The sequence below is a fragment of the Ranitomeya variabilis genome, chromosome 2 (genome assembly GCF_051348905.1).
Source record: "Ranitomeya variabilis isolate aRanVar5 chromosome 2, aRanVar5.hap1, whole genome shotgun sequence".
Lineage (NCBI taxonomy): Eukaryota > Metazoa > Chordata > Amphibia > Anura > Dendrobatidae > Ranitomeya > Ranitomeya variabilis.
The window spans coordinates 1,040,831,401-1,041,119,758 of record NC_135233.1 but is presented as its reverse complement, the minus strand read 5'-3'; the positions used below and the strand labels follow the sequence as shown (position 1 = coordinate 1,041,119,758).

At 45.2% G+C, this 288,358-nt stretch overlaps 3 protein-coding genes across 4 annotated transcripts; 2 read left to right on the top strand and 1 right to left on the bottom strand.

Annotated features, from left to right (window-relative positions):
• The first annotated feature begins 94,538 nt into the window (after positions 1–94,538).
• PDIA6 (protein disulfide isomerase family A member 6) lies at positions 94,539–133,780 on the top strand. 2 transcript variants are annotated; one of them, XM_077291433.1, is made up of 13 exons: positions 94,539–94,699; positions 96,378–96,519; positions 97,404–97,461; positions 98,973–99,099; positions 101,567–101,676; positions 117,675–117,802; positions 120,278–120,392; positions 122,029–122,169; positions 122,398–122,482; positions 122,597–122,669; positions 131,173–131,331; positions 131,469–131,565; positions 133,247–133,780. In XM_077291433.1, exons 1-13 carry the CDS (start codon positions 94,690–94,692, stop codon positions 133,313–133,315), a joined length of 1,314 nt encoding a protein of 437 aa, XP_077147548.1. In that variant the 5' UTR covers positions 94,539–94,689; the 3' UTR covers positions 133,316–133,780. The 2 variants fall into 2 exon arrangements, with proteins under 2 accessions (XP_077147548.1, XP_077147547.1); XM_077291432.1 differs by lacking the exon at positions 94,539–94,699 and having other exon boundaries at positions 96,326–96,519.
• Positions 133,781–140,482: 6,702 nt separating this feature from the next.
• Positions 140,483–196,973, bottom strand: ATP6V1C2 (ATPase H+ transporting V1 subunit C2). Its single transcript, XM_077291430.1, has 13 exons — positions 196,838–196,973; positions 189,722–189,878; positions 187,777–187,844; positions 168,095–168,180; positions 162,111–162,205; positions 156,589–156,680; positions 155,370–155,468; positions 153,263–153,331; positions 149,873–149,965; positions 149,505–149,598; positions 142,778–142,875; positions 141,604–141,733; positions 140,483–140,929 (listed from the first exon to the last, which is right to left on the bottom strand). Exons 2-13 carry the CDS (start codon positions 189,848–189,850, stop codon positions 140,831–140,833), a joined length of 1,152 nt encoding a protein of 383 aa, XP_077147545.1. The 5' UTR covers positions 189,851–189,878; positions 196,838–196,973; the 3' UTR covers positions 140,483–140,830.
• Positions 196,974–201,453: 4,480 nt separating this feature from the next.
• Positions 201,454–266,676, top strand: NOL10 (nucleolar protein 10). Its single transcript, XM_077291429.1, has 21 exons — positions 201,454–201,799; positions 203,275–203,320; positions 203,548–203,646; positions 203,736–203,813; positions 205,974–206,011; positions 212,879–213,015; positions 213,452–213,517; positions 213,750–213,810; positions 215,524–215,609; positions 215,833–215,911; positions 216,658–216,807; positions 218,533–218,599; positions 219,538–219,590; positions 234,112–234,238; positions 235,378–235,457; positions 235,576–235,674; positions 236,621–236,707; positions 237,085–237,252; positions 237,726–237,973; positions 263,169–263,271; positions 266,354–266,676. The coding sequence occupies exons 1-21, from the start codon at positions 201,734–201,736 to the stop codon at positions 266,468–266,470; spliced, it is 2,055 nt and encodes a 684-aa protein (XP_077147544.1). The 5' UTR covers positions 201,454–201,733; the 3' UTR covers positions 266,471–266,676.
• The last annotated feature ends 21,682 nt before the right edge of the window (positions 266,677–288,358 follow it).

Sequence of the window (288,358 nt, the reverse complement as noted above, 5' to 3'; positions counted from 1 at the left end):
ATTTTTTTATTTTCACGGATCTGCGTTGTAAACTTTTGCTAAGCACTTTGGGGGTCAAAGTGCTCAACACATATCTAGATAAGTTCCTTTAGGGGTCTAGTTTCCAAAATGGGGTCACTTGTGGGGGGTTTCTACTGTTTAGGCACATCAGGGGCACTGCAAACGCAACGTGATGCCCGCGGACCATTCCATCAAAGTCTGCATTTCAAAAGTCACTACTTCCCTTCCGAACCTCGACGTGTGCCCAAGCAGTGGTTTACCCCCACATATGGGGTATTAGTGTACTCAGGACAAACTGTACAACAACTTTTGGGGTCAATTTTCTCCTGTTACTCTTGTGAAATTAAAAAATTGCGGGCTAAAAAATAATTTTTGAGGAAAGAAAAATGATTTTTTTATTTTCACAGCTCTGCGTTATAAACTTCTGTGAAGCACTTGGGGGTTTAAAGTGGTCACCGCACATCTAGATTAGTTCCATGGGAGGTCTAGTTTCCAAAATGGGGTCACATGTGGGGGAGCTCCAATGTTTAGGCACACAGGGGCTCTCCAAATGCGACATGGTATCCGCTAACGATTGGAGCTAATTTTTCATTCAAAAAGTCAAATGGCGCTCCTTCCCTTACGAGCCCTGCCGTGTGCCCAAACAGTGGTTTACCCCCACATGTGAGGTATCAGTGTACTCAGGAGAAATTGGCTAATAAATTTTAGGATCCATTTTATCCTGTTGCCCATGTGGAAATGAACAAATTGAGGCTTAAAAAAATTTTGTGAAAAAAAAGTACTTTTTCATTTTTACGGATCAATTTGTGAAGCACCTGGGGGTTCAAAGTGCTCACTATGCATCTAGATGAGCTCCTTGGGGGGTCTAGTTTCCAAACTGGGGTCATTTGTGGGGGAGCTCCAATGTTTAGGCACACAGGGGCTCTCCAAACCCGACATGGTGTCCGCTAAAGATTGGAGCCAATTTATCATTGAAAAAGTGAAATGGCGCTCCTTCCCTTCCGAGCCCTGTCGTAAGCCCAAACAGTGGTTCCCCCCCACATATGGGGTATTGGCGTACTCAGGACAAATTGTACAATAACTTTTGGGGTCCAGTTTCTCTTTTTACCCTTGGGAAAATAAAAATATTGTTGCTAAAAGATCTTTTTTGTGACTAAAAAGTTAAATGTTCATTTTTTCCTTCCATGTTGATTCTGCTGCTGTGAAACACCTGAAGGGATAATAAACTTCTTGAATGTGGGTTTGAGTACCTTGAGGGGTGCAGTTTTTAGAATGGTGTCACTTTTGGGTATTTTCTGCCATATAGACCCCTCAAACTGACTTCAAATGTGAGGTGGTCTCTAAAAAAAATGGTTTTGTAAATTTCGTTGTAAAAATGAGAAATTGCTGGTCAAATTTTAACCCTTATAACTTCCTAGCAAAAAAAATTTTGTTTCCAAAATTGTGCTGATGTAAAGTAGACATGTGGGTAATGTTATTTATTAACTATTTTGTGTCACATATCTCTCTTGTTTAACAGAATAAAAATTCTAAATTTTAAAATTGCTAAATTTTCAAAATTTTTGCCAGACTTGCATATTTTTTCACAAATAAACGCAAAAATTATCGACCTAAATTTACCACTAACATGAAGCCCAATATGTCACAAAAAAACAGTCTGAGAACCGCTAGGATCCGTTGAAGCGTTCCTGAGTTATTACCTCATAAAGGGACACTGGTCAGAATTGCACAAAACGGCAAGGTCATTAAGGTCAAAATAGGCTGGGTCATGAAGGGGTTAAAAGACTTTATTCTGCATGTGTGTGTGTTTATTTAACCCTTTACAAACTGTAGGATTAGTAATGGATAGGTGTCTTATTGACACCTCTTCATTACTAAACTGGCTTAATGTCACCTTACAATACAGAGGTGACATTAACCCCTTGTTACCCCATATGCCACCGCTACAAAGAGAGGCTAAGTGTCAGAATTAGCACATTTTACAGATGCGCCATTTCTGGGGCGGTGCTGGTGTTCGTAGTCAGGGGGGCCAATAACCATGTTCCCTTCCTATGCTATGAATCTCAGCCCACAGCTGTCTGCATAACCTTTTCTGGCTATTAATTATAGGAGGACCCCAGGTCATGTTTTTGGGGGTCCCCCTATTTTAATAGCCTGTAAAGGCTAAATATACAACTGCGGGCTGAGATTCATACCTGGGAAGATCCATGGATATTAACCCCTTCCTAGGTTACAAACATCGGTCCCCCAGTCGCTGGCTTTCCCTCTCTGGGGCATAAAATTGCGCGGGAGCCACGCCAAAAGATTATTTTATTGAATACATACATGTCCCATAATTTGCACACACACTATACTAATTGTATTGGTCACTGACATCTATATATCTAACTATTCTGCATGGATTTACTATATGTAATCCATGTCTCCTATCCTGTCGGCTTCTGCATTGATATTACAGAAGCTGACAAATGAATTAACGGCTATTCTGCTATCTATCGGTCTATGAAGTATATAGATAAATACACTGCTCAAAAAGTAAAGGGAACACTTAAACAACAGAATCTAACTCTGAGTAAATCAAACTTCTATGAAATAAAACTGTCCACTTAGGAAGCAACACTGATTGACAATCAATTTCACATGCTGTTGAGCAAATGGAATAGACAACAGATTATTGGCAATTATCAAGACACCCTCAATAAAGGAGTGGTTCTGCAGGTGAGGACCACAGACCACATCTCAGTACCAATGCTTTCTGGCTGATGTTTTGATCACTTTTGAGTGTTGGTTGTGCTTTCACACTCGTGGTAGCATGAGATGGACTCTACAACCCACACAAGTGGCTCAGATAGTACAGCTCATCCAGGATGGCACATCAAGGCGAGCTGTGGCAAGAAAGTTTGCTGAGTCTGTTAGCGTAGTGTCGAGACGCTGGAGGCGCTACCAGGAGACAGGCCAGTACACCAGGAGATCTGGAGGGGGATGTAGAAGGGCAACAACCCAGCAGCAGGACCCCTACCTCCGCTTTTGTGCAAGGAGGAATAGGAGGAGCACTGCCAGAGCCCTGCAAAATGACCTCCAGCAGGCCACAAATGGCATGTGTCTGCACAAACGGTTAGAAACTGACTCCATGAGGATGGTCTGAGGGCCCGACGTCCATAGATGGGGGTTGTGCTCACAGTCAAAGGACAATTGGCATTTGCCACAGAACACCAGGATTGGCAAATTCACCAGTGGTGCCCTGTGCTCTTCACAGATGAAAGCAGGTTCACACTGAGCACATGTGACAGACATGACAGAGTCTGGAGACACTGTGGAGAGCGATCTGCTGCCTGCAACATCCTTCAGCATGACCGGTTTGGCAGAAGGTCAGTAATGGTGTGGGGTGGCATTTCTTTGGAAGGCCGCACAGCCCTCCATGTGCTCTCTAGAGGTAGTCTGACTGCAATTAGGTACCGAGACGAGATCCTCAGACCCCTTGTGAGACCATATGCTGGTGCGGTTGGCCCTGAGTTCCTCCTAATGCAGGACAATGCCAGACCTCATGTGGCTGAAGTGTGTCAGCAGTTCCTGCAAGATGAAGGCATTGAAACTATGGACTGGCCCGCCTGTTCCCCAGACCTGAATCCGATTGAGCACATCTGGGACATCATGTCTCACTCTATCCACCAACATCACGTTGCACCACAGACTGTCCAGGAGTTGGCGTATTCTTTAGTCCAGGTCTGGGAGGAAATCCCTCAGGAAAACATCTGCCGCCTCATCAGAAGAATGCCCAAGCATTGTAGGGAGGTCATACAGGCACGTGGAGGCCACACACAATACTGAGCATCTTTTCCATATCATGAGGCATTTCCACTGAAGTTGAATCAGCCTGTAATTTTATTTTCCACTTTGATTTTGAGTATCATTCCAAATCCAGACCTCCATGGGATATTCATCTTGATTTACATTGATAATTGTTATGTTTTATTGTTCTGAACACATTCCACTATGCATTGAATAAAAATTTGCAACTGGAATATTTCATTCAGAGATATCTAGGATGTGGTATTTTTGTATTGCCTTTATTTTTTTGAGCAATGTATATCTATATATATATAATTGTCTATTGGGCACTTCCGTCTGTCTGTCTGTCTGTCTGCCCCGGAAATCCCGCGTCATTGATTGGTGGCCGCGACCAATCAGCGACGGGCACAGCTCGGCTGACAATTAGTCCCTCCCTACTTCCGTCCAGTCAATGCCCGGCGCCTGCTCCATACTCCCCTCCAGTCAGTGCTCACACAGGGTTAATGGCAGCGTTAACGGACCGCGTTATGCCGCGTTGTAATGCACTCCGTTAATGCTGCTATTAACCCTGTGTGACCAACTTTGCCTATGCAGCATCAATAGTAAAAAAATCTAATGTTAAAAATAATAAAAAAACAAAAAACCTGCTATTCTCACCTTCCGTTGTCCACCGATGCGCGCGCTGCTGCTGCCAGCTTCCGTTCCCAGAGATGCATTGCAAAATTACCCAGAAGACTTAGTGGTCTTGCGAGACCGCTAAGTCATCTGGGTAATTTCGCAATGCATCTCTGGGAACTGAAGCTGGCGGCAGCAGCTCGCGCATCGGGACAGCTTCGCTGGATGACGGAGGGTGAATATACAGTATAACAATTTTTTATTTTAATTATTTTTTAACAGGAATATGGTACCCACACTGCTATATACTACGTGGGCTGTGTTATATACTGCGTGGCTGCTATATACTATGTGGGCAGTGTTATATACTGCGTGGGCTGTTATATACTGCGTGGGCTGTGCTATATATTACGTGTGCTGTGTTATATACTGCGTGGCTGCTATATACTATGTGGGCAGTGTTATATACTACGTGGGCTGTGTTATATACTGCGTGGCTGCTACATACTACGTGGGCTGTGTTATATACTGCGTGGCTGCTACATACTACGTGGGCTGTTACATACTGCGTGGCTGCTATATACTACGTGGGCAGTGTCATATACTGCGTGGGCTGTGTTATATACTGCATAGCCTGTGCTATACATTACATGGGCTGTGTTATAAACTACGTGGCTGTGTTATATATACTGCGTGGCTGCTATATACTACGTAGCTCCTATATACTACGTGGCCTGTACTATGTACTATGTGGCTGCTATATACATACATGCATACATGCATACATATTCTAGAATACCCGATGTGTTAGAATCTAGTATATATATATATAATCACTGCGGCAACAGCAACTAGTCCGCAGTCCACTGATGGTTTCCTTCCTCTGATCACATTGCCGCCAAGATTCTCCTCTTCCTTGAACTTCAGGGTGATGCCTCCAGAATGTGTGCAACCTGATAAAGAGGCTTAATGGGTCCATGTGCTGTCCGAGAAAAAAAATGTATAGCAAACAAACATGGACAACGCATGTGTAAATGTAGACTTAGGTTGCATTCAGACGTCTATTTTTCTCATAAGAGTTCTTTTCGTTGTTTTCACAGATAGCGCACATACCTGTTTTCGTCTATGGAGCCATTCACATGTCTGTGACTTTTCGTGGACTGAGCAGTCCGCAGGAAATCGAAGAGAAGTGCCGACTTTTATTCTAAGGGTTGGCTCAAAATCGACAATGCAAGTCTATGGGTCCATGAAAAATTCAGACCGCACTCGGATGACATTTGTGTGCTTTCAAATTTTCATGGACAGTCACATAGGAGAAGGTGGAGAAACGTATTTTCTTCACCCACATACGAAAAAAATGGATGACACTGGGAGCACACTCTGATCAAAATCATCCACCCGTTTTTCTAGTACATGACAAAAATGAATGTCTGAATGAGGCCTTAGGGGCAGCCTGCTATGACCTGCATCTGAAAATTATGTAGTAATTTGTTTTTACTTTAGACCCTTTTTAATTAAGTTCAAGCCAACATACTTTCTATTTACCTGTGTTAGCATAGTGTACAGCGTCGGACTGGGGTGTCTGGGGCCCACCAGAGGAATAGACTCTAGGGGCCCACCCTACAGCTATATGCAAATATCTGTCATTATAGTGGAGCATCGGCTGTAAAACACCGGCGGCTGCTGCACATCTACCATGTGCCCCAATAACTGGGATGTACAATTACGGTATTTTACATTAATGGGGTTCTTGGTTAAAACAAGTTATCACTGATCCATGAGCTTCACAGGATAGGTGATCGCTTAGATCCGACCATTAGAAACTGCACCGATAAGAATAATGGGGAAGTTTTATCCCTGACAGGACACTTTTATCACTATTTTAAAATGCTGCGGCAGGTGGGATTTCTGACCGCAGCTCCATTCATTCTCTTTGGGGCTTCCAGAAAAAAACAAGTGCAGCCACAGAGTGAATGAATGGATCAGTGATCTAGTCGGACATGCCACTCCAGTCTAATGGGGATAAAAAGTTCCACATTTTGCTGAATGGGTCCAAGCAGTCAGACCCCGCCAATCAATACGTTATCACTTATCCTGTGGAGAGGTGATTACTTTTTTTCCACAGGAAACCCCCTGTAAGTGCATCTCCGCCGCTGTGTACAAAGCATTAAAACTCTAATGGAAATAAAGAATCTTCTCCTAATTAATATCAGAGAGAATAAACGACCGCCATACACAACACAATCCACTATACCAAGACCAATAATACCACATACAGGAAGAAATACCACCACACCATGACCAGACCACATAGTGACCGAATAATACTACATACAAGGGACAAGTACCACCGCACCATGTCAAGACCACATATTACCACCACTTGGTGACCAAATTGCACATACAAGGGACAAATACCACAACACCATTTCCAGACCACATATTACCACCACATAGTGAATGAATACTACAATACTGATCAGTAATAATAATAAAAAACACAATACTATCACCATAAGTGCCAGTATTCACAGGAGATCTGTACTTAGTATGCAGTGTCTGTGTAGAGGTTATACAGAGATCACTGGTGACATTATACACATGAGCTCTGTATATAATGTATAGGTAATACAGTGATCACTGGTGACATTGTACACAGGACCTCTGTATATAGTATACAGTGTATAGTGTCAGTGTATAGGTAACACTGACTCACCAGTGATGTCTCTAGGTGAAGTCCTTCATCTTTCATCCAGCACAGACCGCCATCATTTCATCCAGCCAGGACTCGTTTCTGCAGGAAATAACAGTTATCTCGAGCTCCACTTGCAGAACACATTACTTAATTTTTCACAACTTCTACATTACACATGGAGAAAAAAAGGCGACAGTGTCACTCTGCACAGTAACAGGACCGCCCCCCCCCCCATTTAAAACAGTATACTCAAAAAATAACATAAATACATCACTGCAGTAATAATATCCCTTAATTAGCCCCTATGGTAATAATATCCCCCATCCTGGCCCCGTTTATCTCATTCCTGGCTTCAGCCATATGTTCTCGCATCCTGCCCTCATGAGTATCCATTCTACCCCATATGATCTCCCCATCCTGCCCCATGATCCTGCACGATCTGTCTCCAATCCTGCCCTCGGTGTCTCCAATCCTGCCCCATGTCTTTCATTCTGCCCCGTGTCTCCAATCATGCCCCGTATCTACATTCTGCCCATGCCTCCAGTCCTGCCCCCAGTGTGTCCAGCATATTACCCCCAGTGTGTCCAGCAATCTGCCCCAGTATGTCTAGCGTTGCCCCCAGACAGTGTGTCCAGCAATCTTCCCCAGTATGTCAAGCATATTGCCCCAGTATGTCCAGCATATTACCCCCAGTGTGTCCAGCAATCTGCCCCAGTATGTCCAGCACTGCCCCCAGTGTGTCCAGCAATCTGCCCCAGTATGTCCAGCATTGCCCCAGTGTGTCCAGCAATCTGCCCCAGTGTGTCCAGCTTTGCCCCAGTGTGTCCAGCAATCTGCCCCAGTATGTCCAGCATTGCCCCAGTGTGTCCAGCAATCTGCCCCAGTGTGTCCAGCATTGCCCCAGTGTGTCCAGCAATCTGCCCCAGTATGTCAAGCATTGCCCCAGTGTGTCCAGCAATCTGCCCCAGTGTGTCCGGCAATCTGCCCCAGTGTGTCCAGCAATCTGCCCCAGTGTGTCCAGCATTGCCCCAGTGTGTCCAGCAATCTGCCCCAGTGCATCCAGCAATCTGCCCCAGTGTGTCCAGCAATCTGCCCCAGTATGTCCAGCAATCTGCCCCAGTGTGTCCAGCAATCTGCCCCAGTATGTCCAGCATTGCCCCCAGTGTGTCCAGCAATCTGCCCCAGTGTCCAGCATTGCCCCAGTGTGTCCAGCAATCTGCCCCAGTATGTCCAGCATTGCCCCAGTGTGTCCAGCATTGCCCCAGTGTGTCCAGCAATCTGCCCCAGTGTCCAGCATTGCCCCCAGTGTCCAGCAATCTGCCCCAGTGTGTCCAGCATTGCCCCAGTGTGTCCAGCAATCTGCCCCAGTATGTCCAGCATTGCCCCAGTGTGTCCAGCAATCTGCCCGTGTCCAGCATTGCCCCCAGTGTCCAGCAATCTGCCCCAGTGTGTCCAGCATTGCCCCAGTGTGTCCAGCAATCTGCCCCATTGTGTCCAGCAATCTGCCCCTGTGTCCAGCAATCTGCCCGTGTCCAGCAATCTGCCCCAGTATGTCCAGCATTGCCACAGTGTGTCCAGCAATCTGCCCCAGTGTGTCCAGCAATCTGCCCCAGTGTGTCCAGCATTGCCCCAGTGTGTCCAGCAATCTGCCCCAGTATGTCCAGCATTGCCCCCAGTGTGTCCAGCATTGCCCCAGGGTCTCCAGCATTGCCCCAGTGTGTCCAGCAATCTGCCCCAGTGTCCAGCATTGCCCCCAGTGTGTCCAGCAATCTGCCCCAGGGTCTTCAGCATTGCCCCCAGTGTGTCCAGCAATCTGACCCAGTATGTCCAGCATTGCCCCAGTGTGTCCAACAATCTGCCCCAGTGTGTCCAGCATTGCCCCAGTGTGTCCAGCAATCTGCCCCAGTATGTCCAGCATTGCCCCAGTGTGTCCAGAAATCTGCCCCAGTGTGTCCAGCAATCTGCCCCAGTGTGTCCAGCAATCTGCCCCAGTGTGTCCAGCATTGCCCCAGTGTGTCCAGCAATCTGCCCCAGTGCATCCAGCAATCTGCCCAGTGTGTCCAGCAATCTGCCCCAGTATGTCCAGCAATCTGCCCCAGTGTGTCCAGCAATCTGCCCCAGTATGTCCAGCATTGCCCCCAGTGTGTCCAGCAATCTGCCCCAGTGTCCAGCATTGCCCCAGTGTGTCCAGCAATCTGCCCCAGTATGTCCAGCATTGCCCCAGTGTGTCCAGCATTGCCCCAGTGTGTCCAGCAATCTGCCCCAGTGTCCAGAATTGCCCCCAGTGTCCAGATATCTGCCCCAGTGTGTCCAGCATTGCCCCAGTGTGTCCAGCAATCTGCCCCAGTATGTCCAGCATTGCCCCAGTGTGTCCAGCAATCTGCCCCAGTGTCCAGCATTGCCCCCAGTGTCCAGCAATCTGCCCCAGTGTGTCCAGCATTGCCCCAGTGTGTCCAGCAATCTGCCCCAGTGTGTCCAGCAATCTGCCCCTGTGTCCAGCAATCTGCCCGTGTCCAGCAATCTGCCCCAGTATGTCCAGCATTGCCACAGTGTGTCCAGCAATCTGCCCCAGTGTGTCCAGCATTTCCCCAGTGTGTCCAGCAATCTGCCCCAGTGCATCCAGCAATCTGCCCCAGTGTGTCCAGCAATCTGCCCCAGTATGTCCAGCAATCTGCCCCAGTGTGTCCAGCAATCTGCCCCAGTATGTCCAGCATTGCCCCCAGTGTGTCCAGCAATCTGCCCCAGTGTCCAGCATTGCCCCAGTGTGTCCAGCAATCTGCCCCAGTATGTCCAGCATTGCCCCAGTGTGTCCAGCATTGCCCCAGTGTGTCCAGCAATCTGCCCCAGTGTCCAGCATTGCCCCCAGTGTCCAGATATCTGCCCCAGTGTGTCCAGCATTGCCCCAGTGTGTCCAGCAATCTGCCCCAGTATGTCCAGCATTGCCCCAGTGTGTCCAGCAATCTGCCCCAGTGTCCAGCATTGCCCCCAGTGTCCAGCAATCTGCCCCAGTGTGTCCAGCATTGCCACAGTGTGTCCAGCAATCTGCCCCAGTGTGTCCAGCAATCTGCCCCAGTGTGTCCAGCATTGCCCCAGTGTGTCCAGCAATCTGCCCCAGTATGTCCAGCATTGCCCCCAGTGTGTCCAGCATTGCCCCAGGGTCTCCAGCATTGCCCCAGTGTGTCCAGCAATCTGCCCCAGTGTCCAGCATTGCCCCCAGTGTGTCCAGCAATCTGCCCCAGGGTCTTCAGCATTGCCCCCAGTGTGTCCAGCAATCTGCCCCAGTGTCCAGCACTGCCCCCAGTGTGTCCAGCACTGCCCCCAGTGTGTCCAGCAATCTGCCCCCAGTGTGTCCAGCAATCTGCCCCAGGGTCTCCAGCATTGCCCCAGTGTGTCCAGCAATCTGCCCCAGTATGTCCAGCACTGCCCCCAGTGTGTCCAGCAATCTGCCCCACTGGGGCAGTAAGGTCCTTACTGACTGGCTGCAATCATCAACAAAAATGTGACGTCCCTCAGCTCCTCAGCCTCCGATCATAGTAGTGCAGACAGTGCGCGCCTGTGTACCTGTGCTGCTTGGGCAGGAGGACAGACGACCAATCACAGCACAGCTCATTGAGGTGTGCTGTGACCTGTGTGACTGTGAGGTCACACAAAGAAAACTAATGCTGATTGGCTGCTCCTGCCTGCATCTGTCAGCCAATCAGCATTAGAACACCCTTAGTCCAGACTCCAGAGTGGCAGAGTCAGACCACAGAGTTTTAATGATGAAGAGGAGGAGTCGAGGGCGGGCAAAGTAACAAGAAACAGGTCGGTGATGACCCGTGCTGCAGACTCAGTGCAGTGCGTGCGTGCGTCCCTGTCTTCTCCTCTCTGACTCACACAGTCAGTCAGCTGTTTTCTCCGACTGTGCTGTGTGCAGGGGTGAACCTAGCCTTTCTGCTGCCTGAGGCGAGCTGCAAAATGGCGCCCCCCCCGTGGGCCCCCCCTTTAACACATACCACGATTCATGATGCACAGATACAGCACAGAAATATAGCACAGCCACGTAGCATATAACAGATCCCACGTAGTATATAACACAGCTCACGTAGCATATAGCACAGCCACGTAGCATATAACAGATCCCACGTAGTATATAACACAGCTCACGTAGCATATAGCACAGCCACGTAGTATACTGCACAGCCCATGTAGCATATAACACAGCCCACGTAGTATATAACACAGCCACGTGGCATATAACAGCCCACACAGTATATAACAGCCCACGTAGCATATAGCAGTCGGGTAGCATATAATAACCCACGTAGTATATAGCACAGCCAACATAGCATATAGCACAGCCCACAAAGCATATATCACAGCCCACGTAGCATATAACAAAGCCCACGTAGTACATAGCACAGCCACGTAGCATATAGCACAGCCACGTAGCATATAGTTCAGCTTATATTTATTCTTTAACTCTGGTCCGTGTTCACACATTGCAGGAAATATCCGCTGCGGCTTTGTGAGTGAATCCGCAGGTTACTGATGAGTTCACCCTACTCAGGCTATGGTGAAGTCCGCGGCAGGTTTCACACCCTGCATTTTTCTGCACTGTGTGAATGGGATGGTGAAACTCCCGCTACCTGTATAGTACTGTAGATTGCTACAGACGTGTGCAGAATCCACAGCAAGGTCTGGACGTGTGAACTTGTAAAATCTGCAGGGAATCCGCAGCACAGACAGAACTGTGAACACGCACAAACTGCACCTGGTCCCTGACACACCCAGCTCTCAACCAGTCACTGCAGTCGCCCGATAGTGTGCGCGGAGGAGCACAGAACAATGCGGCCGCCGTACCTAAGCAGCGGAGCTGCACAGAGCAGCAGTGGCCAGAGCACATACTTACCATACTGGAGAAGACTACATCCGGGAGGTAGAGGACCTTTCATGATGTCACGAGCATGTGATCAGTCACGTGTTGTCAGTGATGTCGCAGCTGAGCTAATGTTGCAGGAGGAGCAGAACCCGGCCAGTCACACACAGATCCTGCTCTTTTTGGTGATCCTTCTCGCTATGGTCCCGGCACTTGCCCGGGTGCTGACGCCGGCCTTGAGCCCTGTATAATAGAGTACTAACTGAACCTGCATCTCCAACACAAATTCAGTTACTACAGCGGCAGAATCTGCCGCCCCCTCACTTTAGTGACGGCAGTGCCGCCTGAGGCAAAGCGCTCAACTTGCCACATGGTAGCGGCGCCCCTGGCTGTGTGCTGGCTGAAGTCAGTGAGGTCGGCACTCGCACCACGCTGCGCACGGGCCGCTCTTATCAAGAGCACAGACTCGGCGTCGCCGTCGTCAGCAGTGCGAGATGATCATCATGTGAAGGAGCGAGCAGCTGCCGCGCGGCTGCTTACACAGCACTTCACATTATTCCGTACAGCCTGTGCGCCGGAGCAGGGCCGCCGGCTATAGAATAAATAAACTGTGCACCGCATGCAGGGCAGGGACAAATGAAGGAGGCAGGGGCTGGGGGCGGGCCCACCGGAGGATTCTCCGCTGTCCCGGTGCCCCAGTCCGAGCCTGATAGTGTACATGCATCACATAAATATGAAGTAAATCTATTATTTACAATCTGGTTCATCAGATTTAAAATCTATGGAGATAGTATTTCACTACAGAAGGCGAGCAGCCCCAAAACATCCAATGTGGAGTCTGCAAATGCCCAGTTTGGAACAGATTTCCATAGAAAAATGGTTTAATCATATCAACAATATCTTAGTAAAGACCTCTAGAAATGGCGATATAATTGGGATCATTGTTGGCCACGTGGTCATTGTGATCTTTATCAGCGTCGTGCCAGGTAGTCAATGATTTCCATAATCCCTGGATTTCCTTGGCGGGAAACATGCCATATACTTTAGCCGTGGGATTTATATCCATCTTTTCTATTTCTCTAAGTAAATAGATATCAATGCTTTCTCTTGTACAACTTGATTTTACAGCTTAAGGCATGTAATTAATTTTGAAATGTTAAAATGCACTGGTATTATTATGTTGCGGCAGAATACAGGATGTGAACGAGAAAAGCCAAGAAATCTCACAAAAGAACAAATAAATCTATCTGATATAATGCCCTTGTAGAGATTATGGCTCAATACAAGCGCTTTGCAACCTGATCTGTAATTAAACTTTCACAGACTTCTCCTGAACTCACTTGTTAAATGGTAATGAGATTTCTATTTAATTATTTTTGGAAGATTGAAAACAACATTCGCTAGGATTTTGCCATACTGCATATCCTCTACATTGTGCCACCATATGGTGTCAACATGAGAACCGGTAAAGCTTCATGTCTAGAGAATATCTGTATACTACAGTATGTGATGGAGCATGTCATCAATTTTTGCTCGAGACAAATGGAGGTCCAGAATTCAGGTTCCAAATTAAAAGATGGTTCTCAAATACGGCCATGTGAATAAGGTCCTAGTTAAAGGGTTTGGCTCACTAAGTCCTAAGGACATCATATAAATATTCAGACTCCTCAAATATACACACTGGATATAACTTGTCCTCACCTCCCAAAGTCTACAGGACCAGTCAACCATATGATGAGTATGGAGGTCTCCCAACTTTTTTTCAACAGATAATTTTGGGGGAAATACAGTGTCACGTAGGTGGATCATGGACCCAATGCGCCATGGGCCTGGCTTAACCTGGAGGAGCATTGGCTAAGTGGCTGCCTGGTTTTCACTAGAGCCCTGATGGTGGAGTTAGGCTTGAGCTGCAGGTTGCTACCAGGTACTACTCCAAGGCAGTCCCTGGTACTGCAGCGGTTGACCCCAAGGGTCAGGGATGCGGACATAGACTTGGGGATACTGGTAGTACAGGATTCGGGATCACGGGTAGAATGGATATCAGAGTCAGTTCAGACAGAGCAGGATTAGTTTCGGACAGAACAAAATGTTCAGACCGGAGAGACTCAGGGTTTAGATGTAACAGGTTCTGAAACGCTGGCAGAGGATGCAGGTACAGGTTCAGACTGGACAGGTTCATGTTCTGGCAGGGCGAGCTTAGGAACAGATTCAGACAGGACGGGTTCAGGAACAGGGACCTATCAACAGACTAGTGGGTACAAACACTAACTAGAAACTAATGTTGCTCAAGCATCTTCCTGCAGTTGAAGGTGGCTTAAGTACCTGATGTCTCACAGTTATTGGCTGGGGACATTTCCGGAGTGTGTGCACTACCCCTAAAAGAAGCGAGGAGACAGAGCGTGCTCCCTAAGCACATTTGACAGTAGACCTGCGCAACATGCATAGGCCCTGGGAGCAGTGAACATGTTGGAGTCCCTGCCGGGTGGAAGAAGGGGGATCATGCCGTTATGCCGACATTACTTACGGATTGGGCAGTTTTGCTTTAAACAGTGAATCCTTTTTCTATTACCTCTTTTATTATGAATCCTTTTTCTATTACCTCTTTTATTATATTATATATATATTTTATATTCCCTTCTCTCCCCACTGAAAACAAAAGAAAGCTTGATGGAGTCAAGGGTTGTATTACATGCAAAAGTCATGAGAGATAGCTGTTCGGTCAAGAGTGATCTAAGATTTATGGGCACCTTAAAGCACTCTGAGCAAGCTGTTATGCATGTATAATTTCTGGGCCTCATATGACTTTATGCATTTTTCACTAGTTTTCTCTCATGCAGGCTCAATCTATAATTTTCAGTTGTCTCTCAGCTAGTGAGTGGAGATTTTACACAGCACACAGAAACATGAAGGACTCCTGCTCTCCTGTCTCGCTGTAGCACATTATTAAAAGCAGCTGCAGCAGCATGAAGGACATTACACAGCCCTAGTGAGCAGTGTAGCTGTGAATTCAGCACTGGAGTGAGCTAAAACAGGAGATAGCTGCAGCACGATCTGTCTCTCTGCTTTCCCCACTCTTTTCCCTCTCCATGGATTTTGATAGCAAGCTATAATACGATACTTCAGTAAGTCGGCAGTCCCTTTTTTTTTTTTTTTTTTTTTTTTTTAAGAAAAACAGATTTTCAGAGTGAAAGATGAATCCAGGAGGTGAGGGATATGGAGAAGTGGCTCAAAAGTGAAGAAAGAAGCAAATTTCTTTAATACAATATATTACAGGGTTTTTTCTATTCCCTTGCACTATTGATTTATGCAGAGTTTGTGTAACAGAAGTGGCTATTAAAGTTCTTAGTCATATATTCTCCGTGTAGTATGTAATGGTTACATGCATTTTCTCTCTCCAAGTACACAACCTTACATTTATCTGTATTAAAGGGAATCTGCCAGTAAGATCAGTCCTCCAATGCCATTTATATGAACATGTAGGTTATAGGAAGCTGAATAAAATGATACTTTGATATCTGCAATCCATTGTCTTATTCCAGAGAAATCAACATTTTTCTTGATATGTAAATGAGCTGTTAAGATCTATGGGCCGGACATAGATCTCCCTGAGAATCTGCCTCCAGAGCTTATGTTAAATGAAAAGGGGTATTACCAATATGAGACATGTAATAACTGACAGTCTGCTCTCCAGATAACGCCTCTTTTCATTTAAAAGCTCTGGAGGCAGATTCTCAGGGAAATCTAGGTCTGGCCCATAGATCTTAACAGCTCATTTGCATATTTAAAAAAAACGTGGATTTCTCTGGAATAAGACATCAGATCGCAGATATAAAGGTATCATTTTATTCAGCTTCCAATGACCTGCATGTCCATATAGACAGGTTAGAAGGGTTGATCCTATTGATAGATGCCCTTTAAACTTTATCTGAAGCTTCTCAAGATCCCAAGATTCCCATGCATGCATCTTATTTACAGTTAAACCATGAAACACACATGACATCTATGAAGCCCTTGAGCTGAAATCAAAACTTAATATAAAAGTGTCTCTTTTCTCTGAAATTTTGACTCACATGCTATAGCTACAACTTCAGCATCTCCAGCTATGATGAGTGTGGTACAAGGACCAATTATCCCAGTTTTTTTCTTTTGTTTGCGACCCCCTAGCTGATCAGCCTTTCACTGTTTCACAAAGCAATTTGTATTTCATTATTTCTCACTTCTTTGTACTAAATACCAAAACTTTCATGCCTATTATACAGGGATGAATAAATTCAACAAAAGCGCATATCACTTCAATTTAAAAGGAATCTGTCACCCATTTTTTTCGATTTGAGATAAAAATATGGTTCAATTGTGCATGAGCTCTGCTTTACAGCAGTACCTTTCATATCCCCCGATTCACCACCTTTGCTGAGAAAATACCTTTGTAATTTCTCCGTTATCGTATGTAAATTACCCCGCTGCAGTTGAATGGGTGGGGCCTATTCGCCGTCTCTCCCCCCGCTCCTCGGCGTTCTCGACGTAACAAGATCTGTGAATAGCACAGATCCCGTACAGTTTTTGCGCATGCGCATTGAATTGGCCTCTAGCACATGCGCAGTATGCTTTGCAAAACTGGTCAAAGCATAAAATCACTATTGTGCATGCGCCTGCATTTTTCATTACCTTCTATGCCCTGTTGCATGGCAAGACTTCCGGGGCACAGAACGTAATGTAAAATGGCGCATGCGCAATAATGATTTTCATGCTTTGCCCACTGTTGGGCAAAACATACTGCGCACGTGCGAGAGGCCACTTCAATGCGCAGGCACAGGAAAACAACACCAACACAGGAAAGAAGAGCGTAGAGCAAGGCAGGAGGTGGGGAGAAACGGCGAATAGGCACCGCCCATCGGACCGGACCGGGGTAATTTTCATACGAAAACGGAGAGATTATAAAGGTATTTTCTCAGCAAAGGTGGGGAATCGGGGGATATGAAAGGTACTGCTGTAATGCAGAGCTCATGCACAATTGAACCATATTTTTATCTCAAATCGAAAAAAAGGGTGACAGATTCCCTTTAAAGGGCTTTTCCAGAAATATTTTATATATACCTACATGCTTGGTTCTTGCACTGCTTACCTCTGCTTAGAGATGAGTGAAACGTGCAAAATTTGAATTTGCCTGTTTGTGCGGTTTTCTCAGGAAATTCAGTTTGCAGTAAAGTTATTTTCCGCAAATGTAATGTCCCTTCTTATGCTCTAGGGGCTCTCCAGGCTCCAGAGCATAATAGATGTAATATGTAAAAATAAGAAAAAATACCTATACTCACCTTATCGTTCCCATTTTCATGTCCCTCTTCTCCTCGACATCACCCGTTCGGTCTTTACTGCATCTAAACTGAGACTGAAATGTCGTGTATGTTCACTGTGGATTGCAAATAAGTCATCTTTTTTGTACATCAATCGAGTGACAAGTTCTTCATGGATAGTAGGCCTCTCAGACTAGGCTGTGACTTCCGGCTTTGATGGGGACCTAGAGGGTTTTACACATGCGCGTGTAAAGTCAAGACGCACACTTGTGCAGAATCCTTCCGGGCACTTATAAAAGCCAGAAGCCCTAGTCCAGGGTGAGAAGTCTGGGGATTTCAGCGCTATCTGACGCAACCTGAAGATGTGGCTAGGACCGGACAGGTGATGCAAAGAGGCCAGAGGGGTGAGTATGAGGATTTTTTTAACATTTTGATAGTGTTTTATGGTTCAGAAAAATGCTGATTAGCAGCTGCCATTTTTCTTAATCTGCGCAGAAGCGAATTGCAAAAATAACTTATTTCGGTGAGTGTGGATTGTTGTAAAATTCAAGCATAATTTAATTCCACTTCAACTTAGTCGCTCATCTCTCTCCGCTGCTGTAGTGGTGACATCGCCATTATTGCATGTCAACAAAGACTGGGGACTGCAGCAGAGAGGCAGTGCTGGCCCAGAGAAGAGTGAGTAAATCTATACATTGCTCTTATGCCCACTGTTGGGCACATATGCTCAGGGGGCATTCAAGAGTAGCCACAGTTAGGTAGGATGCCTAGGCATCTGTTCATCATAAGTACCCACTGTTTTAAAAAAAGATACTCCACATGGCACACATTTGTTTTGATTTAGGGGCACACTGGGTATTATTCATTAAGGTGCATTATTACTTTTTAAGGGACACAGAATTTCTAGGGGTCAGGTCAAAAACAGGCATAGATTTGGTGGTATCAGTAGGATAGGAAGCTTGTGTATGTTGGGAATAGGTGGAGACAGGGCAGGAAATGTGAGAAGCAAAATGTATCTGTGTAGCAAATTTTGCAGACACCTGTCGGAAGAAAATGTCTTTATGATGACTTGGGACAGATGGAAAAGACGGAGAAAGAGAACGACTCCAATGTCAAAAGATGTCACCTGTTATATTACTGGCCATCTTGGATGTGGCAGCTTTGTGCAAAGCTATACTGTCATACAAAATATTAAGATCAATAGCACAGCTCCAGTGAGGTGGCATTCACCCCCTTCATCTTTCCAACAGAATTTCCACTAGGCAAAAAAAGAGCTGACATTCTAAACCTCTTTTAGTAGTAGAATTACATAGTTTAACATATGGGAAGTCAGGAAATTATGTATGGTTGAGAGATGAGGAAACTAAGGGTACCTTCACACTAAGCGACTTTACAACGATATCGCTAGCGATCCGTGACGTTGCAGCATCCTGAATAGCGATATCGTTGTGTTTGACACGCAGCAGCGATCAGGATCCCGCTGTGAGATCGCTGGTCGTTGCTGAAAGTCCAGAACTTTATTTCGTCGCTGGATCTCCCGCTGACATCGCTGGATCGGTGTGTGTGACACCGATCCAGCGATGTCTTCACTGGTAACCAGGGTAAACATCGGGTTACTAAGCGCAGGGCCGCGCTTAGTAACCCGATGTTTACCCTGGTTACCATTGTAAATGTAAAAAAAAAACCACATACTCACATTCCGGTGCCCGGCGTCCGCTTCCCTGCACTCCTCCTGCATCACTGTGTAAGTGCCGGCCGTAAAGCAGAGCGGTGACGTCACCGCTCTGCTCTGTGGGAGATGCCGGAGATGTTCGGCGCTGACACAGGATGCAGGAGGAGTGCAGGGAAGCGGACGCCGGGCACCGGAATGTGAGTATGTGGTGTTTTTTTTTTTACTTTTACAATGGTAACCAGGGTAAACATCGGGTTACTAAGCGCGGCCCTGCGCTTAGTAACCCGATGTTTACCCTGGTTACCAGGGGACTTCGGCATCGTTGGTCGCTGGAGAGCCGTCTGTGTGACAGCTCTCCAGTGACCACACAGCGACTAAACAGCGACGCTGCAGCGATCGGCATCGTTGTCTGTATCGCTGCAGCGTCGCTTAGTGTGAAGGTACCTTTATTAAAACTCCCTTTGAACCGGAGGACCCCTTCAGGGTCAGGCAAGATGTCTATTGTGAGGAAGTCTGTGATTTCTAGATTAGAGAGGAAGAGAAGCAGGAAATCTAATACCATTTAAGAGAATTTTTGTCCTAATTTCTCTGAAAGGAACCTTAACATTTAGACACTGGGGCACCGGTAGAAAGTTATGAATATTAGGGTTTGTATCAACCTGATTATTATGATATTTTTGACGTCGCAGCGAGGGTATGGAAGTGATGCCCTCACTCACTTTGCTATGGGTTTACTAGAATCCCTGCAATTAAATAACTGCCTAATAGCTGATGTGAATCAGATTATCTTTGGTCTCTGGGCAATGGTAAAATGATGATAAAAAAAATATGAATTAAATATATCCCATCTGTGACCCCCAGGGATAAAAATATCTTGGAAGTTGGAAATCTCATAATCTTCTGAAACTGAAGCCACATCCCATGACCAGCCCTGTTATGAATCATCAAGGGGAGGTGTTTGGGTGTAACTTAGGTGCTGATAAAAGGTCAAGGTGAGTTATGATCTGTGTTCCATGCAGAGAGATACATATCAGTGTATGCATGAGTCCCGTTCACTGGACTTTTCTAATTGAAATGCTCTCCTTCACTAAGCTGAGCCATCTCCATGACCAGCGTAGTTTCTTTTGTTTCACCTTTTAGTTTATGTAATTGTATATGCTGTACTGTTTTGTTCCCTTTGTAAATTCTTTTGTATATGCACTGCCTATCATTCTGCATTAAATATAAAATGTAAAAGTTCTGTTTCTTTTGTACTGTAAACCACACTCCTGAAAACCATGCGCTACTTGCCAGGTGTCCATTAGGTCTATAAACGATTGGTGGTGGCAGCATAATAATCTTTCTTGGGTTATTGTGGAGTTAGCAATGACCGTACCGGGGTGTAAATGTATTTCATGCCTTGGAATCATAGGTGTATATACCATACGCTCACTGATACCATATGCTCACTGAGGCCGGTAATATGTATAATACATACATAACCTCTGATCTCACCTCAGAAACCGGAAAATCCCTGCAATGCACAGTGCATTGTTTGCTACAAGTGTTCTGGAAGATGAAAGTCTGGAGGCAGTGGAGGCCTATAGGCCACCAGTAAGTGTGAGGCACCCCACACATAGCAGCACGCCAGGACTGGGACATGATTTTTCTGTAGGGTGCCAGAGTGTGTAGAAGTAGTAGCTCACCCATGACTACCTCACTCTGATGCCTTCTATTTGGCATAGTCAGTGGGATGCGCATTCATCATATGAAGCAGAGTAAGGAAGACCCGTGACACAGATAGAAAAGCGCTGGAATATGAGCTGTCCAAGATGGTGGCCAGAAGAATGGATTCAAGGATGGCGACGATTAGAGTGAAGAGAATAAGATGGACTGCCTATTGTGAGAGTGGACAGCACCCAACAATGTGAAAATATGGCCATCCCCCAAGAGTGTAAGCCCGATGAAGGATGAGACCTGCAGCCAAGATCCAGCCCAAAATGGGATGTGGGTTACGGAACAGGGCGATGTAAAGCATAGTCAATCGGGTGGTCGATGGCAATGGCAAGAGGAGCAGCCAAAGGTGAAGTTGCCAGGAGTAAAATATAGTTCAGCGATCACATCAGAAGTCCAGACAAAGAAGAGGAGGAGCGAGACGTTCAGGAAGTGATCACACTAGCACTGGAACACAATTTTCTTGTAGGGTGCCTGAGCGTGCAGAAGCAGCAGCTCGCTCACAACTACCTCGCTCTGGGATCTTACAGGGGCACCAAAAGGCAATTTTGCACAGAGCACCTTTCAGCCTAAAGCCGACCCTGAATACCAGTGAGGGAATATGTAAGCATTGTATTGTAAAGAGTAATTGAAGTAGTAACAAAAACGGGAGGAGCGGTTGGTCTAAGGAGTTGCTGTTACCTTCTATTGACTTCTGGTACATTTCTGGTTAATTTCAAAATGTAACAAGCTCCTCAAAAGATATAAGGAGACAGGTCAGAGAATCAAAGGAAGGCAAGTGCTAAGTGAAAGAAGTTATTGTAGACAAGGAAGGGGACCGAAACGCACACACTAGGAAGATAGACAGAGGTGTGACTATGGATCAATATAATTGCGGGACGCTGGGATCAGAGATACCAATCAAAATAGACATTCCTGCGAATGAGAGAGATGGATGATTGGATCAGAAGGTAGTGATGGTAAAATGGATGAATGTAGGCCATGAGATTACATTTCTGGTACATTTGTGGTATATTTACAATGTGCGCCTTATGGAGCTGTACACACAGACCGTGGCAGCATAGACCTACGTATATAAATTCCTTACTTCTCTTACTGCTGATACTTCTTCCATGAAGAATACACCTCCAGAGATGAGCGTTTGCATTCCACCTCAGCTCACACACAGGCCTGAATGAGAAGTGACAGCCCCAGACCATTTTGTTTAAATATTTCATATATCTCCCGGTTACTGAGGTAAAATTACCCGTCCTAGCCTGCCATGTTTTATCCTTGTAGGCTAGCACTGAACATCGCCGGTTACTTATTTATAGTTTATTTTTCCTCCTAGAAAGAGCACGCATCTTGTCAATTTCTTACTAATGGACTTTACTTTTGCTGTCGGTGTTTGGCCAGGTAATTCCGATGCAGATATAAAGATAAAAATGTCATATAAACAACATTTTACAGAAAAGCTTGATAAAAAAAATCTATGTTTTCTGTCTACAATTTCTATGCATCCCTATGTGTCTCCATGGTTACAGGTGACAAAAATAATGATAATGTCAATAAAGCACTGTGGAATATGATGGAGATACTTAAGTAAGTAAAATAAATAAATGAATGAATGAATAATATATACAATTCTTATCCTACAATGACGTATTATTTCATCTGATAACCTACTGGTAGTGCAGGTAAATTAGTCAGAACGTTGAAAATAAGTTTTACCCCTTGCACCCCAAAACCTGTTTTCACCTCTGTGACGGGGCTAATTTTGTCATTTCTGACCACTCTCCCTTTATGAGGTAATTACTCTGGAACGTTTCAATGTATATCACTGATTCTGAGATTGTTGACATATTGTACTTCAGGGTAGTGGTAAAATTGCTTTGGTGTGACTTGCGCTTATTTGTGCAAAAAAATTGGAAATTTTGCAAAACTTTTGATAATCTTGCAATTTTCAAACTCTTATTATGCCCTTCAAACAGAGAGTTGTGTCACACAAAGTAGTTAATAAATAACATTTCCCAAATGTCCACTTTACATCAGCACAATTATTGAAACACAATATTTTTTGTTAGGAAGTTATAAGGGTTAAAACTTGACCAGCGATTTCTCATTTTTCCAACAAAGTTTACAAAACCATTTTTTAGGGACCACCTCACATTTGAAGTGACTTTGAGGGGCCTATATGACAGAAAATACCAAAAAGCGATACCATTCTCAAAACTGCACCCCTCAAGGTACTCAAAACCACATTGAAGAAGTTTATTAACCCTTCAGGCGCTTCACTGGAACTGAAGCAATGTGGAAGGAAAAAATTAACATTTAACTTTTTTTTCACCAAAATTTTACATTAGACCGAATTTTTTATTTCCACGAGGATAGCAGGAGAAAAAGGATCCAAAAATTTGTTGTGCAATTTCTCCTGAGTACGCCGAATTGGCTGGAATCGACAGCTGGTGCCATGTCGTCTTTGGAGAGTCCCTGATGTTCCTACACAGTGGAAAATCCCCACAAGTGACCCCATTTTGGAAACTAGACCCCTTAGGCAACTTATCTATATGTGTGGTGAGCACCATGAATTCCCAGGTGCTTCACAGAAGTTTATAACATAAAGCCATGAAACTAAAAAGAAAAAAAAATTAATTTTTTCCATAAAAATCATCTTTCAGCCCCAAATATTTTATTTGCACAAGGGAAACAGGAGAATATGGACCCCAAAATGTGTTGGGCAATTTGTCCTGAGTACGTCTATACCCCATATGTGAGGGAAAACTACAGACTTTAATGGAATGGTCTGCACATACCATGTCACGTTTGGAGAGTCTGTAATGTGCCTAAATAGTGGAAACCCCCCCCACATGTGACCCTATTTTGAAAATTAGACCACCCAAGGAATTCATCTGCATCTTGAACCTCCAGGTTGCTTTGCAGAAATTTATAATGTTGAGCTGTGAAAATGTAAAAAAAAAAATCAAAATTTTTTCACAAAAATGTGTTTTAACTCCATTTTTCTCCAGTCACCTTCCACGACAGCTGTATCGGAGGATGTCTCCCCGCCCTAATAGGGGACAGGAAACAAAGAGGTTAAATACCCCTCCCCTTCCTGCAACTACCAGTGTTTTTCCTGTCCCCTATGGGGCATGGAGACGTTTCTGATAGCTACCTTTATGCCGGGCAGTCGAAGTCGGGGGCTCTGCTGTCCTCCTCCTGTGACTGCTCCCATCTCCGCGTTCGCCGCATGACTTGGGACCCTCTATCCCACCCTTCCTACGCCTGGGGTAAAGCAGGGCGGTGAAGTGCAGCGGGGTCCTCCTGTAGCTCCCCGGCTTTCTCCTTCCTCCTCGCTGCTGTTAGAGGCCGCGCATGTGCACCGGAAGTGACACTCCCGGATTTCTGCTTTCTTCCCTATGCGTTCCACGCTGGAGCGCACGCCGGCTGGCGTCCTTGCCCAGCAGCAGCCATGACGGGCGTTTCTTGCATCAACCCCTACGGACCCTAGGGAGGAGGAGCAATAAATCTCGCTGGCGACCTCGATACTATATATTCCTGGTCGGGGAAAAGCCTCCAGGTAAGGCCCATTTGTCTATGTCCCTCTGTGACTGGTGACTGACTGACCGTATGGAAGGTGACAAACCCCTGCACTCTGCTAATGCAGAGCCCAGCGTTCACCCTCCTACTGTAAGTAGTGGATGAGGTCCCTTGCTGTCCAGATAATTATAAAGTGACTTAGTTCACCTTTCTCTCTCTTTTTAGGGAGACAAGGTCCCTGCCCCTAAAAAGGATAAGATGCCCAGCGGCAAGTGTGGTGCATGTGCGTCCAAGCTTCACTCCGCTTATAAGAAAAAGATCTGCCAACCATGCACGGATGAAGTGCTGCGTAATGAACAGCCCTCTCTTTTGGACAGCATCAGAACCCTCATCAGACAGGAGGTTCAATCCTCTATGGCGGCCCTTTCCCAGGCCCTGACACCACAGCCCCCTCCTAAGAAAAGGAAGATGGCTCCTGTGGATTCTGACTCTGACTCAGGCGAGATCCGTACCTCGGGTTCGGAAGACATTTGGGAGAATGAGGGTTCCACTTCCACCCCCAGACCAGATAATAAAAAATATCTTTTTTCTTCCGAAGATATGGAAGAGCTAATTACTATTGTGAGGGGCACCATGGGGGTGGAGGAGAAGGTAGCGAGCCACTCCGTTCAGGATGATATGTTTGGGCAGCCTTGAAGGTTGCTTTCCAGGCTCTGTAGTTCTCTGCATGGTCGTCGAATTTTGAGAGGCTAGTGTTCATTAGCTCCCTGCTCACCATGAACCTTACCAACTCGGACATGTCTGATCCTTCACTCCTTGTTACCGTATTAGCTTGTGGTGCCCCTCGGGCGTATAAGCTGTGTGGCATTTTCACCGCACTTGGAATTTATTTCCTGTTTTCTAGTACACGACATGCTAAAACCAATGATGTCGTTCAAAAGTACAACTTGTTTCACAAAAAATAAGCCCTCACATGGCCATATTGACGGAAAAATAAAAAAGTTATGGTTCTGGGAAGAAGGGGAGCAAAAAACGAACACGGAAAAACGGAAAATCCAAAGGTCATGAAGGGGTTAAGAAACGGAACTTTTGAATTGGGGGCTGGAAATCGCTGTGCGGCTTAGCTGCGACCCCCTGATTAGATTCCCAAGGTGTTTTTGGAGAATTGTGGGGTTCTGCAGTTCGACAATCTGCAGCGATGTGGTATAATACACAGAGAGTCTTTATACACAATGCGGTCTGAGGTGATGCTGCAGGAGATTTCTTAGCAGAGCAGAGCTGCAGTATGTGAGCAGGCAGAGCGTGGGCACATGGATAGGAATATAAGGATGATTTTGGCCGGGCTTCAAGGCAGTCTTTCGACTGTTCTGTCCCCACATGAGGCGAACGGAGGTGTGGTTGACTAATAAGGGTTGTGAGAGATTCGTACCTTCAGTTTTCCTCGCTATAGGGCAGACAGGACCGATGCTGTTCAGCGTCCGGAGAGATGATGCACACCAGGGATTGTGCAATCCAGACTTGTTTATTTGGAAATCTGGACATACAGCGTAGAATGATATACAGTAACTTCTCCAGAGTTGAGTCAAGTACAGTAAGTGTATTAGTGACAGTGAGTGAGCAGCAAGAGGTCGAAAGACTGATGCCTTCCTAAGCCCGGTTTAAGCGTGTCCTATCACAACAGCATGTAAACTAAAAATGAAATGGCTGCCAGAGGAAGAGAAGACTTGACCCCTGAACTGGAAGTGGAAGACATGCCCACAAGAATTAATTAATAACAAGGCCATTGGGTGGCAGCAGAGCAGAAATGTAAGAACATACATAGCATGAAAATACACATAAAACTGAAGAACATAACTTACACAGAACAGCACAGTCAGTGGTGGCCAGGAGACCTGCAATCACCTGCCCTCCGGTTTCTGCTGTGGGGCATACAGTTATCACACAACCTTGGACTCCAGTGTTCGGTTTGTGCGCTCAAACCTGGAGTGAGCCCAATTGCAGCTCCACTCCAGTTTCTCTCTCCTCCTGTGCTTCCTCTCCCTTCATTGTCTAACTCAGACCGACTGTAACTCCTCCTCCAGACCATCACTTATAGGGAAGCTGCCCTGAAACCGGGTTTAGAGCTCCCCCTTTTGGCCTGGAGTCAGAAAAGTGTTGTATGTCAGTGCTACCTGTTAAGGGGATCCTTTTCACTTCCAGGCATAGCATCACCCTCCCCGGGAGGAAGGCAACACCATTGTGGCATCCGGACTCCTGGGGTGCCACATATTGTTTTTCTGCATGTTGCAGTATTTGGAATTTTTTTCTGTTTTTCAGTACATTGTATGGTAAAATGAATGATGTCATTCAAAGATTCAACTCGTCCCATAAAAACACCCATACGGCTATGGTGACGGAAAAATAAAATATTTATGACTCTTGGAAGAAGATGAGTGCAAAAAAAGTGCTAAAACAATAATCGGCCTCAGTGGGGAGAATTATGAAAAAAAAAATATCTGAGTCTCTTGCAGGAATGTTTCGAAAAGTTGGCAAATATTTCCATTCGAGCGAGTAGGGACGAAATTGCAAATATCAGACAACACATAGATTTTTCTACCTGTGGACAACTCAATTTGTAATTTAAAATCTCATTTCTCCGCACAGATTATTACACTTTCAGAAAAACTTTTAATTCATCAAAACTTTTTCCATTTACGGTAAAATCCAGAAGTTATCTAATTTGAACATATTAATGCTGTCTCAGTGAATAACTTAATGATTCTGAAAGTTTATTTCCCACACAACCCTACAATTGTTACTAGGCAACAGATGGCTCTAATCACAGATTTATTAATAGAAAATGCTTGCCCGGGGGTTGCCAGTAGCTTCTTATTGATAATGCGGAGGAAATAAGAAGTTAGATTTCTTACTTTTTAATTTTATTTAATTAATAACACTGTTCTACATATTTTCAAAAGCTGTCAGGTTCGGTTATGAAATGAGCCATTTCTTTATGATTTTGAGCTCCTGAATTCAAATCAGACAATGAAAATTTTTAGTTGGCTTTTGTTTCTGTGATATCAAAGACTTTTCCTTTTACTGCTACAATAATCTGCCTTGATCGACTGTATAAAACAAAAGGAGTTTTCTGGTCTTGAAAATAGTAAAAAAAAATGTAAGAGTATGTTCACACTGCATCTTTTTCTGCCTTGCAAAATACTACAAAAAAAGAACACTAAAAAATGCTTAAAAAGATGGACTTTTTCATTTCAATGGAAAAACGGCTAGTTGTTCGTATGTATAGGCTTTGAAAAGATGCCAAGAGTTCAAGGGTGTGCACACGGTGCGTTTTTGCTGCGTTTCCGCAATCGGGAGATGTGACTGCTCTAACCGTCCGCTGGAGATACACTGACAGGAGCATCATCATTCCAGCAGTGTATCGCTGAGCTTCCTTGAGAGAGGTCACATGAGTTCATCAGCTAATGAGCTCCAGTAATCTCACTTACGGCACCACACTCAGTGGTGTGCCATAAGTGAGATCGCTGGGGCTGATCAGCTGATGAACTCCAGTGAACTTTCTCAATGCAGCTCAGCGCTATACACTGCAGAAGCAATTACCTCCTGTGTCAGTGTGTAGCCGGCTGTCCTAGAGAGCAGTCACATGAGTGAGTCATCAGGATCATCGTGGGATATTATGGGTCATTATTAGTGATGAGTGAATATACTTGTTACTCGAGATTTCCCGAGCACGCTCGGGTGACCTCCGAGTATTTTTTAGAGCTCAGAGATTTAGTTTTCTTCGCCATAGCTGAATGATTTACATCTGTTAGCCAGCATAAGTACATGTGGGGGTTGCCTGGTTGCTAGGGAATCCCCACATGTACTTATGCTGGCTAACAGATGTAAATCATTGAGCTGAGGTGCTGAAAACTAAATGTCTGAGCACTAAAAAATACTCGGAGGACACCCGAGCGTGCTCGGGAAATCTCGAGTAAATTCGCTCGGTTTTTCTCGGTTGCAGGTAAGGAATATTGTTTTTTACTATTTTAATTAATTTACATGAGATGCTGGCTTCAGTGGATTAGGTGTTTGGTGAATATGGTTTAATTTAGATTCAATAAAGGAGTCTGTGTCATTATTTCAAATAAAGAACTTCATTATTGGTGTATTTTATTGACAAACATTTACTATGGGGTTAGTAATGGGCTTGATGTCAGTTGCCAATACAAAGGTGACTTTAACCTCCCTCCAACCATTACCCCTCTTGCCACCACTATAGGGAAAATGTGGAGAGCGGAGCTAAGCACCAGATTTGGCACATGTTATGGGGTGGCTGAGAGGTGATCATTTTAGTCTGGGAGGGGTCCAATATGTGAGCTGATATTAATAGCCTGGAAATCTTTATGGCTATTGGCTCCTTCCCAGAATATTAACACCAACCCTCAGCCATCGGCTTTCCCTCTATGGTTATGAAAATTTCACGGGAGCCGACGCAATTATTTTGTAAAAACAGTTGCTGTTTGGTTACAGCCTATATACGTTCATTCTGTTAACGCTCCTACATAGGCTGGTGACAATGTGTGTGTTTAGTTAACTCTTTACTTACCTTTTAGTAATGAGGGGTCTGGCTGATACCTCTTCATTACTAAACCTAGGGTATGGTGTCAGTGACAGCTGCTTATACCAAGCCCTAATCCAATTACCCTAATGCTAGACGCTACGGGTATCGGAAAATTGCGCTTTTTTTTTTTAAGCAAAGTTTGGAATTTTGTTTCACCACTTAGATACTAAAGAACCTAGACATGTTAGGTGTCTATGAACTCGTAATGACCTGGGGAATCATAATAGCAGGTCAGTTTTAGCATTTAGGGAATCTAGCAAAAAAGCCAAACAAAAAACAAGTGTGGGATTGTACTTTTTTTGCAATTTCATCGCACTTGGAATTTTTTTCCCGTTTTCTGCAAAAACCAATGATGTTGTTCAAAAGTACAACTTGTCCCGCAAAAAATAAGCCCTTACGTGGCCATATTGAAGGAAAAATAAAAAAGTTATGGCTCTGGGAAGGAGGGGAGCGAAAAACAAAAATGAAAAAAAGAAAATACCCAGGGTCATGAAGGGGATAAAATATCTTTATTTATCTCAAAATAATAAAACAGGGGTCTTCACAATCCTGTTCTTCCATTGAGCACTTTTTCCATCCATTTCAACATTTCCCTTTGAGAAAGCCGTGGCGAAATGCGCGTCGAGGTTGTGGGGAGCACTTCAACTCACTCAGATATGGGTCCGAGGCAGTTAGTACCTTTGTGACATGTTTGGGATTGACTTATTGATTACCGTGCATTTACACACAGGATCTTATTAGACACCCACACTGGGTGTCTATTTTACCCTATCCATAATGATGGTTTGCCTCTCTGCTTTTGGTTGTTCCTCCTTGCTATCCGTATGACCTGACTACTATACGTACTTGATATTTTATGATGTTATTTATATAAAATTTGTCTGTTTTCATCTTACTTTGTGGTTCATGATTCCTCCATTTTTTCTTCTTGTTTGGTTATTAGCAGTATATAGACTCATGTTATGAAAGCAATGCATACCAAAGGAGCATGTGGCAATAAAGCCTATATGAGTTATGGAAACAGCCATGTGAGACTTAATATTACACAATTATTTAGAGGGATGTAAGAGACAAGGAAAATGTCATACTACTTAGTTAAAGCACCTGGATTAAGTATGAAACATCTTCAGAATTCCTAAACATGTCCGGTTGATTCCAATTGCCACCGCTAGATGAACCACAGCCTTGATGAACGGAAGTCTTCAATGAAAAAAAATGACAAAATGTAGAAAACCAGAATATTTATTAAAGCCAAGATTTCAGAAAAAGGTTCTAAAATCCTTTGCAAAAACATGTGAGATTGCCCAACATTAATCATGTCTGACGCGACCACTGCTCATGACGACCACAGAAAACGTGACCTTGGCATTGTGTAATTGTGATGAATGCTTCGGCTCGAAAGAGATAATGTACAAACCCATTGCCATAAATCTCAACAAAAGGAAATATTGGAAGCAAAAGAATCATTTCGCTTTCTAAGAAAACTTGCCATTGCTTTTTTTAAGTTTTCTGTTTTCTGTTACTGATTTTTTTTTTGTCCCAGAAATGTAAGAAAGACAATTTTATGACACCATACAATAGATTGTATCATAAGCATTTCATTAAAAATAAAAATAATTACTTGGCTTCTACATCAATGAATGACATTATTTTTGCTATTGGTTTAATCCCTCAAAGTCAGCTGTTGGGGCAAATGTGTGTCTTTTGCAATTTCTCCTTATACAAAATTCAATATATTATTGCTACATACAAGCAAAACACTTGCCAAGCTGCAACTCAAGTCACAAGAGTGCACATCTTCTGACAGAGTCAAATATATAATTGCCCCCACAGTCACTCTATACACGGCACTAGGGCCCAACAGTGCCCACAAGCAGATGGTGCACAGTATAATGCCCCCCACGACCTTCAGACAATATGTTCCCCACAGCACCCCACACAGTATGATGCCCCCCACACACAATAGGATGTCCCTGCATCCCTGCTCCACAGACACACAGTGATGCCCCCAAGTACTGACAATGTTAAAAAATATCCTACAGATGCAGATATTGTTGAAATTGTAATGATAGGCCGAGAAGCTGAGGTGTAGTGCCCCCCGATCCCGAGCTGCATGGTCTACTGATATAGACCATACACCCCTTGTGAGGCCTCAGTATCCAGATCTCCACTGAACAACATTTCTCCCCTCCTTCCCCCCATCCCCGGTGTACAACCTCCGCCTCCCCCCCTGCCATGCCGTCTGCCCTTACTAACCTGTGACAGAATGGCCGGTGGTACAGAGCTCCTTGATACCAGCGCGGTCCTGTAATAGGAACCACTGATGTAACAAGTCCTTTCATGACATTTCTTTCCTCCTAAATTTTCCCCATTACCTGTGAGTGATATTATTGAGAAGTGGAAGGAACCACAGCAACTCAGCCACGAAGTGGAGACCCCGTAACGTTACAGAGTGGAGTCACCGAGTGCTGAGGAGCAGAAGGCAGAAAAGACACCCCTACTCTGCTGACTCCATAACTGCTGAGTCCAGACCTCCTCTGGTACTAACACCAGCACAAGCACTGTGCCCCCGCCGGGAGCTTCATGGCCGAGCAGCTGCATGCAGCCTTACATCACCAAGCACAATGCAAAGCGTCGGATGGAGTGGTGTAAGGCAGCTGTCACTGGACTCTGGAGCAGTGGAAATGTGTGCTGATAGATTCTGAAAAATATGTTTTGATGGCTGAGTCTGGGTTGGGGTTAGGTGAATGCCAGGAGAACGTCACCTGCCTGACTGCATTGTTCCCACTGTAAAGTTTGGTGGTGGAGGGATAATGCTATGGGGGTTGTGTTAGAGCAATTTTGCTGGAGCCTTTTAGTTTCAGCGAAGGGAAATCTTAAAGGGAATGTGTCATAAACAAAAATGTTTTTCATCAATCGATAAAATGTCAAATCTAATTTTTTTTTTATATTATTTTTTTATTGGTCTAAAATATTAAAAATAATGAAAAACATTTGGTAGTTTCAACTTTTAAACAGAAGTGGGAGCTGAAATTTGCCATAAAACCTAGTGCACTGCCAGCTCGCATTACGACTGCAGTAAATGTGGGCGGGATCTGTGTGTGACATCTCCTTCCCTCCCCTTCTGGGGGAGGATGATGTTTAGGATCACAGTGCAGAGACATTTTATTGGTGACTGCAAGGTGATACTGAAATGTGTAGAGCGTCACCAAGGACGGATGGCAGCGCTAATTCTATTAGGTGGCACTGCGCAGCTCACTGTATCACACGTGATAGGATTAGATACACTGTGTCACACATGATAGGGTAAAATGCACAGCTTTGCAGATTGCATCACTCATGAAAGGTTTAGATACTTAGCTCTAGCGAAATTAATCATACATGACAGGTTTAGATACACAGTTCAGTGGACTGCATCATGCATAGATAGGTTTAGATACACAACTCATCAGGCTGCATCATGCATGATGGGTTTAGATACACAACTCAAAAGCAAAGAAAAGACAATGTGGGCATATACCCTAATGAAAATAAGTAAAAAAGGCAAGAACATTAAATTACATAGGGTATTTAGTAAACACTGTTTTTGATTAAAAAAAAAAGTATAAAGCTGTCCCACCACGACAAGGTATATCCAATTGGGACAGTACCTAAACTAATGTTAAAACCTACCTAGTGTGAATAGTGGCAGAGGGTCACCGGGTCCCAACCGGACACCCAGCTTTGGAGGGATTATATATGAACTTCCCAGCACAGTGAAAAGGGGGCCACACCCTGTTTGTACTGAATGCAAAAATACTGAAGAAAAACAAACAACTGAGCCGGAGTATGACTTGAAAACATGCATGATGTAAAGGCATGAACACACAGCAACTCAGCAGACTGCATCCTGCATGATGGGTTCAGATACATGGCTCAGTGGACTGTATCATGCATGATGGGCTTAGATATACGGCTTCATGACACATGATGGGTTTAGATATATGGTTGCATCAGATATTCTAGTCTTAGATACACAGCTCGTCTCAGTCAGTTGCCTGCAGTGCAGTGACGACTGAATGAGGCGTTACACTGAGCAGAGCTGAGTCAGTGTTCAGAGCACAGTAGAGTGATGATTACACTACTGTGCTCTGAACACTACGGTGACAGCAGCGGTGAGTGCAGGTCGGCAACCTGACATTCTACCACTAATAACAGACTACCGACCTGTTCTCACCACTGGAAGAAGTCAACTCCACAGTCCTACTCTCACCGCTCAGAGCAGGGCTGCGAGTGGTGATCACAGACCGGCAACCTGACATTGTACTACAAATAACAGGGTACAAACCTGTTCTCACATCTGGAAAAAGTCTTCGCTACAACCCTGCTCTGAGCGGTGAGAGCAGGACAGTGGAATTGACTTCTTCCAGGGGTGTAAACAGGTTGATAGTTGCCGGTATGTGATCACCACTCGCCGCACTGAAGCTCCGCTCACTGCTGCGGCCCAGCACCTCCTGTCATCACTCACCACTGAACACTGTGAGCAGTGACAGGGGGAAATTGTACTTCAGAGCACAGCTTTGAGCTACAAAAAAAATGGCATTTTGCTCGCCCCATAGACATGAACAGGACATCCTAGTGGGCGTGCCCAGTTCACAGCTAGGGGATGCGGCTGGATACCCACGGCAGTCTCCAGTGGCCTGGAGCAAATAGAGCTGACAGTCCCCAGTGGCTGCAAAAAAATAAATAAATACATGTTTAAATACAACATTTTATATTATTTTTCAATTAAATGATTATATAATTAATTCTTATTAATGTATACATAAAAATTGTGACACATTCCCTTTAATGCTTGAACATAGAAGACATTTTGGACAATTGTTGCTCTCAACTGTGTGGGAAAAGTTTGGGAAGGTCATTTTCTGCTTAATGGGCTATCCTCAAACGTGTCTCTTGAGAAACTCACAGCTTTGAAGTCTCCTCACTTCCCGGTTTCAGAAAGAGCGGCCTCTCTGCTGTGAGAGACAGTTCTGGATAGTAGCAGAGCTGTAGTATTAACAGAACTATAAAGCTCAGCAAACGTTCTGCTGTGACACATTTAGCTATTAGTGGTTTCGGTTTGTGCTGAGTCTACACTGCTGTCACTGTGTTTACATATAGAAATAATGGGGCATTTGAACAATCGCACAGGTCGGGACAGTGTGAGCCAAGATGCAGGGGCACTGGGGTTTGTGATTCTACAAGATTGATAACAACAGCTTGTCAGGAGCTGAGAAGTATGGGAAGGGAGGGGAGCAGCTGACTGATCAAATCAGTGGACTGGAGAGAGATGACTGGTAGGTTAAGAATTAAAGGGAATCTGCCTTGCTATGTAATCTGCAGACAGCATGCTGTAGGGGTTAAAACACAGATTTCAGTGATGCCTCTCTTATCAGGCTGCGTGCTGTTGGTTACCTGTAATGATTGCTTTTGCACCAGGAGCTTATCATTGCTGGGACACAGCAGCACGTGGCTGGTAGTCCAACACAGCTCCTCCTGTGATAAGCATTTCAGGGTTTGTAGCTATGTACACTGAGAGCCTGGTGTGGGAGCGGTTAGCTGTGGTGTGGGAGAGGTTAGCTTTCTCAGCTCTGCTTCATTGCTAAATCTAAAACTCTGATTATATCAGAACAACTGCAAGTTGTCATACGTCATTGGATTCAGAGTTTCTTTGCCTATATCATTCTGCTCTCAGATGAGGTAACAAAAACCTGGTGACAGATTCCCTTTAACCCTGTCCTGGAATGTAAGCACTGTGCACACTTGGACAGTGTCTGTGGATCGCCCCCATGGGGCCGTGGGGTACTCGGTACCGGGTCCTGCGGTTCACAGGGGGGATGTCACGTTGGCTGACCTGGTCTGTGGCCCTGGGACGTCTGTGTAAAAGGGAAAGGTGTTTAAAGGGATAAAGTTTGTGTTTGTGACGCCACCTGTGGTATTCGGTCAGGGTGACCGATGCTGCTTTAAGGGGTCCGCTGGGGTGATGTTATGGCAGCTAGATGGTATACCTTCCCACTGGTGAAGTATGTCCCCAGGGCTTCCCAGTGTGTAGATGGTGGATGGTGAGAGGCGCAGAGAAGAACGAGGACACAAGGTTGCAGTCTCTTTACCTTTACTGAAGACTTCAGCATCCACAGTCCAGGACACCATATCACAGGGCAGGCAGAGTCCGGCCAGCTTGGAGGCAAGTCCAGAGTCCCCTTGTCCAGGTGGAAATCAGTAGCCTTCCCTTGCGCTGTAGTGGTGTAGTCCCTTACTGCCTAAGGCTTCAAATAAGGTCCTCATAGATGTAGTGTCTTTCTCTCTGTCCCCCGTAGTCGGATAGGACAAACCCATATGACTGGTGGCTTGAGGCTGTTTATAGGGACTCTAGCATTCCCCAGCCTCCGAGGGGTGCCACCATGCCTCCTGGGTGTAGGGCGGACAGGTAACTTGCAATTAGCTGTCCTGCCGATCTCTGGAGCAAAGCATAAAGGTCCTTACTCCCTCGGTGTCCCGGCTACCGGTGTTCTGCGCCTCAGAAGGAGGCAGCCTGTGCAGGGCTCCTCTCTTGTGCTTTGCTTTCCTGCACGCTCACTGCAATGTGTTCGACTTTCTGAATGTTTCTTCCTAGGAGCTGTAGCACTTCAGGCTACACTGCTCCTATGCTTCCTTTCCCTCTGTCTCTCTGACAGGAACTGAACTCTTTCCCTCCAGATCAGGATGTTATATAGGGGAGTTCACCTTAAACAGGCTAAGAGCTCCCCCTTCTGGTCTGGAGTGTGAACATGTTGCATGCATTGAGTTACCTGACAAAGAGTTCTCCTTCATTGCCTCCAAACGTAACATCACTCTCCCCAGGAGGAAAGTGACACTACTGCGATGACCAGGACCCTGGGGCGCCGCATCTGCGCAGGCTCTAGTGGTAAAGCTCCACAGAAATGAACTGTACACTTTGAAAGATAAAAACTCTCACTGCGGGAGAATGACAGCAGATAGGAAAAAAAGCAAATCAATTGCAAACTTTCTTATTTAGTACTACAGTATAAAGTACTATATATACGATATTTAACTACCAATCAGATTTTGATAATATATGCAAAACTGTAAAGCGCTGCGGAATATGTTAGCGCTATATAAAAATAAAGATTATTATTATTATTATTTAGGCAACCAATCTCGTATATACAGTACATATTTGCCCAATTCGTGTAAACTCCAGTGCTCAAGGCAAGGTCCATAAAGACATGGTTGAAGAATTTTGGCCTGACTGGCCACACAGAGCTCTGACCTCAACCCATCCAACACTTTTGGAATTAATTAGAACAGAGAGCATCAGTCCTTAGTGTGATGGTAATACCCCTTTAAAGGGAACCTGTCACCTGAATTTGGCGGGACCAGTTTTGGGTCATATGGGCGGGGTTTTCGGGTGTTTGATTCACCCTTTCCTTACCCGCTGGCTGCATGCTGGCCACAATATTGGATTGAAGTTCATTCTCTGTCCTCCGGAGTAAGGAAAGGGTGAATCAAACACCCGAAAACCCCGCCCATATGACCCAAAACTGGTCCCGCCAAATTCAGGTGACAGGTTCCCTTTAAGCTCCATTAATATGAAGGGGGCAGAATGTGGTGTGATGTTAGACAAGCCTCCTGCTAATGTCACTGTAAACTAGAGTGATTACAAATACTCTCAACAAACATTAATAATGGAGGGCAGGGAGCAGACACATTACAAGGTAGAAAGAGCAAGTCTTCACTTAGCAGAGCGTGAAAGCATGTCATACAACTACAATGACAAGGCATCCCGAAAAATGTCACCGAGCCCATACGGCTGGTGAGGAACATGGCAATACAACGCCCTGCAGCCTTTTGCAATACTGTTCTATACTATGGTCCAGATTGATTAATTATGACATATTGTACCCAAAATGGATAAGGTAATTAGCAAGAGTTACACCAAATTTATTAACGGGTACACTTCTGGGAGGAAACGGTCATTTTTAAAATTTGAAAAGGACAAAGTTGCTGAAAAATACCCACATTTGGGGTATAACAAGAACTGGCAGTGTTATAAATTGTAGGATTACCTATCCTTATGCTTCTGTTAGGAGTTGAATAATGGATTTGCAACTGCTGGGAAACCACAAGATGTGCTGCAATTTGTTAAAAGTTCTATCAATAAAAGGGTTGTCCAAGCTTGGGGCTCAGGAATGCAATCATATGTGACTGCAGACTTGTGAATCCTCACAGCGTTTTGCATACATGCGGTCACATGCCGACTAGACGCGAGCAACTGGACCGGTCTAGTCGGAACGTGGCCAGAAGTGTGCAAATCCCATACTTGGGGTCACAGGACCGCATGCTTCCAACACCGGCATTGGGGAATCCTGACAGCAAGCTGTGTACATGCTGTGAGTATCCACTAATCTGCAGTCTCATAGAGTGACTGCAGACATGAGCCCCAAGTCTAGGAGACCCCTTAAGGGTATGTGCACACGTTGTGGATTTCCTGCAGATGTGCAGCATTTTTTTTCCGCGCAGAAACGCTGCAGATCCGCAAGTGATTTACAGTACAATGTAAATCAATGGCAAAAAAAATGCTGTGCTAATGGTGCGGAAAAATCTGCACGGAAAACGCAGCAGATTCACAAAAGGACCATGTCAATTCTTTGTGCAGATCTGCTGCGTTTCTGCACCCATTCCATAATAGAAATCTGCAGGGGTAAAAAAAGGAAGAAATCCACATAAAAATCTGCAACGTGTGCACATACCAAAAAAAGGCGCAGATTCTGACCTGCATTTTCTGCCAAGAAATTCAGAATCTGCACAGAAAATTCCACAGTCAAATCTGCAATGTGTGCACATAGCCTAAGGCTATGTGCCCACGTTGCGGATTAGCCTCTGGAATTTTTTGTGGGGATTCTGGATCTCTTGGCAGAAAATGCAGGTGCGGATTTGATGTGGATTTTAATGCGGATTTTGTGCGGATTTGTTGTGGATTTTGTGCAGATTTCATGTGTTTTTACCCCTGCGGATTTCTATAATGGAATGGGTACAAAAAAAGCTGCAGATCCACACAAAAGAATTGACATGCTCCTTCTTTTAATCTGCAGTGTTTCCGTGTGGAATTTTCCACACCATTAGCACAGCATTTTTTTTTTCCATTGATTTACATTGTACTGTAAATCACTTGCGGATCTGCAGGGTTTCTGCACAGAAAAAAACGCTGCGGATCTGCAGGAAATCTGCAACGTGTGCACATGGCCTAAGAGATAGCAGCAGAGAGGAACAGGGTTATAAGCAAAACTGCAATGGACAGCAGATAAAGTTTCTCTGGGATAAAAATATGCTACAAATGAGGAAATAAATAATAGGTGTAGTATAGAAGCTGTGCTGATATATAAGCAAGTACAGACAGCAGCACCCTAGATACACACAGACCTCACAGACAACCTATATTACAGGGAGAGACACTCCAACTCAAACCTGCAATGGACAGCAGATACATTTTCTCTAGGAGAAAAATATGCTACAATTGAGGAAATAAATATTAAGTGTAGGATGAAAGCTGAGCATAAATATAAGCAAGTACAGACAGCAGCACCCACGTTATACACAGACCTCACATCCAGCCTACATTACAGGGAGAAACACTCCCACAAGAAAAAATGTAAAACTTGAAAAAAACTGAATGAGGAAATGAAGACTGATAGTTTTTACTTTCAGTTAAGAAAATTCTCTAACACGTAAATACATTTTTCTATATCTATGGTGTCTACAGCCTTCGTTTGTTCAGCACCACAACAGGTAAGATGCAGTGTTACATTGCATTCATTGAAATAGATGGGCTGTGAGTGTAAAGCATGATGTGCCAGATCCTCCATAGAAGCGCTTTATGGCCACTCTGAACACTGACTGCAGCAGAAAAGTCCTGAACCTGGGCTCTGCACGAGGCCTTGCTGTAATAGGCCATCTTCTCATATGCTTTTCGGCACAGCAATCTGGCTTCACATTTTTGCATTCACAATGCAAACTTTAATTGACAGAATACAATTTAGTGCAGTAGTGATGTGTCTCACATTTTGTTGTACATATTATGAGTGCTGCCTGCTATATTTATGTGTTACAGCTGTTTTAGGCTACGTTCACATTTGCGTTGTGCGCCGCAGCGTCGGCGCCGCAACGCACAACGCAAATAAAAACGCAGCAAAACGCATGCACAACGCTGCGTTTTGCGCCGCATGCGTCGTTTTTTTCATTGAATTTGGACGCAGCAAAAATGCAACTTGCTGCGTCCTCTGCGCACCGACGCGGGCGCCGCAGCGACGCATGCGGCGCAAAACGCAAGTGCGCCGCATGTCCATGAGCCCCCATGTTAAATATAGGGGCGCATGACGCATGCGGCGCCGCTGCGGCGCCCGACGCTGCGGCGAGGACCGCAAATGTGAACGTAGCCTTACATGGGCATGTATATGCATAATCTTTTCTGAGATTTCTGTGTAATAAAATCCTGAATATTGTCCTTTAAGCGCTACTTTTCACAGCTATACCTTATTAAATCGCTTTAAGTATATAGAGTAATCATCCAAGGCTTGGAGCGCCACCAAGTGGATATTTCAGGGATATCACTTCAAAATTTTAAACACTCTGGATACCATTGTCATAAAAGTTGATTTTTACACACAGTGTAGTGACTAGCTTTAATTAATAAAATTTCACCAAGTTTCAGTATGCAATCTTTCATTCCTTAATTCATTTCCAGACACTCTGGTATGTAATTTGCAGCCGGATCCAATTATGAGATTTTTTTTTTCTCTTGTGCAAGTGTCTTTGCCAGTAATACAGACTGTGTATGCAGGATGCTGAGGTTTTCATTGGCTTATATACCATCACAGCTTCTATCCTGTGATTTCCAATCCAGGTGCTTTACTGCTACTCTGTAGACTGTTTTATTTGCCCTGTTCATATTGTGGACATCAGTCTACAATTGCTTTCCTTTACCTACTGCTATCTCTAAGGCCGGCGTCACACTGGCGAGTTTTACGGACGTAAGAGCGCAGAAACTACGTCCGTAAAACTCGCATTACATACGGCACAATTATTCTCAATGGGGCTGCTCCTATTAGCCGTATATTACGGTTCAGTATTATACGGCTTTCTACGGCCGTACAAAATCGCAGCATGCTGCGTTTGTCAGCGTACTGCGCAAAAAAATCGCCAATGAAAGTCTATGGGGGCGAGAAAAATACGGATTCCACACGGACCAGCAGTGTGACTTGCGAGAAATACGCAGCGGTGTTAGTGAAAAGTCGGTAATTCAATTGCCGGCTTTTCATTTCTCCTGCACAAACCCGACATGATATGAGACATGGTTTACATACAGTAAACCATCTCATATCCCCTTTTTTTTGCATATTCCACACTACTAATGTTAGTAGTGTGTATGTGCAAAATTTCAGCGCTGTAGCTGCTGAAATAAAGGGTTAAATGGCGGAAAAAATTGGCGTGGGCTCCCGCGCAATTTTCTCCGCCAGAATGGTAAAGCCAGTGACTGAGGGCAGATATTAATAGCCAGGAGAGGGTCCATGGTTATTGCCCCCCCCCCGTGGCTAAAAACATCTGCCCCCAGCCACCCCAGAAAAGGCACATCTGGAAGATGCGCCTATTCTGGCACTTGGCCACTCTCTTCCCACTCCCTGTAGCGGTGGGCTATGGGGTAATGAAGGGTTAATGCCACCTTGCTATTGGAAGGTGACATTAAGCCAGATTAATGATGGAGAGGCGTCAATTATGTCACCTATCCATTATTAATCCAATTGTAGGAAAGGGTTAAAAAACACACACACACATGATTGAAAAGTATTTTAATGAAATAAACACAGCGGTTGTTGTAATAATTTATTGTTCTCTCAAATCCATTTGCAGTCCCTCGCTTGGCAACATAATAAACGCACAAGATACATACCTTCTGATGTTCTGTCAGGTCCAACGAGGTAATCCATCTGAAGGGGTTAACTAATATTACAAGCAGGAGCCCTGCTATAATGCAGCTGTGCTCCGTGCTTGTAATTCCCCTGCGAATGAATGAAATGTAGGTAATTGACCTACATTTCCTTCAGTCGCGGTGATGCGCCCCCTGGTGGATGTCCTCATATGACCTGGAGCGTGGGAAAAAGTTCCCAGGCTGCAGTTCATGAGAACATCCACCAGAGGGCGCCTCACCGCGAATGAATGAAATGTAGGTCAATGACCTACATTTCATTCATTCGCAGGGGAATTACAAGCACGGAGCACAGCTGCATTTAGCAGGGCTCCTGCTTGTAATATTAGTTAACCCCTTCAGATGGATTACATCGTTGGACCTGACAGTACATCAGAAGGTATGTATCTTGTGCGTTTATTATGTTGCCAAGCGAGGGACTGCAAATGGATTTGAGAGAACAATAAATTATTACAACAACCGCTGTGTTTATTTCATTAAAATACTTTTCAATCATGTGTGTGTGTGTTTTTTAACCCTTTCCTACAATTGGATTAATAATGGATAGGTGACATAATTGACGCCTCTCCATCATTAATCTGGCTTAATGTCACCTTCCAATAGCAAGGTGGCATTAACCCTTCATTACCCCATATCCCACCGCTACAGGGAGTGGGAAGAGAGTGGCCAAGTGCCAGAATAGGCGCATCTTCCAGATGTGCCTTTTCTGGGGTGGCTGGGGGCAGATGTTTTTAGCCACGGGGGGGCCAATAACCATGGACCCTCTCCTGGCTATTAATATCTGCCCTCAGTCACTGGCTTTACCATTCTGGCGGAGAAAATTGCGCGGGAGCCCACGCCAATTTTTTCCGCCATTTAACCCTTTATTTTAGTAGCTACAGCGCTGAAATTTTGCACATACACACTACTAACATTAGTAGTGTGGAATATGCAAAAAAAAAGGGGATATGAGATGGTTTACTGTATGTAAACCATGTCTCATATCATGTCGGGTTTGTGCAGGAGAAATGAAAAGCCGGCAATTGAATTACCGGCTGTTCACAGATATCGCGCTGATTGAAATCTAAATACAGAATATATATATATGTGTCACAATGACATATATATATATACTGTATATATGTTTTAATGAACATTTGAGCACATAAATCCATTAGATGTCGGTTTTGCAAGCCTGCGCGAAAATCTCGCAGTACGGATGCCATACGGATTACATACGGAGGATGCCATGCGCAAAATACGCTGACACACCCTGCCTACGGATCACTATTTTGGGAACATTTCACCGTATTTCGGCCGTATTACGGCCGTAAAATACGGACCGTATTGTCCTACGCCGAGTGTGACGCCGGCCTAAACACTGAGAGAAGGGAGGGAGAGACAAAAGAGATATAAGGGAACAAGGAGTGGGAGCTTTGATGGATTTTTAACCTTTTTGCCAAAGCACTGAGATAGAAAAATAACTTTAAAAAATGAACTACAAAACAGTGGAAACTTTTTAATGAAGACTATTTAGATTTAGAAAGTTGCTTAACTTTATATCTAGAAAGCAAATGAACAATAAAGAAAAATCTGTGCAAAGGAGTACATAGCCTTTAAAGACTTTACTATGCAGAGTTTAGGGCGCCTGCACACAGACATATGATGGCAGCATTTTGTATGCAGCTACAGTTGTGCTCAAAAGTTTACATACTAGAATTTTTGCTTTCTTGGCCTTTTTACAGAGAATGTGAATGATGACACTCATGGTTAGTGGTTGGGTGAAGCCATTTATTGTCAAACTACTGTGTTTTCTCTTTTTAAATCATAATGACAACCCAAAACATCCAAATGACCCTGATCAAAAGCTCACATACCCCATTTCTTAGGCTAGGGTCACATTGCGTTATGTGACCGCGTTTAACGGACTACGTTACACCGCGGCATAACGCGGTGTTAACGTAGTCCGTTAACGCCGCCATAGCCTGTAATGGTGAGCGCGTCGCTAGCGCCCGCCCACATTGGGCGGGCGCTAGCGATGTCGCGTCATTTGAGTGACGGACCTCGGACGCTGCTTGCAGCGTCCGCGGCGCGCCCGAGGTCCGTTCCTCGCTAGTGCAGATCGGGATTCTGCGCTAGCGGGGACACCGAACGCGGACCCTAGGGAAGCATTGCGTTAGCGCAACCCGCTAGCGCTATGCGCTAAACGGATTGCCCTAACGCAATGTGAACCTAGCCTAAATACCGTGTATTGCCCCCTCTAACATCAATGACAGCTTGAAGTCTTTTGTGGTAGTTGTAGATGAGGTTCTTTATTTTCTCGGATGGTAAAGCTGCCCACTCTTCTTGGAAAAAAGCCTCAAGTTCCTGTAAATTCCTGGGCTGTCTAGCATGAACTGCGTGCTTGAGATCTCCTCAGAGTGGCTCAATGATATTGAGGTCAGGAGACTGAGAGGGCCACTCCAGAACCTTCACTGCTGTAGCCAATGACAGGTCAACTTGGCCTTGTGTTTTGGATCATTGTCATGTTGGAATGTCAAAGTACATCCTATGTGTAGCTTCCAGGCTGATGAGTACAAATTTGCCTCCAGTATTTGCTGATAATGTGCTGCATTTATTTTTCTTTCAACTTTGACCAAGTTTCCTGTGTTTCTGTAGCTCACACATCCAAAAAAACATCAGTGATCCACCTCCGTGTATTACAGCAGGAATGATGTTCCTTTCATCATAGGCCTTGTTGACCTCTCTCCAAATTTAACATTTATGGTTGTGGCCAAATAGTTCAATTTTCGTCTCATCACTCCAAATTACCTTGCTCCAGAAGTTTTGAGGCTTGTCTCTTTGCTGTTTTGCATATTGTAGGCAAGATACTTTGTGGCATTTGCGCAGTAATGTCTTTTTTCTGGCGACTCGACCACGCAGCCCATTTTTCTTCAAGTACCTCCTTATTGTGCATCTTGAAACAGCCACACCGCTAGATTTCAGAGAGTCCTGTGTTTCAGCTGATGTTATTTGTGGGGTTTTCTTTGCATCCCGAACAATTTTCCTGGCAGTTGTGAACGACATTTTTGTTGTTCTATCTGACTGTGGTTTTGTTTTTACAGAGCCCCTGATTTTCCATTTGTTAATCACAGTTTGAACGCTGCTGACTGGCATTATCAATTCCTTGGATATCTTTTTGCATCCCTTTCCTATTTTATACAGTTCAACTACCTTTTCCCGTAGATCTGTTGACAATTCTTGTGCTTTCCCCATGACTCACAATCCAGAAACGTCAGTGGCTGGATGAAAGATGTGCAGCGCCCCAAAGTCCTGGTCGTTGCAGTAGCATGGTTCAGCCACTAAGGGGGGCCATGCTGCGTTCGATGGCACGGAAGGAGTTCTCTGAGCAGGTATCACAGTCACCAATACATTTCACAGCTGGGCCTCCGGGGGGAGCTAAGGGTGCTATTCATTAGGCCACTCCCCACCATAGTGGGTAAACTGGGGGTCAGGCAGGAAGTTAGAGAGTACGCTGACGGGATTGAACGGAGCAACACCTGGTGGCAGAGGGTGTTGTGAAGGGAGAGACTGTAGGGTCTCTGCCAGGGGTGGGATCCTGGCAGAGGCTTGGCATGGAAAGAACGTAAAGGGACCGTGCCTGCTCAGCATAGCGGCGGTGCCCAAGGAAGGACTAAGAAGCGAGATAGATTGTGCTGAGTGAGAAACGAAATCAAGCGAAAGGAGATACCAGTGAGGGTTGTGCTGAAAGAGGCAGCACCTTACTGAGGCGCACTACCGGTGGCCGGAACGCCGAGGAGGTAAAGAGTTTCAAGCCATACCTCAGACCTACGGCAGGGCAGTTAGCTTGAGGCGGACTGTCTCACGCATCACCCAGGAAGGCAAAGGGGGGTACCAACAGGAGAGGGGCGCAGATAGAGTCCCGGAAGATCTCCGAGCCTCCCCGTCATACGGGTGCGTTCCTACCATAGTATCTGGAGGGACGAGGAAGATCATTGCGAATTAAGTTGTTGTGAGGGAACACGAGAAACAGACACAACAGTTGTGGGGTACTTTCCGTAAGCACAGCAGGGAAGGACTGCAACACATAGCGCTAGAAGGAAGGCACCGATTTCCACCTGCAAAGAGAGCTCTGGAAGTGCCATTGGACCGGCCGGACTTGCGCAGCCTGGTGAGCCGTATTCCGGACTGAGGACCCAGAGAGCTTCAGTAAAGAGGTAAAGAGACTGCAACCTGGTGTCCTCGTTATTTACCGCGACCTGCACCCCACAACTGCACCGCTACAACATCACTTATTGCACCGGACGTCCCCCATTGACAGACAGGGCCACGGACCGGGTCTAGCCACCGTGACAACCCCGAGACTGAGAACCAGAGGCCCGGCTCCGGGTACCCCTCGGCCCTGCGGCGGTGTGGGGGCGCTCCAGATGCATGTGTCTGTCTGGATCCCAGAAACTCACTCAGCTTTTATGCACACACTGACTACAAGCAGGGCACAGGTGAGGATGTTACCTTTAGTAGCCATTCAAACCCATTTGTGTCAACTTCTGTACATGTTATCAGGCCAAAATCACCAGGGTATGTAAACTTTTGATCAGGGTGATTTGGATGTTTTGGGTTTTCATTATGATTTGAAAAGAGAAAACACAGTAGTTTGACAATAAATGGCTTCACCCAACCACTAACCATGAGTGGAGAAAAGGTTTTGGCGTTATAATTCATATTCTCTGAAAAAAGGCCAAGAAAACAAAAATTCTGCCGGGGTATGTAAACTTTTGATTACAACTGTTTAATAGGACTGCTACATTTAGACGTTTCTAAACTTCTGATTCTTCATTCTCAGCATTAGTAAATATCCTTGAGGTCAGACATTCACCAATCAGAAGATAAAGACATAGACCAGTGATTTGCCATCACTTAAAAGTGTAAAATCCATTTTAAAGATCATTTTAAAATGCTAGATATCACCTGGCTTTGTCACCGGTCCTCCATAGATAAGGCAGTGTTGTGGTCAAATGTATTTACCCCACAGACCTGGATATAGTGCAACACTTTTCCATATGACCCCTGGGGAAACTACTTTGGTTATGGTTGCTTTATTATCACCTGTTTTTTTCAGATCTGTATTTTTGAAGTGAACCTCCAGTTATATCGGATAACAATTCGAGTTTTTATAAAACACTTGTATGGCAGATTTTACTTCTACATATCGGCTCGGACCGGATACAGTCTATACTGTGGGCTGTCCATATAGATGCATTGAGCACAAGCCTTCTACGCTTCTGTTTGCATTACGGGAGCCAGGGCTATAGGTTGTAATGTGACTTTATAATGCTGCTTTGTACACGACACCGGACAATGTCTCCTTGTGCTTAAATATGAGCACCCACACCCAATCCGTGCTGCTATTTAGGATCAGGATCTGTTATGCGGGTGTTTTAGGTGGCTAATTGTGCATGCTCGGGCTTGGACTGGCCTACAGGAGAACAGGAAAATCCTCCGGTGGGCCCCTGTGCAGGAGTGGGCCACCATCCTCTTATATGAGCAGTACTTGGCACAATATTCGTGAATCACTACGTACAGACAAAGGCGGCATGTTATTCATTTAACGATTTGCCCAGTTCATTGTTTTACAAATTTGTTATTGATGATAGTGTCACATTTGCATGTAGTTGAAAAATGGGGCCCTGGAGTTGGTTACTGGAGGGCCCTTGACACCCCAGTCTGACACTGTGCACGTTCCTGCCCTATATACATTTTTCTATATACTTGAAGGTCCACATTACATTTCTTGTAATTAAAGTTCCTTTTTATATATTTTATTGGATAGTGCAATATTCCTTAAAAGGACTTTTCACCAGTTTGGGCGTGTTAAACTGGCCACATGATGGAATAGTGGCTGCAGAGCTGAGTAAAACGTAGTTTTTATTTTTTTAGTTTCTCCTCTCTGTAGCGGAGATATTAGCTTGTAAAGTTTAGGTTATAATTTATGTTATAGTTCAACTGGGTGTTACCAGAGATTTGTCTTTGGGGGCGTGTACTTCTTCCCCTGCATGATTTTGACCTATCATAATCAGGAGGCATCATGCAGGGGAAAAAAATAACACACCCTCTTCTCCTCACTGATCTCTGCAACTGTTATGACGAAATACAGCAGACCTGAGTTATGTATCATTACAAACACTTACAGATCTTATCTCTAAGTACTGTCTGCTTACACCCTCCCCCTGCACTGACTGCCATGAGATGAACTATGGAACTGCTTGTAATGATACATAACTCAGCTCTGCTGTATCTCTACACAGAAGGTGTAGAGATCAGTAAGAAGAGGAGGGCTTGTTCTTTTTCCCCCCTGCATGAAGTCTCTTGCTTATGATTGGTCAACCTCATGCCTGGGAAGAAGTACACGCCCTCAAAGACAAATTTCTGTTCACACCTAATTGAACTATATCAGAAATTAAAACCTAAACTTTACAATCTAATATCTCTGCAATAGAGGGGAGAATTTAAAATTAAACACTTATGGTTTATTCACTCTGTAGCCACTATTCCACGATGTGGTCAGTGTAATGTGCTCCAATTCGTGAACAGTCCTTTTCAAATAGTCACTGTACTTTCAGACATCTTGATTCATTTGATAAAAATAGGAAATCTGCAAATTACTTTATTTTTTTTAAATTATGTATTTCGCCTGAAAATCACCCCAAAGTGCCGCCACAAGGGGTCTGCCAGTTAGAATCAGTCTTTTGCAGAAGAGATGCAGAGTCAGATTAAAGGAAGTCAGGGAGGGTTTTGTTTCTCTGCAGAAAGACAGGGAGGGTCTTGTCTTTCTACAGGGAGTCAGAGAAGGTTGTTGTCTCTCTACAGTAAGTGGGGTCAGGTCTTTGCCTCTCTACGGGAGGTGGAGACAGGTCTTTGTCGCTCTAGACTAAATGTCTCTCTACAGGAAGTTGCTATGGGTAATTATTTATTTGCTCCTCCTGGTCTGTCTGTCAATCTTCCTACAGGTAAGCTTTCAGTTCAGGGCAGGCAAGCCATCGACCAATTGTAGGTGAAATGTGTTACTGCCAAAGGTGACACAAGTGGATTTGTGGATCAACTCAGCCACTGGACCAGACCTGCCTAGGAAGGGGCGTAGCTAAGCGGCTACCAGGTGTTCTCTGAAGCTCCTGATGGTGGAGTCAGACTGAGCTGCAGGTAGCCGCCAGGTACCACTTCTGGGCAGATCCCGGTATTGCACCTGCCTGTCCCAGGGGTCGGGTTCACTGACATGGACTAGGGCTATCTTCAGGCACACCAGTCTCGGATACTGGGTTAGGGTGTGGCCGCACACACAACCAGGGGATAATGTTCAGCCACTGACTGCACTGGGACCAGAGGATTTCGGGAACAGGACACTGGCCGCACCTGGATCAGGGAACTTTGGATTCAGTACTGGCTGCTACAGGACCAGTGGACAATGTTCAGGCTCTGGCCGCACCAAGACCAGGTGATAATGGGAACATTGGGAACAGGACTGGCCACATCTGGACTAGTGGACAACGCTCAGGCACTGACCGCACCGGGACCAGGGAACAACGTACAGGCACTGGTCACACAAGGACTAGGGGACTTCAGGAACAGGACTGACCGCACCATGACTAGGGGACAACATTCAGGCACTGACCACACCGGGACCAGGGATTCAATTCAGGACACTGGCCGCACCAGAACCAGGGGACCTCACAACTCCACTGGTAGAACACTACATTACCTAATGACTAAACTTGTTGATTGGAACCATGCTGCTGGGCCATGGGGTGAGTATTCCAATGTCCCTAAGGAGCGCCCCCAGATGCAGGGCCGCAGAGTACTCGGTACCGGGCCTCTCTGTCTCGGTCCTGGGGTTGTCACGGTGGCTAGACCCGGTCCGTGACCCGGCTAAGGGGCGTCCAATGAAAGGTGTGATGGTGGTGCGTGGTGCAAGTCGCGATGAATAACGAGGACACAGGGTTGCAGTCTCTTTACCTCTTTACTGAAGGCTTCAGGGTCCGCAATCCAGAGCACTGCTAACAGGGCTGGCTGAGACCGGCCGGTCCAAAGGCACATCCAGAGTTCCCTTTGCAGGTGGAAATCAGTGCCTACCTTCTAGCGCCTGTGTGTTGTAGTACCTCCCTGCTTAGCACCACGGGATAGTCCTCACAACTGTTGTGTCTGTTTCTGATGTTCTTTCTCACAACTCTCGTTTCTGTTCTGATGTTCTTCTCCGTCCCCCAGATGATATGGCTAGGACGCACCCGTATGACGGGTAGGCCTGGAGTTCTTCCGGGACCCTAGAGTCGCCCCTCTCCCACAATTGCCTCCTATGTCTGCTTAGGTGATTTAGGTGAGACAGCCAACCTAAAGTCAACTGCCCTGCCGCTGTTTGAAGTAATGCTTGGAGCCCAATACTTCCTCGGCGTTCCGGCCACCGGCTACGCGCCTCAGTAGGATGTTGCCACGATCTTAAGGCACGACTCCTACTGGTTCTATTCTCCTTTGTGCTGTGATCTCGTTTCTCACTTCTCCACAATGAACCTCGCTTCTTATCCTTTCTTAAGATACCGCCGCAATCAGGCGCAGGCGCGGTTCCGTAACGATCTGTCCTTTTCGCTAGGCCTCTGTCAGGATCCCACCCCTGACAGGGACCCCCCTGAATCTTCCACTGCAACACCCTCTGCCACAGGATGTTGCCTGGATCAAACCCAGTCAGCTTCTCTCTAACTTCCTATCCAATCCCCAGTTTTACCAGATTGTGAGGAGTGGCCTAATACATAGAACCCTTTGCTCCCCCTGGAGGCCAGAGTGTGAAGTGTAATGTGTGACTGTGATACCTGGTCAGGTGAACTCCTTTAGTGCCATCAGACGTACCATCACTCCCCTTAGTGGCGGAGCGTCAGTACTGCAACGACCAGGACTCTGGGGCGCTGCACTCCCCCCGGTTAAATCCAGTACTCCCGGACTGAGAAGAACAACAATACATGTTAGTAAAAGACATACAAAATTTTGAAATGCAATGAACAAGTAAATTTAACAGTGCTTCCCTTTATGGGAGGTGAGGACACTTGAACGTTACAAACAGAAACATATTTAAAGTTTTTAAATAACACTTATTAAATGACTGACTATAAATAACCATCTTTACCCAGCCGGGTATTCTATCTACTAAGTGCAAATTCTGGAACAATAATTTAACTTTTCCTTTAAGGGCGTATAGGCTGAACCCACTAAAGGCTTACTATAAAACTCTAGAATATAAATTAACTTTATCTTTATCTTTCTTTTCTAAATGCAATATTTTCTCTTTACTCTCTGATTTTGGAACATGCAGGACCGCCTGGCTACTCGTCCGGGCCTACTGCCTCTTTTCTTTTTGCAAGCTTTATTCACAGTATAAGATCAATCAACCATCTCTCTATGGTTTCCAGGAGGACTCACTAACCCCTACGGGTTCACTTTCATTGAAATTCGGCTTTCAACTCTCCTGTCCCCAATCTCTAGTAACATCATTAAACATTTTCTATTTTAAATAACTACTAGTGTTGAGCATTCCGATACCGCAAGTATCGGGTATCGGCCGATACTTGCGGTATCGGAATTCCGATACCGAGATCCGATACTTTTGTGGTATCGGGAATCGGTATCGGGATTAATATCAATGTGTAAAAGAAAGAATTAAAATAAAAAATAGGGATATACTCACCTCTCCGGCGGCCCCTGGACTTTACCGCCGTAACCGGGAGCCGTTGTACCTAAGAATGCGCGCTTGAAGGGCTTTAGATGACGTCACGGCGCTCTGATTGGTCCGTAGCGGTCGCGTGACCGCTACGCCGCCAATCACAAAGCCGTGACGTCACCTAAGGTCTTTCAAGCGCTTGAAAGACCTTAGGTGACGTCACGGCTTTGTGATTGGTCGCGTAGCGGTCACGCGACCGCTACGCGACCAATCAGAAGCTGTGGACGTCTTCTAAGGTATTTCAAGCGCTTGAAAGACCTTAGGTGACGTCACGGCTTTGTGATTGGGCGCGTAGCGGTCACGCGACCGCTACGGACCAATCAGAGCGCCGTGACGTCATCTAAGGCCCTTCAAGCGCGCATTCTTAGGTACAACGGCTCCCGGTTACGGCGGTAAAGTCCAGGGCGCGTCAGAGGGTGAGTATATCCCTATTTTTTATTTTAATTCTTTCTTTTACACATTGATATGGATCCCAGGGCCTGAAGGAGAGTTTCCTCTCCTTCAGACCCTGGGAACCATACAGGATACCGTCCGATACTTGGTGTCCCATTGACTTGTATTGGTATCGGGTATCGGTATCGGATTAGATCCGATACTTTGCCGGTATCGGCCGATACTTTCCGATACCGATACTTTCAAGTATCGGATGGTATCGCTCAACACTAATAACTACACACTATCTATTATCATTCAACATTCTCAAAGTAACATTATACTTAAATGCAACATACGAACATTCCCTTTAAGAGGGACTCAAGTCTCTTTGAGGTAGTGCAGACTCTCTTTCTGCAAGTCCGTTTAAAGGCAAGAACTTCTGCGCTGTATTCAAGAACAGTCTCTTCAAAAAGCTCTCCTTTTTGTAAAACCAGTAGGGGGGGCACCTTTAAGAAGGTGCGAACTATTTACAACACAGTTTGTGAACCATTCACCGTCCATGATTCGGCAGTCTTTAAAACAGAGATGAACAAAAGCAAAAACAAAAAGCAAAAACAATAGGGATCCCGGGTAAACGAAGGGATCCCTTTAAGAATAACCCTTGTCGGGTTTAAAGCAGCAAAACAGCAGGAAAACAAACAGTTAACTATTTACATCCTCATGGCTCCGAGGTCTATTCTCACAGTAGGTTACACCGCAGCAGCTGGGGGCGAACGCCTCCTGACCGGTAGGGCTGCGGCTCTTTATTCTCGGCTGACGCGGGGTCGGTGTCATTGGTTTGTCTTCCAGGTGCGGTCAGGTCACCCGGCCTCTGGATTCGAATGTCGGCTTTGGTTGCAAGTTCAGTAGCGGCGATCATGCACACCGTAGTGATAGTGGTAAAATTTGTCAAATCAGGGTTAGTCATAGTCGGGACAGCAGGGGGCACCACTGCCGGCTCGCATCGTTGGACGTCTCGAGCGCACCACCCTTGCGCACTCCGGTGGCGAGTGTAGGTCACCTGGTCCCCTCCGCATAGTAGCTGATTGTCACATCTATTGCGGAACGGGATCTTCACATTGTAGCTGGTAAAGAAGATTTCAGTCGGCAGTCCCGGTTCTTGTATAGAGCCCCAACCCCGTTTCGGGTGAAAGGCTAGTACAGTCCCCCGTTTTACCAAGTCCTTCTTACCGCGTGCAGTCTTTGGGTTTTGTACTTTCGGTGGGTCACTTTGTTCAGTCTCTTTTCGGTTCTTCCAGTGCAGAATTAAGCATTGTCTATACTGTTCCCAGGTGAGCACAGCAATGCTGAGGCCCTCCTGCCTGGCCCCGTTTGGCCCAATCCTCGGGGTATCCCATTGGAAGATCACCCCCTCCGAGCTCACATCTAGCGGTTCTTCCATAGTTGTCGGTAACGGAGGCACCAGCTTCTCCATAGTATCGGGGGTTATCACTACCAGCTTGGGGGAGAAGAATCGGTCATTGTCGAGACAGGGAGCAGTCATGGGAGCAGGATCGGTCGGGAGAGCAGGGACGCTTTCCATACCTGCGTCTGATGTGGTTCCACCGATGCCGATCTGTTCCACTGACGAGGACACTGGAGTCGGCTGCGGCCCGGACAGCGGCTCTTCCAAGGCGTCCTCTGGCACAACTCCGAATTCCATTGCTTCACATCGGCTGGCTCCCTGTCCGGGATAGGTTGACTCAGCTCCCCCTCCTGTGGCTCCGAGGAGTTCAGGTCCTTCAGCGGCGGTGAGTTGGGACCCGCTTCTGGCCGGTGGGTATAATCCGGGATCACTCCGTCGTCGTTCAGGTACTCGCTGGTCACCTTCGCGGTCTTGAGGTCGGTAGCTGCACATGCACCTGGCTCCGCCATTTCTCCAAGGTGGGGCTCCTTCTTGTCTTGGTTCCCGCTGTTGCAATCTGGGGGGCGGTTCTTCTCTGCTTCGGGGCAGGTCATCATCTTGCAGCAGTAGTCGGAGGGGGCGGTCGCCACTTTTGGTGCCTTTTTAATAGTCTCCTCCCATGGCACGCCCTTCTTCTTCCTCTGCGCTCCTCGTGGCGCTGCAATGGCGGCGATTTTGGCGGGAATTGGCAACGCACAGTCTTTGCAGTAAATCACAGTTCAAGCACAATTCAGACACAGTTCCAAGGCACACATGACCTGATTCTTCAGGCTTAAGTAGATCCTGTTCGTGACGCCAAGTTGGAGCTCCCCCAGACACAGGGCCGCGGAGTACTCGGTACCGGGCCTCTCTGTCTCGGTCCTGGGGTTGTCACGGTGGCTAGACCCGGTCCGTGACCCTTCTAAGGGGCGTCCAATGAAAGGTGTGATGGTGGTGCGTGGTGCAAGTCGCGATGAATAACGAGGACACAGGGTTGCAGTTTCTTTACCTCTTTACTGAAGGCTTCAGGGTCCAGAGCACTGCTAACAGGGCTGGCTGAGACCGGCCGGTCCGAAGGCACATCCAGAGTTCCCTTTGCAGGTGGAAATCAGTGTCTACATTCTAGCGCCTGTGTGTTGTAGTACCTCCCTGCTTAGAACCACGGGATAGTCCTTACAACTGTTGTGTCTGTAGGCCTGGAGTTCTTCCGGGACCCTAGAGTCGCCCTTCTCCCACAATTGCCTCCTATGTCTGCTTAGTTGATTTAGGGGAGAAAGCCAACCTAAAGTCAACTGCCATGCCGCTGTTTGAAGTAATGCTTGGAGCCCAATACTTCCTCGGCGTTCCGGCCACCGGCTACGCGCATCAGTAGGATGTTGCCACGATCTTAAGGCACGACTCCTACTGGTTCTATTCTCCTTTGTGCTGTGATCTCGTTTCTCACTTCTCCACAATAAACCTCGCTTCTTATCCTTTCTTAAGATACCGCCGCAATCAGGTGCAGGCGCGGCTCCGTAACGATCTGTCCTTTTCGCTAGGCCTCTGTCAGGATCCCACCCCTGACAGGGACCCCCCTGAATCTTCCCCTGCAACACCCTCTGCCATAGGATGTTGCCTGGATCAAACCCAGTCAGCTTCTCTCTAACTTCCTATCCAACCCCCCAGTTTTACCAGATTGTGAGGAGTGGCCTAATACATAGAACCCTTTGCTCCCCCTGGAGGCCAGAGTGTGAAGTGTAATGTGTGACTGTGATACCTGGTCAGGTGAACTCCTTTAGTGCCATCAGACGTACCATCACTCCCCTTAGTGGCGGAGCGTCAGTACTGCAACGACCAGGACTCTGGGGCGCTGCACCTGCATGGAGGGGGAAGGGGACACCATGCAGGGGCACCAGCCATTGTGCTACAAATGCAATTTGAAGCGAGGTAAAGGTAGTTTCAGCTCCTATAATGCTTTAAAAATGTTGATGCAACAAAACTATCCACTGAAAAAAGTGGATGGCAAGTTACAGAACATAAGAATTGGGACAGTTGCTGGATATATTAGGCTGGTATGACCCACTCAGCTATTGAACGCTCCATAGTCTTTTATATTCCGCCATCCATCCGTATTGCCATGGGTTTTGGACTATTTTTCTTGGTATCTTGGCTATCAAGAGAACAAACCTATATATACAGCATCTTCCAAATTATAGGGCATGTCAGACAGTGGAAGGCGGCTCAGTGACATGTGATTAATTAATAAACTATCTAAAAATAATAAATGTGGTGAATAAAATCTGGTTTGTTATTGAACGTTTTCTCCACTTGACATTAAGGTGACCTCCTAATACCGGAACATCTAAGCAGGCCATTACCTGTGACGCCCCTATAGTTATTGGACAGTCGACCTTTCAGGAATTAATCCAGCTGATAATGTCAAAACTGATAAAGAGAACATTCATTGTTGGTAAGAGACCGAGCTGTATAATTAAAGGGGTTGTCCATTTTTGACAATCCCTTTATGTTGGAAGCAGGGACGGACTGGGACTGAAATTCAGCCCTGGCATTTGAAATCATAGAGGCCCATGGTGTTTCTGCCCCCGAGCACTAGGTGTCGTATATTATATTACCCTGCCTGGAGGAAATCAAGATTTATTGCAAGACCAATATTTCTAATAATACCAATAATACTGCTATATAAGATTAAATAATTATAATATCAAAATAATAATATTGCAATATTACAGACAAATACCAACAAACCTTAACCAAATATAAGCAGCATATGAAAAAAACGAAACATAAGCCAGCTCACCAGTATTCACCACAGGCGCTCGGAACTCCGCTGCAGACAGACGTAGTATTCCATGAAAAAAAAGGGGGTTGAGTTCCAGCTCCTTAAAATAAATCATTTATTGATGCCATTAAAAACATACTGTACAGAGTGTACAAGCTCCCTCTGGTATATGCCGATAGACAGCAGAGATACGGCAACGCGTTTCGATCAGAACGATCTTTGTCAAAGCCATACCATGATCTGATTGTTCACCTTTGATATAGGGAAAACCATCCAATCAGATCACATCTATTAGTCACATGACATATTGGAAGGTCCTGCAATAAAACCAATGGAAACATATAGACAATACATAAAAAATGCATAAAAATTCATCTCATAGTTAACAATAATGCAGCATTACTTCATTGCGCTTATTTAGTCCTGCCGGGAATCGAGTATTTAAATGAAAAATCCAAAATGCTTCTCGCGTAAGGAGACACCGTCTGATGTCTCCACCGCGAGATAATGTGGTTGTTTCAAGAATTTTTCATAATACGGATGGAACAGTAAAATTTGACATCAAGCAGTACATTAATTGTAATTCCACCAATATAGTGTATAAAATTGACTGCAAAATATGTAACCTATCAACTCACAATATGAATAGAAATGTATCAGCGGCGTCCAGGCACTTCATCACGCAGCATGCCCGCAGCACAACACACTTCCAAGTCCAGGGAATAGAACATGTTAATGCATTATCTCGCGGTGGAGACATCAGACGGTGCCTCCTTACGCGAGAAGCATTTTGGATTTTTCATTTAAATACTCGATTCCCGGCAGGACTAAATAAGCGAAATGAAGTAATGCTGCATTATTGTTAACTATAAGATGAATTTTTATGCATTTTTTATGTATTGTCTATATGTTTCCATTGGTTTTATTGCAGGACCTTCCAATATGTCATGTGACTAATAGATGTGATCTGATTGGATGGTTTTCTGAACAATCAGATCATGGTATGGCTTTGACAAAGATCGTTCTGATCGAAACGCGTTGCCGTATCTCTGCTGTCTATCGGCATATACCAGAGGGAGCTTGTACACTCTGTACAGTATGTTTTTAATGGCATCAATAAATGATTTATTTTAATAAGCAGCATATACATTATTGATAACACCACCGTACTGATCGTTAAAGGGGTTGGGGTTAAAGTCTATGTAACTTTATACTTCTGAATCCTAATAGCGCACACGGTGAGGAATCTTCAGCGCTGGCAATGAGAGCGGGTCGTCATGGCTTTTGCTAATTTCACTTGTGTTGAGTCAGCACGTGATCGCATTTATACAAATCGCATACGTGCGGTAAAATGATCAGGGGCAAAACTACAGTAGGTGCAAGGGTTGCAATCGCACTCGGGCCCTGGAGCCAGGGGGCCCCAAAAGTCCCTTTGGCCAATATGAAAAGACTAATGCTATTAAAGAGTTGCAATAATTGAGGGCCCCATTACAGCTTTTGCTTTTTTTTGCAAAGGAAAGGTGACATATCAGGACAGGGACCCAACTTTAAAGAACGCCTTGACGTGGCAGTTGGGTTCACATATATTGGCCAATCTATGCACTAAGTATCTTCTTTTTTACTGTATTTTTCGTAGCAATTTTGCAGATGAATATTTCATATATACACTATATAGCGCTTTTTTTTCCTTTTTTCACATTTTTTATGGCAGTAATGCAGTTTCAATATTCTCGAGTAATCATTCTTGGTAATTAATGTTACCGTGTTGGTGCTGGCCTCGGCAGATTGCAGACAAAAGGGATGCCCGTGGCCTACTGGGGTAAGTGATGAAGCCAGCGACTTTGTGCTGTGTCACAACTGCTAACAGTGTGGGCGTCTTGAGGATGCAGATCCTGATATCAATATAGCAGCCAAGGTGGACCAAGTCCAAACAGGCCCTTCTGGCATTTGCCATTAGCCAGTCCGGTCTTTTCTGTCACAAGCTACCTGCCATCCATGTATAGTGCAAGGGTCTGTCACTCCCTACCTGCCATCCATGTGCAATGCAGGTTTCTGTCACTCCCTACCCGCCCTCCATGTGTAGTGTGGGGGTCTGTCACTCCCTACCTGCCCTCCATGTGTAGTGTGGGTGTCTGCCACTTACTACCTTCTCTCCATCCATAGTGCAGGGGTCTGTCACTTTCTACCTTCCCTCCACGTGTAGTACAGGGGTCTGTCACTAACTGCCCTCCATGTGTAGTGCACAGGTCTGTCACTCTATACATGCCCTCCATATGTAGTGCTGGGTTGAAAACTATTTATCCCCAGACATGGATTACAGCGTGGGACAGAACGATGGACACGTGATGGACATTGTTGTTTTTTTTATTTTTGTTTTATTACAGGAGACAAGGGATTCAATGCAATGGGCCTTAGGTGAGTTTAACTATGTTTGAGATATATATTTAGAGAGAGCGAGAAAGAGAGAGAGTATCGAGCCATGCCCATTCCACATAGCCCTGCCTACATAGCAGGCACAGGCCACATCTAGCTCCACTCCATTGTGTCTAGAATAGAGTTGCTTTTGTGAGGTATGACGTCAACGGAAAGGGAGGAGTCTCATGGATAACGATGTGAGTGTGCTGTTCCATGTAAGTTATGCTCTTCAGTTTTATGTGTATTTTCATGCTATGTGTGTTCTTACATTTCTGCTCTGCTGCCACCCAATGGCCTTTTTCCATATGGCAGCTTGCTATTAATTTGTGGGCATGTCTTCCATTTCCGGTTCAGGGGTCAAGTCTTCTCTTCCTCTGGCAGTCATTTTTAGTTTACATGCTGTTGTGAGAGGACACGCTTGAACCGGGCTTAGGAAGGCATCAGTCTTTCGACCTCTTGCTGCTCACTCGCTGTCACAAATACACTTGCTGTACCTGGCTCAACTCTGGAGAAGTTACTGTATACCATCCTACGCTGTATGTCCAGATTTCCAAATAAACAAATCTGGATTGCACAATCCCTGGTGTGCATCATCTCTCCGGACGCTGAACAGCATTGGCCCTGTCTGCCCTACAGCGAGGAAAACTGAAGGTACGATTCTCTCACAACCCTTATTAGTCAACTACACCTCCATTTGCCTCATGTGGAGACAGAACAGTGAGGGGGAAAATGAGAGATGTCAGGGGGAAAATGAGAGAAGTGAAGTGCTGCTGCAGCATGAGGCTGCGTATAGAGAAGAGTGAGGCGGTGTAGGTGGAGGCTGTGTATAAGGCCACATTCACACGTTCAGTATTTGGTCAATATTTTACCTCCGTATTTATAAGCCAAAAGCACGAGAGGGATAAAAATACAGAAGTGGTGACATGTTTCTAATAAACTTTTCCTCTGATTGTTTTACTCCAAGTTTTAGCTCACAAATACTGAGGTAAAAATACTGACCAAATAACATGTGAACGGGGTCTAAAGGAGAAAAGTGTGGTCCTGCAGAAGAAGTAGGCTGTGTATATGATACGCTTTATTGCAATTAGTACAATTTCTCTTGGGATCAAGTGTTTCCAATTGTATATGGAAAAGGAGTGTGAGGTCCTGCCAGAGGAGGCAACTATAAAGGAGAAAAGCTGAGCTGTGCTGCAGAAAAATGCAGTGTATAAAAGGAGGAGCAGGAGGAATAAGGCCCCTTAACTGCCACCGTTAAAAGTCATATCGGCAGTCGTTAAAGGGTTAATATTGTGTTAAAAAAATACTATATACAGGGGGAGGTGACATACAGGTCTATACTATATATACAGGAGGAGATGACACACAGCTATATACAGGAGGAGATGACATACAGCTATATACAGGAGGAGATGACACACAGCTATATACAGGAGGAGATGACATACAGCTATATACTATATACTATATACTATATACAGGAGATGATATACAGGTATATACTATATACAGGAGATGACATACAGGTATATACTATATACAGGAGATGACATACAGGTATATGCTATATACAGGAGATGACATACAGGTATATACTAAATACAGATGACATACAGGTATATACTATATACAGGAGATGACATACAGATATATACTGAAGGGAAAATGAGAAGTTTGAGATGAAAATGAGAGGTGTGAGGGGAAAATAGTGGAGTGACCAGAAAATGAGAGGTGTGAGGGGGAAAATGAGAGGAGTGAGGGGAAAAATTAGAGGAGTGAGGGGAAAAATGAGAGGTGTGAGTGGGAAAATGAAAGGTCTGAGGGGGAAAATGAGAGAAGTGCTATAACTAACCACAGTTAGTTACTATGCCCGGGCAATTCCGGCCTCTTCAGCTAGTTTTTAATAAAAATGGAAAAGTGTGTTTTGTTTTATTTCAAATAAAGAACTTTATACATACTGTGTCTTTATTTACCATATAGACACCTTATAGACACCTCTCCATTACTAAGCAGTGGGCTTGATGTCACCTGACAATACAAAGGTGACATCAACCCAAAAAATATGAACCCCACTTGCCACCGCTACAGGGCAAGTGGGAAGAGTCGGGCAAAGAGCTAGAATAGGCGCATCTAATAGATGGGGCTGCGGGCTGCTATTTTTAGGCTGGTGGGGTCAATATTCATGGTCTCTTACCAGACTGAGAATACCAGCCCTCAGCTGTCATCTTTACCTTGGCTGGTTGTCAAAAAATATTTTATTATTTAAATAATTAAAAAAACAGCAATCAACACCTGGTCGTCTAATGGTTAGACGGAGACCTGGAGAGGCGTACAAGCCACAGTGTCTTGCACCCACTGTGACAATTGGTGGCGGATCGATGATGATCTGGAGATGCTTCAGCAAGGCTGGAATTACGCAGGTTTTTCTTTGCGAAAGTCGTATGAATCAAGCCGCATACAAGGTTATCCAGGAAAAATAGTTGATTACTTCAGCTCAGGCCATGTTCCCCAACTCTGAGGACTGGATTGGCTGCTTGGCACACCAGTGCAAATAAATAATCCGCAGCAGTGTTCACACAGAGTATGGACAGCATCTGGATCATAGCCTATTAGTAATGCCATGTGGGGGCTGCCCAGTGCTAACTGTAATGCGTCCTGTGTGAACAGAGGCCACAACTTACAAAGCCATCATGGCCCAACTGCACCTCAAAAAGTAAAAGTAAAAAAATGTGCACAAGAACATATCAATATATGTAAGGTATTAGTTAATATTATGGCCACAATACATAAGCTGGCCCCCTGAGGAAGCGGCAACGTTCAAACGCGAAACGCGCGTTGGGGTATGTGACTGGGTGCCGGACGAGACTTCTACACTATCCCACATGGGTAAATAACACCTTTTACTTACTCTGTGTGCATTTGCAGCTTTAGGTCTGTTTCATAGCATTGTTGCACTTTATAGAATCAATTTACCTTTGCTGGGCTGCCGTTTTTCGGCAGTCAGCTGCTAGCACACTTCATTGTGATAATATACGATCTTCACATATGTATATTATAGGAGCTTTCATGTCTCGTACCGATATTCCCAGCTCACCACTGCATCCACGGATTTAGTCACTATGTCACTTTATTATAAGTGGTAATATTTTATTATGTTATTTGATTGTACCTTAATAAAAATTGATATTATTTGATTTAAATACGGCTGGCAACCCTTTTTGACTCATGGTTCTCCTATTAATGTTATATTCATGGTTGAGTCGCTAGTTTTTTGGTTTGGTAATATACGGCTGATGTTCTTGTGCATAAGCTGGCCAATGCTTGCCAATCCTAGTCTAACAGCAAAAACCACAACAGGAGGATGAAAAGGAGGAAAAAACATCCACTATTCTAGAGAAAACACCACAGAAAAACAGGCAAAGGTGCTTACCTGTCTAGGCCTCAAATCAAATGCATTAACATGGTGCAGTGGGCCCAAGTAAAGATGGCGACTACACAGGTGTGGTAGTACCAAATGAGACAGCCAGCCTACAATCAGGGAAAATTTTGCAGAGGTCTCTAAATTTTTTCCAGAGCTGTATATATGTGTGCCCCTATAGTTAGATAGATGATTCGTTTTGGATGATTGCCATTGTCCCTTCATTGGTTGCTCCGTTGCTTCCAAATAACCTGCTCAAAAATTCAAAGTATGTCATTGGGTGGGAAGGGGATAAACAGGCAGTTTGGATGACATCACAAAGCACATAAAGATCATAGACATCATATGACATCACAATTGGCATAGAATGTGCAAAGTGCAAAACCTGAGCCATCTTGTTTCATTAGAGCCTGACAGCTTGAAGGAAACAAGTCCAGGTAGGGATCTCTTCACTTACGACCTCACTCACAAATTGTATGGATGGGGGGTTAGTGGTAGTGGGATTCAGAACTACATCCTTTACAAGAAAATCTTAGCAAAACCCGCTGTGTCATGTGTTCTGTGATTGTTATAATGATTCTATATATGATTTTAAAAAAATGTGAGTGACTAGATTCCAAGGAAAATATGAACATTTTGGTTCTTTATTAAGTCAGTGTGAGCCCTGCCCAATGGGGGTTACCAATCTAGACAACCCCTTCCCTAAATGAAGATTTGTTAGTGATCAACTGATCATGTGTCACTGGTCTTGAACACCATCAGCAATCGTCTGGTTTACCCTCTGTGACACCCATGTACTCTAATAAAAGCACATAGAAAGGTGTGGGCCAGGTGAGACACCTCCATTTGGTTCCATGTTTGGGTAGCTTTGCCATTAATGTTGTGAAAACGTTATCGTAACAAGTTTAATTGCAGACTGCGACAGTTCTCCATTGTCAGCTGTCTTGGTCCTGTCGGATCAGCGGTGACCGGGATCTGGCAGTTTATCGTGATCAGCACTTGCAGTATGGCGTCCTGTGCTTTCCTTTAATTCATAGAACAGTAGGTGATACGGATTAGAATAAAAGGGTGGAAATAGGTTTTAGGTTTAGGTTTTAACGTGCGTCATGACTCAATGAAAAATGAGGCTGATGGTAATTTGCAGCCTGTGATTTTGTTTTATTAATTCTACAATTGGAAACTTGATAGATAACACACCAGTGGCCGTTATTACGACAGGGGACATGACATCACAGGGCACATGACATCACCGGGCACATGACATCAGAGATCACATGACCTCACAATTGGTACAGAATGTATAAAGTTATAATCCTGAACCACGTTGTGTCCCCAGAGGGAGCAGCTTGAGGAAAACAAGTCCCGGTAGGTAGCTGCTCACTTAACCCATTATCTACCAATGTCCTTTTTTTGGGACGCCTAATCTTTAGCTTCTAGCAACTAAGATTTTATAATTTTTATAATTAGGTTCAATTTTTTGTGTTGTGTTTGTAAAATGAATGTTTACAAAATAGGAAATCATGTCATTGTCATTTTTTATTGAATATTGGGACGCCCTTTTCTGAAAAATCCGTACTTGAAAACATTTTGCAAATTATGTTTCTGATTCATTAGGACCCAAATCATTAAAAATCTGTCATTAAAAAAAAAATGAAAATTGCTAAATTGGCAAGTAATGGGTTAACACTAAGGCCCCATTCACACATTGTGTGCCTTTGGGTTGTTCGTGGTGATGTTTAGAACTGCATCATTTACCCCTAAAAAATCTCAGCAAATATCTCTGACGTGTTGTCTCTTGTGTATCAGAATAATTCCTTAAACAGGACCTACCATTTAATCCTCTTTTTTGTAATGATAGGTGTTATGTCTCATCTAGTGCAGATGAGCAGCTGTAACGAAGCACGGACAGATGATGGTGGTGCAAGCAGGAAGGCTGGGCAGAAACAATGGACAACGTAGTGGCTTGATGCCAGCAGGAGGACCAGAACTGGAACCACAGGATATCATAAGCAGAATTGATTAAATGACAACTGGCGTAATAGAGTTACAGACTCAGATCAGAGTTTGATCAGAGCGGCATCAGTTTTTCTCAGACGTGGAGAGGGGGAAAAAAAGGTTTCTCCACCTTTTCTATCTTGTGAGTCTGTGAAAATCGGATCGCACTCAGATGTCATCCAAGTGGGGTCCAATTTTTCCATGGGACTATAGACTTGGATTGTCGATTTTGACTTGTCTCCGATTTTTTTCTGTGGACATTTGCACAGTCCCATTGAATATCATAGGTACGAGTGCTCTACGTCAAAACCACAGATAGCACTCAGATGACAAAATTGGTCGTGTGCACGAGCCCTTATGTGGAGTTGATCAGTGGGCGACTGGGTCCTGAGAAACCCACCGATCGCTCCAAACAGCTGCTCTATAGCATGCTGATCAACAGACTGAAGCACAGGGCTCTGCCTGAGCGGGCTCATATCTATGTACAGGCTCGATAGAAAGTCTATTAGTCTGTATTCTACTCTGTGTACAGGCTTATAGAATTGCACAAATACACACAACACATAGATATTTATTTATTTTACTTGCTTACATAGCTCCATTAATTCTACAGCGCTATGTATACATACTAGATATAAATAAATTCAATATATATAAATAAATATATTTATACATATACAGTATATTTATATATATTCTCTCCGATTTTCACAGTGTCAAAATGGAGAAACTTTTTTTTCCCCTCTCCACCTGTGAGAGAAACGGATGCCACTTCGATCGCACTCTGATGAAAGCCTGATCGAAGTCTGCAACTCTATTATATATATGTAATTTGTGGACTATACGGCTACGTCCCCATAGTATTAGGCAGCGCTTTGGATGCAGCACATGTCCTCTCCGTCCAAAGCACTGCCGGCTTTTGAAAGCAGGTGATTCCGCATGTGTTCATTGAACCATGCGGAATCACCGCGTCCTATACATTGTACGGGTGATATTTTTCTTGCGGAGACTGAGCATCTCCACAAGATAATTAGACATGCTGCGGTCTGGAAAGACGTGCCGCATGTCCGTCTCCGCCGTTGTTGGTGGATAACTTGCCGGGGGGGCGGCATCACAGGAGGCAGAGTCACTGCTTCAGCAGGCTGGCGGTGGCAGCAGGAGTGGGCCGATGCTGCTGGCCCTGGGCTCTCATAAGATGTTTGCGCCGGTGAGTGGAGTCCCCTTTCCCATTGATTTCCCTGTGGTCGGCTTTGAGAACATCACTGCCGGAGGCCGCGCATGCCCGGATTCAGATCTTGGGGGTCAAGTTCTGGGAAGACGAGATCTCATCTCCAGAGATCTCAATCTGCACATGCGCCACTTTCAGCAGCCATTTTTTCGAAGTTCATAGAAGGGAAATCAATGGAAAAGGAGACTCTGCTCACTGGCGCCATCATCATATGAGAGCCTAGGGCCAGCAGCATCAGCCCACTCCTGCCGCCTCCTGAAGCAACGACTCTGCCTCCTGTGACCTCGCTCCACCGCAGGTGCCCCTTCGGTAAGCTACCTTCAGATTATAAAACGCACTCATTTTCCTCCAAAATTTGGAGGAAAAAAAAGTGCGTTTCATAATTTGAAATATACGGTATGCCTGCAGAAGCAGGGAGTTGCTTTGTGCATGGTCAAGTGTCAAGTTTGCATCCGTAACGCCGACCTTGCATAGATGTTTAGAAGCCTTGTGGTGCATTAAATTTCCCAATGTGCGGCTTATTCCCACTGGCAGACTCAGCTTCAGATGTTCAATGAACGATCTGTAATAAATCATTCAGTGTGAAATATTCTCGCCAGCACATGTCCTATTTACACAGGAGGGTGTGCCAACAAGAACGATGATCTTTTTGCGAGGCAGAAAAGATCATTTCACCTGATGAACAAGAGTTTTGCTCATTCATTGGATGATCTGCTGCCTGTTTAGATGGTACAATTATCGTGAACGAGCGCCCCTAAGAAACTCTTGTTCGCAGTAATCTTGCAGTGTAAATGCACCCTTGGCAGTGGAATATCTATTGCTAATTAGATCAGCAAAGTATACATGGAATTAGATTGTAAACTAGGAGCAGGGTGTAGATTAGTCTGTATGCTTTCATCAGCATGTATATTGTACACTAGATTGTAAACTAGGAGCAGGGTGTATATTTGTCTGTATGCTTTCATCAGCATGTATATTTTATATTATATTGCAAACTAGGAGCAGGGTGTAGATTAGTCTATAAACTCTCAGGGGCAGCCTATATATTGTATATTGTAAACTAGGAGCAAGTTGTAGTTGTAGATTGTAAGCTCTTTTAAATGTTACACGAATAAATATTTCAACTTTTATTTCCTGGTTGGATGTGCCAATATATGCCCTCTCGTCATTTCTGTATTACTCTAATGACCAGGGGGTGCGGCACCCACCAGCATGTCTCCAGGCTGAACTGAAGATCGCAAGCTGTCAATGTAGTGAGCTCCTGTATGCCCCTTCCCTCATTTACCTGTACATTATTCTGTATGCTCTCAACAGCATGTATATTGTATATTAGATTGTAAGCTCCTAGGAGCAGGGTGTATATTGTATATTAGATTGTAAGCTCCTAGGAGCAGGGTGTATATTGTATATTAGATTGTAAGCTCCTAGGAGCAGGGTGTATATTGTATATTAGATTGTAAGCTCCTAGGAGCAGGATATATACTGTATATTAGATTGTAAGCTCCTAGGAGCAGGGTGTATATTGGACTGTAAGCTCCTAGGAGCAGGATGTATTTTGTATATTAGTTTGTAAGCTCCTAGGAGCAGGGTGTATATTGTAAATTAGATTGTAAGCTCCTAGGAGCAGGGTGTAGTTATCTTTTCTAGTTGATGAGCGAATATACTCGTTACTCGAGATTTCCCGAGCACGCTCGGGTGTCCTCCGCGTATTTTTTAGTGCTCGGAGATTTAGTTTGTATTGCCGCAGCTGAATGATTTACATCTGTTAGCCAGGCTGAGTACATGTGGGGGTTGCCTGGTTCCTAGGGAATCCCCACTTGTACTTATGACGAGTATATTCGCTCATCACTAAATTCTTTTCCCTTCTAAATCGACTCTCCTGAGCTTATAATACAGGCAGATATACAGCAATATGCAGCAGGACAGATGTGATCCAGGGAAATATCCGATCGCCACAACTGGGGTCAGGAAGGAATTTTTTTCCCCCCTGAGGCAGAACTCTCCGGGGGGTTTCTTCGCCTTCCTCTGGATCTTTCGGTCCAGTGGCTCTCAGCCGGTCCTCAATGCTTACAGCTAGTTCTGTGGTCTGTATAGGGACTGACCTGAGAGTCATTGTGATCATGGTTTAATTCTTAAAGGGCCGGTAATATTTTTATTACAGTGTTGCTTACTGCTATTCCAATAAAAAAAAAATTAAAAGAAAAAATAAAAGTGTCATGGGAGTTTTTGTATTCACTTTCTTTTTACACAGTTACAATGATAGGAGTGATCATTACTACCCTCAATACTCTACAAGGTGAACCAGGAATTATAGGGGGGCGCCAATTACAGAAGGCAGACCACATATCTCTCCACCCATTGTGGCATCATAATGTCAACTCCTGTCCAAGATGCATTAAAAGACAAAGCCCCCACACTCTGGTAACCATTTATATGATGTAGTCACTATTGACAGCAGCATCTAAGAGGTTAAACAGATTTGGGCGGTGCAAACTCTGATAGTGGCCGAAGCAGCTGTAGTGTCCAGCCGACAGCTGCTGGATTGTCACCTGTATGGGGAGGCTAGTCTCTTGTATCTCAGGTCAGTTAAAAGGGGTTAAAAGTGTTATCGAGGCAGTGCCCTAAAGCATACCTCCCAACCGTCCCGGATCCCGCGGGACTGTCCTGATTTTGACAGTCAGCCCCGGGATCCCGGGCGGGACACTAGTGTCCCGCACTACGTGCCTAGGGCGGGGACAATGCAGGGGGCGGCACCTGAGTAGCTTAGGTTTGTGGCTGGTTTTTTTTTCTTATACATGCTGGGTCTCCTCCCGACCGATCCTGTGCGGCACTGCCAAGCTGAGGCAGAGAGCCAGCAGCGATCAAGATGAGAGGTCAGCGACTCACCTCCCTCCTGTGTGTGCACGGAGCTCCGGCTTCTCCTGCTCTTAGCTGCTATCCCGGCAGAGAAGGAGAGACGGGGGAGGTGCCGGGACAGTGCAGAGCTGTGAGCAGCCAGAGAAACTGAAGAGCTGCACATGGACAGATCAGCCGCCCCTGCACCACAGAGGAGATTGTGTGTGTGTGTGATGTGTGTGTGTGTGATGTGTGTGTGTGATGTGTGTGTGTGTGTGTGTGAGATGTGTGTGTGTGTCTGATGCTGCATGTGTGTGTCATTGTGTGTGTGTGATGCTGCATTTGTGTGTGTGTCATGTGTGTATGAGGTATCTGGTGTGTGTGATGGCTGAGTGTGTGTGTGATGGCTGGGTGTGTGTGTGTGATGGCTGGGTGTGTGTGTGTGTGATGGCTGAGTGTGTGTGTGATGGCTGGGTGTGTGTGTGTGATGGCTGGGTGTGTGTGTGATGGCTGGGCGTGTGTGTGTGATGGCTGGGTGTGTGTGTGTTATGGCTGGGTGTGTGTGTGTGATGGCTGCGTGTGTGGGTGTGTGTGTGATGGCTGCGTGTGTGTGTGTGTGTTGGCTGCGTGTGTGTGTGTGATGGCTGTGTGTGTGTGTGATGGCTGCGTGTGTGTGATGACTGCGTGTGTGTGTGTGATGACTGCGTGTGTGTGTGATGGCTGTGTGTGTGTGTGTGTGATGGCTGCGTGTGTGATGCATTTGTGTCGAAGCTGCATGTGTTTGTGAGCTGCGTTTGTGATGCTGCGTGTGTATGTGTGATACTGTGTGTGTGAGGCTGCATGTGTGTGAGCTGCGGGCGTGTGTGAGCTGTGTGTGTGCTGCGTGTGTGTGAGCCGTGTGTGTGAGCTGTGTGCGTGTGTGTGAGCGTGTGTGTGAGCTGCGTGCCTGTATGTCATTATACAGTATGGAGAACTGTGGCCATTATACAGTATGGAGCATCATGTGAAGTCATTATACAGTATGCAGCATCATGTGCGGTCATTATACAGTATGAAGCATCATGTGCAGCCAGCATACAGTATGGAGCATCATGTGCGGTCATTATACAGTATGGAGCATCATGTGCAGTCATTATACAGTATGGAGCATCATGTGCAGTCAAACAGTATGCAGCATCATGTGCGGTCATTATACAGTATGAAGCATCATGTGCAGCCAGCATACAGTATGGAGCATTATGTGCAGTCATTATACAGTATGGAGCATCATGTGCAGTCATTATACAGTATGGAGCATCATGTGCAGTCATACAGTATGCAGCATCATGTGCGGTCATTATACAGTATGAAGCATCATGTGCAGCCAGCATACAGTATGGAGCATTATGTGCGGCCATTATACAGTATGGATCATCATGTGCGGTCATTATACAATATGGAGCATCATGTGCAGCCAGTATACAGTATGGAGCATCATGTGCGGTCATTATACAATATGGAGCATCATGTGCGGTCATTATACAGTATGGAGCATCATGTGCGGCCATTATACAGTATGCATGCGGTCATTATACAGTATGGAGCATCATGTGCGGTCATTATACAGTATGGAGCATCATGTGCGGTCATTATACAATATGGAGCATCATGTGCGGTCATTATACAGTATGGCGCATCATGTGCGTTCATTATACAGTATGGAGCATCATGTGCGGCCATTATACAGTATGCATGCGGTCATTATACAGTATGGAGCATCATGTGCAGCCATTATACAGTATGGGGCATCATGTGCGGTCATTATACAATATGGAGCATCATGTGCGGTCATTATACAGTATGGAGCATCATGTGCGTTCATTATACAGTATGGAGCATCATGTGCGGCCATTATACAGTATGCATGCGGTCATTATACAGTATGGAGCATCATGTGCGGTCATTATACAGTATGGAGCATCATGTGCGGCCATTATACAGTATGCATGCGGTCATTATACAGTATGGAGTATCATGTGCGGTCATTATACAGTATGGAGCATCATGTGCGGCCATTATACAGTATGGAGCGTCATGTGTGGCCATTATACAGTATGGAGCATCATGTGTGGCCATTATACAGTATGGAGCATCATGTGTGGTCATTATACAGTATGGAGCACTGTGTGGCCATATTTTTTGTTTATAACTATTGTATATGAAACAGTGTGATCAGCAGTGCTAAATGGGTGTGGTTGGGACGTGGATATGGGTGTGACTAATTATGAATGGGTGTGGCCAGAGGCGTGGCCTAAAGTTTGCCGCGACGCGCTTCGCGCGCCGCAAACTTTGTCCCTCTTTCCCATCTTCAAAAGTTGGGAGGTATGCCTAAAGTAGCATATGTCCTACACAACAAACTACCTGATAGAAGACTGAAGACAAGGACACAGCGCTGCAGAATACAAGAGACACGAGCAGTGTAGGATTGGGTGCCAAGGACCCACCAGTAACCAACCCCAGGGTCCCACTTTTCCGCTGATAATGTGACATTATCCTCAATCACAAATTTATGTAACAATAAACTGGGTAGATTGTTCCATGAATAAGATGTCGCCTTTATCTGTACATAGCGATTCAAGTATATATTGCCGAGTACTGCTCATATAAGAGGGTAGTGGCTCACTCTTGCACAGTGACCCACTAGAGGATTTTCCTGTTCTCCTGTTGGCCAGTCAAAGCCTCGTTATAATATGTGTAATGTAAGTAAATATAATACTTTGTAGTGGTGATCTGTCCAGCTACATACTGTAGGTACAGACTGTTGTGATCCTAGTGGTAGAGGATCTCAGAAGTTCCAGCTAAGTCCGCAAACACAAAATCTAGCTCATAGGGAGGTGGTAACTTGGCTGACCGTATATCTGATCCTAGCACAACAACTAACAGTAGCCGGGGAACGTACCTACGTTGATTCTAGACGTCTCGCACCAGCCGGAGAACTAACTAACCCTTTCAGAGAAAATAAGACCTCACTTGCCTCCAGAGAAGAAACCCCAAAGGTATGATACAAGCCCCCAACAAATAATAACGGTGAGGTAAGAAGAAAAGACAAACGTAAGTATGAACTAGATTTAGCAAAGTGAGGCCCACTAATTAATAGCAGAAAATAGAAAGAGGACTTATACGGTCAGCAAAAACCCTACCAAAATATCCACGCTGAATATCCAAGAACCCCCGCACCGACTAACGGTGTGGGGGGAGAATATCAGCCCCCTAGAGCTTCCAGCAAAAATCAAGAATCACATTGTAACAAGCTGGAACAAAATAGCAATAATGCGGATTAACAAAAATAAGGAAGCAGGACTTGGCTTATCTTGCAAAAAGCAGGAGACCAGGAGACAGGAGCCAAAAGACATAGACTGATTACATCGATTCCAGGCACTAGACTGAGTTTCCAGGAAGTCTAAATAGGAACACCCAAGGCCTAACGACCCAGGTGGGAACAAACCTGGAGAAAGGCAATCCAAGTGTCATACCGCTAGTGATCACAAGAGGGAGCCAAAAAATACAATTCATAACAACAGACATAGTTAAAGCTTCGGACTGGCCCATAGTGGGAGTGGAAAGCCCTAGTAAAACAGGACTACTTCCTAATAGTCAGATAGGGAAGTTCAGTATGGCGAGCAGCCATCATTCAAGGCAGTGGGAGGTCTTACTGGAATCTCTTGCGGACATTCCAGCAACATCCGGAGCCTAGGGCTCAGTACAGATACTACAAAGAGTGCCTTATCCTCTAATGTACAGAGGAAGTGGAAGGGAAACCGCGTTAAGGGAAGGGTGCACTGTGGGACTGGTCAGGAAATCCCTGGAAAACCAGTTAAAGGAAACCTGTCACCCCCCCGGGGCCTATTTAAGTAAAAGAGCCACGTTCAGCAGCACTGAGGCTGCATTCTGTGAAGGTGGCTCTTATGTTTATTATCCCTAGGAACGCTGAAGTAATGAGTTTTATAAATTTCCTTCCATACCTCTATTGAGTCAGGGAGGTATGTTTTCTCCCCCTGACTCTACCGCCTCGCAGCCGTCCATCATCCCCCTGTGTTCTCCGAGCGCCGCCTCCTCTCTTTCTCGTGACGTCACCAGCACCTGCGCTCTGCAATCAGTTCTTGGGTATGCACCATGCACGCTGCCCGGGAACTTACATCAGGATATCGCGCCTGTGTGTAGCGGAGGCCCCAGATCCCGCCCCGCAGTGTGTTATAATGTATTCACACTGCAGGGCTGGGAATCTGGTGGGAATCTGCGCAGAGGAGCGGTGCTCCATTGAAGATAGTGCCGATGTCTCGCGAGATTTGTGAAGTCTCGCGAGACTTCGGCACTTCCATCGAGGAGCACGGTGACCCGCTCCACTGCGCAGGGGGAGTTACAGGCTCCCTATAACGTGAGGATAGTCCAGGAGGAACGGACAACGATGCTGGAGACGTACTGTACTATTGAATCAAGGAATAAGAAGTGTCCGAAACTGCAGGTTACAGTCTGAAGAACTTGAAGTGCCCAATAAATGTTTGCTTGTTACAATGAACTGTGTGTTCCCAGAGTTATGTGCGGCGTCTCCTGAGGAGGGAGACCTGGAGAAAGCAGAGGCCTGCGGTCTACAGGTGATATGACCCCAGTGGACAGGGTCTCAGAGGAACGTGTAAGTCTGCGAGATTCAAAAATCCAGCTCATAGGGCTGTGGTAACTGGGTTGACCAAATAGCTACTCCTAACGCCAACACTAGAAGTAGCCGGGGATCATGCCTACGGTGATCGCTAGATGACTCGCGCCAGCCGGAGAATTTAACTACCCCTAGGAGAAGAAAACAAAGACCTCTCTTGCCTCCAGAGAAAGGGACCCCAAAGCAAGATACAAGCCCCCCACAAATAATAACGGTGAGGTAAGAGGAAATGACAAACACAGAAATGAACCAGGTTCAGCAAAGAGAGGCCAGCTTACTAATAGCAGAATATAGCAAGATAACTTATCTGGTCAACAAAAACCCTATAAAAATCCACGCTGGAGATTCAAGAACCCCCGAACCGTCTAACGGTCCGGGGGGAGAACACCAGCCCCCTAGAGCTTCCAGCAAAGGTCAGGATACAGATTGGAACAAGCTGGACAAAAATACCAAACAAAACAAAAGCAAAAAGCAAGGAAGCAGACTTAGCTTGAAATACAGGAACCAGGATCATAGGACAAGAGCACAACAGATTAGCTCTGATTTCAACGATGCCAGGCATTGAACTGAAGGTCCAGGGAGCTTATATAGCAACGCCCCTGAACTAACGGCCCAGGTGAGGATATAGGAAAAGACAGAAGCTCCAGAGTCAAATCACTAATGACCACTAGAGGGAGCAAAAAGCAAAATCACAACAGTACCCCCCCCCTTAGTGAGGGGTCACCGAACCCTCACCACGACCACCAGGGCGATCAGGACGAGCGGCGTGAAAGGCACGAACTAAATCGGCCGCATGAACATCAGAGGCGACCACCCAGGAATTATCTTCCTGACCATAGCCCTTCCACTTGACCAGGTACTGAAGCCTCCGCCTGGAGAGACGAGAATCCAAGATCTTCTCCACCACGTACTCCAACTCGCCCTCAACCAACACCGGAGCAGGAGGCTCAGCAGAAGGAACCACAGGCACAACGTACCGCCGCAACAAGGACCTATGAAACACGTTGTGGATAGCAAACGACACAGGAAGATCCAGGCGAAAGGATACAGGATTAAGGATTTCCAATATCTTGTAAGGACCAATAAAACGAGGTTTAAATTTGGGAGAGGAAACCTTCATAGGAACAAAGCGGGAAGAAAGCCACACCAAATCCCCAACACGTAGTCGGGGACCCACACCGCGGCGGCGGTTGGCAAAGCGCTGAGCCCTCTCCTGTGACAACTTCAAGTTGTCCACCACAAGATTCCAGATCCGCTGCAACCTATCCACCACAGAATCCACCCCAGGGCAGTCAGAAGGTTCCACATGACCCGAAGAAAAACGAGGGTGGAAACCAGAGTTGCAGAAAAACGGCGAAACCAAGGTGGCGGAACTAGCCCGATTATTAAGGGCAAACTCAGCCAACGGCAAGAAGGTCACCCAATCGTCCTGATCAGCAGAGACAAAACACCTCAAATAAGCCTCCAAAGTCTGATTAGTTCGCTCCGTCTGTCCATTAGTCTGAGGATGGAAAGCAGACGAAAACGACAAGTCAATGCCCATCCTACTACAAAAGGATCGCCAGAATCTGGAAACGAACTGGGATCCTCTGTCTGACACAATATTCTCAGGGATGCCGTGCAAACGAACCACGTTCTGGAAAAACACAGGAACCAGATCGGAAGAGGAAGGCAGCTTAGGCAAAGGAACCAAATGGACCATCTTGGAGAAGCGATCACATATCACCCAGATAACAGACATGCCTTGAGACACCGGAAGATCAGAAATGAAATCCATGGAGATATGTGTCCAAGGTCTCTTAGGGACAGGCAAGGGCAAGAGCAACCCGCTGGCACGAGAACAGCAAGGCTTAGCTCGAGCACAAGTCCCACAGGACTGTACAAATGACCGCACATCCCTAGACAAGGAAGGCCACCAAAAGGATCTGGCCACCAGATCTCTGGTGCCAAAAATTCCTGGGTGACCTGCCAACACCGAGGAATGAACCTCGGAAATGACTCTGCTGGTCCACTTATCAGGCACAAACAGTCTGTCAGGTGGACAAGAATCAGGCCTATCAGCCTGAAATCTCTGCAACACACGTCGCAGATCTGGAGAAATAGCTGACAAGATAATACCATCCTTAAGAATACCAACAGGTTCAGCGACTCCAGGAGCATCAGGCACAAAGCTCCTGGAAAGAGCATCGGCCTTCACATTTTTTGAACCTGGTAAATACGAGACAACAAAGTCAAAACGGGAGAAAAACAATGACCAGCGGGCCTGTCTAGGATTCAGGCGTTTAGCAGACTCGAGATACATCAGATTTTTGTGATCAGTCAAGACCACCACACGATGCTTAGCACCCTCGAGCCAATGACGCCACTCCTCAAATGCCCATTTCATGGCCAACAACTCCCGATTGCCCACATCATAATTTCGCTCCGCAGGCGAAAACTTCCTAGAGAAAAAGGCGCAAGGTCTCATAACAGAGCAACCAGGGCCTCTCTGCGACAAAACGGCCCCTGCTCCAATCTCTGAAGCATCCACCTCAACCTGAAAGGGAAGCGAGACATCAGGCTGGCACAAAACAGGCGCCGAAGTAAACCGACGTTTCAACTCCTGGAAAGCCTCCACGGCAGCAGGAGCCCAATTAACCACATCGGAGCCCTTCTTGGTCATATCCGTCAAAGGTTTCACAATGCTAGAAAAGTTAGCGATAAAATGACGGTAGAAGTTAGCGAAACCCAAGAACTTCTGAAGACTCTTAACTGACGAGGGCTGAGTCCAATCAAGAATAGCTCGGACCTTGACTGGGTCCATCTCCACAGCAGAAGGGGAAAAAATGAACCCCAAAAAGGGAACCTTCTGTACACCAAAAAGACACTTTGAGCCCTTGACAAACAAAGAATTTTCACGCAAAATTTTAAAGACCATCCTGACCTGCTCCACATGCGAGTCCCAATTATCAGAAAAAAACAGAATATCATCCAGATAAACGATCAAAAATTTATCCAGATAGTTCCGGAAAATGTCATGCATAAAGGACTGAAAAACTGAAGGGGCATTAGAGAGCCCAAAAGGCATCACCAAGTACTCAAAATGACCTTCGGGCGTATTGAATGCGGTTTTCCATTCATCCCCTTGCTTAATGCGCACAAGGTTGTACGCACCACGAAGGTCTATCTTGGTAAACCACTTGGCACCTTTAATCCGGGCAAACAAGTCAGACAACAGCGGCAAAGGATACTGAAATTTGACAGTGATCTTATTTAAAAGCCGATAGTCAATACAAGGCCTCAAAGATCCGTCCTTTTTAGCCACAAAAAAAGAATCCCGCACCAAGAGGGGAAGAAGACGGACGGATGTGTCCTTTCTCCAGAGACTCCTTGATATATGAACGCATAGCGGTATGTTCAGGTATCGACAGATTAAACAGTCTTCCCTTAGGAAATTTACTGCCTGGAATCAAATCTATTGCACAGTCACATTCCCTATGAGGAGGCAATGCACTGGACCTGGACTCGCTAAAGACATCCTAATAATCAGACAAATACTCCGGAACTTCCGAAGGCGTAGAAGAAGCAATAGACACAGGCAGGGAATCCTCATGAATACCACGACAGCCCCAACTAGACACTGACATAGCCTTCCAGTCAAGGACTGGATTATGGGTCTGTAACCATGGCAGCCCCAAAACAACCAAATCATGCATTTTATGTAGAACGAGAAAACGTATCACCTCGCGGTGTTCAGGAGTCATGCACATGGTAACCTGTGTCCAATACTGCGGTTTATTTTCTGCTAATGGCGTAGCATCAATACCCCTAAGAGGGATAGGATTTTCTAATGGTTCAAGAATAAAACCACAGCGCTTAGCAAATGAGAGATCCATAAGACTCAGGGCAGCACCTGAATCTACAAACGCCATGACAGGATAAGATGACAGTGAGCAAATCAAAGTTACAGACAGAATAAACTTAGGATGCAAATTACCAACGGTGACAGGACTAACAACCTTAGATATACGTTTAGAGCATGCTGAGATAACATGTGTAGAATCACCACAGTAGTAGCACAAGCCATTCCGGCGTCTATGAATTTTCCTCTCATTTCTAGTCAGGATTCTATCACATTGCATCAAATCAGGTGTCCGTTCAGACAACACCATGAGGGAATTTGCGGTTTTTCTATCACATTGCATCACATCAGGTGTCTGTTCAGACAACAACATGAGGGAATTTGCGGTTTTGCGCTCCCGCAACCGCCGGTCAATTTGAATAGCCAGGGACATGGTATCATTCAGACCTGTGGGAATGGGAAAACCCACCATAACATTCTTAATGGCCTCAGAAAGGCCATTTCTAAAATTAGCGGCCAGTGCACACTCGTTCCAATGTGTCAGCACGGACCATTTCCGAAATTTTTGGCAATACACCTCAGCCTCGTCCTGGCCCTGAGACATAGCCAGCAAGGCTTTCTCTGCCTGAATCTCAAGATTGGGTTCCTCATAAAGTAAACCGAGCGCCAGAAAAAACGCATCAATATCAGCCAATGCCGGATCTCCTGGCGCCAACGAAAAAGCCCAATCTTGAGGGTCACCCCGTAAGAATGAAATAACAATTTTTACTTGTTGAGCAGAGTCTCCAGACGAACAAGGTTTCAGGGACAAAAACAATTTACAATTATTCCTGAAATTCCTAAACTTAAATCGGTCTCCTGAAAACAGTTCAGGAATCGGAATCTTGGGTTCAGACCTAGGATTTCTGGTAACATAATCTTGTATACCCTGCACACGAGCGGCAAGCTGGTCCACACTTGTAATCAAGGTCTGGACATTCATGTCTGCAGCAAGCTTAAGCCACTCTGAGGTAAAGGGGAAAAGAAAAAAAAAAAAAAAAAATGAGAGAGGGAAAAAAAAACTCAAAATTTTCTTTCTTATAATCCCACTTCTGCAATGCATTAAACATTTTATACTGGCCTGGCATACTTATATGACCCCAGTGGACAGGGTCTCAGAGGAACGTGTAAGTCTGTGAGATTCAAAAATCCAGCTCATAGGGCTGTGGTAACTGGGTTGACCAAATAGCTACTCCTAACGCCAACACTAGAAGTAGCCGGGGATCATGCCTACGGTGATCGCTAGATGACTCGCGCCAGCCGGAGAATTTAACTACCCCTAGGAGAAGAAAACAAAGACCTCTCTTGCCTCCAGAGAAAGGGACCCCAAAGCAAGATACAAGCCCCCCACAAATAATAACGGTGAGGTAAGAGGAAATGACAAACACAGAAATGAACCAGGTTCAGCAAAGAGAGGCCAGCTTACTAATAGCAGAATATAGCAAGATAACTTATCTGGTCAACAAAAACCCTATAAAAATCCACGCTGGAGATTCAAGAACCCCCGAACCGTCTAACGGTCCGGGGGGAGAACACCAGCCCCCTAGAGCTTCCAGCAAAGGTCAGGATACAGATTGGAACAAGCTGGACAAAAATACCAAACAAAACAAAAGCAAAAAGCAAAGAAGCAGACTTAGCTTGAAATACAGGAACCAGGATCATAGGACAAGAGCACAACAGATTAGCTCTGATTTCAACGATGCCAGGCATTGAACTGAAGGTCCAGGGAGCTTATATAGCAACGCCCCTGAACTAACGGCCCAGGTGAGGATATAGGAAAAGACAGAAGCTCCAGAGTCAAATCACTAATGACCACTAGAGGGAGCAAAAAGCAAAATCACAACAACAGGTGAATGTGACGCACCCCACACTGGCCAGCAGGGACAGACTGGGACTGAAATTCAGCCCTGGCATTTGAAATCACCAGATGGGATATATTACTAATGTTACCCTGGATGGAGAAATCAAGATTTACTACAAAACCAATATTTCTAATAATACCAATAACATTGCTATATAAGATTAAATAATTATAATATCAAAATAATAATATTGCAATATTACAGACAAATACCAAAAAACCTTAACCAAATATAACCAGCAAATACATTATTGATAACACCACCGTACTGATTGTTAAAGAGGTTGAGGTTAAAGTCTATGTAACGTCAGACTTCAGAATCCTCATAGCGCACACTGGGAGGATTCTCCGCTGCCGGCATTGGGAGCGGCCATCATGTGACCGCATGTATGCGATTTTCACACCTCCGGCCACATTCTGACTGATTGTACTCGGCTTTGTGTGTTTCACTTGTATTGAGCAAGGCCGTGCACGTCTAGTCAGCATGTGACCACATGTCTGCAAATCGCATAATTACAGTAGATGCAAGGGCTGCCATCGCACTAAGGCCCTGGAGCCTAGAGGACCCCAAAAGTCCATTTGGCCTATAATATAAAAAGACCAATGCTATTAAAAACTTGAAGTAATTGGGGCAACCTCAGAGCTTTTGCTTTGGAGCCCATGCTGTTCAAGTTACCACACTGCACATGATTCCCAAGTCCCAGTACCAGCACCGGAGAATTCTCAAAGCGAGCGAACTCTGAGGATTCAGAAGTCTGCAGTCACATAGAGTCACATAGAGTCACCGCAGACTTTAGCTTCAAGCTCCGGCAACAACTCTAACCAAAGCACTGTACTAAAACTGATAATACCGCCATACAGTGACCATATAATGGTAATATCCGTTTTACACCAGCGCTCTGCAGAGCATATATGTGTATATTGTGCAGGTTCTCGCTCTTTGTTGTCAATCATTTTCCCTTTTGCCTTTGCATTCGGTCCAGACCACCATGACCTCTTATTTCATCTATAATTCGTCCCTGCAAAATGTAAAACACAAACATCTTGACTTTAATGATTTTCAATTTAATTCAAAAGGTAGATACATAAAAAAACAGACGTTTCGGTCATATAGACCTTCCTCAATGTACCGAGTGGTAATTGGTGATGTGGAGAAACGGGGTCAGTGGGTGCTCTCGTCCGCTGGCCCGGCTGTCTTTAGCAAGACTGCATGGACACGGCTCATACCACTGAACGCCCGCTCTATCTCCCAGTGGGCAATACACTACACAGACAACACAGGGTTAAGGTAAAACAGTGTGGCAATACTTTATTGAACCACAACACACAATAGCAAACAGAACAATCCCACCAATTACCCCAAGATGGTGCACATTACAGGGCCTCACCCTTCCGCTGACTCGCCGAGATAATGGTAGATGTTATGTCAGAGCTCCCAGGGTCGCTACTCCATCTGTGGATGCACGCACAGAGAAGGGGTAACGACAAGCATAGGGAGATGACCAAGAACTGTCCATAGAGTCCATACAAGGTCCAAAGCCAGTTGACACGAGAGTCACCACCTGGCTTATCTGACCATCTCCATGGAGCCAGGCGACCAGCGGGTCCCAACCCTGGCTTTCTCCAAACATATCCATGGTTCAGAGATGGTCACTGGATCAGATCTGTGTCCTTCCAACTAGAGCTGAAAACCCCTAGGATGTTTCCTATAGAATCATAGATCAGTGTCCCTCGTGATGGTGCCATGATGAATTGGCTGCAGTCCTTTCTCTTGTCTGTTGGGTGGTTTGCAGAATGTCTGGCTCGTAGCTCTGTATTACTGAAGTCTCTCAGGATCTGATCGCTGAGTCTTTTTATACCCAAGGCATGTAAGCTATTTTTAGAATTACCCAGGGTCCTTCAGTCCAACATCAAGATAAGGTAAACAATGGTGATGGGATCAAGGTAGCACTATTAGCATATCAGCACACATCAATAAACAAAGCTTAACACACTCTATGTACAGTCACTATTACAGACTTAGGGTACCGTCACACAGTACCATTTTGATCGCTACGACGGTACGATTCGTGACGTTCTAGCGATATCGTTACGATATCGCAGTGTCTGACACGCAGCAGCGATCAGGGATCCTGCTGAGAATCGTACGTCGTAGCAGATCGTTTGGAACTTTCTTTCGTCGCTTGATCACCCGCTGACATCGCTGGATCGTTGTGTGTGACAGCGATCCAGCGATGTGTTCGCTTGTAACCAGGGTAAACATCGGGTAACTAAGTGCAGGGCCACGCTTAGTAACCCGATGTTTACCCTGGTTACCAGTGTAAACGTAAAAAAAACAAACAGTACATACTTACATTCCGGTGTCTGTCCTCCGGCGTCTCAGCTTCTCTCCACTGTGTGAGCGCCAGCCGGCCGGAAAGCGAGCACAGTGGTGACGTCTGACGTCACCGCTCTGCTTTCCGGCTATGGCGCTTACACAGTGGAGAGAAGCAGAACGCCGGGGAAAGACACCGGAATGTAAGTATGTACTGTTTGTTTTTTTTACGTTAACGCTGGTAACCAGGGTAAACATCGGGTTACTAAGCGCGGCCCTGCACTTAGTTACCCGATGTTTACCCTGGTTACCCGGGGACTTCGGCATCGCTCCAGCGCCGTGATTGCAACGTGTGACCGCAGTCTACGACGCTGGAGCGATATTCATACGATCGCTGCGACGTCACGGATCGTGCCGTCGTAGCGATTAAAATGGTACTGTGTGACGGTACCCTTAAGGTACCGTCACACTCAGCGACGCTGCAGCGATATAGACAACGAGCCGATCGCTGCAGCGTCGCTGTTTAGGTCGCTGGGGAGCTGTCACACAGACAGCTCTCTCCAGCGACCAACGATCAGGGGAACGACTTCGGCATCGTTGAAACTGTCTTCAACGATGCCGAAGTCCCCCTGCAGCACCCGGGTAACCAGGGTAAACATCGGGTTACTAAGTGCAGGGCCGCGCTTAGTAACCCGATATTTACCCTGGTTACCATTGTAAAAGTAAAAAAAAAACACTACATACTCACCTTCTGATGTCTGTCACGTCCCCCGCCGGCGGCTTCCCTGCACTGAATGTGTCAGCGGCGCCGGCAGTAACAGCGGTGACGTCACCGCTGTGCTCTGCTTTACGGCCGGCCGGCGCTGACACATTCAGTGCAGGGAAGCCGCCGGCGGGGGGATGTGACAGACATCAGAAGGTGAGTATGTAGTGTTTGTTTTTTTTTTTTACTTTTACAATGATAACCAGGGTAAATATCGGGTTACTAAGCGCGGCCCTGCGCTTAGTAACCCGATATTTACCCTGGTTACCATTGTAAAACATTGCAGGCATCGTTGCTTTTGCTGTCAAACACAACGATACACACCGACCTAACGACGAAATAAGGTGCTGGCCTTCTAGCTCCGACCAACGATATCACAGCGGGATCCAGATCGCTGCTGCGTGTCAAACACAACGATATCGCTATCCAGGACGCTGCAACGTCACGGATCGTTGTCGTTCTTGTTGGAAAGTTGTTCAGTGTGAAGGTACCTTTACACAGCATGTTAGATAATATATCAGTTGGCAAGTCTGTCTTCTTGACCCACCAGACATAAACACTTAAATTCACAAGCCAATATACAGATAAAAAGCCAGTTCTTTTGGTTTGCAAAAACATGGTTGTCTGGGAAATTAAGATACAATCTGGTTTCTTCACAGGTGAGATTTAGGTGATCCCCTGTAAGAAAAAGTAACTCAGCATAGATATCACTGGTAGAGTGCTGCCAATACAGAGTGGCTATGTGGACCCTGTCCTAGTTAGTTATGTGGGGATTATTCCCCACATAATCCCCACACACAATCCCCATGACAGTATGATGTCCACCACAGTCACCCCACACAGTATGATAGATCGGTCATACACTATTGAGATCCTCCATAGCCAAAATACTATATGACGTCCCCCACAGCCCCCTATATAGTATGATGGTCCTGTCACAGCTCCGTGTATAGTATGATGGCCCACCTCACAGTCCCCCATATAGTATGATGGACCCTCCAACAGCCCCCTATTTAGTATGATGGTACCACCAACAATCCCCTATATATTAGGTTTCATCTCATAGCCCCCTATATAGTACGATGATCCACATCACAGCCCCCTATATAGTATGATGATCCACATCACAGCCCCCTATATAGTATCATGGTCCAACTCAAAGCCCCCCCATACATTATGATGGTCCCTCCGACAGCCCCCTATATACTATGATGGTCCCCTTAAAAACACCTCCTATATAGTATGATAGTACAACCCACAGCTCCTTATATATTATGATGGTACACCTCACAGCTCCTATGTAGTATGATGGTACACCTCACAGTCCCCCCCCATTTACTATGATGGTCCTCCCCACAGCCTTTTATATACTATGATGGTCCAACTCACAGTGCCCTATATAGTGTGATGGTCCCCCACAACCACCCAAAGATTAAAGAAATCCCTATAATCATCTAAGTCAGACATCTCATCCTCGGCAGCGTCTGACTCCTCTTCTATCCATTCTCGCAGTGGATGCAGTGATGTTATTGCACTGCCGACGTTACCTGTTGGTGCCGGCCTCCGGCAGGTCGCAGCCAGAAAGGACACCAGCGGCCTGCTGGGGCAAGTGATGGAGCAACGTTAACAGTATTGGCGTCTCGAGGATGCAGATTGTGAAAACAAGGTAGCAGACAAGCCGGCCCACGACCAGACAGGCCCTTCTGCCATTTGCCAGAATTGCCAGATGGCCAGTCCGGCCCTGGTTGAAAGGTTTCCAGGATGAACTGATCACAGGGTGCCTCACTGCTTCCACATGTAATCTCAGGTCAGCCTGATAGCAAATATTCCAATTTCTTGCAGCGCCACCATGGAGGAAAGTAAGTATTACATGGTAGCTATTGAAATCAATGGGCTGACCAATCTCTGCACGGACATGCTGGGTCCTCCAGAGAGAGGGATGCTTGCTGCAGCTGCTCGCCGGGCTAAAGGAGATTACAAATTAAAAAGTCCTCAAAACGTTCCAACAGGGGGGCTTATAAACAAAGGAATAGTGTGTTACATGGCCACAATCCACACAGCAACCCCACCTGAGGTTTTCCCATGCATTACAATGGGTTTGCAGTGCGATTTTGGACCATGGGGCAGCGCGAGACACTATCACTATGTGAACAAGCGCCTAATATCAGGGAAACTGCTGTCAGGGTCACAATATTAATTAACTCAATATTAGCCAGACAGAACAGTATTGTGCCTTGAGAAAATTGCATTACAAATGTTTGTTGTTGTTCCATCAGACGCCAATTTACACAGCGATTTTCTCCCGAAAGCATTGCTAGAAGGAAAGAATTATCCCTATAACAAAACAACTTATGGAAGCACCATATGGCGGCACGCAGAACGCCTATGGGTCGGTGATGTGCGGTCCCAGTGACGCTATGCTCCTCCATACTGATATTGTCATATTGCTGCCATCTAGTGGACAGTTTACATATTACAACCTCATAAAATAACCATGAAGGTCTAAATTCTGAGCTAGAGTATATGACTTATCCATTTATTTCTCATTGCTTGGATGAACAATACAGCCAAATGAGCATATGGTATATTCAAATTATATTAGGGAGCTGCTATTTCTGTTGTTATTCAACGCAATACATATTCCAAGGATCTTGGCACTGTACTGTATCTGTTATGCACTGGTCCAGGATCTTTGCTTTACTTCCCTCACCCTGGTCCACTAGACTCTGCTATGGTCCACTTTGGACTTTGCAGATGACGTGATATGATCCCACGTGAGCCTGCCAGGTCCTATATAAGGCTCACCAAAACAGATACCTGTGTCTTGGTATTAAGATTTGAGTGCTGCAGTCTCCTGGATGTCTCCCACCTGCCTGTGGTTTCCAGCTTCTCAGTTGCCTCCTACAGTCTCTCGGACATCTCCCGCCTGCCTGTGATTTCCAGTTTCACAATTGCCTGCCTACCGTCTCCTGGGCGTCTACTTTCTGCCTGTGGTTTCCAGCTGCCCATCTGCCTATTTATGGTCTCCTGGATATCTCTTGCTTGCCTGTGACTTCCAGCATGTTAACTACCTGTCTGGGGTCTTCTAGACATATCCTGACTGCCTGCGGTTTCCAGAATCCCAGCTGCCTGTCCATGATCTCCTGGACATCTTCTGCCTGCCTGTGATTTCCAGTTTCACAATTGCCTTCCTACAGTCTCCAGGATGTCTCCTTCCTGCCTGTGGTTTTCAGCATCCCAGCTGCCTAACCATGCTCTTTGATGTCTCTTGCTTGCCTGCAGCTTCCAGCATGTTAACCGCCTGTCTGTGTTCTTCTAGAAATAACCTGACCACCTCAGTTTCCAGAATCTAAGCTGTCTGTCCATGATCTCCTGGATGTCTCCCACCTGCCTGTGGTTTCCAGTATCCCAGCTATCCTGCGTCGTCTCTTTAAGTAGAAAAATTTCCTCCAAAGCTGAACTTTAATAAGAAGCAGTTTACTGGCCTTGAATGAACTAAGACCAACAATGTCACACACATCTCTGGTGGCACAAATTTTTAACCCCTGTTTTTTCTTGCTCAAAAATATTACTGATGTGATATTACTATGTGACTGAAATGTGCTCACAAGATCCTGTTATCTGAAAAAGAATTATCATTGTAACTCATAATGTCAAATCTGATAAGAAAATAATCTCCCATTATTGGGTCATGGGAATATTATCCACCGGTAAAGAGCAGAATTGCAACTGCTGGCAGAGATGTAGACAGCTGAGGAACACCCAAAACCAAAGTAGCACAATTCAGGCTTTGTACGTCAATATTTTTTTTCTTTTTGGCAACTTATATTAATGTTAAATAAAAAATCAACTTTTTGTAAGTAAAATGGGTTTCCTGTTTTTTGGAAAACTCCTGTCCCCCAGCTGCAGTTTGTTTGTTTGTGTTTTCTAAAAAAAAAAAATCCCCTCTGAATCACAGCCTCTGCTTCTGTTGTCTCCCGTTGACAGCACTGCAGCCAGTCTCTGAGCTCTGCGGCTTTGCCTGTGTTGACTGGCTGCAGCTCTGCAGACAATAACAAATACTGGGAGCAGCGGCGGCGACTCAGTGCTGGACCTGGAGAGGGTGAATAAACCAGTTTTTTTTTTTTAAGCCCTTCATGACCATGCGATTTTCCAGTTTTGCATTTTCGTTTTTTCTTCCCCTTCTTCCATAAGCCATAACTTTCATATTTTTCCGTCAATATGGCTGTATGAGGCTTCTTTTCTGCTGGATGATTATACTTTTAGATGACATCATATTATCATGTGATGCCCTGCAAAGAGGGATAAACATTCTAGGTGCTTTTGAAATTGCAGAAAGGTGCTTGTGTGGATTTACTCAAGTTCTCGATTTCCTCCCACACATTTCAGAACAACATACTGTTAAATTAATTGGCTTCATGTGAACTTGGGAAAATAGACTGTGAGCTATATTAGGGAGAAAGATCTGATGAGAGCGACGACAGCTCTGCCGCCTATGTTGGTGCTATGTGCAGAATGAAAAAAAAAAATATTGAAAAAGTATTTTTACCTTAACTCACAGAAGTAATACAGTCCCTGCCACCGCTTTTTTTGGCTCGGTGCATGTGGTCAGGACATGATCACTTGGTTTGATAATATTCTAGGTCAGTCATGCAGAAATAAAGCAGCGTTTTACAATAGCAGCAAAATAAATGAGATTTCTAAAATCTGCAACATCAAAAACTTTAGTTAAAATGTATATTTTTCAGCGGCGCTAGTATATAAGGTGTCCTATTGCTGCAAATCTAGACAATAACCATGTTGTCAGAAAAATAAGAAATTCTAAAATTATTAGATTTGCGCACAGGAAACCAGATGAAAACAGGCTCGCAGTATAATAACTTTGCAGGCTTCATTTCAGGTGGTTGCAATAATGGATCGCCTCCAGGCGCAGGGCAATGGGGTACTCGGCACCGGGTGGCTTCTGTCTCGGTTCTGAGGATGTCACGGTGGCCCGACCCGGTCGGTGGCCCTGCTAAGGGGCGTCCAATTAAAGGTGTAGGTGAGAGTTTGTCAAGTGTTCGTGACGCCACCTGCTTAGGGGTCCGCTGGGGTGATGGAATGGCAGTTAGATGGTATACCTTCCCACAGGTGAAGTATGTCCCCAGGGCTTCCCAGTAAGGTAGATGATGATGGTGTAGGGCCTGTGTGTTGTAGTACCTCCCTGCTGAGCACCACGGGATAGTCCTCACAACTGTCGTGTATTTTTCTGATGTTCTCTCCGTCCCCCAGATAGTATGGATAGGACGCACCCGTATGACGGGGTAGGCCTGGAGTTAATTTATAGGGACCCTAGAGACGCCCCTCTCCCACAATTGCCTCCGTAGTCTTCATAGGTGTAAAGGTGAGGCAGCCAACCTAGAGTTAACTGCCCTGCCGTTGTTTGAAGTAATGCGTAGAGTCAGTACTTCCTCGGTGTTCCGGCCACCGGCTACGCGCCTCAGAAGGATGTTGCCACGATCTTAAGGCAGAACTCCTCCTGGTATTATTTCCTTGTGCTGTGATCTCGTTTCTCACTTCTCCACAATATACTTCGCTTCTTGTCCTTTCTTAGGATGCTGCCGCAATGAGGTGCAGGCACGGCTCCGTAACGCTCTATCTCGTGCTAGGCCGCTGTCAGGATCCCACCCCTGACAGGGACCCCCCTGGGTCTCCCCAGTCAGCTTCCTCTCTCTGACTTGATGTTACTGGGGCAGAACCCAGTCAGCTTCTCTTCTAACTTCCTAACCGACTACCAGTTTTACCCGTGTGTGAGGAGAGGCCTAATAGATAGAACCCTTTGCTCCCCCTGGTGGCCGGAGTGTGAAGTGTAGTGTGTGACTGTGATACCTGGTCAGGTGAACTCTTTTAGTACAATCAGACGTAACATCACTCCCCTTAGTGGCAGAGCGACATTACTGCAACGACCAGGACTCTGGGGCGCTGCACTAACCCACCAGATATTTGATCACACAGTGCATTAACCCTTACTGCTCATTTTTTCCACAGGTGGTTAGCGCTATATGTTACTATTCTCATAGCATCGTCAATCAAATTTTCTTGGCTTTTTGGGCATATTGCAATCGAATCATACAGGATACTGTTGTCTTCATAGTGTATATTTTATATATTTTACTACCCTCCACTTATGTATACTATACAACTCTTCAATATATATCCCGAGTAAACATATATTTCTTCTATTTAAATATCATTTAGTGTTTTTTTTCGTTATTTAGGGATTCAACACTGTTTTCATCTGGTTTCCTGTGCGCAAATCTAACATCAAAAACTTGCATCAATTTTTTTAACTATATAAACTAGTGAGCACCTCCCAAGAAGAAGCCACTTGAAACATTAAAAGACGCTCCAAAATACTGAATATGTGCACAAGTCATTTTTACACTTATGGGCATATGACTATTCTTTTTGTCATTTTTTAGCACTTTTCAGGTGGGTTCCAGCTAGAATCTACCCCCCAAAAAATTGCATGTACGTACCCTTAGGCTGGTTTCACTTATCTGTGAAAGACAGACATTGCTCGGATTGGAAGACACTGGTCTACTGACCTGAGCATGTGTGGATCGGCACAGATTGGGAGACCGAATGGTGGGGACTGGTCTTCCGATCAGACCATGGTCTTGTGTGAATCTGGTCTTACTGTTTTACTTACAAAAGAATGAGTGCAGGACAGTGGCCCTTGTGTGACACTGACCACTAGTGGACCAGGACCCCTGTTCTAATTGCTTTGGATGTGAGGGGATCCACTATGACTACATGGGCAGTTGGGCGGGTTGCAGTGATTTATGGAGAAGTGTTTGATGGGGTTGCTCTGATGACTAATTGGTCTCACAGATTTTTACTAATGGAGGTGCAGCGCCCCAGAGACTTGGTCGTTGCAGTAACGTCGCTCTGCCACTAAGGGGAGTGATGGTACGTCTGATGGCACTTAAGGAGTTCACCTGACCAGGTATCACAGTCACACATTACACTTCACAGTCTGGCCACCAGGGGGAGCAAAGGGTTCTATGATTAGGCCACTCCTCACAATCTGGTAAAACTGGGGGCTGGATAGGAAGTTAGAGAAGCTGACTGGGTTGGATCCAGGTAACATCTAGTGAGAGAAGAGGTTGCTTGGAAAGATTCAGGGGGGTCCCTGTCAGGGGTGGGATCCTGACAGTGGCCTAGCGAACAGGACAGATCGTTATGGAGCTGCGCCTGCACTACATTGCGGCGGTATCTTAAGAAAGGACAAGAAGCGAGGTTTATTGTGGAGAAGTGAGAAACGAGATCACCGCACAAAGGAGAATAGAACCAGTAGGAGTTGTGCCTTAAGATTGTGGCAACATCCTACTGAGGCGCGTAGCCGGTGGCCGGAACGCCGAGGAAGTATTGGGCTCCACGCATTACTTCAAACAGCGTCAGGACGGTTAACTATAGGTTGGCTGTCTCACCTAAATCACCTAAGCAGACATAGGAGGCAATTGTGGGAGAGGGGCGTCTCTAGGGTCCCGGAAGAACTCCAGGCCTACCCCGTCATACGGGTGCGTCCTATCCAAATCATCTGGGGGACGGAGAAGAACATCAAAACAGATACGATAGTTGTGAGAAAGAACATCAGAAATAGACACAACGGTTGTGAGGACTATCCCGTGGTGCTCAGCAGGGAGGTACTACAACACACAGGCGCTAGAAGGTAGACACTGATTTCCACCTGCAAAGGGAACTCTGGATGTGCCTTCGGACCGGCCGGTCTCAGCCAGCCCTGTTAGCAGTGCTCTGGATTGCGGACCCTGAAGCCTTCAGTAAAGAGGTAAAGAGACTGCAACCCTGTGTCCTCGTTATTCATCGCACCTTGCACCACGCACCATCATCACATCTTTCATTGGATGCCCCTTAGCAGGGTCACGGACCCAGGTCTAGCCACCGTGACAACCCCAGGACCGAGACCGAGAGGCCCGGTACCGAGTACCCCGCGGCCCTGCGTCTGGGGGTGCTCCAGAGGCACAATTTTTGCCATTAGAGGTAAGAAGGGGCAATGCTGTAACTACCATGGGTAATTGTTACGCACCTATCCTAGATCCGAGCTTTGCTTCCCTCACCACGGTCCGCTGTACTCTGTTATGCTCTACATCGGGTTTTGCAGATGGCCTGGAGTGATCCCATGTGGGCACCTGTATGGGCCTATATAAGGCTCACCAAGGCACACCTGTGATTTCCATGTTGCTAGACTCTGGCTTTCTCTATACACCATGACCTGCTCAGCTACTGCCTACAGTCTCCTGGACATCTTCCTCCTGCCAGAGGTTTCCAGCATCCCACCTGCCTGCCCATTGTCTCTTGAGAGTCTTGAATGTCTCCTGCCTGCAGTTTACAGCAGCCTGCGGTTACCAGAATTCCGTCAGCCTGTCTGTGGTTCTCTTGGCATCTACTCTCTACCTGTGGTTTCCAGTATCTCAGGTTCATTATAAACAGGGGAGCATAGGCCAACACCACACAGTCCATAAGAACAACTTCAACCAGCCAGAACATCGGGTCATCCATTCCACCTACCATCAGTCCGTCATCAGTCCATGGGACGGGGGCACAGTCCGTTTGGGGCAAAGTCCATGGCAAAGGCTGTAGGACCCTCTCGCAGTTCAAGGTTCCTCAAACCAGCAGGGGTACTACATACAAGACAGAAGACCTTTAGTCCGGGTTAACATGTTTGACTTTACTTTGCAATTAATTTACACGTGGCTGCAGCATACAGACTAAGACAAAGTCTCTTTTTAGTGGTGGTTCTTTGGTTTTGTGATCCATCAGTCCTTGTCCCCATCCTGCCCTTAGACTCACCATCTTCAACTCACTCTGCAACCCGGCTGACATCTTCCTCATCAGGGAGACAAAGGCATGACTCTATACCTCTTCCAAACCTTAGGTTCAGGACTGTCCCGGTGTCCAGACATGACCGAAGCTGTGTCCTCATTCTTCTAAGAAACTAATACTGACCGGAATTGTTCTCTTCTGCTACAGCTCAGCTGCGCTAGAACCTGCTAACTCTGCTTTGCTTAGCCTTGCTCTCCACTCCACCCAGACTTGCACTTGAGGAGTCCTAGACTCTGACTAGACTGTCTGACTTACGGTCTCTAAATGACTGCCTGTAATCCGGAAAACATTTTCTATAAAACCTCATCTAACCCCTCCCAAACTGTGGGCTAATCCCAACACTATTAACTATCTAATCCCCAGTGTAGTGCAAACTGTATCCCTATCTACTGTATGGTGTATGGCTTCCCTAGTGGACAGACTTCCGCATTCCAAGGGATGACCTTAGGCATAGCCAGTAGGAGAACGAACATGCAACATCGGCCATAGGCATAAAATATAATATAACGTTATCACGCATAAATATGTAGAACTCAACATCATCATCACAAGCCCATCTGTTGCCACGACATCTTCTTCATCCCAACCTCCCCCCCGTCATATACTCCAGGGCATTCTATGACCATTGTTTCTCCCTACTTCACCTCAACTCAATGCTTCAATGCTGCAGTCCTGAATAACAAGTCTCCTTTACTTGTTCAGAAGTTCTGCGTCCTATTTCTTCTACTACTGTGGCCTTGGAACTCCCGCTGGGCACTCTTCACTAGTTTCAGTCTCTCAGTCCTGTTAATGTCTTTTACCTTTAGCTTTAAAAGACCAAGGTCTCGTGGCTAAGTGTCCTCTCCTAGGACCCGTCTCCAGAAAGCCACTATGTCTCTCTGTCACTTATTCTCAGAATCTCGCTATCTCTCCTCTTCAGTCTCCTCTCATTCAGGGTCACCCTCAAATGCATGGTGCACGATGGACTCTGTCCTCTCACTTTACACTCTCGACCCTATCTACCTTGCTAGCAGGAAGCAGTCACTTTCTGTTTTCACTAACCCTCCCAGTACGGGCTAGTCCCAACTGTAAACTGTCAACTTACCCTACAGTCAACTATATACATCATCTTATAACACTATATGTTACACTATGAATTACATTGCACTATTTATCTTACATTATCATACACTTTATAGGAACACACCTTATTATCAATGCTTATCACACTCTACATCACGATACATCATAACACTGTATTTACAAAAGAGCAAAACATTATTCACATTACAACACATTACGCGATTGTTGTCTTCTCCGGCAGGAATGCGATAGCCATTGTCCACCACCCTTACAGATACATGGTGCCCAAACTGGTTGTAGTATCCCAGCCATCCCAGCCGTGTATGTTTGTCACTAAAAACTGTGACCTTTCAGAGAAAACTTACTTACGAGACAAACTATTGACAAGTCGTACAGGCGGGTCCCTGGTGGCCTCTCCCTGCCCACTGACAGTGACTGGCAAGCATCTGCCTGCGTGCACATATAGGCAAAGTCCTGTCAATCACTACCAATAGCCGGGGAAAAGCCGCCAGGCACCAGACAATACGACTAGTGCACGGTGTAGCTCGGTCCCCGGCGACTATTAAAAGTATGTTTTTTCTGAAACGCTGGCACACTACAGCCAGTGGCTGATACATGCTGGATTGGGCAGCCTGTATCAGAAGACAGGTTCCTATTAAGGTGCAGTGGTAATACCATGGGTTGCATCTTCTTTATATTTCGGAAAAGGAGTGGGTTTCTCCCTTTACAAAATCTGCAACAAAATCCTCAAGGCACAGATGCAGATTTTGCTGTGGATTCATCCAATGTGGAAATTGTAATGCATTGTGACTTTTCAGTGCGGAATATGGCTTGTCAGTAACAGTCGCAGTGCCACCAAGAAAGTGGAAATGACAGTGCCCCTTATTTTTATCCAAAATAGTCATGATGCCACTGGTGGTCCGGTGATGGCTAGACAGTACTATACAGATAGGCTTTATACTGTACGTGTCACCTGCTGCCACCATTGATCCACCAAGTGTGATCTCAGATGAAATCCTACTCTTGCAGGTTACCGGATCTTCTCGGTGAGTGGTGACTGTATTATAATATTACTGATGAAAAGACCCGAGAAGTCGGGAAAGCTTGCTGTTTATCATCTTTTCAGTTAGCCATTAAAAAGTATCAACTGTTGACTCTCAATTTATAATAATTGTCCATATTCCATTCAACATGGGTCCAAATGTTTGGATTGTCCAACAGTCATCAGTCATTTTCAAATAATAACGTAATCAATTAGAGGCCAACAGTTGACGTAGGGACTCAAAACAGTTAATTTCCAGTCTAGTCCATAATTTCATGGGTATGTAAGAAGATACAAATGTTGCCCTCGTTTCCCCTTGAAGACATGTTTCTTGTAATGTTTTTAAATGCATGAAGTGTTTAATGAGGTGTCATTAATGACAGTGTTGTGTTCTGTCCAACGGTAGGGATAGTTAGGTTTAATGATTGGAACTAGCCCAAAGTGGAAGGGGCTAAAATGAAGGGACTTAGACAACTTCCTGTCAGGAAGGTAGATAGGGCCCAGCGTGCAGTAGGAGCAGTCCTATGGTCCGACCAGCGAGCAGAGCTGCATGAAGTGGGTGTCCCTGAAGTGAGAGGAGACCGAGGCAACAGATAGCGAGATCCAAGGTTAAGACGAGGAAAAGTGTAAGAAGGAGTGAGTGATTCTCTGAGTTTGTAAGCCAAACAGATAACAGGACGAATCGAAGCAGGGAACATGAGACAAAGAGAGCGCCCTGTGTGGTAGTTCCAAGACGTCTGCAAAAGTAGCTTGTCTAAAGGGAAAAGGACGCGGAACCGTGGGTTGAAAAATAGGACTCTCTCTCACAGTACAATAGTTCCTTTACTGGGGAGAAGGGAAACTCCCGAAGAACTGTCATGGGCTGTGGTGAAAACAGAGGAACTGAGGTAGAACCGAGTGAGTTTAGGAAGCAAAGAAGGAAGGTGTATGAAGATGTTTTATGTGAAGATTTGCACCCGCCATCTGCTGCACATACTCTTCCCTATGTTATAGTTTATTTTTGAGTGCTGTTCTCTCTCGTTGAACTCTACAACATCTGACCTGGCCAGTCACCGGTATCATGCTGTCTGCAAGGGTGTAGTGCTCCCGTAGACAAAGTCCGCACACCCAGCCAGGACCCCCATTTTCCTGTAGTGAGCCGGGGCGTGGAAGACGATCACCTAGTCCACAGCCACTGCCTTGAGCTACATTACATGTACAGCTAAAGCTTTTTGAGTTCTTTTTCTTTCCAGTTTTCCATTAGAAGCAGAAAGCTTAAAATATTGCACCCCATAGACTTCTAAGACGATCCATGGGGCAGATTTATTTTTGCTTTTGCTTTTTGTAGAGTAAAAATGGTTCTAAAAGTGCTGTTTTTACATTTGCGCCATATTAATGTTTTCATTTGCACCTCCTTTTATTATAATGCCACTTGGTTTTATCCTTCTTTAGCTGTCATTGTGGCCATGGTTTTGGTTATAAAGATGTTTTACTCCAATTCTCATGATTTGCAGCTTTTTCAAAATATTGCTACATTTTTTGGCTTAACCCCTTCAGCACCTTGCGATTTTCCGTTTTTGCCCTTTTGTTTTTTGCTCCCCTTTTTCCCAGAGCCATAACTATTCTTTATTTTTCTGTCAATATGGCCATGTGAGGGCTTGTTTTTTTCAAGACGAGTTGTACTTTTGAATTACTCCATTGGTTTTACCATGTAGTGTACTGGAAAATGGGAAAAACAATTCCACGTGCGGTGGAATTGCAAAAAAAAGTGCAGATGTATTATTTTTTAAAGTATTTTTTAAAAACATTTTTACTTGTTTCAATAGTCTCCTTAGGAGACATGAAGCTGCGATCGTCTGATTGCCTGTGCTATACATAGCAGGGCTTTCGTGTCAGCGTTCATAGATTTACAATGACAGGCACAAGGGTCTTCTGCAGACCCTGGTTGTCATGACAACCCCATCGGTGCTCTATGATTGACAGCGGCATTTAACTTGATAACAGTCGAGGATGGATCGCGAATCCACCCTCGACTGTTAGATCAGCTGTCGTGTGCAGGGAAAGAGCGCCAGAGCCTGCAGCAAATGCAGGAACATGACCTTGGACATACCTATACCTGATTCCAGTGATAGGTCACTCACTGGGCTGTTTGCTGCAGTTTTGATAAAACAATTGTTTTATCAGCAGGAGATTATCACTAGAGGACTAGTACATTTTCTGCCAGGTAGACCAACCATGCCTCCACCATGGATTGGCAACTTTCTGCCTATGCACAGTGTACACAGAAAGCAGCCAATCAGTGATGTGGGCAGGGTTATGCAGAGAAAACGCTCATTTTATCAAAACTACAACAAGCAGCCCAGTAAGCGATACATCGCTGAAATCAGGGTCTCTGCCCCTACATTATGCTGCTCTCAGATGACATCACAAAAATCTGGTCACAGATTCCTTTTAATTATACTCCAGTACCCTAGTGGAATGAAAAATGTGTGCTTTTTCTTGTTTTTCAGAGTTGAAGACTAATGTGGAACTTTTTATGCTAAGATGGTGCAAAAGAGACAAAAATAAACAATTAAATGCCAATTTTAATAAATTTGGCGCAAAATCCACCAACACATTAAAAAAAACCAAGAGATAAAATGGTATAACCGCTCCCATCCACAATCATGTAAATGATAGATTTGGAGTTGTCGTCCTGATGTCCCTCGCTGTCCCAAATAATGAATGGTGCATGCTGGGACTTTTTGGGGGAGGGGGTCCAACTATGACAAGACTCTGACATGATCCAAAACTGTTATCACCCACGTGTGTTTATTCCCGCAGTATTCCCTTAGTGGGGCAGAGTCACATCAGCCTGATAAGAGACTAATAACAGGTCTCGGGTAAGAGGAAAAGGGCAGAAAAACAGGAGACAAAGGAGAAGGAAACTTCCCCCCAAAGTTCACAACGTTCTATCCGGCGGTGACGTCACGGTCCATTCTAGAATACTAACAAACCCCGCCCACATCGACCAGTCAGCCGGCGCCAGCCAATCAGATCCCCCCAGCTCGCCTTGCCGGAGGAAGGCTGTGGGACGGGGTTGAGGCGGCTGCGCTACCCGGCCGACGCTGATTGGCTATATTAATGATGGAATCCTCGGAGTGACCAATGGGCGGCGGACACGGCGGAAGGTGAGAGAGCAGCTCCGTACTACTGAGGCGAAGTCAGGCAGAGACCGCACACACCGAGAGGGGAGACACCGGGACCCGGGAGAGCACGGCCAGGATGCTGCTAGGTATGTATGCCGCTGGGGTACCGGGAGCTTGTGTGTGGTGCATGTGTGCGGTGCATGTGTGCAGCCATTGTTCTCAGTGGTGGTTTCTATAGTGACGGCCCCCAGCGCCTCTTCTCCCTGGGCTCAGCCTCCCTCTAGGTGAAACCTCTCATAGCAGCATCTGAGGCTGCAGTCCCCTACCTGCAGCTATGGTGACTGATGGCCGCCACTGTGCGGGGAGAAAATGGCCAATGCCATTCATAGTGACCCCCAAAGTGAGAATTGTCTGCGGGGCAGAGGGAGCGCTGAGCAGTGTGAGGATGCTGGCGGATCGGCCCCGGTGAGGACAGCAGTGCGGATGGATCGGGTGATACTGAGGGGTGGGCAGATCAGGTACTGACACGGGGTGCGGACGGATCGGGAACTGACACGGAGTGCGGACGGATCGGGAACTGACACGGAGTGCGGACGGATCGGGAACTGACACGGGGTGCGGACGGATCGGGTACTGACACGGGGGTGCGGACGGATCGGGTACTGACACGGGGGTGCGGACGGATCGGGTACTGACACGGGGGTGCGGACGGATCGGGTACTGACACGGGGGTGCGGACGGATCGGGTACTGACACGGGGGTGCGGACGGATCGACTGAGGGGCAGACACATTGGTACTAATACGGGGGTGTGGATGGATCCGATACTGCAGAAATCCAAGTAGTTTTTGGTGCAAATCTTGTAATGAAATCCGTGTAACGTGCAATCTGGACGTCTCCGATCTTCTGTATAGGTGTAACCACATCCTGCACACACAATGCTCCCAGGCGAGTGTTTTTTTGTTTTTTTTTTCCGATATTTAATTTTAGTTTCATTCTGCGTTGCCGTAGGCGACATCTGCAGACACATGATGTACATGATCCTCACTGTAGACCCATGGGCACTGCCGTCTTCTTGTGCTGCGTGTGGATGATGTTTGGTAAAGTCTCGTACACTTTGCTTCTGCTGTCTGGGCACGTTCACATTGCATTTAGTGGCCCTGTCGGGATACATGTTGGACCCCCAGCACAACGGGGTCCGCACACATGCTCCGTCAGGGCCGTAGACTGTAATGATGACGGCAGAGCGAGCGTGCATCATTTTTCGGAGCGTCTGCCTACTGGAAGCACTCAGGTGTAATAGTCTGCATCTGACTGTCCCCCTCCTGTAGGCGTACGCTCCCGATAATGATGTACGTTCTCTCTGCAATTTTTGTCAGGTGATCAGATCGTTCACGTCTGCAATGGAAAAAAAAATCGTTCTCGGCAGCACATCGACATATGTAAACCGGAGCTGTGCTGCCGAGAACATGATGTTTTATGCACTCAGAACAATCGTATGATATGAGCAGTCATTCTGGTTGCCCCCTAAGTGACCAGCAGTCTGCTGGTATTTAGCTGCTTGGTGGTCTTTGTACAGGGTGACGCACACGATGAGGACTTGTGCATTTGCTTTGCTCATAGTTAAAAAAAATAACCTAGACGCCGGAGCGTGGAAATCCACAGGTGTCCGGGTATGACGCTTCCAAGTGATGCAGCCGTGACTTGCTGCAGACGCCCACTCTCAGCTCGCCATAGACCCAGAGATGGATTTTTCTCTCCCATGCTTCTTGTATCTTCTTGCATTACATGTTTTGTATATTAATGAGCTGGTCTCTTCTTCCAGGCGCAGTCGTTTGCTCGCTGTTTGTGGCGGCGCGGTGCATGTACTCGGCCAGCGATGATGTCGTAACGTTAACGGCCTCCAATTTCCAAAGAGAAGTCGTCCAGAGCGACAGTCTGTGGCTGGTGGAGTTCTATGCTCCCTGGTGGGTATGATTGTCACTGGGGGTGAGGGGATAATGCTGGGGGTCTCCAGCTCCTGTGAATTACAACCCCTCTACATCTTGGGAGTTGTGATTCCACAGCAGCTGGTTGTGGAAGAAGCCTACGCGAAACGCGCGTAGGGGCTGGCAGTCTGGTGACAACACTATGACCGATATGGATAAGGATCAGTTTTGAATTATCCACTTTACTGTTTGCCTCTTAAAGGTCCATGCACACTGTTATTTGTGGTTTAGGATTTACATAAACTTGGTCCTACCGGTCATATATTTCTATTGTAGTGTTGTCTTCCAGACACATCCCCCTTCTTTGCCCTGTGTCTTTCACATCTAATGCTACCTACCGTATATAATATTTGTGTACATAATATTTTAGTGATTTTATTGCTATCTATACTTTGTCTATGTACAAATAAACTATTTTTGATATACTTAATTGTTTTAATTTTCCATGGATGTGATACATGTATGTCAGTATCCATCATCCTGTCCCCCGGCCGCAGTTTTTTTTTTAAACATACCGTGCCTTACTCGCCCTCCCTCGGTACAGGGCTGAGTCTTTGCCGCTGCTCCCAGTGTCTGTTATTGTCTGCAGCACTGACATCAAGTTAACAACGCTGCAGCCAATCATTTGTTTCTGGGGCTCGTGCCATTTACTCAGGCAGAGATCCTGAGTTCACTGATTAGCTGCAGCGCTGTCGATATAAAGTCAGTTTTGCAGACAATCTCAGATACTGGGGGAGGCATCGGAGATTCAGCGCTGGTCCAGGAAACGGTAAGGAATTTCTGAAACCCCTTTTAAGAAACTAGTTTAGATCCGTAGAATAACTTTATATGGAATGGTGACGTGTCAAGGTTTCTTTTGCCAGGTGCGGCCATTGTCAGAGACTGACCCCCGACTGGAAGAAAGCTGCCACTGCGTTGAAGGTAAATGCCGGCGTGCAGCCAAGAATGACTTTTTTTTTTTTTTTTTCACTTTTTGCTTTTTTTTTCTATTATTTTGTACATTCATATTTTTACATCCCATGTGGGGGTGGGGAACAGCGCAAAAATAGTAATGACCACAGGATGCCAAATGGCACAAACCAAATTGCTGTGTAGGTGGTGGGATTTTTATTCTATTGGTAGAAATTTTTACATTGACATCAGGTCGTAGTATTTAGCTTTAACCCCTTCATGACATGGCCATTTTTCTTTTTTTTTTTGCCCACATAACCGTACGAGGGCTTTTTATTTTTGCAGGCTGAGTTGTACTTTTGAATGACACTGTTCAATCTATTACATGGTCTACTGGAAAATGGGGAAGGATTCCAAGTGCGTTGAAATTGGAAAAAAAAAAGTGTCAAATTTGTTTTTGGGGTTTTTTATTTACAGTGTTCACTATATGGTAAAACTGACCTGTCATTGAAATTTGACGGGGACGTACGAGCATGCAGATACCAAACATGTAGAGTTTTTGCTTTTGTCTCCATTTTCCAAGACCGTAACAGTTTAACTTTTTGGGGCTGTGCGAGGCCTTATATATTGATCCTTAGCTGATGTTTTTACTGACCCCCACTCTGGGGTAGATGTGATGTTTTGAGCGCCTCTTATTGCTTCTGATATGTTGCGGCGGCCAAAAAAAAACGTAATCCTTTTCCCCCCGCCTCCTTGATGTATTGTAACTTTGACCTCAATATGGAGCAAATCCATATTGATCCCATATATACTGTGTGAGACAGTGACTGGTGTTGCATATGAGGGTCACTGTGTGTCTCACCACCTTCCCGCCAGGATGTGCACTGACACATATTGAGGCCATGGGAGTGCATTGCAGTCACAGGTGTAGCTGTTATTGCAATGCGGAGTACAAAGTGTTAGTCTTGGGCAAACTATTTGGGGATTTAGGGAAAACCTGCTCTGGGCTTTTGTGTCTTGAAACGGACTACAGGATGTAGTCGTGCAGTCCATTTCATTCCCGACCCGGGTTTTCCATGTGGCTGAAGGCCACAGATTCCAGTTAAATTCCATTTAAATTGAAGTAAAGGGTTTGGGTGTGTCAGGATCAGTATCGGTCAGTCTGGTTGTTGCAGGAGTGCAGACCAAGCAAGTGGCTCTGCAGAGCTCCACCTGTGTGAGGCAACACAGGCAAGCGGAGCTGACAGACCTGACACCCACATCGTACACAGCGGTGCCGTTGCCCACGGTAACTAGTTTCGAAGGTGGACTGGAATGTTTATCAGCTGCAAACTGGAGAATATGGTTCTCCGGAGGATATTGTGTACTGTGTATTGCTGTGAGTTGAACATTAAAGGGACGTTTGTTTTGGAACTTTGCTGGGTCACTACCTCATCACTTCACAGTGTGGATACCGCTGCACTGCAACTGTCATGCACTAATTAATGCGTATACAGCTCCAAGTTACCGCCCTCTTAGCTCATGTCCGATGTCTATTTCAGGGAATAGTGAAGGTGGGAGCTGTGGACTGTGATCAGCACAAGGCCTTGGGTGGTCAGTACGAGATTCGAGGGTTCCCAACAATCAAGATATTTGGGGCAAACAAGAATAAGCCGGATGATTATCAAGGTATGTGTCCAATTGATTAGCTGAGGCTTCTGGTCTCTGGTGTTAAAGGAAATAAGTCAGCAGGTTTTGCTATGTAATCCAAGAGCAACATGATGTAGGGGCCGAGACCCTGATTCCAGTGATGTCACATGCTGGTGTACATGCCGTCATTTTCTAATAATCCCTGTTTTCTCTGCTGCAGATCTAGCAGTGCTCAGAATGTGGAGTTGTTTATACCCCGCCCACACCACTGATTGGTAGTTTTCTGTCATTATACAGTCAGTGGTGGGGGCGTGTACTCCTGCCCCTGCATGAGGTTGACCAATCATAAGCAGGAGGTGTCATGAATTGGAGAAAAGAACACACCCTCTACTCACTGATTTCTGCATCTACTGGAGAACTGCAGTAGAGCTGAGCTATGTATCATGACAAACACCTCCAGATCTCATCTCGCAGCACTTTCAGCTCTCATCCTCATACTGACTGCCATGAGAAGAAATTTGGAAGTGTTTGTAATAATACAGCTGAGCAGAGTTATATATAATTACTATGCTTCTAAATCTCATCTCGCAGTGCTGTCTGTTCTTATTCCCCCCCCCCATAGTGACTGCAATGAGAGGACCTCTGGAAGTGTTTATAGTGATACATAACTCAGCTGTATCTCTTGCACAGAAAAAACACTGCACACAGTTTTAAGTCAAAATCCTGGTGAAAACTGCTTGATGAATTGAGAGTGTGTGTGTATATACATACATACAATTTTTTTTATTATTATTATTATTTGTATACATTTCTAACCACTCTTTCACTTTACATGGCAGGACAAAATAATTTTTGCATTTGGGGTCAAGCAGGCTAGCATAAATCTGTTTCCTACTTTGATAGGTCAACTTTAACCCCTTCATGACCGTGGGATTTTCCGTTTTCGTTTTTCACTCCCCTCCTTCCCAGAGCCATAACTTTTTTATTTTCCGTCAATTTGGCCATGTGAGGGCTTATTTTTTGCGGGACGAGTTGTACTTTTGAACGACATCATTGGTTTTACCATGTCGTGTACTAGAAAACGGGAAAAAAATTCCAAGTGCGGTGAAATTGCAAAAAAAGTGCAATCCCACACTTGTTTTTTGCTTGCCTATTTTCCTAGGTTCACTAAATGCTAAAACTGACCTGCCATTATGATTCTCCAGGTCATTACGAGTTCATAGACACCTAACATGACTAGGTTATTTTTTACCTAAGTGGTGAAAAAAAATTCCAAACTTTGCTAAAAAAAAAAAAAAAAATTGCGCCATTTTCCGATACTCGTAGCGTCTCCATTTTTCATGATCTGGGGTCGGTTGAGGGCTTATTTTTTGCGTGCCGAGCTGGCGTTTTTAATGATACCATTTTGGTGCAGATACGTTCTTTTGATCGCCCGTTATTGCATTTTAATGCAACGTCGCGGCGACCAAAAAAACGTAATTCAGGCGTTTAGATTTTTTTTCTCGTTACGCCGTTTAGCGATCAGGTTAATGCTTTTTTTTTTTTTTTATTGATCGGGCGATTCTGAACGCGGCGATACCAAATATGTGTATGTTTGATTTTTTTTTTTTTAATTGATTTATTTTGATTGGGGCGAAAGGGGGGTGATTTGAACTTTTATGTTTTTTTATTTTTTTTACTTTTTTTTTTTTACTTTTTTTTTTTTCACTTTTGCCATGCTTCAATAGCCTCCATGGGAGGCTAGAAGCAGGCACAGCCCGATCGGCTCTGCTATGTAGCAGCGATCATAAGATCGCTGCTACACAGCAGAATTGCAGGTGTGCTGTGAGCGCTGACCACGGGGGCGCTCACAGCTACCGGCGATCAGTAACCATAGAGGTCTCAAGGACCTCTATGGTTACCATTCTGAAGCATCGCCGACCTCCGATCATATGACGGGGGTCGGCGATGACGTCATATCCGGCCGCCCGGCCGGATGCGGTAGTTAAATGCCGCTGTCTGCGATTGACAGCGGCATTTAACTAGTTAATAGGCGCGGGCAGATCGCGATTCTGCCCGCGCCTATTGCGGGCACATGTCAGCTGTTCAAAACAGCTGACATGTCCCGGCTTTGATGCGGGCTCACCGCGGAGCCCTGCATCAAAGCAGGGGACCTGACGTCGGACGTACTATCCCGTCTGACATCAGGAAGGGGTTAAACAAAGTAGTCCATTGAATTCAACCTATAACCTAACCTGTTGATCCAAAGGAGGGCAAAAACCACATGAGGCAAATGCTAATTTCCTCCATATTAGGGGAAATATTGTCCCTCCCTCCTGCCCAGCATGTGATGACGTCTTTCCGTGCAGGATGTAGAGCTGAGAGGGGCTGCACGACCCCCCATAACTATTGCAGGCCTATGACCTGGGACGTCGCTGAAGCTCATAATAAAATAATCCTTATTCTGTTCCTGGTTTGTTCAGGTTCCTCAGTTTCGCTGATTGCATCTTGTCCTGTTCTTTTCCAGGAGGAAGAACCAGTGAAGCCATTGTTGATGGAGCATTAAATGCCCTCCGGTCTCTAGTGAAGGATCGGCTGAGCGGAAGAGGAGGCGGTGGCTATGATTCTGGAAAACAGGTAGGTATGGGAGCACCCGTCTGACTCCGGCTGTGTGTTGCACCTCCATACAGACAAGGAGGGTATGGCTAACGTCCTGCCCCACCGGTATAATGGAGGAGGCCAAACACCGAGCCGTTCAGTGTGCAATCATTTATGGAGATGGCAACAATGGAAATTGAAGCTGTGCACTAAGATATTTTTCAATACAAAGCCATGAAATGAGCACTCCGTCTTTTTAATCTGGGGATCACAGGATGGCAGCCTCTCATCTACTGGGCATGTTGCAGTCTCGACTCCTGAGCCCGCTATTTTATCTCCTGTGTCGAAAAGGGTTTAACTAATAAATCTGTCTAGTCAAATGTATGTTATAAGTGAGCAAATACATTTTACACATGTTACATGATCATTGGACGGATGAATATAAATGAAGATTTTAAATGGCGGCGAGTCTCTGGGACCATCGGCTTCATAACAAGTAGAGTAAGGGCTCACGCAGCTGTCCATGAACCTCCGTCTGCCCGTGGGTCTCGTTTATGCCTAGGAGGCTTTCTCATTCAGGTTGGGAGACCTGCAGACCGTCTCTGCCTTGTGGTACGAGTTTCATGGATGTCTACATGATGCCAAATAGATGGCACTGCCCTACTTACCATACAGCTGCGCTGCAGTCTGTTCAGACTTTAATGCTCTGAGTTCATGCTACACTCCTCCACAAAAGCAGCAGGAAAACTCAACTTTGCAACATTTATTCTGGCACTGGAGGTAATAATTAATTTAAAGGGATGAATATCATTTCGGACCTGATGACTATCAGCATTTAATGACATCATGGGCTAGCATGCTGAGTAAAGGTACCGTCACACTAAGCGACGCTGCAGCGATAGCGACAGCGATGCCGATCGCTGCAGCGTCGCTGTTTGGTCGCTGGAGAGCTGTCACACAGACAGCTCTCCAGCGACCAACGATGCCGAGGTCCCCGGGTAACCAGGGTAAACATCGGGTTGCTAAGCGCAGGGCCGCGCTTAGTAACCCGATGTTTACCCTGGTTACCAGCGTAAAATGTAAAAAAAACAAACAGTACATACTTACATGCGTCCCCCGGCGTCCGCTTCCTGCAATGGCTGAGCGCCGGCAGTAGCAGGGCACAGCGGTGACGTGTGCTTTCACTTTCACTTTACTGCGCTCAGTGTGGGAAGCGGACGCCGGGGGACGCATGTAAGTATGTACTGTTTTTTTTTTTACATTTTACGCTGGTAACCAGGGTAAACATCGGGTGACTAAGCGCGGCCCTGCGCTTAGTAACCCGATGTTTACCCTGGTTACCAGTGTAAAATATCGCTGGTATCATTGCTTTTGCTGTCAAACACGGCGATACACGGCGACCTAGCGACCAAATAAAGTTCAGACCTTCTAGCAGCGACCAGCAATTTCACAGCGGGATCCAGATCGCTGCTGCGTGTCAAATACAGCGATATCGCTACCTAGGACGCTGCAACGTCACAGATCGCTGGCTATATCGCTGCGACGTTGCTTAGTGTGACGGTACCTTTATAATTCCGCCCAATGCTGTTGATTAGGCTATAGATAAAGTTGCATTCTTAACACAGTCCACGGACAGCAACGGTGTAATGCATGGACGAAGGAGCATCTGGTCTCTGCTTTCTAACAATTAAGGGATGGTGGGGGGTCCGTGTCCCATTGTTTGCCTTGAATTCTACAGGAAAGTGCATAACTTCTTTTTTACGAGCTCTGGTTTGGATAGTCACAATTTCACATCAATCATTGCAATTTCTGAAAAATCAGTTCTGCAGATTCTGCCGTTCCTTACCATGTGCAGATATCCTGCTGGCTCTGAAGTTAAAGGTCATTAACTCTAGAAATGACAGTCCCAGTATTCACCGGACTGCAGGGATTTCTGCTCCTTAAATAGCCTGCAAAAATTTGCGTTAAAAGTAATCCTACAAGTTGTGTTTTTGTTTTGTTTTTTTAACTTCATAAATAGCTATATTACTGTGATCAGCACAAGTACACCCCATTTGAATAGTAATATTTCATCAATATCTCATTTAACACCTAGATGAATTTCCAAAATTTTGACTTGACTGATTTCACAGAACTTTTTTTTTAACCCATAACATGAAAAAAAAATAGAGATATATATTATATCTCTATCTACTATATAATTGTCTAACGGTCATTTCTGTCTGTCTGTCCTTCATGGATATTCATTGGTCGGGGCCTCTGTCTGTCATGCAAATCCAAGTCGCTGATTGGGGTCGCGGCAAAACAGCCAGTCACTGCTTACACAGGGTTAATGCCGGCGGTAACGGACCGTGTTATGCCGCGGGTAACGCACTCCGTTACCGCCGCTATTAACCCTGTGTGTCCCCAACTTTTTACTATTGTCGCTGCCTATACGGCATCAATAGTAAAAAAATGTAATGTTAGAAATAATAATAATAAAAAAAAAAAAACCTGCTATACTCACCCTCCGTAGCTCGCGCCTGCCGCCATCTTCCGTTCCTGGCGATGCATTGCGAAATTACCCAGAAGACTTAGCGGTCTCGCGAGACCAGCGGCGCCCATCGCCAGAGCGCCGCTGGATCCTGGCGGGTGAGTATGTAACTATTTACTCTGTCGCCTCATTGGGGGACACAGGACCATGGGTGTTATGCTGCTGTCCACTAGGAGGCGACACTATGCATAATCTGAAAAAGATTAACTGTGGCTCCTCCTCTTTTTATTTTAATTCTTTTTTTTTTTTTTTTTTAACAGGGATATGGTGCCCACACTGCTATATACTGCGTGGGCAGTACTATATACTACATGGCTGCTATATACTACATGGGCAGTACTATATACTACATGGCTGCTGTATACTACGTGGCCTGTGTTAGATACTGCGTGGGCTGCGTTATATACTACATGGCTGCTATATACTACGTGGGCAGTGTTACATACTATGTGTTTTGTACTGCGTGGGCTGTGCTATATATTGCGTGAGCCTGTGTTATATACTACGTGGCCTGTGTTATGTACTACGTGGCTGCTATATACTGCGTGGGTTGTGTTATATACTGTGTGGCCTCTATTAACGCATCGGGTATTCTACAATATGTATGTATATAGCAGCCACATACTGTATAGCACAGGCCACGTACTATTTGTATGCTAAATACTACATGGCTCCTATATACTACGTGGCCTGTGCTATATACTGTGTGGCTGCTATATACATATATATTCTAGAATACCCGATGCGTTAGAATCGGGCCACCATCTAGTGTGTATGTATGTTTGTGTGTGTGTGTGTATATATACATATTTTTTTTTTTTTTTTTTTTTCATGTTATGGGTTAATGAGAGAGTTCTGTGAAATCAGTCATGTTAAAATGGTAATGACAGGGTTGGTAATACCAGCTGAGAATATAATATAATATATGAAAATAAATATATAGATAAATTATATTATATTCTCAGTTGGTATTACCATCACTGTCATTACCATCCCAATCATTAAAAGCTCCTAAGTGATGAAATTGCAAGGATTTTACCACTGAAGTTTTCTACAGAGCAAAGACAAAAACTCCTATCACAGATAATGGTGATGATTGCACAGCTCCTGTCAAAGTTATATGGATGTGGATCACTGACTGTACCTTTATAATATAGCAGCTTATATAGGAAAATGAAGGATGATCTGTGTCCTAGTAGTCGGCGATGGTACTGAGTATCTTGTGTAACGATGCACCATGAGATTGACTCAAGAGGATAGCTGAATAAAATGCAAGGGTAGAACTAGGTACCAAGATAAGGGGTGAAGGAAAGAAAACTGTATTATGTATGTCCGAGAAGTGTATTGTGTGACAGACAATCAGGAGTACTTCTCTAATTTCCTCCTGGTCCTTGTGCTTTGTGGCTGATATGAGAGGCCAGCGCTTAGCATGGAGGGCTTGGGGAGTGCTCATGTGGCCCTAAGGAGCCTTACAGCCAGGGACAGGTCTGATCTGAAGTTAGTGAGAAATATGAGGGCCGACAAGATTAACATTTTTGGACCCGAGTAGAGAAATAAAAACATTTATTTTGAGATACGGTAGACACAAAGGAGCCATGAATAGTTAGCATTGCAGGTTTTCTTTAATGTCTGCTATTGTTATATGAGAGTAAACTATACGGAAGAGAATACAAAGCTTCCTACAGACACCCGAAAACTATTCTGCCTCCGCCTTCCAATCCACATTCCCTCCATGTCCAAAATTACAACTGAGTTCTTGGGGAGAAAAGTAGGAAACGCTAATCCTTTGTAATCAAAATCTTCTGGTGACCACACAAATATTATTGAGGCAACTCCTAATAAGACGAGAAGCTCTAATAGTGAAGACGTCCACATAGAGCTTTTCTTATGATGGAGTTATCCTTGTGTAGGATCGATCCGAAGAGGAAGAAGACATGGAGCACTATAGACGACGACCAAAGAAGCAACACAAACAGCACCGTGATCCCCAGGGTCGTCAGCAACACTGTCAGCGCCAGGGTTCACAACATCATCAGCCTTCTCAACAACGCGGCTTCCAGCAGCAGCTTGGACCTCTTCATACTCAACGCCATTGACCAAGATCCAGCCTACGACCATGAATCAAACCTTCTGCCATAACTGATTGGAATCAAAATCCAGAGCATGCTTGTCTGTGCGCTATATCTCTTAGGGTTCTGTTTTCCATGAAGCTTAGCGTCTGTCAATGTGCTGATTTAGTTGTTTAGCGCTCTTGTGAGGACGGATGTAACGCGTTTCTCCATTTTATCATCTAAAGATTACGTAATGTTCTGGTCGTCCATACCACTGCTGTCTAAATTCTGTACAAACCTGTCCTGATAAATTATAAATCGCACATCAGCTCTGCCCTCATGCGATGAGTTTGGTTATTTGGTACCTGCGATCACATTGGACTTCGTGTCAGGTGGCGCTAGGGATGGATGGATTGAATGTTTAGGGTGTTTTCAAGAACAACTAAATGGCCAAATTTACATCCAGAACATAACAAAATAAATGAATGACGTGGTGGCTCTTGAAGCAACCGGTGAAGAATTAAGGACGGTGCAACACAACCTTCGCGATTTTCGTTACCGTTGGGTTCATGCTACCAAAAAAAAAGACAATTCAGAAGCTTGGAATAATAAAGCATTAATGGCTATCCATTCAATATAATACTCTGGTGGTTCTGGAGGTGGTCTGGCAAAAATAAGTTAGATCCCATTGGACTCTACTGACTATGGGAGTGAAGGGGTTACGCCCATGAAGAACCCAATCTATTAATCGGAGGAAGGTCGCACTCTAGCTGAACAGAACATTGAGTCAAAAGCCACATGACCACATATTTGTTTGGCTCCTCTCACCCAACCACATATTCTTAGCCCAGACCCTAGCAAATCCCTTATTCAGACTTTCAACCTATTCATATTATTCAGTCCTACCCTTTATGGCAAGATTACACTCATCTTCCGGTGATGGTAGATCTATCTGGAAGAGTTGGAGATGAAAGTTGTTTGTGCACTGAACGGAGTATCCGTTTTTGAATTCTCTCAATAATCAGCCATGTGGGAAGACCAATGACCTCAAAAGGTGAAAAACCCTCCTCTATCCACATTGACGTGATTATATACATAATTTTGGGAAATGAATTCTACGTTCAGGAAGATAAGGGGTGGGGGAGTTAAAAGTAAACACAAAAGTACTCCACATTGTCAGATGAGAAAATCACACTAGAGAACCACATAACTTGAGACTTGGACCAATTTGCAACCCTCTTGCTCTGCACTTTCATTTTCAAGATAGTTCTTTTATAGATGGGGGTGGAAATATACACTGCTCAAAAAAAATAAAGGGAACACTAAAACGCCACATCCTAGATATCTCTGAATGAAATATTCCAGTTATAAATTTTTATTCATTACATAGTGGAATGTGTTCAGAACAATAAAACATAACAATTATCAATGTAAATCAAAATGAATATCCCATGGAGGTCTGGATTTGGAATGATACTCAAAATCAAAGTGGAAAATAAAATTACAAGCTGATCCAACTTCAGTGGAAAAGCCTCATGACAAGGAAAAGATGCTCAGTAGTGTGTGTGGCCTCCACGTGCCTGTATGACCTCCCTACTGTATAACGCCTGGGCATGCTCCTGATGAGGCGGCGGAAGGTCTCCTGAGGGATCTCCTTCCAGACCTGGACTAATGCGTCCGCCAAGTCCTGGACAGTCTGTAGTGCAACGTGACGTTGGTGGATGGAGCGAGACATGATGTCCCAGATGCGCTCAATCGGATTCACGTCTGGGGAACAGGCGGCCAGTCCATAGCTTCAATACCTTCATCTTGCAGGAACTGCTGACACACTCCTGCCACATGAGGTCTGGCATTGTCCTGCATTAGGAGGAACCCAGGGCCAACCGCACCAGCATATGGTCTCACAAGAGGTCTGAGGATCTCATCTCGGTACCTAATGGCAGTCAGGCTACCTCTGGCGAGCACAAGGAGGGCTGTGCGGCCCTCCTAAGAAATGCCACCCCATACCATTACTGACCCACTGCCAAACCGGTCATGCTGAAGGATTTTGCAGACAGCAGATTGCTCTCCACGGCATCTCCAGACTGTCACGTCTGTCACATGTGCTCAGAGTGAACTTGCTTTCATCTGTGAGGAGCACAGGGCGCCAGTGGCGAATTTGCCAATCCTGGTGTTCTGTGATAAATGCCAAGCATCCTGCACGGTGTTGGGCTGTGAGCACAACCCCCCTCTGGAGGTCATTTTGCAGGGCTCTGGCAGAGCTCCTCCTGTTCCTCCTTGCACAAAGACGGAGGTAGCGGTCCTGCTGCTGGGTTGTTGCCCTCCTACAGCCCCCTCCACGTCTCCTGGTGTACTGGCCTGTCTCCTGGTAGCGCCTCCAGCCTCTGGACACTACACTGACAGACACAGCAAACCTTCTTGCCACAGCTCACATTGATGTGCCATCCTGGATGAGCTGCACTACCTGAGCCACTTGTGTGGGTTGTAGAGTCCGTCTCATGCTACCACGAGTGTGAAAGCACAACCAACATTCAAAAGTGACCAAAACATCAGCCAGAAAGCATTGGTACTGAGATGTGGTCTGTGGTCCCCACCTGCAGAACCACTCCTTTATTGAGGGTGTCTTGATAATTGCCAATAATTTCCATCTGTTGTCTATTCCATTTGCACAACAGCATGTGAAATTGATTGTCAATCAGTGTTGCTTCCTAAGTGAACAACAGGATTTTTGGTTGCTTACCGTAAAATCTGTTTCTTGGAGCCTTCATTGGGGGACACAGGAACCATGGGTGTATGCTGCTGCCACTAGGAGGCTGACACTATGCAAATAAAAAAAGATAGCTCCTCCTCTGCAGTGTACACCCCACCGACTGGCATTATACTCTTCAGTTAGTGAGAAAGCAGTAGGAGATAAAGAACAAGGTTGAAAAACCATAACCACAAACTTGAGAACTGTAATGTGAGAACAGTCATATAACAGATAACAACAGAAAACCTGGGAGGGAGCTGTGTCCCCCAATTAAGGCTCCAAGAAACAGATTTTACGGTAAGCAACCAAAAATCCTGTTTTCTTTATCGCCTCTCATTGGGGGACACAGGAACCATGGGACGTCCCAAAGCAGTCCCTAGGGCGGGAAAACAGACTTCCATCAGGTCAGAGGACTCACCACTGCCGCCTGCAAGATCCTTCTGCCTAGGCTGGCGTCCGCCGAAGCGTAGGTATGGACCTTGTAAAATTTGGCGAACGTGTGGATGGAAGACCAAGTTGCCGCTTTGCAAAGCTGTAGGGCGGAAGCCCTGTGGCGCACCGCCCAGGAGGCGCCGACTGCCCGGGTAGAGTGAGCCTTAATCCCAGGAGGGGGCACTCTGTTCTTGACCCGGTAAGCCTCCAAAATTGCCATTCTGATCCAGCGAGCAATAGTCGCCTTAGAAGCCGGTTGGCCTCTGCGCGTGCCATCAGGAATGATGAAAAAGGAATCAGTCTTTCGAAAAGTGGAGGTTCTATCCAGGTAGATCCTCACTGCCCTGACAAGGTCCAGCTTGTTCAAAGATCGCTCCAGAGGATGAGTCGGAGCTGGACAAAAGGAAGGTAAAATGATGTCCTCGTTGAGGTGGAAGGTTGAAACCACCTTAGGAAGAAAAGAAGGTGGAGGCCGGAAGACCACCTTATCCTGGTGAATGACCAAAAATGGAGGTTGGCAAGACAGAGCCGCCAACTCGGAAACGCGGCGAATAGACGTGATGGCCACAAGAAAGGACACCTTCCAAGATAGAACTGATAGAGGAATCTCCCGAAGGGGCTCAAAGGGAGAAACCCTCAGAACGTCCAGTACCAGGTTCAAATCCCATGCATCCACAGGAGCCCTGTACGGCGGGACAGTGTGGGCCACTCCTTGAAGGAAGGTCTTAACCTGTGGCCGAGAAGCTAAAGTCTTCTGAAAGAGGATGGAAAGCGCAGAAACTTGGCCCTTCAGGGAGCTAAGAGCCAGGCCTGAATCCAGTCCTGCCTGAAGGAAGGCCAAAAGAGAAGGCAGGGAAAAGGTCATAGACGGAACGCGGTTGGACTCGCACCAACGGAAGTAAGCCTTCCAGGTACGGTAGTAGATCCTGGAAGACGAAGGCTTCCGAGCCTGAATCATCGTGTGAATCACCCGGTCTGAAAGGCCGGACGCTCTTAGAACCGCGGTCTCAACAGCCACGCCGTTAAACTGAGCGACCGAGAATTCGGGTGGCAGATCGGACCCTGAGACAGCAGATCGGGCCTGTCTGGAAGGCGCCAGGGAGCGTCCGCGAGAAGGTTGACGAGCTCTGCGAACCAAGCTCTCCTGGGCCAATCCGGGGCGATCAGGATGACCGGCACCCCTTCCGCTTTGATCTTCTTCAACAGCTTGGGAAGAAGTGGAAGGGGTGGGAACAGGTAAGGCAGCCCGAACTGTGACCAAGGGATGGCCAGAGTGTCGACGCCCACTGCGAGAGGATCGCGAGACCTGGAGACGAACTGCAGAACCTTCCTGTTCATTCGAGACGCCGTGAGGTCCACGTCCGGAGTCCCCCATCGAAGACAAATCTGATGGAAGACCTCCGGATGCAAGGACCATTCCCCTGCCGCGAGGCCCTTGCGGCTGAGGAAGTCGGTCGGCCCAGTTGTCCACGCCGGGGATATGCACCGCGGATATCACCGGAACTGTAGCCTCTGCCCAAAGGAGGATCTTGGATACCTCGGCAAGGGCCAAGGAGCTCCGGGTCACCCCCTGATGGTTGACATATGCCACGGCCGTGGCGTTGTCCGTCTGGACCTGGACTGGCAGGCCCCTGAGAATAGTTTCCCAGTGGCGGAGGGACAGAAAAATGGCCCGAATTTCGAGGACATTGATTGGCAGAGACGACTCCTGCGACGACCAACGGCCCTGGACCGTCAGGTGACGAAACACCGCACCCCAGCCGAGCAGGCTGGCGTCCGTCGTCACCACCTGCCAGTGAACTGGAAGGAAGGACCTGCCCTGGGAGACAAGAGGTGACGTCAGCCACCAGTTGAGAGACCGTTTGACCCGAGAAGAGAGACGGATTGGCCGATCCAGGGAGAAGACAGACCTGTCCCATTGAGACAGAATGGCTTGCTGGAGGGGTCGCGAGTGAAATTGGGCGAAGGGAATCGCTTCCAATGTTGCTACCATCCTCCCAAGAGCCCTCATGGCCGAACGGAGGGAGGGAGGCCGAGGACCCTGGAGCAAGCGTATGTCCCAACAAAGGGTGGATTTCTTGTCTTTGGGAAGGAAGACTCTGGTCTGACGAGTGTCGAAGAGCATGCCCAGAAAGATGATGCGCTGAGAAGGGATAAGGCAGGACTTCTTCCGGTTGACCAGCCACCCGAAACGGACTAAGGTGTCGATAACAATAGACAGGCTTTCGTGAGCCTGAGCAAAGGACGGAGCCTTGATGAGGATGTCGTCGAGGTAAGGAAAAAGGACCAGGCCTCTGACTCTCAAGATGGCCATCAGTGCCACCATGATCTTTGTGAAAACCCTTGGAGTGGTTGCTAGGCCGAACGGCAGGGCGACGAACTGAAAATGTTCCCGGAGCACTGCAAAGCGCAGGAAACGGTGATGTCTGGGAAATATCGGGACATGGAGGTAGGCGTCCTGGATGTCGATTGAGCACAGAAATTCCTGGGCCTCCATGGAAGCAATTACTGAACGAAGAGATTCCATCCTGAAGCGTCTCAGATGAACTCTCCTGTTCAGCAATTTGAGGTCTAGAATGGGACGAACCTTGCCGTCCTTTTTCGGTACCACAAAAAGGTTCGAGTAGAAACCCGTGAAACGTTCTTTTTCTGGTGCGGGAACGATAACCCCGGCTTTGAGAAGAGAAGCGATGGCTGCAAAGAAGCCCGGAACTAAAGCGGGATCTCTTGGAGGACGGGATTCAAAGAAACGATCCTGGGGTCGTGAAATGAACTCTATCTTGTATCCCGAGGATACAACTTCCCTGACCCATGCGTCCTCTACTGCGGAAAGCCAGGCGTCCCTGAAAAAGAGAAGACGGCCGCCCAACCTGGGAGTTGGGCTGGAGTCTTGCCGAGAGTCATGCAGAGGTGGATCTTCCGGTCCTGGGCCTGGAAGATCTACCCTGGGAGTAGCGAGGACGCCAGGACGGAGTGGGCCTAAAGGACACCGCCTTCTTCTCTTGACGTGCCTGAGGCCTCTGTTGCTGCTGGGCAAAGGAGTTTGACGCCGCGAAGCGTCGAAAAGGCCGAAAGGATCGAAACTGCCGTTTAGGAGGAGGGCGGCGAGGCTTAGCCTGGGGAAAAGAGAACTTGTACCCCCAGTGGCATCCTTAATGATTTGGTCCAGCTGGGGACCAAAGAGACGAGAGCCCTGGAAGGGCAGACTGGTAATGGACTTTTTGGAAGATAAGTCCGCCTGCCAGGCCTTGAGCCAAACGGTCCGGCGGATGGCAACAGCATTGCTGGAAGCCTGAGCCGCACAAGACGCGGTTTCCAGGGAGGCGGAGACCAGGTATTCACCAGCGTGGGAAATCTGGTTGGCAAGCTCCGCTAGTTGCGCGGGAGGCGCCTCGTCCAGGATACCTCGACGGAGATCCTTGGCCCATTTGGAAATAGATTTTGAGACCCAAGTGGAAGCAAAAGCTGGGCATAGCGCCGCCGCAGCTGCTTCAAAGGCTGACTTCGCGAAGGATTCTACAACTCTATCGTTAGAGTCCTTCAGAGATGCTCCGCCGGACAGAGGAAGCACCGTGTTGGTGGACAGCCTGGAAACAGGGGGATCCACCGAGGGAGAGACCGTCCAATTGGCGGTAAGTTCTGGAGGAAAAGGATATAACACACCCAGGCGTTTTCCCCTCTGAAAACGTCTGGTCGGGTTCTCTCTCTCTCTCTGGCCAAGATTTCCACGAATTCAGGATGAGGAGCAAAAAACTTGGAGGGTGGTTTGGCCCGTCTAAACGAAACCGCCTGATCTGCGGGTTCCGTAGAGGGATCCTTGATGCCACAGGTTTGGTTTATTGCCCCAATGAGATTCTGGACCATATCTCTCATGGTGGCGATTTGGTTAGAATCCAGCTCCGAAATATCCTCCGAGGGCGCATCAGAGAAAGCCTCGCCTGACTCAGGGGAGGAGGATCGGGGGGACACCGACCGCAGGGGAGGGCCGTGTGGCGAGATAGAACGCGAAGAGGACTCAGACCGACATACCTGCCTGGACCTTTTGTGGCTTATCAAAGAGGGCTCGGGCGGCGGTTCCTGGGACCCGCTGGCTACTGCTGGAGTCTGCAGGGGTAACCGATCCAGTACCGACACCAGGGTTTGAGACACTCGTGTTAAATCGGCCACGGATTGAGACAGAGAGGAGGCCCAGCCTGGGATGGGGGTATCACTCTCGGGCAGAGCGGCCGGGGGATCCTGGGCGGTGGGAACAATCGGGTTGCTGCAGGCCTGACAGAGCGGAGAGGACTGACCTGAGGGAAGTTTGCTGTTACAGGACGAACAAGCAAAGTATTTGACTAAGACAGAAGACTTAGAGGAGGAAGTAGGAGGACGAGAGCGGCCCCCTTTAGAGTTAGACATTATGGAGAGCTCCCTGAAGAAATGCCAGCAGGTTAGGGGACAGTGGAGCAGAGGGGGGTGTCAGTCTGCAGTGCAGAGCTACTCACGGCAGATGAAAAACCACGGAGGCCTGGAGGAAGATGCTGTGGATCTCCGGTGCAGATTTCCTGCTGTGTCCTCAGAAGAAGAGCGCTCTGCGGAGTGCGTGGCACGAGGCACAAAACTCGTGACCTGAGTGTCCAGCAGCGGCGTGGAGGAAGGGGCGGAGCCAGCCGAGATCGCGCCGGTGGGTGGGGAATGCAGGGCACAGTTTGAGAAAGCCCGCCCGAGGCAAAAGGAAGTGGGCGGAGCGCGGCACCGGAAGTAGGCCTAAATTAGAAGCCGGTGGCCGCCGAAGTGAACAGCGGTGCGGCGCTCTTAGCTCGCGCACCGCCGCCCGGCTAATAGGTGCGGCAGCCGCTGCATGTAATAAGGAAAAAACGCCGGTACCGGCGCCGGAAGTAGGCCCCAGGGAAAGCCGGGGCCTATATTAGAAGCCGGTGGCCGCTGGAGGGTCGCGGCCGCGAGTCACCTCCAAAGGTGCGGCCGCCGGAGAAAACCTGGCACGGCTGCCTGAAGGGGAACCGCGCCGCAGAATTAACCGGAAAAACGGTCGCAGGTAAGCAGCGTGACTGCCTAAGAAACGCAGCCGCCGTGGGAAGGGGGGGCGGAAGGTCATCAGAAGCGTCGCGCAAAAGATAAGCCCCAGACATTTTTTTTTTTTTAGTGTGCGGTGGGACCCTTGCGCAGAAAAGGTGCGGCCGCAGGGGCTCCCACAGGTAGCACAAATACTCACCTAACATCCCACGCCGTCGTACTAACCTTGAAAAAGCGTGGAAGATATTAGACGTCCGTGGAGCCGATGACGGACGTCCTCGTCTCCTCCGACCGACAGGCTCTGGTGGGCGAGTGGGTGGGGGACGGAGCCAGGACCGGACTTCTGAGCACGCTTGTGTGCTAGGATCATGGTCCTGCTGAGGGATCTATGAGGATACGTGGTGGCAGTACACGCCGTACTCATAGTCTGCCTTGTGGGACTACAGGTGTGACTGTTCACCCTGTATCCCTCCGGAAAACCTGAAAAGGAACGACGCACATTGAGGTAGATAAGGGTCTAAAGAAAGACCCGTGTCCACCTCCTACTGACACTAAGCTAAACTGAAGAGTATAATGCCAGTCGGTGGGGTGTACACTGCAGAGGAGGAGCTATCTTTTTTTATTTGCATAGTGTCAGCCTCCTAGTGGCAGCAGCATACACCCATGGTTCCTGTGTCCCCCAATGAGAGGCGATAAAGAAAGTTTGATTTCACAGAAGTTTGATTTACTTGGAGTTATATTCTGTTTTTTGTGTTTCCTTTAGTTTTTTGAGCAGTGTAGTACTGGAATTGGGACTCCATTTGTAGCTGTGAAACAAATGTTTGGCTGCTAGGTTTGGGCGTAATTCTGTTGCTCTAAAACTTATCACAATCGTGTGGTCCGTACTGAGACTTGAGGATGCTGATTGTTGGATGTATTCACAGTTGGGAATATGAATATATAAATGGACTGTGAATGTATTGTACATCCAGGACCTGCAGCAAACAAATGGTTAATGGCAAAGTTGTATACTATCAACAGAAAGTAGCTGAAACCTGTGCAAGCAAATGGTTAACAGCAAGTAACTATATAAACTGGATTCTTACTTGCAGAGATTACACACTGTTGCAGCAACATAATAGCGTGAACAGCAGAGATAAGTTTTTTCTTACATCAGACAAATGGTTAACCACAGGTCAAGCCAGGAAGTAAATCCAAATAGATGTTAAACAGGAGTTTGTGAAGAGATGATTAGCCAGAGATAAGAGGATGAGGAGGCAAACACCAGAAGTACACATGGAACTTAAGGTACCGTCACATTAAGCGACGCTGCAGCGATATAGACAACGATGCCGATCGCTGCAGCGTCGCTGTTTCGTCGTTGTGTGGTCGCTGGAGAGCTGTCACACAGACCGCTCTCCAGCGACCAACGATGCCGAAGTCCCCGGGTAACCAGGGTAAACATCTGGTTACTAAGCGCAGGGCCGCGCTTAGTAACCCGATGTTTACCCTGGTTACCAGTGTAAATGTAAAAAAACCAAACACTACATACTTACATTCCGGTGTCTGTCGGGTCCCCCGGCGTCCGCTTCCCTGCACTGTGTAAGCGCCGGCCCTAACAGCAGAGCGGTGACGTCACCGCTGTGCTCTGCTTTACGGCCGGCACTGACACATTCAGTGCAGGAAGCTCTGAGCAGCAGCGCGGACGCCGGGGGACGTGACAGACATCAGAAGGTGAGTATGTACTGTTTTTTGTTTTTTTTTTACTTTTACAATGGTAACCAGGGTAAATATCGGGTTACTAAGTGCAGCCCTGCGCTTAGTAACCCGATATTTACCCTGGTTACCATTGTAAAACATTGCTGGCATCGTTGCTTTTGCTGTCAAACACAACGATACACGCCGATCTGACGACCAAATAAAGTTCTGGCCTTCTAGCTCCGACCAACAATATCACAGCAGGATCCAGATCGCTGCTGCGTGTCAAACGCAACGATATCGCTATCCAGGACGCTGCAACGTCACAGATTACTATCGTTACCGTTGCAAAGTCGTTTAGTGTGAAGGTACCTTTAAAGGGTTGGTACCTAAAATCTCCTTTTTTACAAATCTATCTTTACACTATAAGCACCTTTGTAATTGGTTTTATTATACAACACTATACACTTCTCCCTATCGAGCTAATCCCTAATTGTGTTTTTTTTTATTTCCTGTGACTTTTTGGTTGACGGGATTCTCAAATGGGATGTCCCATTCTGCAAGGCGTATTGCCTCTACTGGGACAGGACATCAGAGGGGGGGAGGCTCCTGCTGCAGCTAGTTGTCCTTACAGACACATACAACACCGTAAGGAGAAGGTGGCATGCCTGAGCTCCTGATGCAAAGTATATTTTCTTAGCTTTCATGAGTAGTATGAGGCAAAATGGAATGAAAAAGATCTTGAGAGGACCTGTTGGATTTATTTTTTATTTATTTTGTGTGCATTTTCTGTTTAGAACTTTTCCATATTTTGTATTTAATTGATAGTTGTGACTGGGGGGGTGATGACGTTAAAATCATCCTATGTTTTATGCTTGACGTGCTTCATTTGAATTTGTTTTTGATGGGTTTATGTTTTTATAGCTTTTGCATAGATACACTTTTAATATATTTTGTAGTTGGGCCTTTCCCGGGGAATTGAAGGCAGGATGTCTAGTAACGTGTACAGTCATTTTATCCATTGTGTAAAGGATGTGAAAGTTCCGTGTAGGAACGGACGTTTAGACTGATTGACTTTCTTGATGGACGAGCTCACAGGGATCACTGTCGGCCACACTGCCCGGCTTTCCCTACCTCTACATAGTGCTTCCAATGTTGCTTATAGGGGCGAGATACGAGCTAATCTCTGAAGTCATACGTCTTATTGTCAGTACCAGCAAATGAGAGCTTACAATGGCTTTCCTGCCAACATAGGCCAATGTTTTAGGCTATTTATTTATTTTTTTTCTCTTTTATTTAATTCACTGTTATGGAACTCTTAGTAAACTTTCTGCAATGGATAAGTGTGATTTAAAAAAAAAAAAATAGATCTCAAGCTGGAGGACCAAATAATGTATTCCCTCACGTTCCCTGTGGGGGCACTGCAGAGAAATTAAATGCTTATTGTTAGGTTCCCTTATGGTTGCAACTGACTGCTGAGGGTCAATGCATCAAGACACACTGAAAAAAAAATGTAAATATTATTGAAAGAGAAATGGAATAATTCATCTTTATATTCTCTTTCTCTTGTTTTCTGTAGCAGAGAACCACTGGAAGCAAGAAGGAGGTCATTGAACTGACAGATGATAATTTTGACAGACTAGTATTGAACGGCGATGACGTTTGGCTTGTTGAATTCTTCGCTCCGTGGTGCGGCCACTGTAAGAAGTAAGTGTACACTGGAAGCTCTGGTATACAGGTCACGTTAACCCCTTCACGACCTATGACGTATAGGTACGTCATCGGTCGCCTCCCTCTGTTTGATGCGGGCTCCGGCGCCGAGCCCGCATGTTTTCCTGCACTTAACAGCTGATATGATCTGAAAAATAAAAATATTAATAGATCAAGGGGATCTGAATTGTCTAGGTTTAGGGTACGTTCACACAGGACTTTTTTGCTGCTTTTTTTTTGCTGCTTTTTTTTATGCTAATTTTCAGCTGTTTATAGGTGCGTTTTTGGTGCGTTTTTTGGGTGCGTTTTTTGTGCGTTTTTGGTGCGTTTTTTTTCATGCTTTTTTTGTGGTATATGGTGAATCAAACATGTTTGATGACTACACCAAAGACACTCAGTTAGTACTCAAGCACGCAGGTATTTACCTACTACCTGGTCATTTAATTTGTTAGAAAAGGACACCTCACAATGGCTCTTCACACCTGACAATGGCTCACAATGGCTCTTCACACCTCACTACCAGGAACTCCCTCACAATAGATCACAATCAGGACACCTCACAATGGCTCTTCACACCTCACAATGGCTCACAATGGCTCTTCACACCTCACTAACCACACCCCTAAGCTCTTGGCTGTGAGATCCCTTCCTGCTGGCCATGATTTTCTGCACAAAAAAAGCAGCAAATAATGCTACATGCGTTTTTTCAGCGTTTTTGCAGCGTTTTTTTCATCACCCATTCAAGTCAATGGGTGAAAAAACGCTGCAAAAACGCAGCAAAAACGCTGAAAGAAGTGACATGCCCTATGTCCAAAAAAAGCAGCAAAGCAGAAAAAACTGATCAAACAAAAAACCAACGTGTGTGCATGAGATTTCTGAAATCTCATAGGCTTTACTGGTACTGTAAAAAGCAGCTGAAAATTAGCATAAAAAAAAGCAGCAAAAAAAAGCAGCAAAAAAGTCCTGTGTGAACGTACCCTTAGACTGTCCTCAGAAAAAAAACAAATATTCAAGTAGATCAATCTGAGGACGAAAAGATCAATTTGCCAAATAAATCTTTATTTTATTCTTCAGGAAAGAAGATCTTCGACCAGACATACAAAAAGCCAACGTTTCGGCCACAAATGGCCTTTTACACGGCAATTTATCTATAAACATATCACAATAAACAAAATTAAAATTAAATAAGTATCACATCACATATATTTCATGGTCGAAATAACAAATCAGAAGTCAACTCATACAGACTTGTGTTTCCATTAATGAATATATTCCAAATAATAGTCAAAATAATAATCAATGGGGATATTCTCCTGAAATCATCATCTTGGTAATAGTAATCCTATCTGTTCTATTAATGAAGGGAAAACGAAATAAGGAAAAAACATAATATACTGCAAATCCATATAGCTATCATAAGAGGATAGGAAAATAATCCAGAGTAAATCAGAGTAAGTCCAGTGGATGTCCAAAGAGGGAGTAAAGTCCATGATTACCTGTATGTCGATCTGGGAGATAGTGCTGAAACGATAACATAGAATATGTAACCATAAGTGAATGAGACAAAAGGTGATCTGGTGAGATAGGTACAGAAAGAGCAATAAACATACCTGAGATTAGGAAATATATGGTATAGGGCAACCCGGATACAGCCGGCAAGGTGCGTGGTGTGCTATGGAGCTGGCGCGGCGCCTATTTATGGCGTCAGTAATCAGAGCAGCCGGAAGAAGGGAAAACCGCTAATTATTTTGACTATTATTTGGAATATATTCATTAATGGAAACACAAGTCTGTATGAGTTGACTTCTGATTTGTTATTTCGACCATGAAATATATGTGATGTGATACTTATTTAATTTTAATTTTGTTTATTGTGATATGTTTATAGATAAATTGCCGTGTAAAAGGCCATTTTTGGCCGAAACGTTGGCTTTTTGTATGTCTGGTCGAAGATCTTCTTTCCTGAAGAATAAAATAAAGATTTATTTGGCAAATTGATCTTTTCGTCCTCAGATTGATCTACCTGAAAAATAAAAAGTTATGGCTCTGAGAAGAAAAGGAGTGAAAAAAAACGGAGACCCAAAACTCCTAAGATCGTGAAAGGGTTAATGGGGTTAGTACAGCTGTTAGGGGCACATGACAGCTGATCAAATCATCTGTGGTGTCGGAAAACATGCAATTACATTGGAGGGGGGACACTAGGGAGACTCTTGCCTTGTCTAAACACACGTAGATGCTGCAGCCGCTTATGGCCGCGGTATCTAAGGGGTTTGATCTTGATTTGATGTTCTCTCCCCGGTGGTTGTTGCAGCGGAATATCAGTTATGTGCAGTATAAAAAAAGTGCCCTAAACAGATAAGCTGGTAGAGTTTGAGAGATTTATTTATTTTATTGTGGAAGCAATCATAGTTTTTGTAAGTCATTGATCTGAGCGTTATATTGAAGAATATGCCGTGTTCTATCTGCCCTCAGCTTGGAGCCGGAGTGGGCCGCTGCAGCCTCCGAAGTTGCCGAACAAACCAAAGGCAAAGTGAAGCTGGGCGCAGTTGATGCCACGGTGCACCAAGGACTAGCCAGCCGCTATGGGGTGAGTAGTGACCTATATAACCTACGTGTAACCGGATCGCCAGGTGCCGGCACTGACGCTGGGCTATAAATGAGATCGCTGTGACTTCACTGTGTGCAGGGACTGGTGCCCGTACCGGCACTGATAATGAGGTATAATATCAGAAATCGCTGTGACTTCACTGTATACAGGGGCCGGTGCCTTTTTTGTTTTTCCTCCATACTATAATCTGTAGTAATGACTAGCGTTGAGCGAATTTGTTCGGGTCCCAGCTTATTCGGCAAGCTATAGCGCTTACCGAATAAGCTGCAGAGGGAACCCGGATACATGGAGCGCGCCGGCTGATCGGCACCGCAGCTGCATGTGTCGCGGCTGTGTGACAGTCACAACACATGTATGGAGAGGCTGCGTGTTGGGCTCTCCATTCGTGTGCTATGACTGTGACACAGCCGCGACACATGCAGCTGCAGTGCCGATCAGCCGGCGCGCTCCATGTATCCGGGTTCCCTCTGCAGCTTATTCAGTAAGCATTATAGCTTGCCAAATAAGCGGAGACCCGGACATATTCGCTCAGCTCTAGTAATGACCACAACTGAACTGTCTGCTCTTTATCCATTAAGTACTGTTGTATCTACGACCTATGAGGGATTATTGTACATCCTGTGTCTTTTTTTTTTTTTTTTTTTTAAATCTAAGAAATCCTTAGAAATCACTAATGTGACCACTCACCTTGGTGAAATTGAAAGCCTTTCACTCAAATCCTATAGGACAGTGAGGTCATTCTGCCCCTTTCCTCACAACAAATTTAAATTGCTTTTGGGGTACATAACAATCTAATATGTCCAGGAACTGTTCCTGTTCTCCTGCTTTGTAACTAGCTCTCCACTCTTTCAGTAGGTGGGGTTCCTGTTCATCAGTATTCTGTCAGCACTATAGGAGCTGGAACTTCCTTTCTCCTCACTTTCCCGTGGGTATTGCTTCTGTCATTGTCCACTGACTTACCTGTCCTTAGCTGAAAGTATACCTCTCTATTATGCCTTTATTCAGTTTGATAGTGAGGAGAGCAGAAGCAGAGACACAAAAGACCCTTCTCCACTTCCTGTCGACATCTCTGCTTTTAGAGACAGATTACACTTGACAGCAGGCAGCAAACCGCAAATTCTACAAAACTGAGATACCTAGGGGCCGGCACTTTGGATTGAGATTTCAGGCCGAAAATGTAATAACCTTGCAGCAGAACAACAAAAGATTTGTAGCAGTAATTGCAGCAAAAGGTTCTACAAAGTATTGAGTCAGGGGGGCTGAATACAAATGCACGTCACAATTTTAAGCTTTACATTTTTAAAATATAATTAGAAAAACAAGTATCCTTTTCTTTACACTTCACAAATACTTGTTAATTTTGTGTTTTATATATCACATAAAATCCCATTAAGATATATATGTTTGTGGGTATAAAGTGAAAAAATTTGGAAAAGTTTGCGGGGTATGAACACTTCTTCAAGGCCCTGTATATTGGGGAATTGCATTAATAATTAAATTCTATCGGACCATGTTCTCCTCTACAGTAAAGGGTTCGGCAGTGACGGATAAGTGTCTGTAGCGCCCCATCAGCTTCAGGCGCAGCATCTGTAACGTTAATTCTTTTTCTTTTCAGATCAGAGGATTTCCCACCATTAAAATTTTCCCGAAAGGAGAGGAACCCATCGACTATGAGGGTGGACGGACGAGGGCGGATATCGTGGCTCGTGCCCTTGACTTGTTCTCTGAGAACGCTCCTCCCCCGGAAATCTTGGAGGTTGGTTTTCTTCATTTTTGCCTATTTGTGAGCAGAGGCGGTGGCAGAGGTTCCAGGCAGCTACTTTATCCTGCGACATGGTTTGGCCAAGCCGATCATCCATGCCGCTAATCCGACCCGTAAGGAGCCCACCGTTGTCCGGGGGCAGGAAAACTCTGTGACCTTCCTCTACGTCCTCCCATGTTCCCGGACGTGGATGATGAACTCTCACACTTTTTTCTTTGACAGATGCTGAATGAAGCCCTCGTGAAGAAGACCTGCGAGGAACACCAGCTCTGCATCGTCGCTGTCCTGCCTCATATCCTGGACACAGGTGACACCACCCTGCACATTGTCGGACTAATCGGAGGGGTAGTGGTTGGCATCGCTTGGCCTTCGCCCTCGTTGACGTGGACAGGACCTCATTTGTTTTCCTTTTTTCTTGCAGGAGCATCTGGAAGGAATGCCTATTTGGAAGTCATGCTGAAAATGGCTGATAAGTACAAGAAGAAGATATGGGGGTGAGTCCGCCTGCAGCCGCCATGGAGCTTTATTGTGGTTTACTCAAATGTCACCCCCAAGACGTCATTTTTTAACCCCCTTCCTGACATAGGGCATACACATACTTAGGTGAACTGGACGTCTTTTGGAGATCGTGATTTAAAAAAAATAAATAAATAAATTTGTATATTGCAGTATGTAGTCAAGCAACCAAATCATTGCCGGGGACTAAAGTATAAGCAAAAAGTAATGGGAGTTTTTTTACATTTTTAAAAAAGTTTGGATCACCTCAATTTCCCAATGCAAAATTTAAAAAAAAAATAAAAAAATTTCTGCAGACGTCATAGTCCGTCCGATCTCCGAAAATATGAAATCCATTAACCCACACAGTAAACAGCATAAAAAAAATGCTAAAATTGCTGTTTTTTTGTTCACCTTCCTTCCCTCCAAAAATGCCAGAAAAAGAAACCAGAGCATTGTACATAGCCAAGAATGAGCAATAAAAACTACAGCCCAGCGCTCTACAAATAAGCCCTCGCACAAATCCAGCGACGTGACTCATTTAAAAAAAAGAAAAATGCAGATATGGGAAAATGGCAACACGCATAATTTGTATTTTTTTTAAGTTTTGGTGGGGTTTTTTACCATGAAAATACTAATAAACAGTATGCATGTTTGCTATCGACACCATCATAACAACCTGGAGAGTCACGTTTTCAAATCCATATTTACCTCTCAATTTACCCTGTGAAAATCACTCCCACCAACCTCCCAAAAAAAACTGCAGAATTGTTCGGGGGTTTTTTTTCACTATTTCATGCTACATTGAATTTTCTTTATCTTTATCTTTTTTTCAATTTCCAGTTCATTACGTGGTAACTAGTGTTGAGCATTCCGATACCGCAAGTATCGGGTATCGGCCGATATTTGCTGTATCGGAATTCCGATACCGAGATCCGATACTTTTGTGGTATCGGGTATCGGTATCGAAACAACATTAATGTGTAAAAGATAAAATATTGCTATACTCACCTCTCTGACGCAGCCTGGACCTCACCAAGGGAACCGGCAGCGTTGTTTGCTTAAAATGCGCGCTTTTCCTTCCTTCCGTGACGTCACGGCTTCTGATTGGTCGCGTGCCGCCCATGTGGCCGCGACGCGACCAATCACAGCAAGCCGTGACGTAATTTTCAGGTCCTTCTAGGCATTCAGTATTTTAAAATTACGTTCCGGCTTTGTGATTGGTCGCGTCGCGGTCACATGGGCGACGCGACCAATCACAAGCCGTGACGTCACGGGAGGCAGGAGACGCACGCATTTTAAAATGCGCGCGTGTCCAGCCTCCCGTGACGTCACGGCTTGTGATTGGTCGCGTCGCCCATGTGGCCGCGACGCAACCAATCACAGCAAGCCGTGATGTAATTTCAGGTCCTTCAGGATTTTAAAATTACGTTCTGGCTTGTGATTGGTCGCGTCGCGGCCACATGGGCGGCACGCGACCAATCAGAAGCCGTGACGTCACGGAAGGAAGGAAAAGCGCGCATTTTAAGCAAACAACGCTGCCGGTTCCCTCGGTGAGGTGAGTATAGCAATATTTTTTTATTTTAATTCTTTCTTTTACACATTAATATGGTTCCCAGGGCCTGAAGGAGAGTTTCCTCTCCTTCAGACCCTGGGAACCATCAGGAATACCGTCCGATACTTGAGTCCCATTGACTTGTATTGGTATCGGGTATCGGTATCGGATTGGATCCGATACTTTGCCGGTATCGGCCGATACTTTCCGATACCGATACTTTCAAGTATCGGACGGTATCGCTCAACACTAGTGGTAACGTAAATGAATGAATGTTGTCATAGAAAAAAAACTTTTGGAAAATGGTGACACAAATAAAAATTTTATTTTTATGAATTTCTGAATTTTTTTTTTTTTAATTTTTTTACACCATTAAAAAAAAAAAACAACAACTAGGCATATCTGGTATCACCGCATTTATCCTGACCTGGAAAATCGTATTGCCTGGTCATTTTTATGGTACAATGAACAAAATAAAAACAATTGCAGGATTGGGGGTGGGGAGGGAGGTTGAAATTTGGTCAAACTTGGAATTTATTTCCCAGTACATCGCATGGTAAAATAAATGGTGGTCAGTCAGAAAGAACAACGTCCCTCAATAAACAAACCTCGTATATCTGTCAATTTAGAAGAATAAAAAATAAAGTTATGGAAAATCTCCATGTCGGGAAGGGGTTAAATCCCAGTTTCACATATAGATATTGGTGGATAGAGCTTAAACTTAGAAGCAATTTTGCTATTTACTGCTTGTAAAAAATGTCAGCCGCTTTTGAGATATTAACACTTTTTCTTTTGTTTACAGGCTCGTTGCCTTAGAGACCGACCTCTGCTGCTGGACAACAGAACATGAGCAGTGTTTACAAGCTCTTTTCTATTGAGCTTGTAAGGACTGTATTTTTTTTTTTTTTCTTTAAGCTGACAAGGATCACTAGATTGAGCTGTTGCCTCCTAATCCTGGCTAGTTTCAGCGCAGTGCCTGGATGCTAAGCAGCAGTAGTGGTCGGTCTCCTTGGCAACGAGCTGTAAACAAAAATGCTAGTATCTCAAGAACGGCTGCAAATTTTAATAAGCAGTAAATTGCAAAAGTGTTTGCTTTTACCAGCACTATCTGACCGATATCCAGTCCTGAAAATGGGAATAACCCTTTTACATCTCAGCAGCTGATGTTGTGCTTTGGAAAAACAAGGGAATATTTTTCTGCAGACCATATTGGATCGGTTTGCAGCTATTGAACAGCTGCCACGGTGTCATGATCTCTGCAAGCAGAGATCATAGCAAGCCTATAGAGGGACAAGCTCTCGGAAGATGGAACTATACTGACCATGAACTAAGCCTGCCGCGCAACTAGAAATAGCCAGGTAGCATTTCCTATTTATTGCTAGATGCCCAGCTCTGGCCTAAGACCTAAATAGCTAGCAGAGGGAAATATAAGACCTGGCTCACCTCTAGAGAAATATTTCAAAAGCAGACAGTAGCCCCCCACATATAATGACGGTGAGTTCAGATGAAACAACAAACGCAGCAGGAAAATAGTCTTAGCAAATTTGAGGTCCGCTTACTAGATAGCAGAAGACAGATAGTATACTTTCATGGTCAGCAGAAAAACACTAACAAAACACCATCCAGAGATTACCTTAAACTCTGGCATTAACTCATAACACCAGAGTAGCAATCCCTGATCAACGAGAGCTTTCCAGACACAGTAACAAAACTTCAGCTGTGAACTGGAACAAATAGGCAAACGAAACATGGACAACAGTCCAACTTATCTAGTAGTTGTCAGAAGCAGGAACAAGCACTGAGAGGCATCAGATAACATTGTTGACCGGCAAGAAACCACCAGAGAAATGAGCTTAAATAGCGACACCCACTACTGATGGAACCAGGTGAAACAGGAAAGAGGATGACAAGTCCAATTCCACAAGCGGCCACCGGGGGAGCCCAGAATCCAAATTCACAACAGTACCCCCCCCTCAAGGAGGGGGCACCGAACCCTAACCAGATCCACCAGGGCGACCAGGATGAGCCCTATGGAAGGCACGAACAAGATCAGAAGCATGAACATCAGATGCATTGACCCAAGAATTATCCTCCTGGCCGTAACCCTTCCAGTTGACCAGATACTGGAGTCTCCGTCTGGAAACACGAGAGTCCAAAATCTTCTCCACAACGTACTCCAACTCACCCTCAACCAACACCGGAGCAGGAGGCTCAACTGAAGGTACAACAGGCACCTCATACCTGCGCAATAACGACCGATGAAAAACGTTATGAATGGAAAAGGACGCAGGGAGGTCCAAACGGAAAGAAACAGGATTAAGAATCTCCAATATTCTATAAGGGCCGATGAACCGAGGTTTAAACTTAGGAGAAGAGACCCTCATAGGGACAAAACGAGAAGACAACCAGACCAAATCTCCAACACAAAGCCGAGAACCAACACGACGATGACGGTTGGCAAAACGCTGAGTCTTCTCCTGGGACAACTTCAAATTGTCCATAACCTGCCCCCAGATGTGATGCAATCTCTCCACCACCGCATCCACTCCAGGACAATCCGAGGATTCCACCTGACCGGAGGAAAATCGAGGGTGAAACCCCGAATTACAGAAAAACGGGGACACCAAGGTGGAAGAGCTGGCCCGATTATTGAGGGCGAACTCTGCCAATGGCAAAAAAGCAACCCAATCATCCTGGTCAGCAGAGACAAAACACCTCAGATATGTCTCCAGGGTCTGATTAGTCCGCTCGGTCTGGCCATTAGTCTGAGGGTGAAAAGCAGATGAAAAAGACAAATCTATGCCCATCCTAGCACAGAATGCCCGCCAAAATCTAGACACAAATTGGGTACCTCTGTCAGAAACAATATTCTCAGGAATACCGTGCAATCGGACAACATTCTGAAAAAACAGAGGAACCAACTCAGAAGAAGAAGGCAACTTGGGCAGAGGAACCAAATGGACCATTTTAGAGAAACGGTCACAGACCACCCAGATGACAGACATCTTCTGGGAAACAGGCAGATCTGAAATAAAATCCATCGAGATGTGTGTCCAAGGCCTCTTAGGAATAGGCAAGGGCAACAGCAGTCCGCTAGCCCGAGAACTACAAGACTTGGCCCGAGCACAAATGTCACATGACTGCACAAAGACTCGCACATCTCGTGACAGGGAAGGCCACCAGAAGGATCTTGCCACCAAATCCCTGGTACCAAAAATTCCGGGATGACCTGCCAATGCAGAAGAATGTACCTCAGAGATGACTCTACTGGTCCAATCATCCGGAACAAACAGTCTATCAGGCGGACAACGATCCGGTCTATCCGCCTGAAACTCTTGCAAGGACCGCCGCAGATCAGGAGAAACGGCCGACAAAATTACTCCCTCCCTAAGGATACCTGTGGGTTCAGTATTACCAGGAGAGTCCGGGTCAAAACTCCTAGAAAGGGCATCTGCCTTAACATTCTTAGAACCCGGTAGGTATGACACCACAAAATTAAAGCGAGAAAAAAATAAAGACCAGCGCGCCTGTCTAGGATTCAGGCGCCTGGCAGTCTCAAGATAAATCAAATTTTTGTGGTCAGTCAATACCACCACCTGATGCTTAGCCCCCTCTAGCCAATGGCGCCACTCCTCAAACGCCCACTTCATGGCCAAAAGCTCCCTATTCCCAACATCATAATTCCGCTCTGCGGGCGAAAATTTGCGAGAAAAGAAGGCACAAGGTCTAATGACGGAGCAGTCGGAACCTTTCTGCGACAACACTGCCCCAGCTCCGATCTCCGAAGCGTCAACCTCAACCTGAAAAGGCAGATTCACATCAGGCTGACGTAACACAGGGGCAGAGGCAAAACGGTGCTTAAGCTCCTGAAAGGCCTCTACAGCATGAGGGGACCAATTAGCAACATCAGCGCCATGTCTGGTCAAATCAGTCAGTGGTTTAACGACATCCGAAAAACCAGCAATAAATCGGCGGTAAAAGTTGGCAAAGCCCAAAAATCTCTGAAGACCCTTAAGAGAGGAGGGCTGAGTCCAGTCACAAATAGCTTGCACCTTGACGGGATCCATCTCAATGGAAGAGGGAGAAAAAATATACCCCAAAAAGGAAATTTTCTGGACCCCAAAAACGCACTTAGACCCCTTCACACATAAAGAATTAGACCGCAGAACCTGAAAAACTCTCCTGACCTGCTGGACATGAGAGTCCCAGTCATCAGAAAAAATCAGAATATCATCCAGATATATTATCATAAATTTATCCAGAAAATCGCGGAAAATATCATGCATAAAAGACTGGAAAACTGAAGGGGCATTAGAAAGACCAAAAGGCATGACCAAATACTCAAAGTGGCCCTCGGGCGTATTAAATGCGGTCTTCCACTCATCCCCCTGCCTGATCCGCACCAAATTATACGCCCCACGAAGATCAATTTTAGAGAACCACTTAGCACCCTCTATACGAGCAAACAAATCAGTCAGCAATGGCAATGGGTATTGGTACTTAACAGTGATCTTATTCAGAAGCCGATAATCAATACATGGTCTCAAAGAGCCGTCCTTTTTTGAGACAAAAAAAAACCCAGCTCCCAAGGGAGAAGAAGATGGACGAATATGTCCCTTTTCCAAAGACTCCTTTATATATTCCCGCATAGCAGCATGTTCCGGCACGGACAAATTAAACAAACGACCCTTTGGATATTTGCAACCCGGTATCAAATCTATGGCACAATCGCACTCACGGTGCGGAGGTAACGACCCAAGCTTGGGTTCGTCAAAGACGTCTTGATAATCTGAGAGGAACTCAGGGACTTCAGAGGGAATGGACGACGAAATAGAAACCAAAGGTAAGTCCCCATGAATACCCTTACATCCCCAGCTCAACACAGACATTGCTCTCCAGTCCAAGACTGGATTGTGAGACTGCAACCATGGCAATCCCAGTACCAAATCGTCATGTAAATTATACAGCACCAGGAAACGAATAATCTCCTGGTGATCCGGATTGATACGCATGGTTACTTGTGTCCAGTATTGTGGTTTATTATTAGCCAATGGGGTGGAGTCAATCCCCTTCAGAGGAATAAGAGTCTCCAAAGGCTCTAAATCAAAACCACAACGATTGGCAAAGGACCAATCCATAAGACTCAGAGCGGCGCCAGAGTCAACATAGGCGTCCGTGGCAATGGATGACAAAGAGCAAATCAGGGTTACAGACAAAATAAATTTAGACTGAATGGTGCCAATGGAAACAGACTTATCAAGCTTCTTTGTACGCCTAGAGCATGCTGATATAACATGAGTAGAATCCCCACAATAGAAGCACAATCCATTCTTCCGTCTAAAATTCTGTCGCTCGCTCCTGGACAGAATTCTATCACACTGCATACTTTCTGGCGTCTTTTCCATAGACACCGCCAGATGGTGCACCGGTTTGCGCTCCCGCAGACGCCTATCAATCTGAATAGCCATTGTCATGGACTCATTCAGACCTGCAGGCACAGGGAACCCCACCATAACATCCTTAACGGCATCAGAGAGACCTTCTCTGAAAGTTGCCGCCAAGGCGCACTCATTCCACTGAGTAAGCACAGACCATTTACGGAATTTTTGGCAGTAAACCTCAGCTTCGTCTTGCCCCTGAGATAGTGCCATCAAAGTTTTTTCTGCCTGAAGTTCCAAATGAGGTTCCTCATAAAGCAAGCCCAAGGCCAGAAAAAACGCATCCACATCGCGCAACGCAGGATCCCCTGCTGGCAATGAGAAGGCCCAATCTTGAGGGTCACCCCTGAGCAAGGAAATCACAATCCTAACCTGCAGAGCAGGGTCTCCAGCTGAACGAGACTTCAGGGACAAATAAAGCTTACAATTATTTCGGAAATTCTGGAAGCTAGCTCTATTCCCTGTGAAGAACTCCGGCAAAGGAATTCTCGGCTCAGATACTGGAGCATGTACCACAAAATCTTGTAAATTTTGTACTTTCGTGATGAGATTATTCAAACCCGCAGTTACACTCTGAAGATCCATTATTGTCAGGTGCACACAGAGCCATACAGAGATGAGGAGGAGAGAGAGAAAAAAGACTGCAGCAAGGCAAACTGAAGGGAAAAAAAAAAAAAAAATACCAGCAGACTTCTTATAACTCTCCTTTCTCAACCTGGGTCTTTAACACTTTATTGGCCGGTCAAACTGTCATGATCTCTGCAAGCAGAGATCATAGCAAGCCTATAGAGGGACAAGCTCTCGGAAGATGGAACTATACTGACCATGAACTAAGCCTGCCGCGCAACTAGAAATAGCCAGGTAGCATTTCCTATTTATTGCTAGATGCCCAGCTCTGGCCTAAGACCTAAATAGCTAGCAGAGGGAAATATAAGACCTGGCTCACCTCTAGAGAAATATTTCAAAAGCAGACAGTAGCCCCCCACATATAATGACGGTGAGTTCAGATGAAACAACAAACGCAGCAGGAAAATAGTCTTAGCAAATTTGAGGTCCGCTTACTAGATAGCAGAAGACAGATAGTATACTTTCATGGTCAGCAGAAAAACACTAACAAAACACCATCCAGAGATTACCTTAAACTCTGGCATTAACTCATAACGCCAGAGTAGCAATCCCTGATCAACGAGAGCTTTCCAGACACAGTAACAAAACTTCAGCTGTGAACTGGAACAAATAGGCAAAACGAAACATGGACAAAAGTCCAACTTATCTAGTAGTTGTCTAGAAGCAGGAACAAGCACTGAGAGGCATCAGATAACATTGTTGACCGGCAAGAAACCACCAGAGAAATGAGCTTAAATAGCGACACCCACTACTGATGGAACCAGGTGAAACAGGAAAGAGGATGACAAGTCCAATTCCACAAGCGGCCACCGGGGGAGCCCAGAATCCAAATTCACAACACCACGGTGTACGGACGTCTAATAGTGCCATGTATTGTTACAGATGGCTCTGGACAGAAGCCGGTGCCCAGCTGGATCTGGAGACCGCTCTTGGCATCGGCGGCTTTGGTTATCCGGCCATGGCTGCTATTAATGCACGAAAGATGAAGTTTGCACTTCTGAAGGGCTCGTTCAGCGAGCAGGGAATCAACGAGTTCTTACGGTAAGAGTAAATTGTGTCTCGTGGGTGGATGTCACTTCTGAGCTTTTCAGAGCGATATCCATAAAGAATTCTGCGACGTTCTGGTTATATTTGACCTCCATGTTTATTCAGATTTGCTTTTCCCTCTGTGTTTGCAGAGAGCTCTCGTTTGGCCGCGGCTCCACTTCTCCAGTTGGCGGTGGCGCCATTCCCAAGATTAACTCCGTCGAGGCTTGGGATGGGAAGGATGGAGAGGTAAGAACACATCCAATTCTGGTTATTAAAGGGTTTGTCCGGGACTTCTATATGGATGACCTACCCATAGGACAATGGTGGGGGTCTGACACCCGGCACCCCCCATCAATCTGCTCCTGCAGTTGCCATAAATGTATGGGGTGAAACACAGCCACCCTGTACATTGTTTAGTGCTCGCTGTCGGCCGGCATTGTATCGTATCTCGTATTCATAGTGGATAGGTCATCAATATATAAGTCCCAGACAACCCCTTTTAAAGGGAAACTCAGGAGGTTTTTGCTATGTCAGCTTAGAGCAGCATGATGTAAGGGCTGAGACCCTGATTCCAGCGATGTGTCGCTTGCTGGTCTGCATGCTGTCATTTTGATACAATCGCAGTTTTCTCTGCTGCTAATTTAGCAGTTCTCAGAATGCTGATCCCTCTATAGCCCGCCCACACCCCTGATTGGCAGAAAGCGAATCAGTGATGGGGGCGTGGTTGGACTAGGAGGCACAAGACCTCTAGTCCTGCAGTGATAATCTCCTACTGATAAAAGACTTAGGGTACCGTCTCACAGTGGCACTTATGTCGCTACGACTGTACGATCCGTGACGTTCCAGTGATATCCATACGATATCGCTGTGTCTGACACGCAGCAGCGATCAGGGACCCTGCTGAGAATCGTACGTCGTAGCAGATCGTTTGGAACTTTATTTCGTCGCTGGATCTCCCGCTGTCATCGTTGGATCGGTGTGTGTGACACCGATCCAACGATGCGTTCGCTTGTAACCAGGGTAAACATCGGGTTACTAAGCCCAGGGCCGCGCTTAGTAACCCGATGTTTACCCTGGTTACCATCGTAAATGTAAAAAAAAACAAACAGTACATACTCACATTCCGGTGTCCGTCAGGTCCCTTGCCGTCTGCTTCCCGCACTGACTGACTGACTGCCGGCCGTAAAGTGAAAGCAGAGCGCAGCGGTGACGTCACCGCTGTGCTCTGCTTTCACTTTACGGCCGGCAGTCAGTCAGTGCGGGAAGCAGACGGCAAGGGACCTGACGGACACCGGAATGTGAGTATGTACTGTTTTTTTTTTTTGGTTTTTTTTTTGGTAACCAGGGTAAACATCGGGTTACTAAGCGTGGCCCTGCGCTTAGTAACCCGATGTTTACCCTGGTTACCCGGGGACTTCAGCATCGTTGGTCGCTGGAGAGCTGTCTGTGTGACCGCTCCCAGGGGCGACCACACAACGACTTACCAACGATCACGGCCAGGTCGTATCGCTGGTCGTGATCGTTGGTAAATTGTTTTGTGAGACGGTACCCTTATTCTATTGAGACAACAACACACAGCCCAGTAAGTGACACATCCCTGGAATCAAGATCTGAGCCCCAACATCATGCTGCTCTCAGATTACATAGAAGAAAAACTGCTGACTGAACATCACCCAAATTGAGTTTCTTGCCAATGCCTTAAAGGGGCTCTCTGGGTGTCTGATATTAATAACCTATACTCATGTCCTCAATAATAGATCAGCAGGTGGTCCGACACCTGGTACCTCCATCAGTCAGCGGCTAGCCATTGCAGTGATGGCCAGATATAAACCTTGAGCACTGTGCTGTCATCCATATCTTGTGCCCAGAGAACCTCTTTAATAAATCCATCCTACATTTGTTTTGTTTTTTTGTTTTTTTTCTGCAGCTTCCGGTCGAGGACGACATTGATCTCAGCGATGTAGACCTTGACGACATGGAGAAAGACGAACTGTGAAAAGAAGCAGCACATGCCTCCATGTCGTATCGTTACATCCCCCCTCTCGGAGGAACGTTCTAGATGGTGGGGTGGACGTCACCCGTCCAGAACGCTGGGGTGGCAGCTGCAATGACTTTTATGTGTGCACTCGGAGAGAAGGTTTTCAATTCTACCAATGGACAGTTCCTCTCGGGAGAACACTGAAAAAAATTCTATGAATTGTCGTAACAGTGATGACTTCTGTTGTTTGCTCTTTAGATTTTTGTTTTCCATTTTTATTTTTGGGGTCTGGGGTTGTGGTGTTTGCAGACTGAAGGAATTACACCCTATTTGGCTTTTTTGGCCAGTTAAAAACTGTCACCCAGATCGTCTTCTTGGCCGATGCTGCAAATATTGTTTTGTTTAATGTATTTTATGTTTTGGGTATTTTCATTGGCAAATTGATCAGCTTGACTCAGTTTCTGAATAAAATATTTTTTGACACTTGGTGTTTTTATTGGTTGATTTGTGTTATATCTTTCTGGAAAAGTAGCTTTCATATCATAATTTGTAATGTATATTTTTTTTAGCAGGGTTTTTGTATTTTTGTGTTCTGGAGGTACAAAATCAAATATATTCTACTTTTCTCGATAATGGCATAGGGGTATACAGGACCATGGGTGTACGCTCTGCCACAATATGGCTCCACATATGATCGAAAAGTTTTGACTCCACTTGGTGGGTTCCATCTTCTCCTACGACACTAGGCAGCTCCGTTTTAGTGTCTGTAGGAGGCAGACACGATCTGTATCAGATCTTCTACACGTTTTCTTTCTGTCTTCAGTTGGTGCAGATGTACCCTGTCTTAGGATAGCATCCCAGGAAGGACACGTTTACAGCTCGTTTGGCTGTTTTTTGCACTTTTTTGGCCAATTTCCCTGGCACCATCCACTGGGGCCTTCAACAATCCCATGGTGACCCTTGGTAATCGCCTTCTCTGTGAACGGTGAGGCCTTTTTCCCAGCCTGTGGGCCTTCTCTAGTGATTACCACCATGGGGGTGCTGTGCGGCTGTGGAGTCTTAACTAATCGAGGCATGGTCTTTACTTCTGGCTAGGCCGCAACTTCCATTTCACTGTCTGTGATGGCCTGTTATCTCCCGTCTCAAAGGGATTCGAAGAACGGGCTTTCTCTCCCTTCATGTGCTTTTCTCACTATTTTTTTGGGGAGAGGGCTTTCTTTTTTTTAAGCTTTGTCCTTCCTGGAGTCAAAGCTGTCTCTCCACTCCTACAGGCATCTTTTCTGTGTCACTTTCTAGTCACAAGTCTCAAGTAGCTTGCCGATATAATATCAAGCTGCTCAGCGCCATTTGATGGAAACAAATCCTCTGTTTAACTGCTCCTGCACTTTGCTTGCTACCAGTAGGTGCCTTTCTTTGGTATATTTTCTTTTTTTTTTTCCAGCTCCTATGTTCTCTTCCCTGGAAGACTCCCCAGGCAGCCCCTGGTTACATACTTGCATTGCAACAAACACCTTGCCATGTGGTGAGCCAGGTTCCCTCTGCGAGTTTCTTAGACCTCCTGCCCACTCTGGAACCAATGTCCCCCGAATGGGTCAGGTCTATCACACAGACCTCTCCCAATCCATGGTTGTTCCCCTGGTGCGCTTGCCAGCCAGGCTCGCACGTGAGCCTTTTCTTACACAATCACTGCCCTGAGCTTGTGGAATCCACCTCACCCCACAGACCTTCTCACAAGACACAAAGGATCCCTTCCAACAGATCTTCAGTATCCTGGGACAGAGCCCCAGCAGATGACGCCGCTTCACCCCCTGCCCAGACTCAATTCTTGGGGGACTCCTCTGACTCTGAATATGAGCAGAATTCAACGTTTACCTCAGCCATGGAGGAGCTTCTTCAGGCGGTAAAATACATCGCACAAGTCAAGGACGAATCCGTCTCCTCTTCCTAGGAAGGAAACCGGCATTGTAAGCAGCAGATCACTTTTCCCTATGAAGACTTTGATGATCTTCCAGTGAAGGAATAGAAAAGCCCATATACAGTAGAGTTCCAAATAATAGCAGTGTGGTCAAAAACATGAATTAATCACAATCTTTACCCCAGTTTTTATTTCCAGCATTGGGAACATTGCACACTGTTTTCTAATTGAAAACATGAAGAGAAATGTATATAATTATTAACTACTTTACAGAAAAAAGCAAAAAATTACCATTGGGCCTTTCTAAAAAAAAAAATAGCAGTGTCTGCATGTGTCTTTACAATCTCACAATATGTACTATTTTGAGGATTTAGCATTCCTGTGAATCAGTAACCTAATAACATAATATTTAGGTTATTTTTTTTAGAACTGCTTCACATCTATGTTGCACAGAGTCACCAACTTCTGTCCGCTGTCACCTGTTATTCCAGCCCAGGATGCTTGGATTACATCCCACAATTTTTTGGCATTTGTTGGCTTTGCATCAGAAACGGCATTTTTGATGTCACCCCACAAGTGTTCTATCAGATTAAGGTCCGAGGACTGGGCTGGCCGCTCCATAACCTCAGTTTATTGGACTGGAACCAAGATTTTGCTCATTTACTGGTTGAAACCCCCATTTTAAGGGCATATCCTCTTCAGCGTAAGGCAACATGACCTCTTCAAGAATATATGCAATCTGCTCCATGACCCCTGGTATGCGGTAAACAGGTCCAGCACCATAGTATGAGAAACCTGCCCATATCGTGATGTTTCACCACTATGCTTCACTGTGTGCAGAGTGTACTGTGGCTTGGGGGCAAAGTTTGGGTGTCTTCTGATGAACTGTCTGTGACCCTTGGATCCAAAAAGAACAATTTTGCTTTCATCAGTCCACAAAATGTTTCTCCATTTCTCTTTAGGCCAGCTGATGTGTTCTTTGGCAAATTGTATCCTCTTCAGTACTTGTTTTGTTTTTTTAATAGTGGGACTTTGCGGGAACTTCTTGCTAAGAGATTAGCGTCACACTGGTGTCTTCTACCTGTCACAGTTCTCACAGGTAACTTGAGACTCTGATCATCCTGGAGATGCTGATTGGCTGAGCCTTTGCCATTCTGGCTCTTCCACCATTCGGATGGTAGTCTTCCATTTTCTTCTACGTCTCTCTGGTTTGGTTTTCCATTTTAGCTGAACATCATTGTCTGCACTTCTTTATAAGTTTTACCCTTTCCAATCAGCTTTTCAATCAAAGTACACTGTTCTTCTGAACAATGTCTCAAACGACCCATATTTCTCAGGCTTTCAAGGAGAAATGCATGTACACCATGTCCTGGCTTCACCCTTAACCCCTTTCGACATGCGCAGTACTGGTACTGCGCATGTCGTGTCTCTCCCTTTGATGTTGGCTCCGGCGCTGAGCCCACATCTTTCCCGGCACATGTCACCTGTTTTGTACAGCTGACATGTGCCCTGAACCTCCGCGGGTGGAATCGCAATCCACCTACAGCTATTAACCTGTTAAATGCCACTGTCAAACTCTGACAGCAGCATTTATCGCATGTTTACGGACATCAGGCCGGAAATCAGTCCATTGGTGACCCCCGTCACGTGATCACAGGTCACCGATGGGTTGGCATGACAACCAGAGGTCTCCTGGAGACCTCTATGGTTCTCACTACCGGCTTGCTGTGAGCGCCGCCCGATGGTCAGCGCGGGCGGCGCTCATAGCAAGTGAGGTATTCTGGTACATACAGGCAATCTGTTCAGCGCCTGTATATAGCAGAGCCGATAGGGTTATGGCAGCTTCTAGTCTCCCATGGAGGCTATTGAAGCATGCCAAAAGTTAAAAAAAAAAAAAAAAAAATGTTATTAAAAATATTTAAAAAATAAAAGTTTAAATCCCCCCCTTCGCCCCATTCAAAATAAAACAATAAAAATAATCAAACATACACATATTTGGTATCGCCACGTTCAGAATCGCCCGATCTATTAATTAAAATAAAGGATTAACCTGATCGCTGAAAGGTGTAGTGAGAAAAAAAAGTCAAAATGCCAGAATTATGGTTTTTTGGTCGCCGCGACATTGAATTAAAATGCAATAACGGGCGATCAAAAGAACGCATCTGCACCAAAATGGTATCATTAAAAACGTCAGCTGGGCGCGCAAAAAATAAGCCTTCACCTGACCCCAGATCATGAAAAATGGAGACGCTACAGGTCTTGGAAAATGGCGCAATTTTTTTTAAATTTAACAAACTTTGGATTTTCTTTTTTTCACCACTTAAATAAAAAGAACCTAGACATGTTTGGTCTCTATGAACTCGTAATTACCTGGAAAATCAGAATGGCAGGTCAGTTTTAGCATTTGATGAACAAGGTAAAAAAAATTAAAAAAAAGTTGTTGAAATGCACTTTTTTTGCAGTTTCACCGCACTTGGAATTTTTTTCTCATTTTTGAGTACAAGACATGGTAAAACCAAAATACGTTCAAAAGTACAACTTGTCCTGCAAAGAACAAGCCCCCACATGGCCATATTGACGGAATAATAAAAAAATTATGGCTGTGAGGAGAAGGGGAGCGAAAAACGAAAATGCAAAATCATTCACAGAATGATTGACCTCACTAATTGATCTCCACACCCCCCTGTCAATTAAGTATTCTAAGTAATACACAGTCACAAAAGCCTGCAGATGATGAATGCGGAGTCTGGGGGTTTTCTTAGAATCTCCTGCACCAACTGGTAAATTGTGCGACATGTGGTAATAGAATTTATTCCAAAACCAGGGATTAATCTGTTTATTAGTCATATTGGACCGATATTATTTTGAGCACCACTGTAAATGTAACCTTTAGCAATGGTTCAGAGTCAGTATATAGACTGCATTTTTTAATATGGTTTATGTCCACAGCATCTTATTGATACTAGTTCTCATCATAGCCCATAGTTGAAAAATGACTTAAAAAAAAAATGTAATGTTCATTTCACCACTGTTGGATGGATCCTCCTGATCTGTCCTCTCCTGAACCGTATTCTAAGATGATTTACCATATCAAAGTTGAATTCTGATGTTATCATAGGAAAGATAAGGGATGCAAGCCCTGCTGTCAGATGAGCTCACTGACTGATTCTCAGTTACATCTATTCTACACAGAGCCTGTGGAAAGAAAAAAAAAACCTCACAACTTTTTTAATGAAATTCTAGACAAAGGTATATTCCCATGTGCCATAGAAAATAACACGCAGCAGTATATTCCACTGTGGAAATGTGCATATTTTTGGCATAATTCACCTTTTTCATTACATCCACAGCAGACGTGGACGTGCTGTGAATTTCAGGTTAATTTGTTTTTGCCATTTTTTTCCAGTGTACGTGAATGAGATATCTTGAACTCTTCAACAATTTAGAAACGTGAATGCGTTTATGGAGCGCCCACTAGGGCTGTGGGGCACTCGGTGCCGCAGTATTTAAAGGGGTGGGTCACAGTGGCAGTGACCTCGTCCGTGGCCCTGGGCGTCCAATAAAAGGGAAAAGGTGCAGTGGGAATAAAGTCTATTGTAGTAGTGTTCGTGACGCCACCTGTGGTATTCGGCCCGGGATGGCCGACGCTGCTTAAAGGGGTCCTCTGGGGATGATGGTGTTGTAGCTGAGGTGGTATAGTTCCCCACAGGTAGAACTCAGTCCCCAGGGCTTCCAGTGTAGAAGGCAAAGATGACAGACTGTGTACTGCCGGAAAGAATTGGAGGACACAAGGTTGCAGTCTCTTTACCTTTTATTGTAGTAATCAGCCACAGTCCAGGGTACGGATCACAGGTGTTGGTGTGGTCCAGCCAGCCTGGAAGCGATTCATAGATCCCCCTGGCTAGGTGGGGTTGGAAGCTTTCCTTACTGCGCTGTGGTTTAAGTCCCTTGCTGCCTAAGGCTTCACACAAGGTCCTCACTTTCTCTCTGTCCCTTTAAGTAGGACAACCCGAGCCTTTTTATAGGTGTCCCTGGTTGCGGCGACTTCAGGCTCTATATGCTGCTGTGGCTTCGGATGTAATGGTGGACAGGCGACTTGAAATCTCCTGCCCTCCGGGTTCTGCTGTGGGGCATAGTTACCCCCACAACCTTGGAATTCTGGCTTCCAGTTACTTGCGCCAATTCTGGAGTGAGCCCTCTCGCAGCTCCACTCCCAGTATCTTTCCTGTCCTTTGCCTCTTCTCCCTCACAGTCTCTCACAGACTGCTCTGTCTCTCTCTTCTCTTCCCAGGAGCTGCAGAACCTCGTGTCTGCATGGCCCCAGCTTTTCACTCCTCACTCCTTACTCCTCCTTGACAGACTGAACTCTAACTCCTCCTCCAGCCAGAATATATAGGGAAGACACCCACAAACTGGATCAGAGCTCCCCCTTCTGGCCTGGAGTCAGAACAGTGTTGTGTGTACGTGCTACCTGTTACAGCGATCCTTCCTCGCTTCCAAGCATGGCATCACCCTCCACGTGAGGAAAGCAACACCACTGACAACCGAACTCCTGGGGAGTCACATTTATTTATTTGGTCGTTCCCATTTTCATGGATGGATATTGTCGGATAGTGCTTGTAAAAACACACACTTTTGCTATTTATTTCTTATTAAAAATTGTCAGCTATTCTTGAGATACCAACACTTTACTTATTTTGTTTACATCTCATTTCCTAGGAGACCGACCACCACTGCTGTATAGCTTGTAAACCCTGCGCTAAAGCTGCCCAGGATTAGGAGGTAACAGCGCCCTCCATAGATCCAGACCAGTTTCAAAGCAGTGCTTACAAGCTCAATAAAAAAGAGCTTGTAAACACTGTGCATGCTTCACTGTCTGGCGGTGGTGGTCGGTCTCCAAGGCAACAAATGTCTCCAAATGTTAATATCTTGAGAACAGCTAAAAATTTTAATAAACATGTGTGCGTCATGTATTGCAGACTACATCACAGTTAGTACTAATTAGTCACAGATTGTACGACACAGTTACATATATAATATATCTTTTATTGTAGGTGGTCACAGTCCACCAGGCACAGGGTCATGATATAATTTACAAATATGACATGCTGCTGACTGATGTCGTCTTCATATAGCTCTGGTTTCATGCAGTTTCCTTTTTGATGCTGATTAAGGCTGTGTTCACACGTTGTGGTTTTTTTATGCGCTTTTTTCCGGAAGCCAAAATCTGCTCTCTTGGCAGTAAAAAAAAAAAAAAAGCTGCTTACAAAAAAGCATGTTTTCCTGCATTTTTTGATGCAGATGTGTCATTTATTTAGAGTACATGTTTAATAAAGTTAGCTTCATTCACCCAAAACACATGGTTTCATTTTTTTTGCGCGTTCTAAGGTGAAAAAATGCTTTAGAAACAAGATTTATGAAATCTTATAGCTTTTGATGGTACTGTAAAAAGCAGGTTTTAATTTTCATTAAAAAAACCCACAATGTGTGAACATACCCTTAAAGGACATGTCTTGAGGAAAGACTAGGCAGCAATATCAGCACAGTGTTAAAGGGACGATGGTCACTAGGGAATTCACTATGGTGTGTTCTGTGTCTTGCATAGACAGCATCTAACACTACGACTCAAAGTCTAAGCTGGTCAGGTCAATCTTGAAGGAGACGTACGGGTAATACTCTTGGTTGTTCAGTTGTAAGCCAGGAATATCCATATTCACCTATGATAACAAGCAAATTATAGTCAGTACAAGTTATGGAGAAACTCTACAGAAACTCCAGTGGACACATGAAATCGGTGTTGACAGCCAACATTCGGTACCACAAACAGGGGAGATGACTTAGCAAATCTCCTGTGTCGTCTAAAGTGATCCTCCACCCTGGTGTCCTCCATTTGCCTCTCGCAGCTTCCTCTGCAAAAATCGGAGGTCCATTTCTCCTACTCACAAGATAGCAGTGGCATGGGGGGCGCACTGGGAAGTCTAAGCCACACCTTCCTGGTCATGACTGCTGTGTGATAGGACAGGTCGGAGAGGCGTGGCTTAGACTTACCGCTGCACTCCCCATGCCACTGCTATCTTGTGAGTAGGAGAAATGAACCTCTGACTTATTAAAAAGTCACATTTGATAAATCAGTTGAAAACATCTTTAAACTCCATGCCTACAGTCGGTGGCCCGTTACTGATTAGACCGTTGGCTGAACCGGTCGATATCAGTGGGTTCATTACTCTAATGTATATGGTGGCCTTAAGAAAGGCTAAGAAGATTAGCGGTTGTCGTTATATGACACCATTTTGGGGGAAGTGCTCAAGAGAAAAGGGAGGTTCAAAGGGGATAAACTCTTTAAGGCAACAAAACCAGAAAAGGTGGCCTTTCATTGGAGCCTTCTACTTACATCCTTCATGTTGGCAGCCGCTGCCTCATCCAGGTGTCGGAAAAGGGCATTCAAGACATCTCGTAATCGTTTCATGGACTTCTTGTTGGGCTGTAGAATTACTGCCTGGAAGTTCACTGGCAAGCCATACCTACGATAACAAGGATACCAACCGTAAGTTACAAACTTTATGGGCAATCTTTCAAGGGGCTGCCATGGGGGGCTTGATAACCCCTTTTTACAAAAATGTGCCCCACTATGCGCCTTAAACTATGCATGTGAATTTCCCTGCTCAGATCTTCCCCCAACATCTCAATAAATGAAGCACATGGGCAGTCTGAAGCACGGTTACTCACAGCAAATACATAGGGAAAAAAACAAAAGGCCTGCGCTCTGAGAAACAATCCTTCATTCTGAGAAATCACATGATCAACGAAGGGACCAAGTAACACAAAGCCCTGGTAAGAACGGCGGGTCCACCATGAGTATATATATATATATACCATATATATATATATATATATATATATATATATATATATATATATATATATATATATATATATATATATATGTGTGTGTGTGTAATACTACAAAAATCACACAACAAAAACATAAGTAATTAAAAAAAAAGAACCTCTTTAATTAAAAAGTGTCTAACCTACTGGTACCGCAGGAACCCAGGTAACATTTCAGCCATAAAAACTGTATCCCCAAAAAATGTAACTAAATTTTACCATATTGTGCCGGAGAGTCCTGGATGCAAGTGCTGCAGACTGCACTCTGTGCAGCAGCATTATCCATGTCACAGGCAATGTGAAAATTGTCTGATTTTCACCCAGAAAAAAAAAGCACAATTTTTCATCGACAGAGTTCATTTTTGTACATCAGCAGTATAAAAATTAGCAAGACCAAATAGTTTCCCATGTTAGAACTGGATGCTATACAGTGGCCGCGAATGGGATACGTTTTTTTTTTATTTGAGCAACCCATAGGCTTGATGGTTGAGTTTCAGCTGAAACACAAAAAAACCCTACTCTGAGAAGTCCTACTGCGTAACATTGGTCTGTGCAAGATCAGTTTTTTTCACAAACAGACCAAAAAAAACACAGTCATGTGAATGTAGCCTTAAAGAAAGTTTCTCTCCACCCAGGAGCAATATTCCTATATACAATCAGTACTACAATGTCCTCACCTTAAAACAGACTCCACGAAAACTCGCAAGGCTTTCACATGAATCCAGGCAATGAACGCTTCACTGAAGTTTACTTTTAACCAGCGCAGCAGAGGCCCCTGTAGGTCAGAGCAGTAGAGGTAAAGATCAGCTTCCTACAGGTTAGTACAGGACATTATGATGACAAATGTTCTGAATTTTTTAATTATCGTTAGAGATGCAAAAAAAATAAGATTATTCCTGGCCTTTGTTGGTGCATCATCAGTTTTGTGTGTGAAGGAGGCTGGCTGATTGCTCATTTTAATCTCTGTGCATGGATTGAGACAAAGAAGGGAGCTGGCTTTTCAGCCTGCCCCCTTCACACACCACATTAGGGAAATGTCTATATATGAAATGTTGTCCAGTATGGAGCACAAGCCAGAAGTCAACCTTCTTCTATCTTGGACCAGGGTGAATCACTTTAGGACAGGGTACTATTAACATTTATTAGAAACCCATATAACTTGCTATTTTAGGCACATTTTACCCCTTAAGGGGGTTAACCGGGGGACTATTTCTTGTTACTATGGACCTAAAAACTAATAGGCAGGTAGTTGCAACCTACCTGTCTGTGGTGCCCGCAGCTGATCTTCCCTGGCACAGGGTGGTCATAGACCTGTCACGGGGGTACTGGGTAAGCTAAGGCTGGTTACCCGGACCCCTGCGATATCCCTCAGACTAGGGAAAACCCTGTCTGTCCCTCTCCCAGAATTTACACTAATGGTGTGCTTGTCTGGGCCACCAGGCCTGACCCTGACTCCTTTTTCAGCCCTATGCTGAAACCTCCACCCGCCACCCAGTGATTAGACCACACACCAATCCCCACAGAAAGCACAGACAGGGAAAACTAAAAACGCACCATGCCGCAGACACACAGGAAAACACTATAATGTGCACAGGGCAAAACAAATACAAATATAGGAAGGAGAAATATGACAAAGGATAATACACCACCAGATACAATTTTTCTTCTCCAAGACCACCACTCCAGACCGGAATCACTAGGCACAAGACACAAGCTATTATCGGCGACGCCCAAAGTCCCGCAGAACTATTTAAAGGCAGTGGGCGTGACCCAGCCTCCAACCCAAGTACCAGCTAGATTAACCCCAGACAACCTAGATAAAATCTAGCCGGCGCCACTGAGCGTATAGTGGACGAATGCGGAATTACCGCTGTCTGTCGGACGCCCTAGAGTGAATAGCGTCCGACATGACAAGTCCCCTCTTGCTAGCGATTCAGTGGCTTCCACTGACGTCATGTCGACTGAGCTGTACCAGTCTGCCCTAAGGTGTGTTTATGAGGCGCATTCTCAAGGTCAGTAATCGGCAGCACTTTGGACGCAGCACATGTCCGCTCCGTCCAAAGCGCTGCCGTTTTTTGTGCGCGCGGTGATTCCCTATGTGTTCATTGAACCGTGCGGAATCACCGCATCCTATACATAGAACGGTGCTATTTATCTTGCAGAGACTGAGCGTTTCCGAAAGATAAATAGACATGCTGCGGTCTGGAAAGACGCGCCACATGTCTGTCTCCGCAGGGAAGCCGGAGGCGTCCGTGCACACATAGTGGAGATTGGATTTCTTGAGTCACGAGGTGATGAGTGGTATTCTCTCCTGATTAAGTATGTGATATTTGGTGCCTGTCTTACACGAATGTATGTTTAGGGCAAGGTTAGACTTCCGAGACAAAATCAATGAGCAATGAGAAATGATGTAACGATGTAATATTTCCTCTATGATGTAACCTTGTAATCAGGGGCGGACATACCGCCGGTGCAACTGCAGCGGGGCCTGAAGGTGAAGGGGGACCCCTGCAGGCAGGGCCGTATTGCCCATAGCAGCAGAGTGTGCAGCCATTATGGGAGCACTTAGTTGAGATTACGGGTGGGATTGAGAGGGGCGCGGTGTCATGCTGGATCAGGCCCCTCTCATTCCCTCCCATAATCATGTGAATACCCAGAGGCAGGGAGAGAGCGGCGCACAGAGTGCAGGAGTTCAAAAAGGGGGCATGTCATGCAGGGAGAGACGCTGGTCAATGAATGCTTTCCCTACAAGACTGAGGAGAGCGCTCACCGGCTGCCGTCTGTCCTCCTGCATGGCGCATCCCAATGGTGAATATACAGGGGACAACAGTGGACGAAGAGCAGGACTTACTGTGGGTCCTCTGTTCTATTCCCAGCAGGCTGCAGCATCTCAGAGAAGAGGTCAGGGGAGGAGGCTCACTGCACGGGACAGCATGGCAGCAGCAGGGGCTGATATCAGTCCTCTCTACTGTGTTCCCATCCCCCACAGTGGGGTCTGCAGCCCTCTTCAGTAGGGTTGAGCGAAACGGATCGGTCATTTTCATAAGTCGCCGACTTTTGGCAAAGTCGGCGTCTCATGAAACCCGACCCCAGCGTGGGGTCGGCCATGCGGTACGCGATCTTGGCGCCAAAGTCGCGTTTTGAATGACGCCTTCCCCGCCATTTTTTCAGCCAATTAATTGTGGGCAGCGTGATGACATAGGTTCCGGCCCGGTTTCTGCGGCGTCATAGAGCCATATTACCGTTTGGGCTGCAGTGAGAGAGAGAGAGAGAGAGAGAGAGAGAGAGATATGAATGCACATTGACTTGCATTGGGTTTCGTGTTCCGGGACCGGAACCCGACTTTACAGTAGAATCGGCCGATTTCACACGATCCGACTTTTGAGAAGGTCGGGTTTCACAAAACCCAACTCGATCCTAAAAAAGCAAAAGTCGCTCAACCCTACTCTTCAGGTGATCTCTGAACTATGAGGCCAACATCCTCCAAGGCTCATCTGAACACCTGAGGTCATAGATTAGTATGCGTGTGTTTGTATATGTACATACTGTATGTGTGGGTGTCTATGTACAGTATACAGTATGTAATGTGCATGTATGTATGTGTGTGTATGTGTGTGTATGTATGTACAGTATATATGTGTGTATCTATGTATTTGTGTGTAGATCTGTGTATGTATGTGTGTGTCTATGTGTGTATGTATGTGTCTGTACATCTGTGTATGTGTGTGTATATACTGTACGGTTTGTGTATATTATGTGTATATAAGTGTGTGTGTGTGTATGTATGGTATGTGCATGTACGGTATATGTATCTGTGTGTATGTACGGTATATGTATGTACGGTGTATGCGTGTATGTATGTATGGTATATATACGATGTATGTGTGATCCATTGAATCATGGATAACCTGCAGATCACTGGGGATTCGACCACTGGGCCCTCCAGAGATTCTGAGAACAAGGGTCCGCAGTCTCATCCTAGATGGATCAGAGTTGTGTGTGCTCGGCCTCTGCGCTCTCCATTATCTATAGAGCTTGTGAGCGCTGCGCTCGGCTATTTCCATCAGTTCCACAGACAATGGATAGAGCAGACATATAATGTAACGTTTCCTGGTGTACAGTGTGCAAAATGTATATATTGTGATGCAGTGACCCCTGTTACAGGTAGGGGGCACTGCATGGTCTTCCCGGAATACGTATGGAGGCGTATTGAGGCCATAGGAATGCATGGCAATCGCAGGAATAACTGTGGTAATGAGTCAAAATCCGGGAGTATTGTGAATGGCCAATATGTGTGTCATAGAGGAAGACACTTTGCACTGCCAGCCTGAGGTAAGGTTGTTCTGGGACCTGTAGTCCCACAAGTAAATGTCAATAGAAAAGAGGCAAAATATCCGCACAACTGCGCAATCCAGTGTTATGGACCTGGTGGTTAGGTGCACCAGGACTGACCTGATAGTTAAACACGGAATCGGGACGAGCTCTGGGGAAATGGGAACTCTGCTGACCGCAAACCCTACTCCTATCAACACAACTAGAAATAGCCGTGGAGCGTGCCTGACTCTGCCTAGACGCCTCTTCACAGCCTAAGAGCTAACTACCCCTAAAGAAAGGAAACAAAGCCTCACTTGCCTCAGAGAAATTTCCCCAAAGGTAAAAGCAGCCCCCCACAAGTATTGACAGTGAGTAAGAGGAAATCACAAACACAGGATGAAATAGGTTTTAGCAAAGAGAGGCCAGTCTAACTAAACAGATTGAGGATAGAAAAGGGATCTTTGCGGTCAACACAAAAAGCTACAAAAACCACGCAGAGTGTGCAAAAAATACCCCCGCACCGATTCACGGTGCGGTGGTGCCACTCTGCACCCCCAGAGCTTCCAGCTAGCCAGGCAGTTTCATGATAGCAAGCTGGACTGGAACTTAGCAAGAAAAACCATATGTAACAAATGAACAAGCAGGAACTTAGCTTGTGCTGGAGTAGACAGGTCCTCAGAAAGATCCAGGAGAGATCTGAACCAGTACTAGAACATTGCCAGCTGGCATGGAGTAACGATCTGAGTGGAGTTAAATAGAGAATCCAGCCTAGCCCTAAACGAGAGCAGCTGGAGAAGGAATCTCAGAACCAGCAGCTCCACTCACAGCCACCAGAGGGAGTCCACGGACAGAACTCACCGAAGTACCATTCATGACCACAGGAGGGAGTTCGAGAACGGAATTCACAACAATCCAGACCAAAAATGCCTTATATTGTGCACAGCCGCATGCTTGTAACGCCCATCATATAAAAAGAAGCGGTTACTATATCCAGAAAAACAGCATTGAAAATCCGAAAAAATGGAAAGCACTCACTACTCTTTGAAATTCAGTACTTTATTAAGACATCTACGTCTTCAGCAGGGGAGAATGTGAGCAATGAACGGACGATGGCCGTTTCACGCTTCCACGGGTCCTTAGGTCCATTGCTCACATTCTCCCCTGCTGAAGATTTAGATGTCTCAATAAAGGACTGAATTTCAAAGAGCGGTGAGTGCTTTCCATTTTTTCTTCCTTTTTTGGATCCACAAGTAAAAGTGTTGTTTGTATAAATGTGAAGGGAGGCTGGCAAGGCTAGTTATGAGAGATGGGCAGGTCAAACTAGCCACACACACTCCCACCTGTGGGAGTGGTTACAGCTTCATAATGTGACCAGGGTGTGGGTCACATGGTCTCTGATAAAGGTCCTGGAAGCCTATGTGTTAGGAGTGCCGTCTCCCTGAAGAGCACGTGCTGGGGCTTTGGACCTGGTGGCCTGGGGTGTTGGACATACGTCATGAATAGCACCCGAACAAGCCACATGCCTGTGTGTTGGACGGTCCCAGGTGGGGATGGACGTCCTGATTAGCACACTGAGACCGTGGTCCTGGACGGTCTCTGTGTTGGAAGCTCCAGTGAGTGGAGTCTTCCTGAAGCACCTAGAGACACCGTGGACCTGGACGGTCTATGTTTGGGAAGCTACCGTCCTTCGGCGGCTCTGGACTAACTGCTGTGTGCCTGCTAGGCAAGTTGGTGAACCCCGTGAGGCAGCTTCCCTGAGTGAGAGGACTGACAGGAGGTCAGCGTGTGGAGCAGGAGCTCCTGGAAGGTATCCCCGGACAAGGGGATTTTCATATACTGTATCATATGGCATAGAAGTGTATCTGCCATATGAACTGTTCGGCATACGGTCACCCATGGTAACTGGACTAAGTGAGAGGTCCAGCATGTTTACTGAACTGTGAATTGAAGCCATACAAAATATATACAATGAACTGTGCATGACCAGTTTATGACACTTTAATAAACCGCATAGACTGTGTTTAAGCGAAAAACCGTTCCTGTGTGCTTGAATCCCGTGCCAAGCGAGTGTCCCCCAACACATGCGGTAAGCGCTATCTTACAATATATATCTATGTTTACGTACTTTTGTCAATGTGTGTTATGTAGGGAAAGCGTAGTGTTGGTAATAGACCACTAGATGGAGTCATTTTGGTGTATCTAGTTTAGCACGGTAGTACACCAGGTGAATAGTTAATTGTAGGAGGGGTCACTGTGATAAGGGGAAGGGAGCTTCCTGGTTAGAGGGAATAGGGGCCTGGACGCGCATAGAGCTCGGGTGGGATTATAGCCCGAGTAGCTTAGATACCCAACAACAAGAGAGGAGCCCAGCCATCCAGAACCAGGGGATTAGCATAACCCCAGCAACAGTAGCATCAGCAGCTTCAGGAGCTAGAGCCGCAGTGAAAGGACACAGCAGGAAAGACGGGCAGGTCGCTTGCCATGTGGCAGGTGATCGCATGGGCTGATGCCCTCAGATCCGGTGCGAAACGGCTGGGGGAACACCAGAATGCAGATAATCTGGACAAGGAGGACGCTGTGATATGGTAGGACCCGTTCGAGCCGTGTGACAAGGAGAGGAGTGAAGGGAAAGCTGAAGTGACACGTAATGTGAAACCTGATGTTAACGCTGTAACGGATCTGGATATGCTGCGAAGAAGTGAGAGTAAAGTTTTGTGTTTTGAGTTATACCTGAACTGTGTCTCTGCTTATTCGCAGGAGACCGGCGGAGACCTTGAGAAACAGAGGAGAGGCCCTGTCAGCGCAGAAAATGGAGATGCAAGTAAGCTGCCAGGGAAATGTGATTTTTATGTGAAGGGAGGCCAGGGCACACAAAACCCGATAAGCTCAGCCACGACTATGGCCCTGGCCGACCTTTACACCATCATCATAAGAAGTGTACCCGTCAGGGAGGGGGGCCCAGACACATTTCTTGCACAGGGGCCCCAAGCTCTTAGTGTCCGCTACTGCTTGTAATGATGTATGATCTTCAATAAAACAAGTAAAAAAAAAAAACTGTCCAAACCGTAGGCTGCTGGCATTAAGACTCACATACTGCTGCTTCTTATCTGCCTCCAGTTTAATGATCTCATCTTTTTCAGACTGCAGCTCTTTCTCGTTGAAGTAAAACTCCCGCACTATGAACCTAAAGAGAGAAAATATGATCAATACAGTCAGGCAACAGTTAAAGAGGTTGCCCACTAGTTTTTCATTGAAGACCCATCCTTAGGATAGGTCATCACATGCGGGGATAGCCTGTTTGTTAGACTATCCCCGCATGTGTTGCGGTTGTCAGACAGCGGAGAGACATGAAGCTACGGCGACTAGAGCATTTTTTCGAGCACGCCAAAAATACTGGATCAGGACACACCGGATAACACCTTACCCGAGCTCGCTCATCACTAATGCCAAACTCTTACCTGTTTTCCCGAGCCTTAGCTTTATATTCATCAATCACTTTTCTGAAGAGGGTGACGGTAAACAAGCCTCCTTCTGCGTCCTCCGCAATCATCCTGCACGGAAGCATACAGATGGCGGAATGAACAGCGGCGCCAAGTTTCTGATGACCTGAGGTCGTACCGCCTGTGCCCATTTTGTCTCTACAGCCAATGGTGTCACTAATCCTTATCCCGATATGAATCGGTCGCTTCTTCCCACTGTGTGCACTGTCTGATCTCCTCCTAAGGAACTCATCGTCATGGTGGATCCCTCACTGGGAGGATCACCAGTAATCCTCCACAGAAATTACTCAAATGGCTCATGCACACAATCGATTTTCTCGCACAAGTGCTATCTATGGTTTTCATGGACTGTCAGACTGAAGAAGGTGGAGACATTTTTTTTTTTCCCTCCACATCGGAGAAAAACTGATACCACTCTTGGACCATTTCTGAGGGGGGAGGAAATGGTTGTGTGACCCTACCCAAATAGTAACTAAAGCTTAATGGTTTTCTATTTATATATTTGTCCAGTATGAAACGTTGCACATCACTTTATTAGGGGATTTGTCTTCATTCTTGCAACAACAAAAATTGCATGTATATGGCCTGCAAACCCCTGCTTTTTCCCCAGTTTATTTCCTGCCTTCAGCTGCAGAAAGTACTTATTAGGAGTACAGATGATGGCAGTGATGGGCCAGCTCGGCTTGTGTCTTATTAACTATGGAGGTAAGCTGCGGCAGGATATTGTTCTGATAAGCAGAACAGTCAAAGGAGGAGACAGAAGCTGACTCCATCACTGCCATCATCTGTACTCCTAATGAGAACCTTCTGATATTGATGCAGCTAAAGGCAGGAACATAAACTGGGGAAAAGCCGGGGCTTGGAAGCCACTTACATGAATTTTTTTTACAAGAATGAAGACAGATACCTAATAAAGTGATGCTTAGTATTAGAACATCTTCCTAATGAGGGATTCTTGGTGACTATTAGTTTCAAACAATTTTTTTCAACCAAAATATCTTTTCATGGCATCAGATATACTCTCAGGCCCAACGAGATTTCAACATGGCAAAGGATCGACCCATGCCATTATGTAACTGTGCATTCATGGCTTATTAGAAAACTCAGCTGAAATAAAATGTTATGAATAGTTGTATCACCTGATTATCGAATTGGTAAAGTTTCTCCCTGTTAAGAGCTTAAGAGTAACCATCATTTTAACTCGTATTTCATAAACCATTAGCACACATGAAATTAAGCAACTTTGTAATGTATCTTATCAGAGAAATGTGCTTCTTTTTCCTCCAGGACTGATCTTCTACTCTCAATTCATGGATAAAATCTGTATTCAATGAAGACAGATTTCCCCATTACTGAGATAAAAAAATAACACTTGGTGCTTATAAGACTCTATGAAGGGGGAGGAGAAGGAGGGAGGAGCTAGCGGAACCCAGACATTCTACTGCAAGTTCTCCTGAAATGACAGGTGCAATTCTCTATAGAACTTTATGAACACAAACTGTCACCTCCTATCTCAGTAATGAGAAAGTCGCTAGTCACTGAATACAGATTTTACCCCTGAATTGAGAATTTTGAGAAACAATAATCAGTCCTGGAGGAGAATGGAGTGGATTTCTCAAATAAAATATATTACAAAATTTCCTATTTTCACATGTACTATTAATTTAATGAAAAAAAAACAACTATGGTTACTTCTTATGAGCCATGCTATGCTCCCCTGAGAAATTAAATATACAGATAGCCTGTTCACAGAGGAAGAGAACAACAACTCTAGTGCCACCTGTTAGAAGTAACGATCCTATAAGTCAATATCGACCTTTTGGGCCACATGATTTAGGATATGACGCCAAACCAAAAACTCCATTTTTACATACAGCTGTTTCAGTATTTTTGCCGCTCATCAGTGCAAAGTACAAGACTGGCTGGCAGGGTGGGAGGCGTTTGAAATGGGGACTAAGAGCGCCAAGATGATGTGGAGAGACTTAGGTTATGCAATGCTATCCTTGAAAATTAGAGGCCTGATTCAACATTTGTGATTTTTTTAAGTTACTTTTTCTTTTTTTGTCTTTGTTGACGTTTTTGCTCAAAATTCTTCAAAATGGTGTTTAGTTTTGTCTTTAACCTATGTATTGACCTTTAGAGAGAAACATTTTATGTTCCTCTAAAATATCGCAAAATTTCAGGTGTTCGTGAAATTACTCCAGAGCAAGACTCGAGTTCGCTTGCAACAAATTTTGTGACTTTTCGAAAAGATGCAAATGATGGATCATTAAAAAAAAAAATTGGAAACACTAAACTCTGTCCATAGTGGCAAACTAGAAAAAAAATAGGCCAATAAATATATATATATATATATATATATATATATATATATATATACGGTATACATATATAAAATAAATTGAAAAAAAGACACAAATAAAAACATGTGAAAAAATCAAAAACTGTGGTACAAATACAATAATTTATTAAGCCCTAAATATGCAAATAGCCTCTTCACAGAAGAAAAGAACTATCACCTGGGGAACTCTTTATACCCACTGTCAATAGCTTTCCACCCAGCCAACCAGTTCTCCTTCTTAAGGCAGGATACACACTAGCGTATTTCAGTGTCGGTAATTTCCGGACTGACCATGGGTTGACTTGACCTCGCAGCCTCTTAAACATATATAAGGCTGTAAATTGGGGTTGGAAGATCCAATACCAGATCTGGCATTGGGGTCGATATACTGACAGTGAAGTCCACTCGTGAACCTGGTCTTACACCAAAACAGCTGCATGAAAACGGAGGTTCTGATCTGGATATATATCCCAAATCATGTGGCGAGACTCTTTAATTGGTTGATATTCACTTCCAGGATTGGCACTAGAGGCGATGTCTTTTCCTCTGTGAAAAAACTATTTACGGTACATGTCACCAGATTAGATTGGTGCAAACTTTTTGGCAAAACCCACAACCAAATTCCTCCCAGCACTCCAGTCTTACGCTCGTGTTCGCCAATAGTCTATTGAGTATGGGGGCTCTGGCCAACAGATCGCCCGGGAAGATGTCCAATTTCAGATCACCTTCTACTCCCAGAGATAAGACGCAACGCAGAGATGTCAGTTGGTGGCTTTTTCATAGAGAGCACAGGAGTGTTTGGCCGAATGAGCCCTCTCGTGTATGGGAGAGTTAGCCAAGATGGCAGTTGGCCGAACGATCTGCTGAAGAATCAATTGGCCGACAGAAATTTGATGTGTATGGCCGGCTTTACAGTCTACCCGGAAACAGAGTATACATTTCTCAAATCCCTGTGTCGCCCAAGTCCTCCTACTGTGTTTTTAACCATTATACCCACTGATTCTTACTTGGTTGACCGAGGTACAACCATATCGGCCAAAGATTCGTAGGTCTTCTGCCAAGCATTATAGCCGGTCCTGTAAGTGAAAATTTACAGAATTTGTAAGAATAAGATGTGGCATGTTCTCATTCATCACCATCATTCATTTGGTATTAGTAAAACTTGCAATGCCTCCAAGATCGCCATAACTAAGTTTTTGTGACCTTACGAGGCTCTGCACACCGGTGGAATGATTGCATAATATCCAACAAATAACACTTATTTTATAAAGATGAGCCATGCGGATCAAGGCAAAACAGCTTAATCTCGAATGTTACTAAAATTTTAGACTCCATTCACTCCAAACTATTTGTGATTCACTGTGTGCAAATTCAGTCCCCATTTGGATGGACTGTAAAGGGCTGTGAAAGGGGTTAAAAGAGAAAAACAAAATCGTAAACTCGCCTTGCTGCTCACCTGTCCCACCACCGTTTCTCCCCGCCAGATCCTTTGCTGGCTTCGTCTGGCTCCAGACTTTACAGGTCTTCATAGCAGGCGATCTCCTCTTCTGTATGTTCCTTCTCTTTGCAACAGTGCGTCCTGCGCTGAGTAGGTTGTGAGCTACTAAATAGACATCAGGTGATGCACGTCATGATTTTGTGATGTCATGACATGTGGCAACGGGGCATACTGAGCGTTGGAAGCGTAGGTACAAAGTGAAGGGAGATGTAGAAGAAGACATCACCTCCTGTGAAGACAGAGCCGGGGGAGACAGTGGAGTTCTGGGCAGGGAGCTGAAGTGAGACAGCTGAGCGTCGATCTGAGTACACTATTCGTCTACCCCTTAAATACCCTTTTAGTGAGATTAATAATACAACATTTTTAAAATAGTCAAAAACTACCGTATTTTTTTTTTTTTTTTTTTTAAATAATCAAAAATACAAAAATGTAAACTCCTCTTCCTTATCCCATTTATCTCTTAAAAACTCTAAATTAACATATTGCTGCATGTTGGAACTCTCAAAATATCTTATTATAATTAAATTATAAAAAAATCCATGTTATTTGTTCTACATTGTAAATTCTATATGAAAATAAAACTGCCAGAATTGCTCTTTTTTGAATACGTCACCTAAAAAAAAATTAAATAGTAATGTCATCATAAGGTCTTATGTACCAGAAAACGGTTGCAATAACAATTTTCTTGTTTCCAGCAAAAATCAAGCCCTCACACAGCTATGTCATTGAAAAAGTAAATGAATAAGGCAACACAAAACAATTTTTTTTAACAATAGTAAAGCATGAAAAAAAACAACTATATATGATTTTCTGATAATTGTACATCCCCAAAGAATAAAGTTCTACATATCATCTTTACTACATGGTAAAATCTGTATTGGTAATAAAAAATAGAAATCTTGCAATTCTCACACTGCCCACTGGGGTTTTTTTAATTCTAACTTCCTGTTGTTTCAGCAAACAATACATGTACATTAGTACGTTAGCCACAATGGTCAGATCCCGACCCTAAATTTTGTATTCAAGCATATCATGAGCGTGTGCAAAGGTAATTGTGAAGGGACATGGAGAAGGGTCAGCGGTGACATCGCCTATTGTAATTAGTAGATGCTTTGTTATCAGCTATACATAGGGATGATACCTGTGATTGTGATCCTGACTCTGATGATAGTGCATATGCTGAAAACTATTCCTGAAAGGACAGGAAGTATGAGTCTAAAAAGTCCCAGTGACCAGTATGAAAATTGTAAGATTGACCCTCAAAAAAAAAAAAAATTTAAAGTCTTGGAATCCACTTGAAAAGAAAATAGCTGAGGCGGAAAAGAGTTCCCAATGAACAGCAAGCAGAGATCTTGAAAACCGTAATGAATTGACACAGCAAATATATTAGAATATTGAGCATGCACTGTCATCATAGTGAGCCAATCAGGGAAGACGGAGAGGCAGGGGGAGGGAAAGAGCAGCAGCTTGAACCAATGATAAGCCAGTGGGTGTGTCTCAGACCACCTCAGTCTCCCTGTAGACACTGAGAGATGAGCAGTAGCCACAGATCACAGCTCTGCTTTAATGAGGTTGATTAAGTATAGGTGTAGGCACTGACTATTTATACTACTTACTTTGGGACGACCACCAGAAGTGTTATGAGATATTCTGAGTTCAGAACAAAGTCTTCTTTATTTACAATGTCAGCTAAGGTTCTCGTCAGTAAATTGCCCCTGTGGAATAAAGGAGACATCTATTACTAGTATCTAGAAAATCAGATTTACAGGAAATTAAAGGGATTGTCTGTGTGCATAGAAAGTTGTTTGTTTTAAAAATGGAAATTAATGAAACTTACAAATCTACTTTAATAATGAAATCTACACAGCTGATTCCATTTTAGTATCAGTTGTAATACCCCCGGACATTTCCTCATTCGTTCTCGGACATAGGAAAGAGCATCTGACCTCTGACGCAGGACGGCTGGCTGTCTACGTAGTTTAATTAGTTAAGCCACCTTCCCTCTTTCTCCATCACAGCTGATGAGAAGTCAGAGAACAGGGGCTGGCTTTTCTAATAAACTTAGCCAGCCCCCCTACCACATCACCAACACAGGGAGGCGAAAAAAAGTTCTTCCTACAAATTGTCACATGGAATCTGTCAGCAGGATTTGCTACCCCATCTAAGAGCAGCTTAATGTAGGGACAGAGACCCGGATTCCTGCAATGTATCACTTACTGGGCTACTTGCTGTCAATATATTGATAAGATCACAGTTTTCTCTGCTGCAGTTCTACCAGTTCTATGAATGCTGAGCTCTGCATAACCCCGCCCACACCACTGATTGGCAGAAAGCGTCCAATTAGTGATGAGGGCGTGGTAGGACTATCTGGCAAACGGGTTACTAGTCCTCTAATGATAATCTCCTGCTGACAAAACAGTGATTTTATCAAAACTACACTGAGAAGCCCAGGAAGTGACACATCGCTGGAATCAGGGTCTCTGTCTCTACATTATCCTGCTCTCGGACTAGGTGATAAACACCTGGTGACAGATTTCCTTTAAGACCCTCATATACTTGAGAAAAAAGTCTGTAATATATTTACTGTATTTATATATCTATCTTTCATTCTTTTTGCCAGATTTCTACTAAAAAAACCTTCAAATTGTCATTGTATAAAACTAGAGGCACAAAAAAAACATAGTGTGGGCCCATAGAACTCTATAGGCCAAGTACTGTGGATCCACGCAGTCCAGATCAGTAATGCAGCCATGTGCATGAGGCCTAATACTCTTACTATTATCAACAGATCTCCCATAGAAATGCAAAGTCACTCACATAAATCTCTATACATACACAGTTTTCCTCTCCAGGCTCTGCAGATTGCTCTTAATATTGTTATATGTAAGTGCTCTTGACTTCAGATCTGTGTCTATTTGTGACATTTGCTGGGAAAAAAAAGGTGAGAAATTAAAATACATTCAGGTCAATAGGCCCATCTCGATTATTTCCCCTAAAATTTACACTAAACGTAAAGGTAATGCATTGTCAGAAATTGGTGACCTATTGTTTAAGTCAGGTTTTTGTGTTGAATGTTTTATGTTTTTGTTTTTTGCAAAAATAGGGGGCTTCCACGTTATTGGTAGCACAAAGGCTCCGAAAAAACACTATGGCTCCTCGCCCCCCAAAAGAAATCCAGCTCCCAAATCCGAATGACCCTCCTCCCTTCTGAACTCCAGTGTGCCTAATCCATATTTATTGTCCACATGTTTGCCATTTCTGTAGCGATGAGAGCCCGACTGAATTTGCAGGTGAATGTCTCCAGGAGCATGAGCTGGGCACCACAACATACTGGTCAATACGATGTAGTGGTGACTACAACGTACTGGTCACCACAACATACTGGTCACAACGTACGGGCGACTACAACGTACTGGTCACTACAACGTACTGGTGACTACAACGTACTGGTCACAACGTACTGGCGACTACAACGTACTGGTGACTACAATGTACTGGTCACTACAATGCACTGGTGACTACAACGCACTGGCGACTACAACGTACTGGTCACAACGTACTGGCGACTACAACGTACTGGTCACTACAATGTATTGGTCACCACAACGTACTGGTGACTACAACGTACTGGTCACAATGTACTGGTCACTACAATGCACTGGTGACTACAACGTACTGGTCACTACAACGTACTGGTCACTACAATGTACTGGTGACTACAACGTACTGGTCACAACGTACTGGCGACTACAACGTACTGGTGACTACAATGTACTGGTCACAACGTACTGGTCACTACAACGTACTGGCGACTACAACGTACTGGCGACTACAATGTACTGGTCACTACAACGTACTGGTCACTACAACATACTGGTCACTGCAATGGCAGATTAGCAATTTTCACTCAGCAACATCCTCTGCTGCTTGTTTCTGGAAAACATCCATGGAGTCAAACTGTCACTACACCTGTAGATACATTTCTAGAGGGGTCTAATTTCCAAAATGGGGTCATTTGATGGTGTTAGTTTCTTCTTCTGGCACTTAAGTGCTCTGTACATGGAGTCCGCAACACATTCTACAATAACACTTTTCTACAAATTTTCATTTATTCTTTGTAAATCCATTCAAATGAGGTTATTCACACTTCTATGACCATAAGAGAATGGAATATTACCATATCGTTAAATCACTAGTTCTAGTTTTTAAAATGGGAGATGTGGGGCAATGAAATTAATGAAAATTTTAAATTCATGGTTACAAGGTGAAATTTGCAAAAGCCTTCCACAATTTTTATGACCAACTATCATTTCATGGGCCAAAGTACATAATAAATAACTACATTTATTGCAATTTCAGGTTGGGCGCTGTCTCTTGGCCGGCCTTTTGTAGTGTCCAGCAGTAGTCTCCTGCTGAAGCCCTGCTATGTGTAGAAACACAAGAAGAAAAAGGTATAAAGTCAGCTCGCCCGTATGGACGTCCGGAGCACGCAAGACAGGCAGTGCAGCAGGAAGATCAATCAATTATGAAGAAAAAGATCCAGCTCATGGTTCCCATAGAAAGTCAAAAGTTTGTTGAAAAAAGAATTTTAAACAATTAAGCTATGTGTAGCACCGGCAATCGGACGATCACAACTTCATGTCTCCTAGGGGGACTATTGAAGCCAGTTAAAAAAAAAGTTTGAAAAATATTTAAAAAATAGATAAAAACACAAAAGTTCAAATCACCCCCCCCCCCTTTTGTTCATTGAAAAGAAACACAGTTTAAAATAAAACAAAAAACACTTATTTGGTATTGCTGTGTTCAGAAATGTCCGATCTATCAAAATATAAACTAAATTAATCTCATTGGTAAATGACGTAATGAGAAAAAGAAAAATCAAAAAGTCAGAATTTCGGGAGGTTTTTGTCCACCACAACATTGCAATAATATATAATAAAAGGCAATAGGGACATTGTATCAATAAAAACGTCAGCTCGAGGCAGAAAAAAATAAGCCTTCACCCAGCCTCAGATCCCAAAAAATGAAGCACTACGGTCTTGAAAAATAAGCAAATTTTTCTTCCATACAAATGTTTGATTTTCTTTTCACCACCTAAATAAAAAAGAACCTCTACTTGTTTGGTGTCTGCGTACTCGTAATGACCGGGGGAATCATATTCCTCAGTCAGTTTTAGCATTTAGTAATCATGGTAAATAAAAGACCAAAAACAAACGATTGATCGAGGAATTTCAATTTTTTGTTGGAATTTCACCACACTAAGAACATTTTTTCATTTTTTTCCAGTACACTATATGGTAAAATCAATGGTGTCATTCAAAAGTACAACTCGTCGCACAAAAAATAATATGGCTCATATGGCTGCATTGCCAGAAAAATATAAATGTTATTGCTCTGGGAAGAGGGGAAGGAAAAAATTAAAACGCAAAAATGGAAAATTGCAAGGTGGTGAAGGGGTTAAAACTATTCCACTCTGCCTTTTGGACAGACTGATTGATACTCTCTTTCAACTCTGCATGACTTAGTTGAGAAAATTTTGAACTCAAATACTTGAAACCATCATTTTCATCTTTCTCCAACGAAAGAGATGAAGAGGTGGCACTCTGTGTGCTGGTAAAAAATCTTCTCTATTTAGGGAGATAAAAAAATGGATGCAGGGGAGCGGGTCATGCGGTGAACGACGGCCGTTTTGTATCCGTATGACGCTTCAACGAATCCATGCCCTGTCGTGCGGCCAAACAGTAGTGTTCCACCACATATGGGGTATCGGCGTACTCAGGAGAAATTGCATGCTTCATTTTCTACTGTTACCCTTGTGAAAATGAAAAATTTGGGGCAAAAACAACATGTTTTGGGGGTTTCATTTTCTCGGCTCAACATTATAAAATCCTTTAACCCCTTAAGCCCCAAGGGTGGTTTGCATGTTAATGACCGGGCCAATTTTTACAATTCTGACCACTGTCCCTTTATGAGGTTATAACTCTGAACGCGTCAATGGATCCTGATGATTCTGACATTGTTTTCTCGTGACATATTGTACTTCATGATAGTGGAGAAATTTCTTCGATAAGACTTGCGTTTATTTGTGAAAAAAACGGAAATTTGGCGAAACTTTTGAAAATTTCGCAATTTTCCAACTTTTAATTTTTATGCCCTTAAATCAAAGAGACCCCCCAAGGAACTTATCTAGATGTGTTGTGAGAACTTTGAACCCCCAAGTGTTTCACTACAGTTTATAACGCAGAGCCGTGAAAATAAAAAATCACAAAACCACAAAAATGGTGTTTTAGCCCCCCCAAATTTTTATTTTCCCAAGGGTAACAAGAGAAATTGGACCCCAAAACTTGTTGTCCAATTTGTCCTGAGTACACTGATACCCCATCTCCCTGCAGGACCCGGATGTAGCCCCGTGGCCATTTTGGATCTGGGGCCTGCGGGGAGGAGACGCTCGGTACAAGGTGAGCACATCGCCTTGTACCGAGGGTCTCAGGGAAGCCCGCAGGGAGCCCTCTTCCTGCGTGATGCTTCCCTTTACCGCCGGAACGCTGCGATCATGTTTGATCGCAGTGTGTCGGGCGTTAATGTGCCAGGAGCGGTCCGTGAGATAGTGAGCTGACACCCAGCCGCGATTGGCCACGCTCCCCCCGTAAACACGGCCGATCCACTATGACGTACTATCCCGTCACTGGGAATTAAGTCCCAGGTCACCTCGACATGATAGTGCGTCATATGGGATTAAGGGGTTAAAGCACCTGTTAGTTCAAGGTGCTCACCACACTTTCAGATAAGTTTCTTGAGGGGTGTAGCTTCCAAAATAAGGTCACTTGTGGGGGCTTTCAACTGCTTAGGCACATCAGGGGCTCTGCAAACTCAACATGGTGTCCGCTATCTATTCAGGCCAATTTTGTCCAGAAGTCAGATGTCACGCCTTCCCTTCCAAGACGTGCCATGCTCCCAAACAGTTTTTTTCCCCCCACATATGTGGTATCAGTGTCCTCAATAGAAATTGCACAACAAATTACAGTGGCAAGTAAAAGTTTGGGCAAATTTGGGGAAAGCAAGATGTCACACACACAAAATGCAGGTTGGGGCTCTGTTTAGGTCCAGGGGAATTTTTTACTTGCCTATATAGGTAGGAGTGCAATTAATTAATCTACCTCTTTACCATGCACAGGCACTTTATTTGACATTGTTTAAGTAACATGGTGGGTTTATGGACATGGCAGCCATTTAGGCAATCCTAGCTCAAGCATCACTATATGCATAAACTTGACTGCCAAATGCTCCTGTCTGCCTTCGGTAGATTTAAATAGTACCATGATATTGATTGCACTACGAATTGTGTTGCACCATGACATGTGTGTATTTTCTTTTGGCATCTTTTGATCATGTTTTTAACCATTTATGTGTTTCCCTACCTTTTGTGGTTTCTTCTAAATAAAAAATTTTATGCTTTTGTCACAAAACTGTTTTCGTATTGCATTAAGCATGGTGGTGGAGCAATCATGCTTTGGGGTTGTGTTGCAGCCAATGGCACGGGAAACATTTCATGGGTAAAGGGAAGAATGGATTAAAAAAACTCAACAAATTCTTAATGCAAACAAAACCCCATCTGTAAAAAAGCTGAATTTGAAAAGAGAATGGCTTCTACAAATGGATAATGATCCTAAACACACGTCAACATCCACAATAGATTACCTCAAAAGGCGCAAGCTGAAGGTTTTACAATGGCCCTCACAGTCCCCTGATCTGAACATCATTGAAAATCTGTGTCTAGACCTCAAACTAGCAATGCATACAAGACGACCCAGGAATCTCACAGAACTGGAAGGATTTTCCAAGGAAGAATGTACGAAAATCCCTCAAACAAGAATTGAAAGATCATTGGCTGGCTACAAAAAGTGTTTACAAAAAGTGTTTTTTTTTGCCTAAAAAACTTAACTTTAGGCCTTTTAGAGATCATTTCATCTTCAACTTGCTCAACTGTTCACAATAACAGTAATTTTGACCAGCGGTGCCCAAATTTTTACATGCTGCTGTGTATGATCCAATACATTCTATTGATTACATTTCTCTTGCGGAGACTAAGGTTTCCGCAAGAGAAATTGACATGTTTTCGCATGTTCAGTATTTGTTCAGTATTACCTCAGTATTTGTAAGCCACAACCAGGAGTGGGTGATAAATACAGAAGTGGGGACGTGTTTCTATTATACTTTTCCTCTGATTGTTCCTTTCCTGGTTTTGTCTTACAAATACTGATGTAAAATACTGACCAAATACTGAACGTGTGAACATGGCCTTAAGCTTTGACATAAAGGAAAGAAACAAATGTGTACGATATATGATCCCAATTCACCTTGGACAGGGAGTCAGTTAAATTTTTCAATGGCTGCTTCACGGGATATTTTGCCATGTCCCACTCAAAACGGGCCAGGTAGCTGACCAAGTCAACTGCAAAAACAGAAAAACAAACGTTATAGTGGAATATTTGCTGTTAACTTCATATATGGCTTTAATTCCCTGAAGGTTCTCTATTCTGTCAATTTTCTATACCTTTATGACAATTTTAAAATCCAGAATATCATATAATCCAGCATTTATAAGTACGGTATCTCTTGATTTTGGACTAAAAGAATGTCTATTTTTTTCCACATATAAAATCTGCAGCATTTATAGTATCCGCAAAATATGAGTTTTTCATTGTTGTTTGGTGCAGAATCCATGTAAAAAAAAAAGTGTTTTTTTTTTTTTTAAATCCACATAGTGTCAATTTCTTTTGCAGATTTTTTGGTGCAGATTCTATCTATTCATTTCAAATTATTTGTTGCATTTGTGCAACAAAAAATGCACATAAAAAAACAAAAAATAAATGAAAAAAATATGCACGGATGCAGAAAAGCTGCAGATTTCAGTTTCAAAATCTGTGTATAAACTTCACACGAACTCCTACCTGCCACACCAGACAACTGCAATACCAGACACTGTCTTTGAACAATGGTGGCGCTCTAGTTTTTGAGATCTCAAGAGTGCAGCTCCACATGAATTTCTTTACAAAAATCTTAAATACAACTGATTGCAAACACCTTCTCGAGACGAAAAGGGAATTTAACTTTATTTATTCTGCCTTATAGCCCTCCAAATAAGCTAACCCCCATGACAATATTGCTGTTTCCATGACTAGACTATTACATAGGTCTAGGAGGCACTTTGTCTTGCAGCATGGGCTCTGTGAGGTACCAGGCTGTTACACCCCATGTATCTGTCTCTAACAGCAGTGAGTGGAGCTGAGCTCCCTTCGCTGCTGTTAACACCTAAATGTAAAAAAAAGTACCGTGTTAGTAAAGAGAAAAGTGAAGTTCAAGGGCAGTGGGCTGGAGGCATGAGAAGTACCTATAGTTTGGGTTGTATGGGATCCTGTGGAACTCCCTGTGGACATTCCTGGAATGTGCGGAGCCTTGAGCTAGAGTCAGTGGCTATGGAGAGCGCTGACATTACTTCCATAACGTGGAACATGGACGGGGAAACGAGTGAGAGGGACATGACAGATCCTTTGAGTACTGCGGAGCCTATCAGAAAATCCCTGGGGCTGAAGGTTCGAATAAACAGAGGAATAATTCAGGCTGAAAGAATGGAGAATGTGAATGTGTAATGTGCCAGGAACCATAATAACAGCAATGAAGGTTGTGCCCAATACTGCATAATGTCATCTGCTGAGCTGAGGCTGTTAAGTAAAGTTGGACTGGTTAGGCAGAAGATGGTTTCGTCTGGTTTGTGTGCGGCTGTTCATGGATCCGGAGTCAAGGAGACTGAAGAGGCCTGCGGCCAAACGATGCATGTACTACAGCATACACAGAACACAAGAGAATCGGGACACTGCTTATTTGCAGGGTGTTAGGGTGTGGGAACACAGCAGCCCCTCGCCCAAGACTACCGCCCTGTGCACCTTACAACTAGTAGTCGATATCTTACAGTGTCTATTCGGGGGGTGGCATGCAGTTTCAGATGCCGATCAGCTCCCCTCACTGAGTGCTAATGGGTTGCCTTGGCAGCCAGGGGTCGGTTGAAGGGCCCAATTCCTGCCATGATGGTGCTCCTGTAAAGACCAGCATGTGACTGGTGTTCATAGGAGACTGTGATGGCATCTGAGTGCTGTCTAATTTTTTTCACTGCCCTATATAAACCCTTCATCAAGATCAGACATATGTCTGCGATCGTTCCGCCAAAAAATCACTGGTACGTGAATAAGCCCATTCACTATTATAGGTACGAATAACAGATGGCACTCATACGAGAGACTGCATGAGGCCTAAGCCTGGGTTCAGAAAGCCATATCATGTCCCGTAATGCCTAGGTTTCCTTACCCAAATATACAGTCTCAAATATTCCTATGAGGCCGTTAGTTCGGCTCAGGAGACCCGCGGTCAGTCAAGGCATTGTGACCATATACGGACTATGAAATATGGAATAATTAACGGCGGTCCGGAATGGGTTATTCCACTTTACTACTTGAGGATTTCCTAATACAATATTCAAATATGGCTTTTCTATGCGAGATGACCAGGTTATGAGAAGATTACTGCGATCCTTTGACTTCTGGCACAGAGATGCCTGATTATGATATTTTCTGAACACTATGTCACAAATTACCTGTAACTAATATAAGAGAAGTTCTTGATTGTCTTATCCTATTGTAATGGGCCCCAGACACTTCGCTGCGGGTGGGATAAGGCGCAGGATATGAGCTGTACATGGGGTTGTCTCTTCCCACTGATAGCTGACCCCAACTACTGCTTTTCCATCTCAGGTACTAGAAGTGCGGAAACTGATATGGCCTGAAAAGAGCACGAACTCAGCAACATTTCCATTCCACTAGAAGGAAGGTATCCTGCAGGTAAATTCCATCAGTCTCTCAGGAAACTAAACTACAACTCCCATCATACGTCATAAATAATCCAATTGCCCTGCAAACCTTCTTCTATGTGCCGTAATCTCTAGCGCCTCTTCTGAGTAGTAGACCTGGTGTCATATCATTGTTGTGTAAGAAGATGGAAGTGTTGCCTACATTCCCCCTTGAAGACACATGTATTGTTATAATGCATTTGAATGTGTTGATATTTAGCTGGGACCTTCTCCTAACCACAACTCCAGGGAAGTGAACCGAGAGCGGAGCGAGAGCGGTGGACCGTGCCCCAACCCTGACTAACAGCAAGTTCTGCAGTGCATCAGTACATAGCCGGTTGTCAGTCAGTGGCGCGGAGCGGTTACAGCCGCTGCTCTCAGGGCTGTGAGCGGTGACTGTAGTTCCTCTTGCCACGCCTGCATGCCCGAAAGCCGTCAGCTTCCGAAGTAAATAAAGTTCATTTTCTCTTGGGTTCTGTAATTTCAGTACTCCGACTGGGCAACTTTATAATGCTACTAACCTACAGATTAACCCTATATCTTCAGGTTCATATCATTTTTGGACCTGACAGGTTCCCTTTAACTGCTTTCAGGCTTTGAAAACCTGACTGGTTGAAAACACAAAAACTGAACATATGAGCTGCAAGTCGCTTTGACATTGAAGTGCAATTCTTTTTGGCGTTTGTTTAGCGCCTTTTTTTTTTTAAATAAGCAGAATCGGATTAAAAAAAGACATTGCGTGCACATATCTTAACTAAAATCAGCGTACTGTACTTAAACTAGGATGTCACCATGCTGGATACTAGTATACAGCATTCATGTGCACAGTGAGATAGCGTGAGTCCACCATAGACAGTAAGCCCCATGCGTTTCTCAAAGAGGCAAGAGGCGACCATGCATCCAGTTGTGACTGCAATCCATTACTGCTAAATCACTGAGGATAATGTGGCACTAAGCAAAGCAAAAATGGCATCCATGAAGAATTTCTACATGTTTTCAAGGATTTTATGCAAATGTAACTAATCCAGTTTCTTAAAAAAAGGAGGCCTACTGTGTGCTGATACATAACCAGTGAAGCTGGTGGATATGGAGACATCACTGTTTGGTCACTACAGTTAGGGCTTGTTCACATGCAGCATTTTTAGTTTTTTGTTGTTTTTTTTCCTTGTGCAATCTTCCTTCAGAAACAAAAAATTGCTTCAAAAACGCACCATGTGAACATATCCTTACGGTATATAAAATGAAAGCCAAGCCTCTTCCAGATGCCATTTCTATATCCACGATTAGATAGGACTCAACTAGTGGAGTCAGAAGAACCTGGGGAACCTGGAGAATGGAGGTGAACGGTCAGTTTTTGCATAGCTGTAACAGAAGAATGGAAAGAACTCATAACTCTGCAGGGATGTTATCTGAGCCATACGGATATGGTGACCAGGCTACGAGGCCATTATGTGACACATCCATCGTAACCTGATCACTGTACCCCTACAACTAGAGCCGGTGTCTCTGGAGCACGGAGACCTGGACAATCCATGCTGAAATAAAACCCACGGCACACGGGCAGTTTACATACTGTGTATGTGTTTCACTTTCTTCTTCTTGCCTGAAAAAAATCAACTGTGAGAATCGATTTGCAGGACCCTGTTTAGCGGCCATATAATTAATCTGTGGCCTTGGCATGGGAACCCTGAGAATCGCCTCCTATTTCCCGACATCCGCGGCTCTTCTTTTGAAAAGACAATGATGTTGTGCCCGGCTGGTCAATCAAAAGAAGAGCCGCGGATGCAGATTAGTAGGAGGAGGTTCTCACATCTAACGGTGGTCGTTATTCAATGATGTACCGTAATTACATCACCTCAATGCTTATATCTCATAATCAATCATTCCTTCTCTGACCCACTGTCTTCCTTTTTCATTATAACCTATTCACATTCACGATTATAGAACTTCTTTTGACCTGCCCCTATCTCCTAGAGAACTCTTCCCTGTTCTACTAAACTATCCATCAAAATCAATATGTTTGTCTTTCCTCTGAAGTGCTGATATCTTTATGTCTTCTATCCTTTTCCATGCATTAATTTAGGACTTCTCAAGAGTAGCCCCTGTCCCAATGAGCATTCTTCCTTATCCTACTAGACTATCCCTCAAAACCTAACCATCATCTCAATTCCAGTGCCTTATACTTAGCAAACTCTCATAATCTCTTCCATAAATTTGGAATCCAGAATACTTCCTCATCTTAACAGCATACACATTAGACTGTAGTCAGGAATATTGGTGAGATCATCCGACAGTCTTAATGTGTATAGGGGCTTCCTGACTCTCCCCCGTTAAATGATGTTGGGGTAGATGAGGATCTGGCCAGTTGGATTTCAAATGATCCATTTGTTCTCGGGAAGATAAGCTGCCGCCAGGGGAGTCTAGCACTGGCTCTCTCGTGCAGAGCACAAGAGTGATACGGTGTACGGCGGAGTTAGGTGAGATAGGTGTTGGTCAAATGATTGTTTTGCTGACAACTATCTATTGTGTATTATGCCGTAAGGGCACAATCGGACGAATGTATTATTTTCACGAGAATCGCACAGTAATCCTTGTACTGGCCATCGGCTCTTCTGACCTGAGCGTGATAGTATGTATTTCTATGCAACTGTCACAGGCTGTCACTGGCTCAGGTCAGGAGAGAAGGAAGCCAGTCTGAAGATTGCGATGCGATCTTCGTGCGAGTAATGAGACCGCCTGACTGCACCCTATGGCCCCCACACACATCAGACTAATGTCAACCTAGTCCGCCTATATTGACAGGTTCAGCCGACACTTTAATGAGTATGTGGTCGTAGAAGGACTAATTGTCAGCGGGGATGTTAATTGGGCCTTTTCCGATTTCGGACTGCCGACAGCATTGTTCTCCTGGAGATAAGCCAGCCTTTACAAGGAGGACACAGGAGCACTTGGCAGAATGAGCGCTCTTGAGTATGGGAGTGTCAGCTGTGATGACTGTCAGTCGAACGATCGGCCAAACCACAATTCGGCCAACAGCCATCTATTGTGTATGGTTGGCTTTAGTCTTTAATACCTACCCATAGCCAGTCACTTAACATTACCTATAAAGGAAAATATCTGCATAGCATGGTATAAACTGGAAAATGATACACATTTTTATTTTCTGTTCTAATTATTTGTTTTCTTACAGAATTACACCAAATCCATAAGAAAAAGATTCCATCTGCCTGTGCAATAAAATCTAGGTCAGAAACGGAGATGTCACTGTAGTCAAAGGGAGGATAGACATAAGCATTAGGCATGGACATATCAAGGGAAAAATTTGGCAATGGCATTTATGGGCGGATAACCTAGGACCTGCCATGATGGTAGGTTGCATGTCTGAAGTTCATACCACAGTCTTTACACCTGAAGCTACAATGTGGATATGCAAGTTCTCACCTCCATTTGCCAGTAGGTTTTCTTGGGCTTTCTCTGCAGAGTCAACCATGATTTCTCCAATATACTGAGCAATTTTCTTAATTACACTGAGGAGGAGAAAAGACAGCATGATTACCAAGAGAAGAGGTTCATGTATCATCACATTATAACCTGCACAAGACCAAGCCAGCACCTGGCGATCTGCATCAGTCATGTATCATATATGGTTACTATATCAGTGGTGACATCCACTAAGGACTATTACTGTGCCCAAAGGGATTTTCCGACTTCTGCTTCAATCTCCATCAAGAGGTGCAAAATCCAAAGACTATGTTTCGATATAGCGAAAAAGCAATACATTTTTAGCTGTGTGAGTTTTTTCGGGCAAAAATCTGCTGCAAAAAAAGCCTGTGCGCACTGTCCAATAAAAGAAGCTGCATAACCCATTGGTTTTTTTCCGGTTGTATACTTTTTTCCCATCTGTTGCAAAAATGTATTTGACTGAAAATTGGTTCCAGTTGTTTTAATAAGGTTGTTTCAGATGAATAAGCCATTTGCAGAACTTTAAGCAACTAAATCTGCAACACATATGCAGCATGTGAACAGACATTTGTGTGGAGCCAGAAAAGGGCATGCAAAGTCACAATTATGGGGTATTTTTTTAAAGAAAAGGAACCTGAGGAAATTAAATTTACTCCACCCGGCAGCCTCAGACTTTCAGTCATAGAAGTATGACTTTCGTCACTGCTCAATACATAGTGAGCGGCGGCTCAAACCACACCCCGGCACTGACTGACAGCCGATTCTGTAATGATGATCTGCTGAGCTGCCTGTCAGTAAGTGCTAGGACATGGTTACAGAGCGGTGACTGAAACTACACCGATGCGCCCCTATGACTGAAAGCATGAAGCTGGCAGTGGGGCTTTTAGTGCGGTGGCCATGGCCACACGGTTTCAGAACTCTATTAACCTACAGATTAATCCCATATCAAAAATAAGATCGACCAAACAAGCCAAGTTTTTACTGAACAACCACCTCAACCCCTAATTATAACAGACCACTTCCTCTCCCTCATAATCTTGCTCACCTACATCACTAAAAGAGTTCTGATCTCCTCTCCACATTCCATTTCACCATTTGTGCACTTGACCCTATGCCTTCCCACCTCCTCTCCAACCTCACCACCACGCTTATTCCAGCCCTAATCCATTTCTTCAGTCATTAACGTCTGGTACCTCCTCTTCTGCTTTCAAACATGCTACAATCACACCTATGCAGAAGAAACTATGCCTCGATCCAACTTCTATGTCCAGCTATTGTCCCATACCGCTGCTCCCGTTCGCTAGCAAACTCCTCGAACAGCATGTCCATTCTGAACTTTCCTCCCACTTCTCATCTAACTCACTCTTTGACAATCTACAGTCCGGCTTCTGTCCCCACCACTCCACCAAAACTGCCCTGACCAGAATTACTAATGACTTACTTACTCTCTCCTCCATACTTGTACATTCCTCACCCAATTACCTCCAAGAATTCTCCTAAGTATCTTCCATCCTCTGGACTTCTATGTCGTGTTATTCGCCACATTCGGAACTTTCAAATGGTGCTTGAAAACCCATCTCTTCGAGAACGCTTCGGAGCCCCTGCCACCTCACTGCCACTAAACCTACCGCAACCCCCTATCCTACGGTCTCCTACCCCATTATCCTGTAGACTGTAGGCCCACATGGACAGGGCCATCTGCCCTCTGTTCCAGTCTGTCATTGTTAGTTTGTTAATATAATAGACTGAAAATATAAAATATAGACTGAAAATGCAAAGCAAAATTCTTGAACTGGGTGTGCAATTTCAAAAAATTTGTAGTGGAAAATGTCAACGAATACAAGACAAAAAAAAAACGCAATAAAAAAACCAAACAAATCATGATACGGCCCCTTTAAATATGGATGTAGGGTGTAGAATTAAATTACAGGTTTAAAGTGACAGTACGCTGCAAAACCTCCTTCACTGTTCAAAAGTGACATGGAAAAACACTCAGAGCCATAGACTAGCCACAGTAAATAAATAATGGTAGGAGATGAGACGGCACACTGAAAATATCTCCCTTCTCTCTTGTACCGGACAGAGACAGCGCTGACAGGTTCAGACTGCTTGGTTACGCCGGAGCTGTATATCCCATAACACTACAGGGCTGCAGACGGCAGGAGTAGCTGCAGTCCTAATACAGAAATCCAGCTCATATATACCTGGACGTGATGGGCCTGTCTGCAAATGTAATAATAATAATAATCTTTATTTATATTGCGCCAACATATTCCGCAGCGCTTTAGAGTTTAACAGTTTCAAATACAACAGTCATAGGTAACAACGTTAACAATACAGTAATAAAGCAAAATAAGACAAAATAAGACGACCCTGCTCGTGAGAGCTTACAATCCACAATGAGGTGGGGGGATACAAAGCACAGGTGTGTATTTACAATGGTGTATTTACAATGATGGTCCAGCCATCTTCAGGGGGTGGGGGGTAGATGGAGATAGTGGATGGGCTACACACACACAAACATAAAATGACTTTGATTAGGGAACGTGATAGGCCACTCCGAACAAATGTGTTTTGAGCGAGCAGCTAAAACTATGCAAGTTGTGGATGGTCCTAATGTCTTGGGGTAGAGCATTCCAGAGGATTGGCGCAGCACGGGAGAAGTCTTGGAGTCGGGAGTGGGAGGTACGGATTAGTGCAGAGGTTAGTCGAAAGTCATTTGCAGAGCGCAGAGGTCGGTTAGGCCGATAGACAGAAATGAGGGAGGAGATGTATGGGGGTGCCGCACTGTGAAGAGCTTTGTGGGTGAGAACAAGTACTTTGAATTGTATCCTGTAATGAATGGGCAGCCAGTGTAATGACTGGCGAAGAGCAGACACATCCGAGTAATGATTAGCCAGATGGACGACCCTGGCTGCTGCATTAAGGATAGACTGGAGAGGGGAAAGTCGTGTGAGAGGGAGGCCAATTAATAGAGAGTTGCAGTAGTCCAGGCGGGAGTGGATTAGGGCGACAGTGAGAGTTTTTGTTGTCTCCATGGTGAGAAAAGGGCGGATTCTAGAGATGTTCTTTAGGTGTAAGCGGCACGAGCGGGCAAGACATTGTATGTGGGAGGTGAAGGAGAGATCGGATTCAAACATAACACCCAGACAGCGTGCCTGCTGCCTAGGCGTTATTATGGTGCCACCCACGGAGAGGGAAATGTCAGATTTAGGGAGGCTAGTAGAAGGCGGGAGCAGAAGAAGTTCAGTTTTGGAGAGGTTGAGTTTCAGGTAGAGAGCGGACATGATGTTGGAGACTGCAGACAGATAGTCAGTGGCGTTCTGTAGTACAGCGGGGGTAAGGTCAGGGGATGACGTGTATAGTTGTGTGTCATCAGCATAAAGATGGTACTGAAAGCCAAATCTGCTGATGGTCTGTCCAATTGGGGCTGTGTAGAGGGAGAAGAGAAAGAGGCAAAGGACTGAGCCCTGAGGTACCCCAACAGTGAGAGGAAGAGGAGATGAAGTGGAGCCGGAGAACATAGCACTGAAGGAGCGGTCAGAAAGATAGGAAGAGAACCAGGAGAGAGCAGTGTTCTTAAATGTACACTGACCATGGCTATGCCTTCTGCTAACAATGATCCTATAGGAGTATGTTCACACATGTATTTTACATGAATTTCGGAACAGCTTTTGCTCCGAAATCCACCTTAAAAATCCTACTTCAAATAATGTATCAATAAGTTTCCTATTGTTTTCAACAGGAAAATTTGCCTCTAGTGCACATTGTTCTGGGGGGGGGGGGGGGGTTCAGTTTGGATAAAAGCTACAAATGGCTATGTGCACACAGAGTTTTCTGAGGAGTTTTTGGAGCAGAAACCATGCGGAAATTGAGCATCAACTCTCCAAATCTTCTTCCAAATTTCAAAACTCCTCAAAAACTTGTATGTTTTGCCCAGTTTGGCTATGTTCACATGCAGCGTTTTTGGTGCATTTTTTAATGCAAAGTAAAAGCTGCTATTTACAGTACCCACCATAGCAATGAGATCTAAAGAAGCCCTCATCCCATCAAAGTTTTTATCCTCTTAATATATTGAAATCATCATATTATATAGCACTGTTACACGCCCACCAGGGCCGTGGAGTACTCAGAACCGGGTCAGACAGTTCTTTGGGGAAGCCACGGGGCCGTGACCCGACTCCGTGGCCCTGGCTGTGCCATAAAATGGAGAATATCTAAATGGGATTTAACGTGACGCCACCTGTGGTGTTCGGCAAAGGATGGCCGACACTGCTAAAGGAGACCTCTGGGGCTGATGGTGACACAGCTGAGATGGTTCTGCTCCCCACAGGTGGAGCGGGGCCCCAGTCTATGTCAGGCTTCGTGTACCTTATGGTGCAGGACTCAGGGCGCAAGAGATCACTGAATGACACAAGGGCTGTAGTTTTCTTTTCCTTTACTTGATGGTTGATAGTACAGACCGGGGTACTGGTAACAGATCGTAATCACAGCTCCACTCCCCAGGTTCTGCTCTACTTCTCTCCAACTGACACCTGGTAAGGGGATCCCTCCTTGCTTCCAGGCATGACATTACTCCCTGTGAGGGAGGCAATGCCACTGTGGTATCCGTACTCCTGGGGTGCCACAACTGTGTATCTACAATTGTTCATTTTGCCTTTCTACCGAGCTAATTCTTCTCTTTTCCATTCGGTGTGTGACATCTTGTGATTAATAACTGACTAACTGAATCCTTCTAAGCTCTATGTAGAAACAGGAAGTCTATTTTCCGTGCATGAGTCATCATTAGAACTATAATTCTACATTCCTGCAAGGAAACTAGCATGGGGAAGGAGTAGAGCAGCTGAGTCAGTATTTTAAGAGGGGGTGGAACTGTGCTGCCAGAGACTTTGCAGTGAGGTAAAATTGCCATGTTTTTTCGCTGCGAAAACGTATACACAACACAACCCATGTTACAAATAATTTAAAAAAATTAAAAATCGTGATATTCTTATCTTCCGGCATCCCCCGCAGCCTTCCCGATGCTCGAAATGCTCCCGGCAGCTCCCGTTCCCAGTGATGAATTGCGAGACAATGACCTGTGATGATGTAGCGGTCTCGCGAGACCGCTACATCATCAGGTTATTGTCGCAAGGCATCACTGGGAACGGGAGCAGCCGGGAGCATCACGAGGAGCAGGAAGGCTGTGGGGGTCGCGGGAAGGCTGTGGGGGACACCAGAAGGTAAGAATATCACGATTTTTTATTTTTTTTTATTATTTATTATTATTTTTTTTAAATTATTATATCTTTTTACTATTGATGCTGCATAGGCAACATCAATAGTAAAAAGAGAGTGAGAGAGAATTTCCCTGACTGGAAATGCTTCAGGCATGCTCAGTTTCAAAAGACGGCATCCATCGCTGGATTCCTGCTTTTGACGGTCAGTGACGCATCCTGCGCCCATAGGCTTCCATTATAGCCAACGACGGGCAGCGCAGGATCCATCGCTGGCCGATTTTCCGACGTACACAAAAAACGTTCCTCTGTGTGTTGTCCTTGCCCGACGGACAGCAATTTTACGACAGATCCAGTGCACAATAGATGAAACGTGTGGCCATCCGTCACAATCAGTCGCTAATACAAGTCTATGAGAGAAAAATTGATGCAGCAGAAACATTTGCTGGATCCGTTTTTTTCACAAAACGACGGATTTTGACGGAAACAAAAAGACGGAAGTGTGAAAGACGCCTAATGCGGCTGATGTGATTTATCTGGACTTTACAAAGGCATTTGATACTGTATTACATAACAGCCTTATACTGAAGCTACAGAAGCAAGGACTGAGGGAAACTATATGCAGATGGGTAAGGAATTGGTTAAATGACAGGAAAGAAAGAGTTGTCATAAATGGTATATAGTCAGCAGTGGGGACTGCAGGGATCCGTACTGGAAGTGTTGGGGACTGCAGGGATCTTTACTGGAAGCAGTGGGGACCACAGGGATCTGTGCAGGAAGCAGTGGGGACTGCAGGGATCTGTACTGGAAGCAGTGGGGGCCACAGGGATTTGTACTGGAAGCAGTGGGGACCACAGGGATCTGTACTGGAAGCAGCGGGGACCGCAGGGATCTGTGCAGGAAGCAGTGGGGACTGCAGGGATCTGTACTGGAAGCAGTGGGGACCACAGGGATTTGTACTGGAAGCAGTGGGGGCAACAGGGATTTGTACTGGAAGCAGTGGGGACCACAGGGATCTGTACTGGAAGCAGCGGGGACCGCAGGGATCTGTGCAGGAAGCAGTGGGGACTGCAGGGATCTGTACTGGAAGCAGTGGGGACCACAGGGATTTGTACTGGAAGCAGTGGGGACCACAGGGATCTGTACTGGAAGCAGCGGGGACCGCAGGGATCTGTGCAGGAAGCAGTGGGGACTGCAGGGATCTGTACTGGAAGCAGTGGGGACCACAGGGATCTGTACTGGAAGCAGTGGGGGCAACAGGGATTTGTACTGGAAGCAGTGCGGGCAACAGGGATTTGTACTGGAAGCAGTGGGGACCACAGGGATCTGTACTGGAAGCAGCGGGGACCGCAGGGATCTGTGCAGGAAGCAGTGGGGACTGCAGGGATCTGTACTGGAAGCAGTGGGGACCACAGGGATTTGTACTGGAAGCAGTGGGGACCGCAGGGATCTGTACTGGAAGCAGTGGGGACCGCAGGGATCTGTACTGGAAGCAGTGGGGACCGCAGGGATCTGTACTGGAAGCAGTGGGGGACTACAGAACAGGAGAAGGACTTGGGGATTCTGGCTACAAGTAAGCTGAGCAGCAGTACTCAATGTCATGCAGCAGCCACAAAAGCAAACAAGATTTTAGGATGTATAAAAGGAGAGAGAAAATCCTGGGATCCCAACATATTGTTACCCCTTTATAAATCACTTGTGAGGCCGCATCTAGAATATGGGATCCAGTTTTGGGCTCCACATTTTAAAAAGAATATTCAGAAGTTACAGTCAGATCAAAGGCGGTAACTAGATTATTACCAGCCATGGAAGGCCTCTCATATAATGGGAGGTTGGAAAAGTTGGGCTTGTTTATCTTGGAAAAAAAGACGCCTCAGATGAGATCTCATTTATAACAAGACATCAAATCCAAAACCCATCACAGAAAAAAGGCCATACTTTCCAATACCTGGTCACAATACTAATGTACTTCAGGATGAAGCAGACCCCCAGCATTTAGCATTAGCTAAAATGGATTGCAAAGCTTTCCTCTTACTTTAGTCTTCATGTCATCTATATTTGATAATTGCACCACCAAGTGAGCGTAGTGACCTCCTTTGTGGAAGTTTTCAAATACTCTACCAGGGAACTCTGACTTGTTGTAGGGTCCCCATTCGAGTACGGCTGACGAAAAGCCAACACAAGCACGCAGAGTGTACATAGAAATCATGGGACACAATAGCTGAAGTTCTAATTGCCCTCCCTCAACAAAAGAGAAGTAAAACAGAAGAGCACATCTCAAAACTTTGCAGCCTTCACCAAATAATTTTACTTCTAATGAGGCCCTAGATTCCCCTTTTTTCTCTTTTTTTGCTGTTCCAATACACACAAAGGAAATAAACATGTGTATAACAAAAAGTGTAATTGCAATAAGTTTCTGGGAGAAATACCTTATTTTCTGGAACAATTTCATGGATGCCAACATTTTTGGCCATGGCTAAATATATATTTTATTTTTCTTTACTGTTTATAAAAACTGCCTCCAGTCCCAATATTTTGAGAATCATACCTTTTTTATTGTTTTGGGGGAATTCAATAGAACAACACATAGTAACCAAGCCGGCAATACATTGCAATCAGGCTTATGAACCGTAGACTATGTTTATAGGATGGCTAGCTTCAAATAGGAGCAAAATAAAACATTTTTTTGGGTTGTGCTCAAATCCCTGAAGTAGAAATGGCCATATGACGCACAGACCAGTGCGAAACGGCTGTAGCCTTGGTGCCTCGTGCACTTTCCCCATGTGTTTTTGCATTATTGCTTGAAGATTGTACAACTTTTCGTTTTACTGATGAGCGCTATCCCTGTCCTCCAGCTTTGGACTGTGCTTTAGGCCTCATTCATACGTCCCTGTTTAACCACCTACATAAATACTTGGAGTTTTTGGATCAGTTTGTCAGGGTTTGTCCATTTTTACAATCAGTCATCAGTGTTTTTTTATGAATAGATAAATAAATTACAAAGCTTCTCCTATTCTTTGCAATCTTAAATACGGTCAACACACAGACTTTACATTGATGACATCCATGTGATGTGTTTTTCATAGACCCATAGACTTGCATTGGCCCTTTTCATCTGCGATACCGAAAAAAAAAATGTTAGTGTGAACAGCACCATAGATTATAATGGATACATGTTCTGTCTGTGAAAACAAATGAGGCCTTATCGGAAGTGGTGTGCCCAAAAAACAGCAATTCTGCCATTGATTCTATTTCTCTTTCTCAATGTTTACCCCATTGGGTAAATATTATTATATTTTATTAGTTTGGACAATTACACACATGGAAATTCCAAATATGTTAATTACCGTATACACTCGAGCCGACCCGAGTATAAGCCGAGACCCCTAATTTTACCACAAAAAACTGGGAAAACTTAATGACTCGAGTATAAGCCTAGGGTGGGAAATGCAGCAGCTACCGGTAAATTTAAAAAATAAAAATAGATACTAATAAAAGTAATATTAATTGAGACATCAGTAGGTTAAGTGTTTTTGAATATCCATATTGAATCAGGAGCCCCATATAATGCTCCATACAGTTTATGATGGGCCCCATAAGATGCTCCATATTAAAATATGCCCCATACAGGGCTGCACAAAGGTTAATAATGGCCCTATAAGATGCTCCATAGAAACATTTGCCCCATACAATGCTGTATAAAGGTTGATGGCCCCATAAAATGCTCCATAGATTATGCCCCATAAAATGCTCCATAGATTATGCCCCATAAAATGCTCCATAGATTATGCCCCATACGATGCTCCATAGATTATGCCCCATAAGATGCTCCATAGATTATGCTCCATAACATGCTCCATAAATTATGCCCCATAAAATGCACTATAGATTATGCCCCATAAAATGCTCCATAGATTATGCCCCATAAGATGCTCCATAGATTATGCCCCATGTGCTGCGATTAAAATAAAAAAATCACATACTCACCTCTCGTCTCTCAGGCCCCCGGCACTTGTGATATTCACCTTCCCCGTTCCACCGCTGGGCGCCGTTCTGTCTTCCGGCTCTCTGACTGTTCAGGCAGACGTCGCGCACCCCAACTACGTCATTACGCCCTCTGACCCGAACAGTCACAGGCAGAGGACGCGGAAGACGGAGCGGCGCCCGGAAGGTGACTATGGCGCAATGCTGACCCTCCCCGTTATGCTCACCTGCTCCCGATGCGGTCCCTGGCAGCTGCTCACTCTCAGATGTAGCCGGCAGCTTCTCCCTATGTTCAGCAGTCACATACCGCTCATTAAAGTAATGAATATGCGTCCATATTCATTACTTTAATGAGCGGTACCACGTGTCCGATGAACACAGGAACAAGCTGCCGGAGACCATCGGAGATGCAGGAACCATGCCAGGAGCAGGTGAGTATGTGACAGCCGCTGCTCCCCCTCCCCCGTCGACCCCCTGGGACAATGACTCGAGTATAAGCCGAGAGGGGCACTTTCAGCCCAAAAAAATGGGCTGAAAATCTCGGCTTATACTTGAGTACATACGGTATTTTAGATTTTATTATTTACATTTTCAGAAGGGGTGGTAGGGTTATTTAAACATTCCTAACCTCTTAAATGCTACTGTCATGATGGACATCAGGCAATTAAGAGTTTAAACTTTTGTGATCCAGCTCTATATAATAAATGCATACATCCATAAATTTAATAGCAAAGCCACACAAAGATGACTAAAAATCCTCCAAAAATTCAAGAATTAATACTGCAGAAAAGGGGCAGCAGTATTTACCTGCCAAGGTCTCTGAACAAATGCACTATCGGGATGCAGCAAACCCAAGTAGCAAAGATGGTGGCAACACAGGTGCAAAATACTAATAAGACAGCCACTCACAGCCTACTAATCCATGGAGGGGGTGATTGCTCAGTATATTATTGCACAAAAGAGGCACACTGAAAAATAAAGTGCAAAAAATATATATAAATATGTGAGGTATTGGTCGATATTTTGGCCAAATATGCAAGCTTGCAACCCAACGTCACGGGTCGTCACGCATGCGAGTCCTAACACTAAACTTAATAGCAAAGCCACAAAAAGAGGACTAAGAGAAGGGATAGACCCAATGAAGGGAGAGTAACTATCTGTATTTGTTGATTAATATCTGTTTAATTGGGGTCCACTTTTTTAAAAATGGAAGAAAAAAAAAACCTTTAAGGCTGTGTTCACACACTGTGGTCACATTATGCTTTTTCCCAAAAAAATTGCGTTACAAAATGCACAGCAGCCAAATTTATGAATGAGTTCTGGAAAGAGCACACCTATTGGGCATTGTTTACGCTATATGGATCTGGTTCAGAATAAGTTGAATTTGTAAAGAGAGAAATTGGGAGTTTTTAATGAAAGTTCTCTGAGGTGTCCACCCAAGGTAACGGCTAGCACAGCTAGTAGGCCTTATCTAAAACAATTAATACATTTTAAACTTCCACATTAAACTTTGCTTACACCTATGGTCCAAATTGTCTGAACCAAATTGGACAAATGATGCACAAAATATATGGATTTAAAGACCATTTTAGGGTTAAGTGCAGGTTCGGATGTCATAGTCTAGCTAACAGGAAGCAGCCCATGTCATAAAATCCAGAAAATGTCCATTATACTGGGAGTGGTAGATGGCCTCAGGTGACTCTGCGTTACCTGATGTTACCTACTTCCCATAAAGGGTGCGCTGAATATTTTCCTAATGAAATATTGAGGAGTCTACTTTCTTTGTAAGTGTTTCATACGGCTCAGGGTAAATAGAGTTCAGCCGGCTACTCGGCTCTGTTTACAAACAACCTGATACTCTATAGACATATTACCACCAGTGATGGCAGCACGGTAGAGAATGTACCTCGTATTGTAAGGCCAATGCAGCCAGTGTCAGAGAGGTACAAAAGACCCATCCCGAGCCAGGAGAGGTGTATTAGAGGAACACAGGACATTAGAGAGACTGTTCAAAGAGTAACAAGATAATACCAGATTGAGAGCCCCACAATTCCAGATGGAGAGACACATCATCTCATCAAGGCCCTACAAACCCAGTATGGAGAGAAGACTCGGTATGGAGAGACACTTCCACCCCCCCACACAACCCTACAGACCCGGTATGGGATTTACATCCAAAGCAACACAGTCCTTCAGACCCAGTACAAAGAGACACATCAATCCCGTTACAGTCCTATAGACCCAAAATGGAGAGATACAGCCAGCCCATCACAGCAGTTGAGGCTTGGCATGGATAGACAAATTCATCCAGTCACAGCCCTAGGGATCCGGTATGGAGAGACACATTCATCTCATGACAGCCCTGGTATGGAAAGACATAACCATCCCCTCACAGCCCTACAGATGCAGTATGGAGAGACACATCCACCCTCTCACAGCCCTACTGGCCTGGAACAAATAAACACAACCATCTCCCCACAGCCTTACAAACCCCATATGGAGAAACACAACCATCCCCTCACAGCCCTACAAACCCCATATGGAGAAACACAACCATCCCCTCACAGTACTACACACTCATAATTGAGAGACACAACCATCCCCTCACAGTACTACACACTCATAATTGAGAGACACAACCATCCCCTCACAGCAGTAGAAAAATCCAGGAATTGACAGACTTGTCCATCCCCTCAGAGCCTTACAGACCTCCTTGGAGAGACACATCCACCCTCTCACAGCCCTACAGGCCTAGAATGAAGAGAAACATCCAACCCATAACAGCCCTACAGAACTGAGTTTCAGTAAGGGGAGACACAACCATCCCCTATGAGAACAACTAACAGGCCCCCAGCACATATAACACTACTATAGTGGTGTGTATGTAAGGTGATGATTATTGGAAATAGACTGATCTTCTAGCTGTTTGCTGTAACTTTTGTTTGCCTTCACCTAAACATAATCGCCAAGCTTTGTAGATCACGTGATCCGTAACCATAAAAGAAAGCACTTTCTCTTGAATAAGAACAATATTTTGTTGAAGTTGACAATTTTTATCTGTGATCACTACAAAGCACCACACACTTGTCCACCATCGACATCATCATACAATTTGTTGTACAATTTCTCCTGAGTACGCTGATGCCTCATATTTGTTAGAAAACTACTGTTGTACATTGTAGTGCCCGTACATTGTGCCCACTTTGTGCTCCTGGAGACATGCACCCGTAAATTAGGCGGGCTCTTATCACTACAGAAATGCCAGACATGTGGATGCTAAATCTGATTTAGGCACACTGGGGCTCAGAAGGGAGGGGTGAATTTAGATTTGAGAGCACAGAATTCACTGGATTTCTTTTGGGTGGCAAGAAGCCATAGCACTTTTCCAGAGCCTTCGTACTACCAGTACCAACGAAAGATCCATTTACTATAATGAGGCAGCAGCGTTACTCTGGACTAATTTTTTTCAGAGGTGCAGAAAACTGTGGCCGACCACGCTTTTATGCACGCTTCAAAGTACGGAAACCGCCGGATCACAGGTCAGACAGTGTTCACAGTGTGTCCATCTGTCTCATTATAGGGAATCTTCTGCTGGGGGTTCCATCTGAATCACGTATTTCAGAGATTTACATGGAAATCCTGGTGTAAGCGCTCAGCGCAGAGCGCAGGATAAATATGGGCCAAGCTTTACAGCGATCTCTGGGAGGCAGAATGAACAAATCAACAGCAGGTGAACAATTGGTTTTATTTGTTTTCTATGCTGTTCCTGGTGCGGTATAAGTGATTAGGCGAATTTATTCTTCGGTCAGTGCGATTACAGCAATACCACACTAAAAAATACCCTTTTTTTTGCAAAACAAAGTTTTTGCATCGTCATATTTTGAGAGCTATAAGTTTTCTATATTTCGGCTGACAGAGTTATGTCAGGGCTTGTTATATAACTTTTTTGGTTCACTTTCTATTCCGATTTTTAGGAGGCAGAATGAACAAAGACCAGCAATTCAGGAATTTTTTGGGGGGGTTTGTTCTTTTAATGCCGTTCTACACGTGGTAAAAGTGATAAGGCAGATTTATTTTTCGCGTCAGTACGATTACAGCTATACCACATTAATATCATTTTATATAAAATAATTGTTTTTGCATCACTTTCTTCTGAGAGCTATAACTTTTGTATTTCTCCGCTGATGGAGTTGTATTGGGGCTTGTTTTTGCAGGACAAGATAACGTTTACAGCTATACCATTTTTATTTACATTCGAGGTTTTGATTACGTTTTATTAAACTTTTTGTTCGGCAGTATGACGAAAAAGCATAGTTTTTTGCCACGTTTTTTATTTATTTTTTTTACGATGTTCACTGAAGCAGTTGACAGTTTTATAGATCAGGTCGTCCTGACGATAACAAATATAGTATATACTTTTCGGTTCATTTTTATTTTTACATAAATGTACTCATTTATTGGTATCATTTTTTTTTTCATTTTTTAAATTTATGTTGTGTTTTTATATATATATATATATATATTTTTTTTTTTTACATTTTTAGTTAGTCCCTCTATGGGACTTCAACTTTTATTTCTCTGATCACTAGTCTCATACATTGCAATACAGATGTATTGCAATGCATGAGACCTCTCAGTTCTACACTGGCAGATCGCTGGTCTAACAGGCCACCGTAGCTGACAGACCTGGAGGTCATCATATGACCTCTGGCATGACAGCTCTTGGCTCCCCCATGATCACGTCTTATGGGTGCTGGAGGGATGAGAGAAGGAGTCCCTTTCCTCTTACAAACGTCTCAAAAACACGAGTGCTAGAAGATAAGACAAGATTAATATCACTGGTACCTGAGCCAATCAGGTCCCGATGATGTTGCTGGCCAGAACTAGCGTTCTGCACCAGGATCCTTGTAGGACTCTGGGGATCTCGAGCTCTGCAAGACTGCTGACCATAGAGAATCATCGGCGCTGCACAAAGTCCAGCAAACACTGATGTTTATTTACAGTTGGTGGATGGGAACAGGTTAACCCCTTCACCCCGAAGCCTGTTTTCAACTTCCTGACCAGGCAATTTTTTTCAATTCTGACCACTGTCACTTTATGAGGTCATAACTCTGAAATGCTTCAACGGATCCTGGTGATTCTGAGATTGTTTTCTCGTGACATATTGTACTTTATGATACTGGTAAAATTTCTTCAATTTGACTTGTGTTTATTTGTGAAAAAATGGAAATTTGACAAAATTTTTGAAAACGTTGCAATTTTTAAACTTTTAGTTTTTATGCCCTTAATTTAGAGAGTCATATCATACAAAATCGTTAATAAATAACATTACCCACATGTCTGCTTTACATTACCACAATTTTGGAAATATAATTTTTTCTGTTAGGAAGTTATAAGGCTTAAAAATTGACCATCGCTTTCTCATTTGTACATCAAAATTTGCAAAACCATTTTTTTTAGGGACCACCTCACACTTGAAGTGACTTTGAGGGGTCTATATGACAGAAATTGCCCAAAAGTGTCACCATTCTAAAAACTGCACCCCTCAAGGTACTCAAAACCACATTCAAAAAGTTTATTAACCCTTCAGGTGCTTCACAGGAATTTTTGGAATCTTTAAAAAAAATTAAACATTTAACTTTTTTTCACAACATTTTTACTTCAGATCCAATTTGTTTTATTTTACCAAGGGTAACAGGAGAAATTGGACCACAAAAGTCGTACAATTTGTCCTGAGTACGCCGATACCCCATATGTTGGGGTAAACCATTGTTTTGAACCCCCAAGGAACTTATCTAGATGTGTTGTGAGAACTTTGAATGCCCAAGTGTTTCACTATTGTTTACAACGCAGAGCTGTGAAAATAAAAAATATATTTTTTTCCACAAAAATGATATTTTAGCCCCCAAATTTTTATTTTCCCAAGGGTAACAGGACAAATTGGACCCCAAAAGTTGTTGTCCAATTTGTCCTGAGTACGCTGACACCCCATATGTGGGGGGGGAACCAATGTTTGGGCGCATGGCAGAGCTCGGAAGGAAAGGAGCGCCATTTGGAATGCAGACTTGGATGGATTGGTCTGCAGGCGTCACGTTGCATTTGCAGAGCCCCTGATGCACCTAAACAGTAGAAACCCCCCACAAATGACCCCATGTTGGAAACTAGACCCCCCAAGGAACTTATCAGATGTGTTTTGAGAACTTTGAATGCCCAAGTGTTTCACTACAGTTTATAATGCAGAGCCGTGAAAATAAAAAATCTTTTTTTTTCCACAAAAAATATTTTTTAGCCCCCGGTTTTGTATTTTCCCAAGGGTAACAGGAGAAATTGGACACCAAAATTTGTTATCCAATTTGTCCTGAGTACGCTGATACTCCATATGTGGGAGTAAACCCCTGTTTGGGCGCACGGGAGAGCTCGGAAGGGAAGTAGCACTGTTTTAGTTTTTCAGAGAGCCCTTGATGTGCCTAAGCAGTGGAAACCCCCCAATTCTAACTGAAACCTTAACCCAAACACACCCCTAACCCTAATCCCAACCATAACCCTAACCACACCCCTAACCCTAATCCCAACCCTAATCCCAACCGTAAATGTAATCCAAACCCTAACTTTAGCCCCAACCCTAACTTTAGCCCCAACCCTAACCCTAACCCAACCCTAACTTTAGCCCCAACCCTAACCCTAACCCTAATGCTAGCCCTAACCCTAGCCCTAACCCTAACCCTAGCCCAAACCCCAACCCTAACTTTAGCCCCAACCATAACCCTAACCCTAGTGGGAAAATGGAAATAAATACATTTTTTTAAATTTTATTATTTTTCCCTAACTAACGTGACGAAGGAGGGTTTGATTTACTTTTATAGCGTTTTTTAGCGGATTTTTATGATTGTAAGCCGTCACCCACTAAAAGACGCTTTTTATTAGAATTAAAAATAGTTTTTGCATCACCACATTTTGAGAGCTATAATTTATCCATATTTTGGCCCACAGAGTCATGTGAGGTCTTGTTTTTTGCGGGACGAGTTGACGTTTTTATTGGTACCATTTTCGGGCACATTACATTTTTTGATCGCTTTTTATTCTGATTTTTGGGAGGCAGAATGAACAAAAACCAGCAATTCCTGAATTTCTTTTAGGGGGGCGTTTATACCGTTCCACATGTGGTAAAATTGATAAAGAAGCTTTATTCTTCAGGTCAGTACGATTACTGCGAAAACTCATTTATATCATTTTTTTTATGTTTTGGCGCTTTTACACACTAAAAACTATTTTATATAAAAAATTATTGTTTTGCATCGCTTTATTCTGAGAGCTATAACTTTTTTATTTTGCTGATGATGATGCTGTATGGCAGCTTTTTTTTTGCAGGACAAGATGATGTTTTCAGGGGTACCATGGTTATTTATATCCGTCTTTTTGATCGCGTGTTATTCCACTTTTTGTTCGCCAGTATGATAATAAAGCGTTGTTTTTTGCCTTGTTTTATATTTATTTTTTTGTGGCGTTCACTGAAGGGGTTAACTAGAGGGATAGTTTTATAAAGCGGGACGTTACGGATGCCAAATATGTGTACTTTTATTGTTTTGTTTTTTAATTACATAGGTAAATGGATTTATTGGGAAAAATTTTTTTTCTTTATTTGGGGATTTTTTTTTTTTTATACATTCTATTTTTTTTTTTTTTTTTTACTTTCTAACATTGTCCCAGGGTGGGACATCACTATATTAGATCAGATCGCTGATCTGACACTTTGCATAGCACTGTGTCAGATCAGCGATCTGACAGGCAGTACAGGAGGCTTTCCACCTCACCTCACCACCTCACTTCAGGACCCGGAAGGAGCCCCGTGGCCATCTTGGATCCGGGGACTCCTTCCAGAACACTGGAACAACGCGATCGCTTCGCGTTGTTCTGGTGGGAGAGCGCAGGGAGCCCCGTCCCTGCGCGATGCCCCTCTATGTCGCTGTCACTACTGACAGCGGCATCAGAGGGGTTAAATGCCCACGATCATGGGCATTGCTGCGGGGTGTCAGCTGTCATATACAGCTGACACACGCACGCGATCGCTGCGGCGCTCAGCGTGAGGCCGCGCGATCGTGCCGCCGTACTAGTACTGCGGTTTGCGGGAAATCAGTTCCCGCAGAGCAGTACTGGTACGGCGCATGTCGGGAAGGGGTTAATGTAAACGAACTGCAAAAATTATTTTTAGGCCAGAATTTATACATATATCTAAAAAAATTGTTATCAAAAACGGACAACCCATAATATATATATATATATATATATATATATATATATATATATATATATATATATGTATACGGTGTACACTGCTCAAAAAATAAAGGGAACACTTAAACAACAGAATGTAACTCCAAGTAAATCAAACTTGATTGACAATCAATTTCGCATGCTGTTGTGCAAATGGAATAGACAACAGATGGAAATTATTGGCAATTATCAAGACACACTCAATAAAGGAGTGGTTCTGCAGGTGGGGACCACAGACCATATCTCAGTACCAATGCTTTCTGGCTGATGTTTTCGTCACTTTTGAATGTTGGTTGTGCTTTCATACTCGTGGTACCATGAGACAGACTCTACAACCCACACAAGTGGCTCAGGTAGTGTCATCCAGGATGGCACATCAATGTGAGGTTTGTCAAAAAGGTTTCCTGTGTCTGTCAGCGTAGTGTCCAGAGGCTGGAGGCACTACCAGGAGACAGGCCAGTACACCAGGAGACGTGGAGGGGGCCGTAGGAGGGCAACAACCCAGCAGTAGGACCGCTACATCTGCCTTTGTGCAAAGAGGAACAGGAGGAGCACTGCCAGAGCCCTGCAAAATGACCTCCAGCAGGCCACAAAAGTGCATGTGTCTGCACAAACGGTTAGAAACCGACTCCATGAGGATGGTCTGAGTGCCCAATGTTCACAGATGAGGGTTGTGCTCACAGTCGAACACCGTGCAGGATGCTTGGCATTTGCCACAGAACACCAGGATTGGCAAATTCGCCACTGGCACCCTGTGCTCTTCACAGATGAAAGCAGGTTCACACTGAGCACATGTGACAGACGTGACAGAGTCTGGAGACGCCGTGGAGAGCAATCTGCTGCCTGCAACATCCTTCAGCATGACCGGTTTGGCATTGGGTCAGTAATGGTGTGGGGTGGCATTTCTTTGGAGGGCCGCACAGCCCTCCATGTGCTCGCCAGATGTAGCCTGACTGCCATTAGGTACCGAGATGAGATCCTCAGAGCCCTTGTGAGACCATATGCTGGTGAGGTTAGCCCTGGGTTCCTCCTAATGCAGGACAATGCCAGACCGCATGTGGCTGGAGTGTGTCAGCAGTTCCTGCAAGATGAAGGCATTGAAGCTATGGACTGGCGCGTCCGTTCCCCAGACCTGAATCTGATTGAACACATTTGGGACATCATGTCTCGCTCCATCCACCACCACAGTTGCACCACAGACTGTCCAGGAGTTGGTGGATGCTTTAGTCCAGGTGGGAGGAGATCCCTCAGGAGACCATCCGCCGCCTCATCAGCAGCATGCCCAGGCATTGTAGCGAGGTCATACATGTACGTGGAGGCCACACACACTACTGAGGCATCATTTCCTAGTCTTGAGGCATTTCCACTGAAGTTGGATCAGCCTGCAATTTGATTTTCCACTTTGATTTTGAGCATCATTCCAACTCCAGACCTCCGTGGGATATTAGTTGTGATTTACATTGATCATTTTTAGGTTTTACTGTTCTCAACGCATTCCACTATATAATGAATAAAGATTTATAACTGGAATATTTCATTCAGTGATATCTAGGATGTGGGATTAAAGTGTTCCCTTTATTTTTTTGAGCAGTGTATATTGCGATTTAATTCCCTCCCTTCCCCTTCAGAGAACCAGAGTATTTTTACTTTTCCGTCTACTGGAGGATCACATCACTTGAAAGCCCCGATCATTGATAGCGGCATCTACAGTAAGTGGCTAAACAGCAGTGACAAAAGCTAACTCTGATTACTGCTGTTAGAGGCAAATGCTGGCTGTATCACTCAGCCAGCATCATTCTCCTGAGTCCGCTCCATGCACCTGCACCCTCTCCATGATGTGTCAGTAAGTCATGGAGTGAGAAGAAGTCAGGCAGCTGTGCCCAAATGAAGGCTGTGCTGTGACTGTTCCTCAACAAATAGGCCACACATTGGTCTTCACTAGGTTTCAGGTCCAAAAAAACCCCGCCACAGAAGGACGCTGAATACAGAGCCCTGATATTTAGTGATACATCCCGGACAGCCATGATTGTTGTAGCCTCACATAGACACACCCGGAGCTGACCCCAGCCACCGTAATTGAGGTCTAGATCCAGAGCCGGTCGAGTGAGAGTTGGGTTCAGTCAAGATCTCTGTGTATGTGAAAACAATCGGGCCCCGGACGCTGTGTGCAGTAAACACCTCATGTTGTACCTTTCAGCATAGATGTCAAGTTTCCCCAGATCGTCCGAAAGTCCAATGAGAGCGTCCAGAGTCCCCACCTAACAAGACATGAAGCGTTAGACAGGTTACCTTAGGAGAATGCTTCATCTATATACCCAATATCTATCTATCTATCTATCTATCTATCTATCTATCTATCTATCTATCTCCTATCTATCTATCTATCTCATATTTATCTATCTCATATCTATCTATCCCATATCTATCTATCTATCTATCTATCCTATCTATCTATCTATCTATCCCATATCTATCTATCTCATATCTATCTATCTATCTATTATCTATCTATCCCATATCTATCTATCTATTATCTATCTATCCCATATCTATCTATCCCATATCTATCTATCTATTATCTATCTATTATCTATCTATCCCATATCTATCTATCTATCTATTATCTATCTATTATCTATCTATCCCATATCTATCTATTATCTATCTATCCCATATCTATCTATCTATTATCTATCTATCTATTATCTATCTATCTATCCCATATCTATCTATCCCATATCTATCTATTATCTATCTATCCCATATCTATCTATCTATCTATTATCTATCTATCCCATATCTATCTATCTATTATCTATCTATTATCTATCTATCTATCTATCTATCTATCCCATATCTATCTATTATCTATCTATCCCATATTTATCTATCTATTATCTATCCCATATCTATCTATCTATTATCTATCTATCTATCTATTATCTATCCCATATCTATCTATTATCTATCTATTATCTATCTATCCCATATCTATCTATCTATTATCTATCTATCCCATATCTATCTATCTATTATCTATCTATTATCTATCTATCCCATATCTATCTATCTATTATCTATCTATCCCATATCTATCTATCTATTATCTATCTATTATCTATCTATACCATATCTATCTATCTATTATCTATCTATCATCTATCAATTATCTATCTATCCCATATCTATCTATTATCTATCTATTATCTATCTATCCCATATCTATCTATCTATTATCTATCTATCCCATATCTATCTATCTATTATCTATCTATTATCTATCTATCCCATATCTATCTATCTATTATCTATCTATCCCATATCTATCTATCTATTATCTATCTATTATCTATCTATACCATATCTATCTATCTATTATCTATCTATCATCTATCAATTATCTATCTATCCCATATCTATCTATTATCTATCTATTATCTATCTATCTATCTATCTATCTATTATCTATCTATTATCTATCTATCCCATATCTATCTATCTATTATCTATCTATCCCATATCTATCTATCTATTATCTATCTATTATCTATCTATCCCATATCCATCCATCCATCCATCCATCCATCCAAGCACCGGCAGACACAGACAGAGGACTCCTGTGCATTAATGTGTCTATGATAGAAGCTTCTTGCCACTCTGGAGGTGGTAGTGCCCCCTGACCTCCTGGGCCCCTGTGCGGCTTCACCATTTACATGTCCACTTCTGTGCCTAACGTCTGAATAGATTTTGGTCGCGGGTCATGAGTTCCATGTGACTTTGCTTTCTAGGACCACTGTGCAGGCAGCGGGTGACTACGACACGCACACGACCTTTCTGCGAATTTGCTGAATTTATTGAAGTTTTATATGATAAGTTTATAACAAGGCGCAGACGTATTTAAGTCTTCTGTTGTGGCCTGAACCTCATGACTATTTCACAACAAATACAAATTGTATTTTGGAAACAAAATGAGTAAAAAAGAGAAAAGATTCAAGGATTCTGCTTCCACCTTGTACTTTCAGGATAAAGTCACATCATAGAGGAAAACAGACAGGCTTTGTTACCGCTCACTCTTCTCTGCCGCGCTCCCATGTAGGTGGTGATAATCTACAACACACAGGTAATCTGCCCTCACCTTCAGGTCAGGTATGATGAACTTTGAGTTGTCGGACAGGTTGGCCTTAGAAGTGACTGTATTCATCCTCTCCAGGGCTGTTAGATTGGTCTTATCTCCAGGAACCGAAATCAACCAAAACTCCGACATTTTCTACTGCTATGAGGAGCGTCAGGCACTGGAAGACATAGTGTTACAGTATGTCAAGGAAAGGAAGCCGGCGGCTCTGTTATATCACTGTGCGTCATGCCGTAAGATATAATAAGTAATACATGTATATACTCTGAGTAATACATACACTAAGCAATATATGTACATACAGTGACTAATACATGCATATACAGTATACTGAGTAATACCACCAGTGAGGGTCTGGCTAAAAATCTTCGACTCCATCATCACCCCAATCCTCCTGTATGGCAGCGAAGTCTGGGGTCCCCACACCTACCCAGACTGGTCAAGGTGGGATTCCAGTCCAACAGAAATATTCCACCTGGAATTCTGCAAGCACCTTCTCCAGGTCCATCGGAGCAGCTCCAACAGTGCTTGTCGGGCCGAGCTGGGCAGATTCCCTCTACACCTAACAGTTCTAAAGAGGGCGCTGTCATTCCGGGCTCACCTGCATAGGAGCAATCCAAGCTCCCATCACCATAAAGCCCTGATACATGTAGGTGAAACAGAAAAACCAGAACTCTCGGAACAGCCAAGCCTAACCCAACCGGACCAGAACACCAATCACAACAACCTGACAAAAGCCGGAATCAGGAAGATGGCAGACGAAGGCCAGGAGAAGTATGTCAGTGACTGGAAGAATGATATCAACAACTCACAGAAACTGATCATGTACCGGAGTCTACAGAGAGACTACAGACTGGCCCCATATCTGGAGAAACTCCCGGACCCCAGAGATCGCAAGATCCTGAGCCGATATAGACTCAGTGCCCACAGTCTGGCCATCGAATGTGGCCGACACAGGCAGAACTACAAGCCCAGGGAGGAAAGACTGTGCCAACACTGTGATCAGGAGGCCATAGAGGACGAAACCCACTTCCTGCTACACTGCTCCAAATACTCAGCAGTGAGGGACACTCACTTCAGGAGACTCTCACATCTCTTCCCGGACTTCATCACCATGAAGGAGGAAGAGAAGACATATATCCTGCTGGGAGAAGAAGAGAGAGCAGTGGAGATAGCAGCGCGGTATGTGAGCGAATGTCATAGACTGCGAGAAAGAGAACTATGATGACATGGACTATAGCCCCCACAATGGATCTGCCCCCATCCACCTTCCCTATGCCATGGACTATAGCCCCTACCCTGGATCTGCCCCCATCCACCTCCCCTATGCCATGGACTATAGCCCCCACCCTGGATCTGCCCCCATCCACCTTCCCTATGCCATGGACTATAGCCCCCACCCTGGATCTGCCCCCATCCACCTTCCCTACAGCTCCTACCCAACATCCCCACAGTCCCTATTCCTATTGCCTTTATACACTTGCTTTGGCAAAACTGATGTGTATTTGGTCCTGCCAATAAAGCTTCTTTGAATTTGTAATACATGTATATATACTGACTAATACATGTACATGTACACTGAGTAATACATGTATATATACTGACTAATACATGTACATACACTGAGTAATACATGTACCGTATATATACTGAGTAATACATGTACATAGACTGACTAATACATGTATATATACTGAGTAATACATGTACATACACTGACTAATACATGTATATATACTGAGTAATACATGTACATACACTGACTAATACATGTATATATACTGAGTAATACATGTACATACACTGACTAATACATGTACATACACTGAGTAATACATGTATATATACTGACTAATACATGTACATACACTGACTAATACATGTATATATACTGAGTAATACATGTACATACACTGACTAATACATGTACATACACTGAGTAATACATGTACCGTATATATACTGAGTAATACATGTACATACACTGACTAATACATGTATATATACTGAGTAATACATGTACATACACTGACTAATACATGTATATATACTGACTAATACATGTACATACACTGAGTAATACATGTACATACACTGACTAATACATGTATATATACTGAGTAATACATGTATATATACTGACTAATACATGTATATATACTGAGTAATACATGTACATACACTGACTAATACATGTATATATACTGACTAATACATGTACATACACTGAGTAATACATGTACATACACTGAGTAATACATGTACATACACTGACTAATACATGTATATATACTGAGTAATACATGTACATACACTGACTAATACATGTACATACACTGACTAATACATGTATATATACTGACTAATACATGTACATACACTGAGTAATACATGTACATACACTGACTAATACATGTATATATACTGAGTAATACATGTACATACACTGACTAATACATGTATATATACTGAGTAATACATGTACATACACTGACTAATACATGTATATATACTGAGTAATACATGTACATACACTGACTAGTACATCTATATATACTGAGTAATACATGTACATACACTGAGTAATACATGTACATACACTGACTAGTACATCTATATATACTGAGTAATGCATGTACATACACTGACTAATACATGTATATACACTGAGTAATACATGTACATACACTGACTAATACATGTACATACACTGAGTAATACATGTACATACACTGACTAGCACATCTATATATACTGAGTAATACATGTACATACACTGACTAATACATGTATATACACTGAGTAATACATGTACATACACTGACTAATACATGTACATACACTGAGTAATACATGTACATACACTGACTAGCACATCTATATATACTGAGTAATACATGTACATACACTGACTAATACATGTATATATACTGAGTAATACATGTACATACACTGACTAATACATGTACATACACTGAGTAATACATGTACATACACTGACTAGTACATCTATATATACTGACTAATACATGTACATACACTGACTAATACATGTACATACACTGAGTAATACATGTATATATACTGAGTAATACATGTACATACACTGACTAATACATGTATATATACTGAGTAATACATGTACATACACTGACTAATACATGTATATATACTGAGTAATACATGTACATACACTGACTAATACATGTACATACACTGACTAATACATGTATATATACTGAGTAATACATGTACATACACTGACTAATACATGTATATATACTGAGTAATACATGTACATACACTGACTAATACATGTACATACACTGAGTAATACATGTACATACACTGAGTAATACATGTATATATACTGAGTAATACATGTACATACACTGACTAATACATGTATATATACTGAGTAATACATGTACATACACTGACTAATACATGTATATATACTGAGTAATACATGTACATACACTGACTAATACATGTACATACACTGAGTAATACATGTACATACACTGAGTAATACATGTATATATACTGAGTAATACATGTACATACACTGACTAATACATGTATATATACTGAGTAATACATGTACATACACTGAGTAATACATGTATATATACTGAGTAATACATGTACATACACTGACTAATACATGTATATATACTGAGTAATACATGTACATACACTGAGTAATACATGTATATATACTGAGTAATACATGTACATACACTGACTAATACATGTATATATACTGAGTAATACATGTACATACACTGACTAATACATGTATATATACTGAGTAATACATGTACATACACTGACTAATACATGTATATATACTGAGTAATACATGTACATACACTGACTAATACATGTATATATACTGAGTAATACATGTACATACACTGACTAATACATGTACATACACTGAGTAATACATGTACATACACTGAGTAATACATGTATATATACTGAGTAATACATGTACATACACTGAGTAATACATGTATATATACTGAGTAATACATGTACATACACTGACTAATACATGTATATATACTGAGTAATACATGTACATACACTGACTAATACATGTATATATACTGAGTAATACATGTACATACACTGACTAATACATGTATATATACTGAGTAATACATGTACATACACTGACTAATACATGTATATATACTGAGTAATACATGTACATACACTGACTAATACATGTACATACACTGAGTAATACATGTACATACACTGAGTAATACATGTATATATACTGAGTAATACATGTACATACACTGACTAATACATGTATATATACTGAGTAATACATGTACATACACTGACTAATACATGTATATATACTGAGTAATACATGTACATACACTGACTAATACATGTATATATACTGAGTAATACATGTACATACACTGAGTAATACATGTATATATACTGAGTAATGCATATTCATGCGCTACTTGTACATCAGCTTCTTTTATATCTTTGGAGGGAGCTGAAGCTCATTGTCATCCAGTGACAGCCCCGACACTTGAAAGATCTGGAGAAGATCTGTACGGAGGAGGGGGCCAAAATCCCTGCTGCAGTGTGTGCAAACTTGGTCAAGAACTACAGGAAAAGTCTGACCTCTGTAATTGCAAACACATTTTTCTGTACCAAATATTAAGTTCTATTTTTCTATTGGAGAATATTCTGCTGCCTGCAACATCCCCCAGCAAAACCGGTTTGGCAGTGGGTCAGTAATGGTGTGGGGTGGCATTTCTTTGGAGGGCTGCACTGCCCTCCATGTGCTCACCAGAGGTAGCCTGACTGCCATTAGGTACCGAGATGAGATCCTCAGAGCCATTATGAGAACATATGCAGGTACCCTGGGCCTTGGGTTCCTTCTGATACATGACAATGCTAGGCCTCCTGTGGCTGAAATGTGTCAGCAGTTTCTGCATGATGAAGGCATTGATGCCATGTGCTGGCACCCTGTTCCCCACATCTGAATCCATTTGAGCACAACATGTCTCTCATGCCATCCACCAACGCGGTGCACCACAGACTATCCAGGAGTTGGCGGATGCTTTAATCCAGGTTTGGGAGGAGATCCCTCAGGAGACCATCTGCCGCCTCATCAGGAGCATGCCCAGGCGTTGTAGGGAGGTCATACAGGCACGTGGAAGCCACACACACTACTGAGCATCATTTCCTTGTCTTGAGGTATTTCCACTGATCAGCCTGTAATTTCATTTTCCACTTTGATTTTGAGTATCATTCCAACTCCAGACCTCCATGCGATATTAATTTTGATTTGCATTGATAATTTTTATGCTTCATTGTTCTCAACGCATGTTCTCCGCTATGTAATGAATAAAGATTTACAACTGGAATATTTCATTCATTGATATCTAGGATTTGGTATCTTAGTGTTCCCTTTATTTTTTTGAGCAGTGTATATATGTATTACTTAGTGTATAAGAATAGTGTAAGTAATACATGTGAATATACAGCGTAATACACACAAATATACTAAGTAATACATATGCTAAGTGATAAATGCACTACATAATACACATGCAAATAATAAGTACAATTCTGTCTGATAACCCCCCCCAGATGAATGCTCCCTCCTGCAGGAAAAGTTGTCACACAGTACACTGCACTTCTCATGGGGGGATCGGGTGTCTTGTACCTGCGATATTACCTGAGGTGTGGGATTACTGACATCTTCTGCGTGGAAGAGGTGTCAGAGAGACTGCTAATGTGACATTCAGCAAGATGAAGCAATCCATCCTGCTCCATCTGCGCAGAAATGACAAACCCAAAATGGCTGATCGGGAGATTTTAAGGGATTTCCTAATCTATATCTCAAATACGGTAGTTTACTTTCTAAACATACCACAGGCACACAAGGGCGAGAATTCAATATTAATCCCCCCTTTCCCATATATATATATATATATATATATATATATATATATATATATATATATATATATCACTGGTAATATAGAATTATAAATGACTCCAATGTGAAGCACACAAGCCATAAAATAACAAGGGAGAATCATTCTAAGGGCGTAGTCACGCGGTGGTATAAATCGGCCACAGATCAGAGCGCAGTGACTGGCCGGCAGCTCTGCCCACCTGAGTGTGGCAGCCTCATATATTTCTGTGCAGCTGCCAGGCTCGGGTCAGAAGAGCCGACGGCCAGTCCGAGCATTGCGTTCCTTCATACAGACGATTTATATGGCCATATGGTTACGCCCTATTGTAGCCACACTTATTGGCCCGCCTTTATTAACAAGTCTAAGCATCAATTAAGCATCTGGATTATTTTTTTCTTCATCAGTTTACTGGATGAGATTTTTTTTCCATTATTGATCTCTGTGGCCGTTTTTTCTCGTATGCCAAAGGAAAAAAAAAATCAGAGCTAAACAGCTAGAAATAAAAGGACTTAGATAACACACGCCATTTTTTTTTCTTTGCGGACACTTGGTCCACCAAAAAACACGAACATGTGGGGGTCCCATAGACTGTAATGGGCGCACGTTCAAAAGAATACGCAGGTGAAAAACGTGTCTGAATGAGGTCTAAAAAGAGAGAAGAGTTTGAAAAATTGAAGGCAAATTTATTAAAAGGCGGCCGCCTATAATAAAAAATACCGTAAGTCACATTCTGATCTTTCCAACCTTGTTCCGAGCCGATGTAGAATTGAGCCAATTGTCCAATTGATAATTATATTATTCATTGATTATTCATTATTATTGCTAATTTGGCCTGAACTGTGTCTCCCAGGAAGCCATACCCACTTTAACTTTCACGATTGAGTAAAAAAAAGTGTCAAAACTTTGCAGAATTCGGGGGTATTTCACTGTGGGTTTTGGTACATTTTACAGCAAAACCTGGTGTAACGTTGATAAATCTTATTCTTTCAATGTTCGCATTTTTTTCTAAATAGTGCAAAATCGTCATTGTCAATAAAAACTGGAAAATGTTCAAAAATTACAGAAATGAAAAAAATTCTGTGACTTTGATAGGACAAATGTGCAATGTCTAACCCTGACCTCCACAAATGCACAAGGATTCTGCCCTTACCTGGGTGTATGTGCTGCGTTCTGTGCGCTGTGCCAGTCCAGGGCACCTCCTTGCAGCCTCCTCTCCTGCACACCAATGCTGCACCTCACCCTTCCGAGCCTCCCTTTATGTGTGGAGCATCAGTAGGTGGCACCTGACATCCAGCTCAGTGCTGTCCCCTACAGGCGCTCTTCACACTGCTCCCGTCACCTCCCAATTATCAGGACCTTATCTACAGTGAAACACCCAGACAATTCAATATATCTATACTCCTGCTGTAAAATATCGAAAACATACAGAAATCATAAAAAAAACAGTGATGATAATAAGTGAAAAAGAAAAATATAACAAATATCAATACTGTAAAAAAAAATATTTTAACCCCTTCACCTCCCAGTCGGTTTTCACTTTCCTGACCAGACCAAATTTTTTGAATTCTGATCAGTATCCCTTTATGGGGTAATGACTCTGGTACGCTGTGATTCTGAGACCGTTCTTTAGCGACACATTGTACTTTATGTTAGTGGTAAATGAAGGTCGAAATTTTTTACGTCTATTTGTGAAAATGTCAGAATTTTGGCAAAAATATTGAAAATTTTGCAATTCTTTTCAAATTTTATATCCTTAGATCAGCCAGTCATGCTGTACAAAAGAATTCATAAAGAATATTTCCCATATGTCTGCTTTACATCAGTATTATTTTTTAAACATCTTTTTTATTTTTCGTTAGGAAGTTAGAAGGGTTACAAGTTTATCATACGTTTCTAATTTTTGCAACAAAAATGTACAGAAAACGTATTTTTTAAGGGACTACATCACATTTGAAGTTACTTTGAGGGGTCTAAATGACAAAAAATACCAAAAACGTGACACCCTATTAAAAACTACACCCATCAAAGTCCTCAAAACCACATTTAAAAATGTATTAACCCTTCCGTTGCTTCACAGGCCTTAAAGCAACGTAGAAGAAAAAAAATGAACATTTTAATTTTTCCTCACAAAAATGTTCATTTAGACCATACATTTAGCATTTTTACAAGGGTAAAATGGACCATTCAATTTATTGTGAATTTTCTCCTGAGTACGCAGATACCTCATATGTGGGGGGAAAACTACTGTTTGGGCGCATGGCAGGGCTTGGAAGGAGAGGAGCGACATTTGACCTTTCGAATGCAAAATTGGCTGGAATAGATAGTGGACACATTTTTTTCTGGTGTTTACTTAAGGGGTTAACTTGTCTGACAGTTTTATACGACAGATCGTTCGCAGCGATACCAAATAGGTGTATTTTATTCATTATATATATATATATATATATATACTGTATGTTAATATATATATATATATATATATTTGCTATTTTTTCATTGTTTTTTGTGTTTTTTTTCAATTTTTTTAAACGTGTTTTTTTTTGTTTTTTTCTCCAACTTTTTTTTATCTTGTCCCAGGATGGAACATGAACTTTCACTGCCCTGATTGCTGATCTAATACTCTGGAATGCTTTTGCATTGCAGGGCTTTAAATCAGGGAATCACACACACAGAGGAAGCTTGTCAGTTCATTCTCTGAATAGGAGCTTATAGGCCACCGTACCTTGGTGACCCCGCTCTGGAGGCAGATTCTTGGGGAGATCTATATCCGGCCCATAGATCGTAACAGCTCATTTACATATTAAGAAAAACTTGGATTTCTCTGGAATAAGACGTCGGATCGCAGATAAAAGGGGAACTCAATGGACTTAGTTTTTTTCTTCATCGCACTGATGTGACGACTATCTATGTACTGCACTGTGGAATATGTTGGTGCTATTTAGGCAGTAAATAATAAGTAACCAGTGGATATTGTGGTATAAACCAGTCTTGTGTGTGTTTCTCGATCTAGTGAAGACTGGGACTGCAGTGTGATTTACACTGTATACACTGTACACCCTACTCTCTGTGTACTGATCAATTGATAGTGTATATAGTATATACAGCTGTTACCCGAGCTGTCAGTGGTGGAGGGGGACTCATTCAGTCGTTCTTAGGGCGGAGGATAAAATTGCAGCACGCACGATATGCGTCTGATATTCGTATAGCACTCAGCCATGTAAGTCAATGTGGAACATATCGGACTGCACTCGGATGCCATCTGAGTGCTGTCCCATTTTTACGCACTGACAAGTTGGAGAATTTTTTTTCCCATCTTCTCCACATCTGGGAATATCAGAACACACTTTGATCAAAATCTGATTAGAATTTTATTAGCATAATCGGCCCAATTCTCTGGGATGGGAGAAAATACAGTTATGTGATTCTAGCCTTATAGTGACTGCAGCTTATTATAAAAAAACAAACTGGTATGCTATCATCCTCCCCGGGTCCACCGCTGAGTCTCTGCTACTGCCGGTGTCTGACATTGGCTGAAGCTAACAGTGCAGCAGCCAATCACTGAGCTCAGTGGCTCTGACAGTGTAGACAGGTTGCCCCGTGCAGAGTAGCTGAGTTCACAGATTGGCTGCAACCAATGCCAGACACTGCAGTGACCGAGACTTATTGTTGGACCTGGGGAAGGTGAGTACAGCACAGTTTGTTTCTTTAGAACATCCTGCAACTGGGAATCAACATTAACTGAAAGGGAAAAATCCCTTTAACTATTGGAGTGCTGCCCTCCCTTTCTTTTTGTTATTTGTAATATTTTTGCTAATCCTCTGAAAGTGTGCACTGGCAGATAATTCTAGTGATGCTTCATTATTCCTATTTTTTAAATATATATTTTTTGTATTTATTTATTTTTCATTGTTTTGTTTTTTTTTACATTTTTTTTTATTAGAGCCTTAAGTCACTTAAGCCTGTGCTGTAATCGTCCAATACACTCGAATACTGTGAGCCCGCATCAGAGGCAGGGACACGGTCGATGACATAAATATACAGTCCGTACCGTAATTGGTCGTGAAGGGGTTGTCCTGCGCCTTCATTTGCACACCCACTGCCCTTCTTGAGACGCAGCGATGGGTTGCCATGGCACTTTGGGGGTCTGCTGAAGTCTCCCCTGTCACTGCCATGTCCTTATCAGCGATAGATTTGGGATAAAAGGAAACCATGATTTTTACTGTACACTGCAATGCTGGAGTATTACTGACTGTATATGGTACAAGCAAACGATCACAGGTCCAAGTCCCCATATGGGGACTGGGAAAAAAAGGCGAAAAGTAGATTTCACCCCACTTGTATTTTTCCCATTTCCCGGACATTATATGGTAAAACGAACGATGTCTTTTCTAAACTACAACTTGTACCACACACAATAGGCCCCAGGCTAGGACTGTGGGAGGAAGAATAAAAAAGGAGGAAGAAAATAAAAACCTCAAGAGTAAAACTGGCTGCTCCTTAAGGGGTTACTGTGAATGGTACCCTGGAAATCTTGAACTTATTTAAAGAGGTTGTCCAGGATTTTTACGAAAGTCTGCAGTCACTTTATGTGCGCTGTGTGCTGTGAGGGTTCTCCGGTGACGGGACAGGGCGGTCATGTGACCACACGTATGCGATATACAACCTCCCGGTCACATTCCGACTAGACATGCACGGCCTCGCTATGCGCTATGTGAGGATCCTCCGGTGAGGGGACAGGGCGGTCATGTGACGTGTATGCGATATACAGCCTCCCGGTCACATTCCGACTAGACATGCACGGCCTCGCTATGCGCTATGTGAGGATCCTCCGGTGAGGGGACAGGGCGGTCACGTGACCACATGTATGCGATATACAGCCTCCCGGTCACATTCCGACTAGACATGCACGGCCTCGCTATGCACTATGTGAGGATCCTCCGGTGCCGGCGGCGAGAGCGGGCGGTCATGTGACCACGTGTATGCGATATACAGCCTCCCGGTCACATTCCGACTAGACATGCACGGCCTCGCTATGCGCTATGTGAGGATCCTCCGGTGACGGGACAGGGCGGTCATGTGACCACATGTATGCGATATACAGCCTCCCGGTCACATTCCGACTAGACATGCACGGCCTCGCTATGCGCTATGTGAGGATCCTCCGGTGAGGGGACAGGGCGGTCATGTGCCCACATGTATGCGATATACAGCCTCCCGGTCACATTCCGACTAGACATGCACGGCCTCGCTATGCACTATGTGAGGATCCTCCGGTGCCGGCGGCGAGAGCGGGCGGTCATGTGACCACGTGTATGCGATATACAGCCTCCCGGTCACATTCCGACTAGACATGCACGGCCTCGCTATGCGCGATGTGAGGATCCTCCGGTGAGGGGACAGGGCGGTCATGTAACCACGTGTATGCCATATACAGCCTCCCGGTCACATTCCGACTAGACATGCACGGCCTCGCTATGCGCGATGTGAGGGTTCTCCGGTGCCGGCGGCGAGAGCGGGCGGTCATGTGACCACATGTATGCGATATACATCTTCCTGCCCACATAAAGTGACTTTTGTCATAAACATGGACAACCCCTTTAAGAGGTGTTGTGAGTCTCATGACAGATTTTTAACCACTAGTGGATTATAAAACTGTGATAAAGCCAAAAAATGTTATAAATCGTTAATGGATTTAGAAAAAGTCCAACTTCAACAAAAAATAAAAATCGGTAAACTTGTTAATACTATGAAATTCGTTCAGGGCGCGCAGCACTGCCAACCACGTGACTAATCATTTCGTCATCCGAGCGCGGACAATCACAAGATGGCGCTGTTCTTTTGAGTGAAACGTTTTGCCAACCAGCCGTGTTTTCTCATTACGTCATACCAAAGCGCGGACAACCACAAGATGGCGTCGCTTACCAGATTTTCTGCTACAACTTCCTTCTTCCTGTCCATGTGGTTGTGTGAGTGTCCGGCTCGGAGCAGGCAGGGCTCGCCGGGTTATCTGGGGATGTGGCGCCGGTAGTCTCCGCACTCTTCGGCCATGCAGGTGTCTAATGTGAACGACGTGAAGATCTACAGCCTGAGCTGCGGAAAGTCCCTGCCGGAGGTGAGTGACTGCTGCCGCCCCCCAGCAGGTGGTTCCTGCGGGTTATGTGCTCCCAGGAGTGTTCTTAAAGGGATGTTCCAATCTTAGATCTTCTATGACTTTCAGTCAATATAGTGGTCCTATCCTGGGACACGTGACCCTGTTCTTGTGATTGGCAGGGGGTCGCAGTGATCGAGCACTTATTAGTGGTCCTATCCTGGGACACGTGACCCTGTTCTTGTGATTGGCAGGGGGTCGCAGTGATCAAGTACTTATTAGTGGTCCATCCTGAGACACATGCCCCCATTCTTGTGATTGGTGGGGGGTCGTAGTGATCGAGCACTTATTAGTGGTCCATCCTGAGACACGTGATCCCATTCTTGTTATTGGCGGGGGTGATCGAGCACTTATTAGTGGTCCATCCTGAGACACGTGATCCCATTCCTGTGATTGGCGGGCGGTCGCAGTGATCGAGCACTTTTTAGTGGTCCATCCTGAGACACGTGACCCCATTCTTGTGATTGGCGGGGGTCGCAGTGATCGAGTACTTATTAGTGGTCCATCCTGAGACACATGATCCCATTCCTGTGATTGGCGTGAGTCGCAGTGATCGAGCACTTATTAGTGGTCCATCCTGAGACACGTGATCCCATTCCTGTGATTGGCGGGGGGTCGTAGCGATCCAGCACTTATTAGTGGTCCATCCTGAGACACGTGATCCCATTCCTATGATGGTCGCAGCGATCCATCACTTATTAGTGGTCCATCCTGAGACACATGATCCCATTCCTGTGATTGGCGGGGGTCGCAGTGATCTAGCACTTATTAGTGGTCCATCCTGAGACACGTGATCCCATTCCTGTGTTTGGCGGGGGGTCAAAGTGATCGAGTACTTATTAGTGGTCCATCCTGAGACACATGATCCCATTCCTGTGATTGGCATGAGTCGCAGTGATCGAGCACTTATTAGTGGTCCATCCTGAGACACGTGATCCCATTCTTGTTATTGGCGGGGGTGATCGAGCACTTATTAGTGGTCCATCCTGAGACACGTGATCCCATTCCTGTGATTGGCGGGCGGTCGCAGTGATCGAGCACTTATTAGTGGTCCATCCTGAGACATGTGCCCCCATTCTTGTTATTGGCGGGGGTGATCGAGCACTTATTCCCTGACCTGCCAGTGATGGGACAGGTCAGATTTGCAGCATCGATGTCGGTAGCCCTGCACTCTGCCCCCTACCTGCCCCAGCTCCTCTTCTGATCTTTAGACCCCCATGATGTTGTGACGTCACAGCGCGACACCCGTATTGACATTGTGGGGAACAGAAGAGACGCTGGGGACTCTGACAGTATGGGGTTAGCAGGGCTCCGGTCCGGCAGCTAGCGGCTACCGACATCCCTGCTGGACCGGGGTCTTACAAGCTTTAACCGTTTGGGTACTGTGTGACGTAAAACATCGTTATCGGGTAATGACCTGAATCCATCTTCTCTTCCAGTGGCTTTCTGATCGGAAGAAGAGGGCACTGCAGAAACAAAATGTCGGTAAGTGTGAGAAGTGCTCGGAAACCGCATGAAGGGGTCGTCCACTATTCTTAAATGTTGTAGAATTTAAAAACAAAACCTGTCTAGTCTCCTGCTGCCCCGGAGCCTTTCCATCGATGTCTTTGCCGAGTTTGTCGGTGCCACGTGAGCCCTGTAGCCTATAATGGGCCGCTTCCTTCACATTTCCCTGCTCCAAAGCTCACCTGTAACATGAAATGTTTTCTTAGATGTTCGGAGGAGGATCGAACTCATCCAGGACTTTGAGATGCCCACGGTCAGCACCAACATCAGGGTCTCCCGCGACGGGCAGTACATTATGGCCACCGGTGAGTGTGTGAATGAGGCTTTTACGCTTCCTTTATGGATAGTGTGCAGTGAAGGTGGCGTCCATGACCTTTCTGCTTGTCTCTTTCAGGAACGTACAAGCCTCGTGTCCGCTGTTATGACACTTACCAGCTGTCTCTGAAGTTTGAGAGGTGCTTGGATTCGGAGGGTAATCATCGGTCCTCACAGGGGGGTGTCTTCTTGATAAAACCTATTTTGGAATACTTGTATGATCGATTAGCCAGACCCAACTTTGGCTACTTTAACCCCTTTCCGTTATGTCACATGCCATGGCGTGGGAGTAAGGTGCAGGCTCAGGAGCTGAGCCTGCTGTACACATTATAGTGAAATCAAAAAGGTGTGATCCAAAAGTATCATGTGCTTGGCTAATAGTATCAAAATCCCGTTTGTATCACTAAACTCCTCTACACTGAGAAAGGCAGCCAGTAAATAAAACTTGTTGTGCTATCATTAAAAATCTATTGCAATTTTTATTAAATATACAAAATAAAGTTTTAACAGAAAGAAATGAAAAATATAAAACAAATGCCTCCAATGTGAGGGACGCTAAGGGCTAACAAACTCCATTAAGCGCACATTGCTAGTAGTTTAGTATATAGGTAGATATACTATCCCAAGCACCTTTGGGATGCTTAACAAAGCATATATAAGTTTTTCTAAAGTGCTTGTGCTAAAGTGAAAACAGTGATGGCGGCTTGCGTCATTCCTTGTATATATGGATATTCTGATTGCTACAATACGTTGCAATGGGATTCCACAATGATAGAGTGCTAGACACCATAGGAGTTATGAATGAAATTATGTATCCACAAATTGTCTGTTCCGAGAACCAGTGTGAGCTTACATCATAATAATACTCACTATGTGTGCAGAGTTTGTGCCGCGTCCCTCCACCCCGACGCGCGTTTCGTTCACACGCCCCCTGAAGAAGAACATTGAGCTCTGGAAAAATGAAACAAATAGCAGATTTGCTTTATTTTTCGCTATTTGGAACTTATTTCCCATTTTTTAATACATTATATGTTAGACTGATGTTATTTAAAACTTCAACTTGTCTCGCAAAAAGTTCTCATATTTATGTCCAAAGAAAGTCTCCCTGAAAAATAGGAAGGTAAAGTGCAAAAATGAAAACGGGCTCCAATGGGAAGGGTTCTGCTCTGTGTATCGGTGATTAGTGTGCGATCCCTGGGGCTGTGAATGTGGCAGGTGATATGGGGACGTGCAGGTAAATACTCGCTGTTTGCCGTGTTTTAGGAAAAAAGCACAATGGTGGCATAAACCGCATGTATTTGCAGCCGGTTTTGCCGTAGTGCTGGGATGTGATGAGTTAAAGGGAACGTGTCATTGTAAAATGGGAGAGTGTGGAACTTCTTCATGTCCGTGAAAGTTTCCATTTTTCCTCTTAAATTTTCCTTCTCCTCCTTCCAAGTGCCTTAAGTTGTCTGCCAACATGGCTGTTCAAGGGCTCGGTTTTTTTTATCTTTTTTTTTTTTTTTTTTTAAACTGTAAAAGTAGTTCGCAGTGACATCAATCACTTTAAAATGTAATTCACTGAACAACGGGAAAAAAAAAAATCACATGTGGTAAGATAGTGAAAGAAACGCAATTCCGCCACTGTTTTGGGTTTTGTTTTTCCAGCATTCATTGTGCGGAACAAGTGACCCGGTAACATTATTCTTAAGGTCAGTACTAGTGATGAGCGAACGTGCTGGGATCAGGTGTTATCTGAGCATGCTCGAGTGCTGATAGTGTCTTCGGCGTGCTCTAATACTATGTCCGAGTCCCCGCGGCTGCACGTCTCGCGGTTGTTTGACAGCAACACATGCCGGGATTTCCTGTTTGTTAGACAATCCCTGCAAATCTAGCAAAAGAGCAATGGAACCTACGATCACTCGATTGCTTCTACCATGTACCACAGCGACTCGGTACTGTATTATATAGCTATATTAGAAGCTCAGCCACAGGCGAGGCGCCCTATAACAAATAACGGGTGACCTCAGCAGGCCCTATTTGTGTAAGCTGAGCATGCTCTAATCTGGGCATAGGTCATTGTGAAGGGAGGCGGCGGCGGTGAGCTGTGACACCCCTATGGTGAATGCTGGCTAGAGACGTGTGAGCCGAGCAGGAGACAGTGTCAGTGACCCTAACCAACCAGTATTACTCTGAGGACGAGGTATTAACCCGCCGTTACATCTGATCACGTTCTTTCATTTGGAAATAAGATGTCTCTTTAATTCTGGGACTATCCCTTTAACTCTGCCTCATTGTAACGGCACAGCCACTCACCTCACTTATTTTTCCTTTTCAGTGGTCAAATTTGACGTCTTATCAGAAGACTACTCTAAGGTACGAGCATGGGGTCCCATTTACTGTTCACAGGGGTCTCGGGATGACGATGTGACATTCACAGGTGGCAGAAATGTTTCATCATGGCCCATCCATGTGCAGCAGATCCTTTAACTTAAAGGGGTTGTTTTTCTCGTAGACCTTTATGGCATATGATGCACAGGATGCAGGTCCTGACGTCTATATAGGTGAACGAGGAGTGACGCACGTGTGTTGTGAATTAGACTTTTTGGCTCCCTCTGGTGGTTACTAGTGATATGACTCTGGGATTTTCTTCCGTCAGTTTGCACCCACCTGGGTCGTTAGTCCAGGGGTGTTGCTATATAAACCTCATGAATCCTTAGTCCAGTGCCTGGCATCGTTGTAATCAGATCCTTTTTGTTTGCTCCTATCTGCTGGTCCTGGTTCGTGCAAAATTAAGCTAAGTCTTGCTTCTTTGTTTTTTCAGTTATTTGCTTGCTCTCATTTTTGTCCAGCTTGTACTAAATGTGATTCCTGATCTTGCTGGAAGCTCTAGGGGGCTGGTGTTCTCCCCCCGGGCCGTTAGACGGTTCGGGGGTTCTTGAATTTCCAGCGTGGATATTTTTGATAGGGTTTTTGCTGACCATATAAGTCATCTTACTATATTCTGCTATTAGCTAGTGGGCCTCTCTTTGCTAAATACCTAGCTTATTGTTACGTTTGTCTTTTCCTCTTACCTCACCGTTATTATTTGTTGGGGGCTTGTATCCAACTTTTGGGGTCTTTTTCTCTGGAGGCAAGAAAGGTCTTTCTTTTCCCTTCTAGGGTTAGTTAGTTCTCCGGCTGGTGCGAGACGTCTAGAATCAACGTAGGCACGTTCCCCGGCTGCTGTTATTTGTGGTGCTAGGATTAGATATATGGTCAGCCCAGTTACCACTGCCCTATGAGCTGGTTTTTGTGTTTGCAGACTTGGTAACTATTTCTGAGACCCTCTGCCATTGCGGTCATAACAGTATGCCAGGCCAACATTGAATGTTTAATGCATTGCAGAAGTGGGATAATAAGAAAGGAAATTCTGAATTTTTTTTTTTTTTTTCCTCTCTTCCTTCCCTTTACCTCTGAGTGGCGTGTGCTTGCTGCAGACATGAATGTCCAGACCTTGATTACAAGTGTAGACCAGCTTGCTGCTCGTGTGCAGGGCATACAAGATTTTGTTACCAGTGGTCCTATGTCTGAACCTAAAATACCTATTCCTGAACTGTTTTCTGGAGACCGATTTAGGTTTAGGAATTTCAGGAATAATTGTAAATTGTTTCTTTCTCTGAGACCCCGTTCATCTGGAGACTCAGCTCAGCAAGTAAAAATTGTTATCTCTTTCTTACGGGGCGACCCTCAGGATTGGGCTTTCTCGCTAGCGCCAGGAGATCCGGCATTGGCAAATATTGATGCGTTTTTTCTGGCGCTCGGATTGCTTTACGAGGAACCCAATCTTGAAGTTCAGGCAGAAAAAGCCTTGCTGGCTATTTCTCAGGGCCAGGATGAAGCTGAAGTGTATTGCCAAAAATTTCGGAAATGGTCCGTGCTTACTCAGTGGAATGAGTGTGCTCTGGCCGCAAATTTCAGAAATGGCCTTTCTGAAGCCATTAAGAATGTGATGGTGGGTTTCTCCATTCCTACAAGTCTGAATGATTCCATGGCGCTGGCTATTCAAATTGACCGGCGTTTGCGGGAGCGCAAAACTGCTGATCCTCTGGTGGTGTTTTCTGAACAAACACCTGATTTAATGCAATGTGGTAGAATTCAGACTAGAAATGAACGGAAAAATCATAGACGTCAGAATGGGTTGTGTTTTTACTGTGGTGATTCTACACATGTTATATCAGCATGCTCTAAACGCCTAACAAGGGTTGTTAGTCCTGTCGCCATTGGTAATTTGCAACCTAAATTTATTTTGTCTGTGACTTTAATTTGCTCATTGTCTTCTTACCCTGTTATGGCGTTTGTGGATTCAGGTGCTGCCCTGAGTCTTATGGATCTGTCATTTGCCAAGCGCTGTGGTTTTGTTCTTGAACCGTTGGTTAATCCTATTCCTCTTAGAGGTATTGATGCTACGCCATTGGCGGAAAATAAACCGCAGTTTTGGACACAGGTTACCATGTGCATGAGTCCTGAACATCGGGAGGTGATTCGTTTTCTTGTTCTGCATAAAATGCATGATTTGGTCGTTTTGGGTCTGCCATGGTTACAGACCCACAATCCAGTCTTGGATTGGAAGGCAATGTCTGTGTCAAGTTGGGGCTGTCAGGGAATTCATGGTGATTCCCCACCGGTGTCTATTGCTTCCTCTACTCCTTCGGAAGTTCCTGAGTATTTGTCTGATTATCAGGATGTGTTCAGCGAGTCCAGATCCAGTGCTCTGCCTCCTCATAGGGACTGTGACTGCGCCATAGATTTGATTCCAGGTAGTAAATTTCCTAAGGGAAGATTATTTAATCTGTCTGTACCTGAGCATACCGCAATGCGTTCGTATATCAAGGAGTCTCTGGAGAAGGGGCATATCCGTCCATCCTCTTCCCCTCTTGGTGCGGGATTCTTTTTTGTGGCCAAGAAGGACGGATCTTTGAGACCTTGTATTGACTATCGTCTTCTGAATAAAATCACTGTTAAATTTCAGTATCCTTTGCCTCTGTTGTCGGACTTGTTCGCCCGGATTAAAGGTGCCAAGTGGTTCACCAAGATAGATCTACGCGGTGCGTACAACCTGGTGCGCATTAATCAAGGAGATGAATGGAAAACTGCATTTAATACGCCCGAAGGTCATTTTGAGTACTTGGTGATGCCTTTTGGGCTCTCTAATGCTCCCTCAGTGTTTCAGTCCTTTATGCATGACATTTTCCGGAAGTATCTGGATAAATTTATGATTGTTTATCTGGATGATATTCTGGTTTTCTCTGAAGATTGGGACTCACATGTGGAGCAGGTCAGGATGGTGTTTCAGGTTTTGCGTGAGAACGCGTTGTTTGTTAAGGGCTCAAAGTGTCTCTTTGGAGTACAGAAGGTTCCCTTTTTGGGGTTTATTTTTTCCCCTTCTGCTGTGGAGATGGACCCAGTCAAGGTCCGAGCTATTCATGATTGGACTCAACCCACGTCAGTTAAGAGTCTTCAGAAGTTCTTGGGTTTTGCTAACTTCTACCGTCGTTTTATCGCTAATTTTTCTAGCGTTGTTAAACCTTTGACGGATATGACCAAGAAAGGTTCTGATGTTGCTAACTGGGCTCCTGCAGCCGTGGAGGCGTTCCAAGAGTTGAAGCGCCGGTTTACTTCGGCGCCTGTTTTGTGCCAGCCTGATGTCTCACTTCCCTTTCAGGTTGAAGAGAATGCTTCTGAGATTGGGGCAGGGGCCGTTTTGTCGCAGAGAGGCCCTGGTTGCTCTGTGATGAGACCTTGTGCCTTTTTCTCGAAGTTTTCGCCTGCGGAGCGAAATTATGATGTTGGCAATCGGGAGTTGCTGGCCATGAAGTGGGCATTTGAGGAGTGGCGTCATTGGCTCGAGGGTGCTAAGCATCGTGTGGTGGTCTTGACTGATCACAAAAATTTGATGTATCTCGAGTCTGCTAAACGCCTGAATCCTAGACAGGCCCGCTGGTCATTGTTTTTCTCCCGTTTTGACTTTGTGGTCTCGTATTTACCAGGTTCAAAGAATGTGAAGGCTGATGCTCTTTCCAGGAGCTTTGTGCCTGATGCTCCTGGAGTCGCTGAACCTGTTGGTATTCTTAAAGAGGGAGTTATCTTGTCAGCCATTTCTCTGGATTTGCGACGCGTGTTGCAGAGATTTCAGGCTGGTAGACCTGACTCTTGTCCACCTGACAGACTGTTTGTTCCTGATACAGGGTGGATTGATTTAAATCACGCCGATTTAAATCATGATTTAAATCACGATTTAAATCAAAAGATTTTTTTCTATTTAAATCGGATCGATTTAAATCATGATTTTAATCATGATTTAAATCACTGATTTAAATCAAAAGGTTTTTTTTAATATAAATCACGATTAAAATGAGAAGTGAGAGCAGTGCGCATGTGCGCCCATAGTTACACGGACGAAACTAGGGGCAACGATCTAACGCCAGGGTGAGGGGGGGACCCCAAAGTAAGTAAAAATCTTTTTTGTTTTACTATATGGCAATAGGTAGGTGTTTAAAAGCAGCATGTCTTAATTGTATAAACTATTAATAGCCTCCACATTTTGTTCATACTGCCCCTTTAATTCCACACTTCTAGCTTGGTTTCACTTTTGGTTTAGTTTCTTTTTCCATTCAGTTGACATGCCCAAACTTGTTGGATAGTCAGCATCCTACAGAAACCTCTGGAAGAGCATGGCATTGTGAATGTTACACATATACAGCCTTTATTCTACTGAGTTAAACAACTCAGCTTTATCTCATGATGGAAGAACCTTTGGATGGTAAAATATTTTCCTCAAAAAGCAGTTTATTGAAAAAAATCCGATTTAAATCAAAAAAATCCGATTTAAATCAAAAAAATCCGATTTTTTTGATTTTTTTAAAAAAACATTGATTTTTATCCACCCTGTCCTGATAAGTGGACCAGCAGAGTCATTTCCGAGGTTCATTCCTCGGTGTTGGCAGGTCATCCGGGAATTTTTGGCACCAGAGATCTGGTGGCTAGGTCCTTTTGGTGGCCTTCCTTGTCACGGGATGTGCGGTCATTTGTGCAGTCCTGTGGGACTTGTGCTCGAGCTAAGCCTTGCTGTTCTCGTGCCAGCGGGTTGCTCTTGCCCTTGCCTGTCCCGAAGAGGCCTTGGACACACATTTCCATGGATTTCATTTCTGATCTCCCGGTGTCTCAGGGCATGTCTGTCATCTGGGTGGTATGTGATCGCTTTTCTAAAATGGTCCATTTGGTGCCTTTGCCTAAGCTGCCTTCCGATCTGGTTCCTTTGTTCTTTCAGAATGTGGTTCGTTTACACGGCATTCCTGAGAATATTGTGTCTGACAGAGGATCCCAGTTTGTTTCCAGGTTCTGGCGATCCTTTTGTGCTAGGATGGGCATTGATTTGTCGTTTTCGTCTGCCTTTCATCCTCAGACTAATGGGCAAACGGAGCGAACAAATCAGACTCTAGAGGCTTATTTGAGGTGTTTTGTTTCGGCAGATCAGGATGATTGGGTGACCTTCTTGCCGTTGGCTGAGTTTGCCCTTAATAATCGGGCTAGTTCCGCTACTTTGGTTTCGCCATTTTTCTGCAACTCTGGTTTCCATCCTCGTTTTTCCTCGGGACATGTTGAGCCCTCTGACTGTCCTGGGGTGGATTCTGTGGTGGATAGGTTGCAGCAGATCTGGAATCATGTGGTGGACAACTTGAAGTTGTCACAGGAGAAGGCTCAGCGTTTTGCCAACTGCCGCCGCGGTGTGGGTCCCCGACTTCGTGTTGGGGATTTGGTATGGCTGTCTTCTCGATTTGTTCCTATGAAGGTCTCCTCTCCTAAATTTAAGCCTCGCTTCATCGGTCCTTACAAGATATTGGAAATCCTTAATCCAGTTTCCTTTCGCTTGGAACTTCCGGTGTCGTTTGCCATTCACAACGTGTTCCATAGGTCTTTGTTGCGACGCTACGTTGTGCCGGTGGTTCCTTCTGTTGAGCCTCCTGCTCCGGTGTTGGTTGAGGGCGAGTTGGAGTACGTGGTGGAGAAGATCTTGGATTCTCGTCTCTCCAGACGGAGGCTTCAGTATCTGGTCAAGTGGAAGGGCTATGGTCAGGAGGATAATTCCTGGGTGGTTGCCTCTGATGTGCATGCGGCCGATTTAGTTCGTGCCTTTCACGCTGCTCATCCTGATCGCCCTGGTGGTCGTAGTGAGGGTTCGGTGACCGCTCCTTAAGGGGGGGGTACTGTTGTGAATTAGACTTTTTGGCTCCCTCTGGTGGTTACTAGTGATATGACTCTGGGATTTTCTTCCCTCAGTTTGCACCCACCTGGGTCGTTAGTCCAGGGGTGTTGCTATATAAACCTCATGAATCCTTAGTCCAGTGCCTGGCATCGTTGTAATCAGATCCTTTTTGTTTGCTCCTATCTGCTGGTCCTGGTTCGTGCAAAATTAAGCTAAGTCTTGCTTCTTTGTTTTTTCAGTTATTTGCTTGCTCTCATTTTTGTCCAGCTTGTACTAAATGTGATTCCTGATCTTGCTGGAAGCTCTAGGGGGCTGGTGTTCTCCCCCCGGGCCGTTAGACGGTTCGGGGGTTCTTGAATTTCCAGCGTGGATATTTTTGATAGGGTTTTTGCTGACCATATAAGTCATCTTACTATATTCTGCTATTAGCTAGTGGGCCTCTCTTTGCTAAATACCTAGCTCATTCTTACGTTTGTCTTTTCCTCTTACCTCACCGTTATTATTTGTTGGGGGCTTGTATCCAACTTTTGGGGTCTTTTTCTCTGGAAGCAAGAAAGGTCTTTCTTTTCCCTTCTAGGGTTAGTTAGTTCTCCGGCTGGTGCGAGACGTCTAGAATCAACGTAGGCACGTTCCCCGGCTGCTGTTAGTTGTGGTGCTAGGATTAGATATATGGTCAGCTCAGTTACCACTGCCCTATGAGCTGGTTTTTTGTGTTTGCAGACTTAGTTATTATTTCTGAGACCCCCTGCCATTGGGGTCATAACACACGTGGGCAGCCATCAATCCGAGCAGGGCATGGAGGGGCGGGGGGGGGTCACCTAGTAATGGGCACCCCTTCTAAGCAATGGGTGGTGGGGGTCAGACGGCACATGAGGGAATGACTTTATATTAGACGCGCCATACAGTAGCTGCTCAGAATAGCCGCTCAGCACATAGACTTGTCAGCGATGGCGGCCTCACTGAGCGGAGGCTCAGCCTCATTGTCTCTTCTGTTCCAGCTCCTCTTCCTCTACAGCAACCGGTACGTGGAGTTCCACTCGCAGCACGGCTTCTACTACAAGCTGAGGATACCAAAGTTTGGCCGAGACTTCTCCTACCACTACCCGTCCTGCGATGTGTACTTTGTCGGAGCAAGGTAAGACGAGGAGGGGCCGCCTCATTACATTGGACAATCCCTTTTTATTCCATAAGTCCCCCACTAATGAACTAGTCACAGGGCCTTCCTCTATGGGGCAACCTTGTGAGGATCCGTCTAGGCCCTGGGAGAGGTATTGGCGATTATTTCGGTTACAGCCATAAGCCTCCCATGCACCTTACAATGCCCAATAGTGTCCTTTTTGCCTCCCATTGACCTAGTACGTGTCCTGTCTATTCACTGTGAGCCAATAATTATTTTTTTTTCTTTGAGTGATGTAAATGTTGTGTGCTGATGTATGGATATAAAGTGACGTACTCAAGAAGTATATGTTGAAGAACATGAATTTCCGACAATAAACTAGAGCTCGCCTTATCTTGAGATTTTTTTTTTTTCTTTTATAAAAAAAATAAAATAAACTTTCCTCTCTCTTCAGTTCTGAAGTCTACCGGTTAAATTTAGAGCAAGGACGCTATCTAAATTCCCTGCAGACTGAAGCTACGTAAGTTGTGGTAATACATGCTAAAAGCCACCAGGTGGCACCACACTGTCACATAGCAATGAATGTGATCACTCGCAGATCATCCATCTGTACAGGAGTTTATTTAGGACTTTTTCTTGATTTCCGTTTTTTTTTTGTTTTTTGTTTTTTTTTTTAGTTTTTCTCCAAGTATTAACCTTGCTGACAGTATCTGATGTATATATATTTTTTTTAATTTAATTTTTATTTTTAGGCAGATTAACGTTTGTGACATCAATCCTGCGCACCATTTATTTGCTGCCGGCACAGTGGAGGTAACGCTTGGCTGCCATGCTGCCTTTTCTCACCTAGATTGCTGGTCTCTGAGCTTTTGTATGATGATTAACCCCTTCACCCCCGGAGCTTTTTCCGTTTTCGTTTTTCGCTCCCCTCCTTCCCAGAGCCATAACTTTTTTATTTTTCCGTCAATTTGGCCATGTGAGGGCTTATTTTTTGCGGGACGAGTTGTACTTTTGAACGACATCATTGGTTTTAGCATGTCGTGTACTAGAAAACGGGAAAAAAATTCCAAGTGCAGTGAAATTGCAAAAAAAGTGCAATCCCACACTTGTTTTTTGCTTGCCTATTTTGCTAGGTTCACTAAATGCTAAAACTGACCTGCCATTATGATTCTCCAGGTCACTACGAGTTCATAGACACCTAACATGTCTAGGTTATTTTTCACCTAAGTGGTGAAAAAAAATTCCAAACTTTGCAAAAAACAAAACAAAACAAAATTGCGCCATTTTCCGATACTCGTAGCGTCTCCATTTTTCGTGATCTGGGGTCAGGTGAGGGCTTATTTTTTGCGTGCCGAGCTGGCGTTTTTAATGATCGCATTTTGGTGTAGATACGTTCTTTTGATCGCCCGTTATTGCATTTTAATGCAATGTCGTGGCGACCAAAAAAACGTAAGGCTACGTTCACATTTGCGTTGTGCGCCGCAGCGTCGGCGCCGCAGCGCACAACGCAAACAATAACGCGGCAAAACGCACGCTAAAACGCTGCGTTTTGCGCCGCATGCGTCCTTTTTGGCCGAAAGTTGGACGCAAAAAAAATGCAACTTGATGCGTTTCTTGCGTCCAACGCTTGCGGCCATGCGGCGCAACACGCAGCACAACGCATGTCCATGCGCCCCCATGTTAAATATAGGGGCGCATGATGCATGCGGCGCCGCTGCGGCGCCCAACGCTGCGGCGCCCGACGCTGCGGCGCTGACCGCAAATGTGAACGTAGCCTAAATCTGGCGTTTCGAATTTTTTTCTCATTACGCCATTTAGCGATCAGGTTAATGCTTTTTTTTATTGATATATCGGGCGATTCTGAACGCGGCGATACCAAATATGTGTAGGTTGGGGTTTTTTTTTATTGATTTATTTTGATTGGGGCGAAAGGGGGGTGATTTAAACTTTTATATTTTTTTTATTTTTTTCACATTTTTAAAAACTTTTTTTTTTTTACTTTTGCCATGCTTCTATAGCCTCCATGGGAGGCTAGAAGCAGGCACAGCCCGATCGGCTCTGCTACATAACAGCGATCATCAGATCGCTGTTCTGTAGCTCAAATGCAGGTGTGCTGTGAGCGCCGACCACAGGGGGGCGCTCACAGCCACCGGCAATCAGTAACCATAGAGGTCTCAAGGACCTCTATGGTTACAATGGAGGAGCATCGCCGACCCCCGATCATGTGACAGGGGTCGGCTATGCGCTCATATCCGGCCGCACGGCCGGATGCGGTAGTTAAATGCCGCTGTCTGCGTTTGACAGCGGCATTTAACTAGTTAATAGCGGCGGGTGATCGCGATTTCACCCGCCGCTATTGCGCGCACATGTCAGCTGTAAAAAACAGCTGACATGTCGCGACTTTGATGTGCGCTCACCGCCGGAGCGCACATCAAAGCGGGGGTCCCGACATGTGACGTACTATTCCGTCACATGTCGGGAAGGGGTTAAAATTGCTTTACTCTTGTAAATATCCCCTCCCCATAGGGTAAAGTGGAGTGCTGGGACCCCCGGATGAGGAGCCGTGTGGGGATTCTGGACTGTGCCTTGGGCAGTGTAACGGAGGACACAGAGTAAGTACAATGATGGACTGCAGCTCATCACTGGCTGCTAGCTCGTTATCCCCTCATTGATCCCTACGGTTCGGTACTTTTTTCATTTGCTCATTTTTATTTTTGTGAAAAATTCACGAACCACATAATTGACTTAGAGGGAAAAAAGGCAAATGATGAATCGTCCCTTTATCTTTGTTACATGGATGATATCACTATCGTGCGTCTGTGTCCTTTCTTTCAGAATTGAGGGTTTACCGTCTGTCTCTGCTTTGAGGTTTAATGGCCCCTTGCACATGGCCGTGGGCATGTCCACCGGACAGGTAAGGCGATGGCATGGATTGTAAGGGTCTGTGCACACGTTGCTTATTTTTTTCCTTGCAGATGTAAATCTGCAGGATGTCAATTATTTCAGTGTTTTTGCTGCAGATTTCACCCGAACGAATGAGTGCGGAAAAATCATCCAAAACGTCTTATACGCTGCGTTTTTCTGCCAAGAGATGCAGAATTTCCTGCAACAAATGCTAACATGGACATAATACCCCCAAAAGGCTGAGAGTAACCCAAAATCCAATTATGACCATGGGTCCTGGTTTATTGCACAGAAGATAAAGCCGAATCCTTTTTAACCCCTTCACGACATTTGCTGTGTATATATGACGCCTGTCTTATCTCACCCTTTGATGTGGGCTTCAGCACTGAGCCCGCATCTTTTCTTGCGCATGTGAGCTGATTTCATGAGCCGACATGTGCCCCCGATTCCACCCGCGGCTGTTAACATGTTAAATGCTGCTGTCAATCTCTGACAGTGTCATTTAACATGCACACGCCTGAAGCGAGTCACTAATCCTTCCCATCGGCGCTCGTGTCACATAACCGCGGGTCGCTGACGGGTTGGCATGACAGCCCGGGGTCTGCAGGAGAATCCCCCTGTCTACAGTCTAGAGTAACTGGGGGAAGCGGACGCCGAGCCAGCGATCAGTTAGTGCCCCTTTATGTGGGTGGTGGGCACAGTCACGCTTCTTAGGTTTCCATGCATAGAACAATTCTTTTCATTTTCCTTCTGCAGGTTCTGGTGTACGATCTCCGCTCCAACCGTCCGCTGATTGTAAAGGATCACCAGTACGGGCTCCCCATCAAATCCATCCAGTTTCATGATCCGTTAGAGCTGATTATATCTTCTGATTCCAGAATCATCAAAATGTGGAACAAGGATAATGTAAGTGCACAGACATGTGGTGCTGGTAGATTGCTGAGCGAACAGTCAGCCGGAGTCTTCAGGACCTGATGCGTTACCCTAAGGGGGCTTTCACATTGCGTCCTGTGTCCCCGTCAGGGAATACGTCTGAAATCGTCCACAAAACGGGGTCCAGATGCATGCACCCACGGGGGGCCATAGAATGTAATGGTGATGTCAGAGCGAACGCGCGCTCTGCTGTGCACTTTTTTCGGGAGCGAACGCCTACAGGAGCTGGACACTCAGATGTAGCCCGCTGCTGTTATTGTTTTAAAGGGGTTGTTCAGCCGTAGGCTACAAGTCTGCAGTCACTCTTTGCGACTGCAGACTTGTGACTATTCGCTGCGAGGAGTGAGGATTCTCCAGCACCAGAAGCATCCGATGCCTGACCGCAAGTATGTGATTTGCATACACGTGGTCACATGCCGAGTAGACGAGCGCAGCCTCTCTCAGTGCAAGTGTATTGAGTGAGGCCGGACATATCTAGTTTGGATGTGTGCAAATCTGGCTACCTGTGGCGGCACCGATGAAGTGCTGTGAGGATTCACAGAGCGACTGCAGACACGCCAACCCAAGGGCGGACAACCCTTTTAAATGCCTCTGCCAATCTCTTGACAGCAGCGTCTACAGTTTGTAAACTAGGTGGGGCACCGTTCCAGGAACCCTTTAGCCATCACACGATTGCGGTGCCTATAGGTTAGAATCCAGCTGTCGGTGGTCTGCTATGACAGTGCTCCAGTGAAGACCAGCGTGGAGATTCTGATTCTTGCTATATGCTGCCATACTCTGGTATTGCAGTTTATAGTATAGATGTTCGGAGATTCAAGTCCCCTAAGGGAACTAAAAAATACAATTAAAAAGTTTTTAAAAACACAGGGAAAAAAAAAATTCAACTTGCATTGCCCTTTTTTCCGCCATTCCAAATAAAGAAAATTAAACCTGATATCGCTGCACCCGCAAGAGTCTGATCTGGCAATTATAAAAATCAAGTAATGCTACTGCTAAGCTCCGTAATGAGAAAAAAATCTGAAATTCCAGATATTATTTTTTGTTTTATATAGTCGCCAAAACATAAAAAAAAATGCAATAAGAAACAGTCAAAATGATATCAATAAAAACGTCAGCTCAGCGGATAAAAAAAAAAACAGCCCTCGCAGCTCCAAATACTGCACAGCGAAAACTGTAATCACCCGAAAAACTTTTTTTTTCACAATGCACCACGCTAGATTTTTTTTTTTTTTTCATGACATGATAGGTAAAGTAAATGGTGTAATTTAAGGCTACAACTCGTCAAGCGAAAAACAAACCTTCATACTTCTGTCCAGGAAGAATAAAAAGGTTCTGGTTGGGACAGGGTTAAAGCTTTGTGCAGGGTGAACATGGCACTCTGTGGTGCCCAGATCTGGATCATGTGCCCGCTCCCGGTATATGGGCAGCCTTTCCCAGTTACGAGCGCACGTCTCCGAGGTGCGTTCTCCGCTTTTATAGCAGATCTTGCTGGGATTACGGGAATGAATGGGATTTTACTTTCTGCAGTTATTTCGCAACAGGATTGTACAGCCTGGGAATGCTTCCAGATGCCCCATAATGTGCAGCCGGCGGCGCCCCCTCTGGCCGTGCTCATAATCTACCTGGATCTCCTCACCAGGGAGTCCTTCTTACTGTTAGGTCACCAGGATTGTATTTTTTATTTTTTTTTTTCCACAGGGAAAAGTTTTTACCTCTATTGAACCGGAGGCCGATGTCAACGATGTTTGCCTTTACCCTAATTCAGGTGAGAACCCATTTTACGTGTGTGTGTATAGAAGATGTGACCCCCTAATACGGCCCCAAGCCCCACCGCTATCCCCACCGTCAGCCCTTACAACCAGTGCTCCCTCACCGCTGTCCTCCAGTACATGTTACCGCAGGGCAATGTCCGCTCCTTGCAAAAACTGGGTCAGATTTGCATTGTAACTTCCCTAATTTTAGGGAAATTATGACCTAGGTAACTTGGGCAGTGCTGGCGTTAAAGGCAGGGCTGTGGAGTCAGTAAGCCAAACCTCCGACTCCTCAACTTCCATGACACCGATTCCACCAAAATGGGCTCCGACTCCATGACACCGACTCAGACTCTGACTCCACCAAAATGGGCTCAGACTCCTCAATTTCCATGACTCTGACTCCCGACTCCACAGCCCTGGTTAAAGGTGCAAGCATAATTTATGCTCCTTCCTTCAGCTATTATATACCAGACACACCGTCAACTTGGACCCTCCACAACGTGAAACGTTCCCCCTTAGACCCAGAGTCGTTTAGACAGAACAGATCTCCTGCATTGTACTGATGAGGGGAAAAAGCCCTGAAACAGTGTCTGAATATGGAGGGTCTGTTTTGGCTTCATGTAGCACGGCTTGTTACAGGGTTGACGTTGACTTGTAGGACTGCTACTTCCAATGGGAAAAATATAGCAAAAAGAGACTGATTTATACAATTGTTCCTTCTCTGGTGGCCATTGCCCTCCTGTCCAGTAGAGGGCGCTGTTGTATTTCCGTGTCTGAGGCCTGACTGTACATGTTGTGGGTCATGGCTCCCTGCTGTCAGCACTGATGGTGGTGGTGTGCTGCCGAGGTTCCCATGACCCCGCTATCAGGCTGCCCGTAGACTCCGCGCCCGCACAGCTGCCAGGTGTCTGATAACGTTCATTCCCGCTCTCCTGTTTTGTGTCCCCAGGAATGCTGTTCACTGCCAACGAAGCTCCGAAAATGAACGTCTATTATATCCCGGTAGGTTCCGTCCGTTCTGTGTAGTGGGGCGCTGTGTGACATGGACACTGTATATATCGGGCCCAGATACATACAGCTGCCATTAGTGGGGCTCAGTACAAGCCGTGGTCTTTGGATCGTGAGCGCTTGGTAAACGCCATTGCCAAAATGACAGCCTCTTGTGTGGTTATCCGTCATGGGTGGCAAATCTGCCCAATAATGCACAGAAACCTGCTCGTCCCAGCATAACCGGGCTGATTGTGTACTCGGGACCCCATGCTGGCGCTTACAGCGGCTTGCAAAAGTATTCACCCCCTGGCTTTTTACCTATTGTTACATTACAACCTGTGTGTAAATATTTTTGTAATCCGATTTGTGTGAGATGCATCCGCACTAAATAGTCTAATTGGCGAAGTGATAAAAGTATAGGAATAAGTTACATTTATGGGATCAAATACCTAAAAATTGGCTCTACAAGTTACTGACTTTAGGGGGTTGAATAGTTATGCACACTGACGTTTTCCGTTATTTTGTCTTATTTTTTTTTTTTTGTTTGTTTGTTTTTCACAATAAAAAGAAAACCAAATGTTCACAGTTGTAGGCATGTTCTTTACATGAACCCTCAAAAAACTGAAATTCCAGATTGTGAGGTACCAAAACAAACAAAAAAAAGCCAAAGGAGTGACTCATTTTTGAAGCCACCATAGCTGCCCGGAAGAGCTGTACATGCAGGCTCGCCTCTGTTCCCCACTGTTCTGGAAACACTCTGTGCTTTCAATGTCTCCGTTGAGAATTTACCCATTTTAAGAGGGCCTGTTACCAGGTCAGAAGTGGCCCATTTTTTTGCTCTCCTCTTATTTCCGCTGCTTCTCTGCGTATTCCATTTGAAAAAAAAGAAAAAAAAAATATTCAAAGTGTATGTGCCATTGACAAGGCCGCCTCTGCGCTAACAGACCGGCTTTTCCCTACCTTTCTCTAATTAGCGCTGGATTTTCAGACCCTTAAAAATTCATCCAATTTCAGCTTTTACCCTTTCGTTTCCTCCCCCCTTTCTTCCAAGAGCCATAATTTATTTATTTATTTATTTTTTTTGTCAAATTTTTCCTTCACGATAGTCGTATGAAGACTTTGATGTTTTGGAAGGCAAGCTCCAGTTATTTGATGACGTCATTCACTTTACTACGAAATGTTCTGAAAAATGTGAAAGCAAATTCCAAGTGTGGCAAAATAGTAGAAAAAGGGGGAAAAAAATCAATTCCACCATTGTTGGTTTTTATGTTTTGTTTTTTACAGCGTTCATTGTGGTAAAAATGACCTGGCAACATGATTCTTCAGCCCAGTACAATTACTGTGATACCAAACGTTTTACAGGTTTTTTTTTTTTGTTGTTGTTTTAAAAAAATTGCTTAGTTTCTGATGTACCTGTAGGATCTTTTTTTTTTTTTCTACCATGGCACAGAAGATGTGGCCCTTCAACAGAACCCATATTTTTGATCCATCTGCACCATGTGGTCACATCATCTGGGGGATTTGGGAATGATGAATAACCCGTCAGGATTGCACCATTTGAATGCCGTTTGCTGCTATTAGAGGAGAGTGCGGCTGTAAACACGGCCAGCCCCTGCGCTGTGTGGATCAGTCATTGCCTCTTGGCCTCCTCCACACTCCTGCACCCATTTCATGCCATAATAGTACATTGGGAAGGAGTTACATTTGCCGGTGGCCTAGGCTCAGGGATGGTAGGTGTAGGATCCCATCTAAAGAGGTCGCCTTGTTGCTGGCAGATGGGCTCACACGGTTTGATCCAGGGCTGTGGAGTCTGAGACCATTATGGTGGAATCTGAGTCATAGGGAGTGGAACCTACCTACAGAAAAGCTTTGATAGAAAGTTTCAGGTCTGTGTTTTGGCATCCCGAGATTAAGTTGGTCCATATCCATGGGGCTCCACAGTGCCCTGTCTTGAGTATGAGTAGAGGTGCGAGTGCTCGACCTCAACTCCATTCATCGTCTGAAACTGGAAGAAAGTCAAGCACACTTTTACATACTGTCACGGCCAAAAGTGTTTTCACTCTTGAAATTGTTCCAGAAAATGAAGGATTTCTCCCAGAAAATTATCACAATTACACATGGTTTTTCTTTTGCGTGTGTTAGAACAAGGCAGAAAAACTGAGAAAAAGTGTAAATTGGACATAATTTTACCCATAACCCCCAAAAATGGGCCGCACAAAATTGTTGGCACCTTTACAAAATTGTGGGTAATCAACTTGGTTTTGAGCATGTGATGTTCGTTCCAACTCGCCTGTGGCAAGTAACAGGTGTGAGCAATTTGAAAATCGCACCTGAAACTACTTAAAAAGGGGAAAGTTGACTCAATCTTTCCATTGTGTGTGCTAAACTAAGGATGGAGAACAGAAAGAGGAGAAGAGAACTGTCTGAGGACTTGAGAACCCAAATTGTTGAACAACATCAACGCTCTCAAGGTTACAAGTCCATCTCCAGAGATCTTGATGCTCCTTTGTCTACGGTGTGCGACGTAATCAAGAAGTTTTACAACCCATGGCACTGTGGCTAATCTCCCTGAACTTGGACGGCAGAAGAAAAATTGATGAAAGGTTGCAACAATGGTGGATAAGCAGTCCCAATCAAGTTCCAATGAAATTCAACTTGTCCTGCAGGCTCAGGGTGCTTCAGTGTCAGCGCAAACTATCCGTCGACATTTGAGTGAAATGAAATGCTATGGCAGCAGACACAGGAGGACCCCACTGCTGGCACAGACCTATAAAAATGCTAGACTGCAGTTTTCCAAAATGTACGTAACCCAAAATCCTACTGGCAAAAGTGCTTTTTGGTAAAGCGCATCATTCTACTGTTTACCGAAATGAGAATGAGGCCTACAAAGAAAAGAACACAGTACCTACAGTCAGGTTCAAAGATGTTTTGGGGTTGTTTTGCTGCCTCTGGCACTGGGTACCTTGACTGTGTGCAAATCATCGTGAAATCTGAAGATTACCAAAGGATTTTGAGTCTCAATGTAGCATCCAGTGTCAGAAAGCCGGCTTTGCGTCATGGTCTTCCTGCAGGACAATGACCCCAATGAAACGGTACTTCATGAAGCCCCCAGAAATGGATGGAGGTCTGGAGAGTTCTGAAGTGGCAGCAATGAGATCGGATCTAAATCTTGAACACCTGTAGAGAGAAATGAAAGTTTGGGAGAAGGCGCCTTCACATATGAGAGACCTGGAGGAGCAGTTTGCAAAAGAAGAGTGATCTAAAATTGGAGTGGGGTCCCAGGGTCACTGCTGCAGGAAGCTACAGATATAGGGATCAGAGATCTCAATCTGCACATGTGACGCCTCCAGTGGCCCAAGTCCCAACGCATTAAAAACAATGGAAAGTGCGGAGGGGTCCGGGCTTTCACAAAATGTCGGCACCGCCGAGCCCCCCTCCTATCAGCCTGGGACCTGCAGCATCGCGCCACTCCTGCCACTGCCAGTTTCCTGCTGCAGCGACCCTGCCTCCTGGGACCCCGCTCCACCACCCCCAGTAAGCTACCGTTAAAGCGGACTATAACACGCACTACTATTTTATTTTAAAATCCTATTTTCCTCCCCAAAATTTGGGGTTTGTCTTATAACCCGCACAATACGGTATATATTATACATTTATTTTATAATATTTTATTGGAGACCAGGGAAGGTGCTGTGCCACTCTGGTCTATGTATGCACTGTCTAAATAGTGTATGGTATTATTAAATCTGCCCCCATATGTAAAGATAGCGGTCATTCAGTGTGGCTGATGCTAACATATGGAGCCCAGAACTCTGTATATAAGAGAAGCACATGACATGTATAGGAAGCTCCCTCCTCTCGTCACTTTGAAGCATATGTCATTTCGTCTTGTGGTTGGAAAATGAACGCCCAGCCGTAGCCACATCCTACCGCCACAACATGCAATGTCTTGTGTGCTGCTCATTACTATACCGCTGAAATGAGCTGCTTAAGAACAAAGCCCTGCAAAAAATAGCCCCGCGGTGTAGAGGGCGTCTGCAGAATAAAGGTGCCGGGCCAAATGCAATAGATGCAGCTCTTCAGCTGTAGGATTACAGTGCAGCATCCAATTATACAGTCTGGGCTCGGATGGAGACATATGTTCTGTCTCCTAACCACTGCCTCCTCACTTTACCAGGAAGGTGACATTTTTCAGCACTGGCACAAATTTATTTTTCTTGTCACATTTGTTTTGGCTGTTTTCTTGTAAAATAAATAGTTATCCAAATTGAAGGTGTCAAAATGGGACACCCATTGCAAATTTCCCAAAAATAAATAAAAATATATATATATATATATATATATATATATATATATATATATATATATATATATATATATATATATATATATATATATATATATATATATATTATATTTTTTTTTATTTTTTTTTTCAGTTTCGCTTCTGTTTTATGTCATGCACTGTCTAGATCACTGGTGGATCTCCTGCTCTGATTCTGCTATGAAGAGTAGGAGGACTCCTCTCTTTCTTGTTTTTATTTTGTGGTGTTTTTTGTTTTTTTTTCAGAATTTTGTCCAGCATGGAAAGTTTGCAAATCACTCTATTATAGGATTTGTCTTCATTCCTGTAGAATAAAATAACGGTGTTCCAAACCCCTGCTTTTCCCTGATCTGTTTGCACTGATATCAGAATGTATTGATTAGGAGTACAGGTGATGATAGCAGTGATGGATCAGCTCAGCAACTGTCCCACTATGTGGATAAGCACTCGGAGGAGGACACAGGAGCTGGCCATTTCACTGATGAGTGGTGTGCTTTTCACAACAATCTCATACAGCTTATCCCCTGAGGAAATAGTGATATAGGTACTTGGCAGAGGCTTTCACTGCCATCATCTGTACTCCAAATGAGCACATTCTGCGATTAAGGCAGGCAGATAGACTTGGGAAAGCAAGGGTTGGCGGCCACTTGTTTTTTTACATGTATGAAGAAAAATTCCCATAATAAAGTGATTTTGCAAAGTTTCATAACTTTCCCTGCTTAAAAAAATATATATAAAAAATAAATGCATAACAGATTAGTAAATCTTTGAGACCTGGAGATGCAAGTTAAAAGCAGTTGAGGGGAGGGCAGCTGAAAGGCATCCTCCTGCTTCTCAGAGCACAAACTGAACAGGTGCTCCCCTGTTTCATAACTTTCCATGCTGGAGATCATTTTAGAAAAGTAGAAAAAAGTCACTCTTTAAATGAGTATTCTCAAGTTATTAAATTGCTTTGGTTAGTTAGACAGCATGGAAATATGCAAGTTTGCAACTGACTTGCTTTTTCTATCCTATGTCATTCTTCTGCTGGGAGAGCTTTAATCTTCCATATTGTACAGCTGGTTTTCATGGTGTACGGTTACTGGTGGCTATCCAGAGCCTGTGTGAGCAGTAGTTACATTTGAGGAGAGGGGTTAACTCCTAACATACAAGCCATCTCTCTCCAGCCCAGTGATTTCTTTACAGCAGTTAGCTACTCTCCTCCCTTACTCTCAGCTCCTGACAAGCTGCTATAAATTTAGCAAAATAACAAGCACCCAACATTTGCTGCCCCTAAAGCAGGTCTCCTAATTGGGGCTCCACTGTCCCAAGCATTGTGCTTGTCCAAATGCTCTGTTATCTCTGTTTCTAAATATAATGATAGCAGTAGACACACTCCAGAAGAAACCACAAAGAACTGAAAGTGTTACAGCAGAACTCGTGCGGAGCTTTATAGTTCTGCTAATATTACAGTTCTACTACAATTTAAGAGACTAGTTGCGAGCTGCTAAAAGACAAATTGTGAATAATCTTTTTAGGTTTGAGATCTAGTACGTGGCAAGCAGAAATACTAGCTGTGACCACAAGCTGTATTGCTGTCTGAGATAATCCTGCAATGCAGGTTGAAACTTACCACTATTTTCAAACGTTCCTCTTGGTTTTGTCCTTCCCACTAAGATTCAACCCTCCCACTGCACTGTGGATGCTTTCCTCCCTGTCTGCAGCTTGTGTGATCTGCCCTCCATGAAAACTTGGCTACTTTCCCACCTCTAAAACCTCTGCCCTGTTAAACCGTAAAGAAAGATCGTATTTTAGCAGTAAATGTTTTAACCAACTGATGACTGTTCAGTATACTCCAAAATGAGTTACACGCATGGTCGACAGGCCAATGTTTGATCAACCAGTAGGCCATATTTTCACATTGTGGCTCAGCTGGTCTCATAGTAAAAGGTTGTCTGTGACAAGATGGCCATTTTACTTTTTATTTTTTATTTTACTTCTGTTTGGCAGCTGGAAATCACCTGCCTGCGGCTCTTGCACTTCACAGATCAGACAGATCCAGTTATTTCTGGTCACGGTGGGAAGCCTGTGAATATTTGGGGTAATAAAAGCCATTAAACCATTAGTTATGGGATGTGGTGCTGGAGGGGTGGAGGACGTTCACAACAGGATATACCTTTAATCTTGACTTGACTTTTGCATTGAAATAATTACGGCCGTGACATGAAGGGGCTTGCGCGGCTGATACTGTGTGTCCTGTGTTTAAGCTGCCTAACGTCAGCAAAGTGCGTGAGTGGTATCAGGGGAATGCTGGAAATTCTCACTCCCTGGAATTGAGCCATTTTCCTTGAAATCATTAAATCTCGCCGTCTTATTACTGGGCGTTACGTTTCAGAAACCGGTTATCTAACATATGGCACGCATGAAGGCTCGTCGGGAAACTTCACATCAGAATTGAACCTTTGCGTGCCTGTGTACTTTACACAGTTTTCTCTTTTTCTGTCGTTCCATAGGAATTCTTTAAGGGACACCAGTCCGTATCCCAGTCTTCCCCCTAAACGATATGGAGTTTGTCATTCGGACGGCTTCCAGTTTCCTTGTGGTGCTAGTTTTTAGTCACCTGGTCACCACTCTCAGTGAGATTTGCAACCTCTGGGACCCGTACCTAACGGTATGGCAAGATCATGAGTCTTAGACTCTCCTGATGTTCTGACCACAACTGGGGGAAAAGGTGGAAAATGGAGATGAAGATAGTTTGAGCTTCCTCCTCTCTGTTCACTTTTGTGGGAGTTACGGAAGAAGGTGAGCTGAAGAAAAGCCAAGGCGACCTTCTTTATGGGTATCCTCGATGGTCCCAGACTTTGGTCCCCCCACTAATCACGAAAAGGAACATGCATCGTCTCCATGTTTTCCTTCACGCTGAGGACAAAGCCTACTGTGAACGATACTAAAAATCTGCCCCCGATTAACTGGAACGAGGACGTAGATTACAGGTCCTTCTCAAAAAATTAGCATATAGTGTTAAATTTCATTATTTACCATAATGTAATGATTACAATTAAACTTTCATATATTATAGATTCATTATCCACCAACTGAAATTTGTCAGGTCATTTATTGTTTTAATACTGATGATTTTGGCCTACAACTCCTGATAACCCAAAAAACCTGTCTCAATAAATTAGCATATCAAGAAAAGGTTCTCTAAACGACCTATTACCCTAATCTTCTGAATCAACTAATTAACTCTAAACACATGCAAAAGATACCTGAGGCTTTTAAAAACTCCCTGCCTGGTTCATTACTCAAAACCCCCATCATGGGTAAGACTAGCGACCTGACAGATGTCAAGGCCATCATTGACACCCTCAAGCAAGAGGGTAAGACCCAGAAAGAAATTTCTCAACAAATAGGCTGTTCCCAGAGTGCTGTATCAAGGCACCTCAATGGTAAGTCTGTTGGAAGGAAACAATGTGGCAGAAAACGCTGTACAACGAGAAGAGGTGACCGGACCCTGAGGAAGATTGTGGAGAAGGACCGATTCCAGACCTTGGGGAACCTGAGGAAGCAGTGGACTGAGTCTGGTGTGGAAACATCCAGAGCCACCGTGCACAGGCGTGTGCAGGAAATGGGCTACAGGTGCCGCATTCCCCAGGTAAAGCCACTTTTGAACCATAAACAGCGGCAGAAGCGCCTGACCTGGGCTACAGAGAAGCAGCACTGGACTGTTGCTAAGTGGTCCCAAGTACTTTTTTCTGATGAAAGCAAATTTTGCATGTCATTCGGAAATCAAGGTGCCAGAGTCTGGAGGAAGACTGGGGAGAAGGAAATGCCAAAATGCCTGAAGTCCAGTGTCAAGTACCCAGTCAGTGATGGTGTGGGGTGCCATGTCAGCTGCTGGTGTTGGTCCACTGTGTTTCATCAAGGGCAGGGTCAATGCAGCTAGCTATCAGGAGATTTTGGAGCACTTCATGCTTCCTGGCACCTGCTCACAGTGCCAAAACCACTGGTAAATGGTTTACTGACCATGGTATTACTGTGCTCAATTGGCCTGCCAACTCTCCTGACCTGAACCCCATAGAGAATCTGTGGGATATTGTGAAGAGAAAGTTGAGAGACGCAAGACCCAACACTCTGGATGAGCTTAAGGCCGCTATTGAAGCATCCTGGGCCTCCATAACATCTCAGCAGTGTCACAGGCTGATTGCCTCCATGCCACGCCACATTGAAGCAGTCATTTCTGCCAAAGGATTCCCGACCAAGTATTGAGTGCATAACTGAACATTATTATTTGATGGTTTTTTTGTTTGTTATTAAAAAACACTTTTATTTGATTGGACGGTTGAAATATGCTAATTTATTGAGACAGGTTTTTTGGGTTATCAGGAGTTGTAGGCCAAAATCATCAGTATTAAAACAATAAAAGACCTGACAAATTTCAGTTGGTGGATAATGAATCTATAATATATGAAAGTTTAATTGTAATCATTACATTATGGTAAATAATGAAATTTAACACTATATGCTAATTTTTTGAGAAGGACCTGTACTTGAACTTGTGCTGATCTTACTGTGGAGAAGGAGGTGGCCATTGGTGTCACTAATTAGATATTTCAAAGGTTAAAAAAAATGTCTCCTTCCGAAAACTGCGTCACATGTCCATGAGTTGGGTGTGATTTTGCAGCTTGGCCACCTTTTTGGAGTGGCGTTGTAGTAGTGCAATATTTTTGTGGTGTTTTGGAATAATGGACTTATTTCTAGTCCCCTATATTTTCTGAAAAATACACAACCATTTTATTTTTTTCCGATTAGAATAATTGGGTGGTCCACTGGGACCTCCATAGATCAGGGTGGTAGAAAAGTGAATGAGTCTTGCTCGGGGAAGGATGGAGCCCTCGCTTTGGCCCCACGTGCACTTTGTCTTTTTCTGTCTCCGCTCAGTGCTCTGGTTGAGCCGTACACAGATGGGCAGGATCAGGAAGAAGTAGGTCAATGTGTTAGAGATTTCACCCGGCTTGTGTGTAGTGCAGGGTGGAAAACATGTGCATCCTCCGCCGCCAGTCCAAACATGTCTAAGAGCGAGAGAAACGAGAAAATCAGACCCAACGACAGGAAATCCTAGTGATTTCCTCCAGTGAGGCCCGACGTGTGCGATGTGTTTGCTTTATTGCCTTATCGCCATGAATGAGGCACTTCATTGTTACTGGAACTTCTCCTTCAAGTGCAAAACTTTTGGCTCCGAAAAGGAAGAGAATCCTTGTTTAACGTTTTTATCTTTGATCCCGTGCCCCCTTGTGATTTTTGGCACAAGATTATGGAGCATTCCCTCTGGGTTACATTACAGCACCGGCCAGGTGCGCAGATATTGGGAACTTCACAGTTCCTAAAACTGTAGAAAAAAAAAGAGCAAAAGCAGAATTTTGTATTGTGTTTTAGGGCTCAATAAAGGAGATGTGTAACTTTTTAAAGGGGTTGTCCCATTTCAGAAAATAATATAACTGCTCTATACTCATCCTCGCGAGGTCCCTGGTGCTGACTTCACGTGGATCAGCGGCTCTGCCCAGATAGACGGCACGGCCACACTCGGAGCCGCTGAGCTCACTGATTGGCTGTTCCGCTGCCTGTGCCATAGGCGCCAGAGGCTCAGCACTGGACCTGGGGATGGTGGGTAAAGAGCAAACTGCAGCCAGGGAGCATGAATTTTCTTAAAATTTTATCTGTGAATTGGTTTTTAAAAAGGACCATTCGTTTGTCATAAATATGTAATATAAATAAACTAAAAAAAAACCTTTTACTTGGTACAAATAAAAGCTGTTTATTTTGCCATTTTTTTCTGTTCCCGACCTATGGCCACCCCCTTTTTTCTGTATATAAATCTGGTTGGTTTATATCTGCAAAAGGGGGGGCAGACTACAATATTTTTCTCTATGGAAATTTTATTGGGGACCATCTATAGTTGGCTAAATTGACTAAATTTATGTACTGGGGAGAGAGGGCCATAACTGAGGAACGGAGAAAAGAATGATGCCGGATTCAGGAAAATGGCGGCATTTACACCAGGTAAAAAAAAAAGACACTTATGGCAAGCGATGGGTCCTCTTTGAGGGTTTGAAAACAAGGTCTACAGCACTCCATAGCATCATATCTGTCCACTGGCTCGATCACTGCTCATCCCCATTTTAGTGAATGGGGAAAAAGTTGGAACCAGCCAAGCTTTCCCCCCTGCCACATACTATGTAGTATTGTACAACTGCAAGGGCTGCTGAACTTCATCAGGATGGGAGCTGCTCTTACCGAACGGTGAGCCTTTCTATGGCTCCCATTTATCCTAATAGGGGATGTTTCATAAAGTCTTTAAATTCAGGGCATAACTCTGGCCACATGTTCATACCTGAGCTTAGATGGAGACACAACCCCTGGGGCTCCATACTCTTGATCCATGAGTACGCTACCATATTTTGGATCTGTTGTCTCCTAGAAGACCATGTCTTCCCACGGTGCAGTATTCAGCCATAACCACACATGCAGTCACACAGGTGGTCCCATCCTGCCGCTGTGGGACGTCCATGGGGCCACCAGCTCTGATTGCTCCGTGTTCTCCGCACAGCATCACTGTGATGTCCTGATTTCACCTCGCTGCCATCTGCTCGATAGTGAGCCCGTTTGGCATTGACACCTGCCTTCCTCTGACAAAAGCACTGACGGCCATTAACACCTTCATTATGATCCCTCTCTATAGGAGTCACAGACAGACCCAATATGTTCATCTTTTCAATTTCAGCCTTTAAGTTCCAAACTGCAATTTATTTTTATTTTCTTTTTTGTTCCTATGCTTATAAACAACAATCATATTACGTTTTCGGGAGTACAAAGTGTGTATATCTATGCATGTGTCCATCTGTCTAAACAGATAATGAGACTGATTACTCACAAGTTAGCATTTTGGAGCATCGAGCACCTATTAAAAGCAAGGGAATTGCCTGCAGTAAAATCCTCCGAAAACTTTGTCCCAAAGTTTAAAAAGTTTTGTCACCTCCCGTCAGGGCTGTGGAGTTGGTTAGCCAAACCTCCGACTCAATTTCCATGACTCCGACGACTCATCCACTGTTCCCCCTGCCGGGGTTGCGGGGAGAAAATGTATTGGGGAGAGGATGGGTTATATAGAGACCGGCAGGGAAGGAATCCAGGCAGTGTCAGAAGCATCGGGGAGTGATTTTTAGTATTTTTGTTTTTCTTTTTATTTGCACACTGCACGATTTGGTGTGGTATTGCCATTACAGATTCACCTTCATGTGCACATACCCTTAAATAAGTCCTTTTGTGACAGTCTTTAGTTTATTTCTATGATCTGCCACTATCGGTGGGTTACTGGCGATCACCAACATCATTGCATGAAAACTCTTCTCCGTGAACCTACCCTGGTCAATGATTTTGGTCTCATGGCCGGTATGGCTGATGTACCTCATACATTGCAACTAATCGTAAAAGACACATCGGGGCCTCAGACAGGAGAGGGTTTATAGATTACTATTTCTCAATCTAATTCAAAAGTAGAACAGCTAGGGGTTTATTGTCTGCATTGATGAACACACTAAAGGCCCCGTCTCACATAGCGATTTACCAACGATCACGACCAGCGATATGACCTGGCCATGATCGTTGGTAAGTCGCTGAGTGGTCGCTGGGGAGCTGTCACACAGACAGCTCTCTCCAGCGACCAACGATCAGGGGAACGACTTCGGCATCGTTGAAACTGTCTTCAACGATGCCGAAGTCCCCCTGCAGCACCCGGGTAACCAGGGTAAACATCGGGTTACTAAGCGCAGGGCCGCGCTTAGTAACCCGATGTTTACCCTGGTTACCAAAAAAAACAAACAGTACATACTCACCATCTGATGTCCGTCAGGTCCCTTGCCGTCTGCTTCCTGCTCTGACTGAGTGCCGCCGTACAGTGAGAGCAGAGCGCAGCGGTGACGTCACCGCTGTGCTGTACTTTCACTTTGCGGCGCTCAGTCAGTGTGGGAAGCAGACGGCAAGGGACCTGACGGACATCAGATGGTGAGTATGTACTGTTTGTTTTTTTTGGTAACCAGGGTAAACATCAGGTTACTAAGCGCGGCCCTGCGCTTAGTAACCCGATGTTTACCCTGGTTACCAGTGAAGACATCGCTGGATCGGTGTCACACACACCGATTCAGCGATGTCAGCGGGACCTCAACGACCAAAAAAAGGTCCAGGCCATTCCGACACGACCAGCGATCTCACAGCAGGGGCCTGATCGCTGGTACGTGTCACACATAGCGAGATCGCTACTGAGGTCGCTGTTGCGTCACAAAACTTGTGACTCAGCAGCGATCTCGCTAGCGATCTCGCTATGTGAGACGGGGCCTTAAGACACGACTGATAAATAAGAGTTGGTGCCAGTCGGTGCATAGGTCAGTGATCGGTGGCCGCCGAGGGAGTCCTGAGATCAACCTCATCTGACAGGATCAGCAGCTCTGCTTTTGATTTGTCGGCCTGGCTCGACGTCACACAAGTGATGACAAACTAGGCCGTCTAATCAAAAGAAGAGCGAGTGAGTAAAGCAGTTTTAAGCAAACACTAGCCGAAAAACGGGTTTTTCAAAACCAGAAAACCCCTATAAAGTAGGTGCGTGCAAGAGATTTCACCAGTAGTCAATAGGTTAACTGTAGTCTGGATTGTCTAGATAATGCAGGGATTGAACGATACCACCATTGGGATGCCACCTAGTCAGTGTTATAATCTGACCTGCGGGTGCTAATCCTTGTGATGTGCCGTCAAGAGATCTGCACACCAGCACCGCATGACTCCTGAGGAGTGTGTGCTTATCCTGATGTCAGCTGTATGCAGAACCATCACCTGGTTCACATCCGTGTAGGCCTTCCGGGGTGAGCACTGCACTTTGCTTTATTGTGTATAACACCGGATAGACACAGCCTTATCACCTGCTACTGAAGCCCCCCATACCCAAACTAATGCCGACCGAACCTGCCGATATCAATGGCTCTAATGTGTATGGGGGAGCTGGATGACTGATGGTTGGGGAGATGGCCTCTTCCCAGTGACTGCTGATCGCATTATTCTGCCTGAAATAAGCCACCGGCCGACGTATCTGCTGGTGGATAGCTCATAGCACAGAAGAGCTCGGCCGAATGAGCGCCCCTGTGTATGGCAGAGTGGGCAGAGATGGCTGATGACTTCATCCTTCGGCTGACAGTCATCTAATGTGTATGGCCGGCTTAAGTTCAGGGATCTAGATTTGGACAGTACCCATCCATAGGAGTAGTGACTCAGCACCAACCACACTGAATCAGTGTGCCAAATTCAACATGACTGCCCACAATCAAAAATCCTCAGTTTTGTAAACCGAAAAATTTTCACTGTGGAAATAACTATTGTAGTTGGTGATTGTTATTTTATGATTATTGTATCTTTGACTCATCTTTCAATATATTTGTATACCTCATATTTGCATTGTCACATAATCCCCATCCACAGATGATTTGCATTTCCATATTATATCTGTTGGGACAATATTGATGGCTGAAATAGTTGAAGGTTTTGGCCAACCTTAGAGGGGTGTCTCGTGAAAACAAATCATCATCTATCCATTGGATAAGGTATAAGTTGTTCATGAGTAGGGGTCTGACTTCTGGGACCCGCACCAATCAGTTCAGTCGAATGCTTTGATTCTCGTTCGAATGGAACAGCGGTGCACATGCTCAACCACACGGGGCTGTGGAGCGCTGCACTCTGCTTTTTCTGACAGCCCTATAGAGAGTTGGTTAAGCAGCGGCCGGGCGTCTGACCTGCCGCTCCAGTTTGTACCGGTAATAAACATTCTCCTTTCTACCGATTTAGTGTGGTCCCAGCAGTTTGACCCCCAAAAATTAAGAAGTGTGGGTCCCGGTGGTTGGATTTCCACCAATCAAGCAGTATGGATCCCGGCAGTTGGATCCCCAATCAAGTTGTCATTTATTTTGTGGATAAGTGATGACTTGTTTTAACTGGTCAGACCCTTTTTATATCTTTCTGAGTTTAGATGTTAAGAAATGTCTTTAGGTCCTTTTGTATGTGTGATAGATCAGAATCGGCATGGACTTCTGTGTCAGTGGGAAGCAATGCTGACGACGGGACGTCGATGTTAGTTTGTCCGCAGTGTCTGGATTGAGAAGCATGTTTGTACTGAGCCCGTGTCTGTGATTTCAGGCTCTGGGCCCGGCTCCCAGATGGTGCTCGTTCTTGGACAACCTGACGGAGGAGTTGGAAGAGAACCCAGAAAGCACAGTCTATGACGACTACAAGTTTGTCACCAAAAAAGATCTGGATGACCTCGGTGAGTAGTGTTATATATACAGCTGGTTCGCTCATACTATTGTTTCCAAGAATAACGTGCCCCCCCCAACATCTGCTTTTCTCATATCAGTATAATTTCTTTCCTTGCCATGACACAGAGATCATAAATATTTTATCCCCATAAAAATATACTGCTTTCTCTACGTCCTCCTCAGACGGCCATTGTAAGAAGAGCCGATTGATCGCGGTCAGCTCACGAGATCCCCAATAAAAATGATCTTTAAAGCGACGGTTATAGGGCAGATGTAGTACTACATGATGGCGGCTCAGAGGAATTGCATTGATGACCCAAACGTTTAACGAGACCTGCTGCGGCTCTTATCTATGGATTAGAGGGGGCAGTACTGACATGCCCTCTATCATTTCCATATGCTCCAATGGGACAAATGGATGGGTTACATTTCTGGAAAATCATCTCAACCTTACTGCCTTAAAGGTGATTACCCAGCTTGGGTCTTCTATGATAAAACAACCTATTTTATACTTAGATGCATCCTTCTTTCTGTATCTCTGGATGACAACCCTTTACAGATCCGGAACTGCAAAATTGTTTTGACACTCCACTTTCTACCAAATTACTAAGTGACGTCTAAGTGACATTTTAGAAGATGTTAGTTGCCGTGTGCTTTTAGAAATGATACCTGAAGTATGCAATCACATTTGTGGCTGCAAGTCTTTTTGGTAAAGTGGGTGATTACTTGAAGGAAAGCTCCTGTCTTCCCTTCCATAAGCCAGTGGAGACCATACGGGAGGCGAGATGCCAGTCTCTCGTGGCTTCCCTTCCCCAATTCTCTCTTATGGCCCTAATTCACAGTGGGCCAATTTTGGTGGGATTGGCCGACCATCTAATGTGTATGAAGGGTTGGATTTCCTGGACATATGATGTCAGGGCAGAGAAGAATACGGCCTGTTGAATTTCAGCAGATGATCTTTTTGTTCATGAACGTTTCATGCTGCTCCGAACTTTAAATGCTCCACCACATGTTTCACACCTAGAATATTAAGATCGGAGCCTTATAGCCTAGCGGCAGTAAGCAGTGACTTATTGCATACACCATGGCCAGTGAAAGGGTTAATGAGTTGGCATAATCCTAACTTTTTGCCTGTTTCCTCTTTCAGGACTATCCCATCTCATCGGATCGCCCATGCTCCGCGCTTACATGCACGGCTATTTTATCGACATACGGCTGTACCATAAGGTCATTGAATTAATTTTTTTTCTCTTTACAAATGAAGCTTCTATAGCTTTTTTTGGAAAAGTTAAAAAAGAAAAAAAAAAAAAATTCTGCATTATAACCGGTTGTCTCTTAACATCAGGTGAAAGCAATGGTGAATCCGTTTGCTTACGAAGAATACAAGAGGGAGAAGATCAGGCAAAAGATCGAGGAGACTCGGGCTCAGCGGGTCCAGCTTAAGGTGAGATGTGCGGACTAAGACAGTAAAGTAACCAGGAGACATTTTGCGGCAAACTGCTTCCCAATTTTACGTTCCACGTTTTGAGAGCGCGTTACACAGCAATTCCCTAAATCTGTTCGCAGAACAAATGACACTGTCCGGAAATGTATGTAATAGATCCACCGAAATTAAAATATCACAGCAAACTTAGATTCCCTAGCTCCAGCGCTGCCTCTCCACTACGTCATCACTACTGCACTGCGTGGGTTCTGTGGCTCGTGCCGTCAATCTCCTCATTCAGTTGGTGAGAATGAAATCACAGGACCCAGACCATCAGCCGCGCTTTTGGTCTATGACCACTGGACGAGAGCCCTAAGAACTGCTCTTACCTAACGACATCCGCGGCTTTGACTAGCCGGCATGGCGCAATGTCGCATGTGGATCACGCCGCATCGATGATGTCTCGCCAGGCTAGCCAATAACAGTAGAGCTGTGGATGCCGACAGGTAAGAGGCAGTTTTCCTGTTCCCGTCCAGCGGCCAAATATTACTGACATGGATCTTGGACAGTGAAATTATCTCCGGCAGTCCCATAGCCAAATGAATGGAGTGCTGACTTTTGTGGCAATGCTCCCTGTTACCGAGCCCTTGCTATCCCAGCAAGGGTGTGATAAGTAGGTGACACTTTAATTTGTTCAGTTTTGAGGTGATTCTTCATTGTTCATAATGTTGATGGTGAATATCATTTGTAGAAATAATGGCCTTTCCGATGCCACCTAGTAGTGCAGCGCTAAGTGTTTCTCCTTATGGTTGGGTGGTGCACGTTTCTGGTATTTGTGTCTGGTTCTTGGAGCTGCTCCTCCTCTGTGTGGGTCTATATCATACCATGGGCCATTTCTTTTCCTTGCCGTTCTATATATGTCTTCAGATGTAGATTATTTAACATGAACCTTTCATCTCCATTGTAGAAATTGCCCAAAGTGAATAAGGAGCTTGCACTCAAACTTCTAGAAGAGGAGGATGGGGAGATTGTCTTGCAGAAGAAAAAGCAAAAGGTGAGATGCGTGTCAGCCATGGCCGAAGAATGAAGCTGTACAGTATAATCTCACTTGTACGGTATAATGAGCTACTTATGCTGCCAGCATTTTGACCTGAACAGTATTTTATTTCGACACGAGGGTCAGCACTGATGGTGATCCACCACTATCTTCTGGGACACATCAGCAGCGCAGGAGAAATGGTGGGATAGAGCTTCTCCAGCTTATGGGGTGAAGCCTTTAAGAAAGGACTTGGCAGTGTCCTGTCCGGATCACCTATCTGTGGCTAGCCTAGAGGCTACAAATGTTTTTTTTATTTTTATTTGTTTTTGTAAGGCTTTGTCTTTTTAAAACATGCTTGACTTCTTTCTTTTTTTTTTTCTTTTCCTGTACAGAAAATGCCCAATATTCTCTCTGATGACCGGTTTAAAGTCATGTTTGAGAATCCCGATTACCAGGTGGATGAACGGAGCGAGGAGTTCAGGCTGCTGAACCCGCTGGTGTCGAAAATCAGCGAGAAGAGAAAGAAGAAGTTAAAGGAGATGGAAGTGCGGCAGGAGAAGGTGCAGTAATGGCGACCGTTGTAGATTTATTATAATCCCAGATGTGCGGCCATCTGAGAGTTTTAATTTTTTTTTTTTTTTTTTTAAAGGACCTGTCCTAATGTGCAACGTAAGACAAGTGTATTGACTGAGTGAAGATCCAATGATCTTGACCAAGTTTAAATAACGTGATAATTATTACTTAAAACAAAAAAACAAAAAAAAAAACATTTTCTCTTGTGGAAATACAGATTGTTTGTTTCCTTTTTGCCCAAAATATATTTTTAGTCTCCATTGAAAGAATGGGGTGGGTAAAAAGATCTTGATCACTCCTTGGATGTCTCTCGGTAAAAACACAGGTGTCGCCTCCTTTTGTCTCCCGGGTAATGTGTCATTTGCATCTGTCCTGGAGGACACAGCTGAGGGTTATATATAACCATTAACGCCCGAAAGCCACTTGTCTGATTGTCACTTGCTTCTAATTTTGGCCCCAGGAGGAAGAGGAAGAGGCAGAAGGAAAACCAAGTGATGCAGAGAGCTCAGAGTCTTCCGATGATGAAAAGGGATGGGTCGAAGAGGTCAGGAAACAGCGCAAACTCTTACGCCAAGAGGAAAAATCCAAGAGGCAGGAAAGGGAGATTGAGGAGCGCCAGGCAGCCCCCAAGCCTCAGTTCTATGAGATAAAAGCCGGGGAGGAGTTCAGAAGCTTCCAGGATGCTGCCAAAAAGCAGAAGATGATTAGGTAGGTGGATGAGACACGTGGCGGACTGTTACGACCTCAGGCTCCAGCCTCATATATGGGGATAATATGTGGAGGAGCACTTATCATGTTCCTCCTGGAAAAGATTGGGCAGAGATGCCGTAAAGTTGTCCTGTTAACGTCGGTCATATGAAAGGTTCATTTAAAGGGAACCTGTCAGCAGGACTGTGCACAGTAAGGCTACTTTCACACTTGCGTCGGTACGCAGCCGTCGCAAAGCGTCGGCGCGACGTACCGACGGACGTTGTGCAAATTCGGCACAACATGGGCAGCGGATGCAGTTTTTCAACGCCTTCGCTGCCCATTCTAAGTCCCGTGGAGGAGGGGGCGGAGTTCCGGCCGCGCATGCGCGGTAGGAAATGGCGGATCCGACGTGCGAAAAAACGTTGCATTGAACGTTTTTTTCATGCCGACGGTCCGCTAAAACACGATGCATCCAGTGCACGACGGATGGCCATCCGTCATAATCCGTCGCTAATACAAGTCTATGGGAAAATGCAGGATCCTGCATTCTCAAAAAACGACGGATTGTGACAGAAGCTGAAAAACGCAAGTGTGAAAGTAGCCTAACCTACACACAGTGTCAGGTCGGCGCCGTTCTACTGATTACAATGATACCTGGTGATGAAATCCGTCTTGTGGTTGTTGTGTAATCTTTATTTTCAGTTTTCACTTAATGATATGCCCGTGCTCCGGGGCGGCGTGTGGGAGTCTTCATGTGGGGCCCTTACTAGGTATTCATAATGCAGACTGCTGATAGGTCACTGATCCCTCACTGACCTGCCCACTAGTTTGCATAATAAATATCTACATACTGAAGAAAAAAAACAAAAACCCTTCTGCAGTCAACAGCCATGAGACATGCAGCGGCGGGAGCTCGGAACCCTTTTTTTTTTTTTTTTTTTTTGAGCACTCCCAGAGACACTCAATTAGCACCCGAGCATGCTTAGATAACACCTCATCCAAGGACGTTCGCTTATCACTAGTTGTCACCTATTGACAGGATTAGAGATAAGTTTTTGATCACTGGCACCCCTTACAATCCCGAAATGTGGGCCTCTGAAGAGGAGTGCAGGACAACCATGTGCCCCTCCACGCCATTCATTCTCTATGAGACAAGTACCACTGACCCCAAGTGATATTGATGGGGGGATACTGTATTCACTTGGTGTCCCCCTTTTAAATATGATCAGAAGTAATTACCATTTGACAAAAAAAATTAGGTTATCTTTTCCCATAAAATGGCTATGCCGAAACATCTTTTCTTAGACCTGTTTTGTCTGGATACTTCTTTATTCCTCCAGGAAATGTATACAGATATTGACGACTGGGCATCACCATTTCCCTTGTTAATAGGGAGCGCTCCTACCTACCCTGAGATTTCTCAAGGGGATCAGTACTGCCATGAGAAATGGCACAATGCAGAGGCCCCAAAAAAAGATGTTCCTGAATTACTTCACATGGAAATCCAAGGATGACATGTATAAAATAGCAAACTATATGCCCTTCCCAGGTCCAACACTGTTTCTCTGCCATTGCCCCAGGATCTGCAGCAGTGGTAACGTCACGTCAACGGCGCTGCAGCCAATCATGGAGCTCAGTAACTTGTGCTTGTCACCACTGCAGTTGATCAACAGATACTGGAGCAGCAGTGGAGTAATGGCACTCGACCCAGGAAGGGTAAGTAGAACTCAGTTTATTTTACAGATTATCTAACCCTGCGGGCAAAAAATAGGTGATATGGAGCGATGCCATTAACCATCTTTGTCTAGCTGCATATAGGACAGTGGGGAGAGGCTCCTGCTGCCTCTAGTTGTATTACAGCCAGATACAGGTCGTGAGGGGGAGGCTCCTGCTGCCTCTAGTTGTATCACAGCTAGATACAGGACAGTGGGGGGAGGCTCCTGCTGCCTCCAGTTATATCACAGCTAGATACAGGACAGTGGGGGGAGGCTCCTGCTGCCTCCAGTTGTATCACAGCCAGATACAGGACAGTGGGGGGAGGCTCCTGCTGCCTCAAGTTGTATCACAGCCAGATACAGGACAGTGTGGGGAGGCTCCTGCTGCCTCCAGGTGTATCACAGCCAGATACAGGACAGTGGGGGGAGACTCCTGCTGCCTCTAGTTGTATCACAGCCAGATACAGGTCGTGAGGGGGAGGCTCCTGCTGCCTCTAGTTGTATCACAGCCAGATACAGGATAGTGAGGGGTAGGACAATAGAGGGGGGCTCCTGCTGCCTCTAGTTGTATCACAGCCAGGTACAGGACAGTGGGGGGAGGCTCCTGCTGCCTCCAGTTGTATCACAGCCAGATACAGGTCGTGAGGGGGAGGCTCCTGCTGCCTCTAGTTGTATCACAGCCAGATACAGGACAGTGGGGGGAGGCTCCTGCTCCCTCCAGGTGTATCACAGCCAGATACAGGACAGTGGGGGGAGGCTCCTGCTGCCTCCAGTTGTATCACAGCCAGATACAGGATAGTGAGGGATAGGACAATAGAGAGGGGCTCTTGCTGCCTCCAGTTGTATCACAGCCAGATACAGGACAGTGGGGGGAGGCTCCTGCTGCCTCCAGGTGTATCACAGCCAGATACAGGATAGTGCGGTGTAGGACAATAGAGGGGGGCTCCTGCTGCCTCTAGTTGTATCACAGCCAGGTACAGGAAAGTGGGGGGAGGCTCCTGCTGCCTCCAGTTGTATCACAGCCAGATACAGGTTGTGAGGGGGAGGCTCCTGCTGCCTCTAGTTGTATCACAGCCAGATACAGGACAGTGGGGGGAGGCTCCTGCTGCCTCCAGTTGTATCACAGCCAGATACTGGACAGTGTGGGGAGGCTCCTGCTGCCTCTAGTTGTCACAGCCAGATACAGGACAGTGGGGAGAGGCTCCTGCTGCCTCCAGTTGTATCACAGCCAGATACAGGACAGTGGGGGGAGGCTCCTACTGCCTCCAGTTGTATCACAGCCAGATACAGGACAGTGGGGGGAGGCTCCTGCTGCCTCCAGTTGTATCACAGCCAGATACAGGACAGTGTGGGGAGGCTCCTGCTGCCTCCAGTTGTATCACAGCCAGATACAGGTCGTGAGGGGGAGGCTCCTGCTGCCTCTAGTTGTATCACAGCCAGATACAGGACAGTGGGGGGAGGCTCCTGCTGCCTCCAGTTGTATCACAGCCAGATACAGGACAGTGGGGGGAGGCTCCTGCTGCCTCCAGTTGTATCACAGCCAGATACAGGACAGTGGGGGGAGGCTCCTGCTGCCTCCAGGTGTATCACAGCCAGATACAGGATAGTGAGGGGTAGGACAATAGAGGGGGGCTCCTGCTGCCTCCAGTTGTATCACAGCCAGATACAGGTCGTGAGGGGGAGGCTCCTGCTGCCTCTAGTTGTATCACAGCCAAATACAGGACAGTGGGTGGAGGCTCCTGCTGCCTCCAGTTGTATCACAGCCAGATACAGGACAGTGGGGGGAGGCTCCTGCTGCCTCCAGTTGTATCACAGCCAGATACAGGACAGTGGGGGGAGGCTCCTGCTGCCTCCAGTTGTATCACAGCCAGATACAGGACAGTGTGGGGAGGCTCCTGCTGCCTCCAGTTGTATCACAGCCAGATACAGGACAGTGGGGGGAGGCTCCTGCGGCCTCCAGTTGTATCACAGCCAGATACAGGACAGTGGGGGGAGGCTCCTGCTGCCTCCAGTTGTATCACAGCCAGATACAGGACAGTGGGGGGAGGCTCCTGCTGCCTCCAGTTGTATCACAGCCAGATACAGGACAGTTGGGGGAGGCTCCTGCTGCCTCCAGTTGTATCACAGCCAGATACAGGACAGTGTGGGGAGGCTCCTGCTGCCTCCAGTTGTATCACAGCCAGATACAGGACAGTGGGGGGAGGCTCCTGCGGCCTCTAGTTGTATCACAGCCAGATACAGGACAGTGGGGGGAGGCTCCTACTGCCTCCAGTTGTATCACAGCCAGATACAGGACAGTGGGGGGAGGCTCCTACTGCCTCCAGTTGTATCACAGCCAGATACAGGACAGTGGGGGGAGGCTCCTACTGCCTCCAGTTGTATCACAGCCAGATACAGGACAGTTGGGGGAGGCTCCTACTGCCTCCAGTTGTATCACAGCCAGATACAGGACAGTGGGGGGAGGCTCCTGCTGCCTCCAGTTGTATCACAGCCAGATACAGGACAGTGGGGGGAGGCTCCTGCTGCCTCCAGTTGTATCACAGCCAGATACAGGACAGTGGGGGGAGGCTCCTGCTGCCTCCAGTTGTATCACAGCCAGATACAGGACAGTGGGGGGGAGGCTCCTGCTGCCTCCAGTTGTATCACAGCCAGATACAGGACAGTGGGGGGAGGCTCCTGCTGCCTCCAGTTGTATCACAGCCAGATACAGGACAGTGGGGGGAGGCTCCTGCTGCCTCCAGTTGTATCACAGCCAGATACAGGACAGTGGGGGGAGGCTCCTGCGGCCTCCAGTTGTATCACAGCCAGATACAGGACAGTGGGGGGAGGCTCCTGCTGCCTCCAGTTGTATCACAGCCAGATACAGGACAGTGGGGGGAGGCTCCTGCTGCCTCCAGTTGTATCACAGCCAGATACAGGACAGTGGGGGGAGGCTCCTGCGGCCTCCAGTTGTATCACAGCCAGATACAGGACAGTGGGGGGAGGCTCCTGCTGCCTCCAGTTGTATCACAGCCAGATACAGAATAGTGAGGGGTGTTTTGAAAACTGTGACTGTTGGGTTCTAGAGACCTGCTCCACGCACACAGGAGGAGGAATGAGGGACAATCTCCTGAGGAAACCTCAGATGAGATGTCTTCTGTTTTCCTGACAGTACGGAGCTGAACGTTTCCTGTTGCGGATATCTTATCAGTGGGGATTACATCGTTATCGCACTTTCGCACAATCCCATGACACACTGTGTATGAGTCGCTGGGTAACAATGTGTTCCACCTTCCGATCACGTGATGGGCTTGGCATCATGGATGTCAGCACTAGATGCCGTCACTGACCCGTGATGTGGGTGTAGAGAGATAGACGGTACAGGTCGCTGTGACTGCTCCGCAGCTTTGTTCTCTCGTCTTCATTACATCCAGCCGACGGCAGTTCTCGCGATCCAAACTAACAACGCCGTGGCCACATACGGAGCGGAAAGTTAGGGCCTTGAGAATTGCAGCCATATCAGGGATGAGAAAATATGGCTGCAACACAGTGGAAAGGTCTCTTAAATTCCCACTGAGACCTTCATCAGCAGAAGGACGATGGGCCCACTGACTCCTATCAGTTACCCGATCACTCTTTTTTTATTATTTTTTGAAGACAAGATGTTCGTTAGATTTGGCGCATCTTTAGATGTAACACTTCTTTTGTCTAGTTTTTTTTTTCTTCCTACTTGCACAATTTTTCCTCTACTAGATTGAGAGTTTTGCCTTTCTCCATCGCCACATTGGGGGACACAGGACCATGGGTGTTATGCTGCTGTCACTAGGAGGCTGACACTAAGCTGAGACGAAAAAAGGTTAGCTCCTCCCCTGCAGTATACACCCTCATGCTGGCTTCCAGAGACCCAGTTCAAGCTTAGTGTCCGTAGGAGGCACACTGGAATTTTTTTCTTAATACCTTTCTATTTCCGGACGAAGGGGGCGACGGATTCTTTCATGTTCCGTTCTCCCCCGAACCAACAACAGGCGAGCACAGGAGTTTCACCTCTCCGTATCCTCTCCTGCGACGTGGGATGCCACTGCCTGAGCTGATTCTTGGGGTGACGGGCCCCTTCAAGGGTCCGATCTCCCCCCCCACTTTACAGACGAGCACTGAAGTATCACCTCCAGTACCCTCTTCTGCAGCCAGGCTCTATTGCCGGACATATGCCCTGCCCACCAGGTTTTACCCTCGGTTGTTCAGAGGCACCTCATCTTGTGGCGTCCGTGCAGCCCCCACTGCATCACCACTGATCATGCGGCTGATGGATGGTGGCGGACGGTTCCCTCTCCACTCCCCTTTTCAGGGGATGGTGGCCAGAGGCTCCCCAATCCCTGCACCGTCCTTCTAACCCCGGGCACAGCTCACCTGGATCTGTGGGCAGCTCTCCTTATTGGGGTAAGTGCCTCGGGAGGGCAAAAGGGGGGGGGTCGCCCGTGGCGGTCGGAGGGCTCCCTTTTAGCAGTGGTACGTTCTTCCCCGGGTCCCATAGCCTCCGGTGCGCAGCGGCATCGCGACAGGCCGAAGCCGCAAATTTAGTCCCCGGCTTCGGCCTAGCTCGGCCGCTCTTCCAATAGGCTCCGCCCCTTTTTTCGCATCATCGGCGGCGCCGCCCCCCGGTCCTGGCGCTTCTTGCTCTCTGCGAGACTTCCTACTTTTACTCTCGGTGGCCATCTTGGATCTTCTCCTGCACACTGCAGCTCCAGATCTTCCGGCCGCAGCTTCTCCACGTGCAGCGCTGCGAACACCGACTGTCTCCGACTCCACCACTCTTCCTCTCTCCTCGGTGGGACACAGGACCTCGGGTAAGGAGACCACGTCAGGTCCTCCCCAGCAGCGCCGCCCTCACTTCCTTATTTTAGACCCTGCAATCTGTTACACTAGGGTACACCATGTCCCAGACAAGGTCTAAAACCTCAAAGGTGCACACTACCTTTTTTTCTGCGTGTACCACCTGCCAGGCTCCACTTCCTCGGCCTCAGATTTCCTCAACCTGCGATGCCCCAAGTGCCCAGGAGCCCTCCACCGCCACCGACTCAGGTGTATCTAGTCTCCCCGCGTGGGTTGCCTCTCTGTCTGTCTGTGGATTTTTTAGCCAATGCTATCAAATCCATTCAGCACCCTCCTGGGGAGCGGGACAATCTTTTTCTCGGACTAAGAGATCCCTCCGTAGCAGGGGAATCGTCGGCCAGCAGGGGCCGCTCTCTCCAGAAAGAGGCACGGTTATCCAGAAAACGGATCCGCTCTACCTCTCCTGAGCGCTCACCACGCCACTCAGCTTCTGGCGGCTCCGCCTCTCGCTCACCCTCGTTAGAGGTTCGTAGCGTTCACGACTCTGAATATGAGTCTGATGTATCCTTAGACCCGGACGCTCCTGAGTTTAGATCTACAGTTGACTCCCTCATTGAGGCTGTCAATCACGCCCTTAAAGTGGACGATAACCCTAATCCTGCTCCGGAACATTCTGTTTCCTTTACTAGAAACAAGCGTTCCCATAAGACGTTCGCTTCTCACCCAGATTTTCTGGATATTGTCAAGCGACACAGGGAGCGCCCGGATAAGCGTTTCACAGGCAAAAAGACCCTGGAATCGAAATATCCTTTTCCCGCAGATCTGGTTAAAGACTGGACGGAATCCCCTTTGGTAGATCCTCCGGTTTCGCGCCTAGCGTCCAAAACCCTCTTGTCCGTTCCTAATGGCGCCTCAATTAAAAATCCCACAGAGCGCCAGCTAGATTCCCTAGCTCGCTCAGTGTTCGAAGCCTCAGGATCTTCCTTTTCTCCTTCCTTTGCCGCGGCTTGGGCGGCCAAGACAATGGTTTCCTGGGCAGATGCCCTAGCAAAATCGGTTCACGAACAGGATCTTCCCTCTGAGATGGCGGACCTTGCCAGACAAATTGCCATGGCCGGTGATTACGTAATGTACGCTTCTCTCGATGCAGCAAACTGTGCAGCATCGGCAGCTTCTAATGCCATCACCATCAGAAGGGCTATTTGGCTCAGAGAGTGGCGTGCAGATTCCTCCTCAAAAAAGTTGCTCATTTCTCTCCCTTTTCAGAGGGGGCGTCTTTTTGGAGAAAAACTAGACCAACTTATCTCCGACGCTACAGGGGGAAAGAGTAAGTTCCTTCCCCAACAGAGGCCAAAGACTGCTTTCCAGCGTCAACCATATTTTCGCTTTCGGCCCTTTCGTAGCAGTCCAGCCTGGTCCAATCCTGCCCCCCTTCCAGATTGGACCGATCCGCTCGCTCAGACAGAGACCTTCGTCCCTCTTTTAGGCCAAACCCGTCCTGGCGAGGAAAGCCTAGGCAGCCCAGAACCAGAGGGTCCAGGCCTGCTAGATTCCCTTCGCAATGACTCGCGAACTTGTCCAGGCGACACCTCCAAGGTAGGCGGACGCCTACTTCTCTTTCAGCAAGTCTGGCTCTCCGTCATACACGACGAATGGGTCAGGGATCTGGTGTCGTCTGGCTACAAAATAGAGTTCTCCGCCTCCCCCCCAGCGCGGTTTTTTCCCTCTCGCCTCCCCAGTTCGGGTGCCCAATCTCGCGCACTTCTTTGCGCCATTCATTCCCTCCGCCAGTGTGGGGTCATTGTTCCGGTTCCGGAACACGAGAGGTTCAGAGGTTTTTACTCAAATCTCTTCGTCGTGCCAAAAAAGGATGGAACAGTGCGTCCCATTTTAGACCTGAAGCTCCTGAACAAGAGCGTAAAGGTACGGCACTTCAGGATGGAATCTCTCCGGTCGGTCATCGCCTCAATGGAGAGGGGGGAATTCCTGGCATCAATAGATATCAAGGATGCCTATCTCCATATTCCAATATTCCCGCCTCATCAAAGGTTCCTCCGTTTTGCCATCCTGGACGACCATTTCCAATTCACGGCCTTACCCTTCGGTCTTGCCACGGCGCCCAGGGTTTTCACGAAGGTCATGGCGGCCGTCATGTCAATTCTTCACTCTCGCGGAGTGGTCGTGTTGCCTTACTTAGACGACCTCCTTATAAAGGGTCCATTACCTTGGATTCGCTTTCGCGCCTGGGTTGGTTGATCAACTGGGACAAGTCCTCCCCCGTTCCTGCCCGTCGGATCTCCTTTTTGGGAATGATCCTGGACACCTCAAGGGGTCTGGTCTTACTCCATCGGTCCAAGGCCCGAGAGCTTCAGCTTGGAGTTCGAACGCTCTGCCATCCTCATCCCCGAACCATTCGCTTCGCCATGAGGATCCTGGGCAAAATGGTAGCCGCGATGGAAGCAGTTCCTTTCGCCCAACTTCATCTTCGCCCCTTGCAACAGGCTCTATTGGACAACTGGGACAGGAGTCCCTTATCACTCGACCGGCCATGTCCTTTATCTCTGCGGACCAGACAAGCCCTGCTATGGTGGACCCTGGGTGCCTCTCTCCTCCAGGGGAAATCCTTTCTCCCGATCCGATGGTTTGTGGTAACCACCGACGCCAGTCTTCTCGGCTGGGGTGCGGTGTTTCTTCACCACTCTGCCCAGGGTCGCTGGACTCTTCGGGAGTCGAAGCTCCCTATAAACATTCTGGAGATTCGGGCAATCAGGCTCGCCCTGGCTCGTTTTCACCCCCTGCTCGCGGGTCGCCCGATCCGAATCCAATCGGACAATGTCACAGCGGTGGCATACATAAACCACAAGGGGGGTACCCGCAGCAGGGCGGCGATGCAGGAAGTCTCTCATCCTTCGTTGGGCCGAAGTCAACCATTCCGCCATTTCCGCAGTGCACATTCCAGGCGTCGAGAACTGGGCGGCGGACTTTCTAAGCCGTCAGGGCCTTGCCTCGGGGGAGTGGGAACTCCATCCGGAGGTGTTTCGGCAGATCTGCCTTCGCTGGGGGACCCCGGACGTGGATCTGATGGCGTCCAGGTTGAACGCCAAGGTTCTCGATTTCATTGCTCGTTCCCGGGACCCCCTTGCCATCGGAGTGGACGCGCTGATATCCCCGTGGCATCAGTTCCGACTGCCCTATGTGTTTCCTCCTCTTCCCTTACTGCCGAAGGTAATCCGGAAGATCAAGACGGAGGGGGTTCCGGTCATCCTGGTCGCGCCGGATTGGCCTCGTCGCGCTTGGTACGCGGAGCTCGTTCAGCTCGTAGCCGACGTTCCCTGGCGCTTACCAGACCGCCCAGATCTTCTTCAGGGGCTGATCTGCCACCAGAACTCAGGGGCCCTACGTTTAACGGCGTGGCTGTTGAAACCTGGATTCTAACTCGAGCCGGTTTCTCTCAGCAGGTCATTCCCACCTTGTTAAGCGCTCGCAAGTCGTCTTCTGCTTCTATCTATCATCGCACCTGGAAGACTTTCTTCTCGTGGTGCAGGCTCCGAGGTCGCCCTCCGCTCGCATTCTCTATACCTGGCATCTTGGATTTTCTTCAGTCCGGTTTGGACTCCGGCTTGGCTCTGAGTTCCCTTAAAGGTCAGATTTCAGCGTTATCTGTGTTATTCCAACGTAGGATCGCTGCCAACCTTCAAGTTAAAACTTTCATTCAGGGGGTCTCACATGTCGTACCCCCCTACAGAATGCCGTTGGAGACCTGGGATCTCAACTTGGTTCTGGGGGTTCTTCAGGAACCTCCTTTTGAGCCCCTTCAGGACATCCCGCTTACAGTCCTCTCCTGGAAGGTTGCCTTCCTTGTGGCTGTAACGTCTATCAGACGGGTCTCAGAATTGGCCGCTTTATCCTGCCGAGCTCCTTTTCTTGCTTTCCACCAGGACAAGGTAGTCCTTCGCCCTTCTCCGGATTTTCTCCCTAAGGTGGTGTCCTCTTTTCACCTTAACGAGGACATCATTCTTCCCTCTTTTTGTCCGCAGCCAAAACACAGGGTTGAAAAAGCCCTTCATACTCTGGACATCGTACGGGCCCTTCGGAGGTACATTTCCAGAACGGCTCCTTTCAGAAAATCAGACTCCCTTTTCGTTCTCCCGGAGGGTCACAGAAAGGGTTTGGCTGCGTCTAAAGCCACGATAGCCAGATGGATTCGTTCGGCTATCCAAGAATCCTATCGAGTCAGGGGCAGACCTATCCCGGCGGGGATTAGAGCTCACTCCACTCGGTCGATGGGTGCTTCCTGGGCCATCCGGCACCAGGCTACGGCGGAGCAGGTTTGCAAGGCCGCAACGTGGTCCAGCCTGCATACATTCACAAGGCACTACAATGTCCACATCCATTCCTCTGCGGACGCGGCTCTTGGCAGACGTGTTCTGCAAGCAGCCGTCGCGCATTTGTAAGTCAGATGGTACACGGAGTTGTTTGGTTGTATTGTTTCCCACCCAGGGACTGCTTTGGGACGTCCCATGGTCCTGTGTCCCCCAATGTGGCGATGGAGAAATAGGGATTTTTGTGTGTACTCACCGTAAAATCCTTTTCTCCGAGCCACTCATTGGGGGACACAGCACCCACCCTGTTAGCCTGTTCGGCTCTTTACCGTTTTTAGTTTTAGGTCTTTCTTTGACATGTACTCTACTGTTACACGGTACTTTGTTGTTATTCTCCTACTGCTTTTACACTGAACTGGGTCTCTGGAAGCCAGCATGAGGGTGTATACTGCAGGGGAGGAGCTAACCTTTTTTTGTCTCAGCTTAGTGTCAGCCTCCTAGTGACAGCAGCATAACACCCATGGTCCTGTGTCCCCCAATGAGTGGCTCGGAGAAAAGGATTTTACGGTGAGTACACACAAAAATCCCTATTTTTTGTAGCTGTTGCAGGCCGTAAGTTATCGTATATTTACAGGCCACTCTCCGTACACGTTGTCAGAAAGCAGTTGGAACCTAAAATATCTCAAACTCTAAAATTTTTGTTTTTAGTAATCAGTGACAGTCAACAAAAAATATGCAACTCTTTGACCCCCAAAAAAGCTTTTTGAGGAGTCAGTACTGATTAGTATTGCTGATTAGCATCATTGGGGCTGAGTGACAAAACCCGACACGACCTGCCTACGAAGGTGGCGCTGTGCGTTGGACTATTATGCTGAACTGATGGCGTTTTTAGGTGTTTTTTTTTTCTCTATAGGCTTTTGTGTGCACTGCAAAAAAATTTTTAAAAAATGAAGAGATGCCATTGAAAAAATGCCATAAAAATTCTGTAAGCTGCAGGTTTTCCGTTTTGTCTGAACTCATCCTGGAGGATGGGTCCTCGGTGGGACCGTGCGATCCACAGCCCAGCGCTCCGGAGCCCGAGGCCTCTGGGGTTTGTCATCCGTGTGTGACGGCTGCATTTTCCACCTCGTCCTCTTTCCTTTTATTTTCCTGGCGTCGGAACGTCCTGACCCTGATTTTAATTTCGCTGCTTTTCTTCTGCCTTTTAAAGTTTTACCACCGTTATAATTCTTGGCAAAAAAATAGAAGTCGTCTCAGAAAATCAGAACTCAGGAGCTCAAGCGTAAAACGTCTTTGTCCCGTAAATGCCTTGATTAATATATACTTGTACGTGCAGATGGAAATAAGGCATCATATACTTATTACAGGTCGGCGAGAAGTCCCAAGAAATCTTAACCCCTTAGTGACAAGGCCAATTTTTGTAAATCTGACCAGTCTCAATTTATATGGTAATAACTCTGGAACGCTTCAACATATCCCATTGTTTTTGAGAATGTTTTTTCGTGACACATTATACTTTATGATAATGGTAAATTTAGGTCGATATGTTTTGCGTTTATTAAAAAAAAATCAGAATTTTGTCAAAAATGTAAAAAAAAAAATTAGCAATTTTCAAACTTTGAATGATTAATCATCCCTTTAATCCAGATAGTCATATCATACAAAAACCTTAATAAATAACATTTCCCTCATGTCGGCTTTACATCAGCACCATTTGTAAAATATTTTTATTTTGTTAGGATTTTAGAAGGTTTGAAAATGTAGCAGTGATTTTTCATTTTTACAAGGAAATTCATAAAACTTATTTTTTAGGGACCTATCCAGGTATGAAGTGACTTTGGGGGTCCTATATATTGGAAAACCCCAAAAAGTGATACCATTTAAAAAAAAACACACCCTTCATTGTATTAAAAATTGCTTTCAGGTAGTTCATTAACCCTTCAAGTGCTTTCCAGTAATTAATGCAAAGCGGCATAACATTTGGCTAACTTCTGAACAGGCCGCTATAGCCGGCAGACTTTCAGGCCGTTATTTGGTCATGAATTGCCATGGAAAACATCAGGACCACACGATCAAGCTCTCAGGGTGCCGATGGGGTTACAGAGGGAACCCCCACACTCTGTTAACCATCTAAATGCTGTAGTCACTTTTGACAGCAGCATTAAAAGGGTTAAATGAACATAGTCATTGGCAACACTGATGCAGCAAGTTGTCAGCTATCGTGTACAGCCAAAAGCTACAGGATTGTCACCCATCGGGGGATGATAGTCTTTTATATCTCAGGTGAGTAAAAAGACTTATTGGTGGTCACTAAGAGGTTAACGGGGCATTTCTATTACCAAAGATATATCCCAATATATGGTAGGTGTAATATTAGCAAATAACTCCAATTAGAAATGTAGTATAGTTCTTCTGATTAGCGATGTCGCTTACCCCATGTGCAGAGTATTGCATTAGCTTAGGTATCCATGGTTACAACCACTAACAACTGTCACTGTATGAGTCTTCATAACCATGGATACCTAAGCTACTGCAATGCCCTGCACATGGGGTAAGCGACATAGTGAATCAGAAGAACTATACTACATTTCTAATTGAAGGTATTTGCTAATGTTATTATTACACATGCCACATATTGGAATAGGATCTTGGAGATGGGAATCCCTCTTTAATAATTTTTAATGTCACCATAAATTCAATGCATCCTTGTCCGATGTTAAAATGTGGTGTTGTTTTTTTTTTTTGTCACACCGGTCAATGTAGCACAGGCTGCTCGGGAAGCCTGCCACAGTTTTGGAAGCGATGTGTTTATCACCTGATTATCAACAGGACCACTAAAACCTTGATTGGTTGCAGCGGTCATTGCACATCATAAGAGAAAAAGATCTGATGATACGTTCTACTAATTATCTGACCACTGCAGACAATCGCACATTTCAGCGGCATTGTTGATGACTGGACAGTGCAGGCCTTTGTAGCAGCCTGAACTGGACCTCTGCTCGGCTCTCTAGAAATAAGCAGCAAAACAATTAGAAGCCAACAAGTACAGGTCCTTCTGCAGCGCCATCTTTCTTTCCAATGAATGGGTGCTTTTTTGGGGGGCTAAAACTAATTTGTGAAATTAGTTTCATTTAAAATTTTAGACTGGTTGATTTCTGCAGCCTCTACGCATCTCTTTATGCAGCAGACCCCAGAATGAGTTACAAGTTAATCAGCCAGTGAGCTCCTCCGGACTGCAGGGTCTCTAATCTTTTATATCTTTTTCTGAATTAGAGTTGAACTTTTGAGTTTTGATGGTTCGGGAGACGATAGATAATGATTACAGACCCTTCCGTCAGATGAGCTCACTGACTGATTCATTAGTGACTCATTCTGCAGCCCAGTATGTGCAGTAATACATAGAGGCCAGTTGATCTAAAAAAAAAAATCTGAAACTCTATTTAAATAAAAAAATAATTTACAGTAAAAAACACCGGCGTTATGTAAGATTTGCCTCCAAGGTGTCCATAACCTTTCCAGGCAGCATCTTGTGAGCTTATTCTGCAGTTGTTCCCATACCGTAAAATAATGACCGGCCCTGAAATAAGCGGTGTGGGGACGGCTCCTGCTCACCGCCTCGTTGTCTCTTCTCCGGTTGTGAATAATGTCTGAGTGATGTGGAGGAGAGCGGACATCGTCTGATCGGGAATTCATAAGGACAAGAGAGCATTTCATAAATGATTGAGAGCGGAAAACAATGAGATGGCATAAAGCAGACGCGGACAATAGGGGGGCACAGCACGAGGCCTGCAGGCCAGACAGGAGTACCCGCTGGGAAATCTGAAGGATTAACCCCATCCTCCTATCTGCACTCATCTGTGCCGCATCCAATCATTTAATATTCATGGTGAAAACGGCAATTTCAGATGCAAATCGGTCATCTGCGCTGCTCTGACCTGATTTTTCGGAACTCCCATAGAAGATAATTACTTTTTTAATGTATTTATTTTACACATTCTGTATAGCACCATTAATTCCACCGTGCTCTACCGACATCATCACTGTCCCCATCAGGTCGCTCAAACTAACTTTCCATATGTCTTAAGGATTGTGGGAGGAAATCTGAGAACCCAGCGGAAACTCGCGCAAACCGGGGGAGAACATACAAATGTCTTACAGATTTCCTTGGTGGGATTTGAACCATGGACCCCTTGGTGCTACACTGAGCCACTGTGCTGCCCATGGAAGTTAATGGAGAAAGCTGCTCATGTGCAGCCACCATTTATATTCTTGGTCCCATCTATCAGAATGTCCTTGCAAAATCAGTAATTGTCAAAGATATATAAAATTTTGTGCTTTAAAGGGAATCTGTCATCAGGATTTAATAGCCCAAACTAGATATATGTGCATGTAACTCTATCAAACACAACTCCAGCAATACCTTTAAATGACCAGTCCGTTACGCCATTACTGAGAAATCACGAGGAGATAATATGAAAGGGAATCGAGGGGTTGAAATCCTGCTGACAAACTATTTATATGTGCATGTAGCAATTTAAAGACAAGTCCAGTAATACTTTTACATGGCCGCTCCTTCATTACTGAGAAATCAGCGTTTGAGTTGATATGCAAATGAGGCTGGAGTGCTATGGTAGATCTGAAGCCTCTGTCGCTCCAACGCTATTTCACACCCAGTGCCTTCTTTTCCCGCTTGAAAGGCTGCTCCTCTGTTATATATGATAGATGCTGTCAGCCAAGCAGAAGGCTGCAATGCTTAGCGTGGAATTGAGCTGGAGTGATAGAGGCTTCCGATCTACCGTAGCTCTTAAGCCTCATTTGCATGTCAACTCAAACACTGATTTCTCAGTAATGGAGGAGGGGCCATGTGAAGGTATAGCTGGACTTGTCTTTAAATTGCTGTGTGCACATATAAATAGTTTCAGCAGGCTTTCAACCACTCGATTCTCTTTCATATAATCTCCTCTTGATCTGAAGCTTCTGTGCACTCTGACAAAGGTCGTCCAGAATATGGAAACATTGGCCAAAGGAGGAGGACCTCAGTCTGAGGGCCTGTGCCAGCAACTGATCTCCTGCCATAGTCAGCTTGCAGGCGCGCACAAGAGATGTTTGTACAGGGATTTACCAGGAAAATCCGAGCTCAGGGCACGATGGCAGAACGCCTAATCAGTCAGATTGTCTTGCAAGAGGAGAGGATGAGCAAATTGCTCTTAGAAAGTGCAGATTCAGAATTATCTTGCATGATTTAGTTATTTAGACACCAGAAAAACAAACCAAAAGTTCATACATAATCGAAAAGTAGCTTAAAGGGGTTGTCCACTACTTTCAATTAACCCCCCAATGTATCCCCCCTGGGCCCCTGATGAATTGTGCAAATACCTTGTGTTGCCGTTTTTGCCTGTGAGCGGCGCTGTAGCGGCGGCTGAGTCCGGGTCACGTGACCCTCAGGCTGCAGCCGCCGCTTATTTCCGCCGACGTCACGTCAATTTCCAGGCTCTGGAAATTGACGTGACGTCAGCAGCAGGTGTGTCCCAGCCGCACAGTCAGAGCAGTCACTCATCAAGAGTGACTGGGCTGTGGGCGGGGCTGGTGGCTGCCTGCGGGGCTGTGCTGGGGCGGGCGGGGCTAGGCAGGGATGAAGAAGGTGCGGGCGCTGGGGTCTGTATGTACGTGCCGGCGCCGGTGCTCTGCGTGCCAGCGCCGGAATGTAGGTACGGCGCCGGGGCCCTGCGCCGGCATGTGGGGGTGGGGGCCGGCGCCGGTGCCCTGCGTGCCAGCGCCAGTATGTAGGTACGGCGCCGGGGCTCTGCGCCGGCATGTGGGGGTGGGGGTGGGTTGGCCGGCGCCGGGGCTCTGCTGCCGGTATGTGCTGGGTCTGCTGCGGGGGGTGGGGTGGTCTTTGGTGTGTGTGTGTGTGTGTGTGTGTGTGTGTGTGTGTGTGTCTCTGTGTGCAGGCATTGTCCGATGGGACTACAAGTCCCATCGGGCTCTGCCTGCTACAGTGACAGTCAGTGACACATTAGCCAATGATGGGACAGTAGTAGTCCCATCATCCGGCTAATGTGTTGAATGTAAAAAAAAACAAAACAAAAAAAAAACCACACATATACAGTACATACACACATACAGAACATGCGCCATGCGATGGCATGCGCCATGCGATGGCATGCGCCATGCGACTGCATGCGCCATGCGACAGCATGCGACGACATGCGCCATGTGACGGCATGCGGCGCCATGCGACTGCATGCGCCATGCGACTGCATGCGCCATGCGACTGCATGCGCCATGCGACTGCATGCGACGACATGCGCCACGCGACTGCATGCGCCGACATGCGCCACGCGACTGCATGCGCTGACATGCGCCACGCGACTGCATGCGCTGACATGCGCCACGCGACTGCATGCGCCAACATGCGGCATGCGACGACATGCGCATACAGTACATACATACATACATACATACAGACATACAGTACATACATACAGTACATATAACATAGATTACATACTCACCATCACTTGTCACTTTGATCCCCGAAGCCAGTGTCATAAAAAATATTAAAATAATAAACAACCAATATACTCCCTGATCCGCAGAAATCCAATTAAAACGAGTGTCCCACGACGATCTCCCGTGGAGAACAGGAGCATCTGCTGATGCAACCACTCTCCAGGGGCTCCAGGAACACAATGAGGGGAGGAAGGTATCCTTCCACAATGTATTCCCCACAATGTATTCCTACGCCCCTGTGAGAAAATAGTCCCTAGTCTCACTTTATGGTATGCTGTATGAGAAAGTTCCCACGCAGCTTTTTGCCATAAAGTGAGACCAGTGAACTATAGTAACCTCAGTGATGCAGTGCAGGAGCCATTGTCTCCTGTCAGTGTGTCACTGAGGGTCCTATAGAGCAGTGACATCACCCGATGTCTCTGTTCTATAGGGGAGATCGTCGTGGGACACTCGTTATTATTTGGACTACGGCGGACAGGTAGTATACGGTTTATTATTTTACGTTTTTTGCAGGCGCTGAAGTATGGTAAGTATGGTGAAATGAAGAATATTAAAATACTTTTTCCAAATGTGTGTGTTTTATTAACCCTTTATTAATATTGGATTAATAATGGATAGGCGTCTTATTGACGCCTCTCCGTTATTAACCCGGCTTAATGTCACCTTACAATAGCAAGGTGACATTAACCCCTTATTACCCCATATCCCACCGCTACACGGGAGTGGGAAGAGAGGGGCTTAGGCTGGTTTCACACTTGCGTTTTTATCTGCATGCGTTTTTTTAAAAACCGCATGTGTGAAAAAACGCATGTAAACGTGGTAAAACGCTGCGTTTTTTAGACGCATGCGTTTTTGCATGTAGAAAAAAAACGCGGCGTTTTGCCATGTTTACATGCGTTTTTTCATGCGTTTGCGTTTTTAAAACGCATGCTGAGAAGTGTGTGACAGCTGCCAATCATCAAAATCCACAAGAATATAAATATAAATAGCTAGGGGTAGGGTTAGGGCCTAACCCTAAACGTGACAGAAATACGTGGCACAGAAATACGTGGCACAGAAATACGTGGCACAGAAATACGTGGCACAGAAATACGTGGCACTGAAATACGTGGCACTGAAATACGTGGCACTGAAATACGTGGCACTGAAATACGTGGCACTTACATACGTGGCACTTATATACGTGGCACTTATATACGTGGCACTTATATACGTGACACATACGTGGCACTTACATACGTGGCACTGAAATATCGTGGCACTGAAATATCGTGGCACTATGTCATGATATGTTCATTAAACGGTTAGGGGTGAGGTTAGGGGTAGGGTTAGGGTTTGGATCCCTTTATCACCCTGATGGTGGTGGGTGGTTTTTCAGTGTTTTTTCTGTTTTTTTTTCTATAAAAACGCATGCGTTTTTAACGCAAACAAACGCGCGCGTTCAAAAACGCATGCGTTGCCGAAAACGCGTCAAAACGCATGCGAAAAACGCATGCGTTTTTAATGTTAAGTATAGGAAAAAAACGCATGCGTTTTTTAGAGCTAAAATGCAGCGTCCAAAAACGCAAGTGTGAAACCAGCCTCAGTGCCGGAATTGGCGCATCTAAGGCTACGTTCACATTTGCGTTGTGCGCCGCAGCGTCGGAGACGCAACGCACAACGCAAACAAAAACGCAACAAAACGCACGCTAAAACGCTGCGTTTTGCGAAGCATGCGTCCTTTTTGGCCGAAAGTTGGACGCAAAAAAAATGCAACTTGCTGCGTCCTCTGCGCCCAACGCTTGCGGCCAAAAAAACCCATGCGTCGCAAAACGCAGCACAATGCATGTCCATGCGCCCCCATGTTAAATATAGGGGCGCATGACGCATGCGGCGACGCTGCGGCGCCGAACGCTAATGTGAACGTAGACTTACAGATGCGCCATTTCTGGGGTGGCTGCGGACTGGTATTTGTAGCCGGGGGGGGGGACCAATATCCATGGCCCCTCTCTAGGCTATTAATATCAGCCCGCAGCTGTCTGCGTAGCCTTTCTGGCTATAAAATATAGGGGGACCCCACGTCATTTTTTTGGGGGGGTCCCTCTATTTTAATAGCCAGTAAAGGCTACGCAGACAGCTGCGGGCTGATATTCATAGCAGGCTACAAATATTGGCCTCGGCCGTCGGCTTTCCACCTCTGGCGCAGAAAATTGCGCGGGAGCCCACGCCGTTTTTTTCAGTTTTTTATTAAATTAAACGCTCATTAAGCCCTGTTTCACACTTGCGTCGGCACGGGTCCATCGCTATGCGTTGGGCCGACGTACCGACGCACGTTGTGAAATTTGTGCACGTCGTGGGCAGCGGATGCAGTTTTTCAACGCATCCGCTGCCCATTCTAAAGTCCGGGGAGGAGGGGGCGGAGTTTTGGCCGCGCATGCACGGTAGAAAATGGCAGACGTGACGGATGTGCCAACGGTCCGCCAAAACACGACGCATCCATTGCACGATGGACGCGACGTGTGGCCATCCGTCGCGATCCTTCACTAATACACGTCTATGGGTAAAAAACGCATCCTGCGAGCACATTTGCAGGATCCGTTTTTTTCCCAAAAAGACGGATTGCGAAAAACGCAAGTGTGAAAGTAGCCTTATAGAAACATCGGCCTTTCTATTATATATCTATGGATATATCTATCTATAGATATATTTATCTATAGATATATCTATAGATACATAGATGTATCTATCCATATATTTGGCTGCTTTCACACATCAGGTTTTTGCCGTGAGGCACAATCCGGCGAGTTTTGAAAAAAACGGATCCATTTTTTTACGACGGATCCGTCTTTTTCTCATAGAGTTTCATCCGTTTTTTGCCGGATCCGTCAAAAAAGCTGTTTCCGCCGGATGGAAAACACATACAGAGGAACGTTTTTTCTGTCCGGCGAAAAAACGCACAGCGACGGATCCGGCAAAAAAAGTATGAAACTGAGCTGTGAAATGATGAATCCGGCCTTGGAATCCGTTTTTTCATGCATGTTTCCATTCAAATCATGCACATTTTCCGTTTATTTACTTATTTCCAAAAACGGCATTAAAACCGCGCATAAACCGCACCAAAAAAAGCATAAAAACTGCACCAAAAACTGCATCAAAACCTGGTGCAGTTTCGCAGTTTTGGTGCGGTTTTGATACAGTTTTTGGTGCGGTTTTGATGCAGTTCTTGGTGCGGTTTCGGTGCGGCTTTTTCCGCAGCATGTGCACAAGTCTGCGGCTCCCATAGACTTACATTGGTTGTACACTACACTGCGGATTTGATGCAATTCAGTGCGGCAAAAAACGCTGCGGATCTGCAATCAGATCCGCAACGTGTGCACACAGCCTTAGCATTTAGGGAACCTAGCAAAAAAGCCAAGCAAAAAACAAGCGTGGGATTGCACTTTTTTTGCCATTTCATTGCACTTTGAATTTTTTTCACATTTTCTGCTACACGACATGGTAAAACCAATGATGTCGTTAAAAAGTAGAACTTGTTCTGCAAAAGATAAGCCCTCACATGGCCATACTGACGGAAAAATTATGGCTCTGGAAAGAAGGGGAGCGATAAACGAAAACAAAAAAGCTCCAGGGGGTGAAGGGGTTTAGAAACATGGATATGGACATATCTATGGAAATAGACATAGATATATCTGTATGTATCTATCTATCTATCTATCTATCTATCTGTTATCTATCTATCTGTTATCTATCTATCTGTTATCTATCTATCTGTTATCTATCTATCTGTTATCTATCTATCTTTCCCTCTATCTATCTGTGTGTAATGGAGTGTGGGTTGGACAGATGTAAAAGAGGAGGTTGGACAGAAATGACATCACAAATCTTTCTGAAGATAGAGGAGGGAGAGGAGGGAGGGGGTTGGGTGTGTTTTGGAGTGGGTGTGCTAGGTTCAGGCTTAGTAGCAGTGCAATGCATCATGGAACTTGCAGTATTAGAGAACAATGACTCAGGAGAAAGGAAGTTGTCGATTAACCCCATGAGAGATGAATCCAGCACTAAAATGTGCTGCTACAGCATGATAAAAGGTAATATTGCTAAAGTAAACACAGTAGATGTTTTCAGTGGCCCATAATAGCAAGATTTATGAAAAAAAAAAAGAAAAGGTTATAGTAGTGGACAACTTCTTTAAGAGGGGACTCCATCAGGAAATCCACCACTCCGAACCTGAGAACGCTGATTATTATCCCTTTTCTACCAATGACTGTTGTCTCTTATGTCTACTGGAATTTCGGGAGATGGGAGGACAACCAGAGCTCTCATCTACCTGCGCCACATTTCCAGACACATCCCATGTACTGGAGTGGTGGAATATAGCTGGGTAGAATTGCACCTATGTAAACTTTACCTAGTGTCTGTAAGAGGGGTCTCTTTGATTTATAAGCCCTCCTCAAACAAGATCTCGCACCAGAGGGGTAAAACGTCTTACTGGCTTAGTGTTCCAAACTGAATTGCCCGTGCCTATTGTCTACACTCCTGGACATAACCATTTGATCACAAATATTGGCTTGGATGATTTGGAACAAAAAGGTTTTTAGCCGGTTCCTCCTGTAGTGCCCGGCCCTGTTGAACACTTATTACCGTCTTTTGTGCTTGCGTGTAGCTGGGCAGGGTCGTAATGTGATCAGATGCCAGCACACTGCTTATCGGCTTGTTTCACGCAACCTCAATGACTAATCCTTTCCTGACCCCAACACAATTGAAGACTTTCAGAAACAACGATCTAACAAGCCTCCCCCACCCACGCCTTTTCCAGTCATTTTACGCACTCGTTAAATTATTTTTTTTCCTCTCAAGACGAACCAAATTCTTTAAGAGGTCCGAACGCCCTGCTGTCTACAGCCACATGATGTCTTCAGACCAACTAACTACATGCAGCAGGTGAAAATGGCTTGTCTGCTAAACTTCAATGGTTCCTTTAAGGAATTTTTCCAGTTGATAAGAATATCTTGTTCCGATCTCCTGTGATTACTTATCCCCATCCTCAACACATCACAGAATGGTCTGAAATGTCCACTCTGGCTGAGGAAGATCATGGAAGCAGCTAGGGCTTGTCTGTGAAGGTCTTTCCGATGTGTCGAGGTCAAGCCAGGTATCACGGACCAGCAGTGATCCAGGGAGTGGTGGATTTGTGAGGACATGTATCATTTTTGGCAACGAGAATGAGGATGCATTGTATAAATGGAGCTGTAGAGCACATGTATGGCCACCACTTCACTCAGTCTGTGGACCATACTAGAGACATTGAATAGAGCAGTGGACTCTAATGTTAACCACCACAATGCTCGTGGTCAGTGGCACCTATAGATGATGAAGATGATTGGCAGGACCCTGGTCCAGCGGCTACATTGGTAGTCTGTGGCCGCTGACCAGCTCACCGCGAACCACCTTCTACCTGCCGACATCCCCCGATTTGTAAATGCATGTAGAAAAGCTGCGGAGACACCATCACGTGTTAACGCAAGCAATGAATAGCCAGGTCTTTCACCGGGAAGGAACAACCACGGGAAGGGCAGCATCCAATAAAGGAAAACCACCTATGCCAAGACATGGTATCCATCCACAGGCAGCTGTTTCGGGGTATTTGCCCCTCATCAGTGTGGAGTAGGAAACTGGCTATTAGGAGCAGTGCCTAGTGAAAAGGCTATAAACGTAAGGATGAATGACCTCGGGGAGATCAAAACATCCAACACCGCGGAGACACCATCACGTGTTTCTCAACGCAGTGATCCAGAACACTGCCCCCATCCCTTATGGGAAATATACAAATGCATGTAGAAAAGCCGCGGAGACACCATCACGTGTTTCTCAACGCAAGCAGTGAATAGCCAGGTCTTTCACCGGGAAGGAACAAACACGGGAAGGGCAGCATCCAATAAAGGAAAACCACCTATGCCAAAACATGGTATATCCCCCGATTTGTAGACCCGGTACTATGTCATTGTCGTGCATGATATTGCATTGGACCAACTACTCACATAAATTGTAAGGGACGTCAACAGGTAGGAGGTCCGCAGAGCTTTGGTTGCCAACTTGGCTGCCGGACCACGGTGAAGTGAATCTTTGTTCAACTCTCTAAAATTCAGACACTTATTACCCATTGTATTCATGGGAGATGGTATTTATATCATGGGAGAATCTCAAATTTCACATCCAAGGTTTTTTTTGTTTTTTTTTTTAATTTTTTTAAATTGCTTATTTAGCCCCCATCCTTGTACTATAGGAATGATATTCTAGGTTACGTCATTGAATGACCTTGGCACGGCAGGGTCATGTATTGTTTTGACATGCTCTCACTGTATCATTTCCCGACATGTCTGATTGTATTTTTCGTTAATTGGAGCGTGACCTACATCTGAATTGTAATGTTGTGCAATGACGCCTCCTCATTAGGGAAATAGCTGTAACATTGCATAAGGCTTCCCTCTCCGGTCTGATCGCAGGTGGCACTGTCTTATAAAATGCCCGTCCCATGAAGTAATGCGGTGCCAGTGTGTCGTAGGTGCAGTGCGGCTCATTCTCGCTCCCAGTTATTGCCTTGTAAGTCCGGTTTCACGAGTGAAGGTTAAATAAATGATTTCATGGTTCTCCCTGTCCTCTAATGAGGGAACAGAGGGGATTATTTTCCCACAATCTGGGGGAGTATTATAAGTAGTGATGGAATAAAGTGTTATGTGAGCATGCTCCAGTGCTAAGTGTCTTCGGCGTGCTCGAATATTATGTTCGAGTCCTTGCGCTGCATATCTCTTTTCGACGGCCACAACACATGCAGGGGATGGCATGTTTGTTAGACACAGCTAACATATTATTCGAGCGCGTCGGTGACACTGTTAGCACCTGAGCATGGGATAACGCCTTATCTGAGCATGCTCGCTCATCACTCATTATAAGGTGAGTTGTACTCCTTTTGTCTGCCGGTTGGAACAAGCCATAAACACTTGCCCATTCACTTGCATATAAACTACAGCCTTCCATTAATGGGCCTTACCAGTCTCTACTATACCCCAGAATTGTGGTCTCTATTCTGCAAGCTTCAGGGCTGAAATCTCCCATCATCCCTTGTTGGCTCGATGTCTGCATATGGTGACTCACGGTAAAGGGGTTTGTCCAATCCTCTTTCTCCAGGAGCTCACCGCTCCTCTGCTTGCCGGGGAATGAGGTGCTCTTTAAGACTGCGGTATTGGCCTCTACTGGTCCGAGATGTGCCCTTTGCTATACTGTGAGCTTTGCGTCTGCAGCATGGGAGGCACTGAGGCCGGATCTTGCAAGCTGTACAGTTCGCAAGCTCACACTTCTTGACTAGGAAACTTGTCCACCTCTGAAAGCTCTGGAGAATCCTTTAGGTTCATGCATGCAGCTGTTCTTTTGGAGGTACACCACCAATCCCTTCGACACAGTGACACTGATCTCAAATATGCCTGTGAATATGGAAAGTGTAGTGTGAAAACCTTTGGTGCGCAGGTTCCTGTTCTCATGACTCCTGGATCCCTAATATGAGTGCAAAAAAAATTGTACTCCTGCAAGTGGTTAGGTTAGTATTGCATGCAATGGTATAAACTGTCCCAATTCGGCCAGAACAATCCTGTGAACAGGACCACGAAAGAGGCAGGTTTTATACAAACCCAGTCCAGCTGCTCCTCTCCTTTATGGTTTCCCGAGGAGGCGCTTTTGGCCATCTTGGTAAGTTTGCAACAAATGACACAGGCCATGGTTAATGACACTGTTTCTTTGAAGGAGAAAGGCGCCATGTTGTTCTTCTCTTGGACAAACCTAGTTGGACAAGTACATTCTGCTTCAACTCTTGCTTTGTCATTTAAGGAAAACACTTGAAGACCGGCTGAAGGTGGAAGAGCAGCTCGGAACGCTCAATGTGTCGGACACCGCCGTGGGCAGCAAACGGTTAACGTTCCAGCTGAAAAAGGTAAGAAATGGGTGTTTGGGCGGGACATGAGAAATCTGAGAGATGTTCTGTGGTTTGTTTTTTTTGGGGGGAAGTATGAATGAATCATAGCTAGAGATGGTGCAAATCAGTTCGCAGGATCTGGTCCAGTAGCCAGATCGGTCATCTGTGGCCACCAGACATGAGTCCTGAGAACCACCACCTACCTACTGCAGATCTTCTTATGATTGGCCAGCCTAGTGAGCCGTCCCAAGATGTTGCATCAGGCGGATTAATCAAAAGAAGAACCAGCGATGCCGGCAGATAAGCCAAACCGGAAGCCAAAGATTAATTACCTGGACACTGGACCAGATCTGGCAAATCTGTATGCACCAATCATAGAAAATGATTTTAATGTTATTGATGCAGTGAAGTTTTCTGATTTAATAAAGAAAAACAATCTAATAGCAAAACGCGCTGTTATGAGTATTCCCTGGAGCCCTGTTTTGGGATTGGAGGGGTCCTAGTGGCCAGTAGCCGACCACTGGTCTTAGGATATAAGCTGTTATTTTTGGCCAACGTCTGGAACTTCTGATGGTCCAGGACTCAATAGGTTTTATGTTTTGGACCATGCCATACTATCAAAATTAGTAACCTGTAGTGGTTAAAGGTTTCCTCCATTGGCATCGCCTAGTAAAATATTCTGCAATTCCCATCAAGCTGCTGATGCTCCTGTGTGAGGGGGATGACGGAGGATTCAGTCATCATCTCCGATCTCCTCCGGTGACACGTCTCTCTGACTAAGCTTTGTAGGACTTATATTTAGCTCGCAGGGAATCCGATCAGGCAACAGCCTAGAGCTTATTATAGCTGGCAGGACAAGAGACGACCATGGTTCATCAGCCGGCGTGCCAGCCACGTCAATGCTAGGCTTGTGTTTCAAGTTCAGTTTTTGTCCCCTGTTGTGTATCTGGGGGACAAGTGGTAAAAAATAACTCTAGGGGGTGGGGAGAGATTTCTCATAGAATTAGAATATTGAGACAAAAACTGTAGTGTAAACCTTAGCGACCAAAACCGAATAAGTCAGCCGCTGTCATTACACATGTGAGCAGCCTTATAAAGCTGTCCTAGGAGGTCGATTTCTGTACAGGTCTAAAAGGGTCATATGGGTGTCCAATTAGGGCCTTGATCCCTCCCCATCGTATGCTTTAGAACAGGGGTGGAGAATTTTTTTTTTTTTTTTTTTTTTCTGCCAAGGGCCATTTGGATATTTAGACCATCTTTCGGGGGCAGTTCAAACTCCGCCCACAAAGTACATCTTGACTCTGGCACTGGTTTCAGGACGTAATCTTTCATTGCATGCCCTTCAGTGTTCAGCTGTGAACACTGCGTGTGTGTGCTAAGAGAGCAAGAAGAAATTAATGAGCTGGTGGCAATCAAAATACACCTCCCTGCCCAAGAATGCGGACCCTGAGAATCTGCCTGGGGGCCTGATAAAAGGTCATCGAGGGCAGTAAATGGCCCTGGGGCCTGAGGTTCCCCATCCCTGCTTTAGAAGGACATTGTGATACGCGAGTCTGGCTTTCTACTTGGCCAAGAGAAAAACATGGGGGGACAAGAACCACCCAATGGTGGTACAGGGGCAAAAGCCAATGTTGATCCCAGGGGGGGAGGGATGGGGGGTGACACACACTCAATTGTGGTTGGGCAGACACATCGAATGGGGGAGGGGGGCCTGAGGCACCCAATGGAGATATTGGGGCAGTGAACTGGCCTTCCCAATGGTAAAGGAAGGGACTGGCACCCCCAATGGGAGGGGGGACTGGCACCCCCTATGGAGATGTGAGGGGGGACTGGCACCCCCTATGGAGATGTGAAGGGGGACTGGCACCCCCTATGGAGATGTGAAGGGGGACTGGCACCCCCTATGGAGATGTGAAGGGGGACTGGCACCCCCTATGGAGATGTGAAGGGGGACTGGCACCCCCAATGGCGATGGGGTATGGGGGGTCTGGCTTACCCCATGGGGTATGGGGGGTCTGGCTTACCCCATGGGGTATGGGGGGTCTGGCTTACCCCATGGGGTATGGGGGGTCTGGCTTACCCCATGGAGATGGGGGGGGCTGGCTTACCCCATGGAGATGGGGGATGGGAGTCTGACGCACCCAGCTGAGGAGTCGGGATGAACTAGAGAAAGAAGAACTCTCTAGTATCTGCCTGAGATGCCCAGTGGAGAGGAGGGATAGATGTAGAGTGATCCATTTTGTGCACACTGGTATCTACACTTACACCATTTTTAATACCTCCTTAGATGCTTATTTCTGATTATGATTTCTGGATTTTAGAACTCAATATAAATGACCCAAAGAGGAAAATTGTGTGCAATTTGGGCTAACAAGTGTTTGGAGTGGATTTTTGTTTGCTGTGCGGTTATGACAACTGTGACAGCTGCTTCATGTCCGCCACCGACATAAGATCACCACCAAACATGGCGAGGAATATATAAGGAAACTGTCTTCCAGCTGTCGGCACCTTGTGAGATCTGATATGGGTGGATGTATAGGAGAGCCCATGTATCAGATCAGAAGACTGGACAGATGTGTCCTTGTCTCCCCAACACAAAGCTTTAATGATTACATATTATTAGTGAGCCCGCCCCATTATAGTGCTGTTATAAGGGTCACTGGCGGTCCTACTCACGATAATGGATCGATTTGTATTGTTTGTACCATAATCTGTTGGTTGATAGGTCCTAAAACCTATAACCCATAGCAACCAATCAGAGTGCAGCTTACATTTTTCTAGAGCAGAGTACAAAATTGAAGCTGTGCTGTGATTGGTTGCTATGGGCAACAAAGACAGATTTATCGAAACTAGTAAAAAAGAAAAAATGGAGTGGTTGCCCATAGCAACCAGATTGAATCTTTTCTAGGTGAAGGTAACTACCGTATATGATTACTCGCTATTTGGCAACCACTGCACTTTTTCACTTGCATTGCTTTTAAGAAATCCCCATAGCAACCAATTTATATGAGACATTCATCTAGGATCTGGTTGCTATGGGCAATGGCTCCATTTTTTGTGTGTTTTCTGTATTCTGATTTATTTTATTTTTTTGCTACAGTCCGAACAACAAAAGAAGAGACAAGAAGCTGAGAAACAACACCGAGAGGAGCGGAAGAAGCTGCGGCGCTCTGCAGGACACTTGAAGAGCAAACCCGCCAGGGGGAGGCCATTTTAATCTGAGACTTTGAGATCTTCTGGTCACTGACCATTAGAGAGCCGCCCGAACTCTATAATGAAGAGCTGTGATGTGGGTGGGAATTTGAGACCCGTCACCGGCCATGCGAGGCGGATAGATGGCGGCCGGAGGGACTGGACACCATAGATGAAGCGCTGTTTGATATAAACGCTTATAAATAAAGCTTCATTTTATTTTGTATTTAATTCTGGTAGTAGGTGCGTTCATTAATATTGCTCGCTGATAGCAGCCCATTAGCATATTTATGGCCTAGACTCTGTTCCCATTATGTAACATTGAACCTAAATATGAACATTGAAATGAACAATATTTTCTGCAGACTAAGCCTAAAATCTTTTAGTAGACGTGCCGTGGAGAATACAGGAGTTAATCTGCTGATAGGTTCCACCTTTGGCACATGGCCGACTGAAGCTCTGCCTCCTTGGCTAAAAGGCAAAGGTTCACATTCTTTAGTCCTACTACAAACAGGGCAGAGGGGGGAGGCTCCTGCTGCAGCCATTAGTTTTACAGCTACACCCAGAACAGTGAGGAGGAAGAGAGGGACATGGCTGAGCTCCTGAGACACAAAAAATGAAGAAATGGACAAAGAAATCTGCTTTAATTAGTATATGAGTCAAAACAGAATCCTAGACAAAGAGGAGGATTCGATGGGATATTTTTTAAAAATTTTTATCGAATACCTATGACAGCACCACGAGAGAGAGGATCCGCTCTTCAAGGACAGGAAACCTCAGGCTAAAAAGGCTGCACCTCTCCCTCACATCAGTTGGTTTCCTGTCCTTGGAAACCTCAGGCTAAAAAGGCTGCACCTCTCCCTCACATCAGTTGGTTTCCTGTCCTTGGAAACCTCAGGCTAAAAAGGCTGCACCTCTCCCTCACATCAGTTGGTTTCCTGTCCTTGGAAACCTCAGGCTAAAAAGGCTGCACCTCTCCCTCACATCAGTTGGTTTCCTGTCCTTGACGGGAGAACTTCTTGGAGGCGTACCTGAAGATCTATTCCTTGCCTGGCCTAGCCGGTCGGCTCAAGCAGCGATCCCTTTCCTGCCTCAGCCTGTGCAGGGTCCTTGGAAGAGCCATGGTGGGTCCATGGGGATTTTCACTCTTGTGCTGGCGCAGATGAGTGGCCTCCTGGGTTGGTGATGGTCTGCTCTAGCGTGGCTAATTATGAGCTGGCATGTGCGGGGAGGCGCTGTGGATGCACGCCGGCCAGCATGTTCAGATAACCGGGGGGCATGTCCGCAGGGGATGGCTCACCATCCACAAGTAGCTAACCTTTAACAGCGTGGAATTTGAGAGGGCTCTGTTAAGAGAAAGAGGTTTTTATCCTAACCTTATTTCCACTCTACTTCAGAGTAGGAAGGCAACTATGACAAGAATCTATGCTAGTTCTTGGAGAACATTTCTAACCTCTTCAGGATCAAAAATAGAGGATGTGGCGCCAGTAGGTCATATTCTGGACTTGTTGCAAAAAGGTCTCAAACTAGGCCTATCCACTAGTACCCTCAAAGTCCAGGTGTCAACTCTAGGGGCTCTGTATAACTGTGATTTAGCAGAAAATTATTGGTTTCAAGGTTTATTAGAGCTTCATCTAGATCTAGGCTCATTTCGAGAGGTAAAATTAGTGCGATGGGATTTAAATCGAGTCCTGACTGCCATGACTGAGTTACCGTTTGAGCCCATAGAATCAGCGACCCTTACGGTTCTTTTTTAAAACCCATGACAACACCCTTACAATCCTTCCTGTCACCTGTGGGTGAGCACTTATTTTGCTGGTGTTACAAGTTCACGTTTTAAGTGGTGATACGTGGTGCTGCTGGTAACTTTGATTTGTTGTAATAACCATTGGAGGTCCTCTCATGCTCTGTAATCCAACTGATGAGAGGGGCCGCCCTTTTTAGCCTGTAGGTTTCCTGTCCTGGAAGGGCGGATCCCCCCTCTCATGGTGCTGTCATGGTTTCTGAAAAATCCCGTTACCGGTAAGTAACAAAGTCTTTTGGGGCATGTTCCACATTTTAGTGTTGGTGTTTTTTTTTTTTTTTGTTTTCCTTTTTTAAAGTATGTAATCATAGCACTGACACAGAGCCCCAAATCCCCCTTTAAAGAGCGAGTTAATGTACTTGTGTGTTATATATACTGTGTGTGTGTGTGTGTGTGTATAGATGCACACATAGGGTAGGTTCACTCGTCGTCTTTGTGGGAAATGCCACAGGTTTTTTTTCTTTCAGCAGTTTTAAGCGTTTTTACAGTGGTGTTTTCCAAATGATTTTTTTAACAATGAAGAAACCACTATCACTGTCAAGCCGTTTTTTTCACATATTAATGCATATATATTCATGCTTTGGGACATCTTCTAAAGGCTTTTTCAGAAAGTGGAGAGAACCTGAAAAATATTGTGTGAACATACCCTATGTGCAGGGGATGGGTTAAATTGTAAAAAAAACAAAAACAGCTTGCCATGTTGCATTTTGTTGCGGTCGGCGCAGCACCAAAACTGCAGAGGCATCCGCATACAGCGTACGTCCCTGCATACCCAATATTAAAGATAGGTACTCGGGGCACCGCAAGACGCAAGGAGGCGTAGGCGTGGTTTCAGGGAGGAAGAAGGGAGGAAGTATGCTGCCATCCGCAGCCCTCCCGTATCTGAAACCAGCCTAAATCATTCATGTGACTGCTGCACTTCATCACCTTAGCTGCCATGGGCGGCCAGCGCACACATGCAAACTACACCTCTCAGACAAGTGATTGACAGCAGAGAATAAGTTACTGTATGGCACATATAGCAGGAAGAAAACAAGGACCACTAAAGTAGTGGAACAGTTTTTCCCTTTGCTATGTTGTATATTCTCTCCAATTTGCAATGAGATTTATCCACTGGTAGTGAATAATAGATGAAACATTGACTGTAATCACATGCATAATTTTTTGGTAGAGGTCTGAGGAAGCTACTATCCATACCCATACAAAGTGAATTAAAGAAGCCCTTCTCCCATCAAAGTTTTAAGCCCTCCGATGCTGCTGTCAGTAGTGACATTGACATAGAGAATCGCGCAGGGTATGAGTTACCTGCTCGCTTCCATCAGGACAATGCAATGCAATCGCTTTGTCCTGATGGTCTCCATGGAGACCCCCGGCCGCGAGATGACCATGGTGTCCTTCAGGGAAGGTGGCATGTCAGTGCCTGCAGAGAGCAAGACCTGAGATGCCTCCTTCCCTGCCTGACGGACTCTGCTCCGATGTTCTGCAGCGACTGACAGGCGATCTGATGATATACAGTAGTTTTCCATATTGGGACAATGTAAAAAAGTTTTAAAAAAAAAATTAAAAAAATCCACAAATAAAGAAAAAAAAAAATAAACTATTTTTTTTCCTATTGACCACTTCAGCCCCAAGGGTGGTTTGCACGTTAATGACCGGGCCAATTTTTACAATTCTGACCACTGTCCCTTTTATGAGGTTATAACTCTGGAACGCTTCAACGGATCTTGATGATTCTGACGTTGTTTTCTCGTGACATATTGTACTTCATGATAGTGGTAAAATTTCTTCAATAACACTTTGTTTATTTGTGAAAAAAATGGAAATTTGGAGAAAATTTAGAAAATTTCGCAATTTTCCAAATTTGAGTTTTTATGCCCTTAAATCACAGAGATATGTCACACAAAATACTTAATAAGTAACATTTACCACATGTCTACTTTACATCAGCACAATTTTGGAACCAAAATTTTTTTTTTGTTATGGAGTTATAAGGGTTAAAAGTTGACCAGCAATTTCTCATTTTTACAACATTTTTTTTAAGGGACCACATCACATTTGAAGTCATTTTGAGGGGTCTATATGATAGAAAATAACCAAGTGTGACACCATTCTAAAAACTGCACCCCTCAAGGTGCTCAAAACCAAATTCAAGAAGTTTATTAACCCTTCAGGTGTTTCACAGGAATTTTTGGAATGTTTAAATAAAAATGAACATTTAACTTTTTTTCACACAAAATTTATTTCAGCTCCAATTTGTTTTATTTTACCAAGGGTAACAGGAGAAATTGGACCCCAAAAGTTGTTGTGCAATTTGTCCTGAGTACGCAGATACCCCACATGTAAGGGTAAACCACTGTTTGGGGGCATGGCAGAGCTCGGAAGTGAAGGAGTGCCATTTGACTTTTCAATGCAAAATTGACTGGAATTGAGATCGGACGCCATGTTGCGTTTGGAGAGCCACTGATGTGCCTAAACATTGAAACCCCCCAAAAGTGACACAATTTTGGAAAGTAGACCCCCTAAGGACTTATCTAGATGTGTGGTGAGAGCTTTTAACCCCCAAGTGTTTCACTACAGTTTATAACGCAGAGCCGGGAAAATAAAAATTATTTTTTTCCCACAAAAATTATTTTTTAGCCCCCAGTTTTGTATTTTCCCAATGGTAAGAGGAGAAAATGGACCCCAAAAGTTGTTGTCCAATTTGTCCTGAGTACGCTGATACCCCGTATGTGGGGGGAACCACTGTTTGGGCACACGGCAGAGCTCAGAAGGGAAGGAGCGCCATTTGGAATGCAGACTTTAATGGATTGGTCTGCAGGCGTCACATTGCATTTGCAGAGCCCCTGATGTACCTAAACAGTAGAAACCCCCCACAAGTGACCCCATATTGAAAACTATACCCCCCCCCCCCCCCAAGGAACTTATCTGGATGTGTTGTGAGAACTTTGAACCCCCAAGTGTTTCACTACAGTTTATAACGCAGAGCCGTGAAAATAAAAAATCATTTTTTTCTCACAAAAATGTTTTTTTAGCCCCCCAAATTTTTATTTTACCAAGGGTAACAAGAAAAATTGGACCCCAAAAGTTGTTGTCCAATTTGTCCTGAGTACGCTGATACCCCATATGTTGGGGTAAACCCGTTTGGGCGCACGGCAGAGCTCGGAAGGGAAGGAGCACTGTTTTACTTTTTCAACGCAGAATTGGCTGGAATTGAGATCGGACGCCATGTCGCGTTTGGAGAGCCGCTGATGTGCCGAAACAGTGGAAACTCCCCAATTATAACTGAAACCCTAACCCTAGCCCTAACCCTAATGGGAAAATGGAAATAAATACATTTTTTTAAATTTTATTATTTTTCCCTAACTAAGGGGATGATGAAGGGGGGTTTGATTTACTATTTATAGCATTTTTTTAGCGGATTTTTATGATTGGCAGCTGTCACAGACTAAAAGACGCCTTTTCTTGCAAAAAATATTTTTTGCGTCTCCATATTTTGAGAGCTATAATTTTTTATTCCGATTTTTGTGAGGCAGAATGACCAAAAACCTGCTATTCATGAATTTCTTTGGGGGGGCGTTTATACCGTTCTGCGTTTGGTAAAATTGATAAAGCAGTTTTATTCTTCCGGTCAGTGATTACAGCGATACCTCATTTATATCATTTTTTTATGTTTTGGCGCTTTTATACGATAAAAACTATTTTATGAAAAAATAATTATTTTTGCATCGCTTTATTTTGAGGACTATAACTTTTTTATTTTTTCGCTGATGATGCTGTATGGCGGGTCATTTTTTGCAGGACAAGATGACGTTTTCAGCGGTACCATGGTTATTTATATGTCTTTTTGATCGCGTGTTATTCCACTTTTTGCTCGGCTGTATGATAATAAAGCATTTTTTGCCCCTTTTTTTTTTTTCTTTTCTATTTAGGAATTTTTTTTTAATTTTTTTATTTATAACATTGCCCCGGGGGGTGGGCATCATGTTATAGGGTCAGATCGCTGATCTGACACTTTGCAGTGCACTGTCAGATCAGCGATCTGACATGCTGGGCTGCAGGCTTTCTGGCGCCTGCTCTGAGCAGGCGCTATGAAGCCACCTCCCTGCAGGACCCGGATGCAGCCCCGCGGCCATTTTGGATCTGGGGCCTGCAGGGAGGAGACGCTCGGTACAAGGTGAGCACATCGCCTTGTACCGAGGGTCTCGGGGAAGCACGCAGGGAGCCCCCTCCCTGCGCGATGCTTCCCTGTGCTCCCAGAACACTGCGATCATGTTTGATCACAGTGTGCCGGAGATTAATGTGCCGGGAGCGGTCCGTGACCGCTCCTGGCACATAGTGCCGGATGTCAGCTGCGATAGCTCTCACGTCGCATATGACGTACTATCCCGTCACTGGCAATTAAGTTCCAGGTCACCTCGACGGGATAGTACGTCATATGGGATTAAGGGGTTAAATACATTTATTTACGTAAATAAAAAAAATATAAGTACACATTTGACATCGCCACGTCCATAACGACCCGTTCTATAAAACTGTCCCACTAGTTAACCCCTTCAGTGAACATTATAAAGCATTGTTTTTGCCTTTTTTTATCACATCGCCGAACAAAAAGGGCATTAAAACGCGATCAAAAAGATGAGTGCAAATAAAAATGGTACAGCTGAAAACTACATCTTGTCCCGCAAAAAAAACAAGCCATTATATAGCTCCATCAGCAGAATAAAAATAAAGTTATAGCTAACAGAATAAAGCGATGCAAAAATAATTATTTTTTCTATGAAATAGTTTTTGTGTAAAAAGGCCAAAACAAACTACCGTATATACTCGAGTATAAGCCGACCCGAGTATAAGCCGAGACCCCTAATTTTGCCTCAAAAAACTGGGAAAACTTAATGACTCGAGTATAAACCTAGGGTGGGAAATGCAGCAGCTTCCGGTAAATGTCAAAAATAAAAAGATACGAATAAAAGTAAAATTGATTGAGATATCAGTAGGTTTAGTGTGTTTTTGAATATCCATATTGAATCAGGAGCCCCATATAATGCTCCATACAGTTCATGATGGGCCCCATAAGATGCTCCATATTAAAATATGCCCCATATGCTATTGCTGCGGTTAAAAAAAAAATAAAAAACAAAAAATCACATACTCGCCTCTCGTCGCTCAGGCCCCCGGCACTTGCTATAGTCACCTGTCCGCATTCCACCGCCGGGCGCCGCTGCGTCTTCTGCACTGCTCTCCCCTCCCTTCTGGGCCTCAGTGTGGGTGAGGGGGACGCCCGGACTGTCCATTCACCTGCGGCCCAGGGGTTACTAGGTAATGTCGCCTATATGTTCTTTATCATAACTGTTATTGATACAGCTGATCGGGTCTAATATGGCCTCTGTGTATGTTAATAGGTGTAGACCTTTCAGGGGGTGATATTTACACCCCTTTACCCTTTTTTCACTTTTGACAGCCACTAACCTCGCATAGCATTTCTTTATTGGCCGCTCTTTGTATTTCCTATACTAAGCACTTTAGTTACAGGTCCTTACGATGTGTCACCTACTGCTATTCCCATGATTTGTTGCATAAGTAATTATTTTCATTGCATTTACTATTTTTTATCTTGATGCTTAGTGTGTTTATCCAGCTACAGGGCTTAGGTATAGGTTACTTCTTTACCACTGTAATTAAGTGGATAGTGCTGGGGTTCACTTCCCCCCTACAGGGTACTCTCTCCGTGTCTTTTGGCTTTTTTTCACATATTCAGTTTTATGCAGTTCTAATAAACGTTTTCTGAATTTTATCATTTTGAGTCTCTTCTTCCAACCAGCTACTTTCACTGGTCTGGCTTTGTTGTTGTTTAACTATTTGAAGTGCCAGTTGTGTTATTTGTGGACATTGCTTGATTTAGTCATCATATCATATTATGAAGCACTGTGTACTTACAATTGCTCATTTTGCCTTTCTACCCAGATGATTCTTCTCTTTTCCATTGAGTCTGAGATCACGTGATTAAAAACTGACTAGTTAAATCCTTCTAAGCAATATGTAGAAATGGGAGGTAAATTTTCCTTGTATGACTGATCAATCACTGCAAAAGTCAATGGCAGGAGGGAGCAGTGGGGCAGCCGGGTCAGGAGTTGAAGAAGGGAATGATTTCTGCAGGGACAAGAAACGTCCTGTTTCTACATAGAGAATTAGCTGGGTAGAAAGGCAAAATGAGCAATTGTAAGTACACAGTGCTATATAATATGATGACTGCAATATATTAAGAAGATAAAAAACATTGATTGGAGGAGGAAGAGGAGGACAGGACTATAGATAAATGCCTATGTTATTAACATATACTAAAACTGTTAACTTACTATACGGTATATGCTCAATTTGTTAGTATTCTTGTCTTTTTTTCTTTTTTTTTAAAAATAAAACAGAAGTCATAGTCGACTTTTGGCACAGGTGCTTACCGGGAAGGATCTAGGCCACTCGTGCCAAGCCTTGAATTATTTGTGACTCTGGGGGATTTCAGACTAGCTGCATTAGGCATCTCATCTGCTTCACTTAATGACAGAGCATATTACGGTTCTATGTAATCCCCGGTCACTTGAGGAATCAAGTTTGTACAAATTCTCGTAAGTCTATGTTCACACAGAGTCTTTTTGTTGAATTTTTGGAGCACAAACTGAGGAGAAACTCAAAACTTTTTAAGAAGTTGTAATAACTCGTATTTGGAGGAGGAAATGTAGAGTTTCTGTTCCAAAAACTCCTCGAAGAACTATATGCGCACATAGCCTAAACCTTGTTACCCAGCTTCTCCAGACAGGTAAGGCTTTGAGGTACGTGCACTCAGTTTTTTTGAGCCTTTACAAAGAAAAGAATTGTCAACAAATTCAGGAAACTCTCATAGTTTGGGGAGTTTTTTTAGGATTTTTTTTTGCAGTCTTTTTGATTGGATAGTGCCAAGTTTGGAGCGTTTTCTGTCAGAAGCCACTTCAAAGAGGTGATGTGCACTTTCTATGTTTTTTTCAAGTGTTTTTTAAGCTCCAAAAGACTCCTAACAAAACTTTGTATTTTCCCTAAAAGCATCATACAGTAATGTAGGGAAAGGGATGTAGCAAGGTGACTGCTTTTGTGGGAGCTGTGATGGCAGCCATGTTGGCTTTTGCCCAGTTTTTCTAGTCTTCCATTGTAATTTTTCCTAGATGAGTGACCGTAGCGGTGGGAATTTTGGCCATATTTGTCATCTTCTTGCTGCCTATATGATTTGACTTGACCAAATGTGAAAATGTCCAACACTTGGGTCCTAATCTGTGCTTGTCCAGATGTTCTAAACCTACAACTCTCTCTATGCTTGTAGTTGGGTTGGGTCAGTGGATTTTCATCTGTTTCTTCAAGGAAATAACAAAGGAAGAGTCACAGCCTCCCGAAACATCTGCCCTCACCAAATACATGCGACAAGTCACACAACAACTTATTCTATTCGCTCTGTGATGTACATATGGCGATAGGAAAAAAAGCCCTGCTTCATAGATGTCACCAAACATCCTTTCCAACGCCTCTGCCAAATTGTAGGTGTCAATATCCTGCAGATGTCTCCTATCTTGTACGTCCATTGACGTACACCCAAACAGGATTTTGCTTTTCTTTTTTTTCCAGGATGCCTGCAAAGCAAATGATTTGAGCTGCTGGGATAGTGACCTGCATGTTCACACTGTAATGTCAGACTGACAATATGAAGGTACAGCTCCGAGTTACACTAAACTACCAGTAACGAGCGTTGGGACTAGTTTATAATGGCATTTGTTAGATCCATATTCTGCTCACCGCAAGATTCATAATGTCACCCTATAATCAATAAGAAAAAAAAAACAAAGGATCACCTGTGGCAAACTTTTGTGGTGCAAATTTTGATGAATTTGTTGAGCGAACTTCACCACTCCTGTCCTTCCTGAGCTTTGACCAACTTTATAGAAAGTTTTCCGAGCTGGCAAGGGCTAGCATAAAAATGTCAAAAGTTTGAGCTGGCGAAAACTCGTTGAAGAATCGGGGCAGGAGTGTCTCCATAGACATCTAAGAAGGAATACCTCTGTAATTCAACATGAATAAAAAGTGACATTAATTTTTTTTTCTTCATGCATTCATAAAATCAGAGGCACGAATAGGATTTGTACTAAGTCCATATGTACACAGCCCTACATCAAATGTGGATTTCACTATGTTGTATTTTTTCATCATGTATGTGAAGAATAGTGGAGATATAATTTCATGTCAATCGTTTGTTTCCTATATGGGATGGGATTATAAAACCCCCTACCCATGTGCAGCTATAACTGGGATAACTGGGCTCAGCAGGGGGTTGAGCCTCAAAAGCCTGTGAGTGACCGATCTCACACCTTGAGCCAACTAATCTCAGACAAAAGGCTTGCTTGCAAAGTAGATACCATGCAGTCGAACTGCTTTGTTGAATCAGCTATAATAATAATAATAATTTTTATTTATATAGCGCCAACATATTCCGCAGCGCTTTACAACTTATAGAGGGGACTTGTACAGACAATAGACATTACAGCATAACAGAAATCACAGTTCAAAATAGATACCAGGAGGAATGAGGGCCCTGCTGGCAAGCTTACAAACTATGAGGAAAAGGGGAGACACGAGATTTTACTTATCGTACATCCTGGCCACGCACCGGTTACATTTTCAAGATCTCTGGAACGGACCAAATGCCTTCCAGGGTCTCGATTTGTTCTAGCACCACAGGGTGGGAAGATACGTAAACTGGCAAGTAGGAGCCAGGTAGCAAAGCTGTGTTTAGTCTCAACTAATACCAGGGCCCCAGTCTGATCCAATGGTGCCAAAACCACCTCCCTAGAACCGTACATTAAGGAGTTGTGACCCGTCTTCAGTTTTGGAGTTTTTAGCTGCTAGAGGCAAGATGAGGGGATTTAGGTTCAGACCAGAGGGCAGGAGGAAAGTGACTTAAAGGGGATAAAGTCTAGTGTAAGGCCATGTGGGTTCTCTCCCTGTTATGCTTGTGGTACACTTCGAAAGTGGGGGCCATTTCGAGTAATGTGCTGTGGAAGAACCAACTGGCAGCCCATGCCCTCTGCAGCCCAGCGTACACATGGCCTAACATCAAACTGGTAATTTGACCTGATCCATCTACTTATATCTTTTATCCTACCAATATTGTATTTGCATATCTGACCATTGTAATGTATAACCATTGTGTATATAGTGTATTGTCTAGTGTGCCCTTAAGGTGATTAAATTATATATTTTGTCTTGGCTTTCTCTTTTATCTCGATCCTGAATCCACGCGTCTATTTCTTGGTTTAACTTTCCATGCTACCGAGGCTGGTTTCTGGCCCGACATAATCCCGTTAATGGACCTGTCTGGCAGCGTTCTGTGTCTGACTTATTTGTAGATCTCCTTAGTCTTCATGGTGTTGTTTGGTTAGTGGTGCTTCTTGCCTAATGGTGTTGCAGCCTCTGAGGCCTTTCAGAAAAGGTGTATATAAACTGACAGGCCATGTGACCCTTAGATTGCACACAGGGGGACGTCCTTTCACTAACATATCACTTATGAAGATAATAGCTTGGACCAGAATTTTTTAGGGGCTTCACCGCAAAAGGGGTGAATACATATGCACATGCCAATTTTTTGTTATTTGATCCAGTAACTTTAATTTATGCCTATATTTTTCTCGCTTCACCAATTTATACTATTTAGAGATGATGCATCACACACAAATCTGATTACAAAATCATTTAAACCTAGGTTATAATGTAACAATAGGTAAAACGTCAAGAGGGGTGAATACTTTTGCAAGCCACTGTATCTATCGATATAAAAATAAATGATAAATTATAATTATATAATTTGTGTACCATGGAAACGTTTGACGCCAGCCATCATACCTTGGAATAAGGAAGTTTTTGAAGGCTGAGCCCTGTGATCAGATATTATAGTCTCTTCTCTGCCCACCTCATGTAATTTCCTGAGCAATGAGATGTGCTTTAAATTATTCATTTAATTGTTTTCCATGTAAAGTAAGAACATCTTAGCAATTTGCAGTTATCTGGTTCTGCTTGTACTGCTCAGGGTGTGAGTCCTCCGTCTCCAAAATAATTGATAATAAAGTCTCTGAGTAACTCATAATAAAACACACTGTACAATGCTAAACTAAGCAGTGATTAATGCATCATTCAATACAAGAAAAGTAAGGCCCTAACCCTGTTGTGACTTATGTGAGAAATGGATATAATGCTATGACTACTGGTGGAATGGAGGTAGCCTTGATGTGACTAGTAGGGAGAATATTGGGGCACACTCAGACGACTATAAAAATTGGTCGGAAATTGGACCGCAATGCACGGACTGGCCGCAGATCTCCTGATCCGCGTATGACAGATTCATAGAAATATGAAGCTGTCACACTCACGTCATGTGACCGGTAGCCAGTCCGTGCATTGCGGTCCAACCGCAAGGTGAGTACTAGACTGAAAAATGCCAGACCGGTCAGTCTGGTAATTGGCCACATCTGTCCTCAACACTTTGAACAGTATCGGAGTCCCCAGGGTGCCAATAGTATTAAAAATAGTTGCCTGCTTACTCAGGCAGGAAACTGCAGGCCTGCAAGAGACTGCAATGGAGCAGCACATCACCGCTTGGTGTGTGATCAGGGTGAGGTGAGTAGTAGCTTATTTTCATTCTTTGTCAGGCGCAGGAGAACTTTATTATTATTAGAAAGGGGAACAATGGGGGACGTTACTAAAAGGAGACAAAATGGGGTCATTATTATTCTAAAGCGGCGCAAAGATATCATAATTATATTATTATCAGGAGGTATAGGAAGACATTATTATTATCAGGAGGCTCATGGAATTCTTATATTTATTTTTTAGCTCGTTTTATTGAACTCTTGAATTAAGGGTACATTACAATAAAATAGTACTCCATATAGCAGAAGAAAAAATTCTCATCATACTCACATTTAGGAAACGCCTGTCTTTATCCTCCTCAGTGCCATTCCAATATGGCTGACCAACCAGAAATGTCCAACAACCGAAAAAAGAAATGATAGGCACATCCAATAGCCAAAAATTCTTCAAGCTTTACTAAAGACTAGATGGTGGCCCGATTCTAACGCATCAGGTATTCTAGAATATGTATGCGTAGTGTATAGCACAGCCCACGCAGTACATTGCGCAGCCCACGCAGTACATTGCGCAGCCCACGTAGTATAGTCACGTAGTATATTGCCCAGCCACGTAGTATATAGCACAGCCCATGTAGTATATTGCGCAGCCTATGTTGTATATTGCGCAGCCCATGTAGTATATTGCCCAGCCACGTAGTATATAGCACTGCCCATGTAGTATATTGCCCAGCCACGTAGTATATAACACAGCCCACGCAGTATATAGCAATGTGGGCATCATATCCCTGTTAAAAAAAAAAAAATAAAATAAAAAATATATATATACTCACCTTCCGGAGCCCCCGGATCCAAGCAAAGTGGTTACCGACGCTGCTCGTGCGCTCCGTTCTCAAGAGTGCATTGCGGTCTCGCGAGATGATGACGTAGCGGCCTCGCGAGACCGCCACGTCATCATCTCGCGAGATCGCAGCATGGACCGGTTACCGGAGCGTCGCGAGCGGGAAAGGCCTGTTGTCGATCCGGGGGCTGACGGACGGTGAGTATATAACGATTTATTTTTTTTTTTTTTAAACATTAGATCGTTTTACTATTCATGCAGCATAGGCAGCATGAATAGTAAAAAGTTGGTCACACAGGGTTAATAGCAGCGGTAACGGAGTGCATTACACCGCGGCATAACGCGGTCCGTTACCGCTGCCATTAACCCTGTGTGAGGGCAGACTGGAGGGGAGTACGGAGCGGGCACTGACTGCGGGGAGGAAGCAGCGGCCATATTTCCGCCGGACTGTGCCCATCGCTGATTGGTCGTGGCTGTTTTGCCACGACCAATCAGCGACTTGGATTACATGACAGACAGAGGCCGCGACCAATGAATATCCGTGACAGAAGGACAGACGGAAGTGACCCTTAGACAATTATATAGTAGATGCATATCATTAAATTCCACGGGGGGATGATGTGGAACAGGAACCGATCTGACGCCTACTGCACCCTTAGTCATAAAGCATACAATAAAACAGTATAAACGCACACTGTATGTGTCCATGTCATTTTTGATGCATGTATAATATATATTATCCAAAGATGTTGATTGCTTGTAGACTTGGTATATACAACCAATCACATTAAAAACTATGTAAATATCTGCATGTCTAAAAACACTTTACTTGTGCACCCCTGACCTGTGACTCTTCACTGACATATTAATTATGATCATCAGAATTATCTAATATATAATTGCCTAGAATACTACTTCCTGCAATTTGTGCCAACTTCCGTGGCTTTGTCCGGAGCTAATGTCCGGAGCTAATGTCCGGAGATAAGTGACGTCACCAGTGTCCTACACCCAGGCAGAGCACAGGGGCCCCAGGCAGCATATGGGGCCCCAGGCAGAGCACAGTGGCCCCAGGCAGAGCACAGGGGCCCCAGGCAGCATATGGGGCCCCAGGCAGAGCACAGTGGTCCCAGGCAGAGCACAGGGGCCCCAGGCAGCCTATGGGGTCCCAGGCAGAGCACAGGGGCCCCAGGCAGCATATGGGGCCCCAGGCAGAGCACAGGGGCCCCAGGCAGCATATGGGGCCCCAGGCAGAGCACAGGGGCCCCAGGCAGAGCACAGGGGCCCCAGGCAGCATATGGGGCCCCAGGCAGAGCACAGGGGCCCCAGGCAGCATATGGGGCCCCAGGCAGAGCACAGTGGCCCCAGGCAGCATATGGGGCCCCAGGCAGAGCACAGTGGCCCCAGGCAGAGCACAGGGGCCCCAGGCAGCATATGGGGCCCCAGGCAGAGCACAGTGGTCCCAGGCAGAGCACAGGGGCCCCAGGCAGAACATGGGGCCCCAGGCAGAGCACAGTGGCCCCAGGCAGAGCACAGGGGCCCCAGGCAGAACATGGGGCCCCAGGCAGAGCACAGGGGCCCCAGGCAGAGCACAGGGGCCCCAGACAGCATATGGGGCCCCAGGCAGAGCACAGGGGCCCCAGGCAGCAGATGGGGCCCCAGGCAGAGCACAGTGGCCCCAGGCAGAGCACACACCAAATCGGAGGCCGAGGGGCCCCGCCAACCAAATCGGAGGCCGAGGGGCCCCGCCAACCAAATCGGAGGCTGAGGACCCCGCCCACCAAATCGAAGGCCGAGCGGCCCCGCCCACCAAAGCGGAGGACAAGGGGCCCGGCCCCGCCCACCAAATCGGAGGCCGAGGGTCCCCGCCCACCAAATCGGAGGCCGAGGGTCCCCGCCCACCAAATCGGAGGCCGAGGGTCCCCGCCCACCAAATCGGAGGCCGAGGGTCCCCGCCCACCAAATCGGAGGCCGAGGGTCCCCGCCTACTAAATCGGAGGCCGAGGGTCCCCGCCCACCAAATCGGAGGCCGAGGGTCCCCGCCCACCAAATCGGAAGCCGAGGGGCCCCGCCCACCAAATCGGAGGCCGGGGGTCCCCGCCCTCCAAATCGGAGGCCGAGGGGCCCCGCCCACCAAATCGGAGGCCGAGGGGCCCCGCCCACCAAATCGGAGGCCGAGGGTCCCCGCCCACCAAATCAGAGGCCGAGGGTCCACACCATCCAAATCGGAGGCCGAGGGGCCCCGCCCACCAAATCGGAGGCCGCCGGGCCCCACCCACCAAAGCAGAGGCCAAGGGTCCCCGCCCACCAAATCGGAGGCCGAGGGTCCCCGCCCACCAAATCGGAGGCCGAGGGTCCCCGCCCACCAAATCGGAGGCCGAGGGTCCCCGCCCACCAAATCGGAGGCCGAGGGGCCCCACCAACCAAATCGGAGGCCGAGGAGCCCCGCCCACCAAATCGAAGGTCAAGGGGCCCCGCCCACGAAAGCGGAGGCCGAGGGTCCCCGCACACCAAATCGGAGGCAGAGGGACCCCGCCCACCAAATCGGAGGCCGAGGGGCCCCGCCCACCAAAGCGGAGGCCGAGGGTCCCCGACCACCAAATCGGAGGCCGAGGGTCCCTGCCCACCAAATCGGAGGCCGAGGGTCCCCGCCCACCAAATCGGAGGCCGAGGGTCCCCGCCCACCAAATCGGAGGCCGAGAGTCTCCGCCCACCAAATCGGAGGCCGAGGGGCCCCGCCAACCAAATCGGAGGCCGAGGGGCTTCGCCAACCAAATCGGAGGCCGAGGAGCCCCGCCCACCAAATCGAAGGCCGAGCGGCCCCGCCCACCAAAGCGGAGGCCGAGGGGCCTGGCCCCGCCCACCAAAGCGGAGGCCGAGGGTCCCCGCCCACCACATCGGAGGCCGAGGGGCCCCGCCCACCAAATCGGAGGCCGAGGGTCCCCGCACACCAAATCGGAGGCCGAGGGTCCCCGCCCACCAAATCGGAGGCCGAGGGTCCCCGCCCACCAAATCAGAGGCCGAGGGTCCCCGCCCACCAAATCGAAGGCCGAGGGTCCCCGCCCACCAAATCGGAGGCCGGTCCCCGCCCACCAAATCGGAGGCCGAGGGTCCCCACCCACCAAATCGGAGGACGAGGGGCCCCACCAACCAAATCGGAGGCCGAGGAGCCCCGCCCACCAAAAGTAAGTGCGGCCCCAAAAGTAAGTGCGCCCCCGGGTGCAAAAGTAAGTGCGCCCCCGGGTGCAAAAGTAAGTGCGCCTCCGGGTGCAAAAGTAAGTGCGCCCCCGGGTGCAAAAGTAAGCGCGCCCCCGGCCCCGGGTGCAAAAGTAAGCGCGCCCCCCAGTCCCGTGTGTGAAAAGTGCTGCTGTAAAGCTGGTAGCGCTGTTCAAGCACCATGTATTTCCTTCAGGAAATGGCCATCTAATAAATAATTGCCTAGAATACTACTTCCTGCAATTTGTGCCAAGAAAGAACATACCAATATACATAGTTATTGATACATATTATTTATTATTTACATTATTGTTCTTAAGCAAAGAACCGTTGTTGTGGCATTTGCCACAACACGCAAAGTTGTTGTCTGATGTCTTTCATCACTCCCCTCATAAGCATGTTCATGGATCCTGTGTAACTGTACCTTAAATAACAAGAATTGTCAAGAGCTGGTGAGTGCAGCCATTTTTTGTTCTTTCTTACTATTATTTATTAATTGTATTATTCTTACATTTGAATAAATAAAGTATATATGGATTCTAGACTCCCGATTCTTTAGAATCGGGCTGCCATCTAGTTAATATTATAAGGAGCCACTGGGGCATAATTACTATATTGAGCTATTAAGAGTGCATTATTACCGTGTAAGGGGATGAAAGTGGCAATAATATTGTGCAGGGCTCAAAAAGAGGGTACTATGATTGTGTGGGGAACAGAGGGGACTTTATTTCTGTCTGGAGCACTGGTTATAACACTATATGGTTTGAGTAGAGGTGGGGGAATGTGAGGAGGGGGCTTGAAAAACATTAAGCCAAAGTTTTTTGTGCATTACTGTCACAGAGTAACAACGGACTGTGGGCACCTATCTGATCCCTCAAACTAGAGACACTCTAGCCTATCCCAGTCCCCTGGGTTACCCCGAATGGCGGAGATGAGAGGAGTTTTGTACCTTGCTATACTACTATATTAACCCTTATCTGATCCCTCCCCCACCCAGGGAGGTGCGAAGCTGAAGTGTATTGAAAAACAATATCCAGACAGACTCACAAATCAACAGAGTGGAAATCAAGGGAACAGTAGGAGTGGTAAACCAAATGGGAGAGGATTAGGATAAACACACACTACAGAATCCATTCAGAAATCTCCTGTAAACTACACCAACTGACTGCTACTAATTCAGAATTCTCCTTAACCACTAAACCAGGAAGTTGTAACTATCACTGGCAACTCCCAAGTGCCAGTGGCCAGCATATGTACCAGAGCAGAGTGACCAACACAGAACAGATGAAACAATTCAGGACGGAGAGTTCCGGGAGGTGAACTGAACTGATTAACCCTTGCAGTGACAGAGCAAAGAAAACCTGCACTGTTTAATGGGCTATTGAAGCAGTTCTAATCAGTGCAGGAGTTTGTGTAACCATACGCCACAATTTTCAGGCCCCTCTCTGTCGGGGTATCACCGTGACAGTTAATTCTGCAGAGGCGAGTCATGAGTAAAAGACGTCATGGCGGTCTTGGGCGAATGGAAAAGAGAAACTGAGTGACTATGATCAGTGAGAATGTCACCAGTGGGTCATTGATATCTACCATTATATGTTCACTGGTGATAAATAATATCAGTTGCGGTACTGTAATTTTTGTTAATGATAATGATCAGGTTGGTGGCATTATCAATACTATCTACAGTGGCTTGCGAAAGTATACACACCCCACCCTCCCCCTTGGCATTGTTCCTATTTTGCTACCTCACAACTTGGAACTTCACTGTTTTCTTTTTTTGAGGGTTTGCATCAGTTCACGTAAAGAACATGCCTTCAACTGTGAACATTTGGTTTTCTTTTTTTTTTGTGAAGAAAACAAATGGGACAAAATGACAAAAACTTCTGTGAGTATAACTAGTCACCTCCCTAAAGTCAGTACTTTGTAGAGCCTCCTTTTACAGCAATTACAGCTACAAGTCTCTTCGGATAAGTCTCTATGAGATTTCCACATCTTGCCACTGGGATTTTTGCCCATTCCTCAATGCAAAACTGCTCCAGCTCCTTCAAGTTAGATGGTTTCCTCTTATGAACATCAATCTTCAAGTCTGACCACAGATTGTAAATTGGATTAAGGTCTGGGTTTCACTAGGTCGCTCCAAAACAATTACATGTTTCCCTTTAAACCACTCGAGTGTTGCTTCAGTAGTATGCTTTGGGTCATTGTCTTGTTGGAAGGTGAACCTCCGTCACAGTCTCAAATCACTGACAGACTGAAACAGATTTCGATAAGAATATCCCTATTTTTTGCACATCCATCCTCCTCTTGACTAGAACAATTTTCCCGGTACTTGCTCCTGAAAAACATCCCTACAGCATGATACTGTCTCTACCATGTTTCACTGTGTTGATGGTGTTCTTGGGGTGATGAGCCGTGTTGGTTTGACACCAGACCTTGCATTTACTTTGGTGGCCAGAAAGTTAAATTTTGGTCTCATCTGATCACAGCACCTTCCTCCATACATTTGGAAAGTCTCCCACATGTCTCTTGGCAAACTCAAAACGAGCCTTACAATTTGTGTGTGTAAGTAAAGGCTTTTTCCTGCCCACTCTGCCATAAAGGCCACCTCTATGGCTTATTGTGGTCATATGGACAGATACTCCAGTCTTGGCTTGGGAACTCTACAGCTCCTTCAGTGTTACCTTTGGTCTCTGTGCTGCCTCTCTGACTAATGCCCTTCTTGCCCGGGCTGAGAGTTTTGGTGGGTGGCACTTTCTTGGCAGGTTTGTTGTGGTTCCATGTTCTTTACATTTGATGATAACAGATTTGATAGTGCTCCAGGGGATTATCAGTAATTGAGATTTTTTTTATAACGCAACCTTGACTTGTTCTTCTGAACGACTTTGTCCCTAACTTGTTTGGAGATTTCCTTCGTCTTCATGGTATTGTTTGGTTACTGGTGCCTCCACTAATGGTGTTGCAGCCTCTGTGGCCTTTCAGAAAAGAGTTTCAAAGTTATTTTTTACTGTATTTAGATCTGTATATAAAGGAGTTCTTCCTTTGGTCTGTATTAGTTCAGGGATCTGATCTGGCACCTGTATTTGAAGTATAGTAGAAAAGTTCATATGCATTTCATGATTTAATAGATGTCAGTTTGGGGGAGGTTTTATACAAGTGGGCGGAGCAAAACACTAAACATTTAGAGGTCGGCTCTGAATGCTGCTTTATATGACAGTTTTTAGAATCACCTACACTTTCCTTCTCTAAAGGTGACATGTCTGATGTATACTTATTGCATGTGAATATTTGGGAAAAAATCTTTATTTCATGAAATGTTGCGCTATATACCAGACCCCGCCTCGTTAATCTGCACCATGTGTTATTTTGTACCTTTCTAATTATACCTTATCACATCACAGAGCCGCCAGTAAAGTAAAATTACTTCCTGAGTCTTCCGGTTTCCTTCTGTGATGTACGTTCATTCCCTGGAAACAAGATGGAAATTAAAATTCCAGACACACGTCCGCCGCAGCTGTCCGGCAAAATGTTTCCTATTTACACATTTTGGTGTGAAAAAGGGGAAAGAGAAATCTTAGAATAATTGTAATGAAATGTTCCATGGGGATTTGCAAGGTACCGTAGAACGAGTGATTTTATGGTGTAGTTCAACTTCAAGAGTCATTTTATACTTTGCATTTAGAGGTTATCTACTTAAAAAGTATCTTTGTATATGCTTAGATTTACTAGCTTTGTATTGTTCCAAGTTATGGAGGTTTTATAGCCTGTTCTATTTCAGAACTACATTCACAATTCTGAGCTCAAACATTGCAGTCCTCCCTGCTTTATTCAGAAGTTAAATGGACTGTATAAGGTGCTCCGTGTACCCTTGTGCTACATGGCACAGGGTGGTAGTTGTGTGCGAGGTACTTGTCTTTTGCGCCCTGGAACATTATATGAAGACTAGATGGTGGCCCGATTCTAACGCGTCGGGTATTCTAGAATATGTATGTATGTATGTACGTCGCGCTGTGAGTGGGGGTTAAATTCCGCGCCAATATCGCTGATTGGTCACGCCCGGCTGGCCGATCAGCGAAGCGTGGTTCAAATCTGGCGCCAATTTGCGTCGGGACTGCGCCTGTCGCAGATTGGTCGCGGCCGGCCAGGCACGACCAATGACCGAAGCGGTGTTTAAATACCGTGCCAATATCGCTGATTGGTCGCGGCCGGCCGTGAGCTACCAATCACTGAAGCGGTGTTTAAATCCCGCGCCAATATCGCTGATTGGACACGGCCGGCCGGGCATGACCAATGACCGAAGCGGTGTTTAAATACCGCGCTAGTATCGCTGATTGGTCGCGGCCAGCCATGCACGACCAATCACTGAAGCGTGGTTTAAATCCCGTGTCAATTCGCGGCTGGACTGCGTCTGTCGCTGATTGGTCACAAGATGTCGGGGGTTCAGTGCGCTGGATGTCGGGGGTTCGGAGTGCAGGATATAGTACAGCCACGTAGTATATAACACAGCCATGTAGTATATAGCACAGCCACATAGTATATAGCACAGCCACGTAGTACATAGCACAGCCATGTAGTATATAGCACAGCCACATAGTATATAGCACAGCCAAATAGTATATAGCACAGCCACGTAGTATATAGCAGCCACGTAGTATATAGCACAGCCCGTAGTATATAGCACAGCCATGTAGTATATAGCACAGCCCACTTACTATATAGCACAGCCCACGTACTATATAACACAGACAGCCACATAGTATATAGCAGAGCCATGTAGTATATAGCAGCCACATAGTATGTAGCAGCCACATAGTATATAGCACATCCACGTGGTATATAGCAGCCACGTAGTATATAGCAGCCACGTAGTATATTGCGCAGCCCACATTGTATATTGCACAGCCCATGTTGTATATTGTGCAGCCCACGTAGTATATTGCGCAGTCCACGTAGTATATTGCGCAGGCCACGTTGTATATTGCACAGCCCACGTAGTATATTGCGCAGCCCACGTTGTGCATTGTGCAGCCCACGCAGTAAATAACACAGCCCATGCAGTATATAACACTGCCCACGTAGTATATATCAGTCACGCAGTATATAACACAGCCCACGTAGTATACAGCAGTGTGGGCACCATATCTCTGTTAAAAAAAGAATTAAAATAAAAAATAGTTATACACTCACCCTCCAGCGTCCACCGAAGTTGCCCAATGCGTGCAAGGCTGCCGCCAGCTTCCGTTCCCAGTGATGCATTGCGAAATTACCCAGATGACTTAGTGGTCTCGCGCTCGCGCGCATCGGTGGATGGCGGAAGGTGAGAATAGCACCATTCTTAATTTTTTTAAAATTATTTTTGCAGCGCCCCCACTGCCGCAGGGCCGAGGGGTACCCGGTACCGGGCCTCTG

Bases quoted from the DNA above. Each gene is read 5' to 3' on its own strand.
- NOL10 (XM_077291429.1), top strand. From the start codon at position 201,734: ATGCAGGTGTCTAATGTGAACGACGTGAAGATCTACAGCCTGAGCTGC. The intron at 216,808-218,532 runs GTAAGTGCACAG...TTTTTTCCACAG, and splicing joins AAATGTGGAACAAGGATAAT to GGAAAAGTTTTTACCTCTAT. The intron at 234,239-235,377 runs GTGAGTAGTGTT...TTCCTCTTTCAG, and splicing joins AAAAGATCTGGATGACCTCG to GACTATCCCATCTCATCGGA.
- ATP6V1C2 (XM_077291430.1), bottom strand. From the start codon at position 189,850: ATGTCGGAGTTTTGGTTGATTTCGGTTCCTGGAGATAAGACCAATCTA. The intron at 155,469-156,588 runs GTATGTATAGAG...TTTATTCCACAG, and splicing joins AGCCTGGAGAGGAAAACTGT to GGGCAATTTACTGACGAGAA. The intron at 142,876-149,504 runs GTGAGTCTTAAT...TCTGACCTACAG, and splicing joins CAGATAAGAAGCAGCAGTAT to GGGCCTCTGCTGCGCTGGTT.
- PDIA6 (XM_077291432.1), top strand. From the start codon at position 96,341: ATGTTTTGTATATTAATGAGCTGGTCTCTTCTTCCAGGCGCAGTCGTT. The intron at 101,677-117,674 runs GTAGGTATGGGA...TGTTTTCTGTAG, and splicing joins GCTATGATTCTGGAAAACAG to CAGAGAACCACTGGAAGCAA. The intron at 122,170-122,397 runs GTTGGTTTTCTT...TTTCTTTGACAG, and splicing joins CTCCCCCGGAAATCTTGGAG to ATGCTGAATGAAGCCCTCGT.